At 40.8% G+C, this 288,358-nt stretch overlaps 5 protein-coding genes and 1 long non-coding RNA gene across 24 annotated transcripts in view; 3 read left to right on the forward strand and 3 right to left on the reverse strand.

The window, feature by feature from the left end:
* The first annotated feature begins 579 nt into the window (after window positions 1-579).
* Window positions 580-122,965, forward strand: SSBP2 (single stranded DNA binding protein 2). 9 transcript variants are annotated; one of them, XM_081213452.1, is made up of 18 exons: window positions 580-763; window positions 36,548-36,620; window positions 38,597-38,658; window positions 40,007-40,091; window positions 73,613-73,702; window positions 88,657-88,740; window positions 91,113-91,172; window positions 92,648-92,714; window positions 93,703-93,773; window positions 96,205-96,296; window positions 97,979-98,027; window positions 98,871-98,906; window positions 101,305-101,359; window positions 102,228-102,298; window positions 102,737-102,815; window positions 104,554-104,582; window positions 105,328-105,426; window positions 110,747-122,965. In XM_081213452.1, exons 1-18 carry the CDS (start codon window positions 705-707, stop codon window positions 110,774-110,776), a joined length of 1,191 nt encoding a protein of 396 aa, XP_081069578.1. In that variant the 5' UTR covers window positions 580-704; the 3' UTR covers window positions 110,777-122,965. The 9 variants fall into 9 exon arrangements, with proteins under 9 accessions (XP_081069578.1, XP_081069582.1, XP_081069579.1 ...); XM_081213453.1 differs by having other exon boundaries at window positions 593-763; window positions 96,229-96,296; XM_081213459.1 differs by lacking the exon at window positions 580-763 and adding an exon at window positions 1,228-1,312.
* An 8,162-nt stretch (window positions 122,966-131,127) lies between these two features.
* Window positions 131,128-159,786, forward strand: ACOT12 (acyl-CoA thioesterase 12). Of its 4 annotated transcripts, none has more exons than XM_081212501.1 (16): window positions 131,128-131,472; window positions 135,517-135,586; window positions 140,084-140,144; window positions 141,586-141,687; window positions 142,610-142,745; window positions 144,577-144,733; window positions 147,019-147,138; window positions 147,899-148,049; window positions 148,546-148,601; window positions 151,191-151,254; window positions 151,950-152,036; window positions 153,001-153,132; window positions 154,142-154,275; window positions 155,882-156,010; window positions 157,520-157,643; window positions 158,779-159,786. In XM_081212501.1, exons 2-16 carry the CDS (start codon window positions 135,534-135,536, stop codon window positions 158,920-158,922), a joined length of 1,650 nt encoding a protein of 549 aa, XP_081068627.1. In that variant the 5' UTR covers window positions 131,128-131,472; window positions 135,517-135,533; the 3' UTR covers window positions 158,923-159,786. The 4 variants fall into 4 exon arrangements, with proteins under 4 accessions (XP_081068627.1, XP_081068624.1, XP_081068625.1 ...); XM_081212498.1 differs by lacking the exon at window positions 131,128-131,472 and adding an exon at window positions 131,484-131,862; XM_081212500.1 differs by lacking the exon at window positions 131,128-131,472 and adding an exon at window positions 131,931-132,192.
* A 571-nt stretch (window positions 159,787-160,357) lies between these two features.
* Window positions 160,358-166,693, reverse strand: ZCCHC9 (zinc finger CCHC-type containing 9). 5 transcript variants are annotated; one of them, XM_081212541.1, is made up of 6 exons: window positions 166,577-166,693; window positions 164,930-165,295; window positions 163,095-163,245; window positions 162,809-162,901; window positions 161,615-161,683; window positions 160,358-161,109 (listed from the first exon to the last, which is right to left on the reverse strand). In XM_081212541.1, the coding sequence occupies exons 2-6, from the start codon at window positions 165,287-165,289 to the stop codon at window positions 160,991-160,993; spliced, it is 792 nt and encodes a 263-aa protein (XP_081068667.1). In that variant the 5' UTR covers window positions 165,290-165,295; window positions 166,577-166,693; the 3' UTR covers window positions 160,358-160,990. The 5 variants fall into 5 exon arrangements, with proteins under 5 accessions (XP_081068667.1, XP_081068670.1, XP_081068668.1 ...); XM_081212544.1 differs by having other exon boundaries at window positions 164,930-165,291; window positions 166,577-166,670; XM_081212542.1 differs by having other exon boundaries at window positions 166,438-166,579.
* A 7-nt stretch (window positions 166,694-166,700) lies between these two features.
* LOC308597071 lies at window positions 166,701-233,926 on the forward strand. The gene is made up of 6 exons (XR_014012814.1): window positions 166,701-166,956; window positions 168,503-168,529; window positions 172,973-173,945; window positions 213,943-214,043; window positions 226,726-226,826; window positions 233,400-233,926. It is a non-coding gene; the product is annotated as an uncharacterized lncRNA (long non-coding RNA).
* CKMT2 (creatine kinase, mitochondrial 2) lies at window positions 178,529-203,966 on the reverse strand. Of its 2 annotated transcripts, none has more exons than XM_081212518.1 (10): window positions 203,831-203,966; window positions 192,003-192,164; window positions 190,369-190,567; window positions 187,670-187,765; window positions 187,020-187,241; window positions 184,663-184,748; window positions 182,210-182,333; window positions 180,479-180,613; window positions 180,160-180,285; window positions 178,529-178,778 (listed from the first exon to the last, which is right to left on the reverse strand). In XM_081212518.1, the coding sequence occupies exons 2-10, from the start codon at window positions 192,152-192,154 to the stop codon at window positions 178,659-178,661; spliced, it is 1,260 nt and encodes a 419-aa protein (XP_081068644.1). In that variant the 5' UTR covers window positions 192,155-192,164; window positions 203,831-203,966; the 3' UTR covers window positions 178,529-178,658. The 2 variants fall into 2 exon arrangements, with proteins under 2 accessions (XP_081068644.1, XP_081068643.1); XM_081212517.1 differs by having other exon boundaries at window positions 192,003-192,204; window positions 203,831-203,962.
* The window catches only part of RASGRF2 (Ras protein specific guanine nucleotide releasing factor 2), a 95,042-nt gene continuing 11,963 nt past the window's right edge, over window positions 205,280-288,358 (reverse strand). For 2 of the 3 annotated variants that reach the window (XM_081212483.1, XM_081212481.1), the window contains exons 2-27: window positions 274,316-274,422; window positions 271,389-271,536; window positions 270,634-270,723; window positions 269,806-270,059; window positions 269,078-269,157; window positions 268,514-268,707; window positions 265,397-265,506; window positions 264,193-264,311; window positions 256,411-256,571; window positions 255,461-255,527; window positions 252,915-253,051; window positions 243,901-243,983; window positions 241,967-242,215; window positions 240,776-241,164; window positions 236,446-236,574; window positions 234,913-235,002; window positions 227,612-227,718; window positions 217,299-217,411; window positions 216,742-216,802; window positions 215,164-215,267; window positions 213,886-213,970; window positions 213,226-213,423; window positions 212,840-212,919; window positions 210,678-210,795; window positions 209,465-209,533; window positions 205,280-208,277 (exon numbers count right to left, since the gene is read on the reverse strand). In XM_081212483.1, the coding sequence (XP_081068609.1) occupies window positions 208,185-208,277; window positions 209,465-209,533; window positions 210,678-210,795; window positions 212,840-212,919; window positions 213,226-213,423; window positions 213,886-213,970; window positions 215,164-215,267; window positions 216,742-216,802; window positions 217,299-217,411; window positions 227,612-227,718; window positions 234,913-235,002; window positions 236,446-236,574; window positions 240,776-241,164; window positions 241,967-242,215; window positions 243,901-243,983; window positions 252,915-253,051; window positions 255,461-255,527; window positions 256,411-256,571; window positions 264,193-264,311; window positions 265,397-265,506; window positions 268,514-268,707; window positions 269,078-269,157; window positions 269,806-270,059; window positions 270,634-270,723; window positions 271,389-271,502 (3,294 nt within the window). In that variant the 5' untranslated portion in view covers window positions 271,503-271,536; window positions 274,316-274,422 and the 3' untranslated portion in view covers window positions 205,280-208,184. The remainder of the gene's footprint in view (window positions 208,278-209,464; window positions 209,534-210,677; window positions 210,796-212,839; window positions 212,920-213,225; window positions 213,424-213,885; window positions 213,971-215,163; window positions 215,268-216,741; window positions 216,803-217,298; window positions 217,412-227,611; window positions 227,719-234,912; window positions 235,003-236,445; window positions 236,575-240,775; window positions 241,165-241,966; window positions 242,216-243,900; window positions 243,984-252,914; window positions 253,052-255,460; window positions 255,528-256,410; window positions 256,572-264,192; window positions 264,312-265,396; window positions 265,507-268,513; window positions 268,708-269,077; window positions 269,158-269,805; window positions 270,060-270,633; window positions 270,724-271,388; window positions 271,537-274,315; window positions 274,423-288,358) is intronic. The other variant, XM_081212482.1, reaches the window with a different exon arrangement.

The raw sequence follows: 288,358 nt of genomic DNA on the forward strand, positions 1-288,358 counted from the left end.
CGGGCGGGGACCCGAGGGGGCCCTGCGTGCCTCTGGCTCTGGGTGAGGAAGTGGTGGTGGCGGCGGCGGGTCCTCTTCTTTGCCACACGTGGGCTGTTGACATGCAGAGAGGTTGAGACTAGTGGAGCAGCTGCGAGAGGCGGGTAACGTTTCTGCTCTGAGCAAAACGGCGAGGGGGTGCGAGGGGGAAGGGGGTGCGATGCCGTCGAAGCGCATATCCCGCCAGTTCAGCGGGTTTCAGGACGGACGGCGAAGGGGGCAAAGCCGCCCGCGCGGCGTGGGCTGAAGAAAGCCTGAGCCTCCCTCCTCTGCATTGTGCCGGCTGCTGAGTCCAGTCCGCAGTTTCCGTCTCTCCTCAGCAGTCTCCGTCTCTGGCAGCGGCGGAGGGCGGCGAGGCAAGCGCACGGAACAGCCAGTTGTTTAAAATCCTTCTAGAACCGTTTCTAATTCCCCCTTGCGCCGGGGAAGGGAGAGCGGGAGGGGGAGGAGGAGCCGGAGGCTGGTGGGGGGAGGGAGCCAGCGGAGAGGGAGGAGAGAGCAGCCTGTCCTGGTCTCCGCCTGTCAATCACGGCGCGGGAGGTGTGTCCGAGCTCGCGGCGGGCCAATGGCGTGTGTGTGTGGCGGCGTCTCCATGGTGACTGGGCTGTTCCTGGGGAGGCTGTGATGGGTTGACAGGTGCGTGACAGTCGGAGCTCTCTGCAGGCATGTACGGCAAAGGCAAGAGCAACAGCAGCGTCCCGTCCGACAGCCAGGCCAGGGAGAAGTGAGTACAGCCCGCCGGACCGCACAGCCCGACGGGGCGGGGGAGGTGGGCGCGCGGACGCCCCGCGCAAAGTAACTTTCCCGCTTGTGGCAGAGGGGGGGGGCCTCGCAGGAGCTCGCGGGGGAGCACAACCCCGGCGCGGGGGGAAAAAACCAGGAGGGCGGGGGGGGGTGATGCCACAAGTAGGGGTGTAGGCAGGAGGGTGAGTGTGCGTTTGTGTGTGTGTGTGCGCGGCGGCTGCGCGCGCGCGCGGCCGCGTGTGTGGTAAAAAAGTGAAGTGCGCGAGACCCTCCCGGTTCAGGCAGCGGCAGGGGGTAGCGGAGCCTCTTGCGAGGGGGGTGGGGCCGGGGCGCGGGGCGCTTCCCCTCAGCTCGGGCCGCCGGGGAGCGGGCAGGACAAGGCGAGGCGGGACGTGCCCGAGCCCCTCACCCGCCCCGGACGCGGGAGGACTGGCGGGCGGGCGGCGGAAGGTTGTAGCTCTCGGGCTGTGCGAGGGGAGAAAGTGGTTGAAGTCGGCGGTGTAGTGCCTCAAGCCTCGGGAGGCTTAGGGTAGGGATTAGTATTTAGGCTGGGGAGCGTTTCCCCGTGTTTGTGTTTTCCTTTCCCCTCGCTCTGCCCGGGTCGGGCTGTGGGGGGGGGGGAGGATGGGGACGAAGATGGTGTTGGAGTAACTTTGGTAACAAAAGAGTCTGGGGTTGTGTGCTGGTGTAAAGCTTCCGCTGGGGAGGCAGAAAAAGAAGCCTCGTTACGTTGCCTGCTAACTCCACAACACTCAACGCTCTCCCCTCTCTTTATTATTATTATTATTATTATTTAAATCGAGACCTAGTATCTTTCTTCCCCCCTCATTATTTCATACAGCCAGGAACTGTTTCAGCTGGTGCATTCTGGCCTAGGTTTGGCGGTAAAAGGGTACTATATGCTTTTAAATGAGAAAACGACTGCAATAGTTTGCAGGGTTTTTGTTTTCTAAAAAAGAAAAATGTGTGTAGAAAGGGCTGGGGTAGGAAGTGTTCTGAGGCTGAAAGGTGAATTCGGGTTGTTTGTCAGTAAAACTGAACATTTTGTAATGAGGAGAGGAAAAACTTGGACCTGGTTTTCCAGAAGAATTGGGACGTAGCCCTTGTTGGGGAGTGGTGCTGAGGGCAAAAGTAAATGGGTGTTGCTGTGTTTTAAGTCTGTTACAGTGTTAATGAAGGAAAGACACCCCCCACCCCACCCCACCCCCTTACAGGAGAGTTATTACTTCCATTGCAGTACCTTGAGTCACCTGTTATGAAGACACCAAAACTTAAAAAAGTACACAAAGTCTTGTTGTAAACAGTGTTCACCTGATCTGCAAAATTGTAAACAATGCTACACACATTTTTGTGTTCTCTTGTAGTAAGACATCTCATTCTCTTCATCTTGTTGTGTGATTATTTTTTATTGGTCAAAGAGAGTACATTGAAAAGTAGTCTTAACAAATTCAAAGTAAACCATAATTTATAGGGGTTTTTATGTGAGTTTGCTTGTGATTTAAAGTTTTCATTTTGCTCATTGGAAGTTAGTTATAATTACAGTTTTCATTTTCCTCATTGGAAGTAGTAGAACACAGAGGGGAGCTGGTCATGAAGCTCGGTCCTGTTGCAGATAGGAAAATACAGTACCTAATACGGCAAATAGTATCATTCTCAGGAGTACTCCTCCTGTACAGAGGCTTGGTCATTGCACTCGTCACCTTCACAGGCTTAGGGTGAGGTTTCTGAGATCAGGGACCCCCAGCCAGAAAAGGTTTTGGTATACATTGTCTTTAAAAAATGTCGTGGTACATAACTTTGAAGCTTCACTCAGAATGAGAATGTGCTAAACATGACTGGGAAGTTTCCCTCAAGGCAGTTTGTGCTGAACCTTCACCTAGGTTTTCCTTGCTGCAACCTTTTGAAGAAGAGAGTTACTTCCTGATTCCAGAGACAAAGAAGCAGGCCACAGAGACTTAAATCATTTGTCAGATATTTGATTTTGGCATGTCTAAGTCTGTGTGGAGAAAGGGACACAAAAACTAATAGTGTGACTAAAATGTTAAACAAATGGATGAGTTACATAAACTTAAACCAGAGAACCAGTTAAAACAAAGCATTTAGAAACTCTCTCACCCGTTTATGTACATAATACAACAATACATTTCTTGGCCAAAGTTACGTACAGTAGCTGGATTTTTTAGTTGTGATTATTGTATTTCTTCAAGTTTGTAAACTACCGTATTTTTCGCTCTATAACACGCACCCGACCATAACACGCACATAGTTTTTAGAGGAGGAAAATCCGTAGGCATGCCACCCGTAGGCATTTCCTCCATAACACGCACATACATTTCCCATTACTTTCTAGGAGGAAAAAAGCGAGTGTTATGGTGCAAAAAATACGGTATATTGCCGAGTAGGTTGTGTGGGAACAAATGTAAAAGAGGGCCCTGGTGTAGACCTCAGCTGTGTTGATGGTTCTTGGAAAGTTTGTATGCATCTGAGATGCTGTAATGTTTGATACTTTTTTCTACTCTTAACAAAGGCATGCTCTAAGATAGGACACTATGTGAATAACTGTTTAGTTATAGAAGACAAACTAGCTACACTCAACTGTCACCAAGTAATAAGTACCCTTTGAAGTGAAGTTTAGGGAACTGCTAGATGGTGCTATTTGATCTAAATACATTTGTCGCTCCATTCATTACAGCTTGCAGCAAAGGATCTGTATTCCTCTTGTACAGTATGCCTGGTCCTATGCAATATTTTAAACTAATAAATCTGAAAATACTTGAGTGTTATGTCCTCTTGGTTGGGTAAGGATCGTAGTCTAGAATTTGGCAGGGGGGATCGTTAGATGCTTGATTCTTTTGGATATTGCTGTATATGCAATTATATGTACTGTTTTTTCTTTGATAAATCTATAAAGCAATGTTGCTTTTTATTATAGAATTTTTCCACCACTGTACAATTTTAACCCTAGGGATATGGTTCTATTGAGAGCAGTGATATCAAAATAGAGGTGGGAGGGAAGAGAGAAACATCTTTCTGAGCTTTTTATACACTAATGATGTTCTGAACCACAAGCATGATTGGAGGTTAAAAAATTGACCTGAAACATTTAGTTTAGAAACAATTTCTTTTAAATAGTTACTGTATATGTTTTGCTGGAAGAGTATGATGTGGCTATATACTTTGAATGCATTTATCTTTCTGTATGAGTATTTGTAGGCTGTATGTAAACATTACACATGGCTTCAATCCAGGTTCCAATTTTGCATTCTTAATGTCAGTTGACCTAAATGGAATATATATGCTTAAATGGATCCAGGATTACAGAAGGTGAAAGTCAAATTCTATTCATGTTGACTCTGAAATTTTGTTTAATGGGGCTTACGCCCAAGAAGCTGTGTTTAGGTTTGTATGAAGATTTGGGTGCTGGGAATCATGTTTCAAGATACTTGTAAACTGCAATTTATTTACTTCATCAGTTCAGGAAGAAAATTGATCGAAAACCTCTCTTAAATAGTATTCAGAGCATTTATATTACAGTGCTGTTAATATACAATGTAAATACACAAGCGAAGTTCTACAGCAGGAGTGGGCAGTCTGTGATCTTTCAGATGTTGCTGGACTACAGTTGCTGTCATCCCTCAGTTTCTGGGAGTTGGAGACCAATAATGTCTAGAGGGCCACACACAGGTTTCCCATGCCTGTTGTACAGTGTGAGCCTGTGGCACTATAAACCTGATGAAAGTGAAGGTTTATATGTCGGTCAACAAGACTGCGTATGTTTTGGTAGTCCTTAGATTGGAAACAATGGATTTGGCTTTCTGTCCAGTAATTCATTTTGGGAAATATTTGTTTTTCCTATGCTGACTTTGTTTCAGGAAGTAAGTGTATTGAAGACATCAGATGGTGAATTTCTATGTTGGAAAATACTATTTTTCAGCTTTTACAAGTTTTTCTTGTGGTAGATAACTTTTTATTCTTTCTGGCTCTAGATTGCAAGGGTGCCATATGAATGTTTTGATTTGTTTTAAAGAGTCACTTATGCATATAATTTCATATCCTGTATGTAGTTCTACTATGACTATATAAGGAACATTCATTTTGTGAAAAAGAAAATATATAGCTATGTTGAAGGAGAAAAGGTTCACTTTGATGACTAAAGCTACTATTGTAATAATGGCTGTGGACATTTTTCTAAATTTAGTATTTCTCTTTCAACTTCTTTGATAGTAATTTTTAACGGGTGTGTCCCAAAAGATGGGTTAATTTTAATGAGGTGGTAGACTCGACAAGACATTGCTGAAATAAAATAAAATAAAATAAAATCTTCCATTTCTTCTAAAGTAATTTCAGAGGAGTGTGTCAGCAATTGCAAGCTGCCAAATTTGGTCCAATGTAAGAGGCCTTTGGAATAGGTTATATGACTGCTAGTCAAATGAATACTAGTCTTGTCAAGAAGAACACAAAGGCCAGCTTTGTATGTACATATATATCTCGTCTTAATAATCTAAGATATGGGCAAGCCTTGTGCCTGCTGTCCCTTTTCTCCTTCCTTCTTGGTGTGCTGTGATTAGCCCAGGAAGTCTTAGTTAGCTATCATTTCCCATATGGATTCAATTGGGAATTATGGTTGCTAGGATTTGAATAAACCAGGATCATAAACTGTGGTTTGAATTTGATTTAAGATCTTGTCTTTTTTTTGATCCTGGTAAATATAGTTTACATAGATGCTGTAGGAAACTATAGTTAATCAAAGATACTTGAGTCAATGGCAGCATGCTCAAGAAGAGAAGGGGTCGTGTGAGGATGGGATGGTCAGAAGGCTCATGCATATCAAGACTTAATTAGCTGAAATATGTGTGTTTGAACCAGGTTTAATCCTCTGAAAACTGAATTATCTAAAACTGTGATGTGCTGGCTTTGTTGTAATTTTGGTTTTAATGACATTTTTATTAATGTTTTTATGTAAACCATATTGAGCTTTGACAATGGCACTATAAAGCTGAAATAAAGAATAAATGGAGAGTCCGGCAACTTCTTCCCCCTGAACATCTATGTGACTTTGTCTTGTTTTGTGACAAAATGAAGTTGGATCATATAATGAGAGACCCAGTACTTGTTTTGATAAGAGGCCATCCTGGCATGCAAGTATGATGTCTGGAATTTGACCTGTTTTGGAGATGCCTGTTCTTCTGCTGTCTTGAAAGAAAATGCTTTTCTACTTCTTAAAATATAGCTTCTAGAAAAGGGTTGTCAGGAAAATGGGGGGGAGGGGGAATGACTTGAATATATTTCCTGCTTCTGTTGCTAAACAGTTAGAGGTATTTAGCTAGGGCACAGTACAGAACACATGATGTGGTCCCTGCCCAGAGAACTTAGAATTTGCACCGTTGCTGTGAGTTAGGGCTTATTATTTGCACATAGTTTTGAGTTCCTGCTTCTTCTTTTAGAATGATTGTGGATTTAAAAAGATTGTGTGTAGTTTGGCTCTGAATGTTTTCCTCAGAGAATACAGTGAAGCTTAAAGTTTATGTGTGAGAGAATACCAGCAGCTAGTGGTTTCAGAACTCGTGTCATACAGTCTGTTTCTAGTTAGCAGCCTAAGAGGCTCTCTTCTGAATTGACTTAAGTTTTGGGAACTCATATACTGTATGTGTATAACATGGGTTGACTTCTATACCATCCATATGTGCTAGGTTCTAGTATATAGGTGTACTAGCTCTGACTATATTGTAGCAGACAGTTTCTCTTAGCCTTCTTATAGGTAAAGGTAAAGGGACCCCTGACCGTTAGGTCCAGTCGTGGACGACTCTGGGGTTGCGGTCCTCATCTCACTCTCTAGGTCGAGGGAGCCGGCGTTTGTCCGCAGACAGCTTCTGGGTCATGTGGCCAGCATGACTAAGCTGCTTCTGGCGAACCAGAGCAGTGCATGGAAACACTGTTCACCTTCCCGCCGGAGCGGTACCTATTTATCTACTTGCACTTTGACGTGCTTTCGAACTGCTAGGTGGGCAGGAGCTGGGAGCGAGCAACAGGAGCTCACCCCATTGCAGGGATTCGAACCGCTGAGCTTCCAATCGGCAAGCCCTAGGCTCTGTGGTTTAGACCACAGCGCCACCCACGTCTTATAGCCTTCTTATAGCCTTCTTGTAGCCACTTGTAAATAGTGTTCAAAGTATTAAAGATGCCTCTGAGCAGCCTTACAACATAGCTAGCAGAATGTGGAGTGTATTGCATTGGTTAGTTCATAGAGCACAACCCAAAGATGGAGGGCTTTTCTTGATTTCAGAAGCCAGACTACGGAGGTGTTTATATCTATGACCAGCACAACAGATGCCTTTTCAGTGTAGTTCAATTGCTGCTGTTTAATCATAAATAGTTACTACTCTTGTTATAACAATAGTACTGGCTACTTGAGGGTTTACATGACCAAACACTGGGGACAATCTGCTTCACTGTTGTTGATTTTTTTAATGACTGCAAGCCCTTTAACTTGTTATTAGCCTTCTTTGTAATCAAACCTATATTTTAGTGTATGGAGTCCGAAAGTGTCTTACAAAGCCAAAATTAAAGAAATTTAAAATATGCAATATGCTATAACACTTTTGCCTATCTTCGCTTGATACTAGCCATGTAAGATAATAAAACAGTAGGTTAGAGCATTATTTATGAACATGAAAAAGTTGCCAAATTACCTACACAGCCCTCTGTGTGCAGGCTCTTTTGAGTTGGTAAATGTTCTGATACAGAATCAATGACTCGTTAACAAGGCAACTTCATAAGCAGGGCTCTGTATATGGGGGACTCAATGGTGTGCACCAGGACTGCTGGCTTATAACTTTTAAACTATTTTTTGCCACTATACCTGAAGCTGGAAACTAAAAGCATGGTTTTGAATTGGAATATACTCAGTCAAGGTAGCCAAGATGAGGGATACCTTTCTTTGGAAATGACTGTGATGCTAATAAGGAAACCGTTTGCATAAATTTGATAATCTGTGCACAAGTTCCTGGAAATAATACGGCTGAAATCCTAAGTATGCATACTTCAAGGTAAGCCTTGTTGCAATACAAGTAAACAAGATTAGATTTTTGTTGTAAAAGTGCAGATAGAATGTATCGTATTCATGGTCATGTACCTCCATTGGGTCAGTGCATCAGGGACCGTTGAGAGCAGGATTCCTGCATTGCTGGGGATTGGACTAGATGACCCTCGGAGTCCCCTCCAACTCTACAATTCTATGATTCTATGATTAAATAATAGAGATCAGTGAATGAAGAATGGAAGCAGCAAAGTACAGTGGTACTTCGGGTTACAGACGCTTCAGGTTACAGACGCTTCAGGTTACAGACTCCGCTAACCCAGAAATATTACCTTAGGTTAAGAACTTTGCTTCAGGATGAGAACAGAAATTGTGCAGCGGTGGCACCTAAAGTGGTGCTTCAGGTTAAGAACAGTTTCAGGTTAAGAATGGACCTCCAGAACAAATTAAGTTCTTAACCCGAGATACCACTGTACTGGAAAAGTAAGCTTATGTAAAATTAAAAAGTACTTCAAAACAAGTAATGACATTAAAGTAACTTATATGACATGTTGTGAGTCTGTTTACAGTACTAAGGTTAATATGTCAAGCTTACCGTTTTCTATCTGCTAAAGTTCTAGGGAAGATTTTAAGTGTATCTGCAACTCATGTTTAAATATGTGTTTCCATTTCCTATGTTGGTATTTCACCTGTAAAGCAGTGTTAGAAATTAGCCAGGCACCAGGCGTGTTTTGCAACTGGTGCAGGTCCAATGCGACCACGTGGAGAGCTCTGGATGCCAGGTTGGCAACTGGGGAAAGCAAAATGTCACATAGAGAAAGATCTGAAATATTTTCACTGAAGCCTGGATTTGTTTTATTCTGACTGTTTTATCTGATGTTTTAATGTGTTGTATACTGCTTTGAGATTAGTTGTTTGAAATATAAAGCGGTATTGAAATAAATAAGAGCAGCAGCAGCGACACCATTGCAAAAAAAGTGGCACCTAGACATTCCATTGTGGTATCTGTAACCTAGGTTTAAGGTGCTATTTGGTGATTAAATTATATATCTGAGTTTCTAATACTGTTGTAAAGTCTACACTGGCTGGAATGTACATTCAATTTAAATTTTGCTGTACCCAAAGTCTCACATTTACAATGTGGGCATGAGCAGCTCGATGCTACTCTTCAGTATTGTGTGCAAATATTGTCTTGCTGACTGCACAAAGAAGCAGTTCTCCTATACTGTGATAACAGAATGAAAAGTTGAAATTTAAAATTACTTGTCTAAATTCCTCTGCTGCAAAAGATTCTGGTAACACACAGAAATTCCCGATTCTACTCTGTAAAAAAGCTAGAAATTTTACTAGCTGTTCCTGGGGTAGTTGATGGGAAAAATATGGAAGTATTTTTGTTCTAAAATATCTCTTACTAGTCATGTCTTAATGCAAGCAGGTTTATTTGCTTAAAATGGCAACAATACCTCTCTTCTATGTAACTGTGAAAGAAAAACATTCTCCCCTATTTTGCAACGGCCCTTAGAAGCACCCCTCCCCATTTTCACAGCTGCTTTACCCATAAAACCAACTCTGCATAAAAAAACCCTTAAATGGTGAATTGGCTCACTATAATAAAATGAGCGTGTCTTGCAGCATGAACCACAGGTTGTAGATTTGTCCCTGCTAGCATGCTTGTTCCTCAGATTTGAGCTGTGATCCATGAGTCAAACCAGTTTATGTGCAAACGCCTTAAGTTGTTTGCTTTTTTGTCTCCATTCTTCCCTTCATAACGTTTCTATTTTCCATGCCAGTGGGAAAGAGCACCCTTATGCTATTCAAACCTCACTACTTCAACATTGTTTCTTTCTGTATGTGCATATTTTATTATGACAACAGGGAGCAAACTGTTGGTGTTTTTGATTCTTTTCCAGTTTTGTTCTTACTGAAGTTGTTCCAGTTTTGGTTCAGGCCAATACAGTTTAGTTACAAGTTTGCTATATTTCAACCAGCTCAGTTTTTAGTTTCCATTGGGAAATGTGGACATTATTGACACTACACTTGATTAAGGTCAGTTGATGTCATCATGTATAATGTTATTTAGTCTTGATACTCAGGGTTAAACATATTATACAGAGAAGCCTCAGTCAAGACAGAAAAAAATCCATTCTTACAGGATTTTGGAACTGGGGAAATGGAAATAGGAAAGGAACAATTCGAGATGATGGGAGAGTTGTTCCCCAGTTAAACTTCCATTATCATGCACCTACCCACCCACATGTTGTTACCCCTCCCCCTCTTTTTCTATTCCTTATAGCTACCTGTCTCAGAGCATGAACAGAGCGATGCTGTCTGGGTTGTGTGAGACCCTCCAGGCTTAAAGAAGCAGCTTCTAAGGGATTTTGCTTCTTAATAAGCTTCTGTGTATAGTGATCCTTGGTTCAAAGGTTAGAAGGGAAGGCTTTAAGCAACCATCTGCAGAGACTGACCAAGTAGTGCCCCATGGGGAAAAAGCTCAGCGTTGTGACAAATGCGGGACACGTTCTCTTCTAGCCTGTTGAATTGACCTTCAATTTATTACAGTGGATTCATACTTAAAGCAGCATGCTGCTGTCCTGCATGCTGTTTCCCGAACATAAAGATCATCCCTGTTGTATCAGTCTAAAGCTCTGCCTAGTCTACCCCCTTTCTTCACTCACATGCCAACCAGAAGCTCAGGTGTGGAACATGAAAGCAGTAATCATCTGCTCTTCCCCCCAATGACTGGTATTCAGTGGCAAACTCCCTCTGAACCTGCAGAGTCCATATAGTCATAATTAGTAACTCTTGATAGACCTATACTACCTGAATTTATCCATCTTTTTAAAGCCATCTAAGCCAGTGTCAATCCACACAATATGTGGCACTGGTTTCTTTAAATCACATGCTGTGTGAGGAAGTACTTCTGAATCTGCTGTCCATCTATCATTGGGCAGCCCTGAGTTCCAGTAGAATTACACCACACAACATTTTATAAATCTCTATCATTTTATAAACCTCTATCATACTCCATCCCTTATTTTTTTATATTATTCATACAACATATGATTTTGGCATCAGAGTGCTAGATAGGGGACGGAGGTGTGAGACTTTAAGACCAAAGAGGAGAAGATTGTAGTAGTATAGCTGAGTGGCAGCCAAGACATAAACCAGATATTTTGCTGAAGGGAGAGAGCAAGGGCTGTATTTTTGCAGTGCTGCAAATTCCAGACTGAATTTGGGGAAACACAGGTGAGAGAGCAGTCAAAGAACTACAAGCCTGTTCAAATGGACAGGCAGCAACATTGCTGGTGTACAGAAGAGATGGGGAACCTGTGGCCCTCCAGATGTTATTCAACTCCAGCTGCCATAAATGATTGATCATTGACCATGCTGTCTGGGGCTTGTGGGATTCAAAGGACTAGAGGGCCACAGGTTCCCCTGCCCTGATGTTCAGTAAACGGAGAGTGTTTTTCCTTAATAAAAAGCCTTTTTAAAAAAGCTTTGCTTCACAGGTAAGGTGCTCCATTCCCCTTTATACATCCTTTTTTGTTGAGCTCTGCAATATGTGTCTTGAAAGTAATTGACAAGAACTGTACACAGGGTCCCAAACATGCCCAAAGCATCGGTTAATTCTTGAAAATAACAGCATGGAATTCTGGACAAACTTAACTGTATAAAAATCTTCCCATAGATTCGTCATCTTTTTATAGTTTTGTGTGCCAGTGAGAGTGCCTCTATACCATTTTTAAATGCAGAAACTTAATTGTAAATAAGTTTACTTGAATGTATTTTTTTATTTTTTTTGGTAAGCTCAGGTTTAGGACAACTGGATAGATTTGTAATTCTGTGTGTTGGCTCTGTCCATGTTCCTCTTTGTGATTTTTTTATATGGAGAATTTATGTAATTTGATTTAGGAAACAGTGCATGCATCATTTGCTGTTGCTGCAGCATTCTTTTAGTTCACCATGAATTGTTTTTCCATTTAGATTGGACATGCTCATGAATGGTTCTGCATGTTAACACAGTGGGAAATTTGTACACACCACTTCATTCTGGGAAAAGTAATGCTAGTGTCCCTATTATTAAATGGGAATGTTATTGCTTGTTGTTGTGCATGCTGTGTAGATCCAAATGGTCATTGTAAGGATGGAGACCCTCACATTAGGAATGCAGCATGCTGGGAGGAGAGACTTATCCTTTCTCTCGCCAGCCAAGTTCCTGAAGAAAATTTCCCCCTGAGCTCCACAATTTGGAATAGGAAAAAGCTCCCTTTGGTGCTAATGGGAGCTTTGTTCCTATCCTTAATTCCAGTGTATGAGAGTTGCAAGGGTATTTATTGGGATCATGGCTGGGGAGAAAAAGGTTATACCTGTCCTCCCTATATGCCTCCTCAGAGCGTCTCACTCTTGCTCTTAAAACAAAGCTGATGTGATTGCCAATGATGCATTTAGCATCATGTGTAGTTGGCCCTCATTTCCACATTGAAACAACAACGACAAAAAGAATTTGGGAAACATTTGTAATAAATTGGATATCCATTTTATAATTGTGTTAGCTTTTCCCCTCTTCTATCATTTCCTATATTTGTCTAATGCAAATATAGTAGTAATTCCTATGGTTAGTTTCCCAAAAACTGCTTCAGAATCTTTAAAAAGAAACAGAATAATGGGATTATATTGCAATCATCTTGGAAGCAGTTCCCTTGGATTTCATATAATGGTCAGTGTGTAGGGAATCCCAAATTCACTCTTGAGGTTTATTGGCAGAATTAAAAAGGGATGGATGTTTGTAGCACCTCTTTGTTGGTTAGTCCCTGTTTGAATCTGCTATCTCACACAGTTAACTCTTGCCAAAGACTTGCTTTGGGAATTAGGAATGTATTCACTTCGCCACAGGCAACAGTAGAGTGCTGTCCAATCTAATGGATTGAAGCAAGTGTGATCAGAATTGGGTTTTTTGGAGAACAGACAGTTTGAATTGTAATGTTAAGTGCACATCAAAGGAAAAACATGACTTTAGAGCACCTGTGGTGTGTTTTAATGGCAGGTGGAAGGGACAGGAGGACAATAAAAAATTCTTGTGGGAAACAGCATTGTATTGGTTTGCATGTAGATTGTGGGGAGCACATAGTCCTCTTGTATTACACTAATTGGAGGAGCTACAATGGTATTTTGACCCAGTTAAGATGCAAGGAGGTAAGGGTCAAGAATGAACTTGTCTCCCCTTGCTAATTGTGTCTCAGTAGGGGATTTTGTCTCATGGTTGAGAACCGTTGCTCTTGATATATCTAGTTTAAAGTGTATATTATACTAACTAGGTTTTCAGTGGCTTCAGAGTATTAAATATAAATGCACCTAATATGGAAGACTCAGAAGTCATGTCTTCAGTCACTTATCCAGGCAGAATGTGTTCAGAAACATTAGTTTAGGCCTTCTGATGGGATGTGCACTCTGTTAGGCACCCCCAGAGGATTGTGTGTTGAAGCTTGAGCTTCCAGTAAATGCTCCCCCTTGCCACTCTGACCCTGGCTCTTCCACAAAGCTTTCCCCCCATTTCCCAACCCTGAAGAACTGATTTAAATGAGGAATTAATTTCAGTGAAGTAGAATAAATTAATTGGAATAGGAAAAGAGTTCTGACTATATAATACTCTAGGGTTTATATTCACTTTTAATGTGTTCACTATCCCTGTCCCTTTGGAGGAGAATCACTGCCGCTTACTAAAGTCCCCATTAATTTTCTAGCAAGGAGTCAATGTTTTAAACCACAGTGTCTACCATATTACCAGGAACTTATATATAAATCCTGTGTTTGACCTTCTGAATTCCCATTTTTCATGTTGATAGCCGCAAGTATTTAAAAGTGGATGAAGAAGTTAAAAAGTGTAACATAGTTTTGGTAGAATAATGACCGAATAACAATTTGCACATACAGTTAACATGGCATCCTTAGTTTGGTGGAAGCTTTCCACCAAAAGCTTGTATCCTATTTCCACAAGTACCCAACCATTCTAATACAAACAGAGCCATTACTGTGCATGGCATCTCACAGAGCACAAGAGGACAGGTCCCTGCCCAGAGAGGTTAGAATCAGTGGGGAGACAGTCGAGGCTGGGAAGTAGAAGCAGGGTCAAAAGGGAAAGAATGGGTTTATTCAGCTGTACTTATTTAGTCTTAGTTACAGTAGATAATAGACTCTACTGTAATTTTAAATTCTGGTATATATGGAGTGATAAGAATACCATAACCCTGCAGGATCAGTTCAAACAAAGGCCTATATGGTCCAGCATCCTGTTCTCAGGGTGGCCAAGCAGATGCCTTTGGGAAGCCCAGAAGCAGGACATGGGCAGAATTGCACTCTTCCCACATGTGATTCCCAGCAACTAGTATTCAGAGGAATATTGCCTCCAACATTGAGGTAGCATTTGGCTAACATGACTCGCGACTGCTAGGTTTGCTGTATTTAAAAAAGTAAAAACCAGGACACATCTTTAAGACACCCCAAAATTGTGATTTTTGGATTGACTTGCCTAAGATCCAGGACAAAGCACTGCCTTTCAGAAATTCCCCATGGAGGTCAATTCCACCTTTGAAACCTTGTTAATGTCTGGAAAAATCCAGACATATGACATCCCTACTGTTGACAGCGTAATCATCCAGGATAGTATTTGCATAATATTTACAGTACATTTGATGCTTTTTTAATTTAAAGTTTGTGTCTGATGTTATTTCTCTGTATCAGAAACAAACAAGATCCTAACCCAACCACTTACGTTGCTTTAAAATTACCCATCCCACACCCTCAACAAATAATCCTGCCTGTTTATCATTAATGGTGTCTGCGACATAGCATTCGGTCACATATTACAGACTCCCCACCTCCCACCCCAAAAGGTGAACAAATACATGAGAGACAAAATACATGGGGGAAAATTGCATAGGCCCAATTAAAACATTTCATTGAGATTGCCCTGGATTAATTTTATGTAGCCATGCAAGTCTTTGCCATATTGAAGTTCAGTTCTGTATAATATAGGTAGAAGAAATAAAAACTTTGTATTACGTGATATTACAAGCGCAGTCTAAATACTATCTAGGTAAGCCCTCCATTTTTCTGTTACTAGTTCTGTTTCCTCTGGTAACCATTCATGCATTTAAAAGGCCATAGATTGTTTAACGGCTGAAGGCCCTGTTCTTTTGTGTTCAGACTGACAGGGGGGGGGGAATGGTGGTGTTCCATAGATAACCACAATAAGTATGGAAGGATATGGGAATCTGCCTTTCAGAAGTGCACACTACTTAAGTATTTGGACAAAATTAACAATGCACTACTCTCAAACTGCTCATCATGGACAGGATACAAAGAACTGTGACAATAAACCGAATGAACCCAAGGATGATATCTGAGTGGGGTCTCCCTAAATACCCCCCTCACATTTCACATGTTAAACTGCTTTTGGAACTGAAGGAAGAGTCCAAAGTGATGTGTAATAGAATAGTGGGGAAAGGCCTGTGAGCTTCGGGGGCACTTTGGATGCTGGTGAGCCTAAACAGCTCCTTGGATCCTGGCCACTCTTTCCTTTCCAAGTCTACAAGGGGGAATAACAGTGAGCTAAGGGGTAACTACTTCTGCTCAAGTGTGAAATGTACAGCTGGAAGAATGCATTCGGCAGTGAACCAGGGGTAAATTGCCTGTGCAAATGCACCTTACCTAGGTATGAGAGACTCTGAATTTAATTATAGATATCCAGAAGAACCTAGTTTCAATTGTCTGCTTTTGTCATTGCTTATTTAAACAAACTGACATCTTGCATATTGTATATGCTTTGAAACAAAAAAAGTGTGAAATAAGGATTTTTTGAGTGTCTTAACTTTCCTGTATCTTCTATGAGTGCTCCAGATTTGCTGAATTGCTGCTCAGTGACATGTATTGATTTGATTCTCCAGTGACTTCCACCAGAAATAGCAGTGGCACGTTAGAAGAATTCTCATGCCTAAATATTGCTTCTCTTAATAATGATATTAATAAAACTATTAAGCAATATAAATGTGGCCATTTGTAAACCGAATCTTAGATATTCTGTCTGGATTTTTAAAATAATCCAGTGGGATATGAAAAGAAACAAAGGATGGAACTTTCTACACAATTGATCTGTCTTCTCAAATGACATTTCAGAGTTTCAGTGATAATCCTGCAAGTTACTGGTCAGTGTATTCCTGTTTGGGGTAGGTCTCCAAACAATAAAAAGAAACAGAGGAAAAAGCTACTACGAGATGTAAAATTGCTGCTGGGGGGTTAGTCCTACTGCTGGTTGAATTTATGCAAACAGTCCTTAACCTAATTTACAGTTCTGTGGACAAACTGAAAGATAAACTCAACAAAATACCGAGATTTGGCAGTCACAACTAGGAAAAGTATTGCCTTTTTTATTCAGCATGAGATACAAAGGGGCCCTCATGTATACATGAGGTGGCTTCCACTCATTTGTTTGACCGTGTGCTATAGTATAGAAAACAATGAAACTAATCAAAAGATGTTTTCCTACCTGTGTGGAAACAGGGATAGAATCTGTATATTAAAAGGTGAAAGCTCTATATCATCTGAAGGGAAACCATAGTATCTATATTTTGTGGCAATGAAGAAGCCCATCTGCTAGCACTCACATAAGCATTTGCGGAACAATGCTAGTGGCTATAATTCTCTGGCTCCAACCCATTGTGCTTTCTTATGCTGTCCCTGCAACAGAAATGCAAGCTTGAGGGGAAGATACATGCACACTGCACAAATGAAAAACAAATGCATTATACAGACATGCCATAGAAGTAACTTTAAAGAGCTAGAGTGCAATATCTGGAAGAGATGAAGTAACAGTAACAGCATAACAGAGATTAGAGAAGTAGGACAGTAGAAGGAGAATTGTGCTAGGAATGCAAAAGTGTTCCCAAAGTAATGTTACTTTTAAATTTGAAATAAAGTATGAAATACTTTCAGCATCACTCATAACCTTAAATGCATTTGTTAAGATTGTGTTTTTTAAAGGATGTTTTGATTTCAGTTTGAGTTCAGTTTTAATTTTATACAGTTTTTGAAAGAAAGTGACAACACAGTAAAAATTGTAAGAGGCATGCAATTTTAGTAAGTTGGAAAATAATTGGGAAGTGACATCTTAAAATGTGTTACTTAATTGATTAAAAGACAGAATAAAAGTCAGTGTGTATCTCCAGTCAGTTGTATTGGTTGTAATAGTATATTTTTCAAGCCTTGCAAAATATCCCCCCCTAAGAGGCTCATAATCTGCAACTGCTTGATTTAGTTGCAGAGATGTAAAGGTTCAGGGGAGGGAGTTTTTAAAAATTTGCTAAACTAGTTTTCTTTCCTGTTGATATCCCCCTTATTTTTTTCAGTGGATAGATTGGAAAGCTTCAAGGAAATCTCAGTGTCCCAATTTTTTAGAGAGACTCTGGGAATTATGAAAGCCATTCTGGCTTTTGGTTTGATCCTGAAATGTCCCTATCCTCCCCCCCCGCTGCCAGCACTGCCACCAAGCTTGGGGAGAAGAATGAGCTGGTGCTTGTCCCAAGCAATGACTATGGCAGCAGCTGTGGCTGCAAAGGAGAATCCCTGTTGCCTCTGCTGCCTCCTCCCTTGGGTAGCTTGTAGCAGCTTCCAAAGAGCGGAAGAGGAGAGGCTGTCGCTGCGAAGGCCCAGCCTCACGTGATGCGCTGGCTCCAAGGGGCAGGAAGAAAGCGGGAGCAGAGTGCGAGTCTTATTTTTTTATATTTTTAATGCTTTGTGTATCTGCTTCTAATTTTGCCCCTTTTAAAAATTTGTTTATTGGTGTGTGTTTTTCTTTTTGTAAATCTACCAAAGAATAAAATAAAATAAAATGGGATTAAGGGGTTTTCTCAGGATGGTGGAGAGTGTGTGTGCCCCATTGGTGTAGTGGTGGCGGCACTCGCCCTTCTGATAGGAAATGACCTGGGGGAGGTGCCAAAAATGGGAGGTCGAGGAGGGTCCGTTGGAGAGTGAGAAATCATCTGAGGAATATTGGAGAGTATGCGGATGTGTTTTCTCAGTTAACTTGTTTCTGATGCAACATGGTCAAATAATATTATTGCACAGCTAATTTGTGCTGCTGCAAATAACTTGTATCCAATATATTAAATATTAAATCCATTGTTAGCCATACTCAAAGTATACTCATTGAAATCAGTAATACGCACAGGTCTTTTGCCTGCGCACTCCGCATGATTGCCATGAACTATGATTAAACCTAGAAGTCTCTAATTAACCATAGGTTGCCATTTCATCCAAATTGGTTAACTATGGTTACTAATTTTAGAACAAAACAAGATATTAAATTATAATTTGAAGTTGGTTTAACTTCCTTGTTTGCTCCAAAGCTGGTAAGCATGGTTTCCTAGTTCAGATGGAATGGGAAACTTGTTAGTGACATATTGCTCTAAATCACAGCTTGTTTGAATGGGCTGAGTAAGCAGAGATGATAGTCTTTACTGGTCCATGGATGGAAACTATGTTCAAATGTTACAGAAGATATTCAGGCATTTGGTGCAGGAGTTGAATCATGGAAAATAATCTGATGAATGGTTGGAAGTGCATATACAAAATCTTAAATTTTGTACATGTTGGTAGTAAGCAACTGAACAGAATATTCCACTGTATGGAAACCTTCAATTTAATGAAGTCCACAAAGCTCAAATGAATGAGCATCAGGCATTCTGAATCTTTCAGACACTGATAAAGAGAAATCTGAGTTATGCTAGTATTTTTGAAAAAGTGTATACGGAGAAGGAGTATGATATAAATACAGTAAATATGGTTTTAGGATAACCAATTTTCACTACAGTTACTGTGGATACTGGTTACTAAAAAGGTGCACAGGGCAGGCTTCAACTCCCATGGAGTTCTTATGGAGCTTCCTTCCAAGTATACGTGCACAAAATTGTGCTGGTGATAGGTTGTTAAGAAGTTCAATGCTATGTTCATAAAGTGTAGCCTAATAAGCAAATTGATTCCAAATTGCTTGCAGCACCAGATAAAAACTTACTTGTTCACCTGGTATTTGGAAGTATCTTTTTGTTCATGGTCTTTAGTTTAATTACTGACCGCTGCAAACTTGTATTATTATTTTTTATAAAAGCTTGACTTCTCTGGTAGTGGTCTTTATTTTTTAATTGTGTTTCTGTTCATTGGGGGCATCCATTGTTTTGTTTTTTAAATATCATTTGCATACCATCCTGGGATCTGAAATGCGTGAAGGACAGTCTAAAAGTTCAATAAATGAAAAACAAACTTAATTTTCTTTTATATTGTACTGATAACTGGCCTTTGCCATGCTTTGCATTCATTAAAGATCATTATTTTTCTCAAGTTCACAAGTCACATTTATGTCCGTTCATGACTTTAGTGGTTTTAAATCTCTTAAATGATCTTTTGAGATATTTGCAACATATGTACATTTTAGGTAAGAGTCTTAACATTTCGTTGGTTATGACAAAATGTGAGCATTAAGTACCGTATTTTTCGCTCTATAAGACGCACCAGACCACAAGACACACCTAGTTTTTGGAGGAGGAAAACAAGAAAAAAAATATTCTGAATCTCAGAAGCCAGAACAGAAAGAGGGATCGCTAGGCAGTGAAAGCAGCAATCCCTCTTGCTGTTCTGGCTTCTGGGATAGCTGCGCAGCCTGCATTCGCTCCATAAGACGCACACACATTTCCCCTTACTTTTTAGGAGGGAAAAAGTGAGTCTTATAGAGCAAAAAATACGGTAATTACAGTGGTACCTCAGGTTACATACGCTTCAGGTTACACACTCCGCTAACCCAAAAATAGTGCTTCAGGTTAAGAACTTTGCTTCAGGATAAGAACAGAAATTGGGCTCCGGCGGCGTGGCAGCAGCAGGAGGCCCCATTAGCTAAAGTGGTGCTTCAGGTTAAGAACAGTTTCAGGTTAAGTACGGACCTCTGGAACTAATTAAGTACTTAACCCGAGGTACCACTGTACAGGCTTTCTAACCTGATTTGCTAAAACCTCAACTTTCCCAATTCTACTGATGAAATCTATTTGCAAGTGGCTGAAATGAATAGCAACTGCTTAAAATATCTCATTTAAGAGAGAGGTCATTTAGCATCACTATAAGCCTTGCATTGAGAGAGGTGCAAAGAGACTTCGATTGGTGTAATTCCCAGGTCTACGGGAACAAGATGAGCTTATGTTCTTGAACTTTCTAAGCAGCAGTAGATTTCTATCATATATGTATCCTGCCCTTCCTCTAATGAACTTAGAGCAGGGCTTTGGACACTCAGCAACCCTCTATGCCAATTAGTCTGAGAGAAGCTGATATGTCCAAGGCCAACTTGCGAGCAGTGTAACTTGGAATAAATGTAAGTCTAGATTTGCTGCATCCAAATCTAATGTACCTCAACTGCACTACATACTCCCAGTGCTGCTAGTGAAAGAGAGCTAGCAAACTGCCCACTGTTACTTCTGTTTTAGCATGTGAGCAAGAGCCAGTGAAGAAAATGTGTTCATATAGTTCACTTGTGTGCATTTTCTTACCATCTTAGATAGACCCATTGAAATTAATCTGGGAGTATGGCATCCAGTCTAATATATCATTTAATAGGATAGAAAGGGGAATACTTCCATGTACTGGTTTCTGGATTGTCTCATACTCTTGTCTGCTACCAGAAAGGGTAGTGTTAAGGAGAAATTATTGAATTACTGCAGTTCTTGACCTTTTATAAGGATATAAGGTTTTTGCTCAGATCTCTTGCATTATATTATGTACAGAAAATGGCTTGAGTGTCTGATGTGGTGCCAGTTCCAATTTTCCATTTCTGCTCCTTATCCTAGCTCCCAGAGCCAGCCTGTAGATCTGTGTTGATGCAGTGAATGAGAACTTTGTTACAGTGGCAAATCCAAATTCATCTATTTGTATACATGATGGCTGACTATTGGGGGAGTATTGATTATGAGTAAGGGCCTTTCTACACAATTATTTTTACACAATAAAAGTAATGTTGCCACTTTCTCCAAGAAAATGAAGCATCTTGCCCAGGAGGTCTGCCTTTTAGCAGGATATGCCATTTTTTCATTACTGAATGCCAATGTTTTCTTGTTGCTGTGGAAAATGATTGCTGAACCAATTGCTTTGAGGGATGTGGTAGGGCAAATGTCACCAAAGCCTATGATTATATTGTAGTAAGTGAAAGATGTATGACCCCTTTCAGCCTCTAGGAAACGTACTGTCCTGTTCACAACAGTTGTTGCAAACCATGTCCATGATATTCCACTATGCAAGTTGTCTTTGTTCATATGAGTGCATTCCTGAAAGAGGTAGGAACTGATGTGGTAGTATGGTGCAAATTCAGCTTGAGGTTTTGTCAGTTTCTGAGTTTCATGTAGACCCAAAGTAGAATAGATAATAATTATCTAGACTTCAATGACAGGCTTTATATATACTAGGGATGGGGAACTTACGGCTCTTCAGACAGTGTTGGAATCTAGCTCCCATCTTGTTCTGCAAGCATTGGTCAGGAAAGATGGGAGTTCAGTTCAAAAAGGTATAGAGAACTGCACCAAGTAATTATCTTATAAGCTCACGAGAAATTGATTTTGAAAGGTATGTAACCAGGAAAAGCAGTTCAGTTTGGGGTGAATTATTTATTCATTATATATGTAGAGTGCCCACCCCAACAACTAAATCCAGAAGTTAGGTGGAAGGGAAGCTATTCTGCTGGATGTGAAATAATCCGGTCTGTGGACACTGAATAACCTCCATTGTTCTAAATAAAATTCAGAAGACTTCTACCCAGGTACTGACCAGGCCAACCTTTTTTTTCGTTTTGCTTATGAGATCTGACAAGATCAGCCCTTGTGGTTTTATTTGTATTCTTGGAAGCCTTAGGGAGAGAAATAACTGGAGCAGCAATGAAATCTAACCTTGCTATATAACATAACCAAAGACATATCAGTAGGCCACTGGAAAAACAGCCATGTATGACAGTGAATATCTAAAGGGTAAAGGGACCGCTGACCATTAGGTCCAGTCGCGGACGACTCTGGGGTTGCTGCACTCATCTCGCTTTACTGGCCGAGGGAGCTGGTGTACAGCTTCCAGGTCATGTGGCCAGCATGACTAAGCCGCTTCTGGCGAACCAGAGCAGCACACGGAAACACCATTTGCCTTCCCACCTATTTATCTACTTGCACTTTGATGTGCTTTTGAATTTCTAGTGAATATCTAGCTCATTGTAAATAAATTCTGGAAAATGTATTGTATCAAGAGGTAAAATTGTTATTAGCAAGTAGTTTTAAGTGTCTAGAAGTGTCTGCAATTGTTTGTTTTCAATAGTAATTTGGGAAACTTATGTACAGTGGTACCTCAGGTTAAGTACTTTATTTGTTCTGGAGGTCCGTATTTAACCTGAAACTGCTCTTAACCTGAAGCACCACTTTAGCTAATGGGGCCTCCTGCTGCTGCTGTGCCGCTGGAGCACAATTTCTGTTCTCATCCTGAAGCAAAGTTCTTAACCTGAAGCACTATTTCTGGGTTAGCGGAGTCTGTAAACTGAAGCGTATGTAACCTGAAGCGTATGTAACCCAAGGTACCACTGTGTGTAACTCAGCCTTGTAAATGAGCCCACAAAAGTTACTAGTCTGAAGATTTGTTTAGTAGCTTGTTGGCAAGCTAGTAAGAAAAACTTCCTTCTTTCAACACACTAGCCGGAAAAGAGGGATTCCTACATCACTATTTTACCAGCTCACCCACTTATATTCCTGTTTTCCTTTCCCCTCTCCAGAAGCTGCTATTTGCCTTGTGGTAGGACACATGGTGGTACTGCATGATCATTTAAATTAGGTTAATGGGCAGGAGAATGAGTTGAAACTCCCATCTTCCCCAACTGCCATAGCCACCATCCATTCTAGGAGGTCCTCAGCTGCTTTATTATGTGTGCTTTTTTGCTGAGAGGGTTTCCCACCACACCATACATTTAAAGCAGCATCATACAGCATCACAAGAACTACAGTTCACAGAGTTCCTTGTGAAAAGGGATTGACTATTAAACCACTCTGGAAATTGTAGGTCTTTGTGGGGGAATGGGGGTCTCCCAATAACTTGCAGTACTGTTGTTAGCAAGCTACAGTTCCCTGTATTCTTTGAGGGAAAACATGACTGTTTAAAGTGATATGATGGATCAGATATATGAATGTGATCCTTGGTGTTCTACTTTAAAATTGCCTATATTTGAATTGGTACAAGCTTCTTTAAGCACATACAACTTGCGTTGTTAACCTTTCAGTTGGAGACTACACCAGACAGTTGTGGTGACTGATGGGATTGTTAGAAATATGTGTGTGTTTTTAATACCTGTTTTGGTTCTGGTGGCTTACTGTTACAGAACAAACAAACATTAAAATGCTATTTGTCTAATAGTTTTCTTTCTAATCATAAGGAAACTGGAAACGAGAGAGATGCCCCAGGGCCATTGCAGTTTCCAAAATAATACCATAAAAACTAACCTAGTAGCAATTTTCTTTTTAATTGATTTACTTATCAATTATCTCCTTGATTTTCATTTTGAAAATACACAAACTGTTACAAGCCAAAGGTTGCAGAACTCGTGACTATTTAATTGGGATATATGATGTATATATCAGAAATATATAGAAGCATCTGTTGGAGTTAACTGCAAAAATGTGACAAAGATTTATGAACTGGAAAATAAACTTTGGACAAGCATAGAAGATGAAATATGGGCAAGTATATGGATTGTGTGGATTTAAAATAAATTAATATACTGATGGTATTTAATCCCATCAAAGATTGCTAAATAAGATCACAAACGTAAATTCATTACATTGTTGCCTAGGTTATTATCTTGTCTATTGATAAAGGGCTACCCATAGGACACAGTCATACAGGCTGTAATCCATGCAGATTTCAGACCCATGGTTTGAAGTTGAATTGTTTTGAACAAGCCATAGTTAAGATTAGCCACAGTTTGTAGGACTTGAATAACATGACAAGCTGTGGTTAATTTTAAAAAAATATGGAAGTGAAAGCTTCACAACTCCTTATGATTGCATAAGAAAAAGGAACAAGGCGAGGGAGGGGGCATGCAAGCCCAGAGTTAGTTGCAAAGTCTAATTTCTGTGACCATAATATATTTTTCAATTTGACACCCAGACACAGCCATAATGGGGCATATTATTTTAAGTGCTTGAGCACATGACGACTGTGATGGTCATAGGGTATATACCCTGAATACAGAGATGTAAGGGAAATAGTTGTTTACTATGTAAAGTCAAAAGACAAGAGGTAGATTTATGCCAAAATATATTGGACAGTCTTTCAGATGCCACAAGACTTAATTGTTGGTGTTGCTTTGAAAAAACGAATGTATCTCGTTACCTTCTGGAATGTAACAACTAAATATTACATGCAGTGGTGTTTAAAGACATGGTCTGGTGATAAAGCAGCTGGCAAACTGAACATAAGAGCGGGTGGTTTGCATGCATTTTGAAGCATGCTTTCATAGGTTAAGCTTTCATAGGTTAAGCATGCAATTTAAAAATTGAGAAGATTAATTTGTGAACCCGATCACAGTGAGTCTGAGGTTGCTGGGGTGGGGGCACAGGAAGCAATAAGCGACGTGGCATTTTTGAGATTGGAGTGGCCACAGTTTTATTGAGTACAGATGTCAGGAGGCCTAGGAATTGGGTATGTATCCCAACCATCCCGATTGCTGGCTGATGATTTCATCAGGGTGAAACCTGGGTTAAGGATCAACATATGATGCACATCATATATGGGTGATTCCTCCAGGATGCCATTGGGGAGTTCTATGGCTCATTGTCTGCCCCCCATCTGGACATACAGACAGAATCCTTCCCCTTGGAGATGGGATTTAAATATGGGTTTCTGTGGTTCTGTTACAGCAACATTTAATCTCTAGAGTGCTGTGGCTTTCCTATTTTTGCTTCTAGAAGTCAAGTAATAGAAATTGAAGTGTTTTGAGCAGAAAACTTTTCAAAAACTTTTTAAAAAAACAGTCTAGACTTGCATGGCCAGAGGTATTTGATATTGCCCATATAAAATCTTAGTAATACTCAGAGTGGACCCATTGAAAACCAGTCGCCTTAAGTAACTTAAATTCCTCCAATTTCTGACTTCAGCATCTCATAACTAAAACGTTCATGCTTTGGATTCTTCCCACATTTATATGCACTTTGGTGCAGCATTTCCTTCTGCCAAAGAAACAAACAGGTATTGTTTTAGTTGCAGATAAACAACCGCAAAGTACGGTAGGTGTAATGGCATTCACTCATCCTTTCTCCCCCCCAACCCCCCTTCTCCTCAACTGTTGAAAGTGATTATAATCTCCTTGAGGGAGGGGACCTTTTTTCTATGTTATTGTGTGCCACTACCAATCAGTTTATATAATATAAAGTGTATAGTACCTTACTAATGTTATATAGGTGAGGAATTATAATACTAATCAGCTTGTCTGCTTGGCCAACAAAGCTCTCTTGGGTATTTGTACTTCTACTGCATGTACATTAATAGATCTTTGTGTCCCCAGTATTGTATAAAACAGGCTTCCTCAACCTCGGCCCTCCAGATGTTTTTGGCCTACAACTCCCATGATCCCTAGCTAGCAGGACCGGTGGTCAGGGATGCTGGGAATTGTAGTCTCAAAAACATCTGGAGGGCCGAGGTTGAGGAAGCCTGGTATAGAATGATACAGGCCTTGATGCAGTGGCTAATATTCAGCTATTCAGTTATTTGTTGCTGTTGAGTTCATTTTTCTGCTTAAAGTCCTTTACCTCATGCTCAATTATCAAATGATCGCTTAAAAAATAGCTTAAAGTGTTTGGTGCATATGGCATCATAATAAAAGGATATGGTTTTTAGAGAGCTAATCTTTAGCCAAGTAGGTGGTATGGTTAGAGCTGGGAGCATACCATCAGAACTTGTAAGGAGTGGTTGTATAGCTTCTTAGGCATGCTGACAGATAGTTGAAAAGTACCAAAACTGAAATTTCTCATTAAAAACTTCTGTTGAAATTTGAAGCCCAAATATTTTCTTGATACTGTATTCTCAAAATATATTTTTGTACGCATTAAATTGCCCAATTATTTTTGGTTTCTGAGAGCAACAATATCAGATTGCCATGTCATAGTGCTTTGTAGCGTTTGTCAGTACAGTATTGGTAGCAGATACACAGTGGCAGTGTGTAATCATTGTGCTTGTCATTGCAAGAAAGGAGTCATACTCTGGCAGGGTGTGTGTGTGTGTGTGTGTGTGTGTGAGAGAGAGAGAGAGAGAGAGAGAGAGAGAGAGAGAGAGAAATGAATCCAGACCTGGAACTACAGGCAGAATCCAGACCTGGAACTACAGGCAGAGACAGGCTAATACTCCTCCTTCAGAGGCATGTGGGCTTCACTCTGCAACCAGAAAGTGCACTGAGCTTCTGCGCCCTCCAGCTCTGAGTAAGGGCTTGTTTTCTGAACCTCCTCCCCAGCTCTAGGCTGGGAGCTGGAAATTAGAGAAGATTCCGCCTGACCCTCTGCATTTAAGTTTTAAGACAAAGTTAGGGACAACACCCTGGTCCCTTGGAAAAGGGATTTCACAACCAATTTCTAATTGAATTCTCATTCAAACTTTGGCAGATTTCTGAATATTAATAGAAGATACAAAATCAATTCCTTTAAACCTTTCCTTTTGATATATTGTGATTTCTAAGGTCGTTGTGTTAAGATTTCTCATCATGGAATGACTTTCATATCTGATAATGCTTATGGATCATGTCTAACTACCGTTGGACATTTACCAAATTAATGGGATTTGTTTTATTTTGCTATTTTTATAATATCAGAACTAATAAATCATATCCTTGTTTTGCTTGTGTGGTTTTTTTGTTTTGTTACCTGGACTTGTTTTCAGCTGTTTATCTGCATGCAAAGAACTTCCCCTGTATCCTTGATTCTTGGTTTGCTTTTATTTGGTTAATTCACTAGAACATCATGCTGTTCTGGTCACTAAAATACAGCAGTATTTTAGCCATCTTGTACTCCATGTTTCTAAATTTGTTTTTACTTTTCAAGCAAGCTTATTAGTGTGAAGTAGTTGCTGACTTTGGTGCATGCATTGTAAGTGTATTTTCTCCCTACTCCCCTACCCCAACTATATGAGCTCTTACCTGGTGTTGGAAGTAGATACAAATAGTTGAAATCACATCCAGATAAGACTGAGGCAATCATACCTGGTAAGCGTTGTGAATTAGAGGCTGATATCTACTGAACATTTCACCTAGCTTCCCAGATCTTACATTATTTGAGTGCTCCTGTATCTGTTACTACCATTGTACCTCTAAATCTAGGGCCAGGAATACTCCCATTCATTTTCAGCATGTGAGAAGGTTGCATTTTTTCTGACAGATGCATATCTAGTAGTGGTTTGCTTTTTGGCTTGAATCTAGGCTACTGCATTTATGTAGTGTTCTTTACTTCTTTTCAAAAACTTTACTTAATGCAGAATGTGATGGAAGCACCTTCTGATAGCAGAGGGTTGTAGAGAACAAACCATGCTATTGCACAAAAGCCTTTTTCCAGGATCAATAGACTAGGAGTTGCTGCCTTCTTTCAATTTGATGTTCTCAGAACTGCACAAACCATTATTTGGACCCAAGTCCTAATCATAAGAACCCATATTGGTGGCTGTCCCACAACTGTGGAACTATTTTGCACCAAGACTCCTCAAGGTCAGACCCTGATCATTTCACTGAAAGTGCTGTGATCTGTTTTGTTTAGGTTATCCTAAATAGGCTTACCTAATATGTGGTGGTCACATAGTATTAGCATGAGTATGTTAGAAATAATAAATCAGTTTTGTATGAGTGTATTGTCTGCTTCATACTCTGTGCAGTGCATGATTTCTCCTACACAGGGATTAATCCCAGTGTAAAAAATTGTGCTGTCTTAAAATAGAAAGAGGAAGCTAAAACATTCCTCAAGCCTCTACCATCTCATAATGTGAATAGCTGTGGCTTTAGAGATCTGCCTTCAGAGGAGAAAATGTTTTGTGTTCCCTAATAATCAGTTTAGACAGTACAAGGACCAGACATCCATGTGAAGCTTACGACAATTCTCAGAACAATGGGTGACTTTCCTGATGACAATCCGGAGAGTTTTCTAGGAGTGGCCCCGGCACTCCTATTTTGTCCCCCATCCCACCTTAGTCTGCAATTTTTTAGAGTACTGCAAAAAAGGTGGAATAAAAATTATAAGAAATTAAAAATTATCATGTTTTTCCTGTATTCGGTTTGAATTTGAAACATCTTCAAGAAAAGAACTGACATTGTACTGACATCATAATGTATTTGTTCAGTCGGTTTCTGAGCCACTCAGCAATATCAACTTTGGCTCAAGTCAGTGTATGCATGACTACAGCATGACCACAAAGTGGGTTGAGCTGCTGGCAATGTCAGAGGCCAACAAGGAGGGGGAGAGAGGCTGGTGCGTGAGAGGGATGTGCAGGCAGGCAGCCTAGGCTTACTGTAGAGGCTTGATAAGGCCTCAGGGGAGAAGGAAGGAGTGGCTTTGGCGAGGGGGGGGTGGCCATGGGGAGTAAGGGGAGGGGTGGCCTAGGTGAACGGGGTTGTTGCCTAGGTGCACTTGGCAAGCGAAGCAAGCAGAGGCTCAGGTCCTAGTACAGTGTTTCTCAAACTTGGGTCTTCAGCTGTTTGTTGGACTACATCTCCCATCATCCCTGACCACTGGTTCCATTTCTCACTTGCACACCTGCAAAGCATGGAGGAGGGAATAGGCAACTAACATGCCTGATTTATCAGCCTGTTAATTGGGCAAGTTAAGAGTTGTAGTCCAACAACAGCTGGAGACCCAAGTTTGAGAAACACTACCCTAGTACAATAATAAAAACATAGTAAAATCTGGATAGGAAGCCTTTTTCTGTACAAGGAAGCCATCAATTCTTCCTTTCTTTACCATTCTTTACTAGAATGGAAATGTTCAAATAAGAGAACAAAATCTCTGCTTTTCTCTAAACTATTCAGCTTTCTCCTCTTTCTGTTATGTGGGAACCTAAGGATTAGTTTGCTAAGCCAAAATTTCTCACTGGAAATTATGGAACTCCTCAAACCTGATTGTGTCAACATTGCCACCTATGGCAAAGCATGTGGCTAATTCTTTATTTTTATGTTTTCTTCCCTCCCCCATTGTCAGCGCATATTCTCTTAAGAGTCCTTGGATTTTATTTTTATCTCTAGGTGCTGGCATATCTCTAGCTGCCTAATTTATTGGTTTTTCCTGTGCCACTGTTTGTACATCAGTGCTTTCTCATGCGTTTCTGTAACTGAGCTCAGGTGTGAATTCAGTCAGCTATGTTCATGGTTGTGTAATGTTGATGTCTGTTTATGGAACAGGGAACGTAATGCTAGGTTCTAGAAGCTTAAACTGTGATGTTGCCAGAGACCAATTGCAGTTTAGTTTTTTCTCTTGACGATGCCTTCCTCTAAAGCCCAATGGACTTCTGAAGTGTCAAGGGCTACTTGCTATCATACTGGATAGGCCCTCCAATTTCTGACTGTTTTTGACTTCAGTGTCTCATAACTAAAACGTTCACTCTTTGGATTCTTCCCACATTTATATGCACAGATCAAGGTTCAAATAGGACCCTGTTTTTGTTATTATGTGTGTTGATATGGTTGTTTGGTTCCAAATGACATTAGTTGTCCTTCCACGTTTTTCACTAGACATAGTTTGGAGAAGGCAGACTTCAGCCATATATGATAGTTCATATATCTGCCAGAATTGGTCATAAAACGGCAGGATGAGGTCAGGGGATGGAGCTTCACAGAATAGGGCATAATCTCTAGAAAACGCTTTTGAACTAGTGTACAGCTATTGCTTAAATGTGCCTTGCCATAGTCAACACATAATATATGACCAGTAGAGATCAATCTAACACCATCCCTCTACAACTGTGACACTAGAGTTAAGTAAAAATTAAAAGTGCATGCAGAGCAGATAAGAGGATAGCAATCTTTGGGTCATCGGGAGTGTTGGGGGGGGTAGTTTAATCTTTCCCACCAATGCTTCCATTCCTGTAGACAGCAATCTTGGCTGCATGTGGGAGGAAATGTTAAAATGTGTAGTGAGATGGTGCAGAGATCACGTGTGCCTGACTGTAGCTATTGACCCACTGTCCACCACTGCCTGTGTCCCTCGGGGCCAAAAGGATTCCCCATTCCTGCTTTAAACCATGATGGGATTGAGGAAGTTCAGGTTGGGGTTAGTAGAATATGTAAAGGAGATTGTGGATATTACTATCATTCCTTATTTCATTTTCTCTTATTATTTTCAGGGGAGTAGTTGAGAGTTGGAAGGCTGCCAGTTCCTGAACCCCTAGTGAACATATGTCACAGTTATTGAGACAGAAGTTTATTCCTTAATGAGAAAGACATGTTCGTTAAAAAGCAAAACGTGCCCCAAAGTGGGAAGCCGCTTTGTAGCAGTTGCCCAGAAAAGACTGTATACTCTGCTGTTTTTAAGTAAATAGATATGCTGAGTGGTTTCAACTAACTTTCACTCAGAGTAAACCCACTGAAATTCATGGATCAAACCCATTTAGGAACTCCTTTCACACCACCTTGGATATAAATGTACTAAACAAATGCCGTATTTAAAAACTTGGTGGTGAAGGGTGTATGTTTGCAGGGAAGATAGTAAGAAAGGTCAAAATGATTGGTACATCAAAAGAAATTAATCCAAGATGTAGCTGGTTTCACCCTGAAAATAATTCCTTCCTTCATAGTCAGTTTTAGACACATCCCACTTTAATAAAAACATAAATAAATATTAGAAAAATATTGTTTCCTCACTATTTCAGATGAGCAGCAAAACCAGGGCTCCCACAATAAGAATTTCAGCATGATTGATTATGCTCATTAATTTCAATGGGTCTACTCTGAGTGAAATTAGCTATATTCCACCCAATCTGCAGTTCCACTGACGTTGTTTGATCAAGCTGCACATTATGTTTGCTTGATAACTCAGAAAGGGGGGGGGGGAGTCTTTTGTGTTGTAGCCAGTGGTGATTGTTGGCTCTGGATAAATGTAGGTCATTCTCCTGCTCGCCTCTAGAGACCTGCCCAAGGAAGTAGTAGGCTCTTTATTCTTTTATGTTGTGTGTATTCTTGCTCGCATGTAAGCATGCCAGACTATTATTTATTCTGTCCCCCCCCAATACAATTTATATACTGCTTGATTGTAAAGGGGGGGCAGGCTCGAATACTACATTCCCCCAGTCTCAAATCCCCTGGCAGGGTGAGGGGAACGATAGAAGAAGAAGGAAGATGAAGTATATAAGCCAAAGAGGAATGGGTTACTCAGTTCTCACTTGCACACCTGTAAAGCATGGAGGAGGGAATAGGCAACTGACATGCCTGATTTATCAGCCTGTTAATTGGGCAAGTTAAGAGTTAATAGTTGTGAAAGTGACTTTCTCTAAAGCACATACCAATATAGTTCAGTGGAATTGGTACTGAACCAAGAGATGTGGTATATCTATGTGTGCTTTAGCTCGGTGGTGATATCTAGTCAGAGGGGAAGGAGAAATAGGACAAGGGAGGAGAATTGGATCCTGGGGAGGAGCCCAGCAGTCTTGAAGCTGCTGATCTAGATGTGTCCTAATGCATTGTCCTGCCTTGGATGCCCCAACCACCATACAATATTAGAGCCCCCTGACTTGACAGTGGCACCAAATCCTGTCATTGAAGTGCTCCCTGCTCCCGGGAAGGCACCTAAGGCTAGATTGGAAAGTGAGCTGGCCAGGTCAACTCTGCCTCCATCATAAATAGTTTTCAGATCCTCTTGGATTCTTTTTTAGAAATACAGAGCATCCTCAGTATTTCTTATCCCCTTATTTGATGATGTGGTATCCTATTTAATTTTAATTTATGACACTATTAACTAAAGTGGTTTATTCTTTGTTAGTGTTTGAAGCTCTTTGGTGTCCTTCCCAGTGTTGGCTTGAGTGCACTAGGAATATCCTTTATCAGAGTCAGTTTTCAGGCTGGATTCATCAGCATCCCATGTCCTTATTTGTATTCACAGCCTTAGGTATGTATGTTGCTCTTCCTGGCTTTCAGTTAATGGCTCTTACTTAATGTTGTCTGATGAGCATCTCTTATTCAGTAAATCAGTCCTTGAAAATATATTTGTATTGTAGTATTTTTAGGTATTGAATAATAGATAGACCTGAATCACCAAAGTTTTATCCCTCTTTAAAAACTGCATGAAACTGTGTCTTAGTTTTGTGGGAACAAAATTTAAAGCTGAAGGAGGCAAGAATAAATGCACAAACTTAGCAAGATTCTAGTAGCTGTATAGCTGGAAAAACTAGTTTTTTGTTTGTTTGAATAATTGCATCAACCATCTGCTCTCATACTGCTAGGTAGTCTGTAGTTTCATAAATTGATTGGAAAGCAGGGGGTTCTTGCCCATTGGGATTGGTAAGCCACTATGGGCCACTGTTGTGATGAAATAAAGTACTAAATAATAGTATAGGTAGAGCCAGAGTCAATGACAGGTGAGGTCAGAGTCAGCTAATTTTAGTTTTGTCGGATCTACGCCTTGAATTAAGACAGGTTGTTGTTGTTGGTGGTGGGACAATTTGAGATCAGACTGAGGTTGAAGGGGCAGTGCCCCTTTTACCCAAATACACCACCCACCCTCCACTACTGGAAATAATAAAAAGTAGATAGCTGAAAGGCCATGTTTTTCACACTTGACTTAAGAAAATGATAGTTTGTACAAAGAACTCCTGCAGCAAATGCTTAAAATGGAAATGCCTTGATAGCTGCCTTGAAATGCTTTGCTATCAGTTGGTGAACTTGTTAAAACATTTGCTAGCATAAGCGGATGTAATTAATTCATATTTGTTGGTCTGCAAGTCTATGTGTAGATCTGCATTTAAAAAAAACAAACAAGAACCTATTTGTGGACACAGAGTTACTTTTGTATATATTCAATAACTTCATATACCAGTATTCAGCATTGTGCTATTACAAATTTTCTATCTGCGCAAGCCATCAGCTTGACAGGTGGATTGATCTCCCTCCTCTTTTGTGCTGTTCTGTGGGTTCTCCTGATACCCCCCCAGAACCAATTTTGGGGGCTTAGGAGGAGAAAAGGCCATTTTGCTCCTTGCAGAGGGCTTCCGCTGATGGGGTTCATTAGGTTGAGACTGCCCTTTAAAAATGGATAAAAACAGAAGTTTAAAACATTTTGTAGCTTAACATTTTGGAACTTTTTGCCAGGGAAGGAGGCACCTTTTAACCTTTCCTTGCCCAGAAATCTCTCCCCTGTCCTGCAACACCTTTTTACCCTGGTTCTTCTGATTGCTGTAAAAATCAGCAGAAATACTTTTTACTTTTAGTCTTTTTCCTCCCAGATCATTCTTAATAGGGTAACGATTGTGTGTGTCTTTTATTTGGCTACTTTAACTGCTCATCATTTCACCAGGGAAGAACTTTTGTCTTTCTTTCCCCTGTGACACTTTAAATTCAAAAAACGCTAAAATTGTGTTGGTATTTTCTTTTATCAGCCTAGGAAGCAACAATGCTTGTCAAGTGCCACCCTTGTGTGGTCTTTTAAATTCCATTTTAGCCCTATAATGTATGTTACCTGTCTGCAGTTTACCCTCTGACTACAATTCAGTTACTTCATTCCATGACAAGTTAAGACGTGCACCGCCATGTTAAAGGAAAAACAGATTCCTTGATATCTGCCAAGAAGTTGTGAATAGGGATAAATGACATTCTGCCAAGGAAAGATGTCAACTTTTTCATCAGGCCTAATTTCCTTTTGTAGATTGTTCCTTACTCATTCAAAGTGGCTATGTAGAATGAAGTAAACTAAGGTACATTAGGATCAGAAATCTTGTTTCATAGCAATTCCTCCCCCCCCCCCGCCGCCCCGATGGAAAAGAGTATGCAGCTTGTAATAATCTGGTCAACATACAGTTGACCCCCAATTTATGCACATTTAACTTGCACGATCTCAGCTTTACGTGCATGGTGGCTAAAATTGCACAAATTAAACGCTCACAAAGCGGAGAGCTTTAAAGCTCTTTCCATGTCAGGTTCTCCCAGTGCAGAAAGAGCTTTTAAGCTCTCCGCCTTGCTTTCTAGGCTCTGGTACACTCTCATGAGATCTTGAATGGCCCCGTGAGAACTTGCCTCCCAGAGCCCAGGAAGCAAGGCAGAAAGCTCGAAAACTATCTGATTTGCATGGGGGGCAAGGCTTGCTCAGTGAGCTTACTTAAGAACAGTAGGGATGCTCATGGGGTGGGGATGATTCTGGGGTTGTTTTGACTATATGTGATTTAGGTTTTACGCGCAATCCCTGGAACACAGCCCACACACAAGTTGCAAGTTGACTGTATTATAACTTAAACTAGAAAACTGCATACTTAGTGCAAATACTTGGACATGCATTCTTCTGAAATCTCTACCAGATGGTGTAGAGATGGTAAGTAACCCATATAGTTGTTAATTACAGATGGAAGAAGATTAATCCACCCTCTTATCAGTGAGTGGTGTATAAGAATATGGCTAATATGGGCAAACTCACAATTGTGATAAAAGCTAGAGAGGGAAAAAAATAAAGTGATCTATTTATACAGAAATGGAGCATGTTCATTTCTTAATGGAATGCTAGGATACAGGATCAACAATATTCTTTATTGATTAGCCACAATTTCTTTTATTTTTTCTATTTTACATAACTCGGCTTACTGATACGAATGGCTATGGTTATGATTATTTATTCTGCTATCACATTATATACCTTACTTCATGCTATTTATTTTTCCTGTTTGTTGACTGCAAAATTGTAAAAATTATTATAGTGCACTGTGGGGTTGTAAGCTTTTATCACTTTTGGGAAAAACAAAAAACAAAATCAGTGGAGCCTACTTCAGAATGAACACGCTTAGGATTAATGAACAGCATACTAAATTGCCTTTATACCCGACAACCTGGTTCAGATGTAATGATAGACCATGGTTTCTTATAACAAATAGGAGACTTGGACTCATGCATGAGGAAAGATTTAATTCTTGTTGGTTCTAAACTGCAGTTTTCTGTTTTGTCTGATTTTGGGAAACTCTGGCTTGAACATAGGGGCCGCTTATTTTTGGATCTAGATTCAGTTAGGTAGCCATATTTCTGACACAGTCGAAATATACCGTATTTTTTGCTCTATAAGACTCACTTTTTCCCTCCTAAAAAGTAAGGGGGAATGTTTGTGCGTCTTATGGAGCGAATGCAGGCTGTGCAGGTATCCCAGAAGCCAGAACAGCAAGAGGGATTGCTGCTTTCACTGCACAGCGATCCCTCTTGCTGTTCTGGCTTCTGAGATTCAGATATTTTTTTTCTTGTTTTCCTCCTCCAAAAACTAGGTGCGTCTTGTGGTCTGGTGCATCTTATAGAGCGAAAAATATGGTATATATACATACACACACACACATATATATATACACACACACACACACACACACACACACATATACACACACACACACACACACATATATATATATATATATATATATATATATAATGTCCAGTAGCACCTTAGAGACCAACTAAGTTTCTTCTTGGTATAAGCTTTTGAGTGCATGCACACTTCTTCAGGATGTATCTGAAGAAGTGTTCTTGCACATGAAAGCTTATACCAAGAACAAACTTAGTTGGTCTTTAAGGTGCTACTGGACAATTTTTTAATTTCTGGATGATAGTGAGTGCCGATTGTCCGAGCCCAGGGCAAGCTTCTGGTCCTGCACAATAGGTTGGGAGATGACATTCCATCCTCCTTTGGCCACAGCAGGTTGCTGGGAGGCTTGTAATCAAATGGACCTATCAGCTTAGAGCAAAAACCAGGAGTGAAACCTATTATTCTCGTGTTGCAAGTGAGTCTGAGGCTCATACCAGCTTGTATTTCTAACATTTTGTTTTATATGAACTCAGCCACTGAGCCAAATCAGCTGACCCACTACTGTGTACTTTGGTAAAGCTTTTAAGTAGGAAACAAACCAAGGAGGTGCAACATAGAGAGTTTTCTTTTTGAGGCTGATTATACTATGTGAGAGAACTCTGCTCACACTATATTTTGCCCCCCACCCCCATTTTTTCTGGTGTTTCATTGCTGAACAAGAGTGCAGGTTGGTTAGTTCTGAATAACTCTGGGTTGTTCATGTTGCAAGCTGAAACACGGAGTGAAAAGTGTTAAAAATTCAGAAGATTTAATGTTTAGGCATTTTGTTTAGCAATGTTCAGTACTGGTATAATTATAGATGCATTGTATTGTTTACTGTAAGCATAGCGTGTGTGGATAAATATAGATTAATAGTAGCTGAACTGTTATGAGCTGACTGGGCATATGTCCAAGATAATAAAATATTGACAGACTCAGTTTTTTGTATAGTAACATTTTTAACTTTGCTGTGATGGTGCTCACATATATAGTTGGGAAAAGTTGGAAATGTAGATTAAGCAAACTACTTTTTAGTTCATTTCTTTTTCTGATTTAATGCATCATTCAGTCTAGAAAGTTGTGCATGATCTTGCAGTTTAGAGTTTTGTTTCTATAGTGAATGTTGTTTTTTCCCTTTCAGGTTAGCACTGTATGTATATGAATATCTGCTCCATGTAGGAGCACAAAAATCAGCGCAGACGTTTTTATCAGAGGTATGTTTCCTATCATTTTTATGTCTTCCAGAATTCTAGATAGCCAGTTTCACTTGATGGATAGGATTTAGGCTAGTCTTGTGAATTCAGTGTACAGTATTATGAGCTGTTGTTTTGTCCACTTATATGAGTTTACTCCACTCTAACTGATGTCTGGTGTGTACTCCGTCACTCTTTAAGGACAACTACCATGAAGGTGAGGGTGAAAGAGTACATACACGCAGCAGCCACAGTCATTTTTCTTCAGCTGGAAAAAAGCAGCTGTGTGTGGTTGTTGCTTGCTTCTGTTCCCTCTTACTTGATACTAGGACCATTTCCTGGAGGCAAGCTTTACTTGCCACAGGTCATCGCTTATTTAAATGAGTTGGTTTGAAGCAAAAAATCTTTTTTAAAAAAAGGATTCAAGTATTGTATAGCCACATTAACAACTAGATAAGATTTTCCTGTGCTTTTCTTGCTATGCCCTCAGTAGCATAAACTTCACAGTATTGTAAATTGCTTCAAGACTTTTTGAAGAGAGAAGCAATGTATACATTTATTAAAAATTCAGCCTTTGAAGGAAATGGCTATCTGCTTCTGTTCATAAAATTCATGAATAACACAAGTAACAACAGAATAGCACAGGTTTTCAACATGAATATATGTGCATATCATTTAACTAATTATGCAGTTCTATATTGGAGTGGTCCATTTATTTCTATGAATATTTTCTGTTTCCTCTGGAGTCCCCTCTGGGGGTAAACAAATGTGTCTGTTTCAGTTTCTCACTTTTTCAGTTCAATTTGTCCCATTTCAGTATCAGTTGGCAATTAAAAAAAAAAATCCACATGAAAATGTTAAAACATTTTGTGTATGCTTCTCTTAATATACACATTTATGAATTTTCTCTAATATAGTGCATTTCCTTAGGTATATTATTGAAAATAATGTACAAGTCTTGGATTGGAAAGCTGCACCACAAAATTAAGAGAAGTGTAAATTTTGAAGGATAGCAGCACATTGGCTCATGTATTGGAGTGCAATTTTCCTTTACTTGATACTTGATATCATTGGCCATTGGGAACAATAGACCTTTTTCAGGTGTCTGTTTTGGCACCTTTCAGTAAACTTTTAGAAAAATCATCCATAGTGCCTACGGCTGTCAGCTGATTCATTTTTATATCGATTAATTAAACTTGAATTTTATTAAAACACTGAATATAGATGTCCTTTTAAGGATAATGGAGAATGATTTTTTTTTTGTAAGGTGCATATTTAGGCCACATTTCAATATTTTCTTTTCAATAATGTGGCTATCCAGCATAGCAGACAAAAAAATATATTACAGAGCGGCAATGGTTTCAATAAATTATCCCAAAACACCAGTACCATGAAAGGGACAAACTGGCATTGAGTTTAAGCTAGGAACCGTGAACTTCAGCGGTCTTTTTGCTAGAAGAAAAATGTATCTGCTTCTAGTCAGAAGGGAAAGAGGCCTTTTTAACTAATATGTGCTACAGTAAGAAGAAAGGTGGCTAATCTGTGTGATCAGCAGGATGGTGTTATTTCCAGCTTTGGCTTTCCTCATTCATTTCGTGGTTCGGGTGAGATTTGGTCTTTAATTCAAGCTTCAGGTGACTGATAATGACTAGCACGGAAAAGGTGGGTAGATAGGTTATTGAGAATCTCTTGTTCTTGTAATGTCATTGATCACTAGTAGGTACAAAACAAACAAAAGGAAACCATACAATGCATAATAGTGCCCTGTTCCAAAGAGCCTCTTTAGTAGAGGTGCAGTGGGCTTTCACAAAGAAGAGGTCATTTTCTGCAGTGATGCCCTCCCTAAGGAGGCTCAACTGGTGCCAACATTATAAGCTTTTTGGCACCGGGTGAAGACCAGCATATTAGTGTCGGAATTTTTGATTAATTGGGGGAATTTTGCTGTATTCTGTTGTTTATATAAAAAAAATTCTAATCACTATTTATGCTGGTTTTAGATAAGATGGGAAAAAAATATCACATTGGGCGAGCCCCCAGGATTCTTACACTCTTGGTGGTGGTAAGTATTTCAAGCTTTTAAAAAGACTACTTTGTTTGTTTTGTGTTTATTAAAGTGTTACTGTACAAAATCTTATTTTTATTAAAAAATAACTGGAATCTACTGTTAATTTCTTTTTCGGAAAGAGTAATGTTTTCCAATATGGTGTCTCTTTCTCTGGGTTTCCCCACCCGCACCCCCAAGCTAGAAAAAAACCACACCTTTACTTAGTTGCTAGTTGTTTGTACACTTCTGAAGTCCAAGGGTAACTTGCAGAGAGTCTTTTTCTGACTGGGAGGTAGAGGAAGGCCCCTGCAGCTGCTAGTTCTCTGTCTGCTGGCTGGTCTCGGGTAGGTCTCTCCCTTGCCATGATGTTCTCCCTGGAAGGCAGGGGGAGCAACTTCCAAGACAGGTCCATGCAGAGGCCTAGGGTGGGGGGACAGGCAGCCGGATACATTTGCCCTGAGCCTTGGAGGGCTAGGCTGGCTCCGGGCCCCACCTGGGACCGGCTGCTTTTCTCTTTTAGTTTATAACTTTATTTTAGCAAGACTCCCGCCCCAAGCCTGATGAGCCCTGCATGGACCTGCTCCCAGAGGCCCTGGTCCCGTTTCTGATGAAAGTGATCAGACTGCGCTTCCTTTAACTCTGCAGAATTTAAAATAATTGCATGCATTTGTATACTGTATGTTAGCTTGGTTTTCACAGTCCTCCTTTTATTTTATTTTTTTAAATAAAAGCATAATTTTAAATGTTTACAATCTGTAATGTAAATAAACACTGGAGTAAAGTAATAGATTTTTATCCGTCCTGCTCTGCCAGCTCCCTTTCTGTCCCTTATATGAAAGTTTTGCAAGAGAATACATGCTGCACCCTGGAGGCTCAGGCTGGAAAATTGTTCATGAGCTTTTAAATGTATTTAAATCTTTTTCTGATGTTGTTTTAAGCTCTGGATTGATTGTTTGCTTTTAGAATAGGTGCTCCTAAAAAAAGCAGCAAAACCAACTTCACCTGTTGTTAGATTTTCTTGTTATCCACGAGAGTTTTTTAATCTTTTCTTCATGCTTAAATCACAAAATATATAATTTAGATATTCTTCATGCAGCACACCAAAATAATAAGTAAAATGTATAGATGTTGTTTAGTCTGTGTAATAGTCAGTTTAGTCTTTAGTGCTCTTAAGTTTGCAGAACTTCAGCAGTTTGTAATGCCAAAATGCTGATGCTGCCCAAAACATAGTCGGAAAGCATGAAGAGAGATGGTAATCAGTACTGTAATTACCATAATAATTTGTGCATATGTTTGGGATCATACACCTGAAATACATGTAAAGTGTTACAATGCATTTTTGTGTCGTCCCCCCCATTTTTAGTGTGTTTTGGGATCTCTATTGCGCAGCTCCAGAAAGACGTGAAACATGTGAACACTCAAGTGAAGCTAAAGCCTTTCATGACTATGTAAGTTTTATGCTTATTGACTCTGTTTTGCCTGTTGGTTTGTTCATAAGTAGAATCTGCAATGTATGTCGCACTTTCCCAGCATTTAGGAGAGGTTTCTTTTGCCAAGTTCTTCAGTTCCTGTGATACATAGAGGAAGGAAAACTTACCGTTGCTGTGAAAGAGTTTATTTTATGTAGGTTAGCAAGGGTTCATCCTTACAAAAACCTTCCAGATATCAGCCCTATGGTTAAAGTCAAAGTAGTCATACCTTCCTAAATTGAATATGTTTGGCATCGGCAGAGAAGAGTGGGAAGCGTAAGCAAGAGCAGATCTGTAGGCAAGAGCAAAATTATCTAAGGCTATAATTATTAACCAACATCACTATTGTCTGAAGGTAACTAACGAGGAAAAAATAGTTCATGGGGAAAAGCCAAAATCAATAGATAGAAGCATATGCAAATCTGTTAGTGGTCTACTTATGCAAGCTTTAAGAAATGGTTTGGGTGCTACTAGCTAGCAACTTGAGCGTAGTTTTTAAATGGATGTTTTTAAATGGATGGAAGCTAGGAAACAGGACTTCAGCACAAGATACCCTCAGGATATTGCCCCCTAGCTTTAAGATGAGGCTGTTGGGTGATTGCTTTATCTTAGACTTGGTGGTAGTCTAGAATACATTATTAAAGTAAAATATCATCATTTTGATCGGTGTGGTTGTAAGCAAGTATGCTTAGGCTTTTCTTTATCTCTGAAAATGTCACTGTCATGTGGTTTCAACTGTGATAATGCGTAGAATTTATAAATACTGATTTGATATAGTTTATATGTTCAAAGTTGGAGGATTTGATCATTAAAAGGATTAGTTAATTGTATAAACTAAATACTAATTTCCAAAACAATTTTTTTCATGCCTTGTACTCCTCTTCTCTGCTTCCTGTACTAGCCATGGTAATAGCCACTTTCAGATGGCACGCTAAACTATAGTGCAGTCGCAGACTTTGGGCTTTCAAATTCAGCGGTGCCCCATATGACTCCAAAATTTGGTGCCCCCCCCCCCGCACTCCGTTCTAAGTCACTGTTGCGGTGCTGAACCATTCTTGGTTCAGCTATCTGTGCATGTAAATGGCTCGCACTCCCCTAAATCCACCCCTGCCATAGCGACATGTCATCCAGGCCATGAGTGGGTGAAGTCCAGCACATGTGCTGCCACACCTGCAGATGTAAGGGAGAAGTGGAGCTGTGTATCATCCACAGATTGCTGACAACATACTGCGAAACTCTGGATGACTGCTCTCAGCAGATTCTTGCACTTAGTTCTCATCATGCTAAAATATGGTTTAGCAAAATGTCCAAGCTGGGCCTTTATCTTCTGAAAGAGTCTACTGTGCTGTTGACTCAATGGGGGGGAAAAGAGCTGTATCAATATGTGTTTACTGAAGAATCTGTGCTTTATAGGACCAGGCTTTATCCATGAATGGCCTGGGTCACATGTCACATTAAACATATTTGAAAACAATCTATGGTTTCATGTGAATAAGCAGCATGATGACACACACTTCTCAGCAGTTCCCACAGTGCGTCTTCCCTGTTCCTGCTGCAATGGCACAGATGAAGCAATCCAGAGTCTTCCTTATCATGCTGCTTGAGTTAGGGTTCATGGTTTGCATCCCTCCAAACACACAATGAACAGAAACCAATATTTGATCTTGGTTTGCTGCTTGTGGGGTGTTTGGGAGTGAAACAAGCCATGAGCCTGGGTTTGGCTGACACAAGCCGCACTCTGGCTTCACCTGTTCACTTTTTCATTTGTCAGCATTTCCCTAATTCTTGTAGGTTAGCAATAAATCAGAAATATAAAGGACGTGATCTAGCCGTGATCTAAGTCCTTTTGGATTTTTTTGTACAGACATGAGATCATTTTACAGTGCTTAACTTTGGTTAGGTTGCTCTCCACATTTGCATACTCCTGGGTGGCTGCAAAGGAGTATCTCTGCTTTATTAACAGGTTGCATGTTTGGGTAAGTGGATGCTGACTTCAATACAAATTTTAAAAATGTGCTGGAAGTGGGTTATGTCTGAAAAGAAAACTGCCAAAGGGTAGTCTTGGCAGCAGCATGAAATCACAAAGTGCCCTCCCCCCAAATCTAAATATGCTGCCTATTTGTTCCTTAGATAATCAAGTGCCCTAATGTGTATGTGACCTGAACTGGTATGGGACAGATAATCTGTGGGGAAAGGTTTAAATTAATACTATAAAAATGTATGAGAAAAGCTTAGGGAAGGTCCATATCTTAGTGCAGTAGAACATCTGCTTTGCGTACAGAATGTCCCTGCTTCAATTCCTGATATCCAGGTTGAGCTGGGACAGAAGCCTGCCTGAGACCCCAAATGTAGACTGTACTGAGCTAGATGAAGCTATGGCCTTGTTCAGCATAAGACAGCTGCCTATGTTCCTAATTCACATACTGTACAAGATTCCTTATTCTAGTTACCTTATGTGTATTAATGAGAAATCTCCAACTTGTATTCTGTGTTTTCCAGGCAGTGTAAAGCCACTGTAAAGGCAGCCTTTACAGAGTGAGTTTTGTTAGAAGACAGGATTGGAGACTTAGTGTTATACCGTATTTTGCGCCCCATAGGACGCTCCGGCCCATAGGACGCACCTAGTTTTTTTTTGGGGGGGGGAAATAAAGAAAAAAAAGTTTATTTCCCCCCCAGGTGCGGGGCTGGAAGAACCAGGTCGGGGAACAGTGGGAAGGCACGCTCTGCCTCCCCGCTGTCCCCCGAGCTTGTGGGGCTGGCGATGGGGAGAAGTGCGCTGATCCCGGGACTGCAGGCAGCTCTGCGCCGCCATCCGGAGCGGGGAGACTTAGCGCCCCGCTCCCGGTGGCTGCGCAGAGCTGCGCTGACCCCGGGACTGCAGGCAGCTCTGCGCCGCCATCCAGAGCGGGGCGGGGCTTCGCCCCCGGCTCCCAGTGGCCGCGCAGAGCTGCGCTGATACCGGGACGGCAGGCAGCTTCGCGCCGCCATCTGGAGCGGGGCGGGACTTAGCGCCCCACTCCAGATGGCGGCGCAGATCTGCCTGCCGTCCCGGGACGGTAGGCAGCTCCGCGCCGCCTTCTGGAGCGGGGCGGGACTTAGCGCCCCCGGCTCCCGGTGGCCGCGCAGAGCTGCGCTGATCCCCGGACAGCAGGCAGCTCTGCGCCACCATCCGGAGCGGGGCGGGACTTAGCGCCCCGCTCCCGATGGCCGCGCAGAGCTGTGCTGAGCCGGGGACGGCAGGCAGCTCTGCGCAACCCTCGGAGCCGGTCTCCCGAGGGTTGCGCAGAGCTTCCTGAAGCCTGGAGAGCGAGAGGGGACGGTGCGCACCGACCCCTCTCGCTCTCCAGGCTTCAGCGAAAGCCTGCATTCGCCCCATAGGACGCACCCAGATTTCCCCTTCATTTTTGGAGGGGAAAAAGTGCGTCCTATAGGGCGAAAAATACGGTAGTTTACAACTCTGGTTACAAAGTCGAGACCTCCGGGTATAGGGTTGTATACATATTCAATAAATAATAGTAAAAAGTACAAATAGTTTGGTGGCAGGTCGAAGCAAGCATACAGGCACCATTTGTTCCACAGGAATATCAGAGCAGTTTTATAAAATTCATCCAGCTAACCCCCCCCCCCCAGCAAAATCTAGCATGTTTTGCTTAAAGCACTCAACCCCCCCCCCCCAAATTTCCAGACCAGGCCACCCATTTTCAGTAAGAAATAGAGGGGCATGACTCCCTGGTATGTTGTGCAGTTTCTTAAAGCTCTCAATTACCTAGTACGCTACTCTCCATTGTCCTGGCTAACTGATTGTTTATACATCAAAAGCGGGGTCCATATATCCATCTTGTAATTCATTGGGTACATATCACTTTATACCTTGCATGTATTTGTCTGTGCACCTGGTGCTTCCTTGCATTTTTCCAGTTTATTTCCTTACATGATGTCAATGTCAATATCCCAATAATAGTGATGATCATGAGAAATTAAAAATCTGCATCTACTCAAAAATTAACATAAATATATTATAGCAAATATAAGCATGTTAAGTAAAATTAAGCCAGTACTTTCTTGAAAATAAGATGCATGCTTCTGCAAGTTGTCAGATTTTTATAGTTTGAAATAAATCTGAAGCAATTCTGTGTGGTATACAATTTCTGCAGTGGGGCGGGCGTTCCATATAATCATTATTCACATACAGTGGTACCTTGGGTTAAGAACTTGATTTGTTCCGGAGGTGCGTTCTTAACCTGAGGCGTGCTTTTGCTAATGGGGCCTCCTGCTGCCGCCGCGCCACTGGCACATAATTTCATTCTTATCCTGGGGCAAAGTTCTCAACCTGGAGCAACTGCTTCCTGGTTAGCGGAGTTTGTAACCCGAAGTGTCTGTAACCCGAAGTGTCTGTAACCAAAGGTACCACTGTATTTTAAAGTGTTAATATTAATGTATTAAAATATTTTAAGAGGTGTAAACTCCATGAACTGATGTGCTGCAAAATGTGGTTTCTGCTGTTGGAAGCAAAACATTTTCTGGAGATCCTACATGAAACCAAGAGGAATTGTGTATTCATAGCTGTCTGACCCCGTAGGACAAGCTTGTAATTTAATGTGAATTTAGATCCCACTCCCACCCGCCAACCTCTGTTGGAGCAGAAATGTGCTTTTCACATTTGTATAAAATTAGACTTTTGCAGTTTATCAGTCAGACACCCATGTGGTAGTTTGCCTTGATTTACTGAAATAAGAGTTGCTTGGATATTGAGCATGTAAACAAAACTGGATACTTTTTTCTTTTTAAATGCCTAGTGTTTTGTTTTTAAATCCTTGTACACTACAGTGGGTGCTTCTTTGTCTTATAGTTTGTTTCCTTTGTGTAGTTTAGAGTTGAGAGAAATGGCTACTTATTCCTTACATTTTATCTACCTGGGAAATTATTTTGCTCCTAACCCTGTAACTTAAGGTGGCTGTTAGTCTTTGCTTGATAACTGCTGTCACTTGACAATGCTCTTGTGTTTCTCAACTAAATCCAGTGATGTTGCTGGAGCAGTACGTCTCTGGCTTTTTGGATCAAATAACAGAAGCAAGTGAAAATTGCTTAGTTGTTCCCTGCAATCTCTCCTCCTTTGCTTCTCCTGGTGGGGGTGTTATCATGTTCTTCCCCATATTTAGTAGTCTTGAAGCATCTGGAAGCGACTAAAAGAGATCCCTAACATTCCTGCAGTAAGGCTGCAAACTGACATCCCCATCTGGGCTGGGACGGTGGTTGGGAGGGCTTGGACTGCACTGGAGGTAAAAGGGAGAGCCTGAGCTCATAGACAATCTGGACTCAAGCTCACACCGTGATGAGGGGAAGCCTAAGTTGGTGGAAGCATGCTGCAGTAGATTTAATCCTGTGCAGTGGCTTGTAGAAACAACAGCAACTTTTATTATATGGCCATATGCCCAGTAAATGCAGTAGCTAGTACATCCTCCTTTCTTTGACAAATGGGCACACAACTGGCAGTTGCACATATGCCACAAAAACAATTTCCTTACAATTTCAGAACTGTGAACAATTACAGAATGCGATTCATAAAATAATGGCTGTTGCAAATGGGCATATGCATTGCATCTTATTGGCTTTAAAACTCAACATCCATTGTCTGTTTTGAGTATTTTAAAATATTAAGGCCTCTTCTTAAAAAAGCACTTTCAAATAATGACTGTGTGTTGTGGTCTGTTCGTATCAGATCCTCAGATCTGTCTAGCATTAAGTAGAACAGAGAGGTAAAAAAATTAACAATTTGGATTCAAGTCTCAGAGACACCAGAACCTGTCTGGTTGGGGGGTGGGGGAAGAGGCAGAGATATGCAGCTCAAAGGCTGATTGTGACTCTGAGCTACTGCAGAGTATTGGATATTGGTAACTAATTTTCAGTTGTCCAGAATAATCCTTTAAAAATCTAGATAGAAATATGAATAGATAAAAAATATTTCTTTCTAGTTGTTGCTGGATTTGGTAGCCGTGAGGGAATTGTCTAAAATAATTAAATATGTAATGCATTCAAGTCACCTTAAGGAAAAATAGCCTTTAATTTTAGTTACTTGTAATTAAGCTATGGTACCATACGTAGGAGGGACATTGATGGCTGTTCCTGCTTCAGAGAACAGCTTCCATTTCTGACTCTGCAAGACCTCTGCTTTAATTTTTAATCCTGACTTGCCGGGCATTCAGATGCACTGCCTGTAACTATACTAGTATCAACATATTACTGCAAATGTTTGATGAACCATGGAATTAGTTCAGCATTCATTTCCAGTTACTTGGTTTCTAAATGTACTCTTTTGGGACCTAAACAGTGTTGTCAATATTATTTGTTGTAGTTGCTCAGCAGTTTTCTGTTTAATATTGTTCAGAGGTTTTTTGTTTGTTTTTAATTGCACCAACTGCCTTCCTGAAGGAACAGAATGAGTCCCATATTAGCACAAATGAAGAAATACATTTTCCCTTCATGTAGCCATTCATCAATATGGTATTTGAGCTCAATAATTTAAAATGGTTATGGTTTTCCTACAAGTTTTGGCTCAGTACAATAACAGTAGTCAAAATAAGCCTACCTTCTGTGTCAGGGGTGCCAACTTGCCCCTGCAATGAGGGGGCCTGGCATCACATAACCCGACCCGCCCTCATCCAGTGGGCCAGTGGTACCTGCAAAGCTCAGATTCCAGAAGCAATGGGAAAGCCAGCTGTGTCCTCTCATCTTCCTCCTCCTGGCCTAGGGAAAATGGAAGAGAGGGCGAGGATCCAGGAATTACCGTATTTTTTGCTCTATAAGACTCGCTTTTTCCCTCCTAAAAAGTAAGGGGAAATATGTGTGCATCTTATGGAGCGAATGCAGGCTGCACAGCTATCCCAGAAGCCAGAACAGCAAGAGGGATCGCTGCTTTCACTGCGCAGCAATCCCTCTTGCTGTTCTGGCTTCTGAGATTCAGAATATTTTTTTTCTTGTTTTCCTCCACCAAAAACTAGGTGCGTCTTATGGCCTGGTGCGTCTTATGGAGTGAAAAATACGGTAGCCAACCTCCTGGTGAAGAGCCATGATACAGCAGCACTTGGGCGGTGACAGCTTCTTCACCCTTCTTCCCACCTGATGCAAAGCCCCAGAGCTCAGGACCAGCTCCCCACCAGATTTCTCCCTCCTCACACTGCCCCCAGCCTAGGCAAGAGCAGAGCAGCCCAAGCAAGGGCGACCGCCTCCAGAAAGGTGATGAAGAAAGGCAGCTCCACTGGGAGAACAAGGGATGGGGAATCTGCGCTGGACCCACAGTGCCAAACATAGGAGTCAACTCTTCAGCCCCCACAATAAAATATTTGAGGAGGCCGCCCCCCAAGTTAATGGGCATCGCTATTCAAATGGTGTGTGTGCACTGTGTCATGTGATCGATTATGTGAGGTGGGGCTTACCTGGCCCCCCTCCCAATATTTTATTCTGGTGCCAAACGAGGACAAGTGGAAGAGCCCAACTTCAAACTCCGAGCCACAAGTTGAGGCATCGCTCCGCTTGGGGCAGCTCAGCCTAGCCCACCCTTCCCTGTCGCTCTCTGCAGCAAAAGCTGCCTGCTCCCTCTCTGCGGAACAGGTACCATTTTCCAGTTAGAAATTACAGTGTGGTGTGAGGGCAGACGGTGGAGAGCTGCCCTGCTCGGACTCCCAGAGAGTTCTTTTCCTTCCCTCCATATAACACACAAGTGCTTCTGAAGCCCTATTTGGAATTTAAATTTGCAGATCAACAATTGTGTGCGCGCGCACACACACACACACACACACACACACAACCAACCAACCAACATTCCAATGTAGAAGCGTCCCCTGTCTGAATTGCAAAAATGCCTATGCTTTCAGTTAATAAATTCTCTCTCTCCCTCTCTCTCTCTCTCTCTCTCTCTCTCCATTGACTACTAGTCAGGATTGTGCCATGTTCCCTGCCTTTCCCAGGGAGACTGTAGGCAGCTTGGGAACAGGAAGTGGTTGGGGTGTTGTTGTTGTTTATAGTGGGATTGGTTTTAACTCGGAAGCACAACTTGGGCTGGAAAAGGCCGCATGTGCTGTAGGGAATGCGTCTGCACAATTGCTGGACATGGAACAGTCAAAACTGTGGTTGGTTATCCAAAGGAGAGCTTTAGTTTGAAGAAACGAGCCAAGAGAAATGCATGAAAAATAAAACCACCGCACATAGGGGCAACACAAAGTGTAGTAGTGATACATACCAAATTTATTGCAGTGCATTGCAACATGCATTTTTTTCTCAATTGTAGCTACACTTTGGCTCTTTTAGGTCCTGTCCTAAATTTGTTCATTATGACTCATTATTTGAAACAGGGTAGACTGCCTTCTTTTTTATACTTAGGTTATGCATCTGTAGGTGCAATGCAGTTTCTGTTTGTCCACTAACTTGAAAATAATTGTAATAAAAGTCTGTACTAAATGTTAATTACTTAAATATCTTACTATTAATGTGCTGCAAACAGATTAATTAATTTTTGTATTTTAAAGTAACTTGGACTTCATCAAGTTCTGTTAGCCAGCAAACAAAGGAATGATTGAAAGATCCTAAGGATGGGAATTCTACATGCCTCTGGTCAATTGAGTTACACTTCCCACTCCCACCCTGTTGCCTCCTACTTTAATTATACCTAGTGATCTGTAGCACAATGTGTAAAGTATTTATGCCTACAGTTCTGAAACCTTCTTATGTCACAGCAAGAGCCTCCTCCAGACACGAAGTAGTAAATAATTTGAGCCCTCATAATTAAAAACGAAGCAAACGTGTCTCTCATTCTAGGCACAGAGCCAGGTAGACAATGGAAAATAGGATGAGCATGTTGTAAGCACATTCTCTTATGAGAAGGATCCCAGGACAGCTGAAGTGTTCCTAAAAGAAAAATAGAACTGCTCCTAAGAACTAATGAGAGCTCATGGATCCACTTGACAAGTGGATCGTGGGATCCACTTGGCAAGACCTAAGACCATCCTCTGTATGCGAATTCTGTCCTCTTGCGATTTGACTTTGACATTTGTTTGATATGTTTCCAAGTTGAAGTGCTTCGAATTATACAGCTTGCTTCATCCAAATTCTTGATGATTTGGCACTTTTTTATTCTTTCTCATGAGTTCTTGCTATTAGCGCCACTGTTCTCTTCATTTGAAAAAGTAGCTACTTGCTCTGATCTCTAGTAGAGGCTTTATGTATGCTATCATAGAAATATAGTAAAAAAATAATAGATTGAACATATAACACATAGCTTGAAGATAAACTTGTTTCCATGACGACGTTCTCTAAAATAGTTAAGTCTGGCAATAAGTAGAAATGGTGTTATGCAGTGATCATTAGGTCAGTCATCTGTTTATTGAATTAAAGATTATGGATTTACAAGATCTTCCCCCTTTTCTCTGCATTGCTACGATCTAGCCATGTGATTACATGGTAAATTTGCATGTTACTGGATTGCGTTTGTAGACACAAGTGTGTAAAATGTAGCTAAGCATTTGTATAATCTAAAATGATATTATGCTAATTTTATTTGGCAAAATGTATTTAAGCCTTTGAAATACTTGAATCTGTGCAATTCCAAACAGTACTTTTTAGAAGGTAATATAGTGGTGATTAGATTCACCATAAATCACGTTTGAATGTCTTAAAATTTTATACTCAAAACCTGGTTTCAGTTACTTTGAATCCATTCAGAACCAATATCTAAGGACAATATTCTAGGTACCTACAGTGGGCCACTCTCATGTCTGTGAACTTAAGCTAATCTACTAAAGTTGGTATCTTTGGTAAAGAAAAGGATGGTAACTTCTTGGAAATATGGAAATAATCAAAACTTCCAAAGTTAGACCTGATTAATATCTATGGCAGTGAGTTGAGTTACACCAGTCATTAAGCTGACAGCTATGATAGCATTTCCATCTGATTTTTTTTTTAATGAAAGCTTTGGACTTTGATGAGGTAGTATATCTTATATTTAGATTTTTATAATTTGTATATGTAAGTTTTGCTATATATGGTTGAAGGAAGCTCCCAACACTCTGTATTCGGTAGAAGGGAGAAGTTCTAAAGCTCAGCCACCAAGACTGGATTTAGGGAGCTCCCTGCCTCCATATTTAACAAAACGTACATACCCAAAGTATTGAAGAGTAATCACTTTGCCAAGATTGCATAGCTTCTGCTCTCTAGGTGTTGGAAGGTTGGTTTACAGGGTTTCTTTTGGAGAACCACAGGCATCAGTGTGGTCAGCCAGTGGAACATTATAGAGTTGCAATGCAGTCTATGTGGTTGCCCTAGACCAACGGTTCTTTGCCTTTTTTGGGTCACAGGCTCCAGAGAATCTGATGAAAGCTATTGACCTGCTCCCCAGAAAAATACATATAAACACAAGCACACAATGTATTGCATTGGAGAAGTCATTTTGTTTGTGTCCAGTTCATGGATCCCCCTGAAGCCAATCCATGAATCCCCTAGGGGTCCATAGGCTGCAGGTCAACAAACCTTGCACTAGACAGGAATGTATAGCAAAATGGTTATTGGGGGGGGGGATAAAGGGATTGGAGAGGAGAGGATGTGTTGGTCTTACTTCCCTGACAAAGACCCATAGGATCATATTTGATCTAGGTAGCTTTCTGCTTGTAGTTTTCATTATTAAAAAGGAATGGACTGGATCCCATATGATTGACTGCCAGCACAATTTAGAACAATGAAGGTAGATGAAGAAGGTCAGATAGCAGGGGACTGTCAACTTTGAAACGTGTTGAGTTAAATTATAAATGAGTAGGATCTTGCATTTTTATTTTTGTAATGAACATTGCAGTTGGTTGTTGTTACAAAAGATATCGGAAGTTGCAGCGATGATGCTATTAATAATTTTAATCATTTTTAGTGGTGTGGCACTGTTGTTTGACTGGTGGTGGACTACAGTGGTACCTCGGGTTACATACGCTTCAGGTTACAGACGCTTCAGGTTACAGACTCTGCTAACCCAGAAATAGTACTTCGGGTTAAGAACTTTGCTTCAGGATGAGAACAGAAATCACACAGCAGTGGGAGGCCCCATTAGCTAAAGTGGTGCTTCAGGATAAGAACAGTTTCAGGTTAAGAACGGACCTCCAGAACGAATTAAGTACATAACCAGAGGTACCACTGTATAGCAAAGTAATAATGATTTGTCATTTGTATTCACATGGGCAAAGCCATGTTTTGTTAGAATTATAATTAGGTGAAAATGCACAACTTGAATTAGTAGTTGCATTTATAGTGTAATTGATAGCTGATGACCACTATTTTATGCCTTCATAAGCTGAATCAATAGAACAGTGTAATGCTCTCAGTCCTACAGTGCTGATGATAACTGTTAAGTGTTTTAAGACGTAACACTTAATGATACTGGCAGCACACCATCCTACAGTCTTCTGACCTTTTTAGAGCCAGTGTGGTGTAGTAGAATAGGGTATTGGTAGCCCAATGACAGTGAAGTTGCTGCTCAACCATACCTATCACTAGGTGGTTGGCTCAGGGATGTACTCTCTGTCTAATCTACCACTTTACAGGGTTTTATGAGTATAATATATTGGGGGTCATGAATGTCGTTCTGACTGTCTTGGAGGAAACAATATTGCCAGTTTTTTGTGCATTTGTATAATCAGACGTTTTGTTCATTGTCCAAATAAATTAATACAGATTAAGCAGCACTTATTCATGGTACTGTTAATCCTTTTCATACTTTGCTAGCTGATGTTTGAGACAAGGCACTTGACTAGATAGACTAGGTCAGTTGCAGTCCTGGATATATAAATAATAATCCAACAAGGCAGTTCTTAGGTTCTTAAGTGTTTCTGAAACCGCTCTTCAATTATTGCCCCAATTTGGCCAGTGCATGCTCTCTAGCACTTGTGAAATAAATGCATTCTGAAATAACTTTTGAATTCAATTTTCAGTAAAGTTTATCTCAGGCCATGTCAGGCACAGACTAATATGCTTGAGACACATCGCTGTAATTCATGATCAGGTGGCTCTTGATTCAGAGTAATAGAAAAATGAAAAGATCAATAATGTTAATAAGAAATTTTTGAACAAACCTATGGGAAAGAAAGATTTCCTGAGATCATGTGTAGAAATTACTTTGTTGCTCTTGTTTATTTGTTGTAGACACAGACTGTAGTTCATCAGAAAATTCCAGTGATTTACAATTAAAACAATGCAAAGAACTTCAAAATAATAAAATGGTAAAGTCAATATAGAAAATTGAAAAACCAGTAAAACAGGAGTCATATTATAAATAAGTATAATAGTGGGGGGGGGGAGCAGTATGGTAAAGGATAGTAGTAAGCAAGTCAACAGAGCTTGTAAAAAAGAACAAAAGTTTTTTAAAAGCCCTTTTTTTGCAGAAAGATAGAGAAGCGGTTGAATGACTGTCTCTTGCAGGAGAGTTTCAAATTGTTGGGGTGGCTATTGAAACCGAAACGTCAGTGCTCATAGTAGAAGCCAATTTCCCTACACCTAAGAGAGAACTCTGAGCAGGACCTTATCAGAAGATTCTAAGTGTCAGAGGAGATCATACAGGAGGAGATGTTCTCCAAGATACTCATAGGTAGTCTAAACCACTGAGCCTCTTGGGCTTGCCGATCGTAAGGTTGGCAGTTCAAAACCACATGATAGGGTGAGCTCCTGTTGCTTTGTCCCAACTCCTGCCAACCTAGCAGTTTGGAAGCATACCAGTGTGAGTAGATAAATAGGTACCGCTGCAGTGGGAAGATAAGTGGCATTTCCGTGTGCTCTGGCTTCCATCATGGTATTCCATGCACCAGAAACGGTTTAGTCATGCTGGCCATGTGACCCGGAAAAGTTGTCTGCAGAGAAACGCTGGCTCCCTTGGCCTGAAAGCGGAGATGAGTGCTGCCCTCCATAGTTGAATTCAACTGGACTTTATCATCCAGGGGTCCTTTACTTTTTACCTTTACTGCTAGTAAGCTGTTGTACTCACCACCCTTTATTTACTTTTTTCTGATGCTTCTTTTGTCCAAATGTTTAAAATTGGAATTGGAAGAAATCCATTGACCAATTAAAAATACATTGTTCTTTAAAGTATTTATTCCCTGGACAATTTCCTCATAATTTTTTTTTTTGGTTTTCTAATTTTTGTGCCCTGGTTTACATGACATACAGTGGAACCTCTACTTAACGGACATAATCCGTTCTGAAGGTCCGTCCGCTGGTTGAAATGGGACATTAGAAGAGGTGTCTTGTGCGTATGCGCATTTGGCGGTAGCGTGCTTCTGCACATGTGCAGACAGCGGCAGCTGCTTCTGCACACACGAAAATCTCAGCAAACCCGGTGTTTACTTCTGGGTTTGCCGCAGATGCAACTTGGAACATCTGTGAAATGAGGCGTATGTAAGTTGAGGTTCCACTGTACTAAGTTAAACTTTACTTGTTATTTGATAAAGCTTGAGGTTAGCAAGGAGAGAACTTAATCATGAGTCTTAATTTCGACAACATTCTAAGCCAAACCTTAACCTAGTGCATTGTAGCAGCAAAAACTACCAGAAAGGAGCAAAATAGCTATGAGCTATGTTCATGTGGTTTATCTAAGTGTGTTATGTGAACTAGTCCATTGAGACCCTTCTGAATAATTTGGCTTCCTCCTCCTCTTCTTCCTCATCCATCTTCTTCCTCTTCCTCTTCTTGCTATATATTTTTCAATTTCGAAGGAACTAGTATACCATTCCAGAAGTTTTAATATAATGTAGTAGGTGAATTGAGCTCTCATTATAAAAACTTACACTTCTGTAAAAAATGATGTTTCACAGTTGCAGCAATACTTGTGTGTGTCTAACAGGTTAACAAGGCCACATATAGAGGGAATTTTATTAATTCTGGGCAGTTCCTATAACAGAAAAATCTATTCCTGATAGAAAATGCATTATGTAAAATTAATTTCTACATGGAACAAAATTCTGGAAATCATTACTCATACAGGTGTATATTCCCTTTTCCCAAATAAAAGTATGTTGTATCTGGAAATACATTATACCTCCTCAGCATTTATTTCTTTGCAGCAATAGCTTTTCATTCCATGCCGACAAAGTAACGTGCCACTGCTTGTTAAAGTTGAATATGAGCTCATCTTCACCGACTCTCCCTTTTGAAATTCTGCTCTTTTTTGTTTGACTAATATACGTGGCTCTTAAAATCATCATTTTATCTCCTAATTAGTATCAAGCTTCAGAGATGGAAGTAATTATGTCAATTTCTTGCCTGACATGAACATAAATATGCTGAGGCTGTATTTTTACCTCAGGTCAATTTACAACGCCATACAAAAGTCAGCTGCTTATTATTCTCTCTCTCTCTCTCTCTCTCTCTCTCTCTCTCTCTCTCTCTCTCTCTTTGCATCCCCAAAGCAACCAACAATTTTTAGGGATAGAAGAGCCCATAAGCATCAGACGTCTTGCCTTTTAATCCCTAAAAGCCCTTCTAACTATTTAAGATTGTAACACTTAAAAATATTTTCTGCCTGATCCTTTAGAGGTGCTGGCAGCTGAACCTCGAACCTTTTTACTTGCAAAGCATGAGCCCTGCCACAGAACAATGATGTGGTGTGAGTGTGTGTGTGTGTGTAACAAGATATACCAACAGATATAAAGCTACAGTGTAAAGCAAGATTTGTGTAGGCATAAATCCAACATTTTTGTTCATATATTTATAGAGGTGTTGAGTTTCTTAGCTACATGATAGTTTGCTGGTGTCTGTGGAATATGGTTACCAGTAGTTAGCTCCTGCACTGATAGGGTGCTGCCAATTGCCAAAGGGATATGTACTGTACACATTGCAGAGTGACTATATGTGTGATACAATTATCTCCCCCACCCTGTTTGCAAGCTATGATGAAATGGGCAACCTTTGAGTCCCTAGATATCTCTCATGTCTTGCAAGATCCTGAGGATATATGTTATTTGAGAATCAAAATAATGCAGTGGAAAAATACTTCAAGAATCTTAAAGGAAACAAATAGGTTAGAACAGGGATCCACTAACTATTGGTTTTGAAGGAAACTATTGCTTTGTAATTGGAAAAGCTTTTCTGTGCACTTAATAGCAAGATTTGTTCTGTAAGATATTGTTGCACAAAACCTCTTAGCTGAAATGCTATAATGAATATACTATGTTTTAAAAAGCTTCTCACATGTTGTTTTTTATTAAGCTGGATTTTTTAGTTGATGTCATCAGTTTTATTTTTATTTATAAAATCTGTGGCTTTAACAATAAAGGAATCGCTTTAACCTTGCTTATATACATTCAGCTTTGAAATCTTGCAGAAATCCTTAGTGTCTTAGATGGGAAAGTACGGAATTGTAGGACTTTTTGTTGGTTGGTTGGTTTTTTGCTGATTCATTAGAACATGGAGCTGTGATTTAGTGCTGCATAAATATCCTGTTTATGCTTTATGAAGCAGTTGATACGCAGTAAAGGGAAATGCCCTTCAAAAATGATAATCCGTCTCTTCTAAACCTGCACTGACTCTGAAAATCCGGTTTAAATTGTTGGGTTTTTTTATTTGGAGCAAAGGAAATTAACCAAGTTACATTGAGGTGGCTTGAATCAGAACAAAGGTAGATATGTTCATGGTTCGATCTATTTGTCTTCCTTGGATAGAAAGATTCCTTCTGAATGAAAAAGGCTTTTGATTCATTGGAGGGATCCTGCTGGCAAAGAGTGAATTTTGCCAATTCTTTCCCTTGCCATTTGGGAAACCCATTGAAATAATAAGTGAGGGGGCACTAGGGGGTGCAGGAGAGAGAAAATATTTAGCATTGGTGCCCCAGCCCACTGAAAGCAAAGTTTGGATCCAGCTCTATTTGAAGAAGTAACAGTTCTATGGAAGTTGAGTATGTGTCATGTTTTTCACTTGAAATGTGTACTTAATGTTAGCAATAATTAAGCTAATGAGTAAAATATTTCTAGTATTACATTTTAGACATTTCTATGACTTGTGCAAACAATTTCCCTATATCAGGAGTAAATTGTTAAATTATGTTTTCTGTTAATAAATGTTCTTGTGATCTTAATAAAAGTTATGACAAATTGCTATAAATATTTATAGGCTATGTGTCATTCATTACTACAACAATAGAAAGACAATGTATATGTTCTACATTGGGATCCACATAAATTTTACTGTGCTGATTTTAGTGTCATTTAAAGACTCCACCGTAGGAGTAAGTAACTCTTCTGAAATGCCTGCCAGAAGCAGCAGACACACATTGCACTAAACCACATTTTAATATAGGGGTAACTAACCCTTCTTAGCCTGATGACCACACTGACCCTTGGACACCCCTACAGGAGCCACATGCCAGTGGTGGGTTTGGCGATCTCCTCCCTGTCCCCCATCCATGAACACATGCACACTACAGCATCTCTTCCCAGCTAAACTTCTCTGTTCACATTAGCACTGTGTCTACATTTTATTTTACTTGCTGTTGTTGCCACAAAAGTTAGTGGGCTCACAGGGCATGGCTTTTTGCTTGGAGGACTGGATGAGGTCTCTGGGCAGGGTGGTTGGCCACCCCTGGCTTAATGTGGTGTACATAAGCCACCCGTATTCTCAAGTTTGTACTGTCCTCCTTTTCCTGGCTGGCATTGAAGGAGGAGTTCAGAAGCAAGTGATTTCCTTTACTGTGGTTTCTGCAATTGAGTCTCTTTAGCATTGACTTAATTTCAAACGAACGAAGTTCAAACTATGGTTTCTGAAACTGTATTTTTTTAAAAAAATGAACTGTAGCTATTGTTAATCACAGTCTCAGGATGTTAGTGAAACCATGGTTAACTAAAATGGCAATTGTGAACAGAATAGATTGGGCAGAAGGGAAATGTGCATCCATTTGTAACATCTTTTTCAGCTATCTGTTTAAATAGGGTTGCTATATTTCAAAGGGTGAAAATCCAGACAGAAAATATTTATTTTAAATGCATCTCTTGCATAAATAATACCTATTTTTTGTGCACTTTCTGCACACAAACTGCAACACAAAAAAGAGAGAAAAGTGTAATCTAACTGGGAGTTGCATTCCAATCTGCAAAGTTCAGGAGTGCCTGATGGTTCATTGAAAAAAGCAAACCAGATTAATTCTACCCCCATCTCTGCTTGGAATTGACAAGCTGAGGTCAGTCCCAAAGTGTTTTATATGAGCTTCCTTCTTTTAAGAGATCTCTGATGTAAAAACCTACTCAACTTTGATCATAGTATGATTCCAGCGTAGAAGCAATTAGATCTGAAAATCGTATGTGGTAAACAGATTGGGGCTAGGAGCAGAGATGCTGTGGGTACGTACAATGACAGGAAGTAACTTGCTATATAGATTATGCAATTAGCTAATCAAGTTTTTATGTTTACAGTAGAAACTGTTAATGGCAATGCAAGGAAATGTTTCACTTCTACAATCTTTTAAAACCCAGATTCAATTAAGAAAATTGTGGTTCTTATAAATACTTTTAGTTTAAACTATATCACTATATACTTTTAGTTTAAATGATAGTAGTATAAAAATGCAGAAAATTAACAAGATACTGAGTTTTGCAATGCTGCCCCATAGGATATGTTACTTGAAACATAAAGCCTTAATAGCTGAAACATCTGAGAGCGGTGTAACAAATCATTATATTATGGGTTAGCTGCCATTACTAACACTATTTTTCATAATTTTAATCTAACGGCAGCATCTTCTTCTGATTCTTATGTCCCACAGTCGTTACACTAATGTGCTTCCCCTTTATTTAGGAAGTGTCTAATGGTATTTGAGGGAGGGAAAACTCATTAGCTTCCTTCCTGGCTAATGTAATTTTTATTTCCTGTTGTAACTGTGGCCTCAGCCAAAATCAACAATGAGAACAGAAAGCACCAACGTGTACAAAACATTTGCTCATTTGATCAGAAATACATTATATAAAAACATTGTGGATAGTCATCTATTTTTTTAACCACATCTTTTAGTGGGGTTTTCTTTTCTTTTTTTGCTCATTTTTCTTGGGTATCTTTTTGTTTCAGCTTTGTCATGATATTAGATAATTCAATATTATGTGTTATTTTTATCACTCATTTCCATCAATAAGGAAGATACAAATTCAAGACGGGCATCTTACTCTTTCCTTGGTTGACCTCAGAACCTTTCTTGCTATGTTAGGCTGTCAGCCAAGATTAAAATAAAGGGTGGGGGAGGGAATTTTCCAGTGATCAGGCTTTAGGTTCCATGGCAGACAAAATAATGGTTTCACTCAATATCTCTGTGCTGTCAAAGATAACTGTGACAGGTAAGCAAAAACTAGAGCAAACTGGAAAAAAGAAAACAAAAAACAGCTACAGGCTTAGAGAATTGGTCCTCTATTTAGAATTTTTCGCAGATTGAATTCAGCAGTAACTTGACAGTATACTTTGCTAAAGTTGAGTTAATATCACAGAGCAGGAAAAAACTGAATTAAACCAATTACAGTGGTACCTCAGGTTAAGAACTTAATTCAGTCTGGAAGTCTGTTCTTAACCTGAAACTGTTCTTAACCTGAAGCACCACTTTAGCTAATGGGGCCTCCTGCTGCCACTGCGCCGCTGCTGCACGATTTCTGTTCTCATCCTGAAACAAAGTTATTAACCTGAGGTAATATTTCTGGGTTAGCGGAGTCTTTAACCTGAAGCATATGTAACCCGAGGTACCACTGTAAACGAGACCTGAATCTCATATCTTCTGTGCATATCATATGCAGAACATGTCAGGAAAAGATAAAATATTTGGTATCCTTTTTTGTTGTGTGCTAACAATATTGCTTTAAAACTGACTGAAAATTCATGTCATTTGCTCAATTTTTACTTTGGTCATGAAGTAAAGTATTAGATACAAATACTATGATTAGGCAAATTGTAAGCTCAAAGAGAAACTTCTGTTCTTAGCCTTCTCTTTTCAGACAATAATACCATTTGTTAAGTGCCTTCAATTCAAAATGCTGTATGGTAACATAAAACAGTAGTACTCATCTGAAATTGTGGGGTATATGTTTTTTATTTGATAGTGTTCAATGCAGAGAAAACAATGATTTGCACATACCTTGCAAAATCCCTTTATTATAACCTAAGGTAAGAATGGAGAACCTGTAGCTTTACCAGTGTGGTTGGACTTAAGCTCTCGTCAGCCCCAGACAACGTGGGCAGTAGTCATGGATGGTGGGAGCGGAGCCCAGCAACAACTGGAGGGTCACTTGTTTCCTATCCCTGATCTGCCATCTTGATTGAGGGATACATCAGTAGCCATCATATGGGTGGGGAAGGGTGTGGAGAAGGGGAGACCTAACTTAGTCATGCTCATTAATTTCAGTGCATCTACTCTGAGTAAAACGTAGCTAAATACCACCCAAAAAATCTGAAAATTGAAAATGCATCCACTACTCCAGAAGAATACATACATGGATCTTGATGGCCTGCTTACATGGATTGTATTCATGCTTCTTTAAAATCAGGTCCGTTGCTTCTTTTTAAAGGTCCTTTAATGGTGAACCATATAGGTCAGCAGCGTAAATAAATCCTTGCTGCTGCTAAGGTTCAGGGAGGTTACAAAAGTAATGTAATTGGGTCATTTGTGCATCTTTAATTTGAATGCTGCATATCCAAAAAGTAACACTTAGAATTGTTCAAGCTTCCAGTTAATCCAAAAGTTATTGACGTCAAGTGTAACATTTCTTTCTTACATAACTTGTAATCAACAAATGTTACCTGATGCTCACTATGTTGCCATCTCCTCTCTGCTTCAAAACAGAATATTCCTCATCTGGGAATGTAGTGTTATCCCTTTGGTACCATCTGAATTTTTTCAGAGAAAACAACTTGACTCCCTAATGGCTAGAGATTCTAGACATTAGGTTGTATATTTAATAGCATGGAAACCAAAGGAAAGTAGTTGACTGACACGAAGCGTAATAGAATCATATCACTAAAGTTGGAAGGGACCGTGGGGGTCATTTAGTCCAACCCTCTGCAATGTAGGACTCTTCTGCCCAACGTAGGGCTCAAATCTGTGGCCCTGAGATTAAGAGTCTCATGTTGAATGCTGTCTGATAAAGTTGCTTCTGTCAATGGAGACTTAATTTATACTAGACAGAATTCCTGTATAGAAATATGTGGTGCAAATTAATGAAGAGCACAGTCCTAAACTTTTGTGCAGTGATAACTTTCTGGCAATGCCCATCACATGGGATGCAAGGCCTGCAGCAGCAGAACTGAGGCTTTATGTATGCGCCGTACTAGATCCTTGTTTCTGGGGAACTTGCATCTCTCCCATGGTTTTCTATTGCCACGTCACTTTCAATGTAACAGGAATTGTTTCTTCTGTAAGCACTCCATTCAGCACTTTGCATTTACAGTCTAACACACACAAACACAGAGACATGGGTGGCACTGTGGTCTAAACCACTGAGCATAGGGCTTGCTGATCAGAAGGTCGGCGGTTCGAATCCCCATGACACAGTGAGCTCCCGTTGCTCAGTCCCAGCTCCTGCCAACCTAGCAGTTCGAAAGCACATCAAAGTGCAAGTCGATAAATACTTTACCTTCCTCTGGCGGGAAGGTAAATGGTGTTTCCATGCGCTGCTCTGGTTTCACCAGAAGCGGCTTAGTCATGACCTGGAAAAACTGACACGGAAAAACTGTCTGCAGACAAACGTCGGCTCCCTCAGCCAGTAAAGGGAGATGAGCACCACAGCCCCAGGGTCCTTTACCTTTACCTTTACCTTTTTACACACACACAAACACACACACACACCCAATTTCTACAATCATGTTTGGTTGGAGAGGCAATGTAGGAAAATCTCAGTATGTGGCAAAGCATTGTCATATGTATATTCATCACTGACTGCTCTTTGGGTTAGCAGCAGTCACATTATTGTAAAGGACTATCGCTGGCCTTTAATATAGATGAAATAATGCTGTTTAGAGTTACCTCCTGTTTAGTTTGTTCCCGTATCTGAAGAAGTGTGCATGCACACGAAAGCTCATACCAAGAACTAACTTAGTTGGTCTTTAAGGTGCTACTGGAAGGAATTTTTTTATTTTGACTATGGCAGACCAACACGGCTACCTATCTGTAACTGGAACCAAGTTTTATATACTGCTTGATTTTAATAAAACCTCAAAGCAGTTTGCAAACAAACCTCACAGTATTATCAACAAAATAGATACTTAACAAAACATTCAGAATTCATTAAAATGAACAATAAGTTAAAAACAGATTAAAATACACGTCTTGATAAGGCTTGCCAAAACAAAAATCTTTTAGGCAGGTGCCAGACAGAGTACAGTGAAGGTGTCTGTCTGATGTGAAAAGGCAGGAAGTTCTAGTGTATAGGTGCTGCCACACTAAAAGATTGACTTCTTACAGCTGTGGAATGAGCATTATGTAGCACCTGTAGCAGCACCACTTCTGCAGTTTGAAGTGGTCAAGTGTGCATATACGGATTAAAGTGATCCCACAAATAATCTCTCTGCCCATGTCTAACTTAAACAAAGCCTTGCATGGTTCAGCTATAGCAGCACAATTCTTGCATTAGTGTACTCATGCAGTCTTGATTCAGCACATTATGTTATTGCAACAGACCACTGTTAGATCCACTTTCAGCCTTGCAGAGTGGACCATATATGTTTGGCTAGCTGAGACAAGGCAGTTGTGGTAACTACAAACTATTTCTGTAGTATATAGCGCCAATCTGCCTCGTCTAATATGAGCATAATTCTTGGTGCTGACATCTGTCAGAGTTAACAAAGTAGAATGGTGACCTATATTTTGTGCTCACTTGTAGATGAACCAGCTCCCTTGTACTTGAATCCTACAGTTAAAATCATATATAAGAATATCTTATCCCTTATAAACCTAATTGTAGACACCTTATCTGCAGGAGTTCCATTTTGCTCAATATACCTGTAGGACATCTTTAATGTTGTGGCAGCTACCATTTGGAATTTCTTTCCCTTGAATATTAGGTAGGCACTGTTTCTGTTGTCTTTTCAGCCCTACTAAAGACTTCCTTCGTTCAGCAAGCCTTTTAAGATGAGAGCTTTCCCAATCTGCATCTGTACTGGAATTGTTTTTAGGATAGGTATGTTTGTTTGTCACCTGTCTGCAGCCCTGCGCTAGTTTGAGAAGAAGGGGGAGATAATTAATTAATTAATTATAAATCCTACTGGTGGTTCAGTTAATCTTTTTGTCTTAATGGTGCATGCATATCAAGTATGCCATTGGCCTTAAAGGAAATGGAGCAATGATTTTTATCTGTAATTATTATTTTATGTTGATTCTGCCCTTATTCTAAGGAGTTCAGGATGGCATGGAACCTGGTCTCCCCACATCCAAGTCATTTTTATTGTTGCAATAGCCTTGTGTGGTAAATTACCGGTAGACTGAGAGATAGTGACTGGCCCTAGATTACCCAGTGAGTTTCATGGCTATTAACTTCAGCCCAGGTTATGCTGCTGTGCTTTTGGTCCTTAATATATGGTGATAAAAGTGTTTTTTTCATCTAATGAAACCTGGGAATCAATTAAACTTTAAATGATACAATACGATTCAAAAGCTAAATAGGTTCTTGAGCACTTCATCTTCTCTTAAGAAATTGTTGCTTGAAATAAATAATGAAACTACCTCATAAGATGTAAGCAAGTTAATATTTAAGTCTTTAGTGGCAGTTAAAAATGTAAAAATGTTGTTGCATAAAATTTGGAAGTTCTAATTATAGCTGGAATGTGCTTAGTGTTACAAAACCTGTGATAATAATTAATTCTCTAAGGAAAATGAACCCCTACAGATAACCACTCTTGGGATATAGTATTAAGCGAATGACATGATTGTTTGGAAGTTAAATTGGTAAACTTCTCTAACAAACGTATATGAGTATGGAATTTTGAGTAATCTTTTTGGGCTACCAAGTTCCTTTCTCCTGGTCATCCTGAGTCTGACATGATGGGCAGTGAATTCCTAAACTATTGTTTTAAGTAAGAGTAATTAGTTATTCTCTTTCCGTAGAACAGCCTATTAGTATATTTCATAACTTGGAGAAGACTTCCTGGTGGCCCTCAATTTCCAGGGACTTAATATTCTATATTTGTTTTTAAAGATTTTTGAAAGTATCCCATTACAAGTGAACATGGGGAAAGTCTGTTTCTTCATCACCCACAGAATTATGACAAATGTCTATGAAGGGGTCAAATATGGGCATTCTGTTATATTGCACTGTGGTATTTATTGGTGCACCCTGTTTTTATCATATACATGCTGCTACTGAATCAAGTTTTATGCTGTTAAACGTAGCTCTAGTAGTTGATGGGCAAAACCTATGTAGACATCCTCAGGTGATTAGAGTATAAGTAAAGAAAACCATTAGAGCATATTACTAAGAAATGTGTCGGTTAGGCTTGCCTTTCATAATGACAGCTTGGCTTGCTGCCCATGATGATGATGATGATAAACAATAACAACAACAATTTATTATTATACCCCACCCATCTGGCTGGGTTTCCTCAGCCACTCTGGATGACTCCCAACCGAATGTTAAAAACACAATATAGCATTAAACATTAAAAACTTCCCTAAATAGGGCTGCCTTCAGATGTCTTTTAAAAGTAAGATAGTTGCTTACAGTGGTACCTCGGGTTACAGACGCTTCAGGTTACAGACTCCGCTAACCAAGAAATAGTACCTTGGGTTAAGAACTTTGCTTCAGGATGAGAACAGAAATCGCATGGCGGTGGCAGCGGGAGGCCCCATTAGCTAAAGTGGTACCTCAGGTTAAGAACAGTTTCAGGTTAAGAAAGGACCTCCAGAACGAATTAAGTTCTTAACTTAAGGTACCACTGTATTTCCTTGACATCTGATGGGAGGGCGTTTCACAGGGCAGGCACCACTACCGAGAAGGCCCTCTGCCTGGTTCCCTGTAACTTCACAGACAAGCAGCTTTTCTGAAAACTAAAATGCAACTTTGGTGCTTAAATCTGGTATGTTTCTTGATGTTCATGGATATTGCTAAAGTTCCTGAATTTTGTTTCATTAGGATTGCGAGTCTTTTTGTTTAACTTTCAGATGTAAAACAAGCCTATTATTTCTGATCATCTTACCTTTTGATCTTAAGAGCAAGGTGAATATAACATGGAGAAGCTTTTCCTTGATCTCATAATTTTATAATTTTAGAAGTTAGTATGATAGCTTCTATAACATAAAGATGAAATGCCACTCTAACATGAAAAGTCAAACATTTACATTTAACTGTGATAATTTAAAGAGATTTCATTGTAATCAGCATTTTATATCAGTGCAGCTTAATAAAATAGGGCATGATCCAGTATCTTGCAGTCTGTCACTGCTCCATGTGGGTGACATTACATTTTGTGACCCCATATATTACTGCTGCTGGTTCCTGGTGCCTTGTGTGTGGGGTGGTGGGGGGTGGTGGTGGTGTTCTTCTCTAAATCCCCATTCTGTAAGGTAGCAGTGAAAGCCCTCCATGCCTTCTGAACCAGACAGTGCAATTCTGAGATCTAGGTTACTAGTAAGTATGACCTCCCAATATGTCCTCTTACTTTCCCCCAAGTGTTTATTTCAAAATGTAACTGTAATAGGTATGAGTTACTCGTGCGTAAGCTGGTGCCTTTCTCGGTTAATTTGCCTTGTTAAACCTTTCTGACTGCACAGCCCCTTCTCATGGTGGCTGCCTCAGTCACTGGCAGAATCCGTCAGTGGGCGTTTCTTGAACCTCTTCCAACATAAAAGTTGTTTGACACCCAGTCTCCTCCTCCTCTCACTGCGCGGGAGTCTTCTGCCCAGGGAAGGCGTGGGTAGCGGAGGACCTGGGCTCTCCTCACTGATGTCCAGTGAAGAGTCCTGGAGCCCTCTCTCCAATTCCCCCGTCTGCCCCCCTTTATCCCCGGTGTTGCGCTGATTGGCTTCCCCCTCTACTGAGCTGTTTCTCTCCCTGTGGCTGGGTCCTTCGCCAGCATCATCTGGGAGCCTCCCCTTCGCCTCTCCCTCCGATGTCAGTTCCCTGACAGTAACCATAAATTCAATCTAATTTATGGACCCTAGCTTGCTGGGCTTAGCCTGGGAAGTAGTGTAGCCTCTTTTCAGAGCCTAGAAATCTGACTCTGTAGCTAGGAGCAGATACTACTCTGATATGGTGACCGCCTCATCAGAAAATAGGAAATTACAGGTAAGCAAAAAATAAATAAACTTTTTACATGCAATTTATTCTCCCACCCCCACCCCCATGTACATCAGTGTGCTCGTAATGATGACTTTAAAATAAATAAATGAAACTTCCACAAGCAAGAATGAGTTACCACAACAAGCTTGGCTCCATCTCCCTGCCAGAGGGTTCTATAACTCGTGTAAGCCTGATTACCCTCTCTTGCAGCAAAAGGAACCTAATTCTGTTTCCCCACCTGCTTTTTTCCTAGAATGTTACTAAATGTTAAATTCTTCCCACAAACAGTGCAAGGCTGTGTTTCTGAATGCATTTTTGTTTCTTAACAGGTAAGGTGTTTATGTTTAGCCACAAATATATTTTTTAGCATTTTTCATAAAATATATCAAAAAGAATATTATAATGTTCGAAATGAAAGCCATTCATTGCAATAAAACTCCATTAAAATATTGAGGGGAGTCCTTCCAGTGACTTCAATATAAGGTCATTGTAAGTTAAATGGAAGCTATTCAGTGGTTATGTTGTAGAGGTTCAGCATGGAGGAAAATATTGCTGTGAGTATTGTAGTTTCCAGCAGATAGAAGCAATTTTGATCTCAAAAGAACTAGAGGGCAGGAAGTTAAGTGTTAATTCTGGGAAGGATGTATTTATTTGTAGTATAACTGTACCTCATTTTTAAACTGTAGCACTAAAGGTCTTTAAATACTTTAACATATCAGTGCCATAAACTTGACAAGTGTAATACTCCCAGGCTGCAATCCTATGCTCACTTACTCCTGTTATACACAGTTTATAATAGCATGGTGAATTTAGCTGTGTGAATTGGACCTATGTGATATTTCAATGCAAATGAAATACTTTACCTCTGCTCACTACATTGCTCTAAGTAATGGCATCTTAATATTAAAGAGTACCACACTGATTCTGTAAATCTGCTGTAGCTGCCACAACAGAAACTGTAGCAGCACTGAAAAAGCTGAAGCCATATCTCGTACTGAGAAATGCAGGAAAGATGCTCTGGCCTGTTCCTAATTTTTTACATAAGAAATCCATTGCTAAGAGGCAGAGAAGGAGAAAGAGCGACGGGGGGGGGGGGGACCACACAAATGCTGAGGAACCTCTACTCTCTTACAGTATTTGTTGGGGATATCCCTGATGGCCACTGATTTAAGTTCTTATGCCAATGTCTGAAGATAGGATGCATTAGCATAATATTTCAAGTTGTGCCGAAACATTTTATCCTACTCTAGACACTTCAGTCAATAATAATAATAATAATAATAATAATAATAATAATTTATTATTTATACCCCGCCCATCTGGCTGGGCCTCCCCAGCCACTCTGGGCGGCTTCCATAAAAACAAAAAATACAGTAAAATATCACATGTTAAAAACTTCCCTGAACAGGGCTGCCTTAAGATGGTTTGGATCCAGAGTTTACCACATCTAGTGAAGTTTGTGGAAGCCGAGCTACCTGCTCCCTCCTCGCTATGGCAGCCCCGCCCATCCCCCACAAGATACTACAGTAAACATTGGTATACCCTGCAGAATCTGGAGGAATGTGGGAGAATGGAATATCTTAAAATTGGGTTGAGACAACGTCAGCAAACAGATCCAGATATATATGTGAACTTACTTTACTATGGTGAGATCTTCATTGTGAGGAGTACTCCATTCCTGTTGGACAATACAATTGCCATATATATTAGTTACTGCTGATTGTTTCCACAGGGTTTTTTCTCTTCCCCAGTGATGCTTCATGTGTCGAGGTTAAGAAAGGTATCTACATATATAATAGGGGAGTATTTTCCGTAAGTCATTTCCAAATAAAATAATGACTATTCTGCAATCTTAAATGCCAATTCTTTTTATACTGCACTCCTGGAAGCTGAGGAATGAATTATATTTCAGTCAGCTTACTATTTTATATGGAATGGCAAGGTACACTACATTTAAATCCTGCAGTTTCTCATATTTATGATCTTTTGTATTATGATGTTGTTAAGGCCATATATCAGGATTTTTTCTACACAGTCTTGCATCTTTCACATTTGTCTACAAGTTCTAAAAGAACAAGTAACTGTCAGTTTAGGCATCATTAGTTATCTGTTGTTAACAGCTATTAGCAATTAAATGGGATCCTGTGGGGTACACAGGGTTCTGTCTTGGCCCCAGTGCTATTTAATATCTCTGTGAAGTAATTGGAAGCAATCATTAGGAGATTAGGGGTGAGGTATCCCTAGTATGTTGATGGCACTTGGTTCTATTCCTCTGTAATATCTGAGTTAAGAGAGTCTATGCAGGTCCTAGAATAGTGCCAGGATGCTATGCTAGGCTGGATGAGGGTCAGTAAACCGAAATTGCAACCTGACAGGACAAAGCCACTATGGTTGGGCAGTTCCATTGTCTGGGAACTAGACAAGTTGCCTGTTTGTGGTATGGTATCCCTCTTGATAAAGGGACAGGTAGTTTGGGAAGCTCTTAGATCCAGCATTGTTGAGGGAGGCAAAAGTGTCCTTCCTATTGAGCAGCACCTTTTACCAATTCTGGCAGGTATTCAACAGCCGTTCCTGGACAGGCATAGTCTGCCCACAATGATCCACACAATGGTAACCTCAGGGTTGGATTACTGCAATGCACCGTGTGGGCTAAAATTGGTATGGGAGCTGCAGCAGGTACAGAATGCTGTGGCTAAGATGTGATGTGGAACAGCCTGCTCAGAACACATTACACCAATATTGAAAGAACTGCACTGACTGCATGCATGTTACCAAGCCAGTTCAAGGAACTAGTAGTGTGGCTATTTTGTCCTCCCCCTTCTAGCCTCCAGCATCACCCACACGCTGCTCTGCAGGGGCCTCCAGCTGATAAGAACAGTTTGTCAAAAGGCTGCAGGGGGAAGGAGATTTTTTTTTTTTTTAGGGGGAAGGGTCCTCCCTCTAACTCCAGCACAGCTGAAACTCCCCTGAGTGTAAGTGTGGTTTCAACTATATATATTTGCGTATTTCACACTAATGTTGACTGGCTTAAAATATATAATATCTAAAGTCTATCAAAACTAGCAATCAAGTTTCTTCACTTCTGCCACCACCTGTCTAGAGTTGTCTGGTCCAAAAATGCCAGAAACTTTCTCAGAAATGCAAAGAAACACTTAGGTGGACCTTAGCTATTCAAGCTCTTTCATCAACTGAATAATACATTGGCAAATGTCTCCCCAACTTAAACTGATGTGGTCACTGTGGCAGAAAATGGAATCCCTTTAAGATGCAAGGTTCCAAAGCTTTGTAGGGCTTCTAGATTAAAATCAACACTTCTTGGTCCATAATCAAATCATGGATTATAGCAACTTTAATACATTAATTAACTTAATTACATTTGTTAATTAAAGTAATTAAGCTTGCATTAAACAGCACAAAGCAAATAATTGATTCTCAGCTAGCCGATAGGCCGAGTTCCTGAAGCCACTAGATCTGATTCTGTATATGATAGGGCTCATTTTTGTTCCATGTTTCTGCATAGGTTTATACTTACTTAGTTATTTTCTTCATCTCTTATTTGGCTTTCTTTCCTGTTATAACGTACTGTATAAAGAAGGTGGTAGCTTATGGCTTAGGAACGGAAAGCTATTTCACTCTGCTCTGTTGATAGCCTACTGTGGTGCTGCTGTTCTGTTTTGCTCACCTTAAGGAAGTAGCCAGGATAAAAGAAATGTGCTCCTCCCGTACAGGAACACATTCCAAAGGATTATACTTTTTCTACTTGTTTTTCATTGGCATGGATACCTGGGCCATACCTAGAATTTATTGCATACAAACAGCACAGCCATGCTTCCTCTCATGTAGGGTGACTTTGAGACTCTGTCCTGACATAGCGCATATGGAAGGCATTGAGGCATTGCTCCTGACACCTGTGAGTTACCCATGACTCACTTCCATAAAGTCTGGAAGAACTTCACCTTGGTATTGGACATTGGATCATATTCTCCCATACTCTCTTGGAGAGGCGAGCCATTGCCATAGCTGCCTTGCCAATATGCTTGTCTAGCTCAGTGTCAATGGAGAGGTTGCTGGTTGTGGTGGAACCCAAGGAGACAAAGTTGACTACCATCTCAAGCATGTGACTACCAACGCTGATGCATGGAGTGCTAGTGATGTACAGTGGTACCTCGGGTTAAGAACTTAATTTGTTCCAGAGGTCTGTTCTTAACCTGAAACTGTTCTTAACCTGAAGCACCACTTTAGCTAATGGGGCCTCCCGCTGCCGCTGCGCCGCCGGAGCACAATTTCTGTTCTCATCCTGAAGCAAAGTTCTTAACCCGAGGTACTATTTTTGGGTTAGCGGAGTCTGTAACCTGAAGCGTCTGTAACCTGAAGCTTATGTAACCCGAGGTACCACTGTACTGACCCAGGATGTTGGTCTTTGTCAGAGCTGCAGACACTGAGGAAGCTCTGCAGAAGCTCATGAACTGCTTTGCCCAAGCCTGCATGGAGTTTCCGCCTTAACACCAGCCTGACAAAGAGGGTAAAAAGGTAAAGGACTCCTGGATGGTTAAGTCCAGTCAAATTTGACTATGGGGTGTGGCACTCATCTCCGCTTTCAGGCCGAGGGAACCGGTGTTTGTCCGCAGACAGCTTTTCCGGGTTAGTTGGCCAGCGTGACTAAACACTTCTGGTGCAACGGAACACTGTGACAGAAGCCAGAGCGCACAAAAATGCTGTTTACCTTCCCATCGCAGCGGCATCAATTTATCTCCTCTCGCTGTTATGTTTTTGAACTGCTAGGTTGGCAGGAACTGGGACAAATCAACCGGAGCTCACCCCATTGTGTGGATTTGAGCAAAGACCTAACATCCTGGGTCAGGACATCACCAGCACTCCACTCATCAGTTTTCATATTCAATCAGCAATTTCACTTTAGGTTTCTTTATGTAGGCTAAGACACAGTTACTATTCCTTCTCCCTGACTAGGATAAGCTTTAAACTCTCACCTGTGTAAGATACCTGCACCACTCCCAGTTTTTCTCTAACTAGAAATAATACCCACTTGTGAGGGTAGGTAAACACAGTTTTGCGGAGAAAGCAGGCACTGGAGTGCAGTGGCTGAATTTAGGCTCTCAAATTTCAGCGGCGTCCTGTGTGACACTAAAATTCAGTTCTTCCTTGCATCTTACACTCCATTCTCCAGCACTGCTGTGGCACCTCCTGCAATGTGGTGCCCAGTGCAGCCATATGGGTCACACTACCCTAAAACCACCTCTGTGGAGTGGGAAGGGTTCAAGCTCCCCATATCCATTTTTCCTAAACCCTAAATTATTATTTCCTCCTAAATGTTCTTGGATCTCAGCATTATCTGCTACTGAGAGCCATGTGATGGTACCTGTGTCAGGTTTGTGTTGCCACTAAGAGTGCGGTAAGATTAAAGCAAAGCATGGTATTTATTGGTGTGAAAGGAGATATTAATCCCACCCCTCCAGCTGGGTCTATTCTCCCTGAAAATGGGAATAATGCAATCTTGCAATGCAGTCGCAGCCAAGACCTCAGATGCAGACCTTTAAATATTTCTAGAACCAACAAGACCTAACCCTCGCTTCCATAGTAAACCATTTGCTAATTGCCCCCTTAGTCATTTAAGTTTATTTTCATCCTGCAACCTATGGATTGCGTTTGCTTTAATTCATGCTACCTTCTTCCATAATGCAGTTCAGGAAGCTTGTTCTCTAAGGACCTTTGTATTACAGCTGTGGCTTTCTTGGGAATCGTGATGAGCTCAGCAACGTCTGCCTTTAATGTTCAAAACAATCATTGAGCAATAAAAATTAGGGCTCTTTTTGCAATTATTGATTTTGTACTAAGATGACTATCTCCCCTTCCCCTTGAAACTCATAAAATTTCCAATAGAAGCTTAAGTTGTTTCGTACTGCTACTCATAGTAGAAGGCTTTGAGGCATATGATGTTTGCTTTGTATGTGTTTAGCACAAAAAGAAGAGCATTGACCAGACAATCTTTCAATCTAAGATTATGATAGATTAAGAAATGTTGACACTTCCATTTAGATTTTCCTTTGTGAAATTTAAGAGCGTTTTAATGGCTTACTGATTACAAATTGGTGCTGCTGTATTAAGATTGATATGGAATGTTTCATTAACCATATATCAGAAGAGTCTCTTACTTTCAGTTTCTTGTAGGCTGGTTTAACTTCTTAAATTAGTCATGTAAACTGTCTGCCCATGGAAATCAGTATCACACAGATTTTCCAAAGCTGTAACCATAAACCGGACCTAACATATCTAAGCTCCGGGTTACAGAAAGAGTTGTACTTGCCACATAATGCATCTGCGTGGAGCTTCACCTCTGAACTTTCTATGAGCTCTGAACATGATACTTGAAATGGCCTAAAGAGGACCACTTTGGGAGGTATTGTTGAGGCACGTTCAAAACAGTTTTTAGTTCATATTTCTTGATCTGGGTATGTATGATTGCATTGCAGCCTATTTTGCAAGCTTTGGTATCGAAATTTCTTTAAGGAACCCACTATAATACATTCAATGAGTATTTAAAATACGTTGTACACCAAAAGATAGCATTCAGTTTTGCCTGTGCTTTTTCTTGTCATACCACTTTAGTTGGCAAGAGTTGCAGAATTTAATGATTGAATTGCTAATCGGTAGACAAATTTTCAACTTGAAAAATAAACAAGCATTGTACAACCTGAGCTTATTGTCCTGCCTCGCCCCATTTTTGTTTAATCTGGGGGGGGGGTGCTTTATGCCAGCCTAATCACATTTAGTTCCTTATGTTCTTGGAATTTCACTGCACACTTTCTTAAGCTGGACATTATGTCAAAAACTTGGAAATGTAATTCGCAATGTTCTTCTATATACAGGGTGCAAAAGTGACATCCAGTGGCCAATTACATTAATTAGAATAAGTTGTATTCCATAGGGCAGATTTCAGCAATTCATTAATAAAATGAAAGTAAATCTCCTTAAGTTTTATGCTCATAGGATTGTGCTGTCAGATGTCTTTGCATTGCTTCAGTCTCACACAATTACAAAATGTTCTGTTCAGATGAAGACTTTAGAAATTAAATCTAACGGGAGGCATAATAATTTTTGTAGTGGATCCCTGCTTGTTCTTCATCAGGAGCTTTATTTCCTATTTGCTCAGTTTGAAGGATGTCTAAAGGTAGCTAATTTCACCCTCTGTTTCACTTAGGAAACCTAATTTCTTTTGTTTGTTTCAAAAATTAACATCTTTTTTCGCCAAGAAGCATGGGAAAAATATTGATCTGTTTGTAAGCTAATCTTATTTTAAAGCTTTTGGTAAACTTTCAACATCATGAGGTTATATTTACAACATTATTACCAATAGAACAGAATACCCCACAAATACAGCACTGAAATGTAGAAATGTTCATTCTGACAGAATTTCAATTTTTACACATAGTGAAGCTGCTTTACAATGGCTGTGGAAAACAGTGGAGACAAAGGGAGGGTTCATTTTCTCCCTTCCACCTGCCTATCCCTGCAGCGTGTTAATTTTCCCCATCCTAGTTCTTGCTTTACCAAAATTCAGCGTGATCCAAGTTCAGTTGGGTCACTGGCTCTTTTAAATTAGCCTAAAAGTAGCCACAATGGCGCCTGAGGTAGACCAGGGCCATAATGCTTGGGGGACACAAAAGGCTAACCCCCCCAAGCTATTTTATACCACAGAAGGGAGTAGCGAAAATACTGGTACCACATGGGTACCAAGCTCATATTGCAGCTGCTTTTAAGCAAAGAGCAGGATGTAAAGAGACTGTGTATGGTTCAGTCTGCAATGTTCTTAACTGTGTTTGGGTCTTGCCCATAATGCCATGCCCTGCTTTGAATACTGACTGCTTCGGCTGACCCATGCTTATTCCTTGTTTTGTACAGAAGCTTAATTTTGGACAGAGCTGTAGTAAAGGCATATACAAAGAGATGGTTGAACTGGGCTTCGGTTAAGCTAAATTAGTACTAAGATTTAAAAATCTGAAGCTTATTCCATGTGCAAGTGTAAGGCAGCCATTTAGTCAAGGAATTTAAGTTTGAGCTTAACAGTTTCACTTGTGTATTTTGAAAATGAGGGCTAATGATTAAAAATGGAGGAAACTATGAAAAATGTCATGCAGAGAATTCCTTTCTGCCTTGCCACACTGTGGTCAAAGTAGTATTTTGGTTTTATGCCTATTGTGCAATGACAAAGGTTTATTTTCCCTTTGTTCTTTTCAGAGCGCTGCAGCAGCTCCCAGTCCAGTGCTAGGAAACATTCCCCCAGGAGATGGCATGCCAGTAGGTCCTGTACCACCCGGTTTTTTTCAGGTATTCAGACAAATTATGAATTTTAGGACTTAGAAATGGGTTGGTAGCATTATTTGGCACTGCCAGAAAAGAGTATCACTTCAAATTCTGTATAAAATGCATAGTATTTAAGAACAATAGCGGGTGGGATGGGGAATTAGGACAGGTTCAGTGATGAATAAAAGGCAAGCTTTAAGCTGTTTTATGTCAGGAGTTGGAAATTGTGAAACAGTGCAGTAATATTCACTGTTATAGAATATTAGATGTGCAGTAGTTCCTTAGTCTAATTATGTAATAGGGGAGGTATTTTCTACACTAACATAAGGAACTGGTTACTTAATATTGTCTTCTAATTAGAATCCATCTAACTGAAATAGCATTATTCTTATACATTGCAGGTTAGCAGTGTTTTGGAAGAACAGTAGAATAATGCAAATTCAAACTAGCAGTTTGAAGTTCAGAAACTCTAGTAAGCTGTTTTTACTCTTTAACAGGTAGCTATGTAAATCTGTGTATAGGTGTGTTTTTGGTCTGCTCTCATATCAGCAGTCCTGCTACTAATTAGTTACATTAAGATAAGTGAGAAAAACATTAGGTTAGGAAGCAAGTTACAGAAAGCTTCTTCTCTGAAAGAGAGACTAGAAAACCAAGTTAATGGGAGTGTACTGCCTTCATTGACTATTTCTGACTTCAGGCATAGAGCACAATAATAATTCAGGGTACACCATAATATATATTATGATCTATTGTATAAGTCGGATAGAGGTGTTGGTTTACTTATTGTAACAGTCTGATGAGCACAGAGAGAAATTTTAAAAAATTAAAAGTAGTATTTTCTATTAAAACATCAATTCTGGTAAATGCCATCTCTTTTCTAAAAGTGAAAACAACGAAAATGACACCACCGGAGTGGGCTGAATCTGTGTGCTTTATTAGATGTTTCAAGTGGACAGATTATAGGGGAGCTATAAAAACTAGATCTTATATATCCATTTGAAAACCTTCAGTGAGAGACCATTTTTTAAATATCAAAAATTAATATAAATACAAGTTTGGACGATTATGCAGGTTTTCTAAAAAATGTCTAATTATCATAAGTAAAACTGCAGTACTCTGGAAAGAACTTGTGTTATTTGGACCCATGTCTTTTAAAGGTTTGTCCTCTGTTCTTTTTCCACCTGTGTCTACCCCTTGGGATTTCCTTTCTGTGTGATGCTTCAGATCCTTGATAATACCATCCAGTTCATTTAACCACAACCTATGACCCTTGAGGTTTTTTACTGAAGCAAAAGGATTAATTCCATCCTTGTATAAAAACTGTAGTGATTTGAGGATTATATTGTCCATTTGAGAGCAATTCTTTTGTCTCTCCACTTTTCCGCATTTGGTAACACAGACCAGTGAAATTGTTGGTCACTTACCCAGGAGTAAAGAGACCTACTCTGGGCTTATTCTTGGGAATTACATTGCAACAAAGAACAAAACTAACATAGAAGGGAGCTTTTCTCTATTAGATACAGATTGTTGAAATTTAACACCAGGAGGTTATGTTTCTACCAGTGCAATTTATATGAGATAGATGGCAAGGATTATAGTTTTGAGGTTTCAGCTGCCTTTTTGGTGACTTTTCCAGTGTCTCAGTGGTGTTGTTTGAAGTATGTTTATAAAATTGTGTTGTTGATTGTGGCTGGTGGCCTTTTTGGATAATAATCTTTATATAGGTTATGCTATTTTTACTTAAAGTTGCACTGTTGGGTGGATTTTAGCATTGTTTAATTATATTTATATATTTTGATGATTTCAATTCTTTAAAAAGTGTTTTATGGGAGTTATTCAACTAGATATATAGCATTTTAATTTTTAGTAATGCCCTTGCCACTCAAAATGCACGAGGCCTAATAAAACCACTTTTTTTCAGTGCACCTTGTAGTCTTTGTTGCTTTGGTGTTAATACCTCCCTCCTCCTTTCCTTATTATTTTTAAATGATCTGATTTTAAAAGTGAATTGGAATTTAATTCAAACATATTGAAGACTACACTTAAATGCTTTTGAAATTGAATCATCACTACTTTTTTCCACTGAAAAAAGTATCTTACCTTAGGTAAAGCGTCATAACTAAATGCAATGCAGAACATGGGTCTGGTTCACACATCACACTCAACCATGATTTGGCATAATGTACAAGAGCAGGAATGACTGGTGGTGAGCCTTGGGTTCACCAGACCTCTTGTCTTCTCTTTCTCGTTTGTTTTAAACTTAACATAGTTAATAATAACCATAATTTATTGGTCCAGATGATATGACAAGCCACAGATGAGCAAAAACAGAGATTCCAAAATTCTTCTGACCATGTGGGTAGACAATGGGATGGAGACCATACAAACTGGATATTTGCTATTGCTTGTTCCTGCTTGTGTTGTGTCACATTAAAACATTCAGTGTGGTGTGGGTACATGAATGCAGCCATAGTAGTAGTACTAGACATGGCACAAGGGTTTCAGACAGGAGTCTTTCCTGGAAGATGCTGGGGACTGAAGCAATGACCTTCTGCATGCAAACCATTTGCTCTCCCTCAGGCTGTGATATTTTGCTAGAACATTGTCACTCCCTAATGTAGTTTAACCCCTTTTTTATTGAACACAGAATTGTTCTAGCGCTGTTCAGTCCTTAGCTGCAGTTAATGAGCTAGCATGACAGACACACCACTCTCTCTTTCCCACACATATAAAATAATGAGCGGCATAGGTCCTCTATGCAGACAATATACACAACAACAGTAATAAAGCTGTAGTCACACTTAAAGGACTTAATGGAACTGTTCCAAATTGTCTTAGGGAAATCTTCTCTCCTGCCACCCAGAACAAAATTGGAACTGTTTTCACATTAGGTTTGACTCACTGTCTAAACACAGTTCTACAAAGTTTTATCACTGCTAGTAGTGCAACAATAAAACGGCTAGCACACAAATCCAAATTGGGATTCCTGCATTTCAGGGGGTTGATGATCCTTGGGTTCCCTTCCAACTTTACGATTCTGTGATTTGATCTGCATATTTCAAGGCTTCCGGTTCCACTCTGCCTTAATGGCGGCAGACCCCACGACAGCGGGAGATCATTGGCGAAGAAAAAACAAGGATGATTGAGGGTAATTATCCTTGAAAATTTCCCCCAGGGACAGAGGAGAATGGGGTTCACTCGCAGTTCATCTCAGTACCTGGCTCTCAGTCTGTCATGAAATGCAGGGGGCAGGGAGTCGCTGTGTGCAGAAGTACTTTGCCTGCTGAAAACCCTCCAACGCTGCCATTAAGAAGCAGAGGTTCTTCTGTCAATTAGAGCTTAATTGGACTAAGGTACATGTGTGTGCTAGAAGAGATGAGATCACAAACTACAGGACAAAACCAACTGCGAGGACTTTAAGTTCTGAACTTGATAAGACTTCATTCGTTGCAAAAGACATGGAGGAGGGAGCCTACAGTTTCTTTATTCAAAGTTTTTTTCTCTACATTTATGATTTGGCAACCCTCCTCTGAGTGTTAGTTCAAATTATATTTGTACACACGAGGATGGAAGAAATTGGATTATAGATATGGAATATAACATTAAACAGAACTGTGTGTGTAGGAAAAAGGGAGGGAAACACTATTTTGCAAAAGGTTTACAATGGAAACTTAGAGCTGACTCTTCCCCATCCTTTATTATTTATAGAGTGAACTGAATAACACTAAGAGGACTTGGAATTTAATTTAATTGGTAGTATAATTGCTTATATATCTTCAGTTGGAAGGAAAGATGAAAGGAGTCTGTGAACTTGTCAAGGAACTGATAAGGTTCATTACTGAGTGATCTGCAGTTTGACAGACCGCTCTTCTTCCCAGGCTGAGAGGGAAAATGGTAAAAACAGGTTATTTATTGGGACAGAGTGATTTTTGCAGCTGTTGTTAAAGTTGCAAAACAACGAAGCATAGGATAGAGCAATGGATAAATTTCTGGAACAACAATGGGATATCAGCTCCGCCCAAGGCATGATGGATAACAACAACAACTGGGGGAAAGAAAGACATAACATCTTACAAGGACAGGAAGAAACACCACGGGCAGAATAATTGCCACACACAGGAAGAACAAGGATTGAGTTTGAGTTCCTCACTTGTAGTTTTATAAATCATTTAATATGTCAACCACTCTGGGCGGCTTCCATAGAAACCAAAAATATAGTAAAATATCACACGTTAAAAACTTCCCTGAACAGGGATGCCTTAAGATGTCTTCTGAATGTCAGGTAGTTGTTTATCGCTTTGACATCTGCTGGAAGGGCGTTCCACAGGGTGGGCGCCACTACCGAGAAGGCCCTCTGCCTGGTTCCCCATAGCTTTGCTTCTCGCAATGAGGGAACCGCCAGAAGGCCCTCGGCGCTGGACCTCAGCGTCTGGGCAGAATGATGGGGTGAAGACGCTCCTTCAGGTATACTGGACCGAGGCCGTTTAGGGCTTTAAAGGTCAGCACCAACACTTTGAATTGTGCTCGGAAACGTACTGGGAGCCAATGTAGGTCTTTCAAGACCGGTGTTATATGGTCTCGGTGGCCACCCCCAGTCACCAGTCTAGCTGCCGCATTCTGGATTAGTTGTAGTTTCCGAGTCACCTTCAAAGGTAGCCCCACGTAGAGTGCATTGCAGTAGTCCAAGCGGGAGATAACCAGAGCATGCACCACTCTGGCGAGACAGTCCTCAGGCAGATAGGATCTCAGCCTACTTACCAGATGGAGCTGGTAAACAGCTGCCCTGGACACAGATTTGACCTGTGCCTCCATGGACAGCTGTGAGTCCAAAATGACTCCCAGGCTGCGCACCTGGTCCTTCAGTGGCATAGTTACCCCATTCAGGACCAGGGAATCCTCCACACCTGCCCGCCTCCTGTCCCCCAAAAACAGTACTTCTGTCTTGTCAGGATTCAACCTCAATCTGTTAGCCGCCATCCATCCTCCAACCGCCTCCAGACACTCACGCAGGACCTTCACCGCCTTCACTGGTTCTGATTTAAAAGAGAGGTAGGCAATACCTCATGATTTTTTTTGGAATAGAAAGTAGTTTTCAGAAATGTATTCCAGGGAACCCTAGGATTCCTTAGAAGTTTGATAAGAGGGTGGACAAACTTTTTGCAGTGGCAGCTAGCTCACAGTTATCAACCTTCCCTGGTGATGTGCTGCTGCAGAAGTATTGGATGTTCTTTAAACTTCCCTCTCAGTTTACACAGGTCTCACCAGTGCTGTCTGTACTGTGCCCTAAATTGTAGGTGTGTAGCAGAAATCTTGGCAGCATCTTAGGTTTCTGTGGCACACATTCTCATCAGGTTTCTGCATACAGAGCTAATTTTGAGTGCAGTTTGAAATTTCCACAAACATATGCAAAGAAAATAGCTATTCCACATGTGGATTCCTATTTCACATAACTAGCTGTGCTCATTGCTTTGTGTATTGCTTGCATATTTGCATACAGAGCTGTACAAGTGACCTTTGAAACATGACACCCAACTGTTGGACAGAATTTTCCAAATACTTTTAGATTGCATATCCTTAATTGCTACTATTTTTTATTACTAACTTGAAGTATTAGGCACTTAACAGACTCTCCTAACCACTTACTGCAACTTCCATGTTCTTTACTTTCTTGAATAGTAAGACATACTAGGATTCTTTCTGAAGGAAGTTATTAAAGACTCACTGTGTGACTATAATGACAAATATATAGGTAGCAAAGAACAAGCAGCCACACACATAGTGCTGGCTTTAAAGTAGTGATAGCATTCATCTACCTTTTCCCTCCCACATAAAGATCACATAACCAAGAAGGTTGCTTCTTACCAACCAGTAGCAGAAGATTTTTTCCTGTCTGCAGGATCCCTGCCACCTTAATACACAAGAGCATAAATTCATGGAAAAAGGGAGTGAGACTGTTCCATTGAGAACCTTTGTGTTGAATTGCATTTATAAGAGAGGGGAAAGTAGAGGAAGAAATGAGCTGGAATGAGCCACAGGAGAAGCAAGACATCTGGGGCCATCATTTTTAGAGATGCTGAGCTTGCACAAGTAGTTCATAGTTCTGATGCTCAACACATGAGGGAAAAAGAATCATTGAAGGAAACATTTTCAGGCATTAGGGATTGCAGTCTCCTGCTATATGTGCTATTGGCTTTGAGTCTAGGACGTTGTGAACTAGTATGTGTGGGGAATTCATGCTGGGGTGAAAATACTGAAACCGAGTTTCCATGTTTGTTTTCTGTGGCTGCTACAAAAAAGCCATTTCCTGTTCTAGTACCTCTGCCATCTTTGCCATAAGGGTCAACCTGTGCCAACATGTGAATGCTACACTTTGGACCATAGGATGCAGTACAGAATCTAAATATCATTCTTCACAGCAGGCACCACCAAAACAGAAGCTTTCAGTTGTGGCTAATATGTAATATGTGAATGAGCATCAAGTGTAATCAGTATGTGATGTTGCCACATGGCTGCCCTAGCCAGTGGTTCTATATTTAGTGCTTTCCTGGTGCTTCCAAGCCTCATGTTGACAGGTATGTGCTGAAGGGCAGGGGCCAGGAATATTGGCAGCTTCCACACCACATGGTGCAAACTGCTTAAATTTCACCTGTGGAAGGGAATCTTGTAGTTGTACTAACCACATTGTATATGCTTAGCAGTATAAGGCCTGTTTCATGGGTTATTCAATAGCTTTGGGTTATAATTCTAAACACCGTCAGGAGTAAGCCCCATTTAACACAATGGATTTTATTTCTGAGTAGGATTGCTCTGTACGGATTTTTTTTAAAAAGAGAAACAAATAGAAATAAGGCAGAACTGGGCTAAACAAAAACTACTCAAACAGCTATTTATCTCAATTTCAAAACTCATATCCATTATTTTACTTCGGGGGTGGGGAGGTCTGTCGTGAAATGCTAGCAAAAGTTCCTTTTGAAATTGGTGTTTGAAATAACTGCAGTGGAATTGTGCCTCATTGCATGGTGTGTGCATGTCTCCCAATTTGCTCTCTTGGTACATGTGGATTTGCTTATGCTTACGACAGGTAGTGATATAACCTCATCATGTGTCAGGAGGCAATGCCACAATGCTTCCAGTATAGAACTTTATTGGTTACATAATAACACATAATGTTATTAATAGAAGTCATTGCTAGTCACAGCGACATTGGAGGCAACAGCAGCACAGGCAACGGCTCCTCACTGCTGAGCAAAATTGTCAACTCCTTGCCATTTGAGGAATTTCCTTTAAACAAAGGACTTTCTCAAAAAGAACTCTTGAAAATGCCTGTGATACTGCAATATTGATGAGGAACACCACTTGATTCTGAGCAGTACTAGGTGGAATGGAAATAGTTACAATTAATGAAACCGAAAGATGGCAAACTGGCACCACTAGGTGAAGCACATGGTATGATGACATAACATATCACTTCCAATGTGGTAGCACCCCAATTGTAGAATATCCTTACCCTGCCTTCTGGGGTGAAACTGATACCCACATTATTTACCGTATTTTTTGCACCATAACACTCACTTTTTTCCTCCTAGAAAGAAAGGGGAAATGTCTGTGCGTGTTATGGAGCGAATGCCTGCGGGTGGGGGGGGGGATCTGCTGCAGTCGTGAGCAGAGGATCCATGGTTCCCCTTCCTTCCCTCCTCCGTGGTTACAAAGCATGGATCCACATGGATCCTCAGGATTTTTGCATTGGGCTACTCCAAACTCACTGTCAGATCACATGTCTGTGGCCACAGCATGAACCACAAAAATCATATATCCACTATTTCGTTTAGAATATTTTTTTTCTTGTTTTCCTCCTCTAAAAACTACGTGCGTGTTATGGTCTGGTGCGTGTTATAGAGCGAAAAATACGGTACTTTTCAGAGGCAGTGGAACATACCTCTTTCCATTGTCTTTTACAGGGGTTTGATACAATTTAGCCGGCTGGAGGTTAATGGATAGTCTGCCTGCCCTTTTAAGAAGATAGCAGAATGTTTTACTTGTTGTTATTTTATGTTGTCTCTCTCTGGGATTGTGAATAGATGAAGAGTGGAATAGAAATGGGAATGAATGAATAAAAATGAATAGAAAATACTCCCATGTAATATCCAGTTGTGCATTCCGTCTAAAGAGTTCCGAGAATCAGATTTTAGCCATATATATATATATATATATGCCACTTTAAAACATAATATTGAAAAGGCCGATAGCTTTCTGTTTTAGAAAATTTACTTGTTAGTGATTAGGACTGGGTTTAAATAGATTTCATTTGCTCCCAGATGTGTCTGCTGCTGGACAGTGTCTGCCTTCCAAGCATTAGTCCAAATCTGGTGTTAGAGCAGTCATATATTTGTATGCACAATTACTATTGTTCATGTTGTTGGCTGGTAATGCTTATTGCAGTACCTGAGCCTCAAACTCTTGACCTATATTTGGCCCAACCCTCAGTGATGAATGTAAAATGGATACAGGAGAAGGCAATATTTATCTGGTGGCAGTTCTTCTGCCTTCTGTGGTGCCTCAGCCTGGGGGTGCATTTTGGAGGTACAGGGAGCTGCTACTGGAAGGGAGAAGTGAAAAGCTCCTGTACATGAGCTGAACACTGCCTGTGGTGCTCTGGAGCCAGCACATAGATTTCCACCCCTCCTTCCCCAAGTCAAGTCATGCAGAGAATAGAACACAGTTCATATTTAACTCACCAGGGAGATGCTGTAAGGATGTTAACTCTTGAAGCTCTGAGAGAAAGATTTTCTCAGATACTCAGAGGCAAATAACCAGTGGCTAAACTTCTGCTCGTGACTGATGAAAATTAATGTTGGTGTGATAGCTAGAACATTTAAGAAATGTGAAAACAGTAATAACTGCATGAATGCTTTGTTATGTGGACAGTTTCTTGGTGCATTATGGGGCATATTAACAGAATTTAAAATTGCCGAATTATCAGGTGTTGTTACCAGTGCCATTCTTATATGATAGTACATCGATGAGAAAATTTGTTGATGGCTAGTTTCAAAGTCACATTTTATATGCTGTTCTTATGTAAAAGCTTGTGGAAATGAGTATATGAAGTATATAAGATTATCTTGCCATCTAGTGGCTACTGTATTCCCTGCATTTTCACTTAACGGTTGGTATTGGGATTGAAGTGTAGTTCATCTAGTTTATAGTCATAGTGTATGTAAGATACAATTACATGTTAAGGAAGGATTTCAAAACACCATAAAGTCAATGTGAGATTTTCTATTTTTCTATGGCATATTGAGTACAGTAAGTTACAATAGCCCTATTGCCACATTGTTGTTGATACAAATTACTAAATGCAAGACTTATTGCCAGTTCAATTTTCTTTCTGATTAAAATGGGTTGAATAGAATATATTAATAAAATAATCTTAAATATTAATGAGTGGCTTTAAAATGATTAGCTTTTCTTCAGATTCTAGTCTACAAAGGATCTTGAAGTTGTATGTATTGTAAGTTACCTTGTGCTAATGATATTAATAGCTTTTGCAACTTACATATAGAATGTGGAATTATTTCAGAAAAGATATATTTGTCTCTCTTGAATGCTGTCCTCTTCAGAGTCAGCGAAGGATATGTTCCTGGTATTTTCTATGTGGTTCACGCATCGAGACCCTTGCATCCACATTTGTCTCAGTGACCAGAGTTCTTTCCTTCAGCTCCGTACCTGGGAAGTTCTGGAAAGCTTGTGAAAACATATTGTGATTGTCTCCTCATTTTGGTGACAGAATGAAGTGTCCTGAAGTTATGGAACCCAATTATTGCAGGAGACAAACTAACATTATACAGTTTCCAAATGCTGCTGATCCCATTTGCAGGGGTTTATTGAATTTTTTAAAATTTATTTTTAAACGAGCAGATTACTTGAAGGCAGGATATCATTTTCCTGAAACAATTCTTTTTATCATCTGGAAAGGCACTTGTTTCACCTTTGCATTAATCAGCGTGTCTCTGATAATCCAGTTTTGACTCATTCTCTTTGACTATTGAAAAAAATCAGTGGTATGAATCCCAGGTGTTGTCTTCTGCCCTGTGGAGAATGGGAAGGTGGTGTTTGAACCATTATGAGTAAAATTATATGGAGATGCTGTTATACTTTTTAGACAGGGAGATGACATGAAGAAGTTCACCAAGTATTTGTGTGGTATGGGTTAAAACACGGCATACAAATATATTTTGTCAAGATTATTGTGTCTGAGGCAGACAAATTATACAAGTGCTTTGTAACTTGATTCACAGGCCAATTGGGTTTTGCATTTGTTTGCTGTATGAGTTAGTGTGAGAAGACCTGAAATTCATAAAAACCATGTTGGGGATATTTTGGGAAGAAGTACTTCTGAATAGTCTTGCTGTAAGAAAGAGTTGTCTTTATTTTCATCTGAATATATATTGTGGCAGAGCTGGATTCCTTTAAAACGAGCTATGTATATGGACAGTAGTGGATTGCCAGACCTTTCATGGCCAGCAAAGGCATGAGGGAGAAAAATTGCATAGTGATTGTAGGATAATTCAATTCATAGTGAATTCATCCATGTTTGGCACTTTTTTGAAGCTACATTCTCTTTTAGGTTTACTACCCCTTAGGAAACACAAACTAATAAATTCCTAGATTGTTTTATTCATTCATCCTGCTGTGTTCCAAAGTTAACAGTACATAAAAATATAGGCCAACACTCAAATGAGCCATTTATTAGTTCCCCGCTGTACATGAACTTGTTACAATGCATAACAGATTATTATGTGCTGCTGGAACCACAGCCACTTTCCCATTTCACACTTTCCTTCACACTTCACCTTCAAATGTGCGCTCTTCCACTGTCTCCAAGACAGACGGATGCCAATAATAATTTACCATGATGTGCAAACAAGCTCACTGTCTATTAGAGGTACATTTTAATGAAGTACCGTACATGTGTGCAGATATAAAATACAACATAAACTAAGCCAAATTTCTGAATAACACAAAAATAGCTCTAGTATTAGCGGATGTCCCCACTGGTGTCAGTGTTGGGGGCAGACCCACGTGCACAAGTGGTGGTCCTTCTTTGGCTTGTACAAAATTCACACTGATCAGTTCTACTTCATTTATCAGTATAATTGAATAAAGTAAAGACTTGTATTGATGACAGGCTGATTTTCTGAAGCTTATGGAGGATAAGTGGTGCTGGTGGTGTTTAAATTGGCCTTAACATGATGTTCTATGCTCCACTGTTTTACTTAGAAAGTTCTGTAGCGAATATAGTTGCATCAAACAATTTTAGCTTGTTTCTATGTGCTTTCAAAACAGATAATTATTTAAATTGGGCAAATGTATATAATATAATTTTCAGTTTAGAAGCAAAGCATAAATGTTCTTGTGGATTTGCATTGTATTCTTGTTGGATTTTTCCTAGTAAAGGAATCCTGTTATGATACATAAACTATTAATTTAAGCATCAGTATATAAATGCAGCCTCTTATGTACAATTTCCTTTTAAGGTTTTAGTAACAAGAACCACAGGAGTTCAGTTTTCTAGTTTCAGAATTTAGGAACAAATACATATTCTGAAACCAGCTTTGTCATAGAAGTGGTCCTGCTGGTTATGGGATTACTCATGGACTTTCTATTTTGCAATCGCTAGTGTGATTCGTGTTGTTATAGTATATTGTACCTTTTCAACATAGACTAGCCAGTTCTCAGACTCAAGAGACATCTAGTGTAAAAGAACAGAATACATCGATTTCATGGAGATAACTTCAGAAAAACTAAAAACATGTTTATATAATGTACCTAATCCAGAGTCATCTTGCATAAGCAATGGTTCGCTCCTTGATGTGAACATTGTGTGCTCCTTCCAGAATGTTCATGTGACATTCTTATTAGCAGGAAAATCTGTTGCCACAGGAGTGTTCTTTTGTACATACTTTTTGTTTAGATTAGAGACTACTGTGTAATATACAAATGGTGCGCATTTTTGGCACTGCAAACTGGGTAGAGAGAAGAAGAAAAATATTCTTACAAATTACGTTTAGGGCTAGGACCAGATTTCTTGGGGAAGGGGCAGTTGCTGTGGGGTTGACAGTTCCCTCTTACCCAAGCACAGGATAGAGCCCAGCCTCTATGTGCTTTCTCTGCCTCCACTGCTTTTGTGGTGGTAGTGAGACCACTCTGTTGCCTGCTATGTTTTAGCAGTGGATGGAAGATGGCACTTTTAACAGGATCTAAGCTATGCTCCTTCCTGTCGTTGCCACCTGCCATCTTAAGTTACTGATTACGCAATGTCCCAACCTATAGATTCCTATAGATTTCATTGGTCTGTAGCCCAAAGCATTATATGCCCCAGCTGTGTTTGCCAGTTTTTGAAGACTCACCTCTTTACATAGGCGTTCCCTTGATTTCTCAACCTGAGTCCTGCTGTGTTTTAATCACCCTGTTTTATTGTGTATTTTAATTAAGAATACATATATTTTAATGGTAGGTGTGTCTTAGTTTTTATACTTTGCAAATTACTTAGCCTACTTTGGCATGTTGTTTAACATGGTAGACAGTCACCATGGATGGGAGGCAAGCTAGGCTCTTGTTCAGAAGTGGAACAGCTGCCCATTACTAGAAAAGGCATTGGGGGAAAGAGGTAAATGGCATCATGGTTGGGCCAGTGAGGGGCCATTGGACTGTGCCCAACCTGGCTGACTGCTAGTGCCAGGCCCAAGTAAGCTGAAAAAAATCAAGCAGTGTAAAAGATAGCTATAGGTATGTCTCAGTACTATTCAGAGCACAAATGATAGTGTAATGCAATTGAAGTCCTGTCAGTATGGTTGTGACCTGCACACTCACAGGTATCTCTTGCATTGTTTGATCTCTTGGCTTTGATTTAAACCTTTTCCTCCTCTCTGTTCCTAGCTACTGCAATTTACTACAGCATTTTTGCTCTACCTTCTGTTACTAAGATACCCAAGGCAGCTATCGCAATTCACTATTTTACTATCATCATAACATAGTAAAAAAAATGCTTTTTTTGGTAATTAGATATAATTTATTTTTACTTATTTCTTATGACCCCTGCTTTAGCAGTAACATTAGCGAAGAAGATGACATCCACACTGTCAGTGTCTGTAATATCTAACATCCTGTTCAATATTATTTTTGGAATCACGTTTTCACAATTTCTTGAACCGTCATCAGTCAAAAAATTGAGAAGAGCATATTTTCCAAAAATCCACACCAAAGAAGACATTCTCCTCCCCTGTAGTAGTGTTCACAGAATTGTTAAAGCAAATTTGCATCCTATAATAAAATCTTGGAATTAATTTTTCGTGGCACCCTGCTGCAGCCATGTGTTTTGAAGAAGAGTGTCATAAGTAAAACTAATTTCTTATTGTTAATGAGTGAGCTAAAAGCCCATATATGTTATACTAGAAAACTTTCAATCCCTGCTGTAGAGTTAGTACTATCAGAGTAGTACAAGCCTTACAGATTGAGTTCTCACCCTGCTTTTTCTCACATCTGGCCAGCACTGATGAGATGTAGTCCTTATCCTTCTACTTCCTTTCCTTTACGCTATTCTATCATGGAAAATGCACAAGTATTTCCCCCACACAAATAGCTCAGTCAGTAGAGCATGAGACTGTTAATCTTAGGGGCATGGTTTGAGCCCCACATTAGGTTAAAGATTCCTGCATTGGAGGGGGTTGGACTAGATGACCCTGGTGGTCCCTTCCAACTCTACAATCCTAGGATTCATTTGTGTGGAGCTATGTGTCTTGACTTCTGTCCTCCTCCTTTGCTCACAGTTTTCAGAGTCCTGTTGTAGGCAGCTTGATTGCTCTTGTGACATTTGTAACTTCCTGCTGCCTGTTGTTTTATTAATCTTGGGTTTGTATGTCAGCCTCCCAAAGCTCTGTTGCTTCTGCCAAAACACTACCTGAAAGCCAGTTTTTAAATATAGGAAACTGTTTTCTGTTTTCTATAAGTTCTGGTCCTAAATGTTTTGTGGTGGTGGTGGGGTGTGTGTGCGTGTGTGTGTGTGTGCGTGTGTGTGTGTGTGTGTGTGCGCGCGCGCGCGCATATGATAGAATACCATTGTGTTTTGCAACTAGACTTCATATAGATATTAGTTCATCCCATGGGATATTTGAGTAAAAAAATGAGGTTGGTACAGTTGCAGTTCTGTTTGTGTTGCTTTTTTTGCAGGGGTAACACTTGAACTTCTAAATGAAGCTAATAGTTTTTATAAAACTTTTTTATTTATTATGCACAGTATGGCAAATTGGTTTAAATTCTTCGCTGTATTAATTTGGTTAAGGATAATTTACAGGTACCTAAATTAACAAAACAAGTGTTCAGATTAGAATAATAATAATCTTCCTCCCCATCCCACAGCTTAATAACATTTCACATGCTTGGATTAAACTTTTTTCTCTGTTACGAAGCACATACAGTAGATTTGATAAGTAAACAAAAGTTTTTGCCTTCAGCCAGCGAAATTCTATATTTTTGCATCTAGCATCACTGTTCAATTTCTACAGTGGAAGTATTCCAAATTGTTTTGCCTCTTGTAGTTTGTTCTAGCCCAAACACTGGTACAAGTCTTTCCTGGTGCAAGACTGCATGTGCAATTACACTATTAATGGGCCTCTGATATGCGTGGTCCTGCTAAATGGTTTTTAGTGGTCCTGCTAAGTGGTTTTTAGTTTTAATATTTTTCATGACCATTTATAAAGTACTCAAAATGGTGCTTGTATGCTGCACTGGAGCAAGTAGCGTGTTGAGACCCTGGATGGAACTGCCACCCAGATTCAGGTCATGTTCCATCCTGGAAAGTGTTGGAAGTCTGGAATGAAATTGGGGGAAAATAAAAAAAAATTAAATAAGGAATAAAATGGGATAAATAGCCTAGGAAAAGAATGTTTCTAATCTTTCCCCCCAATTTTATTAATCCATAGGGACCTGCAGGTTCACAGCCTTCACCCCATGCACAGCCCCCCACTCACAACCCCAGCAATCCCACGATGGGACCTCATGGTCAGGTAGGAGGGTATACAAAAGCACCCATATGAAACACTTTACTTGCAACTGCCATTACAACGATAGTTTGCTCATTTCAAATTTATCATTTAGCTTTTCTCTTGTCCACCTAAAGTGGTTCGTATTTTGAACCACACTTTTCCTACCCGCTGTCCCCTTTCCCCATAAATCTCACCATCTACTTAATAAATTGTGTGGTATTGTTCGTCTGTCTGTCTGCTTATTTTCCCAATACCCATGTACTTCGTAACAGCAGTTTTGGCATACAATGTGGGCCAGCAAATTTTCCGCAATAATATTCACACATGTGAATTTTTACTACTTATCTGGTTTTGTGCAATTCCTGAATGTAGCATTTTTCATATGTTTTGGACCAACAATTGACTATTTAAACCCATTATTTGATTGACACAAATGTAATAATAGTTTGGAAATTGGTGGTTTCAACTATTGTTCGTTAAGCTTGCCAAACCCTTTGATGCCAAAATGTTGGAAAATCATTTGGAATGTTTTCATATACTAATTTATTCTTATGGCACCGTTTACTTTCTTTCAAATAGGCCTAGAACCTGGCTTTGTTTTTTCAGTTCTTGAGCACATACCAGTGATCTTTAGTTGTGGTTTCTTATTCTGAGGGAAAAGTGTAGGCTTCTTATGTGGGGCCATTGGGAACTAAGCAAATGAGTATTTCAAAATAGTGCCTACTTTGCGGTGTAAACATTTCCAAAATTTGGGGAGGGGGGATTTGGGAGCTATGAGATCTGTATCCATCATTTAATAGATCATGGCGTTTCACAAGCTACACAATTCAGAGTTCTGTGTTGTCTAACTACAACTTGACTTACAGGCATTGTGGTACACCAGTAATAATTTAAATCAAGTACAAATTAAGTTCAGCAATAAGGCTATTTTCCTTTTTCATCGGTATCTCTTAGTATTTTGATATCAGGTAGTATTTCTGCGTGTTGTGTGTAACGTTACATAATTTTGACCTATGTAATGTTCAGAAAACATTTTAGATTATATGTCTTACTGTTTAAAGTTCTTGCTTAGAGGTTGGCAGCTGTTTAGGAAAACAGCAGTCAACCAAGGGCAATCCATATAAATAGCATCTGTTCAAGTGATATATGGGTTATTCTTGATCATTCCTTCAACTAAACACCTCTTCTTTATAATTATTTGGATCCAAAAGGCAGTATACTGGCCTAAAACTTCTATATCTAGCTGCCTACAAAATGAGATTCCATTGCAAGTTAGCAGAGAGGCTGTTTGGGTTTAGCATGCAGTTAATGAGCAGTTTAAATAACTGAATTTAGCACCGTAGTAACCTAGCAGCAAACATCTGCTGTATTAATGTAAGAGTTTGGAAATGAAGATCTATCTGGGTCTTGCATGCAGGTTGTATCAGTGACTCAGTTACAGAGCTCAATTTTTTTATATTATATGTATATTTACAGGTTTTTATTTGCATTGTCAATATATAGGGTTTGTAAACATTGTCTAGTTGATAATCTTTATTTTAATTCTCTTCTCTATGTGTCATGTAATCAAAGTTCCAGAGAATAATGTTCTATGTCTAGTTACTATTATAATGTGAATCCCTGAAACTGGAACATTATCAAAGATGCAGATATAGGTACTAGACTCACAGTTTTTATAGACAAGACAAAAGTCAAGAAATTGTTGTTTGAATTGCAAGTAGAGCTAAACCAAAATATTTTAAGTTTTTATGACAAAATATGGGTATTTGATAAGGGAGAACCTTTTGTTTAACAGTAAAGCAAGCTGCATGAAATTTCAAAGTCTTTTCCTGATTCTCATCCAAGTTCTTGACATTAATCATAACTCAAGTAGAACTGTACAGAATCACCCCAAGTTTGGTTTTTAAGGCTATGAGGAACAGTCTAAGCCTCTGAACAAGCTCAGGAAAGCTCCTGGCCTGACTTTGCTAAAGCTTAGACACAGTCCTTTTATATGCTCTTGGTAAGCTCTGTCTTAACCTTATCCCCAGCCCTGCTTACAGTCATGTGGCCTAGAAAAGTGCTAACACAGTATGTATAAAGGGACTGTTCCTACATTACTAACTTGTATTACAAGATTCCTATGAGTGTAGGCACTGTTTTCTTTCAGCTCTACAAGAACTGGGTTGTAGGTCTTGCTTTTCTGAGAACAGAAGTGGTGATGCTTAGTGGCCCCAGAATGTTGATAGTCACAGATTACAGGAATCAATAAATGTCAGTTAAGAAGTACAGTAACATCTGACACTGCTCAAATAACGTTCTTGTTAGTTGTGAGAATTAGTATCAAAGTTTTTCTAGGATTTAATTTAAAATGGCTGTATCTGTGTTCTTAATGTAGTTATTTTCTTTTGCAGCCTTTCATGTCCCCCCGATACCCAGGAGGCCCAAGGCCACCTTTAAGGATACCCAACCAGGTAACAGTCCTTTTATTAATGAAATGCAAGGGGCAAGAGAAAACTGAACCAGAAAAGTCAAAACTCTGCATACTTTCTTTATGAGAACAATAATTTCAACAAACTCCAAACATTATACAGCCATTTGACAATGCAAATCAAATTTTATTGGAAATGCACCATATCAGCCTCTTGATTCCCAGAAGTCTAGGTCAAGAGTCTGAGGGGTTTTGTCTCTTGTACTTTTATCAGTCTGTAGCAGCAAAACAAAACAAGAAAAGAAAAAATAACTGCAGAAGTGAAGAAACAGTGTTGTTTAATGTGGCACTAACTTTCTTCGGACGCGGGTGGCGTTGTGGGTTAAACCACAGAGCCTAGGACTTGCCGATCAGAAGGTCGGCGGTTCAAATCCCCGCGACGGGGTGAGCTCCTGTTGTTCGGTCCCAGCTCCTGCCAACCTAGCAGTTCGAAAGCACGTCAAAGTGCAAGTAGATAAATAGGGAAGGTAAACGGCATTTCTGTGTGCTGCTCTTGTTCGCCAGAAGCGGCTTAGTCGTGCTGGCCACATGACCCGGGAGCTGTCTGCAGACAAATGCCGGCTCCCTCAGCCAATAAAGCGAGATGAGCGCCACAACCCCAGAGTCGGTCACGACTGGACCAAATAGTCAGGGGTCCCTTTACCCTTTACCTAACTTTCTTCATAGCCTTCGGCCATGGTGGGCAAATGAAGGCATCGCACTGTGCTTCACCGCCCCTCTTCCTGCCAATTTTTTTTTTTGGGGGGGGGGTTGCATTTTTTATTTGAGGCAAGACAAAGACAGCCTCCATTTAAAGAATGACAGCAGTTTACGAATTGGACCCTCTGCAAAATTCAGTTTATAGAGCGAGTGCACAGCAAAAAGCCTCATCTGGAAGAGTACTCAGAAGTCTGCTCAATCAAGACTTCCCCTGTCTGTTGGTGGATTTTCTCATTTTATATCAGGATTCTAAAAAGCACTGCTTAATATAAAGTTATAGCACTGATTGTGTTATTTCATGTTATAAAACTTGACCAAAATTAGCATGGTTAAATACATGCTTAATTTTCATGTAGTCGTTCAACAATATTCCATTGAAATCACTGGAATTGATGCAGTGTTCCTATTGAGGTTTCCAGCAATTTTTGGTTAATAAAAGGCATCTAATAACTGGGTGAACAAAGTAAATTACAATCAAAATGATAGACTTGTTTGGAACTGGAAATCATTGTAGTTTGTGAAAATGTAAGGAAAGTCAGGGGTAGCTTATCTTAAAAACCTAACTCAATAAAGTACTGTTTTAATATTTTAATAACAATAATCATATTAAATTAATAATATTAAACAATAATATTAAATATAATAATATATTTAATATTGCTTGGCATTTGAAACACATTGCATTTTATTTTTTTAAAAATAAGCCTCTCTCTGTTCATATATAATTGAACTTTTAAATTCAAATGTTTTTATTTATAGGCACTTGGAGGTGTCCCAGGAAGTCAGCCATTATTGCCTAGTGGAATGGATCCAACACGGCAACAAGGTAATCTGTATCATCAATAGATAACAGCATGTTGGTTCAGAAATCTTACTCTCACTTCTTAGAATGTTAAGCGATCGGAGTGACAGGCAAAAATGAACACAGTTGTGGCACTGCAGGTGGGATGGTTCTGTTGTTCTTCTCATGGATGTCCTGTGGCAGAGGATACAAGGGAAAAACCTTTGTAGTTAATCATCTCTTCATGCAAAGGGAACAGCTTCTATGCCTAAATCTGGAGTTTAAATCATTTTACTTTTGCAGTATAAATTGAATAATGACATTCTTCATATTGAGGTCAGAATTGATGGGGATAAATAAGTATTTTTTACCTAAAGGTCTCTGATGATTCAAATATCTTACCCATCATAGCATTTCCTTTTCCTAAGTCACTGTTGCTTAGGGATTGCCCAAGAAGCTATTGCATTCTGCCCAGAATCTTGCGCTATATTCAGCAGCTACCCCGAGTTCCTAGCTGTTTTGCTTTTGAATAATTGAAATATGTAATGTAGTTATATATTATTTAGCACTGTCAGTTAAAGAATGCTTAGTAAATTGTATTAGTTGTTTTAAAATTATATAGTTCCATTATTACTTCCAGCCTCCTTTTTTGTCTAAACATAAAAGTGGAGGTTCATTCCATGACTTGTCTACAGTGAACTGGTTGTTGGGGATGAAAGCTTTATTAAGTCCGCATATGAGTTTAGCTAAAGTTCTGAAGAAAATGCTTTTTTATTTTTTGTTAATGCAACCACTGTTGTGGCAAGCACCATCTTAGAAGAGACTCTGCCTCTGTGTTAAAGAAAGAACAATAATCTATGATGGTGCCTGCCATATGAGTGTGTGTATGATAAATATTTGCATTAACCATGATTAACAATTTGTTGGTGGGGGGAAATCTGATTTAAGAATGTGCCTCTGAATATAAAGATATTTTAATCAGCTAACCTGATTATTGAACTAAAGGTTGTACCCTAATACATGTCTTTTCCAGGACATCCAAATATGGGTGGGCCAATGCAGAGAATGACTCCTCCTAGAGGAATGGTTCCCTTAGGACCTCAGGTATATTGCTTGTGTTGCAGTTCACATGGCCATGTATATCAAAATGCCCACTTTTCATGTGGAATTTATAATGCAACTATTTGTAGTTGCTATGTGTAAAGGCATGACTTCCCACAGAACGCCTATGCTACATCCCTGAAACCATTCCTTGCATGGTTAGACCAAAATCCACCTAGCTCAGCTTTCTGCTTCCAACAGTGGCGTCTGGAAGCTTAAAAATAGATCATGAAGACGATCACATTTTCTGCTTGTTTGTTTGTTTGTTCTCACCATCCTGTACTTAGAAATTACTCTACACATGGATGATTCATTTACCTATTAATTCCATGAATCATCAGGTATAGAAGGAGCATATTTCTGAGTATTAAATGCCCGGGGGAAATAGTGGTGCAACCATAGTTTGTTTTGCATATCTGTGTTCACTGACTGTAGTTTTAAAAATGTGCAATTTGTTGCAACATTCATTTTTCTTCCACTTAACTGAAATTGCATTCAGAATAAAACCTTTGGTATTTCTCATTTGTTTAATAGCTACATTAGCTATTTCTTGGAGAAATGCAAACTATCGTTTTTAAAAGACAGAAAACATGAAAGAAAGAAAAATTAATTAAACTTTCTAATTGATGGCCATTCACCGTCTTTTTGAACCTATCCATATACAGTGGTACCTTGGTTTTCGGACATCTCCATTGCCGAAAGCTTTGGTTTTTGAATGCCGAGATCTGGAAGTAAATGCTTCCGTTATCAAACATGCCTCAGAAGTCAAACAGTTTCTGCTGCATGTATCTGTTGTTTTTTACAATTTTCTCTATTGAATTGGTAGACCACCTTTGCGCCTCAGTTTTCTAACGTTTCGGAAGTTGAACTGTCTTCCGGAGCAGATTACATTCGAAAACCGAGGTTCCACTGTAAATCTCTTCATATGTCCCTAATAATACCAAATCATTCAAGCAAGACTTACTCAGATTTGCCTTTTTAAATATTTTCAAACCATTTGGCAAAATTGTATACTTTCACAGAAATTGTATACTTTCACAGAATCAATAATATCCAAATCCTTTCCTACAACAGTTTTAGCATAGAAACTGATTTAGTTATTTTAGCTTCAATATTCAATAAACATCTTAGTTTCACAAGGTGGAAGAATCCTCAGATTCTTAATCAGAGAAAATTGAACTGAATAGCATTAAAATCAGTCAAGCTTTTGCTGAAAGTTTTAAAAAGAGACAGCTTTTATATGTCAGTATGTGTGCATTTATTTTGATGAGCTTTATTTCTGGAATACTTCAATAAAATATGACATAGCTCCAGAAGCATGTTGTTATACATCGGCATGTCTTGAGCACATGTCCTACAACATGGGTTTGTTGACTAGACTCATCTAGGGCTCTTTGTTTTAATTTTTGTTATAATTAGAAAGTGTTATATGAGTACACTTACAAAGTAAATAGCATTGGCCACTTTTAAGAACTCAAGCCTGACTTCCCTTCTCACAACAGATTGACATGCTTTCTCTTTGAATAGTACAATTCTTATAGCTGAGAATGCACACAGTCTAAGATGGTCATGTTACAGCTATGTACATTGGGTGATACCCAGTTATTCCTGTCAGCTAGTGACTTTTGCTTGTGCAACAGGACTTTCCTCTCCTTCTCCTCAGCCCACACACATCCCAGCACATCAGCTTCAAAGGGTTGAAGGATCTTACGAAACAAGTTTGGGGGAAGGTGCCCTGGGGTGAGGGAGACAAAGAGGAAATATTGGATATCACCCATGTGCTGTTTTATTCCCCACCCCCCAGGTAAATAGCGCAGTTTCCAGAATCGATTGCTATATGTGACAGCCTAAAAGCTAGGTGGAGAGCATGTTTTCGTTTTGTCCTGAACACAGCAATGGGCTGTTCATAGGCATTTCAGTACATTTTTCGTGCCTTCTGAATAATTCCCCTGCTCTTTGCTGTAGATTGCTTATTAAGTAAACTTAGCAGTCATCTTATTCAGTATAAGTATATACTTCTAATGTTAAATACTAACACTAAATAGGCAGTTTACTTTAAAAAAAAATCCATTTGAATCCCTCAAAATGTCTGTGGAATACAAAGTCAACTTTTGTGAAATGGATATTAAATCTGTCCCTCACAGACAATTGTGTTATCTATCATAAATGTTACAATCTCCATGAATCAATTAACATTTGTAAATGTGCCCCATATCCTCCCATTGTTAAGATAATAAGACTCTTAGGAAATGCTAAATAGTTTTATTAAAATTAGGGAGAGTGTAGAAACAATAATTGTTTTTAGTCAAGCAACTCAAATTCTGAAAATGAATGGCACTGGCCTATCCAATAATCAGATGTGTAGGGAAGTCATTAACCTGCTGTCCTTTCTTTCCCCCCTCCTCTTTGGTTTTGTTTTTTTGTTTTGTGGTAGTCTGACCCTTGGTTATCATTGCAGAACTATGGAGGTGCAATGAGACCCCCACTGAATGCTTTAGGTGGCCCCGGAATGCCTGGAATGAATATGTAAGTAAAAAGAAAAATGCCGCTAAAACATTTACAAAAAGAGACAATCTTGTTTTACATTAAACCTTATAACATGTAATTAAAAGATCAACCTTTAAAAAATAAACCAGAGTCAAATTGACATCCATCACAAGGCTTATCATGAATGTGTGCTGAACTTCTGGTGGCCCCTCTCACAGCAGATATGTCATCTACTCTACTATGGATAAAACATAGCAGGAGATCGTGACTATATTGAAAGTCAATTGCAGTTCTGCTTGTAGATTACAACAGAAGAACAATAACTGGGTTGCTCTGAAAGCAACCTGTATCTTCATTATGTTTGTGCCAATGGTACTACACCTTAGTATGGATAAAGAAAGGAAGGCGTTGGATATGCAGAATGTTAGCAGTGTGGTAAAGATGGGGCAATTGGTGTCTGTCAGTATTACATGTTTCTGGAAGTAAGTGGAATTAAAGATGTAAATAGTTATGCATTTACTTTAGAAGTGTTTGTTATGTTAGTAAGTTAAATATGTCAAATAAAGGAAGCAAGACAGTAACATTGTAATAATATGCTACCTGTCAGATATATAGTTACTTGCTCTTTAGTTACCAGAAACAGCTCATTCTTCTTTGGTGTTTGCTTGTAGCTAAGTAAGATTGTTTCCCATGAATATGGTCTTAACAGCGTGTCTGTAGGTGACTGTGGGGCCAATTCTGGATCCGCACATCCTCCGCACAGCGGAGACATAGGTTTCCAGGTGGGAGTTGATCACAGTGAGGATTTTCCAAAGGTGCCTTCCTCTTAGCTCGTTTCTCCCTTTTGTCCTGAGTTCGTGCTTCTTCAAAGTCCATTACACCTTGGGTAGAGGCTATTCTCCAATTGGAGCACTCGCAGGCCAGTGTTTCCCTGTTGTCAGTGTTTTTACTACATTTTTTTTTTAGATTTGTCTTGAGAGTGTCTTTAACCTGTTTTGTTGTCCACTTTTGTTGTACGCTTTCCATTAAGTTGGCAATAGAGTAGTTACTTTGGATGATAATCAGGCATCCAAACAACATGACCAGTCCAGTAAGTTGATGCTGAAGAATCGTTGCTTCGACACTGGTGATCTTTGCTTCTTCCAGTACACTGACATTAGTTTGCCTGTCTTCCCAAGTGATATATAATGTTTTTTGGAGACACCGTTGTTGGAATCTTTTGAGGAGTTGGAGATGGCATTTATGAGTGGTCCATGTTTCACAAACATAAAGTAAAGTTAGTGTGTAGTACAATAGCTTTGTAAACAAGCATTTTGGTTTCCCTGTGAATGTCCCATTCCTCAAACATGCTACACTTCCATTGGGAGAAAGCTGAAGGACTTCCAACAACACAGGAGTGGCAAAGGATGCAAAAGCAAGTGGTGGATGGTATTAGATTAGGTGGTTTAAGAATCCTCTGTCCGGAAACTGTAGCTTTAAATTTCCCCCCACCCCCTTTCCCCCCTAAAATATTCTTTGTCTATCTTTCAATTAGATGGTGTAAGGTTGTGTCTATATTATATTTCTGGGGAAGTCTTTATTAGACTAGAGGATGCTACTGGCCTCTATATTAAGAGCAGGATCCAACACTCCACAAAAAGACTTCCACTCTCAGAATTGTATTTTACCTTCCACTTACCTCTCCTGCAGCTCAAATCATATTGTGAACTTTTATATTTTAGGGGTCCGGGAGGTGGTAGACCTTGGCCAAACCCTACAAATGCCAATTCTGTAAGTATATATCAAGATGTACTGGAATTTGTAATCCTGTTTTATGCCTTTTGAAAAAAGAAAAAAGCAAAAAGCAAAACTTACTGTTAAGTTGTTTATAACTTTATCAACATACCTTCTGGCTCAGGAATACTATCTGTATCATTCTGCTCCCTGAAGATACACATCCGAGGGCCTTTTCATAAGCTGAATTCAGTACCTGTTGTAGGTCTATTTTCATCTTCCTTGCATTTAGCTTTTCTATTTCTGTTTCAGGTGGCTTTTGGTGACAAGGCAGTTGGATTACCTGTTTACCCATTCCTTATAATCTTATAATTATCACTACTTTAAAAATAGCCTGTTATGCTGCCGTGCTAAGTTTATTATGTTTTGATACCTTAATTGTTTGGTGGTGGTTTTTTATTTTGTTAGCTCCTTTGTTTTGTTTTTTTTTATAGAAAGGTGATATAAAATAAGTTGCTACTCCTCATAATATGAACTCAGCTGTTTTGTTTAACAAAGATTCTTCCATTCTTGATTCTGCTGATTTATACAGAACATTTAAAACCACAAAATGCTTTCTGACAACAATTGCTGCATGGAAAAACCATAATAAAATGTTCATATTCAGCTTTACTTAATACGATTTAAATAGTGGAAATGGCAGTAGTAAGATGGCATTTATTTATTTATTTATAGGGCATTTATATATAACTTGATCACTGGTATTTTTTAGCAGTGATTTGCTGACTTGTTCTTCTTTCTAGAAACTATTTTTAAATTTCAAAATGAAGCATTTTTAAAACTAAAAGAATTATATCTCAAAGAGAATAAAGCTCAGTTTTCTTTTCTTTTCTTTTTCAGATACCATACTCTTCTGCGTCACCTGGGAATTATGTAGTGAGTATGCTTGTGTGTGTCCGCTTATATATGTGCAGTCATTAGCATAAATGCTACGTTTCATTTGGGTTAAGAAATGGTTGTCCAGATGTTGAGGAAAACCCATGTGTATTGGTTGAGAAGTGAACAGCTGATCTGTTTTGTATCATTGCGTCTGCTATATATTTGTAGTACATATGTTGATGTTCATTAGTAAAACAGTTAACAGTCTTGCCAAAATTGCCCTGAATGCTGGGTTTTACTTCAGCATATGTTCTCTAACTGGTACAATGCATAGTCTTCAATAATGAAAAAGTAAAAGCAGCTGTTTTGAGGAACACAATCATGAGCTTGAATTTAAGAAATTTCATTTGTATTGAAGGGTCTAAAAAGTATCTAACAATATAGTCACAAATAAAATTTTGTGCAGTATGAGAACATGTTTCACACTTTTTCTGTTCTGTTTTGACTTATTTTATTTTCTTCACTTAAACTGAGTGGGACTTGAAAACCTGATCTTAAGTGGCAGAATCACCATTGTAATCATCAGAATAATTGGTTTAGGGAATGTAGCTAGGTTTTTATCTAAAACTTTTGTTATTAAATATTTACAACCAGTGATTTTAGAGGATTATTAGAACTATGTCATAACGATACACATAGCAGATAGCCATACTGGCACAGATTGAATAGCATGACACAGATTGAATAGCATGACTATACATCTGACATCCACAATTGCCACCAGCCTCATCCTGCAAAGTAGAATCCAGTAGGGCAGAAAAGGGAGAGAGAAGCCTGGCGTGGCCAGAGAGTTAAAGCTCTGTACCCAGCCCAGTACCCTGCATATTTCCCCTTGCGTGGTCATCAAGTCAATCGTTTGACCAGGAAGGGGGCCAGAAGAAGGTGTGTGGGTGTGTGAAAGAGAGGTGTGACCATGCCCACCACTGGGATCACCCTCCTCCCCCAGGATGAGGTATTTGCGTTAAAAGAGGTTAGCCACCCCTGGTCTAGATAACTGGAGGTAGCAAAAGTGTCAAGATCACAACCTGCTGTGAAACCTTAATATGCTTGTGTGTAAAAAACATGGTTATCAAGCTTGTCAAATTTACTAGAATATTTAGGTGTGCTCTTTATAGAGGGATGTGGGTGGCACTGTGGGTTATACCACAGAGCCTAGGACTTGCCGATCAGAAGGTCAGTGGTTTGAATCCCTGCGACGGGGTGAGCTCCCGTTGCTCGGTCCCTGCTTCTGCCAACCTAGCAGTTCAAAAGCACGTCAAAGTGCAAGTAGATAAATAGGTACCACTCCGGCGGGAAGGTAAACAGAATTTCCGTGCGCTGCTCTGGTTTGCCAGAAGCGGCTTAGTCATGCTGGCCACATGACCCGGAAGCTGTACGCCGGCTCCCTTGGCCAATAAAGCGAGATGAGCGCCGCAACCCCAGAGTCGGCCACAACTGGACCTAATGGTCAGGGGTCCCTTTACTTTTACCTATATAGAGTGTACAAAGTTGAACCTGAATTCACAGTTAAAAGTGGTAGCAAATTTGACATGTGAGAGAAATTAGCAATTAAGATGTAAGTACAGTCATACCTCGGGTTACGGACACTTCAGCTTGCGCGTTTTCGGGTTGCACACCGCGCCGAACCCGGAAGTACTGGAACAGGTTACTTCCGGGTTTCAGCGCTCGCACACGCGCAGAAACACTAAATTACGCTTTGCGCAGAAGCGCCGAATCGTGACACGCGCGTGCGCAGACGCAGCACTGTGAATGCTGCGGGTTGCGACTGTGCCTCTTGCACGGATCACGTTCGCAACCCGAGCATCCACTGTAAGTCTGTCTTACTGTTTCCCTCCCCCCCCAGTTGTCAGTAGTGTAATTTGATGCCCAGATGGAATCTGATAAGGAAGGATACAAATTTCTTGGCTGACCTTGCTAGCTAAGCCAAAACCAAATTTTATGTTTGTCTTCTTATCCCCTTTGCTTGCTGTTTTAGCTGCCATGTGGCTAATGCACTTGGGATCCTTAACTGACTGGCGTAAGGAAGGCACAGAACTTACATGCCTGACACACACACCCTCCCCTCCCAACTTGGTTAAAGTGCCCTTGGTGCTTCTACCAGTCATGGTTCAAGTAAGCTCAGCTGCTACTTTAAAAACAATATAGACATATATTTGCACATAACTGGGGAGTTCCATGTGTATGTAGAAATTGCTCTCTTATTTTTGGATAGCCTTGTTTCACTTCCGAATTGATAAGCACTCAACTATCTGAGTGAATGAATGATGAAATAAAATATGTTAATTCTGTCACGTGGGGAAACCCTTCAAAAGCATATTGTTTACTTCAGTCTCTTCAGTGATCCTGACTGCTCTTTTGTGTGTTTATTAATTAAATGGTTTGGTTTGGTTTTTAGGGTCCACCAGGAGGCGGGGGGCCACCGGGAACACCCATCATGCCTAGTCCAGCAGGTATCCCAATTTTAACCAGAAAATGTCAAAGCAATGCAAAATATTTTTTTTAAAATGTACGTCATTTTTTTAAATTCTGGAAATGCATGATTTAGGCAACAAATAATTAAAATGCATACACAGGTAAGAGAAATTTATGTAATTTTGCTTAACATTTTAGCAATCACTTTAGGATTCTGAACCACTTCCATCTTCCTATACATGGATGCAACTTATAATTTTATTAATTATGGAAGACTAACACAGCTTTATGAATCATTCTTTCAAACCTGAATATGTCCCTTTGGTAGAGCATCCACAACAGGCAGAAATTACCAAGAAGGCAGGAACTGTTTGACTTTGGTCCAGTGCCAAATTGTGTCTTGTTAAATCATAGCTGGTTCTCCTCTGTACCTCTTCAGTTCTTCCATTTTGAAAGGCCAGACTTCTCATTGTCATTGCTTCTTGCACAAACATTGGGAAAGTGCCTTCTCACAAACCATTAATGGAGCAAGTAAAGCAGATTGGATATTGGTGCCCTTCAGTTTGAATACTAATGGATTCTCATCTGGGTTCAGTTATTTTCCATGTTAAAGAAGGAAACTGCTGCTGGTCCATGCCTATGCAATATTTGCTCCTGTTTTCCTTTTAACATCTGCAACAAATCCCTTATCAAGCATTTGCTCACAGTCTAGCCAAATGCTGCTTATAAGCAAAATACATTACAGTTGGTGTTAACAATAATGTGTACTGTACGTCCAATTTGAGAGCAGTTCTGAAATGTGTTCTTCCGTGGCACTGTAAGCATGCCTTGAATTAATAGCTCATTGTGTTCACTGGCTGTTTTCCATTGAAGATGTGTGACCTCCTACATATATTTTTGTTTCAGATTCAACCAACTCCGGAGACAATATGTACACTTTAATGAATGCAGTTCCTCCTGGACCCAACAGACCTAATGTAAATATCAGAAATGAAAACACATATTTAAATTGTGCAGCTTAAACACTAGTGTATGAAACATTATTCTTGTATGTCTTATCTCCCTTTATGTGAAAGAACATGACTTATATACATGCCAACATTGCTCCACTAAATTTTCATTAATATAGAAATGTTTGCAGTGGCTGCTCCAAGGCCATACTCTGATGTAATGATGTTAACATAAATATTGCTTATGTGAGTATCTCTCGTGGTTTAGGTAATTTCCTAGCTCTTTTTCTAGCTATTTCTGGAGATAATTATTTTTACTGTTTAAATACAATATTGACAGAAATAGAAACAAGATTGTTATTCATATTCCAGTTTTTACCATGCAGTTTATTCTTTACCATAGATTTATTAAGTGGTGAAAGTTACTTAATAGCATGTAGTATGATGTATTTTAACTTTCTGCAGTTTCCAATGGGACCAGGGTCTGACGGCCCTATGGGTGGATTGGGTGGCATGGATTCACATCATATGAATGGATCATTAGGTAAGAGTACTACACCTTGACTTCTTAACTCTGTGCTCAGTTCATTTCAGAATGCCTTGTTTTGAATTACTTCCATTACGTTTTCAAAATTTTCTTTGCAGCCAGGGAAGTTGATTTCTAAATGGCAATTCTCAGGTTTCTAGCAAAAAAAACCCTGACATACAAAATATATATTGTCTACTTGGGATTCCTATTGTGCTTTATAAATTAAGTTGCATGTGTTTTAGAAGTTAGAATAAAACTGCACAGGTGGAAAGCCCCAACATGCTATGATTCTGGAGTAAGGTTTCATGATAACATGCCAGGAAATTTAAAAGTCCTGGAAGTTCTCTCCTTAAAGTTAAGGTGAAAATAAAATAAAAAAACAACTGAGGGTTGAGTTACAAAATCAAAATACTGAAAGAACAAGCCAGGGCAGAGTGGGAAAGTCTGTTTATGCGGAGGGGGAGAGCTTTTGCTCATTTGGCAACTGGTGGGGTGTTTGACAGTACTGTTTTACTTGGGTTGACCACTTCTTCCTCATCCATGATAATGCAACTGGTTTCATACAGAGATGTTGCCACAATACAGCAGACAGACGGTAAACAACTGTGACTTTTGTTCATTTCCCATGAGCAAGGATGTCAAAACAACAACTCCTCTGCTGGTGGTGGCATGCTCTGGGTGTAAATTTGCAAAAAAAAAGGCAAGCAGAATGCAGAAAAATGGCATACATCTTGTTTCGATTTACTCATCTTGGCTGTCCCAACTTGAGCTGTAGCAACTTCACAGAAACACAATAGGTTAAAAAAAGAAAAAGCATATATTCTTTTGCAGTATATCATAACCTAAAGGGAAAAAGTTAAATATTCAGTAGAAAAAAAAGATTTTTAAAATGTAAAAACATTGGATGATATATTCAGCTAAGCTCTGAGTAGACTGTATGATTTAGATGTTTGTGAAATTATTAACTGGGTACTGGGACTTGACCTGGAGGTATCCTACAACCTCCTTCCTGCCTTACCTTTCTCTGGTCCCTGGGAATCCATCCACCGAGCTCAAGTTGGTACAGCTCAAGCAGGTATGTTTAAAGTTCAACGGACTCTTTATTGAGAACACATACACTGTCTCACACAGACTTCACACAACTATATAAAGAAAAAACCAACAAAAGGTTTCTTATATATGCTTCTAATTACATAGTCTACTACTAGAAGTGGTCTCCCAGGGGATAATCCAACCTAGAAATAATCCAAAAAAGCAAAGCGCCAAAATAATTCCAAAAAGTAGTCTACTGGTCAAGGTCAAAAGATTCACCTGCCCTTTATATGCAGTTGTTTGTACTCTAGCACTGGACCTCCTGATAGAATGGTATCTGTAGGATTCCTTGATAGGCTCCCTAAGCTTCCCCTTTTGCTTTAACGATGACCTTAGCTGAAACTCCTGGTGTCTGGGTCCTGTACCATTTTTCCAATTCACGCTCTAGCCAACCTGAAATCTTGCCATATTTCCTGATATGATACACCTAGCTTCTTACTATGAAATAGCAAATACCTACACCTCCCATTTCAACCTTTATGTGCCCAAGCCATCGCTGATAACTGATTTTATGCCTAAACTTGCAGCGTCATGCTATTGATAGTGATTTATTGGACCCATTGAAATTGAAAGGCTCGTAATTGTGGCAATATTTAAGGTATTCACATTTGGAAAAGACTCAGTGATGAAATACACAACTAAATCTTCATTTTAATTTTAGGCTCAGGAGACATGGACAGTATCTCCAAAGTAAGTATATATTTGATGTTTGGCACTGTTTTTCTCTAAGCAGATTTATTACGGTGGTTAAACACTTAAAAACAAACGAACACCTTGTTTAAAATGAAGTAGTTGTTATTGGATTATCAACACTTTGAGGGCATTATGCAAATGAGATTATCATTCATAGAAGGTTGAAACTAAATCTTGATACGTGTTCCATTAAATGGATTTAGCTTATTGATTTTCCTGAATATAAGGGATTATTTTCCTGATGATCTCTAATCACTTACCCTATTTGTGATCAATGTATTAAACTGCATGTATTCAGTATTGATGATGCAAATGCCATAATCCAGACAGCTGCATTAAGTATGTTCAACGCTTTTCGCCTTGCCATCCTGAAACTACCAAGTATAACCCCCATCAATATGCCACCTCACAAACAAGAAGTTAACACCTTTTGGAGGCACATTCTGATTTTTGGTTTGTAGCCAGAGGTGTCTTTAATAGGGGTTCTAAGAGAAACTAGCCATCTATTGGTGGTGCATTATGTGAGAGTATACATATATGTGGATCATAGAGGAAGAGATCTGCTTTGGACCTCATATGGCAAATATAAAATATATGTCAATCACTCGTGAGAATTGAGGCAAGAATACAATGTGGCAGTGCTATGGGTTTTATATTTTCGTCCTTGAATTCTTTCATCTACATAAAACAAGAATGAATTCACACATACAGCATTGGCTCTCCTGTTGTGTTCTTCAAATAGAACTCTCCCAGTAATATGAGCATGAGCAATCAGCCCGGGACCCCTCGAGATGATGGTGAAATGGGTGGAAACTTTCTAAACCCTTTTCAGAGTGAGAGTGTAAGTATTATATTTTATTTTTTGGTTGCTACTGAATAACTTGCACATGTTTATATTACTTTCAGTCCTTTAGAAAGCTTACAATCATGGCAATCAAACAAATTTGAACATAGCACACATCAGATGTTTTTCAGAAGAGAATCCAGAGTTTGGCTGTTAGGACCTTTTTCTTTTAAAAGCTTGCTATTTCCTGGAGACGTTTTAGGCCATTGTTGTTCCACCACCTACTTGAGCTAAATGTTGTTTTTTGCAAATTTTCCTGCAGTTTATTTGATGCGTTTAAAGAAAAGGTTGAAAATGGATTTTTGCAACCCGTCCATTTAGATGTTTGAGACAATAACTTTCACACAGTTGGCCTAGTTTATTTGGGATATGAAGGCCAAAGATGACTAGAAAAGATCCATAAAATACTGAAATAGTGAAAGCATCATGCAAATGGCACACACAGTAACATGAAAAATGTGTATAATGTGTGAAGATTGTAGTATGGATTCTGCTTATGGATAAAATGGTTTTATGAAGCTTAAAATATAGACCTATTTATTGTATGTTATACACCCACACACCAATTTTTAGCCTGTTATCAATTATTGTGCTAGGATCACCGTGCTTTGGCAATTCTGACAAATTAGCTGTTTTTTTACTTCCTTCTTTCCACAAGTAGAGATTGTCTTGTTGATGATTTTGCAGAAAATAGTATAATGGTGGCACGGCTGTTCTCAAAAAGTTCCAATCTGTTTCTTCAACATTTTTCTGAACTTGTATACAGAATTTATTGAAGAGGGCTGAATTCGTAGTGAAGTATATATGGACCTGTCTGATACCCTGTTATCAGCAAAGGAATACAGACCAGTGTCACAAAGCAACAGATAATTTTCAAGCTCTTAAGTATTATTTGAAAGGGAGCAAAAAAACACACCAAAGTTTTGGTGCAAACAGATTCATTGTGATGGTGGTGACAAACAATTTTGAAAACTGCTTTACACTGCATTTGGAAGTATGAAGATTGGCTATATGAAGATTTGCAACCTATATTGGCAAGGATACCATTAAGTAAAAGTGTCCCTACCATACTGTGCCTTTGGGTTCAGTAACAGAATGAAGATGTGACCATGGTGAATGTGATATACATTTCCTCACATACAGTGTGTTGCCAAAGACTACCAGATATCTATATTGATAAACTGATGTCAGTTTTTCTGAGCAGACGATGCCAACCCATAATGCTCTATAGTCAGCATGGTGTCCCTTCTAGATGCCTGGCCACACTCCCATCAGTCCCAGCCATCATGGCCTCTGATCACAGATAATGGAAGTTGTAGCTCACCATGGTTGTGGTCCTTGCTCTTCTACCCCACAAATTATTAGGCTACTATGATGAAGCACACTTTGATGGGCAGGATTAGTGTTCTTTCCCATAGTGGGCATGCTGGATATGAAGAAAATAGACTGGCTACTGCTTGGACTAGTAGACTTTAGTACATGATAGGAACATGAAGGCAGTGCACTATAGCAGCAAGCAGATGAACTCTTAAACAGTGAGTTGTTCTTCCATTGTCATTCAGCTGTTCCACAGAGTCATGAAAATGTCGTTGACAGAGGTAGATAATCCTATAATTCAGAATGAAATATATTTGAAAGTTGGGTTAGGATGGTTTGAGTTTTAAATAGGTAAACAGGTAAATATGTGTTCCTGGGCATATTGTATTCCTGGGAGCACTTCATTCATGCTGGAAAATTGCTGCAGCTGATCAGCCCTTTGGATTGGAGAGCAGTGGAAGACACACTATGCAGCAAAGAAACAGGCACGGGCTTGGATAGGATACTGCCTGGCTGTTTTGAGTTGCAAGGGGAAAAGGTGGGATATAAATATATAACTATAATGTAAGAATGGAATTAACTGTAATAAACACTTTGTTCCATTTTTATCCCACTTTTCAGCAAACCTTTATCCCAAAGCAGTTTACAATAATAAAAAAATCTAATTAAAAACACAATAGGGTGGGGGGTATGTCTTTTCCTTTAGACCTAATTATTAAACAGTTGTACACTGATACGATGCCATAGTGATATCCTTGGATAATTAGCTGTTCATGTTTCTTCCTGTTCCTATTTTGTTGCAAATTAAAATAAACTTCCCTTGAGACACTAAAACATGAACTATAACCTTGTTGTGTGTGCTATTTTTGTACATGCTCTGAGTGTGCTGTTCCATTTTTTCTCTCTTAACATTACTGCATTGCCAAGTAATGCTCTTTTCCCATGAGAACATAGGCAGTTGTCACTTATTATAAACTATATTTTCAAATATGCATTTGTTTACTTTCTACTATTAGTGGAGAAAAAAGTGGACTACATGTCTGCAAAGAACCACAAATACTTCTACATTATTACTGCTGGTTGCTGAATTGTTTTTAATTTTTTTGAATTTAATATTTGCTTATGTGATTTTATTGTTTAGATAAAATTATTTTTGAGTTAACATTATACAAATTAACCTAAATAAAGAATTAGATGCTACTACTGATAGGCAACAGTGATGCATAATGCTTTGCCAAATAAACATTAACTCCATGCAGATATGACTGATTAGCTAAATGGCGTATAATAAGGAGAATTGTAGATAAAATTCATAAATTATTTTATCCATAGGCTACACCTTTTTCATATGGCTATAAGTGGTTTTTCCTTTGGTTTTATTTTGTTTCTTGCATGATGCTTCCACTAGCTTTTCTATTTCATTGTGGATCTCTTCCAATCATTTAAAACCTTCTTGGCCCCTAAATATGGCAAAAGTTATGAGTTATATTCCAAACTCTTCAAACGACATGATATAATTTTTTTGTTTAGGTCTGTTCTTTGAAATGCATCCCAACACTAGACACTAACTTTTAGCCAATGGATGTCAAGGTTATTGGCTACCTAAATCAACTGAAAAAAAGTCATTCTGAAATGGCTGAATTAAAATACGTTCCTGAGCACATTTGTGTTAGTCTTTTAAGATAATGATAAACAATAATGCCCTCTAGTGTTCATTCACAAATAATTTTACCTATTGCACTGAAGGTAGATATTTTCATGAGTCTTCAAAATATGCTCATACTCCATTCTTTAAGGTTAGATTTTGAACTCTTAATGAATCCTATATTTTTAAAAATCAGTTATGTTGATTTTCAAGCAAAGTTTCATATTTCCAGAACTATTGTATGCTTTTTCATTGAGTGTCTGTCACAAGTATGCTGTTGTATGAATTAGCAGTGAGAAAAAGATCACTACAATTATTATTTTTTACAAGGTGTAATTATTAAAAAATGAATAAAACCGGCTTAATGTAAAATCTGAGTTGTATCCAGCAGTGCCACTCAAGCTTATGGTAAAATTTCCATCAGCTGAATGGGAAGGGGAACAGTTATTATTGTTGTTGTTGTTGTTGTTGTTGTTGATATCCCCAACTCTGCTCTAGAGGATTGCAAGTCCCTCAAGAGCAAGTTGGGTAGAGGGGGGGGGAGGGGTATAAGGGGGATTGCCAAAAGTGGCTTCCTTCTCCATTCCACGTACAGAAGACTTACTGTAAGCAGAGCAACACTAAGGGTGTTGCTAAAAGATATAGCTCTCTTAGATTTAATCCCATAATACTAAAATAAATGTAGTTGTCCTTACCTCACAATTCAGCATAATTCAGAAATTGGATGGAACAAATCAGTTTTGGAAAATGGGGAAGGGAGCTAAATGAATTGGCATGTGAAGTCATTTTATTGAATATATTATTTTGCCCACTATTATAAGTTGCCCTGATACTGCTACCCACTGACTTTCTGCTTGGCTGATTTTAAGGATCTTAGTCCTGCTATACAGTAAATGAAGCTGAGGAAAACTTAGGAGCTTTTTTATGTGGATATTTAAAATCATTCTACAGTTTGACCTTACGTCTCACTGCAAATTTTACCAAGCCTTTGAGATGCAGCTGAATAGCTACCATACATTTGCTAACCTACTGATATCCCAGCACACTGATTTCTCTGTTGCTTTCAGTGTAGCCATTAAGTATCAAAATCAGCTTTGTTGAGTTGCAACATCTACAGGAGTTCTGCCTAAAACTAAATACTGTACTTGATGTGGCATTTCAATTCACTTGGCACTTAAAACATTTAACTCTTTAGCAGTGTGATTATGGGTGTCAGATTCAAGTGCTATGAATAAATACTGTGTTGCAAAGTGTGCTAGTCCAGGTTCTGTGATGAAGTATGTGCGTATTAAACAAAAGCCAAAGTATGTATCTGAAATAATGCCAAATGAATATGGTTAATTATCATCAACTGGTGCCCTATTGCTGTTAGGGGTATCCTACTCTCATGTAGGACCTTGGCAGAGACACATGCCCAACTGGCATGTTCTCTCCCTCCTGGTCGATCGTTCAGGAGCTTCAAAAGCTTTCTTCTGCCCAAACATCACAGTGACTAATGCCAAAAGGCATTAGTACACTCAGGGATCCGCAGAGTATTCACAGTTTGCGTAACAGAACCAATAGCACAGCATATAATACACTCGGAGTATTCTGATTTAGCTTCTGCCTCTATCTCATCAGACAGCAAAGAGAGAAAACAAAGGGCAATAGTCCCACTTCACATAACACAGTAACATAAACATCCTGTCTCCGTCACTTCCCACACTGTGGAATGAAAACACACACCATCATGTGATAGACAACAATCTCATGACTACAAACATGGGGAATGAATCTCCAGCAAATACATGGACAGCTGGTGTTCTCTCTATATGTTGTGGATTACAACTCTGATCAGCCCCAGCCAGCTTGGCTAGTGGTCAGGGATGATGGAAGTTACAGTCCAAAACATCCGGGGGGGGGGGAGGTACCACATCAGCTCTTCTTGTCACAAAAAAGAGAAAATAACGCTATGTGCCAAAAAGTGCTTTATGAAGTGCTGAACACAATTTTCCATAAAGTTTATAAAGATCAAAACTCCGATTCTTATCATCAGCCCTCATTCACGCAAATGCTATCTTGCTAGTCTGCAAATTCTTGTGTTTTTCTTTAAGGAATTCACCCAATTACAGATTTGTAACCTTGATAGTTGCTCTTACGGTAGCAGAGTGTTTTGTCTTACCAGAGATTACTTATATGGCTTCTGATACTATGGTAGGTAAGATATCTATATCTCTGTTAATTAGGAAGCTAGAAGTATGCACATGAGCACCGCGTGAAATCATGACTAAGGTCATGAGAAACTTGCATTCAAGTCTCACTATTAGTGGATTGGTGAACTGAGTTGCTGCTAAAATGTGAATTCCTATTTTTCAGTATTCCCCCAGCATGACAATGAGTGTGTGATCCATTACCAAGTCTCTTCATGAAGGCTGCACTGAGTTGGCCCTCTCCAGAGAGCTACTAAAGAAGAAAAATTACTCATCCCTGTGTACAGTTTAACAGAAACAATCTCAGCCACAATTGGACCCACCATTCCCCCCACCCCAACCATCTTTCCAGTTTTGTGAAGAAAGTGGGTCCTGATCTGGTTTCAGCAACTGTGTGGCACATCAGAGCTGCCCAAGACTGAACTGAACTGCAAACAGTTATCTGTGTATGTATATGTAGGGATAGGTGTATTATGTATGTGTGTGTTGCAGAAACATAGATATGCGCACATACATATATAGACCTGCAGGACGTTGTAAAATATTATCACATGACATCTTAAGTAGAAATAAGAAATAGGGACTTTTATTCCATCTTTTTTCATGTTTACATTTTAACTATTAAAAGAACTGCTTCCCTCTCCCCATCTGAACTGTTCCGTGCTGTTTATATCACTGCTTTGTAAGTTATTTTTTAAAGAAGATCTCGGATAAGTTCTGTTTTTTGTCAATGTCTGCCATCATGGATAGGAATAAAACTGCTTTTAAGAGGGCTCTCTCTCATAAGGTTGTGTTTGATACCAATAACATGTGAATTGAAAACTACACTATCTCAAGAAACTGAAGAAACACATTAATCTTGCTTAACAAGTAAAACTTGTCCTTTGCCTAAAAAGTGAGAGAAAAGAAAATAGAAGGGGTTCTTTTCTTGTTTCTTCGTAGAAGCCTAATACTGCGATCCTAATCATATTTGCATGGTAATAAGCTCCACTGAGATAAGTCAGATTTACTTCTGGTAATGTTGAGGATCAGGGTGCAAATCCTTCAATATTTGTTTTCAAGGGAAGTCTGAGTATATCTCAACTTCTTTATCTATGCAGAGAAATACAACATTACTGTGTTGGGCTCTGGTTTGATTGCTGTAGCATCCAGCAATAAAAGTGGCAGGTTTTGACTTTCTGCCTTTCGAAAAAATAAAATCTATTTAGTATGATCTTCCATAGATGTAGTAATAATTTTTTTTTCCAGTTATAGATTCTATTCTAAGGCATGCTTTTTCTAACAGTCCACAATTGTCTGCTGGGATGACTGACACCCTAATTCCCAATTACCTGTTAAAAGCTAAAGGCCTATTAACCTTGTGTTGGGAGGGGAGGAAAGTTTCTTGCCCTTCTTCAATGGCCCTTCACTCTCTCTTCTTCCTTACCCACTATCTGCAATTTCCCGTTATCTATAATCTCATCAGACTTCTTCCAATGTTTCTGAGACCTACAAATATCCAGATTACTTCATTTAAATGTAGCATCTTAAAGAGTAGCATCCTAAATGTAGCATCCTAAATACTTATAAATTTATTATGCAATAAGCTTTTGTGGACTAGAAAAAGTTTATGCCATAATAAATTTGTTAAGTCTCTAGTGTTTTTCAGGACAAAAACAAACAACAAACTTGGTTACCCCTTTGGAATGCAAGTCAGATTCCTTCGACTATCATTAAGGCCCAAATGACAGAGGAATTGCAACATGCAACATACAGGAAGAGAGAGCAAAAGTAAAGGGAGGTTGTGAGAATTGTCTCCATCCACTTCTATCCTCTGGAAGCCTCCTTTGGATCAAATAACCTTCCATGAATGGAAGGAGAACATAGATCCCAAGTACGTCATGTTTTCATCTACTCTGTGCCTAATTTTTCCACTTCTGTTTGCACACTTCCCCAGCAAACCACATAAATTAAGAGCTAATAATGTTGTATGCAACATCTAAAGACACTGCTATCTATAAATTTGTGTTTTTGTCTGAATTGTTTTCTGCTCCCTATTAAGTCTTTATAGAGGCTGTTAATATAGAAGACAAAATTGAAATAGGAAATTGTTTTCCAAATATTGGTTTCTTTCTAACATGCTAAGCACCCAGTTATACTGTGTCTTATAGTCATATGCAAGCCTTAAAGCCAAGCCCCCACCCTGCCTTTGCCCCAGAGAAAGAAATGTAGGTTTAGGCTAATTAAGACACGAATACTTTCTTCTGTGGGAATGTTTTAGCACAGGTCTGCATATGGAAATTTTTCACACAGTAACTGATCCATCATTTGGATTTATTTTTTTAAGAGGAAGGTGGGTAGTTAAAAGAGCACCTTCCTTTATTTATCCTGCTTATACTTGTAAATCGTTCCTGAATAAACTCATATGAATTCATGTCTGTGCCTCTCTAGGTATCCTTCAAAAAAAGCTGTAGAGTTCTAGCTACACTTGTAATCAAATATAGTCTACCTTTTGAAAACAGCGATAAATGTTTAAAACAGAGCTTTTTCTAATCCAGATCTTAATTATTTGCAGGCTTTTAAAATGCCAGATGCAGACAGAGTTATCAGGTAATGGAGACAGAATAACAGAAGTAGACAAGTGAATCATTTTGGGTGGGCTCTATGTGTATAAACTGTTGAAAATGAGTTTAAAATATTTTATTTGTAATTGGCATGGGGATGGTCTGAAGGTGAACATTCTCTCTCCCCTTCCCCCCATCTCCTGCTGAACTATCTTTAATGTTCATAAAATGAGTTGTTTCTAATTTACAATGCTTCTTCTGCCAGCACTTGCCAAGTAATATGTCTCAGCCAAATCTGGATAAACAGTTGCATAAGAGTAAACCCCTAGCACAGTTCCTTCAAGCTTTTTTTTCTGTGTCACATTTGCCAAACTTATATCAGGAAGCCTATTCATTTTCATCTGTTTTTTTGTTTTTGTTTTTTTCCCCTTTTTATGGTTGTCAGCTGAACATTTTCTTGCTACTTTCCTGGCTGATTTGGTACATACCCCAAATTCCTTCTCATCTATACATTGGGTCCTAGTTGAAAGTATTGTTGCCAGCATAGCTGGCATCCTATAGGCACCTTATTTAGATGTCATTTAACATCCATAATGGACGCAGCATTTGCCAATTGAGTTTTTTTAAAAAAAGGAAAATAATTTAACACTAATTTAAACATATGGATCAAAATCCTCCTACAGTTGGTCATTAAGGACACCAAACATCAAATAATGGTTTGACACTTTGAGAATGAGCCTTATGCTCAGCACCCCCTTCAACCCTTCATGTACAATCCTGGTTGGCAAACCATAGTCTGCCAGTTTGAATGTAATGCCCAGCTATGGTTTCCTGCAAACCAGGAAATAACTCATCAAGCAGAACATGCAGAAGAAGGCAGAGATGGAGAAGTAAGCACAGAATGATCAAACCATGTTTGGTGTTGCGTGTGAAATGACCCCATTGAAAGCAACGGGGATTAAATTAGTTATTGACTATAGCAAGATTGAGGCTATTTGTAAGATCAAATTGGGTGTTTTGTATCCTTATGGATAACAACCTAGAATCTTTGCGTCAAAAAGAGAAGTTGGTTAAAAGTCTATCATCACTGTGATTATCTGCCAACACGTTGGATGTAAGTGAGGCTATGGAGTTAGATGGATTTGATGAGCGAGTAGTTACTGTTAAGTTGTACCTTTCATTTGTGTCCTCACTTCGCCTTGGTATCACAAGTTTTAGCCAGTAACTATTGCACTGACTCTTCCTGAGTCCTTCAAATAATTCAAGTATTGTAAATTTATACCCTGACTGCTATTTTCAAGAAATACACAAATGTTTATGAGGGGATTTGGCATGCAATACCACCAAGCTCATGCTTAATGCTTCAGAAAGCTATCTTGATTTAATTCATTGAAAGTCACAATACAATTTCAGCAGCAGCTTAAATATAGTCTGAATTGTTAATGGTGACTTTGATAAATACTGGGTAAAAGGTAAAGGTCCAGTCAAAGGCGACTATGGGGTGCGGTGCTCATCTCGCTTTTCAGGCCAAGGGAGCTGGCGTTTGTCCACAGACAGCTTTCTGAATCATGTGGCCAGCATGACTAAACCACTTCTGGCACAACAGAACACTGTGACAGAACCCAGAGTGCACGGAAACACTGTTTACCTTCCCGCCATAGCAGTATCTATTTATCTACTTGCACTGGTTTGCGTTTGAACTGTTATGTTCGCAGAAGCTGGAACAGAGCAACAGGAGCACACTCTGTCATGTGGATTTTTTGCCGACCTTCTGATTGGCAAGCCCAAGAGGATCAGTGGTTTAAACCACAGCGCCACCCACTCCCCTCAAATGCTAAGTATTATGCAGAGTCTTGTGGTATAATATATCACTTTCCTTTAAATAAGCTGAAATTTGGGCAAATATACACAGATCAAATTTTATAAAGTGTCTCAATTTGATTTCAAAGAACTAGAGTTCTGAGCATAAATAAACTTGTTCAGTTCAGATGAACAACTTGAGTCAGTTGTGAGGCACACAAATACTCTCAACATTGGTATTTTGAGCCTTTGCACAGCAGTGACCCATGCTTTTTAAAAATAATAATAATACAGAAACCTATGTCTGTATAAACCTATGCCTATAGTATATAAATAGTTTCTTGGAAAGAATTTGGTTCCCTCCCACCCCACTTTGAGTAGTCCTATCTGAAACATTTTTTCTTACTTAGTGCTTAAGGTATGTATTCATATGAATACATAGTCATATTTTATCACCAAAATAATAACTTTTATCCAGATTTATTTTGTTATTTAAATGTAAGATATGCAAGGAAGCTTCTCATGCAATGAGACAATTTGCCATTGATGTTGTCAGATGTGTGTCCTCTTTTGTTATACTACTTTTGACCAACATGGAAGCTTTATTTATAACTTGATACCATCCATTTTCTAGACATATTTGTGGGGGTTTTTTGGATTTTTTAAAAAAAAACTTTTTGAAATTCACAACAGTCAGATACTTTACAATGATTTGATGGTAGGAAGACATCCTCAGCATGTTTGCTTTGCATTATTAAATTGGACATTGCTATCTTACTTTCAAAAATTATTATGCCTAAAATCAAACATGTAAGCTGGTAGTCAGAAACAATGGAATTCATTGTCACATTTTTTTCTACTTTAGCATCATTATGTTTGGTCCTTAATCTAAAGGGTTGCATCCAGAGTTGTGTGCCTGCACTAGGGCATTTCCAGTCTTCTCAGCTGCTGCTGCTGAGGTTCTGAAGACTCTTCAGTAAGGTGTATTATATGGTGTGGGAATTGTAGTTATGGAGAAGAGTGCTTTCCTTATGCAACTGGGACTTCTGAAGTCCTTGCTTAGGCTTAGTATATTGAATTTTCAGTGAATAATCCTGTTCGTTCTAGATTATACCACAGACAATAATTAGAATGAGCATGATTCAGCCCACATTGCACACTTTTAAATACCACAGTTTCCATGAGTTAATTGATCACATGTTTGAATTTCTCTCATTAAAATGAATGGGACATAGAAGTGCTTAACTTTGGACCTGAACCAGCGAATATGGACATGATATGCATGTAGTATTCTCCAAGTTGTAGATGTATATATCTAATGAATTATGAGAAAGATGCTGCCTGCTGATCAGTTCCTCTACACATTTATATATATATATATATAAAACACAAATTCCTTCTTGTTGTTTATAGATCAAAAAGTTAATAGAATTTCACTTTCCCCCTGGGGGAAGATTCTAACACCTATTCTATAGTCCAGCAGTTCCTCACATGAAATGCAGAAACTTTTATTAAAGGTTCTGTATTTTCACAGTCGTTGTATCATTTTGGCTTTTTTATTATTACTGAATAAACAGTATCGAGACAACCGCAATAAAAATTATTTTTATAAGTAGTTTACACAAAAATCATTGGCAAAATCTTTCATGGAAGCCAATGCATGCCCTCTTTACATGAGTAGTGTAACGGTTCTAATTACTTTTTATGGAGCAAACTACTATCAACAGAAATAATCCAGTTCATTCAGTCGTCCACAAAAATGGCTTATTTTGAATTCTTGGGCTTGGCTTTCCTGTCCAAACAACACAAGAGTTATGCCAGTCACAGAAAGTGAAGAATTTCAAATTATGTTGGAAACCGCCACTCTCTTCATTTCTGCACTCATACTGCCCAGATAATATATGAGGGCTGTTCTTAGCAGTCTCCAAAGTTAAGAGCATCAGGACCCTTTTGGATAAGACCAAGATTCCACCCAGCCCATCATTCTTTTTCCAGTAGTGGCTGTCATGTGCTTCCAAAAAGTGCGCAAGCATGAAGGCATCCTCTTTCCCCATGATGTTTTCCCAACATCTGGCATTCAGAGGTATGCTGCTTCAGTTAATGTCAATGTTCCATTAATTAATAATGGCTAATAAAAGTAAATGGATACCTTTTATGATGTCATATTTTCAACCATTTACACTAGGGGTTATTATAATCTTTTAAATGCATCCAAGTTAGTGGCCATCACCATTTCTTACGGCAGAAATTGCATACATAGAGTGAAAAAGTTATTTATAGCAAAAGCCTTTGCCTGTGATTGGAGTATCTCACAATAAAGCAGTTCCCCTCTCTTTACTTCTTCAGCTTCCTTTGCCCACCCCAAGTTCCAGTTGCCCTGAGCGCGAGTCATCTCAACTCATCATTTTGTCACCCACACCCAGCGTAGTTCATCCATTTCATCCTAGGCAACTTTCCTCTCTTTTTCTGTTACTTCTTGCACCGTTCTCAAGCACTTCTATGCACGTGTATAACCTTCACTCCTAGTTCCTTTCAACTCTTCCTTGCCAGATCCATCATCCTGTTCTGCAAATCCTTTTCCATTCACTTTTGTTGTAATACTTACCAATAGCTTACCAAGGCTCATAGATGGGCATAACAGCTACCTTGTCTTTCCACCCGTTTTTCCTTTAGCTAATCCTCCACCCTTCACAGAAAATCAAACTCCTAAACATTTTTCAGCAAATCTGAACTTCTTCTATTTTGGTATCTCGTTAATGAGCTTAGTTTATTGTGCAGTTTATTTCTTGTTTGCAAGACATGCTCTATTCTACACGTCTTACCTCAGGATTGCAATTCCTAGCATTCAAAGCACAATATTTTGTCCTCAGAATATGCACTTCTTACCCTAGGTGGCGCATTCATTATTGTTGTGGAGGAATGTGGTGGTGTGAGTGCCAGATGGCTACTGAACAGCTTTGTGAGATAATTTTGTAATAAGCAACACAGCTCTGTTCTCACTCCCTAATGCAGGAATGGAGAACCTGTTTTTCTCCAGATGTTGTTGGACTGCAACAACTCTGATCTTCCCTGACTGTTGACCATGCTGGAGCTAATGAAAGGTAGAGTCCATCAACACCTGAAGGACAGAGGTTCCCCACCCCTGCCCAGCACAAGTTTGTGAGCTGCTGGTTTAGGGTTTTTGTGATGGTGGCTTTTTAAATTCTGTCCGTTTCCTTTTCATCTCCACTGGAATGCACATCTAGCCAGACTTTTTTTTTAAAATGGAGGTGGAATTGGTAATATAGGTATCTCCACATCAAGCCTTTTTTCAGTCCATCACTCCTTAATGCATGGCAAATAGCACCATACATTACTGAAGATACATACATACATGTGTGTGTATGTGCATCAAACAAAGGATAAAGTGCAGTGGGGTACGATACATTTGTGCGTTAAACCCCATATTTCTTAGGCCGTAGTAAGCAAGACAAGCGTGTTTGCTTTATGTACCTCAGTGTTTTGTGCAGCAAGCTTGTGAAGTGTGGACTTAAAGATACACTTTCAAATAGATCTTGTCATCCCACACTTTGTTTCATGCAAGAAACACAGGCGTGGAGCTTCCCAAGGGTCTGTAATACAGAAATGCTAACTCATGTTGTAAATTATGCATATTAGTGCAGAAACATATGATTTAGTAAGTAATGACCCCCTTTTCTGTTGCTGTATATGTTTTCCTAGTATCTTAATTCACAAGAGAAGTTTGCCTCATGCTGTAGGCAGTTAAAATGTATTTTCAGCTGTAACCATGAATTCATCATCCTATTGGGGTTTCATCTTGTACAGGGTGAAGTTTACAAGAGAGTTAGAGCATTTAACGATGAGCAAAACAGCATCCATTCAAGCAGGCAGCAGTCTGAATATTGCTGTTTGTCCTAAAGAAAATTGCACAAGTCCAAAAATTAAACTGTCCCTTGAATATACACAGAAAGTCAACATTGTCAATAGGAAAGCTGGTTCACACTGAAACAGACACCAACAAGCTAATAATCCAAGATGATGCCATTGATTTAGAAGTGCAGTTGTTGAGCTGATATGTGCTAGTAGAAGGATCTTTCTGTGGAAAATCCCTGCATTATAAGATTTGTAACCAATAAAGCTTCTGACTGCTCTTGACTTTAGACAGAACTCTGAATCTACAGGGGTGATCCACATACAGAAATGCAATTCCATGTATAAATAGTCCCTGCCATGGGTTCAATAGAGTGCTGCAAGAATACAAAATCCCTTCCATCTAGAAGCTATTCAGAGGAACTGTAACCCAGAGATCTGCTTAATACTTGTGCATGCTAGTTTAACAGGGGGGGAGTGGATCTACAGATCTATGGATGGGATGGAAAGATTTAAAAATGCAATGCAGAAACCCATACATTACCATGACTATCATTGTATTTTAAAACATTCAAAACAGATAATGGTCGCTCCCTCCTAACAAAAGATGTTCGTAAAAATATAATGACCCATTTTAAATTGTGTTTTGATTTATTTAGTAAAAGATTAGGAATCAAAACCAGAGAATTGGCTTTAAATAATGGTAAAACCCACAAGGAATAAAGTCGTCTCTGCAGACTATGATTCAGTAATATCTTTTATTTCAGAAAAGATGAGATCTTTACCAAAACAGATTTCTTAAAAGGGATAATTAGGTACATTTTAGTTAACTAATTTTTATTTCTTGTGATTATTCCCTTGAAAATAATTTATTGTGGCATCTGTTTTTTTATAGTGCCTACTGTTAAAAGACAAAATATTTTGTTACACAGATTGTTGTTTTCTGCCTTGAAAGTGTTTCTTTTAAAGGAAAAGGGACATCTGGGGTTAGGTCTGTTTCAGTTGTCTAATGCATCAGTAAACTATTGTCAATTTGCTAACATTTGCACAAGTTATTCTATGTAGACAACTTTTTGTTTAATTACTTTTTGTTTAAGACTGGCATTATAAACATCCATAACTATGGATATGCTGTAAATTATTGTAGGTTTTGTGTAAGAAAACCTTTCACCACATTACTACTGTCGATTCTTGGTTTTTGATTGTATAGCCATATGTCTTATATACCTGTTCTGTCATCAAAACCTCCTTTTCCTATATTGTTAAACACTTATTAAGCATGCTTAGTAGTTTCTCATTTTATTTCATATAGCCCATGCAGCAATCACTGACAACATAAAATTATAATGTAATAGTCCAACCAGTCTACTTCATGTAAGTTATAGGAGTAGCTTGCAGACTCTAGTGCAATTCAACTGCATTGTAGCTTATTTCAGTGCAATCTCCTGCCTGATTACTCAGAAGTAAGTTTCACAGAGTTCAGAGAGACATACTGTACTCCCAAGTAAATGTGTACAGGATTGCAGCCTACAATATGTTTGTTTGGGGCATGTATGAATCTAGTGGAAAACTAGCTATTGAAATTAAGGTATAGAGACTGGTAGACCTAGACTTTAACTGTCAGGTGAAAAAATCCACACAAACAGCTTTCAGGGAGACAATCCATTTAGAATTTTAATAGCAGTATCAAAAAAAGAAGTCCCATATTTTTCAAAGCTCCTTCCAGACCATCTAGAAAACCTAGCAAGTTTATTCTTGCGGCTTCTGTGTAGCCCTGTATACAGGATCTAAATGTGCTTAAATAAAACATCAAAAAGCAATACTGAAATAGAATGCAGTATAGCAAACCTTGTCAAAATGCTATAAAATGACAATTAAATTAAATTCAGGTAGGTAGCCGTGTTGGTCTGACGCAGTCGAAATATATAAAAAAATTAAAAAATTGTCCAGTAGCACCTTAGAGACCAAGTTTGTTCTTGGCACATGAAAGCTTATACCGAGAACAAACTTAGTTGGTCTCTAAGGTGCTACTGGACAATTTTTTTATTTTTAAAATTAAATTAAAATGTAACATGCTTCAGGCATAATTGACCTAATCCAACAGTATTTAATCCTAAATACTGACACATAGTAAATTTGAGCACTCTCTTCCACCTTAGTGTCTCTCATAATACAAAACTTCCCAAAATTAGTCTCCTAGATATCTGTGTTTGGAAGGCCGTTCTAAAATACAGGTTCAGCATCAAACTCATACTTTCTCCCCAACCCAGCTTCTTAATGAGAGTATCTAAGAGTAACCTCTTAAGTAATTAAAGAAGCAGGGCAATCTGTTGTGATCAGAAATTCTGCAGCTATGTGTATGCCTACCAAGGTGCTGTTCTTTACTTGCTGTGCAAATCAGTTTTTAATTATCAAGTAATATTTCAAGGACTTAAAATAGTAGATATATTAGAAAGCACACACACTCATCAACAGCAGCATCCTTTGGTTTAAAACTGGATCACTGTTTGATAGACCTCTAGAATCAATGAGGGTCTAATTTTGTGCACCAGATAGCTAAGCACAAATGGATTCCACTGACTTGATAAATAATCAAAGTCAGACAGAGTCCCTTTGTAGTAAGCTATCATGTATGTTGGTTGAGTGCTGTGTTTATACAGATACCAAAACATAATTTTATCCAGATTATTTGACGATACACTCCTAAACCCATTTGTATACCAATGGGGTTTCATTAAATTAAGACTATCTTGGGTTGAAATTCTACTGTACTGTACATTTGAATAATTTATATAGTAAACATTCACTGCATTAACATAGCAAATATTATACTATTTACTAATCTTTGTGAATCTTAACTGCGTAAAACATTTTAACAAAAAAGCTTAGACAATGCATTGCTTACAATACGTAGAATTTATATCCTGATTCTAAAGAACCTTTATTTAACCGTCTTACGACTTAAGTAGGATGTGCTTCCAAATACAGATGTTTTTGACAATGCTGACTCTTATATTAGTGCTTACTATGGTTTAGTAAATTGAAAATATTCTGTTTACATATTCATCTCCATTAAGCAATTTATGTCTGTCTGAGATTATTTTCCCCCTAGATATTTATGAGGCACAAATTTGAACACCCTAAAGCCGCTAAAGTGAGTTTGATGGATAGCCGTTCTAAAATACCATTGATACCCTCACTTCAGTTTAACCTCATGTTTCACATATAAAGTAGCTATAGGAAGATGATAGATGTGCACTGATCTTGCCACCTTCATTCTATCATAAGAACTGCACCACTGTTGACTATAATTCTTACTGTTAACCTACCTAGCGACTTACTTAGACACGGGGGCCTGGTACTTAGGGATCACTGCTACTGCTTCACATATTCACATGTTAAAGTGAAAAACTTTGAACCATGGAGGAGGAGTTTCACTTACTCCAGGCCATCTGTTTCTCCACAGCATGGAAATCACCATGCCCGCTGCAAATGCTAGGCTGATAATGTCAGTTGGGTCCAAGGAGTAGCAAAGGTTGTAAACTTGCCCTATGCTTCTGGTATATGCCTTGTACTTCGGCACCAGCTATCTCAAATCTTGAATTTCTTTTACTCATAGATAGTTCCTTTTTGGGAGAGTAGCAAGTTGCAATTTGGAGAATTTACCGTAATAATACCGGAATACATTTTAGCCACACCAAAGCCCTATAATGACCCTTTAACTCAAGAATAACAACTCTTTCAGAAAACACACACGAGATTTCATTAAGTGCTTTACTATCAAACGAGAGAGAGAGTAGTAATAGTTTGCTCAGCGGTGCAAATGTTGTGAATAAGTTATCTAGCATCTATTTGTTTTTATGATACTTCTCAGTGCACCTATACATTTTTTATAATTGGTTTAGGGGAGTTTGGGGCAGCTAATGTAACTGTACCCAAAATTATTTACAATTTACACTGTTTACCTTTCATTGTCTTCCCTTCCTGTATCTCTTAGTGTATGTTGATAACCAAAACAATGGATTTTTAGTAGTAGTTTCCTGCTTTCTTTTCTTCAAAATACTTTATTGACTATGGCTACAGCTGACATCTCATTCTATATCCCATCATGGGTAGCCGATTCCCTTTTTAAAGTGCCATAAGATTATAAAGTACACACACACAAAAACACAGTCCTAATTTTCCTAGTAATCTTTGTCCAAGTGACCTCATGTACAGAATAGGAAACATTATTCAGAATGCAATGTATTCATATACACATTCTGGTTCATGCATTAGTGTCAACTGTTAGAAAGCTTCCTTCCTTATCACGCTTTATCAGCACATTGTATGTATTTTCCACTATGAAAGACAGGTAGTGTTTCACTGACTCTAATTGAAAACACTGTGTATGCTTGGCACTTCGACAGAATTCCAAGATGGAAATATCATACTGTGTAGATGCATCTTATCAAAGTTTCATTTGATATTTTATGAAACCGGAATCCCAGTGGAATCTACACACTTGGATTTTGGTAAACCAAACAGCAGCTAGCCTGAAAAGTAACAGGTGGAGAAAACTATAACAAATACTTTTTTTAATGAGATTGGTTGGGGTATTTCGGCCGTTTAACAATTTTAGCATATTCAATATTTTACTGCAGTTCCTTGAACATGAACTTTCTACAAAGTGACCTGCACTTTGTGCAAAGCAACCAAACGAGTGAATAGCCTACTTTGCACCTGCCCACCTAATTGTCTGAAATGTCATTCAAGCCATAAATTCCTTTGAGATATTTTGTGTTTGTGCAATCAAGGCAGTTGGGTTTGACGCCTTAGGTGTAAAGATGGCTCTCCATATACAGTTTGTGTGTATGAGTGCTTGGGTGCACATATACACAGATAACAGTAAGTCTGGTGTCTTTTTTGAAGCGAGGTATCTCTTTGAATTCCACCTACTGTGCTCTAGAAACTAGACACTTTTTAAATAAAAAAATACAAACATTTTCTTTGAAAATAAGTGATATAAATACCTTGCTTAGTAGATTTGATATCAAAACTGAAGACCAAGAACTGAACAGGCAGGAGTGTTTTGGCATCAAATCTTTTTAAACTGTTCAAAAATTTTATTTAGTGGAAGTATAATTTAGAATTAAGTGGAATGTCAGAACAAACTGGGGAGTTTTAGAAATAAATCACTCAGCAATCATTTTATAAAGTTTAACTTCTAAATGCACTATGATTTATTACAAAAATATATTTTCTTCTGCTTGCAGATATGGTTGTTCCATTTTGTGATAGTTTTAAACTAAAGCAGTTAATTTTGTTGCACTGTGTAACTGCATGAATTCATCAAGTGTACATATGTACCTGTGCAACATTTTTTGGGGTTTTGTATTTGAATTTCAGTATTGGTTATTTTTGTATTTTACTTTACCTGTATTGGAGTTGTAGTAGACATAATTTATACATATGATTTAAAAACTGTTTTGCAACTGAAAAGTCTTCTTTAAATTGTAAAATTTTGTTGATGGAAACTCATTAAAATGGTATAAAATTATATTAACAATTGTTTTGTGTTTTGATGCTCTCTGTACATAAATATGTATTTATCTGTTTTAATGGTGTTGTGTCTTGCAATTTTGGATACATTTTAGAATAAAGTTTCATTTTACAAAAATAAGTTGTACTTCAAAAGCTATGTCGTTATCATGATCCAGGAATTGCCCTTGATAACTCCACTTGTTATTCCTAGAACTATTCCAAGATGGATGAGTAATTTAAACATTCTGGCTGGAATCCATAGAAGTACTCTAGGTGCATCTAAGGCTTCTGACATGTTTAGTGAGTTGTCTTTCTTTCCTTTCTTCTGAACCATTCCATACTGTATCCAACTGTTTTGGAAAGTCCTCTCTGTTTTTAAATGAGTTTTGCCATGTGGCACAAGTACCTGTCTGAAAAACACAAGAAAGACTTTGTGTCATGCTGACCTCTGACTTCTGAAATGAGATCAGGAAAGGGCCTCTATGGAGCTGCAAAAAGCCAGACGTTCAGCTGACCAGGATTTTGTTCATCCTTTTTAGTTAGCTGCCTGATGTGCCATGTGCTATGTGTACACCCAGAGAGAAGACAGTGTAGAATTAACTCCTTGTCAAGATTCGCTGTCTAGAGTTATTAACAACACGGAGCAAAACAACCTTCAGGAAAAGCCAATTCAGGTACAGTATGTGTGTGAATGCGCACATATATTATTACTTAAAACAACGACAGAGGATGCTTGTTATTAAACAAAACTATTCTAGAATGGATTTATATTGTGTGTGTGAACATCAAATTACTTGAAGATTTTGCTATCTGCTTTGCCTTTTGAGATTTTCTTAAGTTGCAACTGCATGTTATAAGACTTTATTTGCATTTATTTCAAACATCCTACATATTGTTAATTAGAAAAGCCCCAGAGTTCACTAGCTGAAGACTTGCCATGCATTAATCTTAGTCAAAGAATTTAACTAGCTACTGCCTGTTTATCATGGTTTCTCTTCCCTCCTTTCCATGGTCAAGCTGCTGCTGCTTTACAGAATATTAAAGAACTATGGGGAAAGGCTTAATACAAATGTTTGAAATTGGGAGATCTGCTACCTAGAAAGAGAGGGTGAGTGTAGTTCTCATGCAAGGCCTAGAAGCAAAAGAAAATGTGCTGCAGGAGGCCAGAGAAGTGGGCAGAGGAGTCACTGCCAGAGGCGTACCTAGGTTTCCACCCAAGGAGCTGTATTGGCATCCTCCCCATCCCTTGCACCTTTGGAGAGGCACACTTTTTCACCCCCTGGGCCTGTGTCCTTGGCGGGGGCCAACCTGACCAACTCCTAGGTACGCCCTTGGTCACTGCCCCACCAATAGCAGTCTGCCTTCGCCCAGCCACCACCTACCTGAGAGCCAGTGTGGTGTAGTGGTTAAGAGCGGTTAAGTGGTTAAGTCTCAATCTGGTGAACCAGGTTTGCGTCTCCGCTCCTCCACATGCAGCTGCAGGGTGACCTTGGGCTAGTCACACTTCTCTGAAGTCTCTCAGCCCCACTCACCTCACAGAGTGTTTGTTGTGGGGGAGGAAGGGAAAGGAGAATGTTAGCCGCTTTGAGACTCTTTCGGGTAGTGATAAAGCGGGATATCAATTCCAAACTCTTCTACCTGCTTCCATACATCCAGCCAGGGGGTGGCACTGTCTTGTCAGCCTCCTCCTCCTTAGTCTCAGTATTGTCCTTGAAGAACTCAGTGGTGGGGGTGGGAGAGGACAAAGCTAGAATGCACAGTTTGCAAAGAAGAAACTTGCGCCTATAGTACATATTCACACATTACAGTGGTACCTCAGGTTACATACGCTTCAGGTTACATACGCTTCAGGTTACAGACTCCACTAACCCAGAAACAGTACCTCAGGTTAAGAACTTTGCTTCAGGATGAGAACAGAAATCGTGCTCCGGCGGCAGCAGGAGGCCCCATTAGCTAAAGTGGTGCTTCAAGTTAAGAACAGTTTCAGGTTAAGTACGGACCTCCGGAACGAATTAAGTACTTAACCCGAGGTACCACTGCAATGTATTCATTGGTATCCATGTTCAGAATGGCTCTTTATTGGTGAAAAAACACATCCCTAGATGTTTTAACACATTAGCTTGGATTCTAGCAGTTCTCTCTTTCTGTCATCGTCTCCTTACATATCCCTTCAGATTATATATTTTTCCTTTGTATAAATATACGAAATATTTAGCAGCTAAGCATACATGCAGTACAGATCTTGAAGTTGGTCTGTATAACCTTGAAATGGACTCTTGATTTCCCCCCTCACAATTTAACTGCACAATCTCCTCCTTAGAAACTAGTTATTGCAGAGAAGTTTAAAATAGCAGCCTTCCCTCTCTGCAGTAACTAGAAGGGCTGCTCCCCCTTCACCCGCTTTCTTTTTAATTCCAGAAGCCCTCTATGCTGCCTAAAAGAGATCTCATTATCCAGGCTGAGCACAGACAGCTCCAGGGAATTCAAGAAGGCTTATACGTGAGCAGATTTAGACTTTGCATTGCTCTGGGATGCCAACAGCTTTGCAGTTCCTAATCTTATAGCAAACAACAGATACACTATGGGCAGAAACTCTGGTCAGCTGGGTCAAACTCAGCTTAGATGAGTCTTGAACATAAGAGTTTATTTAAAAGAGCATTTTTTGTGAAAACCTAAGCAATTCAAATATGACACTGTACATTTGGACCCAAATTTAGTGACTGAAGCCAAATTTGAACATGTTTAGCTTTGAAAATATACCAGTGTTTTGTTGAGGTTAGAGCTGCTTTTTTGAGTGATGAACATTCATAGAGAAGAGAGTCTATAGACTATGGAAAAGGCAAGGAGGAGAAAATAATGGTCACTACGCTTAGTTTATACACACATTATTATACAGCAATTTCTAAAGCTGCTGGAGCCAGTTTTCCTGAGCAGAGATTTCAAGATTCCTCACTGATGAACACCTGCCAATGATAATTGAGTGTAAACTTCACTCTTAAAAACAACAGGCAATGGAAATAAACTCAGTGTTGCGTTCTGCCTAATGATTTGTAAACACACCTATGCATCTGCAATGCTGGATTATATGAGAAATGATATTTTGTATCAGGTGTTCCAAAGGGGAAATTGATTGGCATTGTTACTTCACACTTTGCTTTCAAAATAATAGTTTTAAGTCCTGCCAAAATATAAATATCCTAATTTGGGGGGAAATTACGCTGGAGATAATTAGGTCAGAAATGTATAGACCATAGTCCAACTACAAAACCACTCAAAACAGCTTTTAAATACGACTTAAGATCAAATTTTGCATAGAAGACATACATTGTAACCCAAAGAACATTGATATTTTAAAATACCAAATCTTCTGGCAAGGCTTAGCAGAAGCTCCGATATAAGTGTGCAAACATTCTTCTTGCTGTGGAGCTCAAACTGAACAACAGAATGTTTCATTACTGTCCAGCTTCTCTCCTGGAAGTAGAAGGTCAGGTTGACCAGAATTCAAAGCTCACACATGTCCCTAGAGACAAGAAGATGTGTGCAGGTGAGTAGAAAGACTGAGGACTAAAAATCCTTACTATAACTAGTCAGAAGTAAATCCTATTGACTTAAATAGGGCTTGCTCCCAGGTAAATGGGGTTAGGATTGCAACTGGGGTGTTGTTGGGAGGTTCGTTGCTGTTGGAATTTTTTTTTTTTTGCACATTTATATATTTTGTGATTGGTGTAGAAACTGTTCAGGTGGGTTGTGTATTTTTAAATGTTTTATTTATTGTTTATAACTACTTTTGTCATGTAGTTGCATAGCTTTTCATGTTGTAAGCTACTTTGAGCGTGGTTTGAACTTTGGAAAAGCGGCATACAAATGAAATTATGTATGTAGGTATGTATTTATGTATGTATGTATGTATGTATGTATGTGTGACATCTTAGTGTATTTTTGGTCTTTGTGGAAGCCACCCAGAGTGGCTGGGGAAACCCAGCCAGATGGGCGTGATACAAATAATAATAATAATAATAATAATAATAATAATAATAATAATAATAATAATAGTAGTATGTATGTATGTATGTATGTATGTATGTATACATGCCTCAAGAGGAAGCAAGATGGCTGGGCAGAAGGCAAAGAAGTTGAAATCTCAGGGAAGAGAAGGTGGAGATAAGCCCCTTGAGAAAAAGGAGGTGGTATAAGAAGCTTGCAGGAAGTGTGTTATGTGATCAGTTTTTGTGGGATGGAGTTGGCTGAATGTCTTACTTCTAATTCCTGGATCTAGCGTGGATTCAAGTGCTGGACTAGCCAGGCCAATGTGAGTAATGGGCCATTAAGGAAAACAAAGCAGTGGCTCTGTGCCAGAGGTTAAACAGGTGGGCCTCCGTTCCCCAACTCTGTTAAACCGAAAGACAAAAGGCCAGAGTTGAGAGTTGTGTTGTGTGAGCTAGAAGCTGGATGCAAAAAGCAGAAAGGATGGAAAGGCAGAGAGAGAGCAAGCCAAGGCTGATTTCTGCTGGAATAACAAGGTTGTGTCTATGGGATGAACAATACCCTTTTGGGGTGTTAATTCTGCAAAACCCTCCACCGCAGGCTCGGGTTGTATATGTGTGTAAATAAACCATGTAACGTGTGGGACACCACTCTGCCTCACTCCCTGGAATCTTGCACCACTCTGAGATTGGGGTGGCGTGCAACAGTATGTTTCTGGCAGGAAGGGAGTGAATGGAAAGGCAAAGATGATGGACAGTCAAGAAGGATGGCTAGGAACCAGAAAGAAGCAAGACAGGCAGCTAAGAAGCAGCTCCCTTGAGAAAATTATACGGGTGACTGAGTAACAGAGTAGAAAAAAGAAGTGAGTCTGAGAAAAATCCTAGGGACAATAAGGTGTTTATTCTGTTGAACAGGACACCGAGGGGGAGGGGAATTAGAATTTGTATGGCTGTAAACTATGGGGGGAAAGGGTTGTTAGGCCCCCCCAATAAATCCTACTTATTTTTATTTAACAAATAATTTGCCCTTCACCCAAAGGCCCCAGGACAAGAGAATACATACATATTAAAATATAGGAACACTCAAAAAAGAATGTTATGCTGATAGTATAAATAATTTATAATACCACAAAACATTAAAAGCATCAAGTAGTAACAGCAAGAGACATGTGGTTAGCTTGGTCTTTGGAGAATGAGGTTTACCTTCCTTTTCCTGCTACTCTGGCTGGGATTATTTTTTTATCCCACCTACTCATATAATTTTAAAAGATACACCACCATATTCTTTTATAAGATGCAACCCTGTTGCCATGGCACCGCTTATTTCTCAGCCCCTACCTCACATTCTTCCTGTGGAGATGTTTACACCCTGCTTGTAAGACTGGTTCACACTGGATCGTAATGCAAGAATCACTTAGGCTCTGTAATTCCACTGTAAGCTTACATGCCATGATTTCCACTTGTAAGGTCAGCATAGCCATGTCATCCAGATTCAAACACTCTAGCTTTGTTCCCTATATCTTTTTGAGTCTGAATCCACTCTCCACTCCCTTCAGAAAAGTCTCCAATCTGACCAAGCCATAGCTAGGTGACCTTGCACCCCTGGCAGAACCATCCAGATTGCACCCCCTAGCCACGGACAAATTACAATAGCTCTTCTTTCTGTCTCTCCTCTGACTCCCCCCCCCCCAATTCAATTCAACCTCTTATTTATAACCATTTCTTCGGAGGCAATAATCAATATTTATATTTATGGACATATTTTTAGCCGATTTTGCACACACACCCCTTGCCTGCGCCCCTGATGGGGGCCCACCTCACCACCCCCTAGCTATGGCCCTGAATCTGACACCTCCTTTTTCCACCAGGTATAAAGCACAACTACTGAGCAATTCAATTTATTTACTTTCCTCATAGCTTTGACATTGCAGGTTCTTCCTATTAAATCCTCTACATGCTGTTGGAAGACCCAAGGACAAATGAGGCAGTAAATGCTATATAATACACAGCTACCTGTGAGAAAAATCCCAGAGAGGCTGAAATGTGAATTTGCTAGATCTCCATGAGAATTTTGTAACCCCTCACCCACCTGCCCCATCATCTTATTGCCTCCTTACTGCTGAGAAAGTTGTACTTCCCAGATACTACCACAAGATGTCATATGGGGAACCTCTAGGCAAGACACCTGTCAGCTTAACCATCTCAACTTTTCCCAACTCTGCAGACCAGTGTTCCCTTAGTATAAGCCTGTTCTTTTAATTTACTTTGCACAGAGATCTGGCAAATAAAACTTTTTTTAAACAAATGACGCCATTTATTCTTCGGTAAGCATGGATGCAGAGGCAATCCGTTTTACATCAGGAACAAGTGGGGTGGGGTGGGGGGAAAGATCTACATTGTGATTTGCTGCCCCTGTAGATCCTGCCACCTGAAGCAGTTTCCTCACCTGGCCTCATGGATGGGCTGACCCTGCAAGGATCCCCAGCAGGTATAGCATTAAATTTACAATTAGAAAAAATGGGAAGGCAACCAATTGCAGAAAAAGGGGGGTTGACTGGACAGAACGTGATTTCAGCAGAATTCTTATTTGAGGATGGTGTTGGTGGGGTCAAGCCTGGGCTCCAATAATAATGTGATGGGCTCAAATAATAATTTTAAAATCATTGTGCAATTGGAGGTTCACTTCCTTCATTCCTTTTGATACGTAGTTTTTGCAAAGGTAATAGATAAAAAAAACCCAGCACCTCAACTGTTGAGAACTTGTGAAATATGCAACCCCCTAATCAAAGGGTCATTTCGATTTCCCAGAGGCCTCCACTGCTGCCATTCTCCCTGACAGAGAAGTTTCAGCGTGAAACTGCTTAGCAAGACGACTGATTATATCCGTTTAAGTCTGAGGAAAGATAATGGTCGCTTGTGACAAAGGGCGACCCCTTAACCCTTTTATGGAGGTCGGCTCTCGCGCTGCGCAACGCCTGCTCAACATGCCCACTTTCTGGTCCGGCCCACTGCCTTAATCGGTGTCTCCCGCGAGCTGAGTTTTAATAATGCATGATATCTCAAACTGTGGCGCCTTTTGTTATTATCGCACGCGTTTAAGTTTTATTTCCCGTAGCAGCTAGAAGAAGGCAGAAAGGACGGGAAGCACGCAGCAACCCGGCGAGGGCGAGAAGGTGAGGTCCGCTCGTTCCTTATCTACTAAGCAACTTCGAGGAAGCTGCCCCGCGTGGGCCGAGGAGGGAGGGAGCTGGTTCGCCGCCAAAATAAGGGCACCGCCAGTTTCCCTTCGACGCCCAGGAAAGCGAGCCTTGCGCCTAATTACACATTAGCCCGGCAGCGGGAAGCAGGGCGCGCGGGCGGGCATGCGAAAGTCCCAGCTGAATCTGCAGGCGCCGCCACAGACGCGAGCGAGCGAGGCGCAGGAGGCGGCAGCACCGCGGGCTTCATGGCGGCCGCGCAAGTGCACATGTGCCAGACCATCTTTCCCGCGCACACGAACTACCGCGGGGAGTTGGGCGCGGGGCAGCTGCTCAAATGGATCGACACCACGGCCTGCCTGGCGGGTAAGCGCGAGCGCCCCCTTCTCCCACCCACCAGGACGCGTACAGCGGGTACTTCTGGCCCCCTCGTCTCTGGCGAGATCCAAGATAGCGACGGTGCCTAGCTGTTCACCACCTCTTCTAGGCCTTCTAAGAGTTGCATGGCACAGGCAGAAAGTCTACTGGTGCAGCTCTTATCCACTTAACAGGTGGAGATAGGGCGCAAACGATGGATTTTTTTACTTGTCTCGCAAGTAATAAGAGACAGCAAGCCCAATCCTCATCTTCATGATGCTGTAACTACCTCCTTTGCACAGTATCCTCAGTTTGGGAAGAGAGGATTTGCAGTGTCAGGTAAGGCCAGGGAGGAAACCCTGTTGAACTCAATGGGACTTATTTCTGAGGAGACATGGGTAGAATGGTGCTGCCAGCTCCTTACACTGCAATCCCAAGTATATCTACTCAGAGGTAAGTCCTATTGAATTCATGGAGGCTTACTTCCAGGTGGGTGGGTTTAGGATTGCATAGTGCCAGCATAAATCCAGTTGTGCTCGTTAGCAGATACTAAGTAGCACAAAAATATTAGTAAAGTTTCATTTCTCTCTCAGTATGGTATCATTCTAGAATTATATGATTATTATGCTGGCACTTGCAACTTCCAGAGGTTTTTTCTTCCTTCAATAAGGCTGTGAGGTATACTGGAGCATTTGTAATACAAACTAGCTTAATTACAATACTCATTTTGTCGGTAAAGAATTTAGGGATTTCACAGCTTTAAAAATTAAAACAGGTCCATTATTCTCTTTTATATAACCCCAGTTACTTCCAACTCTCCTATGAGGTAGGAAAGAGTTATTAAGCTAGGGGGTCACCAAGGACAAATTTGGAATTTTGAGAGAGTGCTACGTGCACCACCCTTCAAGTAGGTTTTCTGCCCTGGGCCATTCCCCACAAAAGACAAAAAAGAGAATCTGTGTGTGTGTGTGTGCGCGCACACCTTTATGGCCTCTGGACAAAAGTTGGAAGCAGTAGAATTAAAATGCATTCTCTAGAACTTGTATGATTTTACAAAGACCACCCCCCAACCTTACAGTGATATATTTCACATCCAACAGCACAGATCCAGTGCTTGCCAACACACACACACACACACACACACACACACACGGCAGAGATCCTAAAGGATCTTCATAATTTTTATTAAAGATGGCAACAACCCACAGAACAAATCACAGAACACCCTCTGTAGATAGAGAGGTGACTTTTGAATTGTTGGTTGTTTTGAGGGTATCTCTTGTAAAAATTATGAGGATCTAGAAAGAATACTCAGGGGCTTCTTGGGCACCAGGAAAAGTCCTCAAGACTGCTATTGTGGCTTTGGGCACCACAGTGAGCAGGCCATATTTTTCACACATTTGTATACAACGCCAGCAGTAGAATTAAACAGCATTTAACAGAAACCCATGTTCTGCATCCTGCATTTGCCTGTACTCTTTTCTCTGAACTTGCACAAGACAGCTACTGAACACGTGCACTCAATCCACCAGGTCAGCTTCTCTCTCCATGAAGATTGGTATATGGTTACAGTTGTTGGATGACATTCCTTAGTTAAGCCAATTGCTTGCTAATAGTCAGGAATGATTGGTTGGTGTTCTCTCGGTGTAACATAGGACTGGAAATATTTTCCTGAATGACCAGTTTGCCAGTGAGGTTTGATCCGATACTACTGTTGTGCCAGAGAGAGTGTGTAACAGAAAAGGCTATTTGAATCTGAGACACCCATGGGAGAAAGTGGGGAGTATTGAAAGTGAGCTGGCTAAAAACGAGAGATGGTGCAGGTGCTGTATATTGGGTAACCCAATGCAGGATTAGCATCTGTACTGCCTGTTCCCCACAGCGAGTGCTACAGTTCGAATTAGCAAACTACAACTTCCAGAATTCTTGGGGGAAGAAGCCATGTGCTTAAAATGTATGGTGTGGATGTGACCTGAGTTCAGTTCTGATACTGAAAACAAATCCCTAGGCTCAGAGGCATCCTGCATGTCTTTTGCACCTGACTCTACCTGGTAGATCTTAGGGTTCAAATAATTAAAAAATGAACTTCTGAGAAATCTGAAGCCTGGCTACCCTGATGAACCTCACAGGGTTGTTATGAGGATGAAATGGAGGAAATTCTATAAATATCCTAAACTCCTTGGAGGAACAAATGTTAAAAGATAAATAGGGGGGGAAAGTTTGTCATCTTTTCCTTCGGAAGTTAAGCATTACTCAAGAGGCTGTAAATTATTTCAAGCACTATCTCACCAGTACCCTTATATCTAGTTCACAGATGGCCCAGTTTCGTGTTCTTATTGGCTTTAAAAGATGATTAGACAAATTCTGGCTCTCTGGCTATTAAAGATCATGACAGTGTTCTACTTCAGTTGTCGGAGGCATATGCTGCCTCTGAATATTATTTGCAAGGACTCACAAGTGGGGAGGGTGCTGTTGCATTCAGGAGCTGCTTGTGGGCTTCCCACAGGCCTCCAGTTGACCACAGTAATTGGGCTGCTGGACTAATTTCTTTAGGTATAATTTTTAAGAAAACAGTTTTGTGGACTTCAGTTGTGTTTTATTGATAATCTTGCTATGTAAGCCATTTAGAGAGTGTTGTCATGAAGCAATCTATAAATCTTAACAAATGAATAGAATTTATAGATTGGGGGGGGGGGGAGAGAACATGTATGCTTGTTGGGAAGCTGCAGTTGTAACTGGTAAATGCGATAAAATAGATGCAGGATAACAAAACCGGATGGGGTAGCCAGTGCCACAGAAGACAAAATTGGCATTCAATATGACCTTAACTGGGCCCAACTAAGAAGATGAATTTCAATAGGGACAAATGTAAGGTTCTGCACTTAGGCAGGAAGAACCAGAAGCACAAATGTAAGATGGAGGACACTTGGATTGCCAGTAGTACATGTGAAAAGGATCTAGCGGACTTAATGGACCACAGGCATAATGTGAGTCACCAGTGTGATGCAGCAACAACAACAACAAAAGCAAATGCTATTCTAGGCTGCATCAATAGAAGTATAGTGTCCCGATGAAGGGAAGTAATAGTACCGCTCTATTCTGTTTTGGTCAGACCACACCTGGAGCACTGTGTCCAGTTCTGGATACTACAATTTAAGAAGGATGTTGACAAGCTGGAATGTGTGCAGAGGAGGGCAACCAAGATGATCAAGGGTTCTTGAAACCAAGCCTTATAAGGAATGCTTGAGGGATTTGGGTACATTTAGCCTGGTAAAGAGGAGGCTGAAAGGAGAAAGGATAGCCATCTTCAAATAGCTAAAGGACTGTGACATGGAGGATGGAACAAGCTTGGTTTCTCCTGCTCCGAAGGGTAGGAACTGAACCAATGGATTCAAGCTACAAGAAAGGAGATTTGAACAGACTCCTTAGGGAGGTGGTGGACTCTCGTTCCTTGGATGTTTTTAAGCAGAGGTTGAATGACCATCTGGGAGTCCCTTCCAGCTCTACAATTCTATGATTAACATTGTGCATCTTTGGAAGGAAAGCATCATATGTGTAAAGTGGCCCTTAGAAGACAGCCAAATTAACCATGCTTAAGGGCAAAGGCATGTTGAGAGAAAACTTATAATTGCTTACATGTTTATACTTGCCTTTTCTTCCAAGCTGAGAAACACGCCGGCATGCCCTGTGTGACAGCATCGGTGGATGACATTCAGTTTGAAGAGACTGCCAGGTATACCTTCAAATAGTTATCATCAGCACTTTTCACAGCCTTCCTTTATTTTCTGTCAAAATAAAAAAATTCCTTCCTGTAGCACCTTAAAGACCAACTAAGTTAGTTCTTGGTATAAGCTTTCGTGTGCATGCACACTTCTTCTTTATTTTCTGTGTAACAGAGATTAACCAGAACATTAAAAATTGGTCCAGTGAACATAGGAGATGATTCTCTTAAGGGTGGGCAGCATCTCTCAGCATGAGGACCATGTTCTGTCATGGGGCCTCATGACAATAGTGGACAAGGGCCAGATGCAGAAGGAAGTGGAGGAACGTATGAGGCTCTTACTTTTGTACAGTAGGTTACATTCCAGGCATGTTGAAATACAGCACACACACACCCCCCTCAATTCTGCATTCAGCTAAGCAAGTATTATGATCATAGTTCAAATAAACATGGAGACAAAAACACTCAAGGAGGGCATGGGAGAGGGGCATAGCCCAAGGATAGGGGTGTGTGACTTGCGGGGCGGGGAGTTCAGATAGGAGTGCCTGCTAGGGATACAAGTTTGTCTACAAATACAATCATTTACTGAGAAAGGAAACCACTTAAAAAAAAATCTTACAATGTTTTTCTTGATATGACAATGAGTGGCATTCATGCGTAAGAAGTAATAATTTGGCATACCCCCCCCCATTTTCAAAGATTATGCATTTAATGGATTCATAAAAGTGCATGCAACTCAATAAATATATTTTGCTTTTAACATCCAGAAATAAGGGGGGGGGGTTCCCCTCTGAAGCTAGTAGCGAGCAATTTTTGCCAGTCAACTGTTTGTCTCGATTGTTAATGTCGGAGAAGTCTGGCAGTTTTCTGAAGTTAACCTTCCACCTGAGTGTTAATTAACTTTAAAAGCATTTATAATTAATGATAATGTTCATTAATTTTGAAAACTAAGATAACATTTCTTTCTGCTGTGTTGTAAAAGTACAGAATGATGGCAAATGCAATTATTAACTTCTGTGGGATTTTAAACTACAAGTCTGTGTTTTCCTGAGGAGCAAGGCCTGATGGGTTCATGCAGTATTTACTAAATGGCACAACTTTGTGAGCACAAATACATATGTAGGTGCCATATCCATGCACAGCAAGGTCATACTGCAGCAGTTACCTCTGGTATGAAGAAACAATAATATATCTACAGTGATGCTCCAGTTATAGTGTTGCGTGAATCACTTTTCACACGGATATTTAATATTATGCTCCCCCCCCTATTGAGATTCGTGTGTATTCATTAGTGGCTTAAGATGCAGCTAGGTCATTATTTTCTCAATTCAAGCTGGTATTGGAAGCCTCAAAACACAGTATTTCAGAAGAAATGACGAGATAGAGGAGTGCACTGGATGCTGAATAAACAAGCATGCATGCAGCCCAAGTCCTGTGGAATGCAGTGGAGCTTATTTCTGGGATATGCTTGAACTGTATGTTGTTCCCATTTCCCAAGAAATTAGCTGTGTTTCTTTAATCCACAAGGAATATAGAAGTGGTAGCCAACATGGTGTCTCTACGTGTTGTTGGATTCCAACTCCCATAATTCCTGATTAATTTCTGCTGGCTTTGAGTTGGACCCCAACAATATCCGGAGTGTGCCATGTTGGCTACTCCTGAAGTATAGGAGAAAGTTACTTGTAAGAATGTGATTTTTGCACAACGAATTAAGAGCAATGCATCTTATTCCTTCAGTTCTTGCACTCCAAATCAGAATAGTAGTAGTAGTAGTAGTTGTTGTTATAATAATTATTACTCCTACAACTATGATTTGGCCTGTCAACTCCTAAAGCACCAAAAGACTAGAAATCCAAAGAGAAATAGGAGGGGCCCAACCCCATGTTTCTGTTGTAAGATGAATGTGATGGCAGAAAGGCAATCACTGGGGAGAATTCGGAAGCAAGGGAAACCTTAACTCTTCCCTCCCCGCCAATTCTCCCTGCAAATGCCCCCCAAGCTGGTTTAGGTATCTCTCCTCCCTGCATAGACAAACTGTAACTGTTCCAGGTTTTTATGCTCCTTGCTTTGTCTTTGAGATGGTTAGAATTTCTGAATATCCATCCTGTATGAGTAAAATCTGCTACTTATATATGGTCCCCCTCACCTAACCTGCCTACAGGGAAAACAGCTCCCTCCCATTAAAGAACAAACATTGTTGTTTGTGTTTGTATACCGTGTGAATTCATCAGCAGTGTCTATTTTACATAAGTTTGTAGTTTAGATTTCCTTCTCTTTTTGCATTTTCTTTGTGTACCCTTACTGAGAGCATTCAGCCTGCTACACTTCAAAAGGTCCCCATCAGTTACAAATGAGAATGCAATGGTCTGTGACACTGCAATGTTCCCTGAATTCCAATTCCCAGAGCCTCTGTTCAGAGCAAGTGGCTTTCGGGGTACTTTTCAACAGTGACAACAGAACTTTCTATATATATAAACAGAATTATTAACCATAGATGGGATGCCCCTGGCCTTACAATGACTTTTTAAAGAATGTTTAGATAGTGTTCACACGCCAGCCTTCAGGAGCTCTGGGTTCTGGAGAACGAGATTAGATTCTAAGCATTTCAGGGAGATACTCTGAAAATAAAGGGTTTCCCTGACATAAATATAATAGTAAGCCAGAACCACATAGTTGTACGAAAATCAAGGTGAGGTGATAGCATGTTTGGCCCCTGGCCAATTAAAAGAAATGGGTAGCAAGTGATATGAAAGACCTCTACCTGAAGCCCTATAGAACCACTGCTAGGTAAAGTAGACAATACTGGACAAAATAAATACTTTTACCTGGTCTAAGATAGCTTCTTATGCTCCTAAGGGACTAACAAAAAGAAAAGCAACCGTGTGGTTTTGGCTCCAAGTAGCACCAGCAACATAATGTGTGGAAGTGGCCCCAGCCTTGCAAAATAAGATAAATGAAAGCACCTCTTTAGGCAGTGCATAGTTAAAACTGGCCACGGTGATGGCTGGCAACAGATAGCTTTAAAAGCGGATTAGGTAAACTAATGGAAGAGGAGGCTACTAACCATGACGGTTCTGCTCTCCCTGCAGAGTTGGAGGCAGTGATGCTTCTGAATGCTCTTTGTGGGAAACTGCAAGGGGGGGGGGCTCTCTTGTGTTTGTGTGCTGCTTGCTGGTTCCCATATGCATCTTGCTGGCCACTGTCAGAATAGGATACTGGACTAGATGGGCCATGGACCTGACCCGGCAGGCTCTTCTTGTCCATAAAAGTTTCTAAGCTGCAAAGAAATTCTGCTAGCATGATGAAGTGCTGCTAGAGGAGGAACAGAGAGTCCTGCCCCTCCTACAGCAAACCAGAGCAGGACAGCTCACTCGGTTTCCATGCTAGGTGCAGAGGAAGGACAGAATGTTCAACTTCTCATTGGCCAGACCTCCCACATACCTAATGGAATTTCCTGTTACCATTTGCAGTCAGCGAGAGTGCCTGGTCCAAGACTGAGGTAGCCTTTCTTTGCCGGTACTTCACATGTGTGGATCCTGGCAATGAAAACCAGATTCCAGGTCCAGGGTTATATACCATGCTGAAACTAGGCTCTAATTAAGACCTGCTACTCTTTCTGTCCTCACTCCTTGGAAATAGCAGAACAGCCTCAGCCTGCATTGCAGTCGCTTCTAGAGGAAGAACCCCTTCACAATTTGAAGCTCAGCTTTCACTTTAAAGTCCAAACCAGGTTATGCTCTCTCCTTCCTTGGGGGTTTTTAAAGCAGAGGCTAGGTGGCCATCTGTCATGGATGCTTTAGCTGAGATTCCCACATTGCAGGGGGGAGTTGGACTAGATGATTCTTGGGGACCCTTCCAATTCTACAATTCTATGGTTCTATGAAGGGGCGCAGGTGGCGCTGTGGGTTAAACCACAGAGCCTAGGGCTTGCCGTTCAGAAGGTCGGCAGTTCGAATCCCCACGACGGGGTGAGCTCCCGTTGCTCGGTCCCAGCTCCTGCCAACCTAGCAGTTTGAAAGCACGTCAAAGTGCAAGTAGATAAATAGGTACCGCTCCGGCGGGAAGGTAAACGGCGTTTCCGTGCCCTGCTCTGGTTCGCCAGAAGCGGCTTAGTCATGCTGGCCACACGACCCGGAAGCTGTACGCCGGCTCCCTTGGCCAGTAAAGCGAGATGAGCACTGCAACCCCAGAGTTGGCCACGACTGGACCTAATGGTCAGGGGTCCCTTTACCTTTACCTTATGGTTCTATGATAAGTGTTCAGCAGCTTGCCTGTGGGCAGTGGGCAGAGGCTGATCAAGCAGCAAGTCACCTTCCTTGCCATTGTCCTGCAGAGCCAAAATGCTTTATTTCTGCCAATACCCCTCTCTCCCTCTGGTATTGATGGCTGGCCATGCAGTAGCCAGCAGTGTCGTGTTGCCATTGCTAGATCAGGGCCAGTAAAGGCCTGGAACAGCTTATAATATTCTGTTTTTGTATAATGAGATTATGGTGCTTTTTCTGTTAATAGAGTTGGACAGATTATTAGCATTAATGCTAAGGTGAACCGGGCATTCACTACGAGTATGGAGGTAAGAGACTGCATTTGTTTGTCTTGGTGTGTTTTTAAGCTGAGATTATATATGGTGTTATATAGGCAGAATGAAACAAATGGAAGAATGAATTCATGTTAAGTAAATGGCTCAAATCTCTCTCACTAGTTTTTATCCCCTTCTCTACATTTCATAATCATTTATTGCCACAACATGGCTCTTGTCTTCTACCCATGGGTTACAGGTCCAAAACATACCCCAGTGCCCCTTAGCTGCCCAGAGCTATTGACATTCTCAGAGGCTATGTCCAATGTGCTTCGATTTACCATGGTACTGTTTCAGTAGATCCACTCCCACAAAATAGGCTCTCTGACAACTTTTGTGGTCACCAAACACATGTACTCTTTATGCAGAACTACCTCTGGCTTCTCTTTCAAGTGAACAGGTATCTGCCACAGTACACCGCAAATTTTTAAATGTTTACATTCTTCTCACTCAAAACATTTTGTTCCAACAGTTTGTTAAAGAGTTGAGCACTGAAGCTGAATGAAAAAGTTCATAAATACAGAACATCTGCAGGCTTATCAGTTCAAAATGTGCCCTCAAGTCTATATTAGTCTTTATGGGGTTTAGTCATGCACGGCAAAGACTATAAAAGCTATAAAGAGCGCCAGTGTGATGTAATGTTTAGAGGGTCGGACCAGGACTGAAGAGACCTTGATTCAAATCCTCAGTCAATTCAAAGCTTGCTGGAAGACCTTGCACCAGTCTCAGTCTAACCAACCTCACAGGATGCTGTGAGAATCTGGAGAAACATGTATTCTTCTTGAGCTCCTTGGAGGAAAGGCAGGACATACATTTAATAAATCAATAAATATTGGCTGAAAATGGCCCAATTGTTTCCTCCCTCCTTTCAGCACCCCCTCTCCTTTTTAAAATTAGCCACCGACCCCCATCATTCAGTCTGGACACTGAGGTCCAGCTCTGAGGGCCTTCTGGTTGTTCCCTCACCGCGAGAAGTGAGGTTATAGGGAACCAGGGAGAGGGCCTTCTCAGTAGTGGCACCCGCCCTGTGGAATGCCCTCCTGTCAGATGTCAAGGACGTAAACAACTATCTGACTTTTAGAAGACCTCTGAAGGCAGCCCTGTTTAGGGAAGTCTTTAATGTTTGATGTTTTATTGCGTTTTGAATATTCTGTTGGGAGCCAAGCCATCCAGAGTGGCTGGGGAAACCCAGCCAGATGGGTGGGGTATAAATAATAAATTTAGTAGTAGTAGTAGTAGTAGTAGTAGTAGATGTAACATAGGATTGTACTGTTAAGACACTTGGGAAGCAATGGAGATAACAACATAATTATGAAACCAGTTGGTGAGCCCAGCTCTTTATTAAGATGAAGGGAGTGCTAGTATTATTACATAAACCAGTTCTAAATTATATAACTCCTAGTAATCTGGTGTCGTTGTTTCCATTTGCATGTAGGTTGGTGTCAAAGTTACATTGCAAGATCCTCTTACCACCTTCCAAAAACTGATTTGTGTGGCTTTCTCTACATACGTGGCAAAACCAGTACATAATGGCAAGGTGATATATTCCGTTCAAAAATGGTCCTTTGTTTATGTGGATTCCAGAATGGTCTGTAAAGCAAACTGTGGTGTTCATGGCAGCTTACCCTTGCATAATTTGTACTAATATTGTTTGTCTGACAGCAGAGTAGTAGCGCTGTGGAAGAATTGTAGTGGGCAAATATGCATCAGAAACTTTTACTGCGGTAATTTGACAGTGGGCTAGCTAAGGGGAAGTGCCACAATTTCATTGCATTCAGTGCCTGCTACGCATTGCATTTCTAGTTCTGTTTTCTGAGACAAATTTTAGCTTAGGTTGATTTTAAGATGTGTGTATCTGTGTGTGTAAATACTCCGGCACCGGGGGGGGGGGGAGAGCAGGTGGGGGCAGGGGTGGTGCACATCCTGGGGGCGTGGCACGCCACCTGCGGGGGCATGGTGCCCAGCACAGGCGGAGGACAGCCACGATGGCACCCCACTAGGATCGTGCTGCCGGGGCAGTGCACTCCCCACGCACTCCTCTTCCTCTGCCAGTGTGTAAATAAATAAGCAACATTTGGTAAATCCGGAATGTGAGCAAATGCATGTCAAGATACTGTTGGTATGTTATCTCTTCTTACCAATTATTAATGCAGCTTAATACAAAAGTGGCAGAATGAGGTGGAGACTTTGCTGTTGTTCAGATAATGAAGACGCACCTTTTTACCCAGGGCTTTGACACCTGAAATGTATACTGTATTTTCAGGATATTTTCAGGACCCACACTGTTGTTTGTGGCTGCATTTTTATTGTAAGCTTAAAACTGCTTTTAATGCTGTATTTTCACTTGTAAATAACTCACCCTGAGAACTTAGGGTAAAGGGTAGGTAACAAAATAAAAAAATTAAATAAAAGTAGAATTTACTTTTACAATCCTTTTAAAAAAATCTTAATTTGTTCAGGTTGATTTAAAACCAGTGGAGCTCGTCACTGCACAGGATTTTCTTGAGCACACCCTGGCTGCTGAGAGAAGAAAAATCCGACTGGATCATGAACGCGTCTGTAAGAACCTGGTGGAAGAATGTGGCATGAATAGTGGTCAGTCATTATAACTTATTATTATTGTTGTGTCCTACCCTTCCTCCCATAGGTATCCAGGGGGCCTTACAATACCCATTAAAATAAGGTCAGCATAAAATATAATTGAAATCATATAATTCAAACCAATATCAGCAATGAAACACAGTGCAGCAGACTGCAACACTTGGACTATTGAACACCAGTCCAGCTATGTGCCAGTGGAACAAACAAGTATGTCTTAAATTTGATCCTAGAAGATAATGACATGGGGGACAGCTAAAACAGACACATTGCTGTGTGCTTCCCATTTCCAAGTGGTGAGGAGTTTCATGGAAGCATTATGCAAATTGGGTTCCTATGGAGTTTCCTATCTCTGGAAACTTAAGGTATTTTATATTTGGTTTATTGACAAATAGAGCACAAAGTAGAGGCATACAGATCTCCTGTTCCACATTAGATCCCAATAAAAGTCAGCTACGCATACAAAGTGCCTTGAGCTCATCACTCATACGCACATTTTTGTTTGTGTGTATTCTCAGTCTGCTTCTGTTGTTCACACCCCTCCCCTACCATCTGCCCCCTCACTTTGGTCAGAAGGTGGGGTAGATCTGCAACACTAGCATCCCAGTGCATGGGTCACTGTTGTTTACTAGTAGCAGGAGGTGTAGGGCAGCAGGGAGGTGGGTGTGGCACAAATGCATAAATGGTGAGTCCATTTGGTATTATGCTAATTTGCTAATGGACCAACATGGCTGCATATACAGTAGTGTTGTTTCCATAAACTTAAACTATCCATGTTGGAAAATGTTTTGCACTCATAACCTTTAAAACTTACAAAGTCATTTTGTGCAGGATGCAGAGTTTTAGCAATCATCTTAGACTAGATCAGGGGTACCCAAACTTGGGTCTCCAGCTGTTTTGGGACTACAACTCCCATCATACCTAGCTAGCAGAAACAGTGGTCAGGGATGATGGGAACTGTAGTCCAAAAGCAGCTGGAGACCCAAGATTGGAAAACCCTGGACCAGATGAAATCAGTATAGGACATTTCAACCTATGGAACTGGCACATGCTCATGTTTTAAAAAAAGAAGCAGCAGCACACTGTGACACCGTAAGGCAGTTTTTCTCCTTAAAACACACTACCATAGCCAGCACTGGCTTAACAGTGATAAAGAGCAAAAAAAGTAAAGTCTTAAATTATCTTGTGCTAAGATTGCTTTCCATGAAACATCTACAAAGTGCACGAAGCAAGGTGGAATTTGTCTTCTAAATACAAATTGTACAACTTGATAAGTAGGTCCAAAGTGCAAAGCGCTCAGATGAATCCAAGCTACAACACAAGGGTTATAAAACAGATGTAAGTGGGGCAGAAGCCAAACACTTAATTCAGGTCAAATGGGATCATGTGACAGATTAGCATGATTGGCATTTTTTGAAATATAAAGATCCTGGTTTGCTAGAGATCTCTTCACCCTGGAAGACAGATCCTTCCTTCCCCTGTTGAATTATGGGTATTAAATAGACCTGTAGTCCAATTTCTGTCTTTAAAACATACATTTATATGATCCAAATTCTAATAAGCTGACATAGTATGAATTTTAGTCTGACAGTATTAGAGAACAGGGTCAGCCAACTAGCCCTACATTACCTGTATTCTATGCTCTCATAACAGCCATAAACTCTTTTGGAATTGTCTTATGGGATACATACCTTACAAAGTGTAGTCACCCTGCTGATTTCAGTGAAGCTGCTTTATTTCTAAGACACAGGGCAGTGGCAGCCACAGTATAATTGGACTGGTCTGTAATTTCACTAACATCCTTGGCTATTCACTTCATACATTTCAGAACAAGTTTGTAATCAAGAAGAAGGTGCAATTTCCACAGATCTCACCCATGTGCAGAGCACTGAACTTGTCTTGCCTCCCCATGCCAATCATCAAGGAAATACATTTGGTGGCCAAATTATGGCTTGGATGGAGACAGTGGCCGTTATTTCAGCAAGGTACCATTTTTTTATTCAGCATCCTTCCGTGTTACACGTTACTGGGCAGGCCTAGTGAGGAATGCAAGGTTTCTTTCTGCCTGTCTTTCTCTCTCTTTGTCTACTAGTTTAATGTTCATCTAATCACGCAGAGAATTCCATCATCCCCCTGTTGCTTGGTACATGTAGCTCTCTCTCTCTTTGTGTGTGTGAGACAAGAATTTCTATTAGAATTCCCTTCACACACCAGTGGGCCTGATTCATTGCCAGGGTGCTGGATGTGTCATTCCCATTCATTATTCATGTAGCTCTGATTTGTAACCTGAAGTTATACCAATAATAACTGGCTTTCCTTTGTTACTGGATAAACAGCTCATTTTATTAAAATTGCAAATCTGTCACAGGTTTTACACGGTCATAACACCAATGGCCCAAGTGAGCGGCATTTATATGTAAGCACACAGCCTCATTTATATATCTGTATCTATAAATGGTTCCCAAATAACTCTGCAATAAATCTGGTCCAGAAGAATGGAGATGGGGCTTAGCTGCAGCAAAATAACACATCAGATGCTGAAAATATTTCTTTTTTGTGCTTAAAATTGATGAGCCAAAATGTAGGAGAAACAGTGCTAAACAGTGACAGAGAGCTGTCTATTTTGCTTGACAAATAGCTGACCTTGCTGCAAAGCTTTTGTAAAACAACTTACAATTAGATTTGACCTTTGAAGGTGCCAGTTGGAGTTGCTATGACCACAGGCTTACAAGGAATGAGAATGAGGTTTATAAAAGCAAGCAGTACTCAAAGAACAAACTGAATATATGCTCAGGCAGGTTTTTTAAAAAATATATATCCTCTTTTAAATACTGTGATACTAACCAAGCAGTGTCAATGCTGAACACAACAGAAATCTGCTAGAATGAGATTTGGTGTTTCAGGTACACCATGTCTGTAAAAATATGGGCTTACCTTTCTAGCAAAATAATATCAGGTTTTTAGACCTAACAGTGAAAAAAGATTGCAAACTTCATCTACACATTTACACCTCCATTCTTGACATTAATCTGCTTCTATCTTTATTGTTGTATTGCAAATGAGATATTTAGCAATTTAAATAGGAGGAGCAAATTATTCCTAATGAAAACCAAAGTAATTTGAATGCATTATAAAGATGCACAATTCAATTAATTAGAAACAGATAATTGTGCACGCTTAACAATTCTGGTACATCATAAAGGGTAATTGAGTTAAGGCTAAAGATAAATAATGGTGCAAAACAGTATTATCTCTAAGCTAAGCAAAGGTTAGGAAGAAATTTCAGCCCTACAACACCACCACAACAAAACAATACCTAATTCTCAGCAAATTCTTTTTAAAAGATTTATGCTGTTAAAATAAACTCACACAAGGACTTAATTTTTTCCCCTTTCATATATAGGGACTAGTGGGCCTAGCACTCCCTGGGATTGTTTTAGAAACTAAAAAAACCCTGTTTTTTGAAGAAAAAAAAATGGAGTGTTTTTTGTGAGTTTGGACCCGTCACATCAAAAATCAAGTGAAGTCACTACAAAGTCATGTTTCATTTCACCTTTTCGATTCAAAATTGCACTTAGTGTCCAAATTTCAATGAAGATACCAACCTCAAGAACCTTTGCGCAGAGTTCAGCAACAATACCTTGAGAGGTGGCCAGACCTATGCCCCCAAATGGGTGCAGTCACACCAAAGTCACATTTGGGTCTGCCTCCTTGATTCAAAATGGCACCTGGTACCCAAACATTGGCACAGACCCTCATCCCCCCACCTGTAATGTGTTTGGCAGCGATATATTGAGAGGCTGCCAAAACAGGCAAAGAAATACCAGTGTTTATAATTTTTTTAAGAAATTGTTTCTGTACTTAATCGTTTTTAACTGTTTTTATATATGTAACTGTCTTATATACCTCATTATTCTGTAAATAGATTTGAGATGTTTCATGGGAAATGATTCATCAAATAAATGAACGAACAAATGAAGAAAAATAGCACTTAATGTATGGAAGAGCTAAGCCAAACAGTCCCCCCTCCCCCCCTTTAAATAATAGATATAGATACCGGAAATCACAATTCTCAAATGCCTCAAGTTCCAACTGAAGAGAATGTTTCTACTCCCAAACCTTTATTAAAACCAGTATAAGCTATAAACTTGGAATTCCCATTTTATAGACTTAGTTTGTTGCATAGAAATACTGAAATGTTGCATTGATATGAAAAGAAATAGCATGATAATATATGTTTTTTAATTTGCTTTCCATTTTCCTCCTTCAGTCGCCTGTGTAGGCTGCATCCGACTTTGAAATCTGTAGATATGTTTAAATTCCGGGGACCTTCAACTGTTGGTGACCGCCTGGTTTTCAATGCTATAGTTAACAATACTTTTCAGAAAAGGTAATAAGCTTGTCTCTATCTTAATGCTATTGTGTGGTCTAAAATGCTTCAGTTTCAATTTGCATAAAGAATATAAAAATTAAAATGTAGTTTACAGTGCTATTTTTCTAGAAAAAATGGGTGCCAGAAGTCACCACAAACTCCTCACTTGTTCTCTTATAATGGCAATGGTACCCACCTGAGAGGTGCCAAGACTGAGTTCGGGCAAGTTCCAAGTGGGGGGGGGGGAAAGCCCTGGTAGTTTGAAATTATACCATTCTGTGTTATACTAGCAAGAACATAAATATTAAAAATTCATATTCAGATATTTCCCCTCTGTTTATTGTACAACAACTGGAGATTGTAGTTTCTTGTATGTATGCTCCATTATTCATACGCATTCCCTTTGACCAGTTATTATGTGTTATCCTAGCCCAGTAGTAACAGACCCTAGCAAATCAGTAAATCTCATCACAGAATAGGAAGTTGTATGTCATGTCATAACATTTGGTGTGAGAGCCTAACTAACACCTGATGTGCTTTAGAGATCAAGAAATATAAAAGTATACATAGGGTTGGATCCTTAGAGTCCAGTCCCATGCATGTCTGCACAGAAATGCCCTATTTAGATCAATAGAGCTTAGGCTCACCTGTATAAGATGGCAGGTATAATAATTTATTTCTTCCTTTTAAAAAAATAGCTTGTAGCTTCTCTGTATAATTTGGTGTGGCATCTGTCACACCCCAGCTGCTAAATTAACTGAAAGCTCTTCTTTTTCAGCATTGAAGTTGGCGTTCGTGTTGAGGCCTTCAATTGTGAGGAATGGGCCAAAGGCCAAGCTCGGCATATCAACAGTGCCTTTTTAATTTTTAATGCTGTAAATGAAGATGGAGAACTTATTACCTTCCCCAGAGTCAAATCTATTACAAAGGTGAACCTTTAAAAAAATAGGGAGAGAACAACTGTGTACATAAACAAGATAATCAGATTATTAATTTAGAAATTATGAAATGGATAGTATACCAGTAGGAGAAGTGAATATTTATTTGAATTTTGTAAGATGAAAAATATATAAATCATTTTTGTCCCATAAGGGGCACTAATTCTAAAGTGCTTTGGATTAATATTTCATCTAGAAGACAATTATTGAACTCATAGCCAAGGACTGAAATACTCTGCCAGTCTCAGGTAAAAGGACTCGTGGTAGTTTTGTGAACCTAAGACAAACCAGAATTATACTTTTCAGACAGTATTGTAGTTACCTTACACATTTTATTTAGATGGTTGGCTTCACGGTAAAGTCTGTGTTATGCTCCTTAAAAAAAGGTTATTATATTCAATCTGTCCGCTATTCTGAAAATTAGCAAAACTACAATGTAGAATTTATAACTAATTATTATTTTTTTCTTGCTTTGTTCATTGCAAAGGATGGTTTAAGGCGATATCATGGAGCTATTGCACGGAAGAAAATTAGATTAGCCAGGTACAGTAAGTAAGCCCTAAAGACAGCATAAATGTTTAAAATGCCATTAACAGTACAGCTGATGTTATTTCTCAGCTGCTGTTGTAGAGCTGATCATGTTTGGTTTGTGAAACGTCAACAGAAAACATCAGTGCATGAGACGTTCCTCACAGATTGTACACAAAATCATTTTGGTGTACAGTAATGTGATATAAATCCAGCTTTGAAAACAACAGATTCTGGAATCTCTTCCTCCATATGGGATTGTTATGGGAATGAGGGTATAGTTAGGATTTTTCCTAACTTTTTCCAGACATGCATGTCCATAACATGTTGCTTTTAATAAGCTCTGGTAAAGAAGTCTCTTTTAATGAACAATTTGATGTTTGAGCAGGATTGTTGCACCTTGTCTGGAGATGACAGCTTTAATGTTCCAAGGCAATAGAACAGAAAGTAGCAGGTGGAACTCTTGCCTCCTACCTTAAGTGTTATGCTGGGTAATCTTTTTCCATGCTGGTGAAAGAAAAATTGGAAAGCAAAGTGCCTGTGTCCTATCTCAGTGCCTTAGAGCATTTAAGAATCTCTTGTAGATAACTAGGGTTGTAACCAGCATCAACCATACTCATGACCAATATAAGTCCATTAATTCCAGTGGGACTATTTGTTGATCACTTCCCCTACCTAGGCAGTTATCTTTCCACAAGAGCCGACACTGATGCCAAAATCCAGCATTGCCTGAGCTCTGTAAGTGCAGCTTTCTCCTGACTGAAGTGCAGAGTGTTTGAGGGTCGGGACATTCGCAAGGAAACCAAAATGCATGTTTACAAAGCTATTGCGCTACCAGCCTTACTGTATGCTTGTGAAACACGGACCACTTAAAATGCCTACTCCGTCTCCTCAAAAGATTTCATCAATGGCATCTCTGAAAAAAATTACCGTATTTTTTGCTCTATAAAACTCTCTTTTTCCCTCCTAAAAAGTAAGGGGAAATGTGTGTGCATCTTATGGAGCGAATGCGGGCTGCGCAGATATCCCAGAAGCCAGAACAGCAAGAGGGATCGCTGTTTTCACTGCGCAGCGATCTCTCTTGCTGTTCTGGCTTCTGAGATTCAGAATATTTTTTTTCTTGTTTTCCTCCTCCAAAAACTAGGTGTGTCTTGTGTGTCTGGTGTGTCTTAGAGAGCGAAAAATACAGTATATATCACTTGGGAAGACAGGTGAACTAATGTCAGTGTACTGGATGAAGCAAAGATCACCAGTGTCGAAGCAATGATTCTTCAACATCAACTTTGTTGGTCATGTTCAGATGCCTGATTATAGTCTTCCAAAGCAACTACTCTATTCTGAACTTAAAAATGGAAAGCGTAATGCTGGTGGTCAACAAAGAGGTTTAAAGACTCTCTCAAGGCAAATCTAAAAAAATGTAGTATAAACACCGACAATTGGGAAACATTGGTCTGCAGGTGTTCTAATTGGAGAACAGCCTTTACCAAAGGTGTCATGGTCTGGTGACTTCTGTTTCAGTGTATCTGAAGATGTGTGCATGCACACGAAAGCACATACCAATAACAAACTTAGTTGGTCTCTAAGGTGCTACTGGAAGGAATATTTTGATTTTGTTTCGACTACAGAAGACCAACACGGCTACCTACCTGTTACATGGACTTTGAAGATGCTTGAACTCAGGATGAAAGCGAAAAACGTGCTATGAGGATGGCACAGTTAGCAAATCCTCACCTTGATCAACTCTCACCTGGAAACCTATGCCCCCACTGTGGAAGGACATATGGATCCAGAATTGGACTCACTGTTAAGACCGTGTTCATGGAAGACAATCTTACTCAGCTACGAGTGATCGCCAAAGAAGAAGAGTCCGAGTATAATTAAATTTGATACAACCCTAGTTTTCCAGGACGCAGATCGCATATGTGGAGTCTATGCATTTATAGCTTATATGTACAAAAGAGCCAACTATCACAAGGTCAAGGGGGGGGCTAGTTTATGTGAACCTGTTCCCAACCCCTTTGTCATCCGCACAATGGTTATCCTTGAATTTTATTTAACTGCATTTGGCAAATCTCCAGACAAGGACCTGGCAACCCTAGTTCTGATTGTTGCAGATTATAAGAATTAAGCATTTGCTAGCTGCAGCATATTTGGAAGAGTGAATAATACTGCCACTCTGGACAGCTCCCAATCAAGTGTTAAAAACAGTACAGTGTTACATATTAAAAACTTCCCTGAACAGGGCTGCCTTAAGATTTCTTCTGAATGTCAGGTAATTGTTTATCTCTTTGAAATCTGATGTCAAATGTTATATTGATATGTCATTTTTATATAACTTGAGGAATTTTAAGAATTTTTAAACAGTTGCACTAGTAGGAGCCAGTGCAACGAATCCTGTTAGTGCAATGGGGTTTTCCTAATTGACTTGGGGTGCGGGTGTTTGGTTCGGGACAAACCCCAGAACAGCACATGGAGGAGGTGGTTCCATGTGGTGAGCAGAAATGCTTGCACTGACAGCAAAATCAAATCGCTCAGCAATGAATTCCCTCCTGAGGATTTCCTAAGCTTACTTTTGGCCTTCTTTCCGCATTGTATCAACTACAGGAAATACATTCTTTTGAAGCAGGAAAACAATTGCACACTTGATTTCTGGGACAGAGGCAATCAGGTAACATCAGTAACATTTGCATACATAATATACATTAAGAAATTAAGTGTATGGCCCTAAATGTCAAAAATTGGGTGTAAGATGATTGTATTTTTCTTTGTTTACTGTCTCCTGATATTTAATTATAATCAGAATTATAGGAGAATATCTGGGATATTTCCTATAACAAGTCACAGAAATTTGGCCATATATTGGCATTAAGTGGGACCGGACCACTCCTTTCCCCTCTTTTTTCCTGCCGCCACAATCCTTCCTCCTCATCTTTCCTTTCCTTGCCACACATGGGAATTAGGCCAAGGACCATAGGCTGTCTACTCCTGGTTTAATTGATCAGTGAAACATAGCTGTATACACACAATACATTTAAAGCACACACATACAATTCTGGGAACTGTAGTTTAGATCTCACAGAATTAACCAACTACAGTTCCCAGAATTCTTTGAGAAAAGGCATATGCTTTTTACACATGCCATGTGTACACAGCCGCAAATTAGTCTCCTTTTAAACAGAATGACCTTGATCATCATGAGAGTTAGACTCCTGCTGTTGAAAAGGTTCAGTTCAGACACTGTCTTTTTCAAGAGGAGAGAGAGAGAACAAAATATTTGTTTTGCAACCAAATTCCAGAAATTATAGGAATTTCTGTGCCTTGTACATTTCCCCTCATTGGTTACTACTTTGCTTTGTGTTTTAGGCAGACAAAATCAAAAGCAATGTTACAGCATTGACTGCTCTGGCAGCAAAGCCTGGATGGGAAATGATTAGCACTAGCCTGGACTGTGTAAGTACTCAATTGTGCAGAAGACACACACATTTCCCTACCAATTCAAAGAATTAATATGAATGGAAAGTCCCAATACAATGAGACCTTTTAGACTACAAAGTAATTATGTGTCATTAATTTTATCTCAGACACTGTCCTCTACGCTTCTGCAATTTAAAAGCTGCAGCTGTTAAGGTATTTTCTAAAACTGTTAAAATTATTTGTCTGCTTCCTCTTTGAAATCAAAATGTACATTTTTAACTAACACCCTTCTCCCCCTTTCTATGACTGCTAATTAGTATGCTGCTAGAAGACACGCTTTGAATGTCAAATTGTTCACATGGATCATGTGACTATTCATGTGACACTGCTTTTTTTCTGCTGAAGATTTTGAGTTCTATGTCTGGTCAGTTAAGAAAGAAACACATATTCTCAGTTGTGACAGTTTCCCAGTAAAACTAACCTGATATGATTTGTGCTTTTGGATAACTGATGTCTGACCTCTGCGTGGAGTAGATAAACATATAGTATTTTCATGAATCAATTGGAAGTAACAGTATGCAGTATTGATATAAAACATGAGTCCCATTTTTTTCCTTCTTCAAGTAGATGAATAATAACAATACTTTCAGTATTTTCTTGCAACTATACAAAAAAAGCAAGGCAGCAAAAAAGCAATTAAAAAATATTTTTTTGAAAGGTCCTGTCTGTCATGCCCAATCTATATACTTCAGATGTCTGGGCAACACAGAACAGGCTTCTCAAGGATCAGACAGATTAATATGGGTCAAAGTATTTTTGAGATATTCCTTCAGATGATCATATCTAGAGCCACTTATATTAATAGCCCGGCCACTATTATGCTCCTTCTGCCTACGGCAAAACTGATAGATCAAATCTACTGTCACAGCTCCTAAGTCCAGTTTGTCTCTTTTCCTTGCATAATTTAGCTCCTATTTGCCTTTATTCTTTATATCTCTAGCTATATCCACTCTGTTCATCGCTGAAACTTAATGGGCATAGCAATCCTAACCCCAGCCCGCGAAAAGCAAAATGGATCGGAGTGGATCACCACGTCCCAAACCCCGCCAGCTCACACTGGCCAGCGAAGAAGGTGGGGGGCTGTTTTTCCTAAAAAATTTGCTGCACCATCTCCAGCTGGGCCTCTTATGTGATCCAAGAGGATTTGGAGTTAACATATCTGATCAAAAATTGCTGACAACATGTGCTAAAACAGTCCATTTGGGGACGCGGGTGGCACTGTGGGTTAAACCACAGAGCCTAGGACTTGCCAATCAGAAGGTTGACGGTGAGCTCCCGTTGCTCGGTCCCTGCTCCTGCCCACCTAGCAGTTCCAAAGCATGTCAAAGGGCAAGTAGATAAATAGGTACCGCTCCGGCAGGAAGGTAAACGGCATTTCCGTGCGCTGCTCTGGTTCGTCAGACGCGGCTTAGTCATGCTGGCCACATGACCCGGAAGCTGTACACCAACTTCCTCAGCCAATAAAGCGAGATGAGCGCCGCAACCCCGGAGTCGGTCACGACTGGACCTAATGGTCAGGGGTCCCTTTACCTTTTTACTGGCAGCAGCTGGTTTCCTACCCTACAGGGTGCACTGGGGCTTCCATTGTGAAGGAGCCCTTCCACCACCAGCAACATGCTTCTCCACCTATGGAGTATCCTGCTCCCATCCCCTCCAGCCATCAACATTGAGGGAGTAGGATTGCACTGTAAAATTATAGCAATATTCTCTTATAGTGTTCTCTTCCAGTGGTTCCCAATTGGTGGTCCGCATAACCCACCCAGGGGGTCTGTGGCACCATTCACATAACAAAAACTACCATAGAGATACCAATATTTTCTAAAGTAAGGGGTCCATGACTGGGATTTTGAAAAACGGGGGGTCTGCTGCACATAGCTAATTGGGAACCGCTGTTCTATTCCATTAAAGTAAGCAGGATTCTCCTAGAAACTTTTATAATGTTGTATGGCTGATACTGTTTAAAGTTATGACCCATACTTTCCTGCGTATTTGATTTTAAAAGCTAAAGGACCTACCAACGTTGTTAATCTTTATCCATAATTTTCTCTCTCCCCCCATGTAATAAAAAATATTTTTTTTAGATAAAATTGTTTACTCTTGAAGAGACAGATGCTTTGTCAGTCAAGGTTGAAATGCAAGTGCGGATATCTTCAGAACTAGCATTCTCCCTCTTATCTGACTTCAGACATCATGTGCACTGGGTTAAACACTATTCGTAAGCATATATATATTTTCCTTTTAAAGTCCATATCCACTCTCATGATCTGGCTGAAGTAGATTTTGCCTTCATAGACCAAAGCGATCCGTCAAAATGATTTCCATAATATTCAGTAGGACAATGAAGAAGTTTCAAGTAAAATACACAAAGGCTTTTATAAGCTTTTGTAGCCAAGGTTTGTTACAACTCATAGATAGTCTGGAGAGAGCTAAAGCATGAGCCTGGATTCAGATGACATGCTAAGCCAGTGGTTCCCAACCTTTTTTTGGCCATGCCCCACCTGGGTATCTTTAAAATCCTGATTCCCCCCCCCCCCATGACATATAATTCTTCTTATTCAAAAAGCAAACTCCTATTCACTTGGAGGAAGCCTAAAAGGCCATTAACTTTAATACAGTGGTACCTCGGGTTACATACCCTTCAGGTTACATACGCTTCAGGTTACAGACTCCGCTAACCCAGAAATAGTGCTTCAGGTTAAGAACCTTGCTTCAGGATAAGAACCGAAATCGTGCTCTGGCGGCGCGGTGGCAGCAGGAGGCCCCATTAGCTAAAGTGGTGCTTCAGGTTAAGAACAGTTTCAGGTTAAATACGGACCTCCGGAACGAATTAAGTACTTAACCCGAGGTACCAATGTAACGCATTCTCGAATTGCCCCCCCCCCAAAAAAAATCAAATTGCCCCCCTGTGGGGTATGTGTCCTGCGTTGGAAACCATGGTGCTAAGCCAAGCCACGGTTTAGCTCAGCATGGCCAGTAGCAAAACAACTAGGGAGGAGTATGGCTTGACATTCTCAGAGTGGTTTAACACTCAGTCCCTCTTCCCAGAGAACTCTGGGTATTGTTGCTCTGTGATGGGAATAGGCATCTCCTAACAACTCTTTTGGAGAAGACATGACTATTAAACTGGTATCATAGATCTAAATGTATAGTATAGATGTGGCCATTGTCTTTAGAAAAAGGCACTTTAACCATGTTAGTTGGACAAGGAAATAGTTCTGTAAAGATATGCTTTTTAATAAAGATATGCCTTGTCAGCAGTGAAAGTGTTGAACTGGCCCAAATATATCCTACCTCTTAGATTTCAAAATGATTAAATGTGCTCCAATTTTGCATAGTGTTGTATGTTGAAAAGTAACAGGCTGCAGCCCTAAACAAGCTGCATTGGGAAACAGGTGAAGAATTATGTAATTAGTAAGGCAGAAATGGTAAACATTGACTTTTTCATTTTACTGCATTAATAAAGCATGTTATTTTTATCTTCGAAAGTTTTGTCAGCACGGCACTTGAAAGTGGAGCAAGGGAGGAAGAAGAGGCAGAGCTGGTTAGATACAGTTTAATAGATGCAGGATTAAGCTGAACTTGAAGTGAGCAATAACTTTTCCCATGTTGCTTCTTTTTGCCATTTTGTTTGGTTTAAATTTTTACTGAATAAAATGAAGTCATGTGTTATTTAATTATTTTTTAGTTAGTTATTTAATCTGAAACAAAAGCTGTACATTCCTAGTCACAATTTAGATTATAAAGAACATATCCTTTAATTCATGTTTTACATGATACCTCGGCTACTAAACTTCACTAATGTATGGCTCATGTTCTTACAGAACGTGTAAGGTTATCCAGAATGTGACCGAAGAGGACAAAATATATCACATTACATCCATATCAATTAATGGAAATAAGCCAGATGATTTTTTAATTCTCGTGTCTCAAAGAAAGCCTTGCAAGACTGGGTAAGTTGTTGAAAGCATGCCCATTTAATGGCAGGTAAATTTCAAGCTTTCTACAATAAAGTAACAGGACCCACACACCCAAAAATAATTATATGCTGTGAGTTTGGCTGAAATAATTATTTCTTGCAAAATGTGGGGTGTCTTGATTACACAGAAACTCTGGAAATAGCAAAAACTGCTTTGTAAAGACTGAAGGCAAAGGTGCATGTGTGAAAGGCCATTTGTGCAATACCCCCTACACCGGGGGTGAAGAACTGGCCTCTCCATCTCTGGGTTAAGTGTTACAAGCTTGTCAAGTACAGTGGTACCTCGCAAGACGAATGCCTCGCAAGACGGAAAACCCGCAAGACAAAAGGGTTTTCTGTTTTGGAGGCGCTTCGCAAGACGAATTTCCCTATGGGCTTGCTTCGCAAGAAGAAAGCCCATAGGGAAATCTCCGGGGACCTCTTTTAAATGCTGGTGGTGGGGAGCAAAGCCTTTCCCCCCCTCCGGCCTTCAGAAGAGGTCCAGGAAGGCCGGCGGGGGCCGAAAGGCTTTGCTCCCCACCGCCAGCATTTTAAATGCAGTCCGGGATAGCAGGGAAGCGCTTCCCGCTATCGCGGACGGCTTTTGAAGGCAGGCAGGGGGGAGCAAAGACTTTTGCCCCCCGCCCGCCTTCAGAAGAGGTCCAGGACCTCTTCTGAAGGCGGGCGGGGGGCGAAAGTCTTTGCTCCCCCCTGCCTGCCTTCCCGGGAGAGCGGAGAAAGGCAGCGCGTTTCTCCACTGTCCCGGACGGCTTTTGAAGGCAGGCGGGGGGGAGCAAAGACTTTCGCCCCCCGCCCGCCTTCAGAAGAGGTCCAGGACCTCTTCTGAAGGCGGGCGGGAGGCAAAAGTCTTTGTCCCCCCTGCCTGCCTTCCCAGGGGCTTTTACATCGCCCTGGACAGCGGAGAAGTCCTCCGCTGTCCCGGGGTTTTTTAAAATGCTGGGGGTGGGAAGAAAAGCCCTTGTCCCCCCCCCCCAGCCTTCAGAAGAGGTCGAGGGACAGACTGTCCCCGGACCTGGTCTGAAGGCGGTTTCCATAGGAACACATTAATTGATTTTCAATGCATTCCTATGGGAAACCGTGCATCGCAAGACGAAAAACTCGCAAGAAGAAAAAACTTGCGGAACGAATTAATTTCGTCTTGCGAGGCACCACTGTAACCCACTTTTGCCGGCGTGGAGAATCAGCTGATCATTGGGACTTGCTCCCCACTGGTTCTTGCTCCCCAGCCTCTTCCACTCACCATAAATTATTACATATCACTACTTCGTTACTATATTGTGCGTTACATAAACAAAGAAATGTAATAACCTCCCGTGCAGTGCAGGGTTAAGGCACGAGGTTTTAACAACCCTCCCCCTGCACATAAAAATACAAAACTGAGCAACTACTGTCTTGTGACCAATACAGTAGCTGTACAAGGGCATTATAGACAGCTTAGATTTTTGTTGTGGCTTGTTGATAACACTACTCTTATTAAATTTAGAGACCCTTACATAATAGCTGTGAGGTCAGTTGCCTTGACATCTGTTCCACCTTCTGAGAATTACTGCAGGCGTGAAATCCAGTGTGCGGGATTCCTGATCTACCCTGATGGAAACTCCTCTTTTGTAAGCAGCATTGTAATTAAATAGTTATTTTATGTGCTTTACTCCCTTTACTCTGCCTTTCTCTGTGATATGTAGGGCTGCATGATAACTGGTTTTCAATATTGTGATATATCGCCACCTAAACATCGCAGTATGTTGATATACCATGGTATCTGAAAAAAGGAAGGAACGATGCAGAGGCGAACAGGACAATGTTCTGGCAACTGCTACTATTAAGGGTTGGGCTTGGCTACCAAATGGTGGTACTCAGGACAACCCAAAGTATAGTGATGAGTCATAGTGAATACAAATAATCTGGGACTTCCAGACTGCCAGCAGGCCTGCTAGGCGGCACTAGCAGGGCTCAGCAGGCTGCCACAGCTTCTACCACCACCAGGACTTGCAGGCTGCGGCCACTTCTTCCCACCACAGCGAGGTCTCGCAAGCCCCACTGCTAGTGCCACCACAAGGCCTTGCAGGCTGCCACTACTATTGCTGCCACTTTCCGTTGCCGCCACAAGACCTTGCAGGATGCCACTACTGCCGTCACTTCCTGTCACTGCTGCGAGTCCCCACAGGCCTCTGCCAGGACTCACAGGCCACCACTGCTTCTGCTGCCAAATCTTGTTGCCATTGTGAGACCTCGCAGGCCAATGCTGTTACTGCTGCCACCACTCCGTGTCACGGCCTTGCAGGCCGCTGCTGCTGTTGCTGCCACCAACTCCCATCACTGCTGTGAGTCCTTGCAAGCCGCTACTGCCACTGTCTCCCATCACTGCCGTGCGTCACCCATCCAGGCACCGATGAGACCCAGACCTACTTAGCTTCCACAGGACTTCAGGGCTTACTTTTGGGTGCAAGGTCACTTCAATAATCTTTCCCTGTTAATCCAGATGACAAAGAGTCATGCCTGCCAGTGCTATCTGCACTTGTGTGGTGGCTTGAAGCACCAACATAGGTTTTTCCTATGCTATCTGGGAGGCCGACACAGAAAGCAATTGAAACGTTCTTGCATATTCATACTGCTCTTACCAGCAAGAAGTGATACACTGAAATAGTGTTAAGAATGAAGCCCAAGTTGTTGAGTATGAAGTAGAACAAGATGTTTTTCGTGCTTATTTCACATAACTCATGTTAACCTTCTATATGTTTAAAGGTTTCCTACTGCATCCAAGGAACACCTGGTGTTATGCCTTATGTTGCTGCAACTCTTGATGGCTCATCAAAATCAATTGAGGATACAGCTTCTGGGTGCATTCATTTCTTGGAGTTACAGAGCAGCACAATGGACTGCATTTAATTAAGCAAGACTGTGTCAAGTACTTTACCATTCTTTATATCTTGTACACAAGCTGTCATTAACACCAATATTTATCAAGCTGGCAAGTCAGTTCCTACCTACTTTTATGTTCAGGACCTGTATACCTAAATCATCACAATGTTCTACATCATCATACGATGGAGCTATTTAATGATAAATTCAGTAACTAAGTTAAGTCATCTTTCACCAACATTTCATTGTTCTTTTGGAGTCCTCAGAAAACTTGTCAAAGCAATACGTATTACTGCACACAATTTAAAATACTGATTTTTTATTTAGAAAATCTCATTGTAAGTAAATTTACATTTCTATTGTAAATAATTTTCCTAGGCTATTGTTAATCTCAACTAACAGCTGTATTTGTTACTCATGATTTTGCAGTTACATAATGCACATATGACACTCGGTAATAAGCACTGATTTCAGAATCCCGAGAATGTCAGGTTGTGTTTCCCGTTTCTTGTAGTTGCAAACACAGATACTGTGCGTAGGCCAAGGCTGTATTTGAACTATTAAGTCCTGGCTTAGTAAGGGCATGCATGAGCTCCATCTGCATTCATGCAGCTCCTTTGCTCTTCCCTCTGCACAAGAGTAGGATGCCATAGTTAAAACTTGGCTTATTGATCCTGACTTGTTTGGAAGCCATTAACCATAATGATTTACTGCTGCTGCCTAGGTTGTTTTCCTGCTTGCACAATGGGGCATCATGTGAATATATAGGTGTCCTATGCTATTTTAAACTACTTGATGCTGCTTTCAGAATGAGCCACTGTATACATTTTAGTCGTATCAACACACACCCTTGAATTAAATAATTAAAACTATGAGTGTTATGCTAATTTAGATTTATGGCTGTATAAGCATCTCGTTATTTATTATAACTAAAATCAACCCCTTTGGGGTTTTAAATAGTATTTTTGTTATTGAACTTCCCAGAAAAGCAATGAATAACTAAAACTGACAGAATTCCAGTAGATTTTAGCAGGAACTGAATTGGGGGCTCCGAAGACAACAACATATCAAGAAGCGCAGTCTTCCTTCAGTGCTGTTCTATCACTGAATCTTGCACGCAAATATGTGCTCTAACCTGAGCTACAGCTGTTTCTCAAAATGTGATGTACATCTTGCAAATGGCCACTCTCCACTCGCTAACCTTTCCTGCTCCAAAGTAAAAGAAAACTGATATTGCTGAGAAAAGTTCTTCCAGGAGCCACATGGGCAGTGCCATTAACAGATCATCCGGGAAATACACTTTGGAACTGTTGAAGTGTAAGTAATTTGTAAGGAGAGAATGGTAGTTAAAGACTAAATCTGTGATTATCCAGATGTCACAGCAGACAGCAAGTAGTCGACATAAATGAAATTGCAAACTGTAACACTGCAAAGAATACAATTATTCAGAAAACACAAGAACTTGATACATGTGGTTTTATTACACTGGTTTATTTGTGGGGGAGGGAAATGGCTTCATCAAGTATTTAACTCAACTAAAAAAACACACAATCATTTCATTGTTGTTCATGCTGCAAGATCAACCCTGCTACCACCAATGTTTTAACTTTGCTTTTGGCTATTCATCTGTGGTCTCATTCTTGTGTTCATGGTGAGGTCAAGAACTTGAACACTAAGATAGGACTCAGTTTCATTTTGAGATACCTTCTGTCGTAGCACAAGTTTCATTTACGAAAAGCAGATTGACCTATTAGCTCTCCTTCCCATTTGTTTATTGGTATCACTACTCTCCACTGAGTAACATCTTATATTACCCAGTGACATGCTGATTGGAAAACCAGCAATTGCATAGATTAACTTTCTGTTCAGAGATATACTGTTATGCAGTTGCTTGCTGCAATTTATCTTCTGGCAAGGCATTCCCTCTCCTCTCTAGGAAGCCTCCATTTAAGTTAGGGTTTTATTAAGTGATCATCACTTAGGAGAGTGCAGTTATGGCTTATTCTGGAACTACAGTTCACAGTCCATTTTTAGTACTATAACTTTAAGCCAAACACTGACAATTGTTGTAAAGAATGATGCCAGACAGCAGTTGTCAGAAGTTAACAACTTTAACTATTTTTGGTTTTGGTTTTTGTGGTTTAGGGCTGTCTAAAACTTCTTGGTAATCTGCACTCATTCCTTTGAGCCATCGACCAACAGTTGCCACTCGATCTAGGAAAGGAAAAATAAATGAATACGTAAGAAATCAGCTTTCTGATCCAAATGCTGAGGAAGACTTATATGTAATTCAGCATTGCAGTTTTACATCCCAATTTATGCTCTTTACTCCAGAATAAGTCTCAGTGAAACCAATGGAGGTTACTCCAAAGTCTTGTACATTTTTGTACAAGACTTTCTGACAGCAACAAGTTGCAAATTCCAGTGCAGTATAACACTGAAACTGATTATTCAATTCTGTATGTCACCTGCTTCGTATCAGCCACACAGAAATTAAGCGTATCAAAATGAATGACATCTCTACCTGCAACAGTCGATGCACTATGTAGAGTTGGCATCACACCCCCAGTTAATGGCCTGTTTAAAGATGTGGTCAATAAGGTGAAATTGAGGGTTGTACCACTCGTTTTATAACTCAGTAGTCAGAGTTCACTATTTATATAGAATGGTTCACAGGTATATACGCTTTAGGATAAACATAAATTATTTGATCCCTCACCTGCATTTTGATTCTCTGGACAATCTTTTTTAAAGTGCTCAACAGATCCACAGATCCTGCAAGCACCTCCTGCAGAAGATAAAACACAGCCACAAAAAAAGATTTAACCGCAATATATGGATTATATTAACAAATGCCAGATGTCAAGGGTACAGAGCAAGTTTACAATTCATAAACACAAGGAAGCAAAACTCACTGTTCGTATTTTTGAGCTCTGTCACATCAGAACTACAAGGCTGATTCAGATGGGCAGCTGTGTTAGTTTTAAGGGACCACAAGGTTCTTCACTGTTTTTGCTACAACAGGCTAACAAGATTTGTTGTAGTATACACTTTTATGCACAAATGTTATTTCAGTTGGCAGTTATATATACAATATACATAGAGAGTCCAAATGGCAAGCCAACAGAAAAAGTACAGTCTGTGGCAGGAGTCCATTGTTTCAATTTAAGCTAAAACAAACGAAATCAAATTTCTTGATTAGCAATGAAATGAGATCCTATCAAGAAGTTTGATTCTATTGAGACAATGAGTTCCTATTGTTCTACAAATCATGACTCAATGATTCCTTATTTTGATATTTCCGGTTACTGCTCTTGCAAATGGTAACTTTGGTTATCTTAAGCTTTCCAGATATATTGATATTTTATACTTTGTTGATTGATCAACTATCATAAACACTTGAACCGACATTCTAGAACTTAGGAAGTTATTTTTTAATGCATTTCATGATGTAGCGTGTGATACTGCAGTTGCTATGATTTGTGTGCATGTGGTGGGGAATTGATAACAATCTATGCTATATGAACATGCACAGATAGGTGTGTTACGGGTTTTCTGATCAGGATCAATATGGCTGACATTTAAAGAGAATAATGGAATACTACTCTGCTGTATTAAGTGGGGCTTTTCCCCCCTATCAAATGTAAATACTTTGAAAAACCTATATGGGAATCCATTTAGAATTTTAGAACTGCTTCTCAAGTAACCAGTCAAAAATACTCGTGATAAGGGGCAAACAATGTCTTTGACAATGAGCCAAAATTCCCAAACAGTGGTGAGAAGCATACAAGGTCACCAGTGATAAAGCTCTCTCTGTTAACTTCTAGAACTAAGAAAGGGGGAGTACTCTCATGTCCATCAACTTAGTTATCTTTTTGGTAGGGGAGGGGGGGTTTGCAACAGTTGCACTCACCTTCAGCATAGAGTCCTTTAGGATTATCGGGACATGACCTTGAGAGATGTCCCATCTCACCACAAATGAAGCATTTTGCATATGGAAATTCCCCTGTAAGAATTCAATGATGTTACAATCGAAATATCCACACTAAGATTATATAAGACACTGCAGTGAGCCAGCATTACTGTAATCTAGAATGGTTAAAATCACTAATACTATGTGAATTGTTGAAAAATATTAAGACAGGCATGTAACTTTTGCCATGCCCAACATTCAATCGGGTTGTAGATACTACACATACCAAGAGCGGGATCTATTTTTGCTCTGCATTTGTTGATTTCATGCTCTGTAGATCCACAGCGGTAACAAATTCCAGTTCCCATATCTTGGCTTTCGAGTACAGCTGGGCAATCTGCCACACCGTGTCCTGGCTTTCTGCAGTGGAAGCACACCTTTGGCGATACAAGGTGAATTACTAAGTGAGCAGAAAGAGATATGAACTGAAAGCAATATCTTTTTCTGCTAGCCACATTTCAAATGAATCTTACCCCCCCCCCAACCAATGAGACCTGATGAAGTAGCAGCCAGTGATGCATAGTTTAGAGTAACACAGCCCCGGTGTTTTAGGGTTAATCTTTGCATTTAACATGCAGGTTAATGGCACCACCCAAACTGATGGAATTTGGATTTTTAAAGAACTGCACCATATCTTTAACACCATGTCTAATTTGGTCATTAATCTGAAGTTAAGATTCCTGAAGAGCAAAGCCATTCTTCTCACCAAGCCTCTCATTAACAATGGTATTTGAGTAACCTATCCAGAAAAAAGCCAAAGGCACACACCTTCTTGCTGAGGATCCTAAACATTCAATGACATCACCCTTTTTCTAGCACTAAGTATAACCTGAGACACCCATGGAACCCCATTGAAAGCAGTTCCACAAACCACACTTAAGCACAACAAATTACACACATTTATCTATTTAACCTTGAGTAGGAGATAGCTTATGGATGCATCACTCCAGAAAATTGCACTGAAATGGGTAGCCAGAGTATACGTGCCCATTAAATGACTCTATAAACTGATGCCAAGAGTACCAAATTCTACATCATAATCATCCCCTAAATGCTTTGTGAATTCTGGAAAGGTGATATTGCTCCAGAATATAATCATGCCCAGTGAAGTAACATAACTAAACTATTGGATTTTGAGTGCCATCACTCTTTGTAAACCTAACCTAACATACAGGGGCTGTAAAGAAACATAAAATAAAGAATTTTATTTCCCCCTGCTGTGCATGACTTCTGAAAGTCTTCATGAGTGATTTTCTCTATAGACAGCTGCTTTTACAGCTCTCTTACTGTGATCTGAACTGCATAAATTGATTCTGCATTTGTATCAGTTGTCATGCAATCTGCAGATGAAAACTGCCATAGAAAACATTACTATTGCGCATAAAACTCATAACTTTCATTTATCAGTATTTTATTTCCCATCCCTACAATCTGTAGGATGACTTAATTATCACCCTGCTATAAAAGAGAGAATAAAGACACAACAAAAATTGAGAGTGCTGGCTACAGTAATAGAAATACAAACTTCCTCAGCTCATGAACATTTAAGTATAACAAAACATTTAATTATAGCAGAACAAACATAAATTTCTAGTTCAGCTTTAATAATTTTGAATATTCAAAGCAAAACAAAGTCTGCTAAAGCATTAAAGAATATCTGAGCACTAAACATACATGCAGATCCAGAAACCGTCAATCTAATTCAGAAACAAGCTTTTTACAAGTAGATAAAGTTGTGCTGTGTACACAAAAGACTGCAACATGAGGAGAAAACCTATTTTCACGCTAAAGTGGGGAACCTGTGGCCCTTCAGATGATGGGCTGAGGCTGATGGGAGTTTAAGTCCAACTATATCTGTAGGGCCATAAGTTCCCCATCCCTGTGCTAAAGCATGCTCAATAATAGACGGAAGCCAAGACACAAATGTGTTCACTAATGGTTATCTGGACTGAGACAAATTATTGTGATCTCACTTATGTGACTGAGTAGTGTCATTTGCACTATGAAAAGAAAAAGTAACGGGCACCAAAAGAAAGAAATAACAATGGAACATCACCTTACCATTGTGTTCTTTTTCATTTCCTGCCTTTTCACTCTTCTCCCTTCTCGCCGCCGGTCCTTTTTCAAAGCTGTTGCTATTTCATCCTTTGCTTCACGGCTGTTGATCACCTCTCCTTTATGCAATGTCTGAGAGTTCTGTTTTAAATATTCCATAAAACCGTTGACATCTTCATTCGTATAGTCTTTTTTCTTCTTATTTTTCTTCTTCCCTTGAGTACTTCTCAAGGAAAAGTTGTTTGAAGAGCTTTGCTTTCTATCTGTTGTTGTGCTTCCGGCGGCATCATTTTTCATATGTTCCCATGGCGTTGCATCCAGAGCCTTCTTGTTGTGGGTGACATTTGCTCGTGCCCACCTGGTCATGACTTCCTATGAGATTTAAAAGATGTTAGGTTCACATGACTGGATTACTGCTATTTATAGGTTCAGCCTTGATTAATGAGGTGGAACCAGAACTGAATAAGCATTTCTATTTGTTTAGACCAGCACAACTGTGCTAGCTGGGCTGATAGGAGTTGTAGTCCACAACATTGGGGGGAGGGAGGGGGGATAAGCAGAGAACAGAATCAGGCCTCCTTTTATTCCCCTCTGGGCAGTGCCTCAGATCCAATCTTTACACTTTCAGTTCCCAGTCTGAGGGGAACTGGAGACCAACTGGAGACAAAGTGATAGGCAGAAATGAAGAGTGGAATCTACTGGCAAGTAGATCTGGATGACTTGAAACAGACAGGTAAGGGTTGCCGGTGCCCACCCATAAGCTAGAAAATCCTAACCCACAGATCCTTCCCTAAATTGTTGCCATCCGTCTGTCCAGAGACAGTGGAGTGGACTTCCAAGGCTTAAGTTAAACAGCTGGAGAATCACAGTGCTTACTGTGGCTGTGGAGACGGTTAACTTGTTATGGCTGCCTCCCACATTGTTTTTGCTGCATTAGCGGCACCGAACTGACCTCTCGGGGGCACAAGCTTGGGCAATGTGTATAGAGGTCCTGGGCTGCCCAGACAACAAATCCCCCTCTTGGCCTCACTGATGTGGTCCAAAGGAAAGCAGAGCAATACATTTGGCACCAGCTTGGCTGCAGGAGTTGCCGTAAGGAGGCGTACAAAGCGCCATCCAACTGTTTTAGGGACACCATTTGGGTATTTGTGTAGCCTTAGCCTTCTCTTCTCCCAAAGATGTCCTGCAAGACAGCGGGTACAGATTTATCCTCGGGTTTTCTCGAGGAACGAGTTATAGCTGCAAGGCAGCAGTGGCTTAGCATCCTTCTCCCCTAAATAAGACTGCTTTAAAGCGACAGGGTGGGAAACGACCACCATGATTTATGACTTGCGAACCTGGTTCTGGCATTGACCAAAAATTCCGGGGACTCAGCAAACACCCCAGGGTAATAATAATAATAAATCCGAAATAGATCCGACAACAAGCCTGAAGTCTGCAGGGTCTCCGCCCGGGATCTCACCCAACCCCGACCTGGGCATGTTCACTTCCGCGGACACGTGCGGAGCAGCTACCGTGGGAAAGGAGGAGCCCCCGGCACTCAGGCCTTCCGGGACAGCAGCCGAGCTCCGGGTGTCTCCTGAAGCAAGTGCCCAGCGGCTCCAGGCGCCGCTTCGCCTTCCCCGCCTCCCGAGCAAGAGGTCCCTCACTCACCGGGGTCAGGAGGCGAGAAGCGCCACGGAAAGCCTCCGGCGCAGACGAAACGCACAGCCTGGGAGGGAGAGAGCGGCACCGGAAACGTCCGGAGCCCGAACTGCTGCACTTCCTGTAGGTAGGTAGGTGGGTGGGTGGAGGCGGAGCGGTTGCCATGGGACCAAGCGCGGGCGGAAGCTGAAGCAACAGGCGGGAAGCGCGAGGTTATGTGCTGGCTCAGCCTGGCGCTGTGCAGGGTTAGGCGCGCGTAACACACTGAGCCTCTGTGGGCTGAAAAGAGCCGGGCTCTGTATAGGATTGCAGGTTTAGGCGCAGTGGGCGGCGGCAAAAGAAAGCCACCATGCGTTTCCCTCATTTCTTGGTTTCCTATTAATGTAGCTGTAAGTAAGCGCATACAGTCATGGGAAAAAGAATTTGAATTCTGTGGTGTTGCATGTGAAGTCATAATAACGAACTCATCTGTTTCTTGGCAGGTCTTAGAGTTAGCTAAATACAACCTCAGATGAAGGGCAACACACGATGTATTACACCGTCTCATTGATGTATTTAACAGAAATAAAGCCAAAATGGAAAAGCTGTGTGTGAAAAAGCATTTGTACATCTTATGATTCAATAGCTTGTAGAACCACCTTGAGCAGCAATAACATGAAGTAATTGTTTTCTGCAGGACTTTATGAGTCTCTCACATCATTGTGGAGGGATTTTGGCACGTCCTTCACAGTGTTGCTTCCGTTCATTGAGGTTTGCTGGCATTTCTTTATGCACAGCTCTCTGAAGGTCCCACGCAGTATTTCAATTGGATTGACGTCTGGGTTTTGACTGGGCCATTGCAACACCTTGGTTCTGTTCTTTTTCAGCAATTCTGTTGTACATTTGCTGGTGTGCTTGGGATCCTTGTCCTGTTGCATGACCCAATTTCAGCCAAGTTTCAGCTGTCGGGCAGATGGCCTCTCATTTTACTCTAGAATACTGTGGTATACAGAGGAGTTCATGGTCAGCTCAATGACTGCAGGGTCCCCAGGACCCATGGCTGCAAAACAAACCCAAATCACCACCCCTCCACCACAGTGCTAGACAGTTGGTATGAGGTGCTTGTGCTGATATGCTGTGTTTGGTTTTTGCTAAACATGGTGCTGTGCATTATGGCCAAACATCTCCACTTGGGTCTTGTCTGTCCAAAGGACATTGTTCAGAAGGCTTGTGGTTTGTTCAGCTGCAACTTTGCAAACCAAAGCCGAGCTGCCACGTTCTTTTTAGAGAGACGATGCTTGTTCCTGGAAACCCTTCCAAACAAACCTTTTCAGTCTTTTTCTAATTGTACAGTTATGAACTTTAACAATTAACATGCTAACTGAGGCCTGTAGAGCCTGAGATGTTACTCTTGCATTTTTTGCAATTTCTCTGAACATTGCATGTTCTGACCTTGGGGTGAATTTGCTGAGACGTCCACTCCTGAGAAGTCTGACAACTGTTTTTAATGTTTTTCACTTTTGCATAATCTTCTCACTGTAGAATGATGGACTTGAAATTATTTGGAAATGGCCTTAGAACCCTTCCCAGTTTCATGGGTGACACCACTTGCTACTCTAAGAGCATTGTGTCATCTTTCCTCCTTGGCATTGTGTTAAAACACCTGAATGCTCCAAACCAGCAAACTGCTAAAACTTTGGCTTTTATAGAGGTGGGCACACTTGCAAGGGCATCTGATTAGCAGCTCCTATCTGCTGCTTAGCCACTAATTCCTATGGAACACGTTGGCGACTAATATACACACAATAATTACCAAAATAATTATACATTCTTTATCAATCTTGTGCAAGCCACAGAAACTTGCGAACTACCCAGTCTAAGATGAACTTATAATGTCTGATTTCAATAGATTTTTCAAATGCTTAACTCAGTCTTTTGTTTTCTTTATCTTTTTAGGTAAGTTCATGAAGATACCAACAAAAGGTAAGTTCGGTGTTGTTCACAATACCGAGAGATGCTAGTGAAGTTGTAAATGGATGTTAATGAAGTTGTAGACAGGGTGCGGCGTTTTGCACCTGTTTTGCCCTGGCAGTCCAAGTAATCAAGAGACCGCTGTTCGCCCCCCCCCCCCGATGGGGCCCTTTTACTGGGGCTTGCAGGTAGCACACTCCCAATGTAGTTTTCCGGGCTTCTTCAGTGGTCTAATCTCAAAGCCTTGATACGTATATTGATAATCAATTTCATAGAGAATACTATTTCTTGGCTTAAGCTTAAGAGACTGATTTGCTTAAGTCATGTGTTGTTGTTCATCTGAGGTTGTATTTACCTAATTTTAAGGCCTGCTAAGGAACAGATGATGGCTATTATGCCCTGATATGTAAAACCACAGAATTCAAAGAGGGTGCACTTTCTGTTTCCCATGACTGTAGATGCTAGAAGTTCACACACGAAATAGGAGCACTTTTGCAATTACGGGAACATCCTTGTTCTCATCAAGAGTCAATGCCAGGATGTCTGTCACTCTCTCCCCACCTTCCTGCCCTGCTTTGGCTTCTTAAATGGACTTGTTGGGAGGCAGACTGTAAACAGCCTTGTTTTTATTTTGACATTGACACCTCACTTTCCGGCCATCTAGGTTTTAAGGCTGCTGAAACCCAAGATTGTTGAATAGCAGGTTTAATCTCACTGTGAGTTGAGTTGTACATACTTAGGACAACTGCAACTCAAAAACAGTCAGTGGCATTTACCAGGTGGGTAGACGGTTATTGTTGGGGAAAATAGGGAAGTTCCTGAGCATGTATGCCCTAAAAAACAGACAAACCCCACAGCCTCAAAAACTCCGCCAAGGTAAAATATTTGTTTTTATTTTCTTATGTTTATGATTGGTTAATATATGATAGCAGTCCATATTGCACAAAAAGTAAATAACTTGTGCTTTCTAAATATTGCACAAAAAGTAAATAACTTGTGCTGACTCTTATATTTATTCTCTGGCTCAGTGGCCACATTTAGATGTTGCGATAAACCATTATTTGCTCTGATGAAATGGCGCCACACCTTTTTTCTTTCTCTTGTCTCCTCCCTTACACAGGATGGAGTGACAATTAAAAGTCCCAGTTGCAGGCTTTCATCTGCGTGTAGAAAACTGCAGTTTGTGCAAATTACTGTATAATTCAAGCAGGATCAAACCATGGTTTGATATCCTGATTTGTTAACTAAATTTAATTGGTAAAAACCACAAGTTCTTGTATTTAGATAGGAAAGGAGGTTTGTTCCAAATAAAATTGGAAACTTTTAACTCTCCTCACATTTGGAGGAAGTGGGACAAGGAAACGGGAGCACACAAGCCCAAGACTTGACATGGCACATTCTTTATAACACTAACCTAGGGTATAGTATAATGCCTGAATATGGCCAGTTCACTCTTATTTATATTTACTTTGGAGTAATTGAACTCAATGAGTTTTAGTTCCAAGTTAACATATTGCCTGTGCCAAAATAGTTGCTTACAATAGGATACACAGCTGTGTTCTAACATGACCACATCACAAAAATTCCCATAAGTTAGGGGTGTAGAATATGATGCCTAGGCCCTGGTTCAGATGTTTAGGACAGATGGCCAGCTGATTAATTATTTGAAGCTATTACTAAATTTTCCACTAGAGGGAGCATGCTCCTACAGTTGACAGTTATTTACAAATACAGTACAGTAATGTGAATGTTTGGGAGTTTCTAACTTCAAAAGTTAAGCTTTATAGTCTGCTTCTATGTATAGGGTTAGGTGTGCTATTGATTTTCAGTGGATTAAGATTTCTCTTACTCTGTAAAGGACCAGGCTGCTCATACTTCTATATACGTATCTTATAGAGCTGCCATTGGAAATGCAGGAAAGTTACTAGGCGACACTGAGACAGTGTTTGGTGCCTAATTCTCAGCTCCATCAAAACTGGTTGAGAGGCAGGTATTATTGATAGAACTGTTACCAGTGGAAAGAGTGCATCTGTTGTTGTTGTTTAGTTGTTTAGTCGTGTCCGACTCTTCGTGCCCATGGACCAGAGCATGCCAGGCACTTCTGTCTTCCACTTCCTCCCGCAGTTTGGTCAAACTTATGCTGGTAGCTTCGAGAACACTATCCAACCATCTCGTCCTCTGTCGTCCCCTTCTCCTTGTGCCCTCCATCTTTCCCAACATTAGGGTCTTTTCCAGGGAGTCTTCTCTTCTCATGAGGTGGCCAAAATATTGGAGCCTCAGCTTCACGATCTGTCCTTCCAGTGAGCACTCAGGGTTGATTTCCTTAAGAATGGATAGGTTTGTTCTTCTTGCAGTCCATGGGACTCTCAAGAGTCTCCTCCAGCACCATAATTCAAAAGCATCAATTCTTCGGTGATCAGCCTTCTTTATGGTCCAGCTCTCACTTCCATACATCACTATTGGGAAAACCATAACTTTTACTATACTGACCTTTGTTGGCAAGGCGATGTCTCTACTTTTTAAGGTGCTGTCTAGGTTTATCATTGCTTTTCTCCCAAGAAGCAGGCGTCTTTTAATTTCGTGGCTGCTGTCACCATCTGCAATGATCATGGAGCCCAAGAAAGTAAAATCTCTCACTGCCTCCATTTCTTCCCCTTCTATTTGCCAGGAGGTGATGGGACCAGTGGCCATGATCTTCGTTTTTTTGATGTTGAGCTTCAGACCATATTTTGCGCTCTCCTCTTTCACCCTCAATAAAAGGTTCTTTAATTCCTCCTCACTTTCCGCCATCAAGGTTGTGTCAAGTGCATCTGTAGAAACACTAAAATAATTTCATAAAAAAGCTATTCATGAACATTCCTGCCTACTTATTCACACACACACATGGAATGTGGAAGTTCCATTCCCTGAGATGGGAGGGGAGGGAAGGGGACAAGGAACCTGTAGCCCTCCAGGTGTTGTCAGTTCCACCTTCCTTCAGCCCAAGTGCTCCAGGATGCTGGTGCTCCAGGATGATGGGAGTTGTCGTCCAGTAACACCTGGAGGGTCACAGGTTCCCTGCTACCCCTGGCTAAGTGGCACATATCTGTTGTAGAAATAAAAACTCTTAAATACTTATGAAAAGCAAATATTCATTTCCTGGAGTTTACTGAGGTATGATCACAGGCCCATTAAATATTCCATCTTATATTTATTGAGAACTTATTATCACTCCTGATCTATTTCCTTCCCACTTTTTTGAAAGTAGGGGAAGACTTCTGTTTTGATATTTTCATTTCTCTTCCTGAAGAAATCCTACTTTATTTACATATTTTACTTGCTTTGCGTTCTGCTTTGTTTTATTATTTCCAACATGAAATGTTAAAACAAAATCTTTAAAATACATTAGTACCTCGTGTTACATACGCTTCAGGTTACACACGCTTCAGGTTACAGACTCCGCTAACCCAGAAATAGTACCTTGTGTTAAGAACTTTGCTTCAGGATGAGAACAGAAATCATGTAGCGGCGGCGCAGCGGCAGAAGGAGGCCCCATTAGCTAAAGTGGTGCTTCAGGTTAAGAACAGTTTCAGGTTAAGAACAGACCTCCAGAACGAATTAAGTTCTTAACCCGAGGTACCACTGTAAAAATTGATGTTTATTAACATGAAGTTATTTCCCCCTTAAATTTTGTATAATAAAGATTTCAATAAAATGGTATATATTATAAGATTCATTGTACCACTTCAAAATAACCCTGGCAGAGCACATGTCCAACCTGCAGTTTCCATCCTCATAAATCAAAGTTTAGCTATTGCTTCTCTTTTTCGGAAGTTGGTATCATTTAATGTGGCCTGAAGGGAAAAGTTAATATAATGGAACAACCTATGGAGTAATATAAAGGTAAAGGTAAAGGTACCCCTGCCCGAACGGGCCAGTCTTGACAGACTCTGGGGTTTGTGCGCCCATCTCACATCTATAGGCCGGGGGCCAGCGCTGTCCGGAGACACTTCCGGGTCACGTGGCCAGCGTGACAAAGCTGCATCTGGCGAGCCAGCGCAGCACACGGAACGCCGTTTACCTTCCCGCTGGTAAGCGGTACCTATTTATCTACTTGCACCCGGGGGTGCTTTCGAACTGCTAGGTTGGCAGGCGCTGGGACCGAGCAGCGGGAGTGCACCCCGCCGCGGGGATTCGAACCGCTGACCTTTCGATCGGCAAGCCCTAGGCGCTGAGGCTTTTACCCACAGCGCCACCCGCGTCCCTATGGAGTAATATACCCTCGTTCAATTTGCTGTGCATACTAATAACCCGCTTTTCTTAGTTATACACCTGTGCAAAAGATATACTCTGTCCTTGTTATTGAGTCAAATACTGTACTTCCTGTTAAAAATTCCTGATAAAATATTATTAACTTATCAAGCTTATCAATAATATTTCCTTCTCTTTGCTGAAATGTTCCTTTCTGCTTTACAGAGTTTTACCAGTAGATGGAGATATGTACAAAGAAACAGTTTGTTTTATTTTTAAATGCTTCCTTCCCTACAGAAAGAACTGGCCTTGGTTTAAAAATCATTAGAGTTCATTTAATGGAGAAAAGAATAATCAATGAATGGCATTTTGAAATGGATTTTAATAAACTACAAAATAAATACTGACTTCTTGCCACAGTACTTGAGAGTTTAGTGAAATAATTGGTTTCCACGGCAGCTTATCTGTGGCATGATTCATGTGTGGGTACAATACAGATATTTTTCCTCCAAGCCCCACTGAAATAACTGTAAAGTATATAAAATGTATATTTGACTGCAACAACAGTATTTCCTACAGATGTAAGTCCAACAATAACTGCATTGATAAAATCTAACCATTTGACTATGGTTATCACTGATTCATTAGAGCTATTTTTCCTTTTTAATAACACTTTGAATTTCTAATGCTTTTCAGATCAACCTACAGACTAAGCAAGAGATACCTACATACATACATAATTTTATTTGTATGCTGCCTTTCCATCATTTAAACCATGCTCAAGGTGGCTTGTAGCATAAAAACACATTTTGTTACAAGCCTAACACAAACAGCCATAAACAATTAGTAAAACATCAAAAAGTACAAAACCAAATTAAACTCTTTCCACATACATTAAATAATAATAAGATCTAAAATAAAGATACAAAAAATCAATATCAAAAACAGCAACAACCCCACCCCCAACAACAACAACAAAACCCTGAACAAAACCCCCAGCTCAATAGACTTTCATCAGTTTCAGCTTCTGCAGCTGGAGTCAGTCAGGGCCCCACCCTCCCAGGCCAGGTGGGGAAAGGCCTGCAAGGCAGGGAGTAAGTCTTCCAGAACTCACAGCCAAGATGACAAGGGGCCAAAACTGAGCAGCGGGACATCTGTTCTTCTGGAAGGTCCTAGGTTCAATTTTCAACATCTCCAGGTAGGACTGGGAATATCCCTTTCTGAAAGATTAGTCAGACTGTGTATGTATTACCAGCTGAAACATAGCAAGGTAATTATTATTCTCTTCAAATTGAAACTGTTGGGTTTTTTGCAGGGGACAATGCATCAATATGCAATATGCCATAAGAAACGACAAGATAAATACACTATAGTGGCAAACTGTGTGTACACAGCACCCAAACCAGCAATAGGAGCAGACTGGATACTTTGTGAATGGGAGTGGGAGTGAGTAGATAATTCTGAGCTAGATTGCTCAATGGTCTGATTCAGTATAAGGCAGTTTCCCATATTTCCTTATCAGTGTGGGATGTTTAAAAAACGTCATGAAAATTCAGCAGCATTTTAGTGAGATCCCCCCCCCACATACACATCTTTATAAGTAATTTTGTCTAAGATACACATTTTGCAAAGCAATTTTCCTTTATATAATGCATTTCTGTATGCTATTTTCATGAGTGTATGTGTTTTTTATGAACACTTTTGCTTTAATATATGCATTTTTGTACACATAGCTTAGCTGAAGGACTGTATTGCAAAAGTGCAAATTTTGAAGGATGACTGTATTTTTGTTTGTGCTTTGTTTGTTTTGTTTCTGAAAGCATGGATTGGGTAGGATCACCTATAAATGCAGTCAAGTTCAGAAGCCAATGGTGACCTTGTGCTCTTGGAAAGGCTTCTGGTTCAGTGGAGGCATGGATACCCACTCCATTCTGTTCCCATCTGAAAATCGGCTCCAGAGAGTTATAGGATCCTCCAGAACAAGGTAGAAAGTGGTATGGAGGGAAAGGGGAATGGGCAAAAAATCGTCTTTCCGTCTTTTCCATTAGGGAGTGACTTCACTGGATCTAAAAGCCCTTCTAGAGCATGACAGCATTGTACCCAAAGGGTCTAACTTTCAATTAAACGTGCTTAGAATTGGTATAAACTATGGAGTGAAGCATCTAAATGAGAATTTGTATGGACTGGCATGAATCTCTGCTCCCTTCCCAAATACCTGAGTTGCTATACTAGGAAAGCTGCTATTCTGCTGCTTCCATTCACATCACTAGACAGAGCTTGGCAGAAAATATCTTAGGTATGAGTTTTTGTCTCATCACTTCTCAGTTAGTTTACAGGATTAAACTCGCATTTCCTCGGTGTTTGGTTTTTGTTTGAAACTTATTTACTTGTGTGCAATTCTGATTTAATGGGGAGGGGAATCAGTCGGTACCTGGTCTCTTCTTGCTGTGTTTTTTTTTTTAAACCTCTCTAGCATTGGAGAAGTTTTTTTTTGGGGGGGAGTGCAAGTTAGCAAGGGGGTTTCCTGCTGCTGGGAGACTCTTGGGAAAGTTTGAAAAAACACAAGTAGTTTCCCAGTTGCAAATTAAATGAGAGGTTTCAAGAGTTACCAATTCCTTGCATTACCAAGGTGACCTTTCAGAGGACGATGACCAAGATGATCAATAATAGAATGTGATTCTATGGCAGAGGGAAATGAATTGAATCATTTATTTCAAGATTTTTTTTAATGGTACTGTGCGTTTTTTATTATCTTCTTCCACACATTTGTGAGGGTAGAATGCATATATATTCCTTTTGTTCATCAGTCTAGCCCCACAGCTTTTGATAACCTTTTATCTGCACTAGTTTTATCTGAATGAAAGGTCAACAGCGCGCACTCTCTCTTTCTCTCTCTCTATAAAATGTGATTATAATATGTTACTAGACAATGGCGTTTGCATGTATTAATTCAGCAATCTGATTGTGTCTCTAGCTGAGCATCCTAATCACATTTCAGTTTTCTCACCATGTGGATGGAGTTTTATCCATCTTTCTTCCTTACATTTGCTACATTTACATGTAATCTTTCTGAAAATGCATGGCCTTGTTCTCCTTTATCCCAAAGAGGCTGTAGGATAACTTTGGTCATATCCATACCCTACATTTAGAGCATCCGTATATCACTTTAACAGTCATGGCTTCCCCCAAAGGATACTTGAAACTATCGTTTAAGGGTGCTGGGAACTGTAGCTCTCTTAGAGTGTCCCTTATCAACTCTCAGCACCTGTAACAAACTACAGTTCCCAGTATTCTTTTGGGGAAGCCATGATGGTTAGAGTGCTATAAGAGGGCTTTAAGCGAGTCTTTCACAACCTATGGTCAGGGATGATGAAAAATGTAGTCCAACAACATCTGGAGACCCAAGATTGGGAAACACTTTTTTAAATGTGGATATAACTGGGTGTGAAATGCATTGTGCATGAGATTCAATCCAGGAGACTCTTCTCTCTGCCTAGGCGCCTATTTCCCCCTCTTCTCTGGGGCTTGTACAGGAGCAGCAATGGATTAACTGCAGACAGCATCTGTGTCATTTGCCTTCTGCTCTTGCCTCTCTGCTCTCTCTACTCTCCTAACCTTTATTCTTCACCAACAGCTTTTCTATTATATTGATTTCCTTTAGTGGACTCGATAAGTCATGGAAGGCTTCCACAAACATTCACGTCTGCCAGTTTGTCTCTGATGCATCCTCTCTGTTGTGATTTACTGTTGAAATCACACCTGTTATCGCAGATATATCTTTTAATCCAACCCCTCACAATCTGAGATGAACCCATTATTGATGTGTAGGATGTCCTTGGTGTGTAGGACATTTGAAACTGGAATAAACGAAAGAGGCAAATTATACAAAATTGGCATACACTTTAGAGGATTTAAAAATGCTTAAAACCTCACCCCCACCCTCTCGAGTGGGGATGAAATCATAATCAACACACTCCTTTTATCTCTGGCAAGCTCTCTGTGCTGTTTGTCTCCTGCTGCACATTTTCACCAGATTCTTTTCTCTGCAAAACACTTGAGCTGTCACCCTTGTGGCACTCCAAGTAATGATTTACAGCAGGAGCCAAAAACAGGATGTACTTGGCTGGGGTAGAAACACGGCCAGCTTCATTGAAAACTAGCCGAAGGGACTGTGGCACCAATGGCTGATACAAACAACAAAGCATAGCGTTGCTGGGATATGCCAAGTGAAGAGCTACAGGGATTTGAGTTCTCTCATTTCTATCCGATTTGCTTATTATAATGCCTGGAAAGGCCGTGTTTGCATGCCATGGAAAGCAGAGTAAACTTGGAAAAGGGTACGGGCAAGAAATAAAATGTAAAAGACATCTGAAGGTGATATTATTATGTCTGCATAAATAGTTGGTGGTTTGTTGTGTGCAGTTGTGCGTAATGCAGCACCTCCGGTTACACTTACGTAACTAGTTAGTCACTGAATGTAACTTCAGGACTGCATCACTCAAAAACAACAGCATTACTAAGACTAGGAGCTCAGCCTTAGGCAAATTCATGGAGGATAAAGTTACCAATTGCTACTAAGTCATCAAGTCTGTATTACCTCCCAGTATCAGAGACAGTATACCTCAGAAGACAGATGGCTGGGGATAATGCTCACATCTTGCTTGCGAGCATCCAACTGGGTGACACCTGGTTGGCCACTGGAGAACAGAGTGCCAGACTAGAGAAACTTTTGTTCTGATCCTACAGAACTCTTATGTTCCTAAGTGTACTTGGAAATTAATCCCACTGAAATCAGTAGCTATCACATCCAAGTAAACATATGGCTGAGCGGCTAGTCTAAGATTTTATATTATGCTGCTCCTTCCCACTGCACTGCAGAGCAACAGGTGGTATCTGGTTTTCAACATCGTGTTATCTCAGCAGCTAAATTCTCTGATATGCCGATATATCATGATGTCTGAAATTGCCCAGCCCTACCCCATACTGCTCCTGCTTGCATAAACCAGTGTGGTATGGGGGCTCACTGAGCTGAGCAAGCCCTCCAATCTGGCTCCCACGGGCAGGAGCAGTATAGGGTAGGACTGGGCAATCAGCTGAAGGCCCAGCAGCCTCCCACCCACCTCTTAGCAGATCAAGGCCCCACAGGGGGCTTCATTAAACCGTTCCGCTGAGGTGTGGGCAGCTGTGCACCCACCCGCCCCTCAGCAGAGCAGTTTAAAGAAGCCACCACCACCTTCAGCCCCCACCTCCCCACCTCTCTCTCTCTCTAGTAGAAGTTGCTAGGACATTACCCCATTTGCCTCTACATAGTTCCATCCTTATTCCAGACATCAGGATATATCAGTACATCGTGATGTTTAGCTGATGATATATGACGATGTTGAAAACCGGATACTGCCCAGCCATACTGCTCACAGACCAAACGTTTAATTATCTGTTCTAGAAAATTTCCTGGTATCAGCATGAAGCTTGACTGGTTCCTAGCCAAGGAGAGCTCCTCACATCATTCCAGCTGCTGCTGCAGATTGGTTGCTGCCTGCCTGCATGGGCATTGTGGGACATGCAATGTGAACAGTTGGAGGTGGCAAGAGTTCCCAGGGATACAGTATGGAGGCATTGATACCTTGGCTTTCATTTCTGCTTATACTGTTTTGCTTTTGCTGGCATCACAGATGCGTTATGCTGGCCTTACATTCCCATAGCAGGACCACAGGATTGGTCACATGGTTTCAAAGAGCAGTCGAATAGGGGTGCAATATCTGGGGCACCATGTACCAAACATGTTGACAGCGTCTTATTTTTATTATTTTCCATTTGACAAGTTGCAGTATTTAAGGAACTGAATATACAGAATTAAAGGTCTGTCACAACAGACTCATGGCAGGTCAGTTGATACTCATTGGAAGCAGCTTCACTTCTTTCCAAACTGTGGCAGGGGAGGTGGTATCTTGATGTCTTGACCTTTCTCCAGCTTCTTCTCACAGTCAACCATGTAATTGACGCCATCAATGACTAACTGAACAAGTTCCACCTTAAATAACAAGAAGAAAAGCTTGCTGAGGTTATGTTTTAAAAACCTTGGTTTTTCTGTGGATAATTATTTACCACAGAACATATGCGCATGTTCAGTAAAACTAGGTAGAAGAATCCTCCCTGAACAATATCATTTTGTTATATACTGTAAGATACATGTCTAATAATGAAACTTTGCAGTCCTTTTGGGCGACTGTGTCTCGAAGTTACTTGGTTTGAAAGTACTTTGGGGATAATGAATGTATCGACTTAATTGGTTTCCCCCTCTTCAGGTAACTGATCCTTTGTCATCTAAGTACTGAAATGAGAATATAAAGGTGGCATAGGCCCAATAAGTCATGCTTTAATATAAGGGGATTGATCAGATACCAGTTTAGGATCTATTCCAGTCTGGCATGATTTTTGCAGGTCTCAAGGAAGTCATTGAAAATATACACATAGGCATAGGCTTATACAATTAGGTCATTGTCCTGATTCATATCACCATATCTTGTTGTCTGTTGTTGTGTTCATTTCAATTTGGGAGAGGAGTTGTTGTTGGCATCCGTCAGTCTCGAGAGACAATGTATTGTGCCTCCAAGGGTGAAGTCAAACTACTGTGGCTGCAGATACCTGTAACTCTTAACTGTTGCCTCCTGTATTGTTTTTGCTGTGTTAGCATCTCTGGGGTGCGTTAGCAGCAGCAAAGTGACCTCTCCAGGGTCCAAGCCTGGGCAGAGTGTAGGGAGGTCCTGGGCTGCCCAGATGAGAAGACACACACACCCCTTAGCCTCACTAAAGCAGAGCAATATGTTTGGTACCAGCTTGGCTGCAGGAGTTTCCAGAAGGAGGGCGTACAAGACGCCATCCAACCGTCTTAATGCATTCATTGAAAACAAATGAGAATGGCCTTCTGTGTCCTAAGACTGCATGCACTGAAGGGGCATACCTTGGTGGTAGAACACTTGCTTTGCATGCAGATAGTCCTAGGCTTTATCCCTGGCTCTCCAGGTAGGGCTGGAAATGTCCCCTAACTGAAACTCTGGGGAGCAGCTGCCAGTCAGTGTGGACAATGCTGAGTTAGATGGACCAATGGTCTGGCTCAGTATAAAACAGCTTCTCTTTACCTTTGCTCATAAGGGATCACTGGGCTGAAGTACATGAGTCTAAATAATCTAATTTTTACAAATGTTTTTGGCATATCAGGTGCATTCCATGCTCTTGTCTTGCTTGTCAAGTAAATGCAATTTGGTGCCACGGAGTTTCCTGTTTACAATACTTGTGTGTATGTGAAGACATTAAATGTTCAGCTTGACAATATTCCGTAGTATCTATAGCTTACATAATAAGCTGTCCCCAGGTTTTCCTCCAATTTAAAATGGGGGGAGGGGGGATCTTACCTCTGATCGACCCATGCGGTCTAGATTGGAGATATCGTATATATCGGCTACAGCAGCTGTGTCTACTCCACCGGTGCCACGCTTTTGAAGCCTCAAGTTTTCCAGGATCTTTGCAAATCTAGGATCCTGCCATAAAAGGAAATATATTATTTCTAAATTAGTGATTGCTCCTCAAGATGTATATATTTGCAAATGCAGGGTTGCCTGATTTTCACATTACATTTCTAGGTGTAAAGGTGTCTAAGCAGGCACTACAAATTTGTATGGATTATTCTTACCGACATTCGTGATTAAAAGCCATTTGAGTTGGTTTACGCACCTTACTGAGCTTTGTGAGCTTAACGTGGACTCCTGCACGCAATCCTGTTCCCAGATTGGAAGGACAGGTCAATACATATCCTAAGCGTTCGTTCCACATAAACTCCCACCCTCGTTCTTTAATTAACCTTTCAACCTACAAAAGAAATAAAAGGCAATGAACTGCTGGGTACAGATAGTGCCATCTGTTAACAGTGCTGGCTTTCTGTTAAAATACAGCTCCTAGCAGCTTGTATAATAATTGCACGAGATCCATCTTTGGCATCAGAGACTTGTAGTAAAGATCGCCGACATCAATAGTGTTCCACAAGTGAAAGTAAGAACAGAATATTATCTCTAAATTGAAGCTTCAACTTGGGAGGTTTAGCTTGATCACTGTATTAGTTCTCCATACAAAGTATTTGTATTAAAGAAAACACAGTCCTGTTCACTTTCATTGGGACTTCCTTCTGGGCAACTGTAGTGAAAATTGCAACTTTGCATTTTGGAATTGAAGTGTCCCTCAGAATTTATTGAGGAAGTGGAATATTTATATTTGCGCATGTTTGTAATTTGATCTCCACCCTCACCCCCGGACATGAGAGAAAGCCTTTTCTATAATGGTGTCTCTATTATGGAACTCAAACCCAAGAGAAATGCTGTTCAATACTTCTCTTTTACTATTTGGGTTTGCTAGGGAATTTTTTATATCATACTAATCTTTTAGTATTTTTGTTTTCATGTGTTTTAGTAACTTTGTGAGCTGCTTTGTATTCGTTTATATAGAAAAGCAACGTACAAATTTCTAAATGAATTAAAACTGTTTTGTTTTTTAAAAAAATACAACTTTGCTAGCAAACGCAACTCTGTGAAGTTAGCACCCTTAACTAATTACCATTTTTAGGATTCTCCATGATTGCTAAAGTGGTATAAAAGTGCTTTAAACATAGGTGTGGATGTGATTTCCCCCACCATGCATATCCTGCATATGCAAGCTAGTTCTGTAACCCAGTTAATGAAATTTTACTTGATTAATTGACTAAAATGCAGCCAATCAATTAAAACAGGATAAATTTGCTTATGAGGAAAACATTTGCCAGGAGATTTGGCTGGCCATTCTTGAGAGGGAAGGCTTTGTGTATCAGCACCTGAAGATTATCCATCCTAGGTTTGCGCTGTACTGACCAGGCTGATGCAGGTAGCAACATTTTTCTCTTTGAGCTGCAGATGTGCTACTGTTCTAGGCCAGGCATAGGCAAACTCAGCCCTCCAGATGTTTTGGGTCTACAACTCCCATCATCCCTAGCTAACAGGACTAGTGGTCAGGGATGATGGGAGTTGTAGTCCCAAAACATCTGGAGGGCTGAGTTTGCCTATGCCTGTTCTAGGCAGTGAGGGAAAGAGGGACTCTTCCTTTGGGGGTAGATAGGTTTAGGAAGGGAAACAGGTAACATCAGCTATGTGGACCCCTTAGGCACCTTTGAGGGTGATGGGCAGTTCCTGAGGCTGCAGATCAATGAACAGAGCCAAAAATTGCAACAATTAGCATGTGAGGGGTTATAATAAAAACTGACCACAATGAATGTATTACGATTTTCATTGCAGCTTTGTGTACGGAGTTAAGTAAACGTTTATGCCTGACTTGCTCTCATAACATTAAGGAGCCCCAAATGACTGTCATGCCCAGGGCCCCCCAACCCCAGAGCTACCACTGGTTAAACCTCAGAAACATTTTTTTCTGTAAAATGCCCACCTCTAGTAATCCACGGCAAAACCTTTCAAAGACCCGTTTCATGTTGCCTCCCTTTTCCATGGAGATCACCCTGGTGTGATCCTCCTCGTTGATCCAGACGAGAAATGTTTTGTCATTGTTGTGCCTGGTTGGAAGCGAGCAAGGCATTGGTATTACTGTCACACAAGCCTTCAACAACCATTCTCACAGGCGCCTGATTGTTTCGTTTCACCTCACCCCTTTCTTATCTGTCTCTGTTGTGGGCAGAATTGAGCGTTGTGCGGTGCTATTACTGTGGCAAGGTTAAGGATAAGGGTTAGTGAAGATTTCCGCCATTTCATTCCACTGAACAAGTACCAATGATAAAATCATTCCCATTTCTAGGGTTATATAAAGAGCACTGCTCAGTCCTGATCCCACTGGTACTCAACTGCTGCTACGCTAGAGAGTACGTTTTGTTCTCTGAAATGAACGCAGCGTGCGGCATGTGCTGCTATGGGAACTGAGAAAGGGAAAGCGTGCTCATCCTTTTTAATTGGGAAAGAGGGAATCTGCCTCTCTAGTTTATAGTAGTTTGAGACTAGAACATTTGAAGGTGCGTCCTGTCTAAAGCCCAAACCGTATTCAGCTTTGCTTTAAATTAGTTAATTTTTTCAAGTGTTTCACAACAGAACAGGCATGCAAAAATGCATTATATGCTCAGTGAAATACTCTCCCAGCACATAAATGCAGAACTGCAAATGGTACCTCAGTGTAGCTACAGCAGCATGCTTTCGAGCCAAGTGTGTTCTGTGTTACCTACTTTCATTTAAGCTTCTTGGTTACTAGAAAGCATTCAGGACAGTGTGTGGGCATGCTGTATACATGATGCTCCCTGACCAGTTTCTGCATTGCGTCGAACACCTTTGTATGCTACTGCAAGTCTTGCTTAATAAAGTAGCACAACACTTGACATTTCAGGATGTTAGGAGTTGCTTTATGGGGAATTTACTCTGACAGTTGTACTGTCCTAATACCTGATATCCTTTAACTGAAGATGCAGAGTGTGAAACCTGGGTCTTGCAAGAAATGGATATTTTGCTATTTTATCACTCATTTGCACTCAGATTATTTTTGTTCACCAAAGTATCCACGCTAAGATTCCCATGCAACTTTTTATTGCAGATATTTAAATACAAACACACGGGCAAGTTCCAGTTCTGTTTATATACTTTGGCCCACACTGACACATGATAACAGCTGACACATTCAAAGATAAAACAATAAACTCCTTTGAAAAAAAGTAACAAAGTGAATTAAACTAATACACTGTCACGTTTGAACGTTCATGTAAAGTACCTAACACATTTCAGTCCTGAAACATTCATTCATTATCAAAGTAGTAAGACATCACTGATTAGAAATTCCTTCAGAGCATCATAAATCTTCACAAATGATTAGCCTTTATTCAGGATATCAGGGAGACGGAACTAATATTTCCCTTCAAATCATTTAGATCTCTCTCTCGTTCTCTTCCTTTTCATCCCATTATTTACTGATAAATCACATTGGTTTTATTATACTGAATTTCCATAATACCAATCCAAAACTGCTTTTAGTATAAATAAGAAGCTCATCCTTATATACAGTGGTACTTTGGTTCTCAAACACCTTGGTATTCAAACAACTTGGAACCCAAACACTGCAAACCCAGAAGTAACTGTTGCCCAACGTGCTCCGTTTTAAGTGTTACGCTGAGGTCTGTCTGTTTTTGCTACTTATTTTGCATTTTTGTTTTTGCGCTCTTTTTTGTTTTGTTTTTGTGACTGCGTGGAACCCAATTCAGCTTCTGATTGATTGATTGTGTTACTGCAGTACATTGATTATTGCTTTCATTTTATGGATCAGTGGTCTCATTAAATAGTAAAATTCATGTTAAATTGCTGTTTTAGGGTTGTTTTTAAAAGTCTGGAACGGATTAATCCATTTTGCATTACTTTCTATGGAAAAGCAAGCTGTGGTTTTGGAATGGACTTCCGGAATGGATTAAGTTTGGGAACCAAGGTACCACTGTACTATAATGATAGTTAATGCCTCTGTTATTTATTATGAATAATGCCTTCCCCCCTCAAGCGCACCCCTTTCTGCAGGGTCTCCTTGAGCCTTTTTAGAGAGCTGCTGAGGGAGAGGAACCCTGTCCTCAGACTTTTCTATGAATCAAACTCCTTATGAACTGAAGAAAGAAATCCAGTCACTAGGGCTATATGCTACCTTTTTTGTCACTGGTGATATAGAATAATAGACTCAAGCACCTGTCTTTCTTTTTTATGTATGCCACTGCACTTCTCCTAAAAATTAATTAATGGAAGACGATGAGAGTGTGTGTGTGCAAAAGCATGCATTTGGTTTTAGGAATAACAGCTGTTGTTGTGTTAGGAAGGAATTAATAAAGCCATTTGTTCATAGCTTAAGCGTGCACAATTCATATTCCATACCAGATTCCTCTGGCATCTGGCCAGTCACGGGCCATCCCGGCACATGTTAGCAAAGGGGACACTGGTTTATCAAATAGGAAATGGTCCTGCAGACCAGCATATGCAAGGCAGAGGGAAAGAAAGAAAGAAGTGAATTTTAGGTCTCATAATCATCATTGCCAGGAAGAACATGCAATCACAACCATTGAGCGAATAAAGATTCACACTGGATTCTTCTTCACTGCAAATGACAATATTCTTTCCCTAGATAACTTGGTAGGTTTTTATTTTGTTGTAAGCGCAATGATTCTAGAGAGTTGTAACCACACTGAGAAAAAAGAAATAAAGGAGAAACAATATACAGAACAATGTACAGTACGTATAAGGATTAAAGTGAATTTTTATACGAATTATCCAACTTGTATGCCAAAAGCTTTTAGGCAGTCTAATTTTTAATAAAATCTTAAAGATAAGGTTTTTCAGACATGAGACCTAATCAAAATCCATGATAGCAGTCTAAAGGTCAGGTTGATCTGACCTTTTTGTATTAGTGATTAATTATGTTCCTCTTTCCCATTTGTTTTTACTCATAAATAAAGCCTCAGATGGAACTTAATTTCTTAACGGAATAATTTCCACCCCCCATCTTTATTCCCCCAACAAATTTTCATTTACAGGTGCATAAATCCCAGCTCAATTGTGCAGTGTTCTTTATTAATAGCCTTAATTTCTTTATTGATTGTGGGGGGTGAGCTAATGGGTCTTGTTTGCAGCAAGTTAAATATCTGTAATATTTTTGTTTTGTGTGTCTAGAGTTTATTAGGACATTCATGTATACACCCTTTAATGCAGTTTTAGGTGTACATATTTTTTCACTGCAAAGGTTACCAAGGTACATGAGAACACAATAGGTATAAATTAAATCCAGTGCTGCTTTTTTACAGTATTCCCTGATTTACAGTACCATCACCTTTAAAATAAAAATACCACAGTTAGAGGCATGTGGACAGCTAAATGAAAATGTGATGGTTTGCACAAACACAAGTTTCTACTTCTATACAGATTACTCGGAATCAAGGTAAAGGTGTCCAATGCAACACCAATTCACTTGTTGCTCCCTGAACTATGGACATAATGGGTGAGATCCAATGTCACTCCAAGTAATGCAAGTCCGTTATTTTTAATGGGTATGACTTCATTGAATATCACCCAGAACGATAATAGTACTAAGGATGTGATTTTTAATGTTGCTTTACACATCACCATATTGTAAGCATTCCTATTACTTACAAATATGGGTGAATATAATCCTCACCATCTATTAGGGTTGTCATACGCCTGGAGTTTCCGTTCAGCGCCTGGGCAAAAATCGCTGAAATGTCCAGGGAAGTCTGGATGTATGGCGGCCCATGTTGTAGATTTTGGCGAATTTTCTTTTTTAAAAAACTCAAAAACTATTTTTTGAAAAATCTACATTTTTACTTTCTGGAAGGGAAATCATTCATTGGGCTAGGGAGATACTAGATGCAACACAGCTCCAGGGTTTCACTCCCATAAACACATGGTGGCTGGTGCCCATTGGAACTGGTGGGGCAGAAAGCAGAGAGGGCAACCGTAGGTGGAGCCAGAGCCAGTGACAGGAAGAGCCAACTATTTGTTTTGTCCCCATCTTCTTCCCTGCTGTGTTCTACAAGGGCAAAATGAAGACTAAGGGGGAGGGGGCTGGTGGCCAGGGCATTCCTGAACTGCTTGTAAGAGGTAAGGCAGGCAAGTGGGGGCAAACTGCGGTTGGTGAGGCACTGCCCCATTTGCCCCAAAGGACCAGCCCCCACCCCCAATTTGGGGTTTTGACTGAAAGGCAACCTCAAAAGTGAGTGGAAGATTGAGGGTGGTGCTTAACCCTTTCATTTCCTACCATTTGTGCAAGCTTCTTTTTGACCTACAGGGAGAAATGTTATATGCTGGGGGGGGAGCAAGAGAATGTTTTTTGAATTGAGAAAAGGGCAAAACTATTTTCCCACCTCACTATTCCACTGCACATCAGGCTTTTTATTTTAAAAATGAAGGAAAACAATTCACATTTACATATCTAGACGCACTAAATAAATAAAAAATGCAGACTGTCACTATATTTATATTTAAATATCTTAATTGGTCTTAAATATAATTGTTCAAACAAAGCAGAGCCCTTTCATTTGGTATACCTAAGCCTTTTGCAATATTTCAGGCCCTCTCGGACTTTTTCCAGCCTATTTTTAGGCGTTTAGGATTCAAATGCAACATTAACAATAGGCTTACTATCTGTGCATAAAACATCTGTATGCAAAAGTAAGCGGCGTAAGATCCCTTTAAACCTCCAGGCTGGGCATTGTACTTACATCGATAAGTTGCTGCTGTTCTTTCTCAGACATTGTGGTCAGGCTATAATACTTCCCAGAGAGATCTCCTTTCAGCCCAGCCAAAGCAGTGACTACAACGTTCTCTACTTCTCTCCTCTCTGCCCGGGAGCAGGCAGGCGGTAGGCTCAGGCCCCGAATACTGCGGCCAGTGCGTACACGGGATGATAAGACGTAGCGTTCATCAAATTGCCCATGGGTGATCTGATCCACACACAAAAAGGGAGTTCATGTCACAGAAAGGGATGTCTAAGACTGGCCAAAATACATTGTTCTGCCTGAGAACAGCAAATGGTGCTCCCCATCCCCAAGTCAAGTACCCAAGACTGACCAAGGATTTTTGATACCCGAGGCAGAAAAATACCACAAGCACCTCTCCCTGGGAGTAAAAATTCAACATTAATACATGAAGTAAATCATTTTCTGTTCTTTGGCATTAACTCAAAATCACTTATTTGAGGCGGACACCTGATAATGTTAATCTAGCACTGTCCTATGTGTTGTAAGAAATATTACTTGGAAAACAAGTACAGAAATGCTAATTCTATCCATGGCAATATACTCTTATAGTTATTCTCAGCCCCTTTTCTCTGCAGATAAGATTTCTTACATTGGTCCTAAATTGTACCTACCTTGGAAGAGTCCAGGTCAGTGTGATGCTTCATTACTTTTGGATCATATCCATTGTGTCTTAATTTGATAACTGGGTCAAAAATTTCAGCAAATACCTGTAGAGTCAATGGCATATATTCATTATTATTATTTTCCAGTCACTTTGGTGGTTACATCTCGTTTGTGTATTTGCAATTGATATGTTTTAATTCTCCTCACTTTTCTGAACCATTCCACACACCAGACCTCCTATCTAAGGGGAAAGAGCTACACAGAGATGAAGAAATAAAGGAAGTGATGGGAAAGGAATATTGGGGAGAAAGGCAGAACTTTGATAAGTTATGTGTCAAGCGCGCGGAAAGAAAAACTGTGACAAGTAAATCGGGTGCCAACATTGTCCAGTAAAAAGTTTGCCTGGCACAAGGAGCATGACATTCTTAGTGGTGGTAGCATCCTTTTTATGAAACTCCCAAAATAGGGATATTCAGGAGATTCACTTATTTAGGGTTTATAGTTATGGCAGGCATTGGGGAGATGTGAACCTTATCCCAGACTAAATTTATTGTTTTAGTAGAGGTTGCTGTTCTGTAATTGATTTTTGTGCTTTTTCTTTTTAATGCTACTGCATTGGGAGGATTTTATTTTAATTGTTAGACATCTTTTAAAAAGGCAGGATACATACTTAACATACAATGTGACACAATTTAGAGGCATTCATACCCCTCTTTCCTCTGTTACTGAATGAGTTGGCTAACCACATCACTTCCATGCATGCACTTTAAATTCCACCCCCTCTTAGACAGTAGCTTAGCCTTCTTCCCAGTACCATTGCTCTTGAAGTGTGATCCATTTTCTATCTATCTATCTATCTATCTATCTATCTATCTATCTATCTATCTATCCATCCCCAATTGGCTTCTGGGCTTGTTAGCCTGATGATTTGCTCTTCAAATCTGGGAAGAATGGAACTAGTGTAGCTTGTTTGTGTGAGGAGTGGGGTGGGTGAGTGTGTGAGAGAGAAAAAGACCCTGAATTTCCTTTAATATATACAGCACTAATGCTGAGATCAAAAGTAAAGAGAGAAAGAAATTAATAAATAGTTTCTAGAGACTGTTATCACTATAGTGGGGCAAATCTTTTCCAGCCTTATACAAAATTATAGTTCCTATCACTAACTTCTGCTTCTGATTATACTAATTAGCCAGTATGTCTGGCAGTGGCAGTTTAAATATTAGGGAACACCTGACACAGCCTCCATCTCCTGTTTTCTCCAGAACCTTTATTGTTTCCTCTTCTGGGTTTAAAATCTGCTCTGACTGTTCGGTCACAGTCTGGAGAAGAGCTGTATTGTGCCCCAGAATTATGCCTAGGTTTCCCCCCATATACCACAAAACTTCCCACCCAATAACAATATTCAACTTATTCTGTTATCAGCATGCTATATTTTGACGCAAGAAATTAGGTCATTTCAGATCAATACTCTTAAGATTTTGAAGATTTTTGTTAAAGTGACAGGATATTTGGATGCTTTGTGCCTCAGTTCACATATATTTAAAGCACTCTTTTGCCACTTCCTCCAAAGAATCTTGGGAACCGTCATTCGTTAAGGGAGCTGACAATTGTTAAGAGACAGTTTTCAAGTGTGACATATCCTAAACAACTGTTGTGAACTTCATGGATGCCCTTCTAAAATAGTTTTTAAAGCCCCTTAGAAACTAGCCTAAAATAGAAAGGGGAAAATAAGAAATGTAGGGATAAAATCCTGCCTGTGTTTTTCTCATTTGGCTTATTTTTTGGGGGGGAGGTACGCTGTATGCCTGAGACCCTTCTAGTTCCTGGATTCAATTCCTAAAATAGCCAGGCTAGCTTCCTGATGAGGTCAATTTTGTTGTTGTTGATAGCTGTGGGCATACCCAGGATTTTTGTTGGGGGGGGGTAGTTAGTTAGTTGATTGGTCAGTTAGTTAAGTACAGTTATACCTCTTGTTATGCCCTCTTCATGTTACGTTCTTTCAGGATACCCGGAAGTACCGGAAAGGGTTACTTCCGGGCTTTGTCGCTCGCGCATGCGCAGATGCGCAAAATGATGTCATGCGCAGAAGCAGTGAGTCGCAACCCGCGCAGACGCCGATTGCGTTCTGCTCATGCTGAGAATGGGGCTCCAGAACGGATCCCGTTCGCAACCAGAGGTACCACTGTATTTCTGTTGTTTTACTTGATCTGGGGAGGGCAGCTGTCCTACCTCGCCTCCTTGGTTACGCCCATGTTGATAGCTGTCTATGTATAGGAATGTGTGTGTGTGTGTGCGCACGCGCACACATTTTTACAGCAGAATTTCTGCTTCATTCAATTTAGTGAATAACAGTTCCACTTTTTTACCTCAAGCTGAATTTACCAGCAAGAGACAAGGCAGCTACAGTAGGCAAATAAAATATTGTCTTCTGTGCCTGCATTTATTATCCTGGATATTATTATACAGAGGGTGCCTTTAATGGTCTTTTCTCTTCACTGAACTTCCCGCTTAGGGGGGAAACAATCCCACAAGGAAGAGAAACAACTACCATCATTATCCATATGCCTTGTGTTTTGTGTACACTCTAGTGTCCTATTTTCCTTTAAAACTACACCCTGCTTGAAGAATCTGTGGTTATCTAACTGTTTCATCTAGTAAAAGTACAAACTAAACAAGTGGATGGCAGCATATAATAGAAAATCTTCACCTCATAAGATTCTTCATCTCCTGCAACCATGCCGACCGTTTTGATGAAAGGGTGGCCAGGATTGTCAACACCAGTTTGGATGCATTGATCCAGCGTGTAGCCATTGGGAGTCATCTTGTCCCTCAGTTTGGCATAGATTGCTGGAGTGAGGCATTCAGCCATGCAGTTGTTGTGCTTACGAAGATCAGGGAAATCTGCGCTGGTAAAAGAATAAAAAAAGAAAAGGAATGTAAAGCATTCATATTGATCTGCAATCTTTGGTTACATTTTCAAGTTCATATCAGGGAAGGTGGGCAGAATCGGCATCCTACTTGCCTATCTGCTTTTATGCCTCTAGCAAAAGAAAAAGAAAAAAGAAAGCACACTGTGAATATGTTATGGTTTGAAGAAACTCGCAGGGAACTGGGAAGTGTGGCTGCATGTTGGCTTATACAATCTGTAGGGGAAGCAAACATACTGTGCTTCCCCAGGGGAATGCTGGCTTCCAGCTGAAACCACAGAGACAGTTTCAGTAGTGGACGGAAGCACTTCGGCAGATGGAAAGGAAACAAATGACCTTCAGAATTTATATTTTTTGTGTTAATCTGCAAAATTAAAGTGCAAGTTTAATTTAATGAGATGAATCTGCAGCTGGTATTAATCAATGTAGCTCAACTAGGATTCCTAGAAATGTATCTGCTCACAACATTTACATAACTTTTTCATTACTGTTTTGATACTTGTTAGAGATATTACGGAAGTGAACCAGCTTGCTGTAATGTTTAGAGCAGCTTGGTCAATTTATTGCCATCCAGATGGTTTGGACTACAACTCCCATCATCCCCAACCATTGCTAGTTGAAGCCCATGGGAGTTGTAGTTCAAACAGTCAGGATTTGCTGTTGCGGCAAATCCTGCCCATCGTAGTTCAGGCTTGACAATCAGGGTCTGCACTAAGACACAGCCAAGATAGTCTCTGGCCACTTCAGCAAACTCAGCTTTTGTAGCTGGAGTCAGTCAGGGCCCCGTGCTCCCTGGGCAACTGGGAAAATGCCAGACGGCAGGGAGCAGGTCTTCTAGAACTCAGAGCCATACATTCAAAGCACATGGCTTCCCCCAAGGAATCTTGGGAAATGATGTTTCTTAAGGATGCTGGGAACTGTAGCTCTGTGAGCAGTAAACTGCAGCCTTCAGGATTCTTGGGGGAGGGGAAAGAGCCATGCCTGTTAAGGTGGTATACCTGTGTGTCTTAAATGCAGTGCTTTTTTCTGGGGGTACGCAGGCGTATGCATACCCCTAAACATTGTGTGAATCTTTATACTTTTGTCCATTTACTGTATTTATTTTTCCTGATTTGAACTATAAAATGGTGATTTTCTTGAGTCAAAATGAGAGTAGCCCTAAACATTTTTAAAGGAAAAAAAGCACTGCTTAAATGTATGGTGCAGCTGTGACTTAAATCCATTGCTAGTTCTGTCCTGCTTCTTCAACCTTCTCACCTGCTGTTCCTCAACACCTTTGCTTCTTGGGCTCTCTTCCCACTCAACAGCCTTGTTTTTCTCTTTACTGCCACATAGTATTCAGTGGAGACACTTAGGCCCTTCAAACAACAGGCCCCAACACTTGTTCATCAATGATTTGAATCAAAGTATTTACCTTGGAGGAAATAGTCTTTGTTGGTGAAAGGATCCAGCTTTCACATTTTGCTTATTCAGCAGGTATCCGGTGGTCAACGCCCCGGTACTAACTGTTGCAAAGAGAACTGCAGTTCTTCGACCAGCCAGGAGACGTGAGAAGGTACTGGCCATCTTTCGTCACCTATTAGTTTTGGAAGACGCACACAAATCTGCAATGAAAGCTGAAATAGGTACATAAGTAATACTATGAGAATGGTGACAATGGGGCCAACTGGTTGATTGTTTTATGGAGGCAGGGAGATATTTAGCAGAAAGCTCAGATGTTTCAAACCTAGTCTTGTCTTCTACAAGCCCAACTCAAGTTGTTAGTTTTGAACTTAAATATTGGAATGGCGGGGATCATAAAGAAGAAAGTGTCAAGCTAGCCAGGACCCAGTCCATTAAAGGTTTTTCTCCTTTATGATTCCCCCCACTTTCTCCTTTATGATTTCCCTCACTGTTAGGTTTTTTTAATTTACCAATTTGTTGAAATACGTTTCAGTATCAGTGGTTTTCTTTTGTTGTATAGGTCTGTGCAGTGGCAAATGCCAGTTTCCATTAGTCCTCAGTGCAAATATCATTTGAAAACTCGTCTCTGCATTCCAGACATGCACATTCACATATCAGGGTTTAATCACTAAGAAGAAGCACTGACCTATTGAACAAAGGAAAGGAAGCACGTCAATAATTTCTGTAGTTCAGTAGAAATGTTTGGCTCAAAACACAGGCAGCAGGAGCAAACCTAATGCTTCATTTTTTTCTTACATGACTTTGAGCTACTGTGATTTTTTTTCTCATCTACAATTATCTCAGAAGCAACTACTAAATAAATGGCTATGGTCCCTAAACCATAAAAGTATACAGAGAGAGAGAGAAGCAAAAAGTACCACTATTCCCCGACCTGATCGGGAGGCTGGGAGGGGGAGAAGCAAGTCTGCTTCTCCCCCCCCCCCGCCAGCCCCACAAGCTCGGGGGATAGGGGGATGGCGGAGCGCCGCCACCCCGCTATTCCCCGACCTGATCGGGAGGCTGGGGGGGGGGAGAAGCAAGCCTGCTTCTCCCCCCCGCCAGCCCCACAAGCTCGGGGGATAGGGGGATGGCGGAGCGCCGCCACCCCGCTATTCCCCGACCTGATCGGGAGGCTGGGAGGGGGAGAAGCAAGCCTGCTTCTCCCCCCGCCAGCCCCACAAGCTCGGGGGATAGGGGGATGGCGGAGCCCCGCCACCCCGCTATTCCCCGACCTGAACTGGAGGCCAGCCCCACAAGCTCGCGGGATAGCGGGCAAGCTGTCCCTGAAGGCAGAAGAGGGAGACGGAGCGCTCCGTCTCCCTCTTCTAGCTTGGAATCGTTGCGCAAAGCCTCTGCAGGGCAGCGGAGTGCGCTGCCCCTCAGAGGCTAGGGAGGCTGTCCCTGAAGGCAGAAGAGGGAGACGGAGCACTCCGTCTCCCTCTTCTAGCTTGGGGATGGCTGCGCAAACCTGGGGGGGGAAATAAATTTTTTCCCCTTGATTTCCCCCCCCAAAAACTAGGTGCGTCCTATGGGCCGGTGCGTCCTATAGGGCGAAAAATACGGTAACTGTCGTCTTGTAGCCAAGTTTTATAGTGCTTCGAGGGAGAGGTATAAAATGTTTCATACCTGGAGTAATTAATTCCTGAAATTCAGACTGGCCTCAATTTTAGAAACCCAGTTGTCAAGATGGATTAAGAATATCATCCTACTTTGCCCACCTATTGTTCCTTTGCTGTAATCACAGAGTAGCTGCCTTGTATTTTGTAAGAAACCCATGTATAGTGGTACCTCGGGTTACATACGCTTCAGGTTACATACGCGTCAGGTTACAGACTCCACTAACCCAGAAAGAGTACCTTGGGTTAAGAACTTTGCTTCAGGATGAGAACAGAAATTGTGCACTGGCGGCACGGTGGCAGCCGGAGGCCCCATACGCTAAAGTGGTGCTTCAGGTTAAGAACAGTTTCAGGTTAAGTACGGACCTCCAGAACGAATTAAGTTCTTAACTCGAGGTACCACTGTATTCTGGGTACATTATAGCCCATTTCAAGGTGACAGAAGTGGTAATGCATGCATGCATTGTGCTGCGAACCTCATCATTTAGCAGCAGTTACTATAGCCCAGTGGTTCCTAAACTTCAGGAGTACGACAACCCCCTTTTAACCTCGAAATAATTCATGGACACACACCCCTCACTAATTGTTGTAATTTTAGGCTCCATTCATTAAGACAATAAATAATGAGGGGGGAAACTACTCTGAACTTCAGTGACACTTTTAAATGAATTCACTTTTTATTCATTGCAACAACAAACGCCAGTTAGTCATTTCTCGCTAGGTTCATGTCCCTTCAACTTCAAACCTATTGGAGTAAACAAAAGGATAAAAATACAGGAAATAAGTAATTGTTCAAAGGAATAAGGGTATTACAGTATTCACTCAACCAATATCCCCCCTCCGCTCTCAGTAGAGAATAGTTGGCTCCGAACTGTACTTAAACCCCAGATTTTCAATAGTTGGATATTCCACAAGCTCCAGTGGGACACCTCTTTGCTCCTCAATGTTCTCAAAGGTCAGACCTATGCTTTGCTGGCCCATGGGCTAAGGAATGGGAAAGACTAAGAGATGGTTGCTTGGCTGGTGTAAGATTTTAAGAGAAACACTTAGCTCTTGCAGAAGGCAGAGATCTCTGATCCTTGTCTTTGTGTTATGCTTTTTGGTCAGATATGCCTCCTCTTTCTTTTCTTTTGCTCTCTTATTTGCTTGGTCTGTGGCACATTGCTTTTGGGTAGTTAGGGACTCTTTTACACTTTAGATCTAAGGTATGTGCAGGCTTAGTGAGTGTATCGCTCTTGCATATTTGTGACCTTGCAGTCTGAAGCAGCATCCGAATATATACAAGTGCTGAACGTGCATGTGGGTTCAGTTGTACGCTGCATAATACTGCATTGCCTGGCTTGTGTTTATCTATCAGTAGGCTAAGAATGTCTGTATTGAGGTGGGTGGCTATAAGCTCAGCTAGCAATGAAGGAAGGAGCCCATCCTTCACTTTTAATTCAACTGATCCTTTTCTCTGTGTGTACATTTGTGGGTGGCAGCTGAGTCCGTGGTGGCGGACTACTTTAGAGCAAGCAGAAACCCTCTTCCCACCATCGAACACATGCATCTTTATAAGGTTCAAAGGGCTTATGCTAGAGGGTGATAGGACTCCAGTGTCTAGTTTCACATTCAAAATTAAATGAGTTAATTGAACACAGCCTTTAAGGTCCACTTTTCCATAGCAAAAGGTTCACTGAAATCTCAGGCCATTTTGAGCTTGGGGGAGCCCATCTCTAAATGCTTACTGCAGTTAATAGAAGTAATTCTTGTGACTTCAAAATAGCCATGAGGGTCAAGAAATACTGTCATACCAAGGGGTATGAAATTGCTGGAATTGCTTCTGTTCTGAATGATATATCTTGCATTTTTATTCTGTCAAGGGATTGTGCCTTCTAGTGTATTTTCTTAGACTGGTAATCTGTCAAAATTAAGAAAATAGAACAAGACAATGATCTTCATAAAAATAACCCGTGCATTGCCCCTGTTGAATGTAGGATATTCCATCAAGTCACAGGTAACATTAATGGCATCAGACGGTCTGTCATGTTTAGCTAGCTCATGCCATTTCTGTTGGCAAGGAGGCACTGCATGAAAAGTTGTTTTCATATCCCACCCATTCCTTAAAGTAATGGAATGTGACACAATCATCATGTACATTGTACTAGCAGTGATTGATTGACTGGCTGTCTTATTATTTTTACACCTTGAAGCCCTTTCATACAATGAGCTGGATAGATCAGAAAATTGCAATGTGGAAAGGCAAAAGCCTAAATGATATCAACAAGATGTTTGCTTTAAAAGTTTGAACGTTAGGGTAGAGGATCACATTATTTGTAAAAAGCCTTACTGGGTGTCATTGCTCTACCCCTCACCCCGTGTCCAGATGTGGTTTACATGGAAAAGACTCTAGTTCACAGAAACCATTTCACACCAACACTCCACCAGGTAATTTGAAGATATGGTTAAATTCAACAGAGGGGGATTTTTCTGTGTTAGAAAACAATGTGTGATTCATTCCCTTATTCAGGTTATTTGGTGTTACAATGACCTGGTTTTGAAATTCACTTGTGGATGTGGTCTTATTTAAGACATTTATCTGCTGTGCGTAAATCTAATTCACACGCCTTGGATTTTCAAACATTGCTACTAGCTGGTAGCCCTTTCAGTCCTGCTTTTCCCAGTGGCTTATTCCATGTGCCCTTAACCTCCAGTGACATTAACTGATAGAACACCTGATCCTGGAGCAAGCTGAGCTGCCTTTGCTCTCACCCCTATGCTACTTTCATCAACCTTGGCTCTTAACTAGCATCTAAAATTAGTACATGCTCCCATATGTGAGGCATGCATAACAGAAGGCACAGAACAACAGGAGTGGGTGGAGAACACAAAGGAGGATGAGAGTAGGCAAGCTTGTGGGGAATGAGGGACGGGGGAATGAAGGGGTGTAAGTGGGGGGAACAAAACATACAGGGTTGATTCTAAAGTTCCTTTCAGATGTGGTAATTTCAATACTTTTGCGTGATGACTATTTCATCAGAATGCACACAGCCATAAATCTGTTGCAGATGTTGTCTATGTGTGTGTGTCTAGAATGAATGCATATTGGGAGGGCAGCAGCATGATTGAGGGTCTACTTTGCAACCTACACTCATTCATTAGAACGCCATTCAATGAGGGTTCTGTTTAGGTGTTGTAATGAGCATGCATTCCTCAGTTCTGCAATAGCTCAGTTGGTAGAGCATAAGACTCTTAATCTCAGGGTCGTGGGTTTGAGCCCCACATTAGGCAAAATATTCCTACTGGTCCCTTCCAATTCTACAGTTGATTCGAAGTATGGAGCCACAATAATACTCTGGCCCCATCGGCAATGCACATTTGAAGCAGTATAGTGCCACTTCAAAGAGTCATGGCGTCCCCCAAAGAATCCTGGGAACTGTATTTAGTTAAGGGTGCTGCAGGTGTCAGCCACAACTCTTTGGCTAGTGCCGTTCTGTTTTACTTCTGAGAATCTGCGCTGTCTATACTTTTCCCAGGAATTATTTCCTGGTAGTCAGAGTTGGGTTTCAGAAAAGTTGTGGGTCTGTGTGTTCTGTATTTCCCCCCGCCGCTGAGTGCAGTGTGAATCTGCAGTATAATTCCTCACATTGCTGGTGCCTTTATTACTTCCCTGCTTTATTTTACTGCAAGTGGAAGTTATTATATTAAATCCCATTACTCTTGGAGAGCAGCCTAGACAATACTGCTGAACTGAATGTGTTTTGTTTGCTTTTACTGTGACATATCCTGATGCCCTACAGCAGAGGCCAGTGATGTGTCATCCTAGCACTAATGCCTCAAATACATAACAAAACGATGTCCAATGTCTCAATGGCATATTTTTTTTCAGACAGACCGCTTGGTCTTTATCCATACTCCTAGCATCTGGAAGGGGAAATTGGGAAGGAAATATTGCCCTTGATTTTCTACCAAGCTGATAGCCTTATATTAAGACCTACTGTATGAAAATGTCTCATGCCGCTTTTCACTTAGTCTAAGAACTTGTACACTGAACACATGGAGAGACCCTTAATGTGTATAACCTGCACGTTCCATGCAGTCTTTTCCCACAGAGGAACACTGAATGCAAGGAATTTGAGCAAGAGCACAGTGAGCGTGATGCTGAGGACAAGGCAATTCTGTACATTATTCCATGCAATAATAGCTTTCTTCCTCCTTTCCATATTCCAAGTCTGAATCCAAGCAGAGAGAGCAGAACCCTGGTTGAAATCATGTTATTGTCCCTAACCTGGAACCTGGCAATCCTGTTTGGACTTCTCACCCAGTTGTGGGATGTATGGATAACTTAGCACATCTATCAAAGTTATGGCTCTACCAAACAAGGTAATACCAGATGCTCCAGTCAGGTTAGAGGAGCAAAGGTGATCTCTTACAGGAAAACATAGCAGCCTTGTTGGTTATTGCTCTGACCAGAACAAGCCTGACTTGGAAATTCTTATAGGAGTCTGCCAGTATGACATGATCCACTGTGCATTACTGCCATTAAGAGGCACATTTGCTGGTCTGGCTGGTTTCCCTATAAGAAACTTTCTTTGGCTGGAGCTTGGCAGTAACAGTAATGAAATCCTGCCTGATGTCATGCTGTGGGGTTGAGTCCAGCCAGACCCAGAGGGTGCTGTCCTGTACCTGGGAATGCAGCCCATTGCAACAGAACTTACTTCTGCAGAGAGAATGGGAAGAGTTGCCCCATAAAGCTGCCTATTTTAGAAGATGGTTCAATCCTACTCTGGCTAGAGGACTATTTCTTAGACCTCTTTGATCACGGACAGCTGGAAGTTCTATCTGGGTGAGTCCTCCCAGCATGAACCTCTCCTGCCTTTTCAACTAATTCACAGGGACCCACAGTGCTATTTTTCTAGAAAATGAGGTACTGGAACTCACCATGAATGCCTCCCTCTTTCTCTTAGAATGCCAATGGTGCCCACCTGAGAGGTGTTGGATCTGAGTTCTGGTGAGTTCCCCCTGAAAAAAAACCCTGAGGACCCATATTAATATGGTTCATCTGGAGTTTTTTACTTGTATTATAAGCTGCCCTGAGGCTTCCCTAAAATATAATGTGGCTGTTGGGGCGGACACATTCATAAATAAATTCAGTACACAACATGCATCCAAGAGTCTTCAGCTTTCCCAAAGAGTCTCTGAATGGGTCATAGTTAAAGGTCGCGAGAGTTCCATTTGCAACCAGGATGAAGCAAGTTGTGGCTAGGAAGATGGAAAGCTGCTTTATTGCATTGCCGTTGGTCTACCAAGCTGAGGGCTGCCTACCACTCTGACTGGGTTTTCTCCTGGGTTTCAGAAAGTAGTGCTTTACAGACTTGCCCACCTGGAAATACTAGGGATTGATCTCAGGGTTTTGTGCGTGCATGCGCTTTACCAGGGAGTTACTGTCCTGCCCCAATAATATAGAAGTCAAGGTGACTTGGTCTTTTAGCAATAAAATGCCAAAAGGTGTCTGACTACAGCAATGGAGAAACTCACATCAGCTAGGACAGAGACAGCTGCTAAGTGCATTTATGGCACCCTGATTCCATTTTATAAGAGAATTAAAAGAGGGATCAATGCATGAGGCAGCTGATTTTGTGTGGGAGTAATTAACAGAGAACACTGGTGACTAAACAAAGCACACCATTTTAATTTTGTGCACAGATTTCAAAAGCGGCCCTTGCTCTAATTTGTTATCACTGACCTTTCAAGCTAATGCTGACTGCCACAAACATGGAGCAAATTTAATTGCTTTTTCTAGAGCAACATTTCTTAACCTGAGCCTGATATGTGAACTTCAAGGAATGGAGGGCAGTCAATGTAGAAGGTCACACACTTGAAAGCTTTCACCTTTCTCCAGAATTTCTTCAAGCAGATTTGTGCTGTGATCCAAGCTTTTAAAGCAGACAGTACTTGTTCGTTCGATAAAAGAAAATCAAATACTCAGAAGACTACAGTGGTACCCCGCAAGACGAACGCCTCGCGAGACGAAAAACTCGCAAAACGAAAGGTTTTTTCGTTTTCGAGTTGCCTCGCAAGACGAATTTCCCTATGGGCTTGCTTCGCAAGACGAAGCTTGCCCCGGGGACAGCGGGTCTTCTCTTTTGAAGCAAGGGTCTGCAGGGAGATCGCTATCTCCCCGCAGCCCCTTGCTTCAAAAGAGGTCCGGAGGCAGCGGGAAGCTAAGCGCTTCTTTCCCGCTGCCCCCGACGTCTTTTGCAGCAAGGGGCTGCAGGGAGATCGCTATCTCCCCGCAGCCCCTTGCTTCAAAAGAGGTCCGGGGGCAGCGGGAAGCTAAGCGCTTCTTCCCTGCTGCCCCCCGACGTCTTTTGCAGCAAGGGGCTGCAGGGAGATCGCTATCTCCCCGCAGCCCCTTGCTTCAAAAGAGGTCCAGGGGCAGCGCGAAGCTAAGCGCTTCTTCCCCGCTGCCCCCCGACGTCTTTTGCAGCAAGGGGCTGCAGGGAGATCGCTATCTCCCCGCAGCCCCTTGCTTCAAAAGAGGTCCAGGGGCAGCGGGAAGCTAAGCGCTTCTTCCCTGCTGCCCCCCGACGTCTTTTGCAGCAAGGGGCTGCAGGGAGATCGCTATCTCCCTGCAGCCCCTTGCTGCAAAAGACGTCCGGGGGAAGCGGGGAAGAAGCCGCTTCCCCCGGACGTCTTTTGCAGGGTTGCCGGCATGCCGAAGCCTGCGCGCGCTGAAATCAGCGCTCCCAGGCTTCGCGGGCCTCTCCGCCAGCAGCGGCAGCGCTGCCGCTGCTGGCGGAGGGTTGCCGCCATGCCGAAGCCTGCGCGCGCTGACATCAGCGCCGCGAAGCCTGGGAGCGCTGATGTCAGCGCGCGCAGGCTTCGGCATGGCGGCAACCCTCCGCCAGCAGTGGCAAACTAGATGAGTGATCCAATGAAGAGGGCTAAATGCTCTAGTCTTTGGAACAATATCCATGATAATTTGTGTGAGGAGCAGGAGGAGTGTGCAGATACCCCCGTCCCAAATGCATACACTGAACACATGGAGAGGAAGGCAGGACTGCCCCTGCTAGCTATGTCTCCTGATGCAACACATCTGTAGCCAATCATAAATGTTGAAAGTGCAGCCACTGAGGTCATGCTAGCAGACATGACCTTGTTGCAGCCGAGCATCTGCAGTAAGCTAGAGAAGCAGAGGGAAGAGATTTTTTTTGCTGGTTGAATTTGGGCAGAGACATGGGGGGAAAGCAGTTGTCTTTGTGGAATTTGATGCAGGATTAGCAGTTGTGCTGCCTGCTTTTTGAGTCTGCTTACATCCAATTGGTTCGATTCTATATGTGTTAATATGTAGATATCACGAAAGACATATTATGAGTCTCCAGTGTGCTTGCTGTCTCTCCCCCACCACCTTCCTCAAAGGACCCTAAACACTGGAGCGCTGCTCATGGGCTTCTTACAGCTAGGGGAAGTGGGGAGCACAAAATAAGACAGAAATATACTCCAGCGAAGGGCAGGTTAAACGAACCCCTTTCCAGCCCTGGTAGCATTTGCGTGATACACCTACACACTGCAGCTGGCACACTAACGTGTCGCAAAATACAGTTTGGAAAACTCTGTCCTATAGGTTTATCTGCATAAAGAAGAACATGACATCCTCTAGCAGAGTCAGTGTGGCAAGCCCACTGCAACTAGGACAATCAGAAATCCAGTTTCAGCACTATATTTCGGTCCAGGAAGTACCAGAGTCAGGCCCCAGGCTCCTTTTAAGTGCAGGTGCCAAGGCTTGTAATCTGAGCCCCATGTATCATGTTAGTTGGGACTGCAACATTTAGCTGTGTGCAAAAGGAATTTTCCTCACCACTAACTAAGCACAATTAACTCTACCCCCCCCCCCCATATGAAATTAGGGAAAGGTCTTCCAGGTCAGAGGATATGTCTTTTACTACACTGAGCTCCAGCACTTCCTATTTGTTTCAGTTTAAGAACAGCAAAGACCCCTCGTGTTACTTTTGGCAGGAGCTTCAGAGCTGACCTAAAGTTAGCACCTCCCATATCGGCAACATTTTCCAGGACAGTTGTCCCCTTGGCTTGCATGTTCAAACGGTGTCAGATTAAGCACAGCGAATTTATAAACTGCATGTTAAAGCACTGAAGCTAGAGCTGCGCAAGGAGAAATGGCTGTGGCAGGAGCACTCTTTGCTCATTTCTTTTCCTCTTTCATTAATATTAGGAAGTTTTGCTTTTTAGGCAAAAATTCTACTGGCAGGAAACTCAGCCGTTTAGAAATAGATGTAGATAAAATACTGCCCTAGTAGAATAGAAATGTGTCATGTGTGTCATGTGACTCTTGACTTTTTCAAGACACCTTAAGCTGCTGCTTAAGCTAAATGTTATGCATCCGCTGAAATGCAGCACAGATGTAAACAGCAAAGAAACAACAAGATAAACAGAGTAGAAAGCTGATAAAGGAACAAATTTGCATCTTGCACTGGCTTAAACAAAACAAAACCCAAATATCATTTTTTAAAAATCAAAGAGTGTTTTGGTAGATACATTGGTGCATCTGTATTTGAGAACTATCTCCGTTATCAAATAACAATAATGGCTGCTCTGTTTCTAAAGTATAAAAATGTCTTTCAGGGTTTTGCTAATCAGTTCCTGATCCAGCGCCTTGGGAATCAGTACTGAAGAATGAGTTCATAAATTCAGAAAGTAAGCAGATGAACAAACCAATACATACATAAAATTAATTAAATCTTAATTTTAATCGTAATACTTGTGTACATTCAGTACCGCTCAATTATGTAAGCAAATGAAACAATGCACTTCTTGTGTCAGGCTAGGATATTGTATCACTGTGGATTATCCTAAGGTACTAGTAGTTTTATATCATACAGAGTTTGATTATGAACACCAGCATGGTAAAGAATAGTTCAAAATACTCTATAGTTAGTCCACAAACTTTTAAACTACACTACCTGATGAACCATTTATGCCATATTATCGCAATCTAAGCTGGTCTGGCGTGTGATCCTAAGCACTTGGATAGAAGCTGCATTCAAATAAAATATGTGTTCTGTGGCTGATATCCAACTAAATCATATGCAGAATTGACCTACAGAATCTATGGACATGGTTACTTAAATTCCTATATACAGTGGTTGTACTCTATGCAGCATAGGGGTAACAGTCTATGGCTCTGGTTATATTATGTAACTATTCTAATATAGCTAGTTTGCCGATTAAACTAAAACAGACAGGGAAGGTTATAATCAACGGTAATTAATCTCTCGAGTTCCTCTGCTGGCAGATGAGATCTGTTTACAAGCTTGCCAGATCTAAAATTTAAAAGCAAGGAACACTCTAGCAGAGCATTCGTATGCATATTTAGTTAGAAAGAGGTATCACTGTGTTCAGCAGAGCTCACTTCCAAGTAAGTGTGTTTAGAATTGTTACTGTAGGGTTCTACGGAATTCTGTGGTGCAATTTTATGAAATATGGAGCAATGAAAAAGGACTATTTGCTTTCATAAAGAAGAGAATAGACCTGGAAGTGGGTTTATTTTAACTTCTTCAAAACCCCAGCATCTGATGTTTGCTTATTACACAAAAATAAGACAGTACTTGTTTATCTGGGCTGTTACTATGTAATCCCTTTGGAGTAAGCCTCATTGAACTCGATGGGGCTTACTTCTGAGTAGATGTGAAACCAAACAAGGCATGTAAATGAAGCAAAATTCTTTACTGAGATCAGTTGGCCAATTTGGAGAGATGCTGGCAATTCAGACAGAGATAAATCTTGATACTGATCAAATCTTAGGATACAGAGTTCGGTTACACCAATTAAAAACGCCCATCTACAATATCATTTCAGCCTCTCTAGTTAATGGAACACATTTATGGACAGTGCTGACATTTTTTAAGTTGTTTGCTCAGCAGGCTGCCTGCAGAAACTACCATTTGCATAAAATAAGGCTTTGTTTTCATGTATTTAACATGTTTGTTTTGGTATCGCTATCTGGGTCAGAAGCACAGTAGCCTGACAAATCTCACAGTCGCCGTTTTCTGAGTACTTATGCAAATGAGCAAACTGCATCTCCCAAAAGGCTACAATCTATGGCACTTTCAAAACATTTTTAATAACCCTCCCATTCGAAATGTCACTGCCATTGGTGAATAAACAGAGGCAAAGTCCAACTGACCTTGAAGCTGAAGCCAGACACGTCCTGCAACGAGCCTGGGAGCAAAGAAGTGTGAAGCAGACAAGTAGTGCTGTGACAAAATTACAGGTCATATGAGGAGCAAAATGAGATGCTGGCAGGGGAGGGAAGAAAGGGAGAAGTATTTATTGCACTGGCCAACCCCATTCCTTTCAGGTCTATTCAAAATATTTGGCTACACAGCCATGTCCTTGAGGGAGCAAGAGGGTGACCTGGTTGGCCCCATCTTCCACACAGTGCACAAACTACTGAGAAATATTTTTCAATCTTGGCATTTTTGTTCACTTCTCTATGGGAAAAAAATATTTGTTTCTGTTGGCGGTGGCAGGGCATGGTTGGTTGCCTATAGTTGACTGCAGTGAGTTTTGTGTGTGTGTGTGAGAGAGAGAGTGGGAGGGGGATGTTGGGTCAGCTTAGCCATATCAATTCATGTGGTCAGTGGGTTCCTGTTGTTGTCTTGTTGGTCTGTGTATATAATAAAGGAGAGCCACACCAGGGTGAAGGCATCCTCTTTTGTTTGTTCCCGTGCTAGTTTCAGTTTGTTGATGAGCTTTTCTAGTAGGGCTGTTTGCCATATGGTTTGGTACCAGTGGCCCATGTTTACTCCTGGCAGGTCCCTCCAGTGTCTAGTTATGATGCTCCTGGTTGCTGAGAGTAGATGATATGAGTTCTTTGCAGTGTGAATGTGCATTACTGTCTTGGAAAATATTCAGTAAGGCCAGTTCTGGAGTGGCTTCTAGTTTCCGTTTAGTCCTACAAGAAATATGCAAAATAACTAATGTCCAAAAGGATTGAATTTTGGGGCAATCCCACCACACGTGGAGGTATGTGTCTGTAGAGTGGCAACCTCTCCAGCATTTTGGTGAGATTCTTGGGTGTATCAGCACCAGCTTTCATGGTGTTAGGTACCATCTACAGATTAACTTCAAAGTGAGTTCCCTTCTTTTGGCTGAGATGGATTTAAAGGGTGGTTTAGACCACAGTTTGGTCCATTCGGTAGGGTTTATTTTGTAACCTATATCATTCTCCCATTTATTTTTTTATTGAGATGAGGGGGTTTGTAGGAGCAGTATTTTGTATATTGTGGATACCATCCCCATACCATGACCCATAGAAATTATAGGCCGGTTTGGATAGCCAAAGGAGTGCTGAAATTCAGTCTAATTGCCTCCTTCACTACTTCAGAACACTTGTAATGAAAGTGTACTCTTCTACAAGATGGTGCAAGAGAGTGGTGCATGCTAGTAGGTCAAGTCAAGATTCCTAAACTTTGCAGCTAACTTGCATCTGTGTCACAGCAGAAATGTGCATAGAAGCCCATTTTCACACATTAATTTCCTTCATCTGATTGGGGCGACAGTGATCAATTCAGCTTTGCTTTAAACTGTGAAACTATAAGAGGTTAAACATAGACAACAAGGACCCCACAGCAACAGGGTTAACTTATATTTTAATAACAGGAGTAAAATAAATAGGATAAAGACACAGAAATGCACCTTCTGCTGCACTTATACACCAGGATATGCAAAGGCTCCTCCCCAAGTACAAAGCTGATATTGCAAAATGAAATACAAGAAAATGAAGTTATAAATGATCAACCCCTGTACATCACAGATAATGCCCATAAAGAACTATAGGTATCATTGTATAGGTTTTGTGGTGGGTAGGTGAGTGGAACAAAAAGAATAGAAAGGGGAGAACCCACAGACAAGTAAAAAGGTACCTCCTTTTGTGATGTGAGCACCTTTCTTAAGTAACTGCCATATGGATTATTATTTTTTTAAAATATGCAGTAAAATAAGTGTTTTGTCCAAATAACCCATGCTTCTGTTTATCATGCATCAAGATGCAGTCTGCTTTTCCTGTTGGACGCTAATGAAAGGACAAGCAATAAATATACATCTATAAATAGCATTCCCCAAGTTAAAGTTTACCACATTCATTAACCAGAAGCACTTAAAACATGCCTTAGGAATTTTACTTATTTTTTGTTTGTTTAAAAAAAAAAACAACTTACTGAGAATTTCCCAAGACTTCTTTGACATCCAGTCGTGTGTTTATTAATAATAGTAAAACCCAGGCCTCTAGCAGGTAGAAACAATAAAACTTATTACTGCACAGATACTTAATACATGCTAGTAGTATTTGCAGTTAGACATAAGCGGAATTTACTGTTCAGCTCTTCTCTGGGCCGACAATATATATTAAAGTGCAAATAAAGATGAAAAAATGCGCAAACAAAACAGAAGCTAGGCAGATCCATTTTCTATTGTTAGGATTTAGCAGCTTAGTCTGGTCAAGATCAGTTCAAATATGCCTTAGAGATGGCAATCTTTTTTTAAAACACTTATCTCCCTGAGAGGGTTTAAGGGAGGTAAATAATGATATTTAGCCCTATTTTGTCAACTGGCTGATAAGTCATTGGAAAAGTAAGGGCACTTTTCCAGCCTAGTTATTCAACAGTGCTAGTATCTGCATTCTGTTTTTAGTGATGTGTTTGTGTTCACTTTCCATGCAACTACAAAAAGGAGGCTACATGTTATCAAAGAACCATGGGAAGTACCACAAGCATTTTAAATAAAAGGACTTAATCAGGGAGCACATGGGGGGGGGGAGGCTAGTACTAAGGGGCACAAGTCAGAAACCACACTGATTTGATAAATATTAAAAGTACATTCTTCCTGTTGAATTCAGTATGACCTAAAGTTGCTTGATTTTCCCTGGATTGTGTCCCATAAGTTTTGGTTCTCAAGGATGGCATATGGGAAGGGGGTTAGTGGAGGTGGAATCCTTTGCAGTATTTTAAAAGGGAACAAAGTATGTTTTCATTTATCCAATGAGTGGACAAATTACTGCTTTTTTAAAAAATCAATAAATGTTTCTACTCTTCCTGTCCCCCAGAATTACTGGTGCCAGAGTGTAATTTATATAGATCAACCTTTCTTAGCAATGTTGTTACGTGCAAAATAATCAGTAATTCCTATATGTTCAAGGCTGCAAAGACTCCACTGAGTTCTAGTGTGTGCAAGGAGCTCCCTGCAACCATTATGTGAGGCTCAGCGGTGTTTAAATGCACGTCACAGTGCAATGGCATGTAGCAGCAATGCATGGGTGTGATTCTGTCTGACACTGCCAACATCTAAACCTTTAGAACCGGTTCTAAAGTACATGAGACTAACAGGAGTTCCAAGTCATACGATGCAGTCATAAGATTACTTTGGTTGACCTATTCCTGATGGGAGATAGGGCTTTGGTACGGAGGGAGAAAAGCTTAGTGCTAGCAGTGGGTTAGTTGCTTGCAACTGCTCTCCAAAGTTGATGGAGGAAGCCCACACATGTAAAGTGCTGTGCATATATGCACAGGAGCACACATGGTATGCTCAGTATGGGGGAACATATTTTTAAACAAAAGTTATAGAAATAGCTCTGCCAAAACCAAGAGCAAAGCAATTAATCTACTATAGTAGGGGGTGGGGGCCCTATGGATGCTGCTAGCCTGCAATTCCTATCAATCTCAGCCAGCGTGACAATTGGTCAGTTCCCCATTCCTGTTCTATAAGGCCAGGAACTCAAATATCAGAGTCCCACCCAAGTGTGCATGTCTGACAACATTGTAAGGTAGTGTATCCATTTGTACCCTAGATTAACTAATCATACTTCTAGAGAAGGAAAAATGTATGTACAATATTAAGGTAGCTTTTAATATGCTGCATCTCTGCTCCCCAGCCTTTTGGGGAAAGGAGATACCAGGATTTATTGACAAATAAGATACTTTGAATGAATGGTTTAAGTAACAAATGCAGTTGATGATGCTCTTAGATATTATCATCTACGGATTAAAATATTACTTTACAATGGACACGATGAATTGCAAACTGGATCAAAATATGTAGTTCCTTGCATGCTCTTTGTGGATCCTACATTGTATCCAAATAAGGGTAGGCAAAGCCTCTTGCTTTACGCTTGTATTTCCTCATTCATTGAAGTCTAATGGAATGTGTTATCCATACTTAACTTTGCCCCATTATTGCCTCATTCAGTGTGGTTATTACAGCCATTTCCTTTCTTCTTCATTAGGTCTCCGTTTTACTAAACTGTCACGTTTGCAAAACAACAGCTGTTTAATCAACATCTCTGGCGTTTGGTCTTTTACTTCCAGCAACTGCTTCTCTGTGCCCAAAAAGGAATCTGTGTGAGGCTCTGAGTCCCTTAATCGAAAAGGGAATTTGAATTTCTTCCAGCTTTCCCCCTTGCATTCTGTAGGGGGGCACATCATGCATAATTTCCCCATTGCTCTAAAGTTCTCTGTAGGCTGAAGGACAGCACTGATATTTTTTCAGGCAGGCAGCCTAGGTTCAATTTTTAGGGATAGTTCATACAAAGTATCTTCATCTATGATGAGACTCTTGTCAAGTAAGTACTGAGTGACCTAGAAGAAAGGAGAAGGAACCCCCGTGCAAAACGAGGATTGCCTGTATCATTATTAAATTCATTTCTATACTGCTTTATATTTTAAATAACCAAATCTCAAAGCGGTTTACAACACAAATTACTGTATTTTTCGCCCTATAGGACACACTTTTCCCCCTCCAAAAATGAAGGGGAAATCTGGGGCGAATGCAAGCTTTCGCTGAAGCTTGGAGAGCGAGAAGGGTCGGTGCGCACCGACCCCTCTCGCTCTCCAGGGTTCAGGAGCACATCCGCAGCCTAGGCAGCCTTGCGGGAGCTCCCACAGGGCTGTCTAGCCTGCGGATAGCAGCCTGCTTCCCGGTGCGCCGGGCACGCTGAAAGCACAGCGCCTGGCACTTTGGGAACACACCCGCAGCCTAGGCAGCCCTGCGGGAGTTCCCGCAGGGCTCCGTACGCTACGGATAGCAGCCTGCCGCCCGGCGCGAGAGGCGCCCTGAAGCAGAGCGCCCCTCGCACTGGGCCCGCAGCGTGTTGGAGCCCTGCGGGAGTTCCCCGCAGAGCTCCCCACGCTGCGGATAGCAGCCTGCCGCCCGGCACGACGGGCACCCTGAAGCAGAGTGCCCTGCCCGCCGGACAGACATTGGCCAGCCCCACAAGCTCGGGGGACAGCAAGGAGGCGCAGCGCCGCCATCCCGCTGTTCCTCGACCTGGTTCGGTTTCCCCGACCTGGTTTGGGGGGGGGGAATAAAGGGATTTCCCCCCCCCTATATCCCCCCCCCAAAAAAACTAGGTGCGTCCTATGGGACGGAAAATATGGTACTATACTGCAAATACCCAAGTAGATCTCAAACAATCTTCCAGCCTCCCATCCCTAATCCACATTATTTCACAAATGTAAGTCTTTAGCAAAAGTAATAAATGTGGAATTCCACAGATAATGCAATTTATTGGAGACTCTGCAATTATAAACTTAGAGCTAGCTTGCTGTCCCTGTAAATAGGACATATCAGATCACTGTTCCCATTGCACCCTTCCTGAACAGAACTTATTGTGCTATTCAAGGAAAACAAATGATCTAGCCAGTATTTTAGATTTAACGATGAGTCATAAACATCTCCTTTTCCACTAAATGAAAAATGTGGTTGTACACCTAGAGCACCACAGAAACTTTATATTGGTGCAAGAGGACAGATGAAAGTACAATACCTTTTGTTGGTATTCTATACGATAGGAAGTCTGTTGGAACTGTCGTATCTCCCTGATAATATGTGATATCTGTTAAAGAAATAAATATAAAAAAGAGTCTCTTGTTTAATTTCATACATACTGGCTTGGATCCTAACTTTCCTTTCATGAATGAACAGAGTTTATTACCATGTACAGTGGTACCTTGGGTTACAAACTCCGCTAGCCCAGAAGTAGTACCTTGGGTTAAGAACTTTACCTCAGGATGAGAACAGAAATTGCGTGGCGGCAGCGGGAGGGCCCATTAGCTAAAGTGGTACCTCAGGTTAAGAACGGATCTCCGGAACAAATTAAGTTCGTAACGAGAGGTACCACTGTAATGGTTCTTTTCTTGCCTCCTTTCTTCCTCTGCAGCACCCTGCATGCTATTAAAAAAACCCTGCTCCCAGTGCTTGAGAGAATCTTCGGAATGGTGTGTGAAAAGGCGGTGTGTGTGTGTGTGTGTGTGTGTGTGTGTGTGTGTGTGTGTGTGTGTGATGTTTAGGGGAAGTTGTGAATGGAGGAGCAACTTTGGATCCAAGCCACTGACTTCACTAGAATTTAAAATATTCTATCCTGCAACAAATGGCGTTTCAGGAGACTTTTACATGTATCTTCTTCTGAATTACAATTTCAACCTCACTTGGGCCATATTGACCTTTCCCTCATTTACACAAATCCACCTAATATTTCATTTATGAATCAACTGTAAATGCATCTATTGCAGTTTAATTATCTCCTGAAAACTGCCCTCTTCTCAAAGCATGCTGTTTGTGCATGACAAAGAAATATAATATATGCATTTTATGAACTAAATAAATAACTTGATTATGCCCTTCTGTGCATTTCTGATTGCTGGAAAACACATACATGCTCCTCATAGGCAACTAATGCTGGTTAAGGAGTTCTAGGTTCTGTACATTATCTATATATTTCACTGAATGCAAAACAGCTGACTCAGCTGATCATCTTCAACTTACTCTTGTACAAACGGGAAAATGTGTGTACATACATATAAACTGGATTATGGACGCTCCAAAATTCACCAGCAGGTGGTGATAGAACATTGACCCTGCATACAATAATAAACAATTTCGTTCTCATTTCTACCTATAATACACCTTGAAATGCAGTCAATATATGGTCAATAGTAAGTCCTTATAAACTGAAACCAAAATGTAGAGAGAAGTATTACCATTCGCATTTTGGAAAAATTGACAAGGCCTTCTTCAGTAAAGTTGGGTGTTCCTTCTTCAATAAATGCCAGGTCTGTCAAGTACATCCCGAGATATGGCACTGAAGGCGGATTACAACTGCACGATAAGAAATTTTAGGTTTTACTCTTATGTCTTGTACATGAGTCATTCTAACCTTTTCACTATAAACTCCTGAATTTTTTGAATGACATACAGCCCAATCTGGAATCACAGTCTATTGTACCTACTGGGGTTTCACCTCCCTGATATGTATGCATGGGACTATAGTCTTAAGATGACTTTGAGCTGATTGAGCCTGAATTCATGTAAGCAATTATAACTGAGCTATAATTACTCTCATACATTCCGTATCTGACATATTTTCTTAAATAGCTAAACCTTACATAAATTGCAAAGAAGCAGTAAGTGAATGCCTGAATGTGTAGAAGAAAAGTGCAACTGCTATCTATGTCTTCAAAACCTGAAAAGAAAGTGTTTCTGGATCTTGAGATATGAACAGGTCATACTCCTTGGGGATAGTGTGCATCACTCAGGAAAATAATAAAACTGAACATGCCTACCTGCAGTAGTGAAATGAGACTGTAAAGTACCGTATTTTTCGCTTTATAGGATGCACTGGACCATAGGAGGGGGAGAACGGGGGGGGGGAATTCTCCCCCTCTCTGCTCAGCGCCCCTTCAGCGAAGCGGCAGGAGAAACGGAGCCCCTTCCATTTCTCCTCCTGCTTCGCTGAAGGGGTGCTGCGCAGAGAGGGAAAACTATGCAGCCTCTCCAGCAAAGCAAAGCCTGGAGAGCAAGAGGGATCGGTGTGCACCGACCCCTCCCACTCTCCAGGCTTCAGGCGGCTATCCGCAAGCCTTCTGAGTGCAGCAAGAACTCCCGCTGCGCTCCGAAGGCATGCAGATAGCTGCCTGAAGCCCCCTGAGTGCAGCGTGAACTGCCGCTGCGCTCAGGGGGCTTCAGGTAGCCTTGCCTCCGCTCCCAGAGCCTGCGGGGCTGGGGAAGCCCAAGCTTACCCCGACTCCAGCCCCCAGAACAGGTCGGGGAGCGGCGGTCCCTTCTCCCTCCTGGGGAAAAGCCCGCAAGACAAGTGCGAAGCTTGTGTGCGGCTCTTGGGGGCTTTTCCTGCCTGCCTCCCCCCTGCATTCGCTCCATAGGATGCACAGACTTTCCCCCTTAGTTTTTAAGAGGGGAAAAGGTGCGTCTATGGAGCGAAAAATACGGTATACATACATACTTCTACCTTAGAGTGAGCCCCATTCAATACTGTGGGACTTACCTCTGAATCGAAATGTTATAGGACTGTGCTGTAAGTCTGTTGTGAACTCTGCTGATTATTGCTAGTCTTGCTCAGAATAGACCCATTGAAATTAATGAATATAAGTAATTTAGGTCTATTTATTTCAATGGGTCAACTCTCAGTTCAGCTTACTCAGAATCAACTCTATGTATTCAACAAGCATGTTAGCACTTGCATAAATCGTCAAGTATTGCTCAGCCCAACATCCACTCACTTTATAGTGGGGCTGCAAGGGAAACTCCATCAAAGTGAATGGAGATAGCATCACAGAAGTGCTAGTAGATTGTTCCCCAAAATTATCACTACCAAATAATTGCACAGAAGCTACCCTTCTTTGAACTCTTCATATGAATCTCAGAGCTATGGAGATATTATATAGGTCAGGGACAGCCCACATGACCCCTCAGATATTGTAGGACTGAAACTCCCATCAGCTCTAGCCAGCATGACCAATGGTCAGGGAGGATGAGACTTGTGGTCCAACAACATATGAAGGGCACCAGGTTGGCTAACCAGGTTGTTGGATATTCCCAGCAGTTTTTTAAAATTAATGTGGCCATACATTTATTGGAAAAGTTTCTACAATTCTATTAGGACACATTATATACAGAATAATAGGTTTATATGCTCTGGCACTACCCAGAGATACTATAAAAATCTATACATGATAATGACTTTGGAGTATGTTCAACAAAACATTGGAATTGAATTCCATGAAGCCTGTATTAAAAAGATGATTTCTTAATTGTTCAGTTTTACTCCCACAGAAGATAGCTAGCTGAAGTATTATCTTAATAACTATCCACTATTCACAGCAAAATGTAATAATTTGAAACATACTTCTTGAGTGTTTCTCTGAGATTCTTAAATCTTCCCTCAGATGATACAGTCTTCTGAAGTTTATCCATAAGGGCTTTAGCCTACAAAGAAAACGAATTAGAAGATTCACTCCTTATAGCAAAATGGAATATGATACTACTCAGGTTAAGAAAATTCTGCTGAAACGCGTTCAAATGCAAGACAAACACGGTGGGGTTCTAGTGCTGGATTATGAGAATGTAATGCTCCCTGTGGCCCCATGATAAGGTCAGTCCTGTTCTTGATGGTTAAAGTACTGATTTTCTAGTGATGTGGTTACATCATTCTGAACCACTGCAAACCATTTACTTATAATATTTCTAGTGACAATACCCATTACACAGATAACACATTTTGTGATTACTCGCCTGTTTAGAAACCTTAGCCCAGGTTTTCTTCAGTCTGTAGATTGCACTTCTGTTCAAGGCTGATGTGATTTCAAGCACACCATTATAGTTGTGCAAACATCGGCAGATGTCTGCCACCGCTACCCATTTCTCAATTGCATTAGCACGTGAACCAACGTCAGCATAATTCATAATCTGGGAAGCCACAAGGTTGCTCATCTAGGTCAAAGAAGCAGTTCTTAGAATATTTCTATTTACAGCATGCTATTAACAGTATAAATGGAATTACAATGATGGGTTTTCTTTTAGCATTTAACACTAAGAAAGCATATATTGCATAAATGGCAATGGCACAAGAAAAAGTGAATTAAGGAAGATGGCAAAGGCAGAACAATCTTCACCTTACAGCAAGTTGCCCTTGGCAGTGGGCTCTCAGTTGTGAACCAAGGGATGTAATCTAAGCAGAAATCAATAAACTAAGGAATGTGAAACAAGATTGGTATTATTTTGTTTTTATTAAACAAGGGTATAGTTTAATTTCTTCTGCTAGTGTTTGAAGATTTCAGTCAACTGCAACTATGCAATTGCTGGCTAGCAGGTTAGGAAAATGGAATGCTCTGGTGGTTTTTTCTATAGTTAGTCATGAAGAGTCTGGAAGGTAAAGCATTTACATCAACTTACATCATTAAAGTGTTGACTGGTTTTCATTATATACGGTGTTCTTTCATTTTTATCCAGTTTCATCCAACCCTGTCCAAGGAACTCTCTGGAAAAATCAGAAAGAAGAGAACAAAAGAAGAAACTGTCATCAGAAATGGCAGACCAGAATATTGTTAATTGTATTTATTTATATTATTAACTTATAAACCATTTAAAAAAATAATAATTTTATCTTACGCTTCCTCCAAGGACCTCGGTGTGTTGTACTTGGTTTTATTGTGTTTAATGCAGATGGAACCCACTGGAGTGTGTTACCATACCTGAAAGACCTGCTCCCTCCCCCGCCCCCACTGACCCTCTCAAGTGTTAATATCAGCACAGGGGGCTTTCTTGGTAGTTCCAGTCCCTCAGAAGTTCTTTTTTTTGGGGGGTGACCAAGAGGAGGCATTCTCTATGGCATCCCCAAAGTTGTTGCTTTTGGCCGTGGCGTTGTTTTAATTTATTACCCTTCACTCAAGGTCCCAGGGCGAGTTACAACATTCAATAAATATACACATGGAAAAAGGTGTGAGTCATATTGTTTGTCATATACAGTGGTACCTTAGGTTACATACGCTTCAGGTTACAGACTCCACTAACCCAGAAATAGTGCTTCAGGTTAAGAACTTTGCTTCACGATGAGAACAGAAATCGTGCTACGGCGGCACGGCTGCAGCGGGAGGCCCCATTAGCTAAAGTGGTGCTTCAGGTTAAGAACAGTTTCAGGTTAAGAACGGACCTCCGGAACGAATTAAGTACTTAACCCGAGGTACCACTGTATACAATTTTTATCCCACACTGCTAAATAACCAGAGATGTATAGGATTTTTAAAAGCCCCTTTTCATTTTAAAGCACCATCCCTTGGGTTAAAAGGAGATGGCTAATTTAGGAAGCTGAAAGGGTATGTATTTGATAAGCTCAATATTCACTGATCTTGTTCTCAAGCCTAAAGAGAGAGAGAGAGAGAGAGAGAGAGAGAGAGAGTGTGTGTGTGTGTGTGTGTGTGTAAGTCTATTCAGGACGTGAACTGCATTCTGCTCACAAAGAAGTGCAATAGACATGTGCTGCTAATGAACACTTTGATTAAAGTCTTTCATAGTCCATTTATTATGCTATGATAGTTTTTAAGCAGCACTAAACACAGCTCTATCTGTTATGCATTCAAATTCTTTTTATAGGCCTGTCACTAATGTGAATCAGTTTGTAACTTCACTTACAAAATATTTTCACTTGATAATAACGATCAGAAAGCCACTTACTCATAGGGTATGCTCCTGAAAACAATGTGATCTAAGAGAGTGATTTGTTCAGCGAGTTCCATAGCCGATAAAGTTTCAAAGCACTCTGGTTTTGGACACTCTAACTGTAAACAAGGAAGCACACAAAAACAGCCATTTCAATCCTTCTAGTTTGTTTCATGCCCCATTAGGTAACTGATGGCAGTGTCAATTTCACTGCCCAGTTCTTCATTTATGGAAACAACCTAAGAGGAAAGGTACTAACAGAACAGACGTCTCTACTATGGAAGAGGAATAGAAACTTCAGGTGCAATTCAGCAAAAATTAAGAACTCCCACACTTCAAGAACATTTGGAATTTACCCTTACCAATCTTCCTGCAAGGCGGGAGACCTATAGTCTGTTGATGCCAATGCCTGAGCCAATACCGTTCACATTCTGTAACCAATAAAGTTGTGGCCTAAATTTTGCCCGTTAACATGAACCTAGAATTCTGTGTCCTTGTGTTTTTATTCTCTTTGGGGTGGCTTGGGGGCCTTGACATGCAATGTAACTACAGAAAAATGCTGCCCCAATACCCATGCCCACAGAGTTGGGCCAGGAGAATACTACTGCTGATGATATCAAAAGAGGTATATTGATTGAGGAGGAGAAGCAAGGTCCCTCTCTATGTCATCCATCTGGGCAAAGAGGGCCCATGGTTCTTGTAAACTCTTCTTGGAGAACCCTTAACATTTCTCTTTCTCTTTCCCTACATTGGTTATCCATTAATATGTTTTCCTCTTCAAAATGTAAACCATATGAACAAGCCATTTGTGATGGGGCTGTGTCATTTGGATTCTTTATTGTGCCTTCGTAGCATTGGTGAATTAACAAAGACTAAAATATTCAGATGCAAAGAATAAGGGACTTATAATTGTACAGGGCTTGCAAAATAACGAGTAGAGCAAAGCCCACTTAAAAGCATGGGTGCATAATGTGGGTCGATAAATTTGGTGTCCACACACCTAGGGCAAAACCAGTAAGCTTTGAACACTGAATTAAGTTTGCTGTCACTGTTGCAACACACAATTTGCACCTTGATTGGCAAGTACTATAACTGCAAAGCTATCTGTTTTCCCAAGCTATTCTGTGGTTCAAATTCAAATTCATTTCATGCTTCCCTCATGTAAATAATCTTTCTGTGGTTTGTGGCAGCACATAAAGTCTTTTTTTTCAAATACACTCTTGTTTGTGCTTTAACTTGCAAATAGACACTGCAATTTCCAATAATTTGCATAATGAGCTAAGAGGCCCATTCACAGATGTGTCCCATTCTAAAAGACCTCCACTGTCTATATTCAAATGGAAGGCCTGTGTTTTGCATAACTTCCAACTAAGCCTGTGAACAGCTAACAGCTATACTTTCACCTGTTTCAAACAAATGTGGTTGAACGATTAGAACAGGGAGTGGTCAAGGGCAAATACAAAAGGGACGGTAATTAATTTGCTATAAAAGCTGCAACAAGCAAGCAGCCAAACACCATTTCTAGTGATTTCATTTACCCCAATTTACATAAATATGAATAAATCTGACATAAGCTTATGTAGATTAACTCACCATCTGCATTATATCCTCAATTTTTAAATGGGTGTCATCTTGATCCTCCTGAGAGAGTGCTCTAAAATAGGTGGCAGAATATTTCATATAAAAATGTGTATCTCTGTGGCTAGTGACATTTCAGTAACAAGGATATTTTGTACTTTTGAAACAAACTCTGGAAAAGTTATCACAGAGAATCAGTGGATATAAGCCTGTATTTTGGCAAAATCTCCTTGCCTTAGGAGAAAAACAGATTTGATTTTTAACTCTTGAAAGAAATGAGCACATTTTTATTGCAAAGGTGACTGCATTGCGATTCTTTTTGTGATTCCTTGAAAATAAGCGCTGTGTGGATAATGTAGAATACAATTTCTTCATTTCTTACAATATTGTTGAATGCCACCCCAGTCTCCTGAACACAGGAAATTGGGTCCAGTGATTAGAACTCTGGCGTCCAGTTTAACCCCCAAGCCTTGATTAAACTCTAACATCTACTAGACCCAGGAATTTAGAGCAGTCTGGCACCCACAAATGCCTAACAATACTTCATGATTAAACTAATTCAACTGCTTTACCTCAAGATGTTTGCTGTAGCTTTTCTTTCTTGTGGCAAAAGGTCAGGATCTCTCAAAACTTCTTCTAGCAGATTTAGAACATTCATCTTCAGTTCATTGTTTAGCTCAAAATCCTGCAAAAGAATTTTTTTCTGAATGAAGTAATCATACTACATATGGGTTTTTGTTCAGCATTTGTTTTTCACAATTCTGTTGTTTTGAATAAGCATTTGAACCTTGTACCAAAGGTTCTGAAACGAACAAAACCAAGAAGTTATTAAAATGTATCTGTTTCAAGAGTTTTGAATTACAAGACAGCAATACCTAAACCAACATTACTTTGACCTACCTATTCTTATCCAAGATCAAGTTCATTTAAGGTAACATATGCAATATATCTAGAAGCTGATGGTTTTAGCCATTTTTATGAAGTTAATGATGTAACATTAAACAAACATTAAAACATACCCCGTATTATGTTTCTATAGTACTTTGTTTTTGTAAACTGACTATAGTTAATATTTTTCATGAAGGGTGGTACACAAATCTCAACAGAAAAATAATTAATTTTAGGACTTCCAAGGTAAAAATCAGCACTTTTCTCAGCTCAGAAATTAAATTTTAGTTAGTGAAGATTTTCAAAATAGGTGATATTTGGCTGGGCTGCAGTATTTTGTGCTGTACAGTATTTGTACAGTATTTTGTACTATGGATTCCCCTAGCAATGTCTTATGCTTAAAAGCAACATATAGTATCTCCTCCTCAAACCTAGACGGATAACATACATCAGTTCTGAGAATAAATCTGACTTTTTCTCTTAGTTAATACTTGTGCATCCCTCTCCAGAACAATGAGGACTATTTCCAAGGATTAGACACTGGGAGGGTGGGGGATGGATTCAAGAAAATGCATGTACTGAAATATCTTCATGTTTGGAGTCATTGAGAAACACTAACTCCAGTCATTTGCATTTCAGCTTAGTGCAGATGTTTGGATAAAGGATTTAAACTAAAAGCTTCATCAATCCAGTATATTTGTAACGGTTCCTTTTATAGTGATTGTTTGCTACCATGTGGGTAGCAATTCAGCATCTGTTTCCATAGAAACCCAAACAATAGTCACTAGCAAAGTTCTTGAAATTCTTGTACATTTTATTTTGAATGTGTGATTAGGAAAGATGTATGCTATTGCCCTATACATATTTCTAAATATTTTAGCTTCGGTGTCTAGTGACTTCTGCAAGGACTTACCAAACAAATGTTTGATTTGGTTATCCTATGAGCAAAGCCTGTTGGTAAAAGTCTTGCTGTATAGAAATTAGCTGAAACTTTGTCTGTCTACGGCCACTGCTTTTCCATTACTGAGAGAATGATGAGAAGTATTCCAACACTACTCCTTCTCCTTCATCATCACCATCACTGAAACTACTCTAGAACACTCAAGAAATATGTGAAGTTCACTCATCTATTTATATTTTCAGATACATTGCTCATGGTTAAATCATAAATAAATAATAATAAATAATATATTTGCCCGGTGATGCTTTGTCAAACATTATGTTCCTCACATAGCAACACAGGTGTTTTATTTCCAGGCAGAATCTGCTTAATCTGTAACCAAACCAGAGAAATATCCAGCATGCGGAGTGAATGTTAAGTTGTTGCTATGCAGCTAAAAAGCTTTTCACTTCCTTTGCAGCAGGTTATTGTTTGTGTGCAGTTTCTCTATAGCAGCCTTCTTCTGCACATTTATTGACAATAATTTCTTTTCATTTCTCTTTTCAAGTCTCTGACCCCCTTTTATAACGCATACAATCTTTTAAGTTTTTTTTTTAAAAAAAAACCACAACTAACGTTTGAAACCAAAGGAATACTCCTTACTCGTTTTCCAGTATTAATGGTAAAACAGCCATGAGAGATACATGCATATTTGAATAGATGAATTATAAAACAGCATAGGAAAAGTATGTAATACTTAATGTTTGTATAGTGTTTCATGGGCATTATCCATTCCTTTCAACAATCTTGGTATGCTAAGACCGTTGCATTATCCCCTATTTTTCAGACAGAAAAACTGTGGCTTGCCTAGGCAAGTTTCAAACCATGAACTTTTCATTAGTAGCTTAGTATGAAATTCTATGCTTACCTGGGAGTAAGTCCCATTAAATTCAATGGTGTTTACTTCTGAGTGACCACGTTTAAGTCTGCACTATACTAGATCATTTTTAGATACAAAGATACATCAGTTACTATTATTTTAATGAACAACATCAACATCCTGTAACATCCTGATGCAGCAGCTCTTGCATGAATGCTGGATGCAGTCCCTTCTGAATCTCCTCAATCCTGAAGCCTGCTTGCAGCAGGACACCTGCTCACAAAGCAATATTCTGCAGAATCAAATATTCTCCCCCTAGCCCAAACTACGCCTTGCCTAATTCCTCCTTATGTTTTGTAGTTTTCACTGGGACAGCCAGTGGAGTGGAGTGGATTGCTGGACTAGCACCAAGACCATCAAGATTCACATCTCCACACACCTCACAAAGCCACTGGCAACTTTTGGGCCTGTTAACATCTCTTAGCTTAATCTACCTCACTGGGTTGTTGCGAATAATAATAATAATTTATTATTTATACCCCGCCCATCTGGCTGGGTTTCCCCAGCCACTCTGGGCAGCTCCCAATTGAGTATTAAAAACACAATACAGCATTAAACATTAAAAACTTCCCTAAACAGGGCTGCCTTCAGATGTCTTTTAAAAATAGGATAGTTGCTTATTTCCTTGACATCTGATGGGAGGGCATTCCACAGGGTGGGTGCCACAACCGAGAAGGCCCTCTGCCTGGTTCCCTGTAACCTCACTTCTCACAATGAGGGAACCGCCAGAAGGCCCTTGGCGCTGGACCTCAGTGTCCTGGCTGAACGATGGGGGTGGAGACGCTTCTTCAGGTATATAGGACTGAGGCCTTTTAGGGCTCAATGATAAAGGGGGGGGGAGAATAATACATGTTATAAATAAATAAATAAATAAATAAATAAATAAATAAATAAAAAACAAGCAAAGAATAAAGGAAAAGCCAGGGAGCTTGAGACCAGCCTTCTCCGATACATGTATCATTTTACTTGTCAGGTAAAAAGAAAAAAAGCAGTGGCATGAGATTTTAAGAGTAAAGCAGCATGATGGGGAAGGGTTAAGAAACTCCCATCCTTGCCCTCTGGGTTAGCCTTCTGCTTTACTTGGCAACCTTTGTAGTGACTTTGGGGGGTGGGGGTGGAAGGGAAGACCAGGACAAACTCCACATGACTGAGCATCATGTGTACTTTGCCCATGAGTAAAATCCAATTTACCTAGGAAACAAGAATGAGGACTATAAAAAAGGTTTAGAACAGTCTGCATTCCGACACGCAAGGGTTTACTGCATTATGTTTTCCTGAATATAATGCTAGCGGTTCTGTCCTGATTTTGCACAGTCCTTTTATACCGCAGTACCTGTTACATTATGGAATTGTGGCTTTTTGAGCCACCTACTGCCATATCATGCTAACTTTTAAAATGGCGGGAAAGAACTGTATGCTGGGAGGCTAACCCAAATTTCATCATGTAGAGTGGAATTGGCACGATTATGAAAATGGCAGGAAAATTACAATGCAAAACCCCATGATTTTCCATGTTGCAAGCGGATTCTTTTCCTGGACACAACTAACATGGAAATTAGCACTAAACTTCCACTAGATTTCTAGAAGTGGCTTTTATGTGTGTGAAAGGTCACATAAAATGCAAACATTCACAGGTAAGAAAAGGTCTGGAAAACAGAATAATGCAGCCATGAACTCACACAGCAAGCCTGTAACAATATGCATACGTATATGATGTAAAAAGGTAAAGGGACCCCTGACCATTAGGTCCAGTCGTGGCCAACTCTGGGGTTGTGGTGCTCATCTCGCTTTATTGGCCGAGGGAGCCAGTGTACAGCTTCTGGGTCATGTGGCCAGCATGACTAAGCCGCTTCTGGCGAACCAGAGCAGCGCACGGAAATGCCATTTACCTTCCCGCTGGAGCGGTACCTATTTATCTACTTGCACTTTGACGTTCTTTTGAATTGCTAGGTTGGCAAGAGCAGGGACCGAGCAATGGGAACTCAACCCATCGCGGGGATTCGAACCGCCGAACTTCTGATCAGCAAGTCCTAGGCTCTGTGGTTTAACCCCAGTGCCACCCACGTCCCCGTATATGATGTACATAGGGCCAATTAACACTCCATATTGCTTTAGACCTCTTAAGCATTTCATTTGCCACATAACTGTTTTCAGGCTTGCTTGTGATAGGGTCCTTTAACTTTAATGTGAAAGAGAGGAGGAGGATAAGAAGAAATACTGCTTTGAGGCATAACTAACAACTCTGCCTCGTACATATAGAAAAAGTATGTACATTACAGCTTGTTATATAATACTGTGCCTTGAAGAGGCGAGAAATGCAAAACACCTTTGAGAAGCTCTGCCAGGAGAATTGTAGGAGCACTGTGCTCTCTGGGTGCTAAACACCCATATTTATTAGCCCACACCAGGGCCCACTTTGAACAGTATGAGACAACCAATGTATCACCATGGAAACCTACTATATGTTGAGATAACTGTAACACACATACACACATGCTCCAGCTTTTTAGAGAATGGAAGAAAAAATCTATGAAGAATTAAACATTTGAAATAACAGTTATATAAACTTATTGACAATATATACCTGGTGATTATAACTGGACACATAAGAAAAGTCACTTGGACATCATCCATGGGGAAGTTTCATGTCTTTCCAAAACCAGAGGAATTGCATGCCCAGGCACATGATGCCTGCAGCGCAGAAAGGCCAACCATAGAAATAAAACATAGGACATTTCTATTGGGTTGAAATCAGCCACAACTTTATTAATTACAGATGTAAGGAGGTTTTGGCCAAGGCTTTGGGCATCAAGCAGGGTCGCCCCTGACATGCACCAGGTGATATGATCCCAGCTGTGCCATCATTGGAAGGGTGCTGTAGCTCATCAGCCCCTGTGTGGACAGAGGCATCCCTCCTGGATCCCGTTAATGGGATACTCGATCAGCTAAGGATCCAACCCAATGCCTTACCCACCAAAAGTTGTGACTTCTGATAAGAGGTAGGCAAAAACCTGCAGACCGGCCAATTTGTCTGCAGGAAAAAATCCTCCCTGGCCCCAAATACAGTGACCGGCTGTACCATAACAAGGTCCCCACACTGACCTGCCCACTCACCTTTGGACAAGACACAAACAGACTGGCTGGGCGGTGAATCCCACAATGATCTCCAAAGAGCGAGGGCCCAGGTGCGGCCCTCCTTTTATATGATGGGGGCGGACCAAGTTGAAGCCAGGTCACCACCTACCCTGCCCTGCTGGCACCCTCATTGCTTGTTCAAGCAGGCCAAAGCCAAATCAGCAGGGGAGGCACCCCAATAGCTGTGCGGGCAAGAAAAAATGGCCCCCGCTATCAGGCCATGGCTGCGCCAAGGCAGCAAATACGATGTAAAATGGAAAGCCAAAGGCTTATACAGATTGGTTAGTCTCTATGAAAACGATAACTCTCACAGCAGAGCAAATCATGGAAAACATGGAGGTTGCAATGTGAATTGACTACTTATACATTAAATTATACTTTTTTTTCAAACCCAGCAGTTAAATTCAAAGCACTCAAGTCACTGACTCCTTTTGAAAAATTAATTCTAAATACGACTGAACATTCTATATAATTCTGTCAATATTGTATAAAATATCCCATGATATTGCCATTGGGGCAACATTCTGCTACTTTGGAAAACAGACAGAAATTCCTTTAAAATCAGTATCAACCTGCATAACAGAAAACTAATTTAAGCTAATTTATAGATGGCATCTAACGCCCTTAAGACAGAGTTACGTTTGCATAACATCTTCACTAGCATGCTGGAGAGGATACAGGGCAAATGGCACAATAATCTGTATGTGGTGGACATGTGAACCAGTACAACTATTCTGGGAACTATTCAGTAAAACTATTCGCTGAAGTAATATTACAAAACAGAATGTATAGTGTAATCCAAGTCTGGGTTTAGTAACAATTTTTAAGAAAGACCAACTTACTTTAATATACTTATTATTTCCCCCCCCCATAGCAACAAAACTACTTATAGCACAGAATTGGAAAGGACTTGAACATCTACACATTGCGCAATGGAGACAAAACATATGGACAATTGCCTTATCTGAGAAACTAACAAAAACTAACATGCCTTGAACAATATATCTAAGGTGGATGGTTTTATTGAAGTTTGGTACCCCTTATAAAATATTCAAGTGAACACCCTGATGACCGGCCTCCACCGACTTCACCCATGGACTTATGGAAAAATCTTATACATTAATTGTCAGGGAACTGCCATCGGAGCCAGAGGGAGAGGGAGGGCTCCAGAGGGATTCCGGAGAGCGTCCCGGGAGGGAGAGAAGCAGCACATCTTCTGGGGAAGGAAATCAGCGTAACACCAGTGGAGAAGGGGGGCAGATGGGGGAATCGGCGAGGTGGCTCCAAGACTCCTTGCCGGGAACCAGTGGGGAGAGCACGGGTCCTCCGATGCCCACACCCTCCCTGCGCAGAAGGCTTCCGCGCAGGGAAGCTAGGCGGAGACTAGGTGTCAAAGCGCTTCTTTGCTGGAAGAAGTTCAAAAAACGCCCACTGACGGATTCTGCCAGCGATTGAGACAGTCACGGGCGAATGGCTGTCCAGACAGAAAGGGTTCATTCAGGCAACCAGCCAAGGGTGGCGTTGATTTACACACAAGCAACCCCTAGAACCATTACATTAATCTTCTGTTACGGCAGATGGAAGGTGGGATTGGGGAAAACTTCTTGTTTTGTTTATATATTGTTGAAAACTATTTTTTTTTAAATCACACACACACACACGAGGAGGGTGGGGGCATTGTAGTAGAGATACGTTTTCTAATTTAAGGTACCTTTCAGGTTCTTTTATCACATGATTCTAAAAGTACAATTGACAAATCTATTATTCTACCTTAGAAATGAATTCTAAGTGAATCCTAATCAACTTGTATCAATTAATTCCGTTCAGTGTGGCCTGAACTGAAATACATGGGAATAGAGCTGTCCTTGGCTGGCGCTGCAAAAGTCTCCTCTCCACTCCACTTATTTCTGAGCAAAAAGCAGGTATCAGCATTTGTGGAGCCTGCCAGTTTTGTTCCTGTAACAGCAGTTTTTGTCTGTCAAACCCGATTGGATATAATTAGTTTAAATGTACAACTTGTATTAGTGAAATGACTTCATAATTCTCAAAGAGCTTTTACTGTTTGTGCATTTCATAAACTGGTAACGTGTACAGTAACTCTGAATGAGCAATCTATTCAACTGGGATTCTTAGCTAACCGTTTTTGCTATTGCTTACCAAAAAAAAGAGACACTCATTCCAGCATGTTAGAATGTTTACCGTCATCACCAAAAAAACCCCAGTTGCTTAATGAAGAATCCGTCATACTGAAGCAGAGGCAACCGCAGTGCACTTCTAATTAGTTTGACTGATTGTATGCTTAGTACAGTGAGGGCGACTCATGTTCCCTGAAGTGTTGCAGGAGATCGATCAAAGCTTTAAACTTCTGCAACTTTTTTTGCTGGAACAATGCAAAAAGCAGACGTATCAGTTTTGCTTTGTCTTGTACATGACCATTTAGGTGCCAAATTCATCATTTAATTGTACCAAGACCAACCAATTAGAAAGTTTTTTGGCGATTGCTATAATTGGAACTAAAAGCATGGAGATCATATGTGGCCCCAAAAACTCCTTATAACTGTCTAATTCATACTGTGTGGGTGTCATGTTCGCAGGCCACAGCGCAGCAAGTCAGTGTTACCGAGGGAGGGGATTAACAGTGCGTATGCAGTAAGAAAAACATGACACCAGCTTGGGATCAAAATGGCCACAATTTCATCGATTGTAGACAATTCTAAGGATAGTTCAGTTGGTTAAAGCGTGGTACTGATAATGCCAAGGTTGCAGATTCTATCCCTGTATGGGACAGCTGCATATTCAGGTTGGACAAGATGATCCACAAGGTTCCTTCCAACTCTATGATTCTATCAAAGTCAGAATTTGGCATACGCATTGGGTATGTACCCTGAACCAGTCAACCTGACTGGTGGCTGTTATCTCCATCAGGGTTGATCCTGGTGAATGGGTACCACCCAGTGATGCAAATCTAATGAGGAAATCCCATCAGGATGCCATTCAGGGATGTTCTATGATCTGTCAACCCCTGTCTGGGCTTTCAGACAGAACCCTACACCCTAGGACCTCTTTACCATAGTACTCTGAATTTTATCTCACTTTTGGGGGTGGCACACCCACCCACCCCCAGCCTTAGACGAAGGATCCAACCCAAGACCATATAAACCTATATATAGCTTGGAGAAAAATGAGGCTAATGTGAAAGTCACTAAATAACCATGCTGTAATTCTCTAATACATCTGGTCCACTTTGGGTCTCTTGCTCATGCCAATGTTGATGTGGCTAGATCCTACAAGTTGCAATATTTTGTACACTTGCTTGGAAATGTTTTGCATTTTTAACAACCTCACTTTTTCTGACATGATCCATAACATACTCAGCATACAGAGAAGGTATGAACAGAATACATTATTAAAAAACCAGCAACATATTTTATGAAGGTAACACAGTTGCTTCATTTGTAGATGTGATGGCATTGGGTTCATTATGCTGTATTTATTTTATTTGCTCATACACAGCTTCAGATTAGGTGGTGCTAAACAGATCCTGAACAGCTTCCCATATAATGAAACTCTGCCACAAGTATGCCTCCACAAATTTCTTTTATGAATTAAATGGTATCGTGGAAAGTTCCCGATCCCTGAGCAATGGGAACTTAGCTTATAGGACTTAGTTTATACTGTAGAGTCAAGATTCCTCTAGAGCCTAGCACTGGAGACTTAATTTGAAGTAATGTATTTAGCGTACTTTTCCGTGTATAAAACTAGGTTTAAAAATTATGTTCAAAATTGTGAGTCATCTTATACACGGATACAATCTCTCCCCCCCCCCCATTTTCTCAATTTGGAGTCCCCCAAAATAGGGGGCATCTTATACATGGGGGGGGGGTGTTATACACAGGAAAATACATATTTACAGTGATAAGTTTGATGCACAGAAGGTCCTGGTGTTAAATCAAATGTTACGCATCCAACATGGAGAATAAGACTATCAGTCATGATGGCTATATACTACCTCCAGGTTCGGAGGTAGAATGCATCTGAATACCAGCTGCTGGGGAACAACAGCAGGAGTGAGCTCATATCCTGCTTGTGAGCTTCCCATAGGCATTTGTTTAGCCACTGTATGTTGTACTAAACAGGATGCTTTGGTTTCATCCAGCAGGACTCTTCTTTAGTTAGCACAGAGGCCCCCAACCAACCTTCAATGTGACATTTTACAGAGCATGATTGGTTTGCATGGGATCCACTGCACCTAATGAGGTAGAGCAATTTTATACCTGTTCCGGCCACAGCCAGAAAGAGGCACTTATATGGAGGTGTTCCATGATTTCTACAGTAAGCCTAATTAAAATGTTACTCTGTTATGTAATGCTTTCCACATGCAGTAAAGAAATGCTTAAATCACCCATGAGTAACTATGCTGTTCTTTGAACGAGGGCAAGCCCAAGTAATAGGAGAACAACATAGAGCCATGACTCATGATTATATTTCAATAGCTAATCATAGTGGAGACATATTTTGCTGATCCAGGCTGCATCTAAACACCTATTTTTTTAAAAAAAACACTCTGAAAATGATCTGGAAAAAACCGCTGTAAAGCTCACAATGGAAAATTTCATTCAGTTCCAATTTCAGCTCTACAGCACCATCTGGTGTCACAGTGTTATAACGCATTTATAACTTAAACAAACAAACCTAATGTAGCTGAGTCCCCAGCGCTAGATTTTTGGCAACTCTGTGCCTATCTCAGAACGGATCAACAAACCAACCTTTATTAGCTTATTCCCAACAATGCATTCGTTTGAGTAAAACACAACTGTAATGAGAAAAGCAAACCTTGTCCCCTTGTAATTACACCACAGCAATATACAGAAGAACTATTCTAATGAGGCTGCACTGCAAACCTAAAATTTTAATATGACAATTGTGATGCTTAACACAGAGCCCAAATTGGTAATTCCAAACTAATTATGTGTTTTTGTGTGTGCGCGCACAAACTCTTTGATACAATGGAGATTTTGCTGGAAAAATGTAACAAAAAGTACCTGAGAATGCTTTGAGACCCAGTGGCGAAGGACATTCAGGACACGATTTGTGGCTGCTCGACGTATTATGAACTCCTTATCGCATGTTCGTTCAGAGTTATTAAACCCTACACAATTTAAAAGGAAAGTTCAAGATGAAATAAATGCTGCTAGATGAAAAGGAAAATCTATGGGAGTAATCCCCCCCAATACATAGCCCATTGGCTCAGAGCATAACTTTTGAAAATAACACATTTAAAGGATTTTGAAGATTTTGCTTACATATTTATATTATATGAGATGTGTATCTATGTGTGTACATATATATATATCTCAAAAAGTCCTAATAGGGAGAAGATTCATACATTTATAAATACATAAAATGAACGGCTGAACCTGTTCTGTCCTTTCTTATGTAGTCCTGAGTATCATAGACACTTCTTCAAATCTAAAATATAAATTTCAGTGGGGGGGACGACTGCAAATGGAAGGTACTGTTTTTCGCTGAGTTGAGTGCCACAAGGTAATGGGTAAAGGGTAAAGGTACCCCTGACCGTTAGGTCCAGTCGCGGACAACTTTGGGGTTGCAGCACTCATCTCGCTTTACTGGCCGAGAAGCCGGCGTTTGTCCACAGACAGCTTCTGGGTCATGTGGCCAGCATGACTAAGCCGCTTCTGGCAAAACCATAGCAGCACACGGAAACACCATTTACCTTCCCACCGGAGCAGTACCTATTTATCTACTTGCACTTTGATGTGCTTTCAAACTGCTAAGTTGGCAGGAGCAGGGACCGAGCAACGGGAGCTCACCCTGTCGCGGGCATCTTAGATGGCTTTAAAACAGGATTAGACAATTGCACGAAGAATCAGTGTGTATCCACAGATATTAACCATGATAGCTAAACAAAACAAATCAGAGGTGATTTGCCACTAAATACCGTATTATTCGTCCCATAGGACGCTCCGTCCCATAGGATGCACCTAGTTTTTTGGGGGGGAAATGAAGGGAACATTTTTTCCCTTTATTTCCCCCCCAAAAGCAGGTCGGGGAAACCGAACCAGGTCGAAGAACAGCGGGATGGCGGCGCTGCGCCTCCCTGCTGTCCCCCGAGCTTGTGGGGCTGGCCGATGTCTGCCCAGCGCGAGGGGCTCTCTGCTTCAGGGCACCCCGCCGGGCGGCAGGCTGCTATCCGCAGCATGGGGAGCCCTGCGGGGAACTCCTGCAGGGCTCCCCACGCTGCGGATGTCTGTCCGGCGCACGGGGCGCTCTGCTTTCAGGGCACCTGACGCTCCGGGAAGCAGGCTGCTATCCGCAGCCTAGTCATCCCTGCGGGACCTCCTGCAGGCTGCCTAGGCTGCGGATGTGTTCCCGAAGCGCCGGGAGCTCTGCTTTCAGCACGCCTGGCGCTCCGGGAAACAGGCTGCTACCTGCAGCCTAGACAGCCCTGCGGGAACTCCCGCAGGGCTGCCTAGGCTGCGGATGTCTTCCTGAAGCCTGGAGAGCGAGAGGGGTCGGTGCACACCGACCCCTCTTGCTCTCCAAGCTTCAGCGAAAGCCTGCATTCGCCCCATAGGACGCACCCAGATTTCCCCTTCATTTTTGGAGGGGGAAAAGTGCGTCCTATAGGGCGAAAAAATACGGTACTTGATGATATACAGGTGGTACATAACCCCAGTCAAGCTTGTAAAAATCTACCATTTGCCCGATAACAAATGTTGGAAATGTAAAGAAACTGAAGGTACATTCTTTAACCTTTGGTGGACGTGCCCAAGGATTAAGGCTTTCTGGGAGATGATCTATAATGAATTGAAAAAGGTATTTAAATATACATTCTTGAAGAAACCAGAGGCCTTTCTCCTGGGCATAGTGGGCCAATCGGTGTTAAAGAAGGACAGAACTTTCTTTATGTATGCTACAACAGCAGCAAGAATACTTATTGCAAAGTATTGGAAGACACAAGATTTACGCACTCTGGAAGAATGGCAGATGAAAGTGATGGACTACATGGAATTGGCGGAAATGACTGGCAGAATCCGAGACCAGGGAGAAGAGTCGGTGGAAGAAGATTGGAGGAAATTTAAAGACTATTTACAGAAATATTGCAAAATTAAAGAATGTTAGAATGATGTTAGATTGAAGTTAAGTGGTTTCTAGCGGTAATGGTTTAAAAGAATATGGAAAAATTAGATTTTTAATAGGTAAAAATTTAATGTTATAATATATTAAGATTAAACATCAGGATAATAAGGAGGAAAAGGAATTGGTGAACTAATAAATTGAACTGGAATACAAAAAAGGGAGGTATGAGGAGGTCCGGGAAACAAGTAAATGAAAGATAAGTGATGTAAAGATGGAATTATTTTTAAATGTTTTTTATTTCTTATTTTTTCTTTTTCCTTTTTCATTATGTAATATTGTGAAAACTTCAATAAATATTTATATATATATATATAAATTAAAAATACGGTACTTGGGAGGTGCAACTGCAGTGAAGGGCTATTGCCTTCAAACCCAAGTGAAGATCTCCTAGAGATATCTGATTGGTTGCTGCGGGAAACAGGATGATGGTGGACCTTCGGTATGATTCAGTATTCTACTGTGACTTAACCCTTAAAATAAATGTGTAATATCAGCACTTACTGGCCTATTAGGGAGAGAATTATGCACAAATTCCACAGTTTGTTGTGGAACCTATCCAATTGTTTTAATTTTTTTTTGCTGAAATCGAACAATTCCAATAATACATAAGGTATGTCCAAAAATAAGAAGCTGACCATCTCATAACTGTTTGATGACAAATTCCTATACCAGAGATATTTGTCTTTGGCAGACCTTCTCTAACTGCCTTTGTTGGCTAACCTAATATACCGTAACTTGAGTCAAGTCTTTATTGCATCAGCATTTATGTTTTCCTAGCACATGCACTTTATTAGATGCACAAATTTGAACAAATATTGGCTCCTCTACATGACACGCAGCGTCATTTGACTGACCATGAAAAGCTCCCTGTTTTGTCGCCTTCCCTTTTCTTTCTATGCAGTGTTTGACTGCACGGAACAAATGGTCTTGGAAGCTTCTGCATATTTATCTCCCTCTTTGAAGTATGAGGCTGCCTCTCACTAATTAATTCAATATATTTGTTAATTGTCCTTAGCTAAATATTGTCATCCCCACTTATACTTCGTTACCCTCATTATTCGGCAGTAAGGTTTATCATACTTAATAGCCCCATTGTTTTTGTATTTATCATTGTCTGTTCTGCAGATTCAGTTATCTTTTTCCTTGCTCATTTTTGTGTCATTTGCAATTATTCTTTATTTTTATTTGGAACTTTTACTAAATGCATTTTCTGCTTGTTCGTGGTCTGACTAATTATTTGGTATTGGAAAATAATGATTCTGCAAAACAGACTAAATGCTGTGCATAATTTTTGGTTTCCTTTGCAGCACAGTTTGACTTGCTGTGGTTAGTCACCTGCAGCTATCTGTTTTTTAGAAATCTTTTCACTAGTTAGCCACCTGTTCTGCTTGTTATATATCATATTACATAATGCACAGGTTGGGGTTTCCCAAGTGGACTCTCCCAACATTTAGGCAGCGGAGATTTTGCAATCCTATGCTTAACAGCCATCTAAAGAACCATTTCACAGTGGAGACAGAATGATGTTATTGTGCTTTTTGCAAAAAAAGGAGCATGAAAATGTTATAAATACAGAGAGTAGGAAGTATTAAATGTGATAATATCAGGGCTATGCTAATTAGCAACAGCAATCTCAATTAAGTGCAAAAGGATGCATTTTATGAAAACAGTTTAACGATACATTGACATTGATGGTGTCTATATTCATAGTGACTATCATAGGAAACAGATCTTGGAATCATAGTGGAAAGAACACTGAAAACATCAATTTAGTGTACCCAAGCTTTAGGCAGATTCAGAAAGTAAAGAAACGAAGGAAATAGCCCCAGCAAATAGAAATCTATGTAATGTGTGAACACCATTGCCTAGGAGTAAAGACAGAAAAAAATCTGACACTGATGACCCCAAACTGATGTGAACAGCTAAGGTGTAGAGAGCTCTGGAATGTACTTTAAAAACAACTAACTTCATTGTGCTCTAAGGCAGCAATGTGGAAACAACCCTCCCAAATGCAAAGCTCCTGAAAGTCAAAGGAAATATGAACTGTGCTTTCAGTAAAACAAAAAATCAGGCCAAGGATGTCAGCAGAAAAGACTATCAGCAAGTTTCAAAATGCAATATATATGATCAATTAATTGCCAACAATATATAAATACCAGTGGGTCATTTATATCTTCACAGATAGTTCCCTTATATAATATATTTCAGTGCACTAGATTTTAGCCTAGTAATTTTGGCTGCTCAATATACAGTGAATATACTAACATGCAAAGTTTTCAGGATCCTCACCAGTGACTTTGGGCTTATCCACACTTCCTCTTGTTGCACTACTTTCTCCCAGGGAAAACTGCTCTTTAGCGCTTAATTGGAGCAAACGGCAATTAGGTTTTCTGTGAATTGCTGTTTGTTCCAATTTACAGCTCAAGACTAGGTGTTTCTTGCAGCTTTCTACCACATGCCGAAAGCATCACTGCCCATGCACTGTCTTCCTCTCTTCTGCTCTATTCTCTGACTACAGGCTGCACTAATTAAATCTCAGGATGCAGCTTAATTCAGGAAGGACCCCATGACCTGCCATAGAGGGGCCAGTGGCCTTGGTCCTCCCCTTACAGTTGAAGATGTATTTATTAACAGGGCGCAGTCTTCTTTCTCTTCCTCCAATAATTACCATTTTAATAGAAGCTTGCTGATTAATAAAAGCTGCATGGTGCAGTTCCCCTCAGTTTGAAGGATAGCATTTGCCTAACCAGTTGATAAAATTGCTAAGCAACAGTTCTCTAGATTCAAAACAGCTCTTGGTTCTGGAACAAAAATAGAAGTCTATTCAAATTGATCACAGAATTCGTGCATATTGAAAAGAAAAAAAGAAATAATGTTCCCGAGTATAAAATTCAAGGACAGGTTGAAGCACGTGAATTCTCTGCCTATTATTGACACCCCAAACAGTCTAAAGACAAACTTTAGGAAATATGATAAATATGTAAATTTCAGGTAGAAATACACTAGGGAGGAAATGCCAAGGCCATTATTTTAATCAATGGGGAATACAGTGGAAAAACACTGCCATGCTTCATTCTAGCAAAAACAGCACGTATTGTGCACCAATAAGGTGTGCTAGATGGCAAACATGAGAGGATGCTTTCACCTTTCAAAACTACAGATTGAAGCATTTCATCCTTCTCCCAGTGTTGTAGCAGTAGAACATTTTTTTAGCAGTGTGCAACAACACAAAACAAAACAAATTAAAAACAACAGTAAAAATGTAAACACTACAAGAGCAAAAGAAATACACAATCAACCACGTACCAGCAATCTGCTGGAGCAAATCATTCAGTTACTTGGTTGAAGGCAGATGACTGAAACCCACCTGCACTGTGCTGAGCTGCTCATTCCTCATCCCTTCCCCTCTCAATAACTGGCAAAGATACTCAGTGCTGGAAAGTGAGGTGAGCCTCACTGCCCTGCCCATACCACCCTGCCAGCTGAACCTGCCAGTGATATTCTAGGAACCCTTTCTAAGCCTTCAGCTTTCATTTGTAAAAGCAAGTCTCTAGTCCTTTCAATGTGGCGATACAAGGAAAAGCATGCAGACTGAATTGGTCTCTACTGAATTGCTATCTAAGAAATAATTTAACTGATGTAAGTGTATTGAATGACCTGCCTTTACAGACTGGCTATTCTACAACTTATTCCTGGCCTGCTTACCACATAATTTCTGGCTACAGGACTGGCACCCATGTACACCATGAGAACAGTCATGGTTTTCTCAAGAAACTATAGGGCCCATAGATGACGCATGGACAACCAGCGAATTGAACAGGTCAAAGTTTTCAAATATCTTGGCCTTATATTCCAGTCTACAGGATCATGGGGAGCACACCAGAAATGTGCAAAGAAAAAGCGTCCCAAAGCGCCAAAATTCTGGCACACTTTTTCTACACAAAAGGTGGTAAACATATACCATCAGTCCTGGAAGTGTTCCAAGCTAAACCCCTAGCACAGTTATTGTATGGGGCTCAGATTTGGACAGGCACTCACCTTGGATCTACGGAAGCTGTCCAATCAAAGTTCTTAAGGCAAATTTTCTCTGTACCACCCTGTGTCCCAAACGCATCATTGCGCCTAGAGGCTAATCTTCCCTTGATGGAATTGCGGATTTTGCATAGGACACTTAACGACTGGCTTCGCCTAAACTTAAATCCCCCCGGTCTAATATCCCTAGTGCTGCGCCTGGATAGACAATCAAAAACTTCACTCCTGTGGTTTATCACAACAGCTACTCACTTTGGGTTTTAGTAAAGCAGTCTAATTTGTCAGCGCCTAAATGATATTGAGCGTCAGAACAACTTGGCCACAATAAGGAAATTTTGCCCATGGTATGACAATTTTCCACCTACCCTTTTTGACTCTCTGGCACCCTATCTGCATAACCTAGCAATTCTAAAATACAGGTGCACTTTTACTTTCGCAAGATTGAATGTATTGCCCTTGGCTGTACTTGAGGGATGATTCCAGCAGATTCCACACAAAAAACGCTTATGTCCCTGTGGAGATGGCCATAACAAATTGATGGCGCATGCCCTTCTGGCTTGCACTCTTTATAAAGACTTGAGGAATGAGGTTATCACCCCTCTTTTATTGTCCACTCTGGGTTGCCCAGTCACTGCCACAGTGTCCTTTCTCTTGGCAGATCAAGATGAGCAGGTGACAGCAAAGGCTGCAAGGTTTTTAGCTGGGGCAATTAGAATAAGATCCACTATTTGACTACTGATTCAAAACCCTAAAATGTTATTTTATATAATTGACTTTTTATTTCTATTCTTTATATATCATATTGTTGTTTTATTGCTATGGCCGATGTCTGATGCAAATAAAGATTCATTCATTCATTCATTCACCATGAGCACAGTGATGAATATTTCAAAGAAGTATTTGTCAATCATTTAGCCTGAAATCCTGTATCTTGTTATGTGGCAGCAAGCCCCATTGAATTCAATGGGATTTACTTTTGAATTGGTATAGTATTTCTCAGTTAGTTAAGCTTAGTTTTATGCTGCCTTTTGGACCAAAGCCCCCCAGAGCAGCCTGCAAATATTCGATTGCAAATATTGACTGCATTCACTTACTAGTGCTCAGTAATTCACCCCCACCCCCAAAAAATTTTTGGTACCAGAAGGCTCACCTGGTGGGCTCCCATGCCCAGCTGCAGCTGTAGCAATAGCAAAAGCAGAAGCAGGGGAAACGGAACAATGACTGTTGTCAGTCGCCTGTACTGCAAAGTAAATAACAAAAAAATAAAACAACATCAACAGCGAGCATTGTTTTGTAAATGAAAACCACAAGCTTGGATATCTATCTCCATGTATGCTTTTATGGTAGAGGAAAAAACATTGTTTAAGCATGCATATATACAAGCAAACCTTCCTGCTGGAAAAAACAAACAGAACATTTTGTGATTTTGTTTTTGATTCAGCAAAGGCCTCTGATAATAGAAGAGGAAGGAATATATATTTTGGTCAACTTCCACCTCCTCCTGCAGACTCCCATGCTGTTCCAGAAGGGCAGCCAACCCTCCAGAAGACATTTTTAGGGGGCAGCATTTGGGAAAGGGGGCTGGTAAAAATCCCCTCTCCCCACCTGTTGGCAGAGGCACCAGCTGGATCAAAAACATTTCCATGAGAGGAATTTAACTAACAGAATACGAGAATAGGAAGATGGAATATTTAAGGAGGAGTGGGAAATGTTTGCAGAATATCTGAAGAATCATGTTAATCAGGCTGAAATGTCAGCAGGGTTAATGTAAATTCAGCAGTCTAAAGCGTTAAATATATAGGGGGAGAGAGAAATATGAACATAAAGGGAAATTAGAATATGAAGTATTAATTGATAAATAATTAGAACCATGGAAGGGGGGAAGGGAAGTCAGTGATTGAATGTATGGTTATAATCAATGAAATGTGAGACATGGTAATGAAAAATGATTTTAAAAATATATATGAAAAAGCATTTCCATGAGGGGAAGGCACAATCAGATTCCACGCTCAATTTCTAATCATACTGAACTTCCGCATGGCCTGATTCCCAAGAGAGATGTGAAAATTCTACTATGGATTTGATTAAAAGAGTCATGGAGAAAGAAGTTACTTCCGGCTCATGCAATGGAAGTGTTGGGTTCAGGACCAAGTTGTCAGTATGTTGCATCCTTTAAGCATCTGTTAGTGGGACACACGATTTACTGGAGTTCTACCAAAAGAATTTCACTCCTGGTTAAGCAATTTATTCACATTGTGTAATGAGTAATTAGAATACCATCTGTACATTTTCAGTGCCACACAAATAGACTTATTTCCCACTAACAGTGATCGGTATCATACATCTCATCACCATACACAGTGCACAATGTGTCCCCTCAGTTTGGTTCATGAGAATCTGTCAGTTATAAGACTCAAGTCAATATTTTTCTCGAACAAATGTACATCTAGTTCAAAATATTGCAGAACATTTCATTGCATCCTAACGCAAATATGCTTTTCGTTCTCTTGCTGCTCAAATGCTAATCATTTGGAATGGTGTTATTCACATCTTATTTTCTTACATTTTGCAGAAAGAGAACAGAAATAGATAGTAAACAAATTGTTTCGGAATTTATTATCACTACAAGGTCCTTTTGATATAACCATGCAATGTATTAAAGTTTTGCTTTTTTTAACCTTACCCCCTGGCTGTCGATAACGTAGATGTCGTGGAGTCGAAGGAGATCTACACGGGGAGAGCTCAGGAGTATCCACAGTTGAGGCACTTTCTGGGATAGTGCGATCCACTGATACAGATTCCAGAACCGCTGCTTTAAGAAGTATGCACTTTAATATAGAGACAGCGAGTGGTCTTTATAATTCAATCATAAAACATTTCACATATCAGGTATGAAATTATGCTACACCTTCTTAAACTCTAAAAACCAAAAGGTTGTTTTTTCAGTGTGCAGATTCTGAACAAAACAGATGCATTTTAAATGATTTTTTGAAAAGAAATGATTGAAACATTTGGTTTGAAAACAACAAAAACCCACTAATGTCTTTAAATTAATGAGACCCTATATAATGGTCAACTATAAAATCACCTTTAATATATGGGGAACAAAGTAATATTGTTCTTAAGACATTGATCATAGGACATTGATCAGTGGGGTCTTCCTTGTTCTGTTCAATGTTGATGAAAGCTCTGCACATGAAAAAAGATGGCTTTACATGCACATTTTTCATCACTGAAAATGATAAGCAATATATGTTCATGTGAAGTTCTATGTGCACATTGGGAGCTCCTGGTGTTTGGGATTCTAGCACTTACTTCTACCAGCCAACATCATTTTATAGTTCTGTCAGTGAACTTTAGTTTACGCTGCTCATGTAACATATTCTGAGACAACCCTTTAGGAAATTCGGGAAATAAGTTTATGCAAGTGCAACACCTGCTCACATAAATTTAATAGTATTGATAAAATATCAGGGTACTTGACACTGACAGAAACCAATGACACAAGTAACTATAAAGCTTATAAATAAGGGAATAAAGGACACCAATTTAAAACAAAATAGGCTGTACTATCAATAATGAAGATAGCTGTTTCATGATTTTGCATCTACTCAGACCAATGTCTAGTGGTTAAAGACAGGAAACAAACAATTCAACTATTAGATTCACCAGAATCTAAAACAAACATCACTGCAGAGTTTATGGATTCAAAAAGAACTGAGGTGAAAGAGAGTGAATGACCACTCTCTGTGTTGTGGTAAGAATTCCATACAGTTCTAGCAGTGGTGACAAATTTATTTCATCTATTAGGTACCACATGCCATTATTTAAAATAAAATTGTCAACATCATTTCGGGTTGTTCTTATCTGCAAGACTGCCCTCAGTTCAATGTTGTCCTCTCAGGTATTTGCTGTATCAGACCTGTTCAAATGCTGGACTGAAAAGTATTCTCAACTGTTATGTTTTCCTGTTGCCTTTGCTCCCTTTGTTGGTAAACAGAGAGTTTAAATCTGAAGCATAATTTGTCAAACTACATGCAAAACATAATCTCCCAGTGTATTACCCTAATGCTACTACTGAGTTTTCTCACTTTTGTTACCAAAATCCTCATAGGATTTGATACCTCTGCTTCAAAGGTCTTTTCTTACTCAAGGCTTCATTTTTTCCATACAAAAATCAAAGTTATTCACCTAAAAACTAGGCAGATTATATTTAATTATTTTTACATGTATTCACTTTCCTAGTTTCCTTTGTTGGTGAGGGTTGAATTTAATTATGAAGGATAGAGTTATCCAATGTACTTCTCTACTGTATCAAACTCTTAATTCCACCTGAGAGCTTCTCTCACTTGTGTTATCAAAATCCTCACTGTATCTGATGCTTCTGCCTCAGGGGACACACCTTAACAAAGATTAAGGCTGCATATATTCTGCCTGTCAACCAAGAAAATAAAAATCAGCAGAATAAATCATGGAAATTCATTGTACTTGCACGTCTCTGTTTTGCATAATTCTGTTTGATATTGGTGCTTTTCATTTACACAGTTAACTTTCCATGTGCCTTATTCTTGATACATATTCAGGCAAGAAGTCACTAGCTTAGGCATCAGGAATAATTTACGTCATTTTAATTATTATTAATATTATTATTAAGTATTATTTTGCTTTTCCATTCTGCATAATGCTCATTGACACTGCTGAGATTATATAACTGGGATTCTGCTGTAGAACTAAATAATTATGTCAACAGAGAACTGAACTACGTGTTTTATCTCAGGCTATACATAGTTATTGGCTAACACAGTAGAATTTATTACATAGGGTACAGTCTGCATTTCAATAAAGTGGTACCTCGGGTTAAGAACTTAATTCGTTCTGGAGGTCCGTTCTTAACCTGAAACTGTTCTTAACCTGAGGTACCACTTTAGCTAATGGGGCCTCCTGCTGCCGCCGCGCCACAATTTCTGTTCTCATCCTGAAGCAAAGTTCTTAACCCGAGGTAATATTTCTGGGTTAGCGGAGTCTGTAACCTGAAGCATATGTAACACGAGGTACCACTGTACCTAACAAATGAACAGAGACTAGTAGAAAAAGCCAGCTGTAACTGTTATGCATAATAACAGATACTAACTTTTGCTGAAAATCTCCTAGGCATTTTTTATCTGCAAATGAGATCTAAACTTGCTTAACTTCTTATTTGCTAGAAGTATTATTTCTGACACCATTCCTTAAGCTTATTTAATTAATGATCGGCTAATTACCACTGACATTATAACTAATGTCAATCTAAAAGATCTCTTGTTAAACAATATATTACTTTCTATAGTGACAAATCCTTTGATGAAGACTGTATTAAGTGTCTCACCAAGGTGCTTTTTTTTAAAAAAATATCCTTTTCAAGGGAATTATGCTTTCTTCAGTTTTACAGTAATTCTTGTCAGGTTTCTCCAAAGAAATAAAAAGGGGCTATGCTTGGGGGGGGGGGGAGAGAAGAATACAACTCATGTAAGTAAAAAACGAAAATAAAACTGAGGCTGAGAGAAATTTTCATGAGCACCAGTTTCCAGGTTAGAATTTGCATGTTTAACCAGGAGAAGCTTTCGTAGAACAGATAAACAAATTACCTAAAAGCATCAATATGTTTCTCTGCTCTTTGTCCAATTCCAGGACATTTATCACAGCTCACAGAGATGTGCGAAGGTCCCCAAGGCCCATCAATTCAGCACCCTGTTCCCCAAATGCCTCTGGGAAACAGGTTGCAAGTGGGACGTGAGGCCAATAGCCCTTTCCTACTGTTCTTTCCCAGCAACTGGTATCCTGGAGACAGCCACCACGACTCAGAGACATGGGTAAGTCTGAAGCTCCCTGTATTTGCCAAATCCCTTTTTAAAGTCATCCAAGGTTGCATTCATGTGGCGTTTTATTCCGTCTTCCCAACTTTTCCCAAACTGTTGATTTCCGCATTATATCTGTGTTTTCACACAATATAAAAATGACTTCCAGAAATATAGCGGAATATTGCACAAGTTTAGTGCTAATTTTCATTTTATTTGTGAATAGATTTTTTTCTGAAAGTTGCACCGAAGAGGGAATTGCAGGTGCAGCTTGTCATGTAAGCTACACCTCCTGGAATTCTTTCTTCTATGCAGATATGAAAGGTGAAGGAGCCAGTGTGGTGTAGTGGTTAAGAGCAGTAGTCTCGTAATCTGGGGAACCGGGTTCGCGTCTCCACTCCTCCACATGCAGCTGCTGGGTGACCTTGGGCCAGTCACACTTCTTTGAAGTCTCTCAGCCCCACTCACCTCACAGAGTGTTTGTTGTGGGGGAGGAAGGGAAAGGAGAATGTTAGCCGCTTTGAGACTCCTTAAAGGGAGTGAAAGGCGAGATATCAAATCCAAACTCCTCTTCTTCTTCTTATAGCTACCCCAGAAATTCCAGCCATGATTTGTTGAAATAATTGCTCAAGGGATCTACACAAATTGGGGGGGGGGGGAGCTTGCATCTTACAGCTCTAGAAAATCCTCTTTCTACATTTCTTGCATTGGTCTTTTAAAGGAGAAGAAGAAGAGTTTGGATTTGATATCCCGCTTTATCACTACCCAAAGAAGTGTCACAAAGTGACTAACATTCTCCTTTCCCTTCCTCCTCCACAACACAACACTCTGTGAGGTGAGTGAGGCTGAGAGACTTCAAAGAAGTGTGACTAGCCCAAGGTCACCCAGCAGCTGCATGTGGAGGAGCGGAGACACGAACCTGGTTCACCAGATTACAAGACTACTGCTCTTAACTACTACACCACACTGGCTCCCAGTGAAGAAGCAGCATGTGCCAATTTATTCCTCCACTGCTCCTTTCCCATTTGTGCACATAAAAGTAAGAGGATTTCAAGTTGTGCACTTGAGCAGTGGGTGATGCTCAAAACATAAGCAGGCCCACCTCCCTTGTACCAGCACACCCACATTTCTTTGCAAAATAGCAACCTTTAATTACACAATATATTGTATATATAATACCTCTTCGGATGCTTCTCCTTAGTTTGTTGCAAAGCTCAATACGTGGATTCTCTGAGTTTTCATCTGCAAAGCCAGGATTTTGTTCTGGAGATGAAGGGCCTTTGCTAAGGTCCAATGGTACTTTAGATAGCGTGGGTGGTGGTGAAGTGGCAGGGCTGTATGTTGAGGTAGGACTACTGGCAAGAGAGGTCGTAGACAGATCTAAAGCCCCTATCCTAGAATTTAGTGGAGAACTTAGTGACAATTTTCTGGTTCTGACAGGCGAGGAAGTCCTAGAGAGTGATAGAGGTGGAGGGGAAGAGAATTTGCGGCAAAGGTGTGGTGATTTTGCATCAGCCAGGTGTTCTCCTCTGTTGTTTTGGTTAGTAGCAAAAAACAATTCCAAAGATCTAGGAGAGAAAGGAAAGGCCAGAACGGATTTTGAACAGTGCATGCTAAAAGCTACTCATAAAGGAACACAGGTCATTTGTATTTTGGCATGTACAGGCAACTCCCCATTTACGCATATTTAGAGCACGTGCACATCGCCACAAACCTGGAAATGGCACGAAAAGGGCAGAAATGGCCCTAAAAGAGCAAGAGAACAGCAAAAATGGCGCGAAAACAGTGTCTAGCAATCCCATGAGCCTTTGCAAGTGGAAACCCAGGAGCCCTTGCATCAAACTTTGTGGAGAGTTGGAATTTGAGCAAGGAGATTTGGAGGGAGCATTTAATTAGTGTGATTTCAACTGGCTGGAGTTCAACCGCGTAAAGCTGAAATGGCACGTGTGAATTGTTGGGAGAGTGGGTTATGGGTTTGTTTTGTTCTTGTTTCTATTGTGTATTCTGTGCTTTTATTTTTATGCTGTGAACTGCCCTGAGACCTTTAGATGAAAAGCAATATACAACTTAAGTAAATAAATGTGTGTAAGCTGCAAGTATAATATTGAAATATGGTTATGCGCATATTGGAAAATAAAAGCGACAAATTCCAAAACAGAACATCTACCATACCAGCAGGTATGACATGATTGGCATTACAAAGTCCAGGATGGATGTTTGAGCCCAGCTGGATTTTATTCCTTCTCCCATGGTAAGTAAGCAGTATGTAAGCGTAAAAACAAACATATGTAAAATTGTAATCCAAGCATTTTGCAGGGTTTATTATGACGGGAGATCTCACGAGAACATAATGAGTAGAAAGGAACTCACCTAACAGGGATTGAGGTGAAAGGCCTTTTGTAAATATCCGACAGTTTCTCCAAGACAACTGCTGCAGTAGTAAATATGCGATAAGTATGTAGGAAAGTATTAAGGAAATCAATACTGAGAAATCGCAAGTCTGTTAATCTCTCCAAAAGGCGTTCAACGCTTGCATAACGAATCTGGGGCACTTTGCAGGAGTTTAGTGTTTTGCTGAAGCAGATGTCAATGTCATCTTTGTGAAGACGTGCATCAGATCTACATAATATAATTATTTAAAGACTATTATTAAACATCATTTCGTAAGTCGTACTCAGGGTTTTTTGTTTTAAAGATGCTGTCATTTTTTAAAATATAAAAGACAGTCTTTTCTATACCCTTATGCAACTCATACCTATGCAACCAAAAGTTAAATGTGGGATGTGTGGGAAAGCCCCAATGATTATTCTAGCAGAATGCAGTAGGATGTATCCCAAAATCCTTGGGGCTTTTGTATTTCATTTTTAATTTGTATTACTGTACTCAAAGTGGGTTTTATAATCAGGAATAAATGTGCTTGTCACTTCCCAGCCTCCACTACACCATACATGGCCTTTCAGCAGCATTGCAGCTCTACATGGGGCAGTGGAGAGGCTTGCAGTGAAAGGGATCTTGCTGCATAGGGGAGCACAGTGGTACCTTGGTTCTCAAATGCCTTGGTACTCAAACAACTTGGAACCCAAACATTGCAAACCCAGAAGTAAGTGTTCCGGTTTGCGAACTTTTTTTGGAAGCCAAACGTGCTCCATTTTGAGTGTTATGCTTCCAATTTGAGTGCCACACTTCCGTTTTGAATGCTACGCTGAGATCTGCCTGTTTCTATTTATTTTGCTTTTTTGTTTCTGCGGCTCTTTTTGTTTTGTTTTTGTGACTGTGTGGAACTCAGCTCAGCTACTGATTGATTGATTGATTGTGTGACTGCAGTTTATTGCTTTCATTTTATGGATCAATGGTCTCGTTAGATAGTATAATTCATGTTAAATTGCTGTTTTAGGGATTGTTTTTAAAAGTCTGGAACGGCTTAATCCATTTTGCATTACAGTGGCACCTTGGTTTACGAACTAAATCCATTCCGGAAGGCCATTCTTAAACCAAAGCGTTCTTAAACCAAGGCATGCTTTCACATAGCAGCGAGGGACTTAATTTACAAATGAAACACACTCAACAGGAAGTGAAACATGTTCTTATTCCAGGGCAAAGTTCACAAACCAAAACACCTACTTCCAGGTTTGCAGCATTCTTAATCCAAGTTGTTCATAAACTAAGCTGTTCTTAAACCAAGGTACCACTGTACTTTCTATGGGAAAGTGTGCATTGGTTTTGGAACGCTTTGGTTTTGGAACAGCCTTCCGGAGCGGATTAAGTTTGAGAACTAAACTGTATCACCCTAGTGCAAGGACTTTTAGTTATGCAACAGAAGTTCCCCTTTTCCTCCTCTCCATACGTGTCCCCCTAAATCTGTTCTAGGGTTCCCCTCAACCCTCTGGAGGGCACAAGGGGCATGCAAGGAGAGGGGAGGGAGGGAGGGGAAGTTCCACTGTGCAAGCAGCTAATGGATCTACTTCACTGGATACTGCTCACAGTCTAAGGTTGGTTATGTCTGCTAGGGTAACACCAGAGTCTAAAGAAAATCTTAAAACAAACACATATAAAGTAGCACACCCATTAAATGTAAAATTATAACAATGATTTCAAGAACAAAAACTAGTATATTACTATTCAGACTAATAGTTTTCTAAATCTTGAAAAGCAAACAAAGTAGGCTCACAAATAATGCAGCATTTCCCTGTGAAACATGGGGTTAATAGTGCAGTGAAGCAAAACAGCAAGGTTTCAATTTTGCATTTGAGGGATAATGCAAGAAGTCCCACAGTATGGCTACATGTCAAAATCAGCAAACTTACTTGATCATATGTGGCACAGTGACTTTGGAGTTTTCTTCAAATACTATGGTCATTAAACCGTTGCACCGTATGTTGTCAACACACTGCATAAGATAATGACAAAGGGGAGTGGAAATATAGGGTGGTGATTTTTTTTTTTTTTAAATCTTGTAAATCTCAACTGTTATAGTCACAGTAAATGAAAAGCTCTATCTGTTGAGCCAGAAGGAACAGAAAACTAGACTTCCCAGAGTACCTGGCAATGGATGTCTTTTGAATAAACACTTTAACAACCTCCATAATGCTATTCCCTCCCTGTCACGATCTTAATGTTAAGGGGTACTCTGGTGTTGGAGACTCTCCAAGAAGGTCTGGTGCTGAGTAAAGCTTATTATGAGCCAGGCATGAAGGCTGAGCAGACTGATTGCGCTGGGTCAGGTTTATAGTGGGCATAACAGTGAACTCCATTTACCATTCCAAATCCCGTAATTACAACTGTGTGCCTTTACTAGTTCCTTTTCCTTGCACTTTGGAGATGTCATGATCATTGGTGTCAGGGCTGCTTCCAGATCCTAGCTCACAGAGGATCACGCTAGCCAACGTTCACTTTATAAAAGTCTTTATTGAGTTACAGTTTCCAATTTCAAACTGCCGCAGGCAGCCCTACGTCTTATCAGCTAGACCGGCGAAGCTCCGTCCGAGTCCCCGCCTCCTGTACACCAACTTAATAACCTCGCCTTACTCCACCTTTTCCGCCTTCCCCTCCTTCTCTGGGTCCCTCTGCCCCCCGTGGTCTCTTCCTTCCTGGACTCTTCTGACGCTGACCCCCCGGACCCTTCTGTCTCCTTGCGGCGGGCTTTAGGACCTGGCTCCCTTTCCGGGCTGCTTACTCTGCCGCCTTCCTGTGCATTTGAACTTGGCGCGCGCGCCCAACCTCCCACTTTCCGCTTGACCGTTCCTTCGCTCCCCGATGGGGGTGTGGCCACTCCTGACTCATGCCCTCCCCCCTGCGGCGAGCCGCCGGATCCCGATACCTGGCGACCTTCCTCCCCACTGCGCTCTGTTGGGGACGTTGGCCCCGATTTCCCACTGCTGCTCTCTGAACCCCCTTTTGTCCCTTTTTCCTGGGGTGTCCCCTTGATCTCCCCCCTCGCTCTGGCCACTGGCGCTCCTTTCTGTGAATCTTCCGATTCACTGGAAAGACTCGGAGATCTCGGGTCGTCGTCATCGCTCATCTTTCCTTCGGACTCCTCCCCCTCGCTCTCTGTTTCCTCCCTTGCCCTCGCCTCTGCTCCTGAACCCCTGACATCCATCCCCCCCTCGAAGCCCCCCCTTCCCCCCTCCCCTCCTTCAGGTGTGGGTGCTGGTTGCTCCATTGTCATGGGGACGAATGCCGGATACAGTTCGCTTCCCGTGGCTGGCATCCAACTGAAGCCTTCCAGTTCTTCCTCCCTGCGCTCGTCGCCGACGGTCGCCTCCTCCTCCATCTCTGTGCCGCCGTGCTCGAACCCGAGGTCCTCCCCGAACACGTCCATGTCCGTCTCTTCGTCGGTCCCTCCTGGTGGCGTTGCTCGCCCGGGACCCTCCAGCCACTTCCTGCGCCACTGCTCCTCTGGTCGATCATCCCACCAATACGAGGGTTCTGAGGTAGATCCCGAGGGTGACCCCTCCTGGGAACGTGCGGTCAGTGAGGGTTCCTCGTCCGAGTCGAACCCCCGGAACGTGCTGTCGGAAAGCGTGGGTGTGAAAAGCCAGTCGTCGAAAAACTCGGCTGGCATGGGCCTGTGTGGAAAGAGGGCATGAAACTCGTCTTTAAGTAGCGGTTCGTCCAAAGCGTAGCCCGGCACTGGCTGGGGTGCCCTCTCTGGCGAGAAGGTATTCCACTCCCTCTTCCCCCCATCTAGAGTCCAAAATCTCTGTGACCTCGTTGATGGGCCCCTCCTGTGGCACTCCCCCTGGCTCGGTCCCCTCCCGGAGCGGACTCGGTGCCGTTCCTGGCTCCTGAAATCTGTGAGGTGCCTTGTAGGGAGTGAGCACCGATCGGTGGAACACCGGATGCATCCTGGATCCCTCTGGAAGTGTCAGCCGGAATGCCACCGGGTTGACCCGTGCCTCGACTTGGTAGGGCCCCAGTTGTTTATGCCCCAGCTTCTTCTTTGCTAACGATCTGGCCGGCACTGCGTGGGCTGCCAACCAGACCCAGTCGCCCACTTGGATCTCTTCGCCAACCCTCCTGTGTTTGTCCGCCTGCACCTTGTATGCGTGTTTAGCCAGCTCCAGCTGCCGCCGGAGCTGATCGTGGACCTCCTGCAACTCCGACGCGAACGCGTCCGCTGCTTGCAGCTCCCCCTCCCCCATTCTCTCCAGTCCCGGGAAGGTTCTGGGGTGCCTCCCATTGTTGGCGAAAAACGGCGTCACCCCTGTAGACACGTGCTTCGTGTTGTTGTAGGCGAACTCGGCGAGTGGCAGGTAATCCACCCAAGTTGCGGGCTGTTGATTTGCATAACATCTCTTGCCCGTTGGTTTGCGGGTGTCTCGCCGACGCCAGGTTGATCTTGACGTTCAGGAAGCCCATCAGCTTCTGCCAGAAGTTCGAGATGAACTGTCGCCCCCTGTCGGACAGTATAGACCGCGGCAGACCGTGAACCTTGAATACGTGATCTATGAACAGTTTGGCGGTTTGTTCCGTCGTGGCCACCTTCGCACACGGAATGAAATGCGCCATCTTGGTGAACAAGTCCACCACCACTAGTACTGCTGTCTTGCCCCTCGAGCTGGGTAGATCCGTGACAAAGTCCAGAGCCACTCTCTCCCATGGTTCGAACGGGGTTTGCAGCGGTTCCAGCAGTCCCGCCGGTGGTCTGTGCACTCGCTTGGCCCTCTGGCAGGTGTCGCACCTCACCACGTAGTCTGCGACTTCCCCTCTCATCCTGGGCCACCAGAAATCCCTAGCGACCAATTCCATCGTCTTCTCCGTGCCGAAGTGCCCGGCAGTGGGCGCGTCGTGCAACTGCTGCAGTACCTTGGCGCGAAGCTCGTCTCCCGGCACGTAGATGGCCCCTTTACAGATGAGCAATCCATCGCGCTCCTGGAACTCGTTGGTCGGCGCCGTGCCCCTGTGCACCTCTGCCAATTTAGCTTGCGCGAAGGAGTCGTCCTGCAACGCTCGCCGTACCGCATCCAGGTCAACCGTTGCCGAAGCGCACGCCCATGCTGTCGGTGCGAAGATGTGCATGGCCGTCGCTGGCTTCGCCTCCTCCAGGTATTGCGGTTTACGGGATAGGGCATCCGCCATGACGTTGGTGTCTCCGGGGACATACTCTATCCGGAAGTCGAAGTCCGCAAAAAACTCTGCCCAACATATCTGCCTCTGGTTCAGGAACTGCGCTGTGTGCCAGTGCTCTAGATTCTTGTGGTCCGTGCAGACCTGCACTGTGTGCTTGGCGCCGACCAGGAAGTGCCGCCACGCCTTGAATGCTGCATGAATGGCAATTCCCTGTCCCAGATGGTGTAGTTCTGTTCCGACTTGCTGAGCTTCCTGGAGTAGAACGCTCCCGGCCTCCAAGCCCCCTGCGGGTCTTGCTGCAACAGGACTGCTCCCACGGCTCTGTCTGATGCGTCCGTCTCCACCCTCATCGGTCTGCTGGGGTCGACATGCAGTAGCTGCTCTTCCGACGCGAAGAGACGCTTGAGTGCCTGAAAGGACTGCTCCGCCTGCTCCGTCCAGATGAACTTCTTTTTCTTGGAGCTGAGCGTGTCCGTGATGGCCGCCGTCTGCATTGCAAATCCCCTGATAAACTTGCGATAGAAGTTCGCAAAGCCGATAAACCGCTGGACTTCCTTTCGGTTGCGCGGGCTCTTCCAATCCAACACGGCGCGAACCTTGGCGCTGTCCATGGCGAGCCCCTTGTCTGACAACTTGTAGCCCAGGAAATCCACCTCCGACACGTCGAACTGGCACTTTTCCAGCTTGGCGTACAGCCTATGCTGCTGCAGTCTGCTCAGCACTTCCTTGACGTCTCTGTCGTGGGTCTGCTGCGATTCAGAAAATATCAGGATGTCATCCAGGAAGCAGACGCACTTCTTGTATAGGAGCCCCGCTAAAACGTGATGCATGAAAGCTTGAAAACAGTGGGAGCCATTTTGCAGTCCAAACGGCATAACTCTGTATTCGTAGGTGCCCAGGGGCGTGAACATGGCTGTTTTCCACTCATCGCCTTCCCGCACGCGAATGAGGTTGTACGCCCCGCGCAGGTCCAACTTGGTGAACACGCGTCCTTTGCGCACCGTCGCGAGGAGGTCGTCGATTCTGGGCATGGGGAAATCCGATGGTTTGGTCATACTGTTCAAGGTGCGATAGTCCACTACGAGCCTTTTTGGGGGCGTGTCTTTCTTCTTGACGAAGAATACAGGACTGCCCCCCACTGCCCTGGACTCCCGGATGAAGCCGCACTCCAAATTATGATCTATGAACTCCTTGAGTTCCTGTAGTTCATCCTCAGACATAGAATACAGTTTCCCTTTTGGCAGCACCGCCCCTGGCAGGAGGTCAATCTTGCAGTCATATGGTCTGTGGGGAGGTAGCTTGTCCGCCTCCTTCTCGCAGAAAACCTCCAAAAATCCTGCGTATTTGTGGGGGACTGCCTGCAGCGTCCCCAGCTGCAGCTGTGACTCCTCTTCCTCGCCCTCCTGCCGGGGCAGGATGCAGTGTTCAGCACAATAGGAAGAGCCGAAGACCAACTGCCGCTGGTACCAAGCCAACGTCGGGCTGTGCCTGTCCAGCCAACTCATGCCCAATACAATAGGCGTGTCCGACAGCTGGGTGACATTAAAACTGATGATTTCCCTGTGATTTCCAAGTCGCATCACCATTGGCGGCGTTTGCTTCACCACCTGCCCCCCGAGCAGCTCCCTGCCATCCACCGTGACAACCTGCAGGGGCAGCGTGGCAGGCAGCAACTGTATAGCGTGCTGATCGACGAAGTCTTGCCCTATAAAGTCCGCGTTGCTGCCAGAGTCCACAGTGATTGGCACGTCCATTGTGAGTCCATTGGGTAGCTGGAGCGATGCGGTGAGCTGCACTACTGGTTTGGGCGGGAGGGGGTCTGTGGGCTGCAAAATCTCTGGGGACTGCTTCACTGACTCGTCTGGCTGGGCCCCAGTGCCTCTGTCTCCAGCCAGACTCCGTCGTTTCCCTGCTGTGGTTCTCTGTGCTGAGTAGCTGCAGTAACCGTTGCAGAGGCTGCAGTGTGTTTGTGGATCCTCTGGGGACACTCTTTCACCATGTGCTGAGGACTGTCGCAGATGTAGCACTTCCGGGTCCCTCTAGGAGGCTTCGCTTTGACTGCTCCCGGCGCTAGGGCTCTGGTAGCTGACTGAGCCCTGGCACCTCCCACCTCCATAGGTTCTGCTCCCCCTCCTGGCGGAGGCGTGGATTGCGCACGCGCTGCTTCCCTGGGAACGAAGGAAAACCTCACTGGTTCGCGCCCTCCGCGCCCTTCTTCCCTGCTCCACGGACGTTCTTCCAGGCGCACCCCAACCGTCAGCGCCCTCTGAACGACCTCCTGCGTGCTCCGGGGTCTCTCCCCCCTCGCAATTTCGTCTTTAACCGCGCCGCTCAAGCCTTCCCAAAAAAGGTCTCTGACTGGAGCCGAATCTCTGTCCCATTCCAGGGCACTGACCAGTGCAAAAAAGCGGGCATGATACTGCCTTACACTGGCCCTCCCCTGCTTCAGTCCGTGTACCTCTTTCCGGGCAAGATCCACGTCTATGCTTGATAAGAAGCACGCATCCATTGCTTTAATGAAGGCATCCGCACTTCTGAGCGCCGGATCCTTATCTCTCCACAAATTGCGCAGCCATGCTTTGGCATCTCCATGCAAATGGGACAGGATAAACCCCACTTTCTCTTGCTCATCTCTAAAGTCCTTGTCCAGCAGTTGCAGCGCACACTGTACATCTGCTCGGAAGTTGGGGTACTGTTGTAAATCCCCATCAAAGTGAGACACTAGACCGCCTGCTCTTCTCCCCAACCCAATTCCCTCCGTTCTGGGTGTCAGTTGCCCTTGCTTCGTAAGCATTTCCAACCTGACCTGGAGATCCTTGTAGGCGGCGGCTGCTTCCCCCTCTCTCTTCCTGGATGCGAGTATCTCGGCATTCAGTTGTGTCACTGCTTCTTGCAGATCCGCTATCTGCTGTTCGGCAGACATCTTGTCTGCCGTTTGTGAGCTCGCGAGTAGGCACCAGTCTTCACCCCTTTCTGCGAGGCTTTAGGTGCCAAAACTTGGAGACGGAGCTTACTGTCAGGGCTGCTTCCAGATCCTAGCTCACAGAGGATCACACTAGCCAACGTTCACTTTATAAAAGTCTTTATTGAGTTACAGTTTCCAATTTCAAATTGCCGCAGGCAGCCCTACGTCTTATCAGCTAGACCGGCGAAGCTCCGTCCGAGTCCCCGCCTCCTGTACACCAACTTAATAACCTCGCCTTACTCCACCTTTTCCGCCTTCCCCTCCTTCTCTGGGTCCCTCTGCCCCCCGTGGTCTCTTCCTTCCTGGACTCTTCTGACGCTGACCCCCCGGACCCTTCTGTCTCCTTGCGGCGGGCTTTAGGACCTGGCTCCCTTTCCGGGCTGCTTACTCTGCCGCCTTCCTGTGCATTTGAACTTGGCGCGCGCGCCCAACCTCCCACTTTCCGCTTGACCGTTCCTTCGCTCCCCGATGGGGGTGTGGCCACTCCTGACTCATGCCCTCCCCCCTGCGGCGAGCCGCCGGATCCCGATACCTGGCGACCTTCCTCCCCACTGCGCTCTGTTGGGGACGTTGGCCCCGATTTCCCACTGCTGCTCTCTGAACCCCCTTTTGTCCCTTTTTCCTGGGGTGTCCCCTTGATCTCCCCCCTCGCTCTGGCCACTGGCGCTCCTTTCTGTGAATCTTCCGATTCACTGGAAAGACTCGGAGATCTCTGGTCGTCGTCATCGCTCATCTTGCCTTCGGACTCCTCCCCCTCGCTCTCTGTTTCCTCCCTTGCCCTCGCCTCTGCTCCTGAACCCCTGACATCCGGTTATTCTCCTGCTATTTGCTGAGTTCAGCAAGGTAAATAATTCTACTGTTGCTTTGTTAATACCTACATTCTGTTACAGATGCCATACTCTTCAACATATTCTGTATTTCCAAATATCTGTAATGTGATGACAACCAGCAATGATTTTTTTATTCTTTATTAATAGAAAGGTGAAGTATTTGCTCCAGGACATTGCTTCAGGTGGGGGGATTTATTACGTTTTCTGCTCTTTTATGAATATTGAGCTTTTAAAAAATTATTTCAAGGGCAAATTCATGACTCAAATCCAATCCAAATATTTGTTAATATGATAAACATGGAGGTGGGAGAGAGCCATCAGTAAGTTTAATTCTCATCAATTTCGGTACAAAGAGGAGGAGGAGGAGGAGGAAACCAGTATATCTGGATATCCTGAAGGAACTTTGCTTTTTAGTTTCAGTCCCACCAATTAATCAGAGGCAAGTTCTAATCTGTGATTAAAGCTTTAGTTGATTAATGTACCAGTTAAATAGATTAAAGGTTGCAGCACCAATCATATTACCAAAGCAGAGGGGAAATGAATGTCCCTTTGTTTGCTTTTGGCTTGCTTCACAAGCAGCTTATGGATCACAACTGAACTGTTCTCAAGTAACTAGTATGAGGCTTGCAACCTTGCAGGAGTTACTTTAAATGCAATTGATTGTGTTTGCAATTAGCATTTTTTCATGAAGTCGGATGCTGGTATTCATGTGAGAAGGGGGCATGGTCTGCCCCTCATTTGAAAAAGGGTTCGTACTCCACTTCATGGCATTCCTAACCCCAAATCATCCACCCCTTCGAAGAGGCACACATATTTTGTGCAGTTGGTGTAGCCTAATCTTGCATTCTCTCTCTTCTTAACTGTTTCTTCCTCCTTCACTATTAAAGTCTGTCTGTCTGTCTGTCTGTCTATCTATCTATCTATGTCAGTGTTTCCCAACCTTTTTTGGGCAAAGGCACACTTGTTTCATGAAAAAAATCTCGAGGCACACCACCATGCCAGATGGGGAAAGGTCACTTTTTACTTATGTAAAAAAAAAAAAAAAATAGTAACAGCATAGAAGGTAATGGTTAGGCTAGCATCCCTCTTCCAAATATGCTAGGTTTTTATTTGCAGGGACTGTTCTACATGGGAAAGCATTCAGCACTGTCATTCTCCCATCTGCCATCTGAATTGGTACTATTCTGGGTCAACTTACTCTGCTGCATGTGTAGATGAAAATGGCACCAAGTGTGGGGGAGGGGGCAGAACAGGTTTCAGATACAGGATATTAAGCATACACGTACTTCAGATTGAACTGGTTGCTTGCTTTGCAAGTTTTCATTTCCCAAATGACTGCCTTGGCAAGCGCAATACCTACCAGGCTCAACGCCGGTCTCGCGCTGCCGCTTCCTGCGCTCTCAAGGACCCGGGAGGAGGAAGGCGCGAAGGGAATCCCGAAGGCGCGAAAACCTCGCGCATGCGCAGGCCTTCCGCCTGCGACAGCCCAGTAGGCCGGCCGAAGCGAGCGGCGATGGGATGTGGGAGCTCGCTCGCTCGCCGCCCCGCGTGTGCCTATGTGGGGCACGTTACAGCCCCGTGACGTCAGCGCCACGCAGGCAGCCAGGCAGGCAGACAGCGAGAGCCCCGCGCTGGGCGGCCTCTCCTCGCCGCCGCCGCCCCGCCTCTCGCCGCCCGACTCGCCCGCCTCCCTCCCACGGCACACCAGGCAACGTCTCGCGGCACACTAGTGTGCCGCGGAACACCAGTTGGGAAACACTGATCTATGTGTTGAACTAGCACCAGTTCAACATGGGCAAGTTACCATTTTTAAGTTGAACTATTTTGCACTATTTTGTTACTGATCGCACTATTTTGTTACTGATACCAAAATATTATATTTCCTACATATCAAGCCATGAAATTATTATTGGATGCTGAGTAAAACATGTAATCTCCAAGAAAGTGAAATTACCTGACTAATGTCACTTGTCCAGGCTGCTTTTTCCTGCCGTGAAGGGGCTAACAGGACAATGGTAAAAGGAGGTGCATCTGCTGGTTCAACCACAATCTTGAAGTCAAGATGTCCAAATACTTGCCCAGAACCTTTCGCTTCACAAAGGGAGCAAAGAACAAAGCAATTACAGATGGAAATCTGAGGTGCATAAAAACCTCAAGGCACAACACAGATCAATTTTGTTCTGCAAGCAGCATCTGTTTATGTACAGTGTGGCAAGACTCCAAAGAGTGATTTAGGCCCCTGCCAGGGCTATTCATTAGCACAGTTACTTTTTCTACTTTGAACACTGGATTCCCAGGGAATACCACAAACTGTTTATGATGTTTATGATTTCAGAAATGGCTTGCCATGTAGCATGGGAAGATGCTGATTGAGAAAAATAAGTTTAAAATGTTCTTCAGCTGATGAAACTAGAGCTTCGAATTCTGGTCCACATGTCCCTCAATATGAAGTTCTATAGGGATCTAACACGGGCACAGAACTCCATGCAAATATACCCCAATTTTGTTTAACAAAGTTTCATGGATGCATCCCCACTACACATAGAGAATTCTACCTTCCACTCAAATGACTGGGAAAACATACAGCAATGGAAAGCTTAGAGCCCCAGTTTGTGCCCCAGGGACCAAGCAGTTTGCTCTCGATTCAAGAAGCCACCAAAACCTCATATGGTTTCTTGTTTTGTAACTGAGAGCACAATTCCTTTATATCTTTTACATTATACATGCCTACTTAGAGTTTAAATCCCACTGAGTTCAATGGGGCCAACTTCTGGGCCAGAGATTTGGGTCATAATATACAGTTCAATGATTGGATAAAATTATGGAATGAAAATATAAAATTTACGGCATGCACTGCGTTAAAGGAAAATGTTATGAAAATGGTTTATAGATGGTATATTACACCCGTAAAATTGGCAGAAATGTATAAAACATGTAATAAGTGTTGGAAATGTAAAGAAAAAGAGGGAACATTTTACCATATGTGGTGGGATTGCAAGAAGGTGAAGGGTTTCTGGGAATTGATATATAACGAATTGAAAAAGATGTTGAAATATACATTTGTTAAGAAACCAGAGGCTTTTCTTTTAGGAATAGTAGGAAATGAGATAAATAAAAAGGACAGTAAACTTTTCCAATACGCAGTAACTGCAGCGAGAATATTACTGGCCCAAAAATGGAAACAGGAACAACTACCGACATTAGAAGAATGGAGAATGAAACTGATGGACTATGCAGAACTAGATAAACTAACGGGGAAGATCAGATATCTACGAGACCAAAAGTTCATCGAAGATTGGGGAAAATTTTCAGATTATTTGAAATGTATATGTGATGAGCAAATAACGCTAGTGGGATTTCAAGAAGCTCTGTGAATGATTGAGGAATATTGTGTTGAAGAAAATAAGAGGGTGAAGGTATGTAAATTGCAATATAAAAATTAGGAAATGTGTAACTGAAGAATTGAATAATGGATGATTGTTAGAGAGGCTGAAGGAAGTTCAAAAGAGAAAATATGTGATAAATTTAGATTGGATATCATAAATGTATGTTGGAAATTTAATAAAAATTATTTATTAAAAAAAAAAGAGTTCAATGGGGCCAACTTGAAGGTATATGTGTTGAGACTGCAGTCTTAGTTCCTGTTGATCGCTGGATTGTGGTCCAAATCAGATATGATGCAATGACCCCCCATCCCCAGTCTGCCCAACTTTCCACTGATCCAACTTCCCAGCTAAAAATCATCTATTCATATGAAACAACTAGGCACACTCCCGTTCCTTTTATTGCAGGGCTGGACAACCTTTTTTAGCTCCAAGGGCAACATTTAGTGGTAAGTACTGGGTCCCACTCAGACATACACATCTCTCTCTCTCTCTCTCTCTCTCTCTACCACACACACACACACACACACACACACACACACACACCACAGTGAACCCACATACATGCAGAGAGATGTGCAATACAATCTCAGTGATCCCTTGTGTGCTCCCCTTCATTCTCTAGGTGATTGGCACTGGGTAGCAGTCCTCCCTTCTTCCCTGCACCAAGCAGCTGGAGAGAGGAGATACTATTGCTGTGGAAACACAGCCAGATGGGCAGGGTATAAATATAATAATAATAATAATAATAATAATAATAATAATAATAATAATAATAATACTGCTGCTGCACACCTTCCTATTCTCCAGTGTCAATTGGCACTGGCAATCAAACCCCTCTCAGCCTGCCAAACAGCTGCTGAGTATAGCACAGTTATGATCATCCCAGTCTGCCTTCCTCTGGTGGACTGAGGGAAGTGGTTTTGGTGGAAGCAGCAGTAGAGGTTGACCGATTTATGGGAGGCAGGAAAGGCTTGTGGTATGTAGATTTCAATCCTGTGTTTTCTTGGGAGCTGCGACAGACACATTATCTGGGGACTGTATTCATTATATATTGTACAGAAAAATACACTAATGTTTGTGTAAACATTATATTAAACAGTTTGATATAACTTACAGTCATCATCATTCGTATCAGCCTCCTCAATTAGTGTGCATTCTATTAACGAAAGAACACCTCCTGCCTAGGGATATAAATAATACCTTTTTCAGGAATCTATTTTATCCTCTCTCCCACACTTAAAATTATGCAAAATTATGCAATTTAATGTTACACAGTCTCCTAGAAAGGATTGTTCCAATAGCTGAACACACTTGCAAAAATCAAGAACGTTATTAATTCCAAAAAAACGAAGATAAATTTAAGCTGCATGTGTTCCTTTTTCCAATTAAAATAATTCTGCAGTGTATTAACCAACAGCAAATAAAATCAATTTTACTGATAGGATTAATGGCATGGCACACTCATTCATACCAGCCTAGCAACTCCATGGGAGAAATATGTGAATATAATAAATAAGGTATCCGAATCCCAAACAGAAAAACAGATTAATGCAGACCTATTTTTTCAGATTTGAATACATTACAGTTTCAATCCATGTAGGGGAATAATTCAAGAAAAATATTTCACTGTAAAGTTATACTGGAAGGCTATATAATTGGAAACGGCATTATATATATACAGGGCCAGTCCAACCTTGAGCCACGTTAAGCCATGCAACCGGCTGGCTGATGAAGGCGTGCAATGGATGGTGTGTCCCTTGCAATAAAATTGTTCCTGTAACATTTCCGTGACCAGATTTCAATTTCAATTACAATTAGTTTAGAAAAGCTAACACTCTGTTCAAATTATAAGTTTTCCCATACTGAGATACCGTTTCCAGGCAATTCTTGTGCATTGCCTCAGTGGCTCAATTTACTGAAATACATAAAATCCTTCATGTCCTAAATTAAACTACCATGCAGTAATGAAATGTAACATGTAGTGAGAAACACCAGAATTAGGAACTTTATGCTCTACATTCCACCATGCTAAATGTAAATGACGTAGCTATGAAAATACTGTACCTTAAGTAGATGCAGCTTTCCTCCAGAGCTCCTTGTACAAATTAAAAAGTGTTTTGTAAATAAAAAACATTGTCTTTCTCCTTCTTTTTTCAAAGACAATGATCCCAGGCGAACTTTACTAAGTTTCCCCCTCTCAACGGAAGGTACTTGAATAAGAGTACCTAGTGATTACAAAAGCAAATGGTACATTGTAAATATAAGATTAATAAGTGGAATCCTTCATACCTCATTGTCTATTTGATATTATGTATATCTCTCTTAGCACACCATGTGGGGCAAGTAGAGATGACCATCCTAATAACACTGGTTTCACTAAAGTAGGAGTAGCCAGTGTGGTGTTTTCTAGATGTTGTGGCCAGCTCCCATCTTTGTCCAGGCAGCATGGCTAGGAGTGTTAAGCAACCTAACTGTAGAGGGCTACAGCATTTCAATTACACAAAAAGAATATCAACTGTAAGACACAATTCAGCAAACAATTAAAAATTTTTTACTTCATTCATATTTCTTAATCACCCAATAACTAGACTCTCTGGGCAATAGCAAAACTCAATTTGCCTTTGCTATTCAAAATTACTTATTTTCTCTCAGGATAACAAAGTAACGTAATTCCAACCACTGATCTTAAAGCAACCACCGGTGGGACTGATTACTAAAAGTTTGTATTATACATCTCTAAAACTTTTCCAGAAGAACAGAAACATTAAAATAATAATAAAATAATAAGATAAAATAATGGCAAAACATTGATAATGGAAGTTCCTCCCATTACATGTCAGACAGATGCCGTCTCTACTGTTTGTTTTTTGTTTTTGATGCCTACTGAAGTTTGTTTTTCAACAAGTCTTGTAAATGGATTTATTTTTTTTATCTCATTCTGTGGACTTGTCCTCATCAGAGGTTACTGTGTGTTTGCTGCTGTTAACCTTCTCCTTTTTATTTGTGTAGTCCATATGACATCACCCTCAGACAACACCAGTCTTTATGCTTTTCCCCTGTAGATTTGGATTTACCCGATAACAGGGATCATCTGATAAATTGGGGAAAATTGCAGTCCAAACTGCTCCACTGATGGTTGCAGACTATTTGCTGCTCTCCTTTCTGTGTTCACTACTTCCTCAATGCTTTAATGCTGTGATCTTAACTATTTCTGGTGCACTCCTGAACAAATGATTTTTTCCTTTATTTTGATCCCTCAAGATTTGCACAGAACCGGAAAACCATACAAGCAAACCACATTAAACAGAAATCTGAAAAGTGTGTGCTGAGAATTTACAAGTGTTTTCCCTTCCTTTCCAGCCTGCAAGCAAAGGTGCATCAGGAGCTTGGCAATGTTTGGCACAGTAGCATCAACAAATTTGCTGGCAGATACATAAAAGGTAAAGGGACCCCTGACCATTAGTTCCAGATGTGACCGACGCTGGGGTTACAGCGCTCATCTCGCTTTATTGGCCAAGGGAGCCGGCGTACAGCTTCCGGGTCATGTGGCCAGCATGACTAAGCCGCTTCTGGTGAACCAGAGCAGTGCACGGAAATGCCATTTACCTTCCCGCCGGAGCGGTACCTATTTATCTACTTGCACTTTGACGTGCTTTTGAACTGCTAGGTTGGCAGGAGCAGAGACCGAGCAACGGGAGCTCACCCCGTCGCGGGGATTCGAACCGCCGACCTTCTGATCGGCAAGTCCTAGGCTCTGTGGTTTAACCCACAGCGCCACCCGCGTCCCTATGGCAGATACCGGTACATAGTAATGTTTAATTGTTTTAAATCATTGCTTTTTTAAATATAAGTTTTCAGTTGTTTCTGTTTTAGCTGAAAGCCACCTTGAGTCAGAGAAAAGGTAGGATATACCATAATACCATATACCATATACCAGAGAAAAGGTAGGATATACCATAACATTAATAATATTTGCATGTATCAGAACTTTTCCCACTTTACATCTTGCACCTCCTAAAAAGCTGCTCCTGAAGGGCATGAGAGCCTCTGGCAAGAAAAGCTGAAGCAGGAAACCAAAGGGAAAATCCATTCGCTTTAAGTGGAATCATTTTCAGCTCTCACATGGGGCAGTCTGGATTATATTATATATATTTTTAATTCTGCTTTCATAATGCAATGAAATTTTTTAAAAACAATCAAGCAGGATGGAGTGTGGTATAGTTCCTAGTAAATATGCAACACAGATCTTTTGGCATCCAAGTTATTCTCCCCATTTTTATGCACAGGAGTGGCATTTAAATCTTACTTCAATACTGGTGAAGGAGCAGCTTTCTATGCCACACCTGAGGCCAGCAAGCTAGTTTTAGGGGGTGCAGGAGACACAGATGCTGCTCCCTGCATTCCCACATTTGCTTAATGGTAGGACTGGGGCCTGAACAGATTCTTTTTTGCTATAGCTATTGGAATAAAAATAATTTAACCATCATGTCTTCAAGTAGAGGGATAAAATACAAAGAAGAGTGACAGTTTGATTATATAATGGGATAAGTAGGTTTGTCAAGGAGGCAGCCATTCTGTCAAAACAGGTACATTCTGAAAAGCTGAAAAGGCTTGTGGTGGGGTAGGACCACTGCAGCATCATTCTGTTGAGAACCGCTGATCAGGGACTGCTGCTTTTCAGGTTGGGGCTTAAAAGGTTTTCCATTTTAAAAGAGCCATTTGATGAAACATCAGCCACTGTAATAGCTGAAAGGCAGCTTAGCCTGCATGACAGCAGCAATTATATTGCAATATTGAGACACAGGAAAAAAACCAACAACAGTGGGATGAGAAACCTTACTTCCATTGCCCAGAACCCTGAAAATATGTGCCCAAGATGTGTTATTTTAGTTCAAATGGACAATAACAGCCACCAAACAGTCTCCACATTGTACCAGAACAATTTTTTACTTATTTACAGCACTGATATATAGGTACAGTGGTACCTTGGGTTACATATGCTTCAGGTTACAGACGCTTCAGGTTACAGACTACCGCTAACCCATAAATAGTACCTCGGGTTAAGAAATTTGCTTCAGGATGAGAACAGAAATTGTGCAGTGGCGAAGCGGCAGCAGTGGGAGGCCTCATTAGCTAAAGTGGTGCTTCAGGTTAAGAACAGTTTCAGGTTAAGAACGGACCTCCGGAACGAATTAAGTATGTAACCAGAGGTACCACTGTATAGGCCTAGCAGATTGCTGTTGCTAATACAACCATCAGATTGCCACTTGGGGCCCAGATTTCTCCTGGGTCACTCCTACCAGTCAAGGGGGGGTGACTTTCTGATCCCATGCTTTCTCTTACAGTGCTTGTGCCTTATGCAACTCTTCTCCATAATATTGGGAGTCTCTCTAAAACATGGTGGGAGGAAGTGGTGCCCAACTGGAAAAGGTTGCTTCCCCTCCGAATAATTTTATTCATGATGTGTAATTTGCATTACTGTTTTTAATTTACAAGCCAACTGGACGTGTGTGTGTGTGTGTGTGTGTGTGTGTATAATTTGCAAAGGTACAATAATGATCTTCCAAACAAATAATTAAAACCCCCCACAAAGGACTTAAAAATGTGAAGAGACCTTAAATTCCCATAGCAGAAGTTTAAACCGAGGTCCATCTAATCTTAGGCCCAAAACTATATAAAGGTAAAGGTAAAGGACCCGTGGACGGTTAAGTCCCGTCAAAGGCGACTATGGGGTTGAGGCGCTCATCTCGCTTTCAGGCCAAGGGAGCCGGGGTTTGTCCATAGACAGCTTTCTGGGTCATGTAGCTAGCATGACTAAAGCACTTCCGGCGCAACGGAACACAGTGACAGAAACCAGAGTGCACAGAAACACCATTTACCTTTCTGCCACAGTGGTACCTATTTATCTACTTGCACTGGCGTGCTTTCAAACAGCTAGATAGGCAGGAGCTGGGACAGAGCAATGGGAGTGCACTTCGTCGTGGGGATTCGAACTGCTGACCTTCCAATCGGCAAGCCCAAGAGGCTCAGTGGTTTAGACCAAAGCGCCACCCGTGACCCTAAACTATATCCATTAACTCAGATGAACCTGCAGAAGCCTGTTTTTAAACGTATTTACTGGAAAGTTCATTCATACCCCTTGCATCCAAATTGTCTTAACTCATGAGGGAAAACAGCTTTCTCTAGTATTGGGACTGAGAGCTTGAAAGAAATCAAAACAAGTTTTGAACAAAGAGTACTGTAACAGGCGATTTTTCTAAAGTAGCTGTTAAGTGATTTTTCTCACTTTTTTTAATAACATTGTCCAGAGCCCTGAAAATATGTGCCTTTGAGAATGCAATATTTCATTTTATAATAATAAAAAGGTACTATTAAAAATGTTGTTATACTATAGTTTATTAATTCACAGATTTTTAGGTAGACACACAATGCAGAATCAGATATTACTGAGGCATTAAGGCTCAATTCCTTTACATACATATGAGGAAGTAAGTGCCTAAAGATGATGGATATTGCAAAAAGCACTTCCCAATGCAGGGTTCCAAGTGACCCACAACCAATGGATTCATCATATGTGCATCAGCCCCTATGCATGCAAAATTTACATGCCAATGTTGTTTCTTTCTAAGCCAAGGGTCACTGGCTCACAAAGGCTAAACACACAGGCTAACTCAATCAAATAAGAACGCTTTAAGCATGATATAAGGTCACATGAGACTCTGTAAAGGTGAATGTGTTGTTTTTTAACGTGCCTAGAAGTTATTTTAAATCAAAATGTAAACCAAATGAATGCAGTGAAACTTGCTTCCAAGTAAATATGCTTAACTACTTTACACACACACACACGAGCAGAAAGGACTTCTAATTCCATCTTCCACGCCTCCTCTTAGCAGCATTCCATACACCCTCAAGATCTGTTTCAGGGGCTGCAGGAAGGTTGAGGAGGGGATGTCCCAGTGCATTAGCAGTTCACTCATGCAATGTTGGATTCTGCACAATTTTGGCACAGATATGAACAGTTACTCAGTGATAATATTTTAATACACAGAAGTATAGGCGAATGGTATACTACATAGAGAATTTACAGCATAGTGAATTTACACACAACATAATAATTCCATTAGAATGGAGGTTGCTTTTTGTTTTGTTTTTACACTCTACTTACAACATGGAGTTAGTCATACAAGGAAATTCACACAAGGAAGGTAAAACTTTCTGGTCTTAGACATTTCAAGTATAATTTTACCAATACATTCAAAAATGGTGTGTTGCCATGAAAGTGAGAAGTTATAAGACCAGCAATGCAATGTCTAACAAGAAATATTTAAATTTATATAGTTGTACATTTTGCAGAACAAGCAATTTCTCAGACTGACCATACAAACCTATACTTATCTTTTCTTTCTGTAAATTGCTTTGAGGTTTTATGACAATCAAGCAGTAATAAATCTTGTGAAATAAGTAAGATAAATACAGTGGTACCTCAGTTTAAGAACAGCCCTGTTTACGAACTATTTGGTTTACAAACTCCACAAAACCAGAAGTAGTGTCCCAGTTTGCAAACTCTGTCTAAGAACAGAAACTGAATGGCGGAAGGGCACTGGCAGCGGGAGGCTTCATTAGGGAAAGCGCACCTCAGTTTAAGAACGGACTTCCGGAATGGATTAAGTTTGTAAACCGAGGTACCACTGTACGCTGAAGAAAGTCCCATTGATTTTAAGGAGGCTTTCTCCCTGGTACCTGTGGGTAGAATTGCAGCATAAGTGATCCAAAGGACCATCAAAAAGGGGTTTAGTGCCAGGTACACTGACTGTTAGTGCCAGTGCCAAGTCTTACACCTGTCACTTCCACAGCCATTTTAAATCCAGATCATTGGCAGAAAAAGGTTTTCCTCTGATCAGTAGGGCATTAACAGCTGAGAGAACACTTTAAATTCCTAGGAGACCAGATGAGGTCTCTGTTGTTTGTTTTTGTATCATCTGTTCAGAGAGCTAAAAAGAGCACTTAAAATGCATAAGCATCAACTTCTGGATGTGTGCAATTCTTCTAGCCATCAATAATATTTATAACAAGATCAAGGATTTGCCATTTCTTTGTCATGTGTTGCTTTTTCAATATGACTTCCACAAGATGAGGATTTCAATCTGTGGCACTTTCAAAACTTCTGAAGCAGAGAATTGTTTTCAATCAGAACAGTGTGAAATTTTAAGATAAACACTGCCTGCTCTCTTTTTGAAAACAAGACCAAAAAAATGCAAGCTTCATTGAGTATATGACGCTTGCTCAGTGTGGTCGCTGGAAAACAGAGCTGAGCAAGTGGCTACAGACTTTCCTAATGGTGTTTTCCTACTGGTGTCAGTAGCTTCATTTCTCATTTTCTTCTTGGAAACTTTCATGGATCATAAACTGGGCCTGCAACAAAACACTGCAGGGCAAAATGCTGCTGCTGTCCAGGATTCCAGCCAACCAGCTTTCTAATATACTTTGTTCCATCCCCCATCCAACAGTCACTCAGCGTTTAATCCCTACTCATCATGTTCAACTTCACTGGGCTGTCTTGAGGTTCCCCTTCCATCAAGTTGTTCGGGAAGGATTTGGTTTGTACTTCTGAAAACCTCTGGGTTCCCCCAGAACCTGCTGTTGAAATTTTGGCTACAGAAGAAGTGGTACTTGGGCAACTGAGGTTGATAAAAGTGTGTATTAGAGGTAAGGAAACTATGTCCCTCCAAGGTGAAATTAGATTCAGTTCACATGAATTCTCATGAGAATTTTTTAATCCATAAATGTGGAGAGCTGAATTTTAGACTGGTGAAAATGAGAAACTAAGAGAACCTAAATGGAATCCTTCCATCCCTATAACTGATACTGGGCCATGCTGGCTGCAGCTGATGGAACTGGAATCCAATAACATCTGGAAGGTGCCTGGTGTACATTGTATTGTATTCTGCTGTTTACACAGAGACTCACTACAAACTGAGTGGATGGGAGAACGGACTTTATTCTGCACAGAGTAAGAAGCTTCTCCAGCCAGGCCCCACCTCTGAGTTAACTCTCCAGGAGCTGGCCTGCTGGGTCATAGCTACTTCTCTTAAAGGGAGCTTGTGCCAGATATTTAGTTGATAATGGATACCCTACATGTATGACTATGTTAACCTGCACTGCACATAGTTGTGTACCATAAATTCTGAGCTTCCACAAAAAGCCACAGCAGAGGTCTTCCAGAAGACATGCATGTCCCTGGGCATTTCAAGTATACCAGATAATGTAATACTCTCATAACTTTTCTCCTACTCTGGCTCTGGCACTGAAAAGACAATCTGAAGGAAAAAAATTTTATCAGACTGTATCATTTTGAGCTGTTCCTGAAGCACAGATGAAAAACGGAAACAAAAGACAGCTGTTTTCATTCCTCACAATCTCTCCACCATTTGACAAAGCTTCAAGTACTCCAAGTTTCTCTTGTGCTTTTGCCCGAATGTTGGCATCATCTGGGACTGCAACATCTATTGGCCAGACAGACCTATTTTCCATGTTGCTGTAGATAATTTCTGGTCCACTGAAGACGATAGTCCGGTTATTGTGTATGTTACTTTCCCACGGGTGCTTTACTATTATTGTGCTGCTGTTTTTCATGACCCCTGGAAAAAAAACAGCATAGAGGTGGGGCTCAGCAGCAGCCCAAAACTGTGGGGTTAATATTCATGAATTGTATCTGGACAATCGCACACTTTTGGTGCCAGCTATATATTGCACCCGTGTTTTTCCCAATGATGCCAACATTAACTCTGGTTTTCAGCTATGCTTTCTTAATACTGTAGAAATGCATGCTAAAGAAAATGGTCTTACCTTGTCGTATAAAAGTTTGGCTGGTGTCCAATAATATATCACAACCCTCTACTATCATTCTTTCTATTGCTAGATTTTTCCGTATGTTTTCTGTGTCACTTACTTCATCATGCATCACTCTGTTGCAAAGAGAAAAGGGAATGTTCAGCTTCAGGAAATGAAGTACATGCATAAAGCACATATAGCTTTCCCATACCTTATTACCTTCATCATGAGCAACTCTCTGCCAGGTCCCACCACCATGTGAGGCTAGCTAGGTGATGGCTAGAAAGTCTTTCTAGCACTGGAACCTGCATGTGAAATACTTTCTCCAAAGAAGCTTGCCTAGTGTCCTTTTAGGTAAAGGGAACCCTGACCATTAGGTCCAGTTGTGGCCGACTCTGGGGTTGCGGTGCTCATCTCGCTTTATTAGCCGAGGGAGCCGGCGTACAGCATCTGGGTCATGTGGCCAGCATGACTCAGCTGCTTCTGGAGAACCAGAGCTGCGCACGGAAACACCATTTACCTTCTCGCCAGAGTGGTACCTGTTTATCTACTTGCACTTTGACGTGCTTTCGAACTGCTAGGTTGGCAGGAGCAGGGACCGAGCAATGGGAGCTCACCCTGTCGTGGGGATTCGAACTGTGGCCTTCTGATCGGCAAGCCCTAGGCTCTGTGGTTTAACCCACAGTGCGACCTGCGTCCTAGTGTCCTTTTAGCGCCACTCAAAGGTTTTTAAAATATAAATTTCCTTTGTACTGCAGCATGCTGTACACCTAGTTTGTTTTTCCAGGTTGGCATGTTTGGTTATGTTCCTGTGTTTTAGGTGGATTTATTCTTGAATTACTTATTATTATAGCATTATTCTCATAGGCAATGCTCTATTTCCACCACTGGAGGTAATATGCTTCTGAATGTCAGTTGCTGGGAATCACAAGTGGGGAGACTCAGACTATTTAAATTCGGCTCAAGACCAAAATAAAATAAAATAAAATAAAATAAAATAAACCCCTATCAATAATTTAGGTGCAACTATGCTTACACAATGCAATGCTGGCCTCTGAGTGGTCTCTTAAAAGTTAAATTCAGCTCTCTGGAGACACTGCATGTTTATTTTTGCTGTGCCCAAAGATACCATAATTCAATCTTTTGAAAATAACGCATTGATTTTGTAATCCACAGTTTCCGTTTTAGCCTCATATTCGTAGAACAAAAGGAGTCTCACCTTGAAAGCTCTTCTAGCTTAGATTTAGCAAATTCAAGGCTTTTTCTTTCTACGTGCTCATGCGGTGTGTGAGCCAGAAGTTCATGGAGGGTTATTATGTATCTAGGAATCTAAAGATGGGTGAAAGGGATTATCAGCAAGTTTATATTTAAAAGCACACTTGGTCTTGAAATAATTAAAAAATGAACATTTAAAAAGAAATTGATTGCTAATTCTTTGCATTTATTTTCTTCTATCAGCATAAACTCACTCAACTAAAATATTTTCTACATTAAGAAGAAATCTTCAGGATAAATAAGTAACTTGAAAAACTAACAGTAGCCCCAATTCAGTGGCAGAGATTCTGTCTTCCAGATGTGCAGTGAATGCAGATGCACCCCATACTGTTCATCTAGGCCTCTTTAACTGCCAGGAGGTGAATGTGGATGCTTAGTCCCATCTAGATCCATTAGTTTTTACACAGAATTAGTTGCCTGGATGTCAAACCGAATAGAGGCCTTCCTCTCCAGTTGTTCAACTAGTCCTAAATGTGTTTAACATGCAAAACAGATATGTCTATCATGAAGCCCATCAATCTCAGGCTACCAGAAAACTTTATCCCATGATAAAATGAAAATCCTAGTGTGGGTTTGTATAAGGCTGGCAAATAATGGCTGCATTTGGATCTAATGCTGAAAATTAAATCATGAAAACAAACCTCCGTGCACCTTGGGCTTGTACACGCTTTCCCTGCCCTCCTCGTGAGGAGACTGGAAGCTTTCCTTTTAATTTCAAACTAACTGAAGTGCATCATATTTTCTGGACCTTAATCTGTGGTTAATCTGAACTATAATTTATGGAAACATGCCAGCTCCATAAGGCATTGCCTGAAGTTGCCTTGTTTCAGCAAAGTATAGTTAGGATTGACCACAGTTTGTCTGGATTTCAATGACACAACAAACCGCAGTTAATTTGAAATAGGAAAAAAAGCTTCCATCTCTTCCTTGGGGGTAAACTAGAGGAGGGGGAGGGGCAATAGATAAGACTGAAGCTTAGTGGAGTTCATTATTATACAGTGGAACCTCATTTGTCAAACATAATCTGTTCCGGAAGACCGTTTGACTTCCAAAATGTTCGACAACCGAGGCGCAATAGGCAGTCAGCAATTTCAGTGGAGGAAACTGAGACTCACCTGAGAAGCCGTTCAACTTCCGAGGTGTGTTTGAAAATGGAAGCTATTACTTGCAGGTTTTCAGCATTCGAAAACCGAAACATTTGGCATCCAAGATGCTCGAAAACTTCCGGCCAGTCAGATCACTGCTGCGTTTCCATGTGTGTGGGCAGCTACAAGATCAAGGTGCAAATGCAGTCGCAGAGCTGATCCAGTGTGCCCACTGGTCCATTGGTTCTGTGCCAACCTTGCCGCCGCCTCATTTCTCTCTATCTTGGTATGGCACTGACCGGAGGTCAGGTGAGCCCCACAGCTCTGCCCCAACATCTGCTACTGCTTAAAGCTGACTAGGTAGCAAAGAAACCTAGATTCCTCCAAACTTAAAAGAAACACTTTAGTTCCCTGATTCTACACTTATTTCTGCAGGAAACCCAGCAGGCTCCGTCTCCCAGGCTAATTCCCTGTTCCTCCAAGAAGAGTCTGTCTTTGCACTTTATTTTTCTTTAGGTTTACAACAGTGACTGAAGACTTGTGTTTGCTGCTGCTCTCTGCTGCCAGGGTTTGTTGACAGAATGAGACAGTGAGCATGTCTAGTGCCTAGTTTCTAGGTGGATTCAGAGGTCTTGATGGGAGTTTTACACAAGCGTTGCATGTTTCAAAAAACCACCATGACTTGAATTTGCAGGAACCCCTTTTCTTCATTGTCAGTGTTCAGACTGCATGTGCTATAATTAAGAGAATTGAATTTCTCTTGATAGCAGAAAATTTCATTTATCACACAACCACTGGGTATAGGAACAAATAATTAAAAAAACAAAAACAAAATGTCTTCAAAAGTATTACAAGCTCTTTTGAATTGTGACTGTAATATAAAAGGTTGTTATGCTCAAGACCCTTCCACCAGATAAACTATACAGTTATAGAGATGTTGTTTGTAGATGACACAGCTCCAAGGAAGCTCTATAGAGACTCATCAACCATTTTGCCCAAGCCTGCATGGAGTTCAGCCTCACCATCAGCCTGACAAAGACCAACACTCTGGGTCAGGATGTTGTCAGCACTCCACAGACCACAGACTTGAAGTAGTAGATGATTTTGTCTATCTGAGTTCCACCACAACAAGCAACCTTTCCATCAAATCTGAGCTAGACAAGTGAACTGGCAAGGCAGGCATACCCCAAAGGTAAGGGAAAATGTGATGCTAACGACCAATACCAAGATGAAGGTCTATCAAGTATGTGTTGAGTACTCTGCTTTATGGAAGTGAGTTGTAGGCAACTTACAACCACCAGGAGTGATGCCTCAATGCCTTTCCACATGTGCTGTGCCAGGACGATTTTGTGCATCACATGGAAGTATAGAGTCTCAAATAAGGATGTGCTTTCCCAAGTCCACATTCCCATCTTGCTCATAGTCCTGACTCAGCGACGTCTACACTGGCTTTGTCACATACACAGAATGGAAGATGGCAAGTTTGCCAAAAGCTTCAGGTACCAGGCCTGCTGGCACACCAACTCTTGTGTTACAAAAATGTCTGCAAATGTGACACAAAGGCTGGTAACCTTAACCCCGCCATGTGGTTATAAGCCTTGCAGACGATCACAGTACCTGGAGACAAGACAGTCAGGTTGTCCACAGCAGTAACCATAGGAGGAATGACTGCTGGGAGAAGAAAAGAAACGCCATGGTGCACCTGTAGCAGCAAAACAGGACACCTTCTGTATTGGCCCAACTTGCAACAAAACACGTCTCTTCTGTATCAGCCTCTACAGCCACGGCAGGTGCTGTAACTCTCCAATGGTTTTACTTTACACCCGAAGGCGCACTCTTCCTTTGCCTCTCAAGACAGATGGATGCCAACAACAACCAACAACCAATCTGCTAGAGCAACAGCCATTAGTATTACTAACCAAGTGATATAAGCAGTGTTTATAACATGCCCCAAACCACTGTAACAACAAAAATACCTGAAACATGGGGTAAGTAAGGAATGTCTCGAGCATCCTGCCCTCGCAGGCAGGGTTGGCTTCATACTGCTTCAAAAGTTTGTCAAAATCTCTGTTCTGCTTGCAGTTTGCAAGGACCTGTAGACTATATTGATGATTCCGAACAAATTCTTGATAAATATTCAGCATTGGCAGCAGGATATCAAATAAATCAGCTATACAGAACAAAGAGAAAAGTAAATTGTTGCTGCCATACACTTTTTTTCATAGGTCATATTTAGAAATAAAACAGAACATTAAGTGCAAATTATCTACATCCAGAACTGCAAAATCTGAAGTCCTAACAAGGAATAGTGTTACCACCTTTCCTCTCTTGACAGAAGTTGTATACTTTGAACAGTGGAACTGATATGCAGAGGCAATTTTTCAGCCGCTCTGCATAATGAAACATACTACACCTTCCTAAAATGGTTATATCTTCTGAAAAACACACTTGACATCTGCAAAAAAAAGAGGATGCAATTGCTCCTAATATCCCCATATGGCCATGCAAAAATAATTATGGCCCTAGTGAAGAGCACTTACCTAAAATTAAAGTAGGCCAGTTTGCTATTCTTGCTTTTAATCCTTGATGAAATATTTCATGAAGAAACATTATAGTCTCACTGTGAAGAAATAAAAGTTGAAACAATAAACAAAAGTTGGACTCTGTCATTATAAGATATTCTTTGAACATTACTGCATAAATAGCTATAGTTCAAAACATCTGGAAGAAGTGGGTTATAATTTTTTATCAAATAAACAAAAGTATGTTACTGACTAACTTTTGGACCTAATCTATGTAGCATGATTTATTATTATTTTATTTTCGGGGGCAGGGAAATATTTTTTGCCTTCAAGAAGGCAAAAGATCTACACTTCTACCTGAATATTTTTTAAAAGAAAAAAGAAAAAAAGCTGTGACTGAAATACTCTGAAGAAGAAAGTTGGGAAATTGCCAAAGCTGGATTTACTTCATTCCATCATAATGGAACAAGATTTACAAAATACATCAAATACTTGTTTTATCCAAGCCATGCTTATCTGCGAGTAAATCTCATTGAACTCAATTCTAAAGATGTACCCGACTGCACTGTGATTACATTCTACAGTACTGCTGCTTTATCTTTAATTTTATTGTATTTGTTTTATTTCTCTTTACCCGTTTTTTAAACTGCCCTTTGTATACATTCATATTTGAAGATGAAAGAGGTCTGGACATATTTTAATTAATTAATTAAATAATTAAATAAAGATATAAACACATGGGGTACCTGTTGAGGAATACACTACTGACGTCATCGTGGCTAATTGGTGGTTTCTTTGAACTTGCAGCCATTCTTAACGGCCTTAGAAAACAATTCACAAGGATGTAAAGCTGATGTACGTATTCAGATTCAGCCTCAACCATGTTGAAAACGATCTGATTTCTCTTTCGCATACTTTCTGCATGTGGAGAACAAATGTAATCCTGGACAATTGTCTTCCATTTTCTTCTACACAACCAACCTCGCATAAAACTCTGAACCTGGTAATTCAACAAAAGAAGAACACATTCTTAATGGCCTTTGAAGAGTGTGTGTGTGTGTGTGTGTGTGTGTGTGTGTAGCTTCTTCTTCTTCTTCTTCTTGCCTATGATAACTCATTCCAGCAGCTAGACAGCAGTACTTTCCAGCCCTACTTGGACTGAACCTGGGAATTTTTTGCATATGCAAAGCATTTACTTTTCCACTGAACTACAGTGTCAAATACAGAGCAATGCACACAAATCTGTGGACTGGGCTGGATGAAGTAAAATCATAGGGAAAAGAAATCTTAATTAAAGTGGCTTGAAAACACAATGGTCAGTAAACCTTTTTCAAGCAGTTTATACTGGGTAATGTGATATGCACTGTACATACATCTACCCCAATTCACCATTATCTGCCTGCTCGACTAAATAGTATACTTCAGATATTAGGTGATCTTGCTGCAGTTTTAAAATTCAACACATACTGAGCTGAATGGAAGAGTTTTACACATAATAAATTATTTCTTCTAATTCAAAGAAGGGTGTGGACAAATTATTTTATAAACTCTTTTCCATTTAAACAGAAATTTACCTTTTTGATTTTCTTAATATCAGGATCTTCTTCTTCTTGGTTGCCTTGATAAGGTCGCATTCGTTCTTTTGTTTTGTTAAGAGCTACAATCTGTCAAAAGCAATAAAATAGGAAAAGGGTTTTCTACTCAGAATTCTCAGTTCCGGAATCTAACTTGAGACTTCAATACCCTTAATTTCCAGATCTTTGAGGCCTCTTAGACTTGCGTTACATAATCACCTAACTACTCTAGGGTAGGTTTGCACAACCTGTGATCTATGAAGCCCCACATACCATAGCAGTCACCAGGACGTCTGTGGTCTCTGATTGCCTGAGAGTGTAAAAACAGGACTTAGCACTTAGCAGGCCACAACAGGTGGCTAGTAGGATGCATTTTAGCTTGGTGGATAAGAACATGTAAATTCCTGCTTTAGGGAAATGAAATATAATGCCATGCTATGCGAATTAAAAATAAATGGCAAAGACTACAATAAAATTGCATTATTTTGTTGCAGTTTTAAAAGTCTGCATCATTAATGAAGATAACGGATGAAGTCAGGAAAATTATCAGGCAAGGAAATCTAAGTCTACATACTCAGTGGTGATTATTTCACAATTAACTTAAGGTTCAATTCATTCACATAATAATTTAAGGGTTGTTTTTTTTTGGGGGGGGAAACATTGACTCAAAAGGGAAGTAGACTGCATTCCTAATATATAAATTGGCTCATAAAGGTAGTGATAAAATGTAACCTGCACATCATATCGGAACATACCTCTGATTTAAGCCTTTCAATTTCTGTGTCTTGGTCTTCAAGCTGATGTCGTAACTGATTGGCCGAAATCTTTTCTGTCTCTACAATCTGAACTAGATGAATATATTTTTGCATTAAAACTTCCCGCTCAATCAGGATATCTGAATAGCTGCAAAAAGGAAAAAAGGGGAGGGTTGATGTTTCATTTAGCAGAATGCCCGCCACAATCTGTGTTAATTATGGTAGGTAGCACATTTAAGTTGAAGAAGAAAACAGTACTTCTGAAAATATTACATTAAACTGAGAGGAAAACAGACTGCATCTCTCCTACTCTAACAAAGTGTCAAGATATATGCTTGGAGGAAATTGATTATCTGTATCAGGCTCCCATCCCTAAACAAAATGACAGCAACTCGTGCTTAAAAGTAAGGGAAATATCTTTATTCAAGCTAGTAACGGACTCAGGAGCAAGGCCCAAAAGTCAAGAGTCCTAGGCAAGAGGTTTATAACCAAATAGCAGCTACAGTGATGTCCCAACAGTTGACACCCCTCCTGCCAAGATTTTAAAAATGAGTTGGGGCAAGTTCACTCATGGGAATCTCTCATTCTAAGAGTTATGTATGTGTTGTCTGGGTGGGTGAGTTGACCCCACCTATTAATTTAAATTAATAATAGATTGGTAACCTCTCTTTCCCTCCAAAACCCCTAATTAAAAGACTGGCACAATATCAGTACATTCAATAATGAATGCCTGTGAAAGTGTGAGGTGGCTCCCCCTTGCAGAAAATAATGGGGAGGCCTTTAGCATGTGGGGCTCTAAAACACAACCAAGTTGTTAAGAACTGATGCAAGACATTGCTCTCGAGGTCTCTGGCTTTCTGGCAGAGACATTGCCCTTAAGGCACGTGAGTAATTCAGTAGAATCAGTGCTGAAATCCTTTGCCTGGCTGTTGGACAAGGTGCACACAGAACACTGTAGGATGGAGCAGTATCACCTTCTGCACAGAAACATTCTATTTCTGCATGGGTTATTTTCCAATCAACAGATTATTTCACTTCCTCACACTTTTGCCTGCTTGAGAGGAACAGCTCTGCTCCAGAAAAAGCAATATAAAGCAACGAATTAACAGCACAATCTTATACATGTCTACTCAGAAGTATGTCCCAAGGTCTGCTCAGGACTAGCCTAAACTGAGTATTCTAATTTTTTGTCCCTTTTCTTGCTTTGCAATAATCATTTTTAAAACACTTTATAATATAGATTTGAGATCTTTAAAAGGTCGACTCATTCCTATCCATATAATTCTGAAACTATGAATAAGCTATTTATTATGATCTAACAGTATTCTATCTACTCCAAGGCAGAAACTGGGAACAGCTATTAAATTTGGTTGCTGGCTTGGAAAAGAAACTCAGATTAAACCTAAATTATAAGAGATCATTGTGAGCTGTTTGAAGACAACAGAGGATGGCTTGAGATTTCTTACCATGATCATCACCCACAATTTATAAACTACACTATCTATGTCTCCATGCTCATGAAAACAGTTGGCTACTCATCATCTCCTGATTTCACCCAGAGCTTACATCCTTTCCCCTCAGTGAAGACAGCTTTTATTTTACATCCCAGAGAAGAGAGGCATTGACATGACACATAACCATGTTGTCTGTAACTCTCACATGATGTAACGTTACCAGAACAGTATAGGAACAGGAAGACAGGAGAAATCAGAAACATGTTTCCCTTACTGTAAAAGACAGACCTAAACAGTGAACCACAGTATGGCCAGGTATCAGTGAGGTGTAAGGAGATTCAAAGAAATACTGGTCACCAAAAGGGCTGTGCTATCAAGCAAGACCTAATAGTGGCTGATTGCCTTACAAAGGAAGAAGTGGCTACAGTTCATGCTTTCATGGACATTTCTCATGTCCTGACTGAAAGGAGTGCAAGAGACTCTCTTCCCTCGCAATTTGATTGCTGGAAGTATCATGTTGACCAGAGTAATGCATTCCAACTCCAGCCATTTTAATCGTGTTGCCAGTGAAGTATGTGCTAAAAAAATTATCCCACACTTGTTTAATAAAGAATGCTTCTCCAAATCACTGTATAGGCATTAGAAGTTCCCTCCACTACCGGCAAGACCTCGTCTTCTGAAATAGTCCATTCTCCTTTGGCCTGCCATCTTACTTGCATCACATGCTCTTAATATAGCATTTCATATTATTAGTGCCACAGCTCAAGCCAAAAGTTGTTAGCCACCATGCCAGGCAGAGCAATGAATCATACTGGGGCAATAAAAGGAAAATTACTACTCTATGGAAGTAAGTGTCTGCAGACTTATATGTACGGTATAGTGACTTACTGTATAGAAGTATCAGAGGGATGAGAGTTTTGCATACTTCCTGATCAGTGATGGTGGGAATAAACTGTCTCCAGAGGATCAAACTGTGTGTTGTTTGCTACATAGCTGTGCCTTTAAGTGCAAAAGTTGCCATAGTGGAAGCCTGATCCAGATTGGGGCCTTACCATGTGGGTTGAGAGCATTAGCCCATTGCTCCCACCATGCACCTGTAATTTGCATTGTGGAAAAAAATCATCTGCTTTAATGGGATCTTATTTCTGAAAGAGGTTGCAAGGCCAGGACTAGGGCTATGGGGGGCAATCCCTCAACCCACCATGCTAGAGTCCCTATCTGGAACAGTCTTCCTGCATGTGGTAAAAAACAACAAAACTCTGCCCTTCAAGGCATGGGCTGTACTGTGTAGTTTGACCCTCAGAAAAACTCCAGACTTTTGTATCAGGAGAAGGAAGAAGATCAGTGGCAGGTAATGGTATTGTTGTGTAATCTGCTGAGGCCAGAATAGTACAAGAGAGAAGGAAGTAGATTTTTCCTCAGTAAACAAATGAGTGCTTGACTAGGTAGAGACTGTCAGTGGAGGTTTCATACCTGGCTTGGTGAATAGCCTCTACCCATTCTTCCCCATCTGCTTCCTCTTCGCAACGGAGCTCAAGTGGCTTCTGTCCTTCATGACCAAAGAGGACGGTAAAATAGTACTGTGAATCATAAAAGAAAGTCTTTTAATGTAATAAATACATACAACAGTGCTTGAGCTATAAACATTTAGTTATATTGTTAAATAAATAACTCGGAAAACCTAACCAACACAAACAACTGAACACTGGTTCAGGATTAAAACATTATAAATTAAGATCATAGGAAGAGGCCTATTGGATCAGATGAAAGGCCTACCTAGTTGAGCCTTCTGTCTCTTACAATGTCCAGTCAGATGCCTTTGGGCAGCCCCCAAGCAGGGCATGGGGGGAAGAGTCCTCTCTTCTGTTGTTTCTCAGCAGCTGGTATTCAAAGGCATAGTGCCTCTGATCATTGGGAGGTAGCTATCAAGATGAGTAGTCAGTGATCTGACTTGTCCTCCATGAATTTGCCTAATCATATTTTTAAAGCTACAGAAGTTGGTGGCCATCATCACATCTTGTGGTGACTAATTCCAAAAGCCATGTGAGTTAGTACTTCTTTTTGTCTGCCCTGAAATCTTCTACCACTCACCTTCATGGCATCCTAATATTATGAGAAATGGTAACAACTTCTCTATCCAGTTTCTTATAGCACATATAATTTTATAAGCCACTATCGTGTGCCCACTCCTTCCTTGCCTTTCTCCACCCCCCAAACTGTGGTGGCTCCCAGATTGTCAAATTCCTTCTCCACAGAAGTACATTTGTCCTTGGTGCTATAAATATTTAAGTGAATTTTTAAAAACCCATTTATTCTGGTCCACCTTCTCTTAAATAAGGCATTTAAAATTTTCTTTTAACTTTTAGAGAACTCTCTTAGATTGTATAGCTCTTTTTCTGCTAAGATTTATGTTGTCTTACATGCTTTAACTGGCCATTGTTTTAAAGTTATAGATACTGCCTCTGTAATTTGAAAACTCTGTTTTATGATGTGTAAGTTGCCTTCCCAAAAAAGGCAACCTATATACATTACTAAACAAATAAAACAAACAAACTTCACCAGCATCTCTCATTGCTATTAATCACATCAAGCATAAAGGCAGGAAGATTATTTTCGAACGGCGACTGTCCTTCTTGTTGCATCATGGTTTCCCAGAAAAATCCAAAAACTACTAAACTAAAAAAAATTGTTTTGTAACAGGCTGTCAGCTTTGAGGTTACATGCAAGCTGGTGTGGGTAAAAGTGGAACATAAGCACCAGCAGGTTTATGCTTAGAATAGATATGCTCTTCATATGCAACTGTCTTGGTGTTACTGCCTTTATATTATTACATTTTAATGAACATCAGAGACACTATGTACCAATTAGACACTGTGAATGAACTGTATTAAAATGAAGCGATTCATGTGTATCTGAAATTATTTCCTAAATTATGATAAAAGGGTGCTTAACTAGCATATCTCAAAGCGAATTAAAAAAAGGCATACATTGTCATTATAATGCTAAAAGGTGAACCCCAAATGAATCGTGCATGCCAACCTTGATGACAAAATTCACCCCACTATGAAACCATCTTTCATTAACCTAATTGCTTTCTGACAGTCACGGATGATAAGCTAATGTTCCTTCTATGGGAACTAATGACCAAAACGCTGTTTCTCTCCTGCCTTTGAAACATAACAAGCTATGGCTAGTGAGAAATGCAGAGATATGGTGTTATGGCAGTGAACAGCTGTTTTTCGGATAGAGTGGCAAACAGATCTGAAAGTTAACTAAAGGTGAAACACTTTGAGACACACTTGTTTCCTTTAGAAAGCATGATGCAGTCTTAGTAGTTGTGTACATAAAACAAATATTACAATGATACCATCTTAAGTCTCCAATGATCTCTTATGCAATCCAAACTAAACCTGAAATCATCAGCACTCAAGAAAGTGTGGGGAAGGGAGCAGGGGAAGAAAGAATGAAAATATTATAAAAGCTCCACTTAAAAAAATATTTATTACTCAAAGGGTTGTATCACAAAATATCAAAGAAAGCACATATAACTGAAGAAAAACCATTAAAAACCTCAACACAGAAACAGAATGGCCTGGTTTGTATTGAATGCTAAACCATTGTTTAGTGCTACAAGGACAAGCCTGAAGTGTAGGTGGGTTCCCACAAGGCAAAACACAGTGATAACATAGGGTTACCAGACGTCCCCGGTTCCCAGGGACAGTCCCCAGATTTGCAAATCTGTCCCCGGGAAACATGGCAGTGGCAGCCTCAGCAGCCTGGAGCCAGCCTGGTAGCGCAGTTGGCTCTGGCTGGCTTCAGGAGCTGCTTGCTGCCGTGGCGCCTGACATTTTTCCTCTCTGGAAGTCCCCATATGATGTGTGTCCCAGTTTTTTAAAAACTGCACATTTATGTTTCACAGGGTGCGAAAGAAGGGCTTTGCACCTATGTGCCTGGGCCCAGGGTCTTTTGCCTCTTTATCTGATTTTAGTACTTATCTACCATTGCAGCTGTTAAATTATCAAAAAACCTGTTACCCAAAAAACTCTCATGCACTGATGTAAAACAAATACACCTAATTTGCTTTTGGAGTTGAAAGTTATGTGCTTAAATCAATCAGGAATGATTAAAAGAAAGATTTAAAATGAACACAGCATTCTCGCTATGATTATTGAAAGGTAGAAATCAATTACAAAAAAAATTGTACTAATAAAACCTTTCATAACCACAAGATCAGCTTAAGTCAGTAATTTCCAAACATATTATTACTACTAAGGGGATCCACCAACTTATGAAATTCATCAGTCTACTACTGACTCAGAAGTGAAACTCTCTTAGCATTTTCTTGTGCAGCAAACTGTCAATATGTGCTATTTTTTACTCGCACACAAAGCCTCTTGGTTTCACCATTTGAGAATTAATAAAATTCCCACAACACTGAGTTAGACTTCCATAAAAATGATTTAGTATGTGGTACGAAATATTTACAGCACTAAGGACAGATTCACATCTTCAGCTACTGATTTTCACTCACAAAACATGCCTCTAATTACAAGATAGGTACAAACAATATAGGAGTGCGTGTTCTACTTATAGTATAAGAGCCCATAACATGTTTGCTGCCCTGCAAGTGATGTCATTTCTAAACACCGCAACAGATGAGCTTTTTGCATACACATTCTATAAATGAGTCTTCCAGGTAAGGAATCTGGGTGGCTACTGTTGGAGATAGAGAGATGGTTTGGAAGTAGAAGTTAACCCTGACAAGTATTGTATTGAATATGCTTGCTCTCCCCTCCCCCTTAGAATCATAGAATCATAGAGTTGGAAGAGACCACAAGGGCCATCGAGTCCAACCCCCTTCCTCCTGTAGTACAGTATGGACTTGAGGAGGAGATCAAGAACCTAGTCCAACCCCCTGCAATGCTGGAATCTCAAAATGTGGTTCCCCATCCAATTTGAAACCATACTGGACCCTGCTTAGCTTTGCAAATGTGCTATCAGTTTTGTTGCTGCACTAGACGGGAACAGACATAACTCTGTAGAACTGTGTCTAGAGAGTGAGTCAGACCTAAAGTAAAAACAGTTCCAATTTTGTTGTGGGTGGCAGGAGAGAAGATTTCCCTAAGATAATTTGGAACAAGTAACACAGAAACCACTCACATTCCCGCCCCCAGGTATGTAGCTAGTTCCAATAAATCCTTCAAAAGTGTAATTACAGCTTTATTATTACTGTTATTAATTCAATTTATACCCCATCCTTCATGCTGCCCAGTGTGGCAGATACAGCAATGATAAGACATTAAAAACAGCAACCAAAAACATACTTAAAGAAGAAGTTAAAAACAATATACCAGTGTCTTTCAGTCATCAAATGTCTGGGGAATGTTTTTCCTGGTAAAGAATAAGGGAGACAGATGCACTTCACTAGGCAGGGGAGTCTACAAACAGAAAAGGCCCTATCATGGCTCCATACCAAGCAGGCAGGCCTCAGTGGAGACAACACCAACAAGGCCTCACCTGCCGGGTGATGTTGAGCACGGCACTCTTTTAGGAACTGGGGTCCCAAGCCATTTAGGGTTTTACATGCTAGTACTAATACATTGAATTTGGCCCAGGAGCTCAATGGCCGCAAGTGCAGTCCTTTCAGGACTGCTGACACAGGGTCCCATCAGGCTGCCCTTCTTACCAGCCTAGAAGCCACATTCTAGCTTTGAGGGCAGCCCCACATGAAACACATTACAGTAGTCCAGGCAGGAAGTTACTAGAGCACAGGCAACTGTTTTTGAAGAAACAACTGAAGCTGGGAATAAGCACTCCTAGCCACTTGAAACCACAGTCACAAACTGGAATCCATAAATACTCCCAGACAACAACAGGAGTGTGAACCTTCCCAGACCAGGTTGTGCACCCAATTCCCAAACAGAGGGGCCACCCACCCACAGCACTTCTACCTTTTAAGGATTCAGCCTTAGTTTATTAGCCCATTAGGTAAAGGTAAAGGTATCCCTGCCCGTACGGGCCAGTCGTGTCCGACTCTAGGGGTGCGTGCTCATCTCGCTCTATAGGCCGTGAGCCGGTGCTGTCCGGAGACACTTCCGGGTCACGTGGCCAGCGTGACGAAGCTGCTCTGGCGAGCCAGCACCAGCGCAGCGCACGGAAACGCCGTTTACCTTCCCGCTATAAAGCGGTCCCTCTTTATCTACTTGCACTTAAGAGAGCCCATTAGGGTAGCTCTATTATCAAGAAATTGGCCTCACTGTTATTGGTAAGAATGCATAGGATAACAACCTTACAATAGGAAGAATGGCGGAATTATGTTTAAGATGATGAACTAAGAAAGGAAAAACCTAATTAACTGTATTTTCAAAACAATATAAAGTAATAACTGATATCTAGTATGAACAGTAAAAAACAAATATATGGATGAACTTACAATTGCACTAATATTGTCTTATCTAAAAATCACCATGGGAATAGTTGTCACTTGTTTGACAAATTATTCAAGTACTCTCCTAATGGAGACACATTTTGAAAAGGTACATGAGAGCTAGAAAATGCTAGGGAGGTATTCTGAGAGGTGTTTTGTTTCTATTAGTCCTCAGGTTCCCCCCACCCATTTGATGGATGCATTGCCATAAATATAAGTTTAAGACAGATGATTCATATTTTTCAAGATTTTTACACAATCAATGCTGTACTTTTTCTACTAGCTGCTTCAAGCAGTGCCAAAAAGGTGGGTAAAATGAGCAATTTCATGCCTCTACACAATTACTGGGCGTTAGGAGAAGGAAGTCAGAAAAGCAGTTTGTGTAAGAGGCAGCCTCCACTCCACACCAGGGTCAGCCCAAGGGCAAAGAGCAAGATGGCATCACTTCCATCACCACCACCAGTTTGTACTACACAGTAAGCCAAGCCATGGTTTACTGGGACTGCGCAAATGTGTGGGCTCACAGTAAGCCATAGTTTGGCTTACCATGTCATGTAAACCAGGCCATTGTCAGGAAGTTATTCCCAATTGTAATTTGAACATGTTTGTATCGCTCCCACTCTGGACCAAAAGAAATTAAATTTGTCCAGTCATCTATGTGACATACCTGTTCTTTGAAATTAGTCATGTCCTTATGAAATAAAAAATGAATATATCCAGATTTAGATTATGTTTTATTGCACTGACCTAAAATAAACTGAGCATATGATTACTCACATTCTAAATACAAATTCTGCATTTTGCAAAGGAGTAGAAAAAACCTTATGCAAAGGCCATGAAGAAAAGTTTGAGCATATTAATTTAGAATTTCCCATTGATTTTTTTTGTACAGAAAACTTCAGGCAAAACAACAAATAAAAGAATCAACACTATTCACTTCGACGTATTCTTACTGTGTGTCTAACTGGATCTTTAGCAGCTCTTCACAAGAGAAAAAGGCATACACGTTGAAGTTTGGTCATAAAATGTATTTAAATATGGGCTTGCCTTCCAGTTGGGCAGCGTGTTGACCTCATATGGCTACAGAGTAATACTTTCAACCTTTAATTTCTGCAATTTTATTTATGATCTTTAAATGATCAAACATCATGTACAGCAGCATTCTACCCTGGGAAAACCTTGTGGCACTTTTCAAAATCTTAGCGTGAAAATAGTTTGGGGGGAAATATAAAAAAAGAAGCAGCCTGGGACATGAAATCAACATTTCTTCCATCTAACTAGTGAATTGGTTTCCTGATGATATTAGTAGTTGTATACAGAAATGCATCCTCCAGTATTACATAATAATCATGTGCTTCCAAATACCAGCTGCCTAGGGAGCTCTGCATGATCCAGCACCCTGCTGCCATTCCTTAGCTTCTCCTGCTCCATGCAAGCTGTGCTGGAGGGGAAGGTTTGCTTGTTTAAGCCATAAAACTGGTTTATGCATCAGGATGTGTACACAAAAATTCTGTGGTTCTTTAACATCTGTTAAAATCCTATCCTTTTATTTGACACTGGTAATATCAACCATACTCTTATGTTACTGTCATCTGTTTCAAAACTGAAAAAGCCAGCTTGTATTTCTTTGTCTTACCTTTTTATATTTCAGCCTATGATCTGCTTCATAATACTGTAATCTTAAGTCAATAAACCATGATTTATTGACTGAAGAAGAAGCTGTGTGGCTACATATACTCTCCTCACTTCTAGCTTCAGTGCTAGACGTTTCCCATGACGTCTGAAACAGGAATCACTGGTTTAATAGCTGCTTACAAACCAGGAGATTATCAATTATAAAGCAGTGATGAAGTCAGTTTAGCAGTTTGGATGTCACAGGAAACTATGGTTTAATAAGGATTGAAGGGTGCAAGCAAGTGCATGTGTAAGAGAGGGACATGGAAGGAGCTTGCACTTGGGCCAATCAACCATGAGAACAAAATTGTCCTTGTGGGTGCAACATGAATGATACAAATTTATATTCCGAATTGATTACCTACAATCTATAATATATCTGAATCATTATGGATCCTATCAAAAGAATGTGAAATTTTAGCGTTGTTTTCCCTTTCTAACAATGGTCCTTGCAAATGTCAAATTAATTATTTGTACAAACATGTCATGAATCCAATTACTTTCTCAATATACAGTCACTCAAAGTAACCTCGTCTTAACTAACTTCAGTTTGCCAATTAAATGTGAGAAGGGGAATTTCATAATTGGCAAAAGACCATATGGAACACGAGTGTCCTTCTCCTATGGGGAAGGGGAAGAGACACAGCAAAGGTTTGATTAAATCTACACAGAGCATGCCACACTTGGCAACAGAGGGATCATCATAGAACCCACATAGAGGTCTTTCCCCTTCTTCCAGCCCCTCAGTGCATGCAGCTGGGCATGCATGCAGCCAACTAGCTATTAACATGAATGCTCACTTCCTTGGCCAAGTGGAGGGGCCAAGCTAGTTAGGAATATGGCTTGCATTAATAGGCTGGTCATTCCCAATAACACTAGGATGCAGTGCCTGTCCATATAGCTATCTGCACACATTGTGGGTGAGGGATGGGAGGAGGGTCCCATTATGCCATATGTCAGGGGTGATGAACCTGTAGCCCTCCAGTTGTTGGAGGACTACAACTCCCATCAAAAGCATTGACCATGCTGGCTAGGGCAGATGGGAAATGGGATTCCAACAAGATCTTGGGGGGGGGGGCACAGGTTCTCCACCCTTGTCCTGTGATGGCCCATCTCGGCATGGCTGCTACACTTGCTGTGGACTGAACTAAAGCCTTTAATCTTTATGGATGAAAGAGTGTTTCTCACTATAACATCCTCAAATCTGCCCCAATTGGTTTAATAATTCTGTCAAGTTTTAAATCTCTTAACATAAACGATTCTATTATGTTATAATGAAATAAAGCAAATATTTTACTATATGCTAAATGTTAACCAGCAGCATAACTGCACCTGCACAGAGTGCACTGATACATCTGGTAAGAATTTATAGCATTTTCATTATATTACCATTTCGGAAGTAATTTTCTAAATGTACAATAACAGTAAATAAATGCACTCAAACGGGAATCTCACACTGGGAAATATGCCACAGCCATAACATTTTACATCAGGAACAAGAACTGAAAGTCAAGTATGCTGTAAAACTAGGAAACCTATAATTGCTATGATTTTAAAGGATAGGACGTGCTCAAATTCCAATTACTGTTTAATGGTAAACAGAATTCTTTTCAGAGGATAAAGATAAACCAAACTTTTATGTCTTTGAATTCCTGAAAAGTAATCTTGCAATGCAAGCTTCCACCAAACACTACCATTAAAAGCATATAAAGACCAACATATTTTGACCTAGGAAACTGGATTCATGGCTAAGCTGAAAAGTGTGACACTCACATACATTCTTTCAGCACATCCAATGATCCCCCTTTCTGTCTTGGATCAAATGCAGTTGGGACTATAGGGTTATATCCACACTCCCCAAAGGCACACCCTCTGTGCTTACTCCAGTTAATTTTCTTCATTTATATCCCACCTGCCTTCCCATAATATAATTCAATATGGCATCCACAGGGTGACCAGGTGGCCTCCTATCCATGCATTGCTGGACCTAGACCAGCTGAACTTTTGCTGGGTGGCAGCTTCATGTTCTTCTACACCATGCCCTGGGAATGAACAGCTTTATGATGATGGTGATGATGGTTTAATATTGCTCCAGTATTATTCCTGTCATTTCTTATTCCACTTTACTCCCTCAGCTTCCTTTAGTATCTGGTTATTTCCTCTCATTCTTCTGCTTCTTTTTCCATCAGGATTTTCTTTTCTCCCTGAATTACAAATTCTTTGCAAACCTAAGTGGTCAATTCTTGAAGCCACCATCTCCCCTGGACTTAAAATTGTAGGATTTCCGCCATCATAATAATCATTATTATTATTATATTTGTACCCCACCCATCTGACTGGGTTGCCCCAGCCACTCTAGGCGGCTTCCAACATATATAAAAACATAACAAAACATTAAATATTTAAAAAAACTTTCCTATACAGGGCTGTCTTCAGATGTCTTCTAAAAGTTGTATAGTTACTTATCTCTTTGACATCTCAGATGGGAGATCGTTCCACAAGGCGGGCGCCACTACCCAGAAGGCCCTCTGCCTGGTTCCCTGTAACTCCACTTCTTGCAGTGAGGGACAGATCTCAGTGTCCGGGCTGAATGATGGGGGTGGAGACACTCCTTCAGGTATATAGGGCCGAGGTCCTTTAGGGCTTGAAAGGTCAACAACAACACTTTGATTTGTGCTCGGAATCGTACTGAGATTCCATGTAGGTCTTTCAAGGCCAGTGTTATATGGTCCTGGCAGTTGCTCCCAGCTATTACTATTTACTATTGGCTGGGTGCCTGTGCTTTTTAATAGCAGAAATCAACAGGGTTTGGGTTTTTTTAAGCTATTGCTATATCTCCACACTTGAAAAAGCTTCATTTCTTGAATTCTGAGTACAAATAGTGCCTCTGTGAAGCATAAATCTGGCCTCCATGAACACTCCCTAGGTTGTTGGGAGTGTTGGGGACTACTGTGTAAGAACATAGGAAGAGCCTGCTGGATCAGGCCAATGGCTCATCTAGTTCAGCATCCTCTTCTCACAGACCAACAAGATGCCTGTGGGAAACCTGCAAGCAGGATTCCAGCGCAAGAGCCCTCTCCCCACTGTACTTTCCAGCAACTGGTATCTAGAAAATGGAGGTAAACATCATAGCTAGTAGCCACTGATAGCTTTACCCTCCAGGTACAGTGGTACCTCAGGTTAAGAACTTAATTCGTTCTGGAGGTCCGTTCTTAACCTGAAACTGTTCTTAACCTGAGGTACCACTTTAGCTAATGGGGTCTCCTGCTGCCGCCGCGCCACCGCCACGTGATTTCTGTTCTCATCCTGAAGCAAAGTTCTTAACGCGATGTACTATTTCTGGGTTAGCGGAGTTTGTAACCTGAAGCGTCTGTAACCCGAGGTACCACTGTATTTCAAATCTTCTTTTAAAGCCATGCAACTTGCATGAACTTGCTCATGTTGACAGATGCATACATGTATCTGCTGCCTGTCATATTTCTCTACAATGGCCCAGAACAATGCAATATTACAGGTAAATAAGATACTGGCTGTCAGGACAAAGACAACAGGTGAAGAAGATCCACTGCTGCTGCAGAAAGCCAATCCCATCCTTAAACTGCATGAATGTAATGAAAGTCTAAACCCATTCATACCAGTTGACTACAAAACACAATGTTTCTGAAAAGAATGGAAAATAAACTGAACGATTCCCCTTTCATTCAAGTTTTCATCCATTCCAAAACAAATGCACACTGCTAATTGTCAGTGGCTGAACAAGAATAGGAGCCATGTTTTTCATCACCACCTAAATTCACTTCAGACTCAATATTAACCTAGCCTTAGGAATTTCACCAGCTTGGTTGCACCTCATCACAAAGATCTCCGAATTAACAACCTCAACATAGCTCAAATTATCTAGATTCAGTAGAGCCTCCTTCCTCTTTCTCAAGTCCACAAGCTTCATCAGCTACTCTCATTTGCTTCCTAACTTTCCCCCTCTTCCTCCTCCATTTTCTTTTTTCAATCAGGTATGATGTCAACATACTGCTGCTGGTTATACACCACATCTCAGCATGCACCCAGCCAAACTTGATTGGACTCTCCTTTAGTTTGCTTGTTTTGTTTGTTTGTTTTTTACTATCCCTTTCCTCCCCTCCCCTTCTTTGTTCACTACCCCAAAAGAGTGTGTGTGAGAGAGAACACTATTGGATGCCTATTAATACAACAAATACATAATATGGAAACACCAATGTATGAACTGAAGCTCCAATCTGAACTAGGAGCACCACATTATAGAATTTATCTCAGCGAAGAAATCTTGCAAGTTACACCCTCATTAACGTCACTAACAGTTTTTCCTGATATACACCGCAGCATGTTTTTTTCCCTTACATGTTCTTGGTTTTCTTATCTATTGCATTAAAATATTCATTAAAAAAATCCAAAGGAACAAATTTTGGGAAGATTTCCAAAAATATTACACTTAGCAAAATTGTTTTAGAATTGTTTGCCTATCTTTCACATTGTTTTTCCCCCATTTACTGGCAAAATTTCTCACAGTACTCCACCCTGACCATATCCTTCCTGTTCGGGGTCAAATAAAAATAGCCTTGAAGTCAGATAAAACTTCAGGGCATGTATATGAAAATCCTAGGTGACCACACTTGTAGTTCAGGCACATGGACTAAAAGGAAAACAATTATTTCCAGTACCACACAGAATATGGAAACACCACAAAAAATTAGTGCAATCCTAACCCTGTCTACTCAGAAGTATGTCAATCAGGGTTACATTCAAGTTAGTAGAGTTAGGACTACAGCATAAATCTGTGTGTGCATGATATTACAGTCTGTACCTGCAATTTCCCATCCCTACTTGCCTCTAACCTGCACTTCAGTTTTTACCAAAATTGTTTGTAAATGACTATTGTTGTTTTGCTAAACTTGTGCAGTATGAAAGGAATACTCCTTTACTCACACTAGACTTTTAAACACTGAAGAGAGAGATTTAGAGCACCATCAACCAGATCTCATGTGTGAGTGGCTTATTAATTCAACTGAACCCATACAGGTGACCTTCTCAGTTAATTGTGCCCTTGTGATCCTTCCCTTGACTTTATAATCTCCATTATGTATCCCCTAGGAAAATGAAGTTTTTACATTCATTTAGGTGCCATAATCCAGTGAGCAAATCTCAGAGAGTTCTCTTAGGAAGGGGACCAACCACAGTTCTGAAAACATGCCCTAAGTACAGGAGGTTCAAGTCTCAATCTACACTATAGTATCTCCAGATAAAGAGAGTAGCTACAACATATTAATCAGCCAAAGGCCTGGTTGAAGAAGAATGGCATCTAAAAATATATAATGAAGGTGCCATGTGAACTTCTCTGGGGAGAGCATGCCACAAATGGACCTCCTGTGAAGGAAGCACGTGAAAAAGGACCAATGTTGATGAGTCCGGAATGGTTTATATTGGGAGAAGAAGTCCTTCAGGGATTGCGATCCTTAAAGTGTAAATAGTATTTATTATTCATGTTATTTGTTTTCCCTCCCATCTATCTTCTAAGGAACTTAGGGTAGCAATAATTATTTTCCCTCCTTGCCCCTTTATCCTCAAAAACTGTGATGTAGCAGAAGCTAGGAGAGAGAGTGACTACCTAGAATGCTTTACAGATGTACAAGGATCTGGCTCCAGCTCTCCCCTGAGACAACATGTCAACCACTGCAACAAATTGGCATTATTCTGCCTGGTAAATTCTAGCCTACGCATCTCCTACTTAGTTTTCTGCAAAAAATAAACTAATTAGGAGTTGCTTATTATGAAAGAGAGAGCAAGATTTGAGTGACAATGGAATGATCTTATAGCTCAACTGTAATAAAGTTACATGAATTAGCTTGCAAATGAGCTGTGTCCATTGCCAAGTGGTCTAGCAATCTCCGCTCAGCAATTTACTTTAATTGCCCATAACACTGTTTAGAAAACCACAATGAAGGTTACACTTACCAAAACACAGGAAAAAAGGGAAAGCTAAGATTTCAAAGAACGAAGGAAGTTTGTGGGGATGATTAAATGCCTTCATGCAAACCTATTAGAGATGGTTCTGTTTTGTTTTTACAATCTAGCTGCATATAAATTTTCTTAAATAAACAAAAATGAATGTAGTCCGCACCATGCTGATCAAACCTAAACATTTTAGGATAAAGTTAACAGTATGTGCAATCAATTAATGCATGGGACTATAATAATCAAATGATAGATATGTAGTGAAATTTAGTCCAAGAAAGTGAGGCACAAACTCAACATCTCCTAACATCATGTATGAAATTGGGCTTTTCCTGATATGTGGCTTCTCCACCTGTTTCTTAGATGTCATGATATTACTGTTTACTGTATTCTGCCTTTCCCCTCAAGGTGTACAGAAAGAAGTATACATATATTCCAAGATAAATAAAACCTGATACCAGTTTTGTAACTGGATAAAGAAAGTTTTTTCAAAGTCTTCTTTGATCAAAAGGCAGAGCAGCCAAAAGTAGAAGAAGAAGAGTTTGGACTTAATATCCCACCTTTCACTCCCCTTAAGGAGTCTCAAAGTGGCTAACATTCTCCTTTCCCTTCTTCCCCCACAACAAACACTCTGTGAGGTGAGTGAGGCTGAGAGACTTCAGAGAAGTGTGACTAGCCCAAGGTCACCCAGCAGCTGCATGTGGAGGAGCAGGGAAGCGAACCCAGTTCACCAGATTACGAGTCCACCGCTCTTAACCACTACACCACTGCTGGAAGTGAAGAAATCACAGAATTACAGAGCCTGGGATAAAACCACACATTAAGACTCTTTTCCATTCCCTCCCCATCTTTCTTATATAAATATTTCTTCTATCAGACAAAACTGGGGTGAGTGGGTTGGTGTTGATTTAGTCCTTTCCCCTCCCCAGCTGTTTCACTGTTCAAAATTGCCCCTTCTTAACCTAATTTTCTTCCTAAGCTATATGAGGGTCTGTATAGTTTATCCCTCTTGAATAATGCACATGGGGGGTAGTAGATGAAATTCTAGAAAGGAAATATCTCCTCTTCCCCACCACCCTCTGCTCAACCTGAAGCCTCCTCTAGTGCCTTCATACCTGCACAGAGTCCTGTTCTGCACGGCTGGGCTACCCATGAAGCAGCCCACCTCACAAGGCCCAATCCTGCAGGGCAGGGCCCCTACCCACCCCTGCCACTGCAAGGGTTGTGTGGCTGCAGTGATTGCTCACTGAGAGATCTTGCGTCCCCAGTAAGCAAGGTTTGGAGAGGGTGGTGTTGGCACCTCAGGTGGTTTTGCCTCAGGCAGTGAAATGGTGTGGGTCACCTCTGCTGCTCTGAAAGGAGATCAGTCTGTGCAGTTCAGACTACAAATTGCCACCAAGCAAAACAGCAGGTGAACAGTGGAAGGTTTG

The sequence above is a fragment of the Podarcis bocagei genome (genome assembly GCF_964188305.1).
Source record: "Podarcis bocagei genome assembly, chromosome: 11".
Lineage (NCBI taxonomy): Eukaryota > Metazoa > Chordata > Lepidosauria > Squamata > Lacertidae > Podarcis > Podarcis bocagei.

What these genes read in the sequence shown, in the direction of transcription:
- SSBP2 (XM_081213452.1), top strand. Translation starts at nt 705, where the DNA reads ATGTACGGCAAAGGCAAGAGCAACAGCAGCGTCCCGTCCGACAGCCAG. An exon ending in TGGTTCCCTTAGGACCTCAG is followed by an intron (nt 93,774 to 96,204) that starts GTATATTGCTTG and finishes GTTTTGTGGTAG; the next exon opens with TCTGACCCTTGGTTATCATT. An exon ending in GGAATGCCTGGAATGAATAT is followed by an intron (nt 96,297 to 97,978) that starts GTAAGTAAAAAG and finishes TTTATATTTTAG; the next exon opens with GGGTCCGGGAGGTGGTAGAC.
- CKMT2 (XM_081212518.1), bottom strand. Translation starts at nt 192,154, where the DNA reads ATGGCCAGTACCTTCTCACGTCTCCTGGCTGGTCGAAGAACTGCAGTT. An exon ending in CAAAGACTATTTCCTCCAAG is followed by an intron (nt 190,568 to 192,002) that starts GTAAATACTTTG and finishes TTCTTTTACCAG; the next exon opens with CGCAGATTTCCCTGATCTTC. An exon ending in CCAGATGCCAGAGGAATCTG is followed by an intron (nt 182,334 to 184,662) that starts GTATGGAATATG and finishes GCTTCCAACCAG; the next exon opens with GCACAACAATGACAAAACAT.
- ZCCHC9 (XM_081212541.1), bottom strand. Translation starts at nt 165,289, where the DNA reads ATGACCAGGTGGGCACGAGCAAATGTCACCCACAACAAGAAGGCTCTG. An exon ending in AAATGAAAAAGAACACAATG is followed by an intron (nt 163,246 to 164,929) that starts GTAAGGTGATGT and finishes GTATCGCCAAAG; the next exon opens with GTGTGCTTCCACTGCAGAAA. An exon ending in TAAAGGACTCTATGCTGAAG is followed by an intron (nt 161,684 to 162,808) that starts GTGAGTGCAACT and finishes TATCTTCTGCAG; the next exon opens with GAGGTGCTTGCAGGATCTGT.
- ACOT12 (XM_081212498.1), top strand. Translation starts at nt 131,745, where the DNA reads ATGGCGGCCGCGCAAGTGCACATGTGCCAGACCATCTTTCCCGCGCAC. An exon ending in AACAATACTTTTCAGAAAAG is followed by an intron (nt 147,139 to 147,898) that starts GTAATAAGCTTG and finishes CTTCTTTTTCAG; the next exon opens with CATTGAAGTTGGCGTTCGTG. An exon ending in TTAGCACTAGCCTGGACTGT is followed by an intron (nt 152,037 to 153,000) that starts GTAAGTACTCAA and finishes TTATATCTCTAG; the next exon opens with CTATATCCACTCTGTTCATC.